Source organism: Oncorhynchus masou, chromosome 16, assembly GCF_036934945.1.
Source record: "Oncorhynchus masou masou isolate Uvic2021 chromosome 16, UVic_Omas_1.1, whole genome shotgun sequence".
Taxonomy (NCBI): Eukaryota; Metazoa; Chordata; class Actinopteri; order Salmoniformes; family Salmonidae; genus Oncorhynchus; species Oncorhynchus masou.
In genome coordinates, this window is record NC_088227.1 from 24,229,587 (window position 1) to 24,497,993 (window position 268,407).

At 43.2% G+C, this 268,407-nt stretch overlaps 13 protein-coding genes, 1 long non-coding RNA gene and 1 pseudogene across 23 annotated transcripts in view; 7 read left to right on the forward strand and 8 right to left on the reverse strand.

The window, feature by feature from the left end:
- Positions 1–79,384: 79,384 nt before the first annotated feature.
- Positions 79,385–93,293, reverse strand: tmem18 (transmembrane protein 18). Of its 2 annotated transcripts, none has more exons than XM_064991267.1 (5): positions 92,388–93,293; positions 80,609–80,726; positions 80,403–80,457; positions 80,197–80,290; positions 79,385–80,094 (listed from the first exon to the last, which is right to left on the reverse strand). In XM_064991267.1, exons 1-5 carry the CDS (start codon positions 92,445–92,447, stop codon positions 79,996–79,998), a joined length of 426 nt encoding a protein of 141 aa, XP_064847339.1. In that variant the 5' UTR covers positions 92,448–93,293; the 3' UTR covers positions 79,385–79,995. The 2 variants fall into 2 exon arrangements, with proteins under 2 accessions (XP_064847339.1, XP_064847337.1); XM_064991265.1 differs by lacking the exon at positions 92,388–93,293 and adding an exon at positions 81,098–81,269.
- Positions 93,294–100,660: 7,367 nt separating this feature from the next.
- On the forward strand, positions 100,661–109,248 carry LOC135557722 (cytochrome P450 2K1-like; annotated as a pseudogene).
- si:dkey-119f1.1 (Structural maintenance of chromosomes protein 6-like) lies at positions 105,823–128,327 on the reverse strand. 2 transcript variants are annotated; one of them, XR_010458250.1, is made up of 28 exons: positions 128,182–128,327; positions 127,612–127,750; positions 125,304–125,421; positions 124,972–125,077; positions 124,442–124,578; positions 124,155–124,216; positions 123,965–124,045; positions 123,591–123,692; positions 123,218–123,337; positions 122,956–123,054; positions 122,650–122,796; positions 122,314–122,402; positions 122,014–122,178; positions 119,273–119,451; positions 118,907–119,108; positions 118,671–118,785; positions 118,189–118,349; positions 117,925–118,060; positions 117,652–117,732; positions 117,314–117,484; positions 116,954–117,091; positions 116,701–116,846; positions 116,268–116,393; positions 115,889–115,994; positions 115,501–115,653; positions 110,501–110,598; positions 109,016–110,060; positions 105,823–108,119 (listed from the first exon to the last, which is right to left on the reverse strand). XR_010458250.1 is itself a non-coding variant. In XM_064991260.1 (27 exons), the coding sequence occupies exons 2-27, from the start codon at positions 127,735–127,737 to the stop codon at positions 109,949–109,951; spliced, it is 3,276 nt and encodes a 1,091-aa protein (XP_064847332.1). In that variant the 5' UTR covers positions 127,738–127,750; positions 128,182–128,327; the 3' UTR covers positions 105,823–109,948. The 2 variants fall into 2 exon arrangements, 1 of the variants encoding a protein (XP_064847332.1); XM_064991260.1 differs by having other exon boundaries at positions 105,823–110,060.
- LOC135557721 (flap endonuclease GEN homolog 1) lies at positions 123,641–136,513 on the forward strand. Of its 4 annotated transcripts, none has more exons than XM_064991262.1 (15): positions 123,641–123,729; positions 124,124–124,228; positions 128,582–128,761; positions 129,025–129,226; positions 129,451–129,627; positions 129,828–129,938; positions 130,057–130,130; positions 131,555–131,640; positions 132,106–132,256; positions 132,396–132,432; positions 132,545–132,625; positions 132,762–132,892; positions 133,017–133,078; positions 133,782–133,922; positions 134,525–136,513. In XM_064991262.1, exons 3-15 carry the CDS (start codon positions 128,601–128,603, stop codon positions 136,057–136,059), a joined length of 2,949 nt encoding a protein of 982 aa, XP_064847334.1. In that variant the 5' UTR covers positions 123,641–123,729; positions 124,124–124,228; positions 128,582–128,600; the 3' UTR covers positions 136,060–136,513. The 4 variants fall into 4 exon arrangements, with proteins under 4 accessions (XP_064847334.1, XP_064847335.1, XP_064847336.1 ...); XM_064991263.1 differs by having other exon boundaries at positions 128,632–128,761; XM_064991264.1 differs by lacking the exons at positions 123,641–123,729; positions 124,124–124,228 and adding an exon at positions 128,348–128,522 and having other exon boundaries at positions 128,632–128,761.
- A 2,805-nt stretch (positions 136,514–139,318) lies between these two features.
- msgn1 (mesogenin 1) lies at positions 139,319–140,045 on the forward strand. The gene has a single exon (XM_064990426.1). The coding sequence runs from the start codon at positions 139,319–139,321 to the stop codon at positions 139,796–139,798; it is 480 nt and encodes a 159-aa protein (XP_064846498.1). The 3' UTR covers positions 139,799–140,045.
- A 787-nt stretch (positions 140,046–140,832) lies between these two features.
- si:ch211-51e12.7 (uncharacterized protein LOC336335 homolog) lies at positions 140,833–153,890 on the forward strand. Of its 2 annotated transcripts, XR_010458251.1 has the most exons (7): positions 140,833–141,032; positions 143,915–144,000; positions 144,100–144,258; positions 144,447–144,758; positions 144,941–145,063; positions 145,524–148,619; positions 148,711–153,890. XR_010458251.1 is itself a non-coding variant. In XM_064991268.1 (6 exons), exons 2-6 carry the CDS (start codon positions 143,915–143,917, stop codon positions 145,612–145,614), a joined length of 771 nt encoding a protein of 256 aa, XP_064847340.1. In that variant the 5' UTR covers positions 140,833–141,032; the 3' UTR covers positions 145,615–153,890. The 2 variants fall into 2 exon arrangements, 1 of the variants encoding a protein (XP_064847340.1); XM_064991268.1 differs by having other exon boundaries at positions 145,524–153,890.
- Positions 153,891–154,108: 218 nt separating this feature from the next.
- On the reverse strand, positions 154,109–159,008 carry mrps10 (mitochondrial ribosomal protein S10). 3 transcript variants are annotated; one of them, XM_064991269.1, is made up of 8 exons: positions 158,905–159,008; positions 158,610–158,671; positions 158,264–158,299; positions 156,398–156,461; positions 155,963–156,102; positions 155,639–155,747; positions 155,313–155,402; positions 154,109–154,615 (listed from the first exon to the last, which is right to left on the reverse strand). In XM_064991269.1, exons 1-8 carry the CDS (start codon positions 158,974–158,976, stop codon positions 154,535–154,537), a joined length of 654 nt encoding a protein of 217 aa, XP_064847341.1. In that variant the 5' UTR covers positions 158,977–159,008; the 3' UTR covers positions 154,109–154,534. The 3 variants fall into 3 exon arrangements, with proteins under 3 accessions (XP_064847341.1, XP_064847342.1, XP_064847343.1); XM_064991270.1 differs by lacking the exon at positions 158,264–158,299; XM_064991271.1 differs by lacking the exons at positions 156,398–156,461; positions 158,264–158,299; positions 158,610–158,671.
- A 562-nt stretch (positions 159,009–159,570) lies between these two features.
- Positions 159,571–213,221, forward strand: tulp4a (TUB like protein 4a). Its single transcript, XM_064991272.1, is given in 15 exon segments — positions 159,571–160,237; positions 161,284–162,606; positions 186,996–187,124; positions 187,672–187,833; positions 191,709–191,889; positions 198,162–198,269; positions 203,276–203,442; positions 203,632–203,856; positions 204,156–204,390; positions 205,393–205,537; positions 205,830–205,974; positions 206,077–206,170; positions 206,352–209,069; positions 209,072–209,841; positions 210,062–213,221. Coding segments are annotated over 14 exon segments (5,448 nt in total). The 5' UTR covers positions 159,571–160,237; positions 161,284–162,354; the 3' UTR covers positions 210,179–213,221.
- A 1,855-nt stretch (positions 213,222–215,076) lies between these two features.
- Positions 215,077–222,273, forward strand: tmem181 (transmembrane protein 181). Its single transcript, XM_064991273.1, has 17 exons — positions 215,077–215,176; positions 215,680–215,783; positions 216,242–216,309; positions 216,588–216,678; positions 216,775–216,896; positions 217,042–217,158; positions 217,295–217,375; positions 217,467–217,566; positions 217,760–217,890; positions 218,005–218,096; positions 218,189–218,246; positions 218,418–218,520; positions 218,647–218,698; positions 218,807–218,889; positions 219,216–219,305; positions 219,400–219,466; positions 219,644–222,273. The coding sequence occupies exons 1-17, from the start codon at positions 215,169–215,171 to the stop codon at positions 219,726–219,728; spliced, it is 1,452 nt and encodes a 483-aa protein (XP_064847345.1). The 5' UTR covers positions 215,077–215,168; the 3' UTR covers positions 219,729–222,273.
- Positions 222,274–222,471: 198 nt separating this feature from the next.
- On the reverse strand, positions 222,472–224,055 carry dynlt1b (dynein light chain Tctex-type 1b). Its single transcript, XM_064991275.1, has 5 exons — positions 223,946–224,055; positions 223,728–223,769; positions 223,325–223,448; positions 222,930–223,007; positions 222,472–222,848 (listed from the first exon to the last, which is right to left on the reverse strand). Exons 1-5 carry the CDS (start codon positions 223,970–223,972, stop codon positions 222,778–222,780), a joined length of 342 nt encoding a protein of 113 aa, XP_064847347.1. The 5' UTR covers positions 223,973–224,055; the 3' UTR covers positions 222,472–222,777.
- A 214-nt stretch (positions 224,056–224,269) lies between these two features.
- gtf2h5 (general transcription factor IIH, polypeptide 5) lies at positions 224,270–225,566 on the reverse strand. The gene is made up of 3 exons (XM_064991276.1): positions 225,491–225,566; positions 225,053–225,122; positions 224,270–224,875 (listed from the first exon to the last, which is right to left on the reverse strand). Exons 2-3 carry the CDS (start codon positions 225,085–225,087, stop codon positions 224,695–224,697), a joined length of 216 nt encoding a protein of 71 aa, XP_064847348.1. The 5' UTR covers positions 225,088–225,122; positions 225,491–225,566; the 3' UTR covers positions 224,270–224,694.
- A 5,166-nt stretch (positions 225,567–230,732) lies between these two features.
- serac1 (serine active site containing 1) lies at positions 230,733–239,789 on the reverse strand. Of its 2 annotated transcripts, XM_064991277.1 has the most exons (18): positions 239,711–239,789; positions 239,010–239,110; positions 238,806–238,842; positions 238,531–238,673; positions 237,690–237,779; positions 237,074–237,106; positions 236,739–236,870; positions 236,518–236,639; positions 236,280–236,408; positions 236,084–236,197; positions 235,686–235,848; positions 235,066–235,216; positions 233,000–233,141; positions 232,697–232,797; positions 232,491–232,588; positions 232,224–232,406; positions 231,916–232,059; positions 230,733–231,755 (listed from the first exon to the last, which is right to left on the reverse strand). In XM_064991277.1, exons 2-18 carry the CDS (start codon positions 239,101–239,103, stop codon positions 231,619–231,621), a joined length of 2,013 nt encoding a protein of 670 aa, XP_064847349.1. In that variant the 5' UTR covers positions 239,104–239,110; positions 239,711–239,789; the 3' UTR covers positions 230,733–231,618. The 2 variants fall into 2 exon arrangements, with proteins under 2 accessions (XP_064847349.1, XP_064847350.1); XM_064991278.1 differs by lacking the exon at positions 237,074–237,106.
- A 1,096-nt stretch (positions 239,790–240,885) lies between these two features.
- myct1a (myc target 1a) lies at positions 240,886–243,688 on the reverse strand. Its single transcript, XM_064991279.1, has 2 exons — positions 243,189–243,688; positions 240,886–242,019 (listed from the first exon to the last, which is right to left on the reverse strand). The coding sequence occupies exons 1-2, from the start codon at positions 243,241–243,243 to the stop codon at positions 241,469–241,471; spliced, it is 606 nt and encodes a 201-aa protein (XP_064847351.1). The 5' UTR covers positions 243,244–243,688; the 3' UTR covers positions 240,886–241,468.
- Positions 243,689–246,481: 2,793 nt separating this feature from the next.
- Positions 246,482–253,526, reverse strand: LOC135557735 (uncharacterized). Its single transcript, XR_010458253.1, has 2 exons — positions 253,367–253,526; positions 246,482–247,400 (listed from the first exon to the last, which is right to left on the reverse strand). It is a non-coding gene; the product is annotated as an uncharacterized LOC135557735 (long non-coding RNA).
- Positions 253,527–255,764: 2,238 nt separating this feature from the next.
- Positions 255,765–268,407, forward strand: part of LOC135557295 (nesprin-1-like) — an 86,309-nt gene continuing 73,666 nt past the window's right edge. The window contains exon 1 of the mRNA XM_064990479.1: positions 255,765–256,005. Coding sequence (XP_064846551.1) covers positions 255,936–256,005 — 70 coding nt within the window. The 5' untranslated portion in view covers positions 255,765–255,935. The remainder of the gene's footprint in view (positions 256,006–268,407) is intronic.

The following is a 268,407-nucleotide window of genomic DNA, read 5'->3' on the forward strand; positions in this document are numbered from 1 at the left end:
TTCACTCTTACGCTTTCCTCTGATGTACATTTTCTTCCCATCTTAAGCAGTTGAATCACATATATGAGGGTAGTGGGGGTGGGGAGGGATTAGATTACTAGATATCAAATTGTATTTGTCGCATGTGCCATATACAATGGGCTTGCTTACGATCCCTTTCCAGTGATGCAGCGTTTAAAAATTACAATAAAACAAATAAAAAATAGTAGCACAAGAGGAATAAAATACACAAGAATGAAGCTATATACAGGAAGTACCAGTACCAGATCCATGTGGAGCAAAATACAGGAAGTACCAGTACCAGATCAATATGGAGCTATATACAGGAAGTACCAGTACCAGATCAATGTGGAGCTATATACAGGGAGTACCAGTACCAGATCAATGTGGAGCTATATACAGTACAGGGAGTACCAGTACCAGATCAATGTGGAGCTATATACAGGGAGTACCAGTACCAGATCAATGTGGAGCTATATACAGGGAGTACCAGTACCAGATCAATGTGGAGCTATATACAGGGAGTACCAGTACCAGATCAATGTGGAGCTATATACAGTACAGGGAGTACCAGTACCAGATCAATGTGGAGCTATATACAGGGAGTACCAGTACCAGATCAATGTGCAGTAGTACTAGATGAGTGTGCATGAAGGCTGAGGGTAGGGGGTAGTGGGCTCCCCAACTAGGCATTTGAACAGTCAATCACCTGGGCCCAGTTTTTCAAAGTTATCTGGATTTCGCTTATCAGATTGAATTAAATGCATAGAAATAGTATTAATAGAACGGACAAATAATTGTCCTGAATGGGGACTCCCATTTTATTAATTACATGTACAGTGCCTTGCGAAAGTATTCGGCCACCTTGAACTTTGCAATCTTTTGCCACATTTCAGGCTTCAAACATAAAGATATAAAACTGTATTTTTTTGTGAAGAATCAACAACAAGTGGGACACAATCATGAAGTGGAACGACATTTATTGGATATTTCAAACTTTTTTAACAAATCAAAAACTGAAAAATTGGGCGTGCAAAATTATTCAGCCCCTTTACTTTCAGTGCAGCAAACTCTCTCCAGAAGTTCAGTGAGGATCTCTGAATGATCCAATGTTGACCTAAATGACTAATGATGATAAATACAATCCACCTGTGTGTAATCAAGTCTCCGTATAAATGCACCTGCACTGTGATAGTCTCAGAGGTCCGTTAAAAGCACAGAGAGCATCATGAAGAACAAGGAACACACCAGGCAGGTCCGAGATACTGTTGTGAAGAAGTTTAAAGCCGGATTTGGATACAAAAAGATTTCCCAAGCTTTAAACATCCCAAGGAGCACTGTGCAAGCGATAATATTGAAATGGAAGGAGTATCAGACCACTGCAAATCTACCAAGACCTGGCCGTCCCTCTAAACTTTCAGCACATACAAGGAGAAGACTGCTCAGAGATGCAGCCAAGAGGCCCATGATCACTCTGGATGAACTGCAGAGTTCTACAGCTGAGGTGGGAGACTCTGTCCATAGGAAAACAATCAGTCGTATATTGCACAAATCTGGCCTTTATGGAAGAGTGGCAAGAAGAAAGCCATTTCTTAAAGATATCCATAAAAAGTGTCGTTTAAAGTTTGCCACAAGCCACCTGGGTGACACACCAAACATGTGGAAGAAGGTGCTCTGGTCAGATGAAACCAAAATTGAACTTTTTGGCAACAATGCAAAACGTTATGTTTGGCGTAAAAGCAACACAGCTCATCACCCTGAACACATCATCCCCACTGTCAAACATGGTGGTGGCAGCATCATGGTTTGGGCCTGCTTTTCTTCAGCAGGGACAGGGAAGATGGTTACAATTGATGGGAAGATGGATGGAGCCAAATACAGGACCATTCTGGAAGAAAACCTGATGGAGTCTGCAAAAGACCTGGACTGGGACGGAGATTTGTCTTCCAACAAGACAATGATCCAAAACATAAAGCAAATTCTACAATGGAATGGTTCAAAAACAAACATATCCAGGTGTTAGAATGGCCAAGTCAAAGTCCAGACCTGAATCCAATCGAGAATCTGTGGAAAGAACTGAAAACTGCTGTTCACAAATGCTCTCCATCCAACCTCACTGAGCTCGAGCTGTTTTGCAAGGAGGAATGGGAAAAAATTTCAGTCTCTCGATGTGCAAAACTGATAGAGACATACCCCAAGCGACTTACAGCTGTAATCGCAGCAAAAGGTGGCGCTACAAAGTATTAACTTAAGGGGGCTGAATAATTTTGCACGCCCAATTTTTCAGTTTTTGATTTGTTAAAAAAGTTTGAAATATCCAATAAATGTCGTTCCACTTCATGATTGTGTCCCACTTGTTGTTCATTCTTCACAAAAAAATACAGTTTTATATCTTTATGTTTGAAGCCTGAAATGTGGCAAAAGGTCGCAAAGTTCAAGGGGGCCGAATACTTTCGCAAGGCACTGTATATGCATTTAATCCGTTAGGCGAAATCCAGATTGATAACTTTTTTTTAACTGGGTCCTGAGTATTACTATAGAATCTTGTGACGCTGCATATTCTCTCTAGACATACTTCACTGCTGTAAAGGTCACATCCAATATTCTCCATGTATGATCATATAAGTACTTATAATGTTAACTTTAATACACTACATCACAAAAAGTATGTGGACACCCCTTCAAAATATGTGGATTTGGCTATTTCAGCCACACCCGTTCCTGACAGATGTATAAATCTGAGCACACAGCCATGAAATCTCCATAGACATCATTGGAAGTAGAATGGCCTTACTAAAAAGCTCAGTGACTTTTTACATGGCACGGTCATAGGACGCCACCTTTCCAACCAGTCAGTTTGTCAGATTTCTGCCCTGCTAGAGCTGCCACGGTTAACTGTAAGTGCTGTTATTGTGAAGTGGAAACGTCTAGGAACGCAAAGTGGTAGGCCACACAAGATAACAGAACGGGACCTCCGAGTGCTGAAATACATAAAAATCAACTGTCCTTGGTTGCAACATTCACTACTGAGTTCGAAACTTCCTCTAGAAGCAACGTCATCACAAGAACTGTTTATCGGGAGCTTCATGAAATGGGTTTCCATGACCGAGGAGCCGCACACAAGCCTAAGATCACCGTGTGCAATGCCAAGCGTCGACTGGAGTGGTGTAAAGCTCACTGCCATTGGGCTCAGGAGCAATGGAAACGCGTTCTCTAGGGTGATGAATCCAGCTTCACCATCTGGCAGTCATACGGGCGAATCTGTGTTTGGTGATGTTAAGTGAACGCTGCCTGCCCCAATGCATAGTGCCAACTGTAAAGTTAGGTGTGGGAGGAATAATGGTCTGGGGCTGTCTCTCATGGTTTGGGCTAGGCCCCTTAGTTCCAGTGATGGGAAATCTTAACACTACAGCATATAATGTCCACATACTTTTGGTAATGTTGTGTATATTGGAGAATAATACACTGGGAGAGGAATTCAAGAAATCGAAGGGTAATGCTCAATATGATATAGTGAATGATCAATGTTTAACTACTATCCGATAAGGAATTAATGGAATACATATTTCACCCCCCCCCCCCAAAAAAAGAACAGAAAACTTGACATGAAACAAATGCTTTTCTTCCATGTTAAACACACATGTTTGTTATCAGGATTTGGAGACCGGGAGAGAAAAAGCTAGAGAAAGTGTAGGATGCGGGTAAATTGGCCATAATGCATTTCACATGCTCCCTGGTGTCCTCATACAAACCCGGGCACAGCAACCTGCACGGGAGGTTAGGGCGACTGGATGCCATGAGCCACAGTCCCCCCTGTCTGGATCCAGCCTTGTACCCTCTCATCCACCATGCAGAACTAACTCTGCCCGTGTGTAAAACAAAAAGGAAGCAGCCTCAGGAGAAACATACGTAAATGATTAACACTTTATACAACTGCATTTCATATGATGTTCAATAGCCTGTTCCATATGCAAAATACCCTGGACAAGGCACAGTGATGCCGAAACGTTGGTGTTTTACACAATAAATAACTGAGCAGTGTGTGACTCTCTTTATTTTTTTGTAGCTTACAGTTCATTCACTGTTAGTCAGTACCTCTACACTAAATAAATGTATCTGGGTGTGCGCCAGCTCATGCTTTGTATTAGACCATATGCAAAATGGAACAAATTAAACTGTGCAAACAGTCATGCTGTAAACACATGCAGTATCATGCTGTAAACACATGCAGTATTATGCTGTAAACACATGCAGTATCATGCTGTAAACACACGCAGTATCATACTGTAAACACATGCAGTATCATGCTGTAAACACATGCAGTATCATGCTGTAAACACATGCAGTATCATGCTGTAAACACATGCAGTATCCTGCTGTAAACACATGCACACATGCAGTATCATGCTGTAAACACACGTAGTATCATTCTGTAAACACATGCAGTATCATGCTGTAAACACATGCACACATGCAGTATCATGCTGTAAACACACGCAGTATCATGCTGTAAACTACATGCACACATGCAGTATCATGCTGTAAACACACGCAGTATCATGGTGTAAACTACATGCACACATGCAGTATCATGCTGTAAACACATGCAGTATCATGCTGTAAACTACACGCACACATGCAGTATCATGCTGTAAACACACGCAGTATCATGCTGTAAACACATGCACACATGCAGTATCATGCTGTAAACACACGCAGTATCATGCTGTAAACTACATGCACACATGCAGTATCATGCTGTAAACACACGCAGTATCATGCTGTAAACACATGCACACATGCAGTATCATGCTGTAAACACACGCAGTATCATGCTGTAAACTACATGCACACATGCAGTATCATGCTGTAAACACACGCAGTATCATGCTGTAAACTACATGCACACATGCAGTATCATGCTGTAAACACATGCAGTATCATGCTGTAAACTACATGCACACATGCAGTATCATGCTGTAAACACACGCAGTATCATGGTGTAAACTACATGCACACATGCAGTATCATGCTGTAAACACACGCAGTATCATGCTGTAAACACACGCAGTATCATGCTGTAAACACATGCAGTATCATGCTGTAAACACATGCAGTATCATGCTGTAAACACATGCAGTATCATGCTGTAAACACACGCAGTATCATGCTGTAAACACATGCAGTATCATGTTGTAAACACACGCAGTATCATGCTGTAAACTACATGCACACATGCAGTATCATGCTGTAAACACACGCAGTATCATGCTGTAAACACATAAAAATATCATGGCCCATCCTTTTTTGGGGGATTTTTATGTGCAATGAAAGGCGCTACTGATTTTTAGAAAGAGAGGTTATCAATGTGGAAGCGACTACAATCTCTCCTCCAATCGACCAAGCTCACATATCACGGATGGTGTTGTGGCTGTAAGTGTCAGTAGAATTGGAATTTGTGTGCGTTGTAATGGCTGCGGTGACCTCTGGCACAGGGTCACCTTTAGGAGGTGGAGACCAGCCTTCACTCAGTCATGACATCTTTGTTTTCAGGCGACGAAACCCACCGCAGCCTGTCTAAAGCACGATTTACTCGGAGATAAATTAAATCTGCTGTTATTCACAGTTTCAACGCCCCCATACCAACCTCACACAATCCCTCTCCCACACAAGCAACCCACAAACCAAGATAGGGCTGGCCTGGGGCTAAAAGGTGAACAGTTCAAGTTCTCAAAAAGTAAAGTGGAAGTCATTTCTGAGATGTAAATTCATCAGGCTTACACCTTGACAGGTGATAATTCCCTCAGCAAGCCACTAGTATCTGCTTTTCTTTTAAACACAATCCAAGTCCAAATCCTTTGCTTCATTTTATTTGGCTTGTAGTTGGAGCAGTGAACGCCAGTTAAAATGACACTCAAGGAGGTAATAGTTTCCAGACAGTACACTTTGAAACCAGAACAGAACAGTGATTGAGATGATTCTGTAGTGTAGATACAGCCAGTCCCAGCTCTCTGTTGTATTATTATTGAAGGTCGTATCATCCCCATGTTAGCATAATGCCTCGATGGGATTCAGAACTCTATGTGCTATCTGGGATCCTTGGGACGTACCTACCTTTAACCCTAACTTGATCCACCACCCTAACCTTAACCAAAAACCTTACCTAACCCTAACCTTAACCAGAAACCTTACCTAACCTTAACTCTTACCTAAAACATTTTAAATGTCAACTTCAATGGGGTAGGGACGTCCCTTGGATCCCGGTTAGCTTGGATCGATTCAGAACATGCTCCTCAGTGTTAGCATGATATTTCTCCTTGGCTATTCTTCATTGGATTGGAAGGGTTTGTTCCCAACAGAAATCTTCAACATTAATGTCATCTAGAGGAAATGTTACATGACAAAAACAGAGGTTTGTGTTTAGGAAGGAAGATATAATGGGAACTGGCTTTGAGTTGGTCCCATCGCACCGACCGGCTCTGTTAGAAGAAACTGAGGAGAAGGGCTGACAGTTTGTCTAAATGTGTGTGTGTGTAATCACTCTGTTGGTGGTCTCTCTCTCTCTCTCTCTCTCTCTCTCTCTCTCTCTCTCTCTCTCTTTCCTTCTATGTTCTCTGTGAGTGTTTTTACTATTTCCATTTGACAGATTCTCTATCTGTTTCTAATGATGACAGAGAGGCATATGGGGAATAGCTGTGAAGAGAGTACCTCCCTAAATTGCAATGGGGAAATCCACAGGCTAGTGTATACCACAAAAGTCTGACCAATGACAGCAGGTCTCCCTTTCACAGCAAACAAATGATTATTAAGATTTTATTTCATACGTCTTTTTTTTAAATTTTTTTACAGTTCTCCAGTTGGTTTCTAGATTTCTATTTCGTTCTATTCTATTCTCAATCTAGTCTAGTCCAGTCAAAGTCAAATATAGACTCCTAAAAATATCTATCTCCCTTATCTAAATGAATGGTTTAACCATCAGTCACTCCTTCAGAAGTGAAGTAACATTAATGTGATCTAATGCTCTCTCTCTCTTTCTCTAAAGCCTTGTTCACAATGCAGGCCTTAGTGCTCAAATCAGTTTTGTTTTTCCAATTCGTTCTGGGATATTGACTGTCCAAACAGCAAGTTACAGTTCAGACAGCAGCAGTTCAGACTAGCTACGCTAGTAACCTAGTAACAGTGGCTGTGTGTGCAGTGGTGTAGGCTGATTGGTGGTGGTGCTTGTGTTTCCTATCACTCAAAAGTTACGTCGCAAGCTGAGGTGACAACAATGTCTACCATGGATGTTTCCCTGTTGATTTGAATGTTCAAAATCTTAGTTTTTTTTGTAGGTTTTTTTACCCCCTTTTTCTCCCCAATTTCATAGTATCCAATTATTAGTAGTTGCTGTCTTGTCTCATCGCTACAACTCCCGTAGGGCTCGGGAGAGACGAAACACAACCCAACCAAGCCGCGCATCCAACCCGGAAGCCAGCCGCACCAATGTGTCAGAGGAAACACTGTGCACCTAGCGACAGTGTACACTGCACCCGGCCTGCCACAGGAGTCACTACTGCGCAATGAGACAAGGATACCCCTACCGGCTAAACCCTCCCTAATTCAGATGACGCTAGGCCAATTGTGCGTCGCCCGATGGACCTCCCGGTCGCGGCCGGCTGCAACAGAGCCTAGGCTCGAACCCAGAGTCTCTGGTGGCACAGCTAGCGCTGCGATGCAGTGCCACTGCGCCACCCGGCTAGTTGCAGCAGTCAACTAGCTAGCTAGGTAGCTGTTTGGCTGTCTAGCACATTCACTAATTTGTTTGTAAACAATTAAAAAGCTAGTTAGCTACCACATGTTCTTGTCAAACTGTCAACAGAGTAGCTAGCTATCAAGCAACAAGATATGTCAACAGTCTAAAAACCACTTGAGGTCAAATTAATCAGATTTAACTGTTCAGGCACAAGTAGTATGGCCAGGACTTAGATTTGTATCTGAATTCAAACCACCTACGAAGGTGGTTTTAAATGTGGCTTCAAATGTCCAATTCCATGTGTTTTTTGGCAGTTTAGACTGCAGGAAAAATAACAGATTCTAATCGGATGGATTTCACTTCAATGGATTCACTTCAAACTGCTAATGTGAACAAGGCTTAATTCATCTCCATAACACACCTGTCTAACAGACCAGTTACGCCAGAGGTCTTCAGTGGTCCTGTCAACACCAGTCCTCACTGATACTTTCTCACCACTTCCTGGTTATAACCTGTGTGAACTCGACTCCCTCACACACACTGTTAAGAATAATTTCCTGATGATTATTCCCTATTGGAATTCTGGCCTCCAGGTACCCTCTCTAAGGCCAGAGGTCACCATAAAGCAGGTCTTAGAAACTGATATCTGGGCCCTTGAGCCATAAAATCGTCCATGGGTGTCCTTAAGCGATTAAGATGTTTCAAATGTATAGTCTATTTAACCCCAAGGTCTCAGCCTTGATTCAATGCTTTGGAACTAGGCACGGAAGGATGAAACAACAAACAGATGAGTATTTAGGTCCGCCCCTTCCTCTGGAGGGTGGCAGATTGTCTCCCGGTGCACATCTTTGTTTAGTATAAGTTTACATCTTATCTCTTGCATTCAGCAATTCTCCACACCTTGACCAGTTTTCAATTCCTAACACACACACACACACGCACACGCACATGCACACGCACGCACACGCACACACAGTCACTCACCTGGTATGAGCCACTGACAGCATCAGCATGCACACAGGACACAAAGGCTGTGATACTGTCATTATTGAGGGCTTTGCGGCTTTAGTTTAGTGACCTGGAAAGTGCAGAAACATACACAGAGGCGTGTAGTTAAAAAGGAAACATGTGTTACAACAGCATGTTGTCAATTCAACTCGACACTTACCATTTAAGAGACTGGGGGCGGCCGCAAAGACTAAACAAAAAGTTTGTTTACAAGAATGAAAGGGATTTCAATTCAGCATTGGTGTTGAGCGAAGACAAACAATGATGAGGCTTTTAAAGAGAGATAGATGTGAGAAAGCCTTGGCAGCCTTTCCCCCCTAAATATTGTCTTCTTATCCCAACTGGCAAATGTGAGGACAAATGACTCTGCAAAAACTGAGTGCATTAGGCTTCATGATAAATACACAGTGGGTGCGGAGAAACAGAAATACAGACGCAAGAAAAACTTCAAGGATATAAACTCTACCCGAAAAGCTAAAAGACAGACCACATACCTCATTTATGATGTTTTATACAGGAAACTGTGTGTTCAAATACTGGGAAATCGGGCCTGTGTACTCACTCATCATTGTTTTTCATCATACTGCCCAAAATTAACTGACTAAATCTTTTGATCATGGTAATATGATTATGTGACTGTATTGTTTATAATATCTCTTAAGATATGTTAGTCATCAGAACATTGTTGCCTGTCATGCAGGGCCTCAGGTGTCAGAGCCTCCTCAAGCTTTGATGAAGAAGACGTGATTAGGACACAGTCATTGGCGGACATCTTTTGTGTTTGCACGCTATTTTGTAGAGTCTTTGAAGTTTTTCTCACATCTGCATGGAAGATGGAGACAGTGGTTGGAGCTGAGTAAGGAATGAAGGGTTGCTGAATAGGGAGACTGGTTATTGATGCAGTAAAACAATCCTGCAACAAATCAGACAACAGTCTGGATTTGTTGGTTTTTGGTCATTTTGTCTCCCTGTCCAAAAGTTTTGGAAGTTTACACTCTTGGGTGTTTACTGAAAATGAAAAGACAAGCAAAAGCTTAAGACAATCCAAGAGTTATAAGTAAATGAGTTGTCCGTTGTGAAAGGCCGTTACCTAGTCTAAAAATAATCTTTAGTCCACGTGAAGTCTGAGTTGTATCTTCTCCTTGTTTTTTTTAGTTTTTTTTTACAGATTGACTGTAAATACAAATCTGGTTTGATAATAACCTTGGAAATCAAACCATATCTTAACCCCTGTCAAGTCCTGTCTTCCTTTCCTAAAACGTGCATACATTGGAAGCAAGTTTATGCGATAGTTATGTGTGTGAGCACTAAGCACCTGTTTTACCTGATTCCTGTTTGTTTTGTCTGATGCTGTTATATACTGTGTGTTCTGAAGAATTGGATCAGTCGATTAGAGGCCAGACGGTTTCTCTGTCTTGCCCATCTCCTGTTGCTAAAGGGTTGAGGTTAAGGAGGCTTACCAGCTCTGCTTTCAGCCCCCCAACATGAACAATATTTGGCTACCCTTACCAAATAAGCACTGACGCAGAATCTAAAGAGGGTGGAAACAGCAAGCAACAAAGTGGGGATAAAGTGTGTCTGTGTTTGTGTGTGTGAGAGAGGGAGAGAGAAAGAATGAGCAAGAGAGAGAGCAAGAGAAAGAGAGAGCAGAGAGCAAGAGAGATGCCAGAAGTGAAATAGCCCCTTCATTCCATTCCACAACTCTGCATTTAAACTCCAAAATCACCATGACAATAAAAAGAACATTCCTCTGTCTTCCCCCAGATTCTACAGTTATGGAAGAATGCTGAAGTCACAAATAAGGGTTTCTTCCTGAACCGTACATAGAACAGTATCTAGACCTGAGCCAACTACATGCACTTTGCACTTTTGGGACTATTCCATTGGTTCTATTTTACCAAACATACCAACTCAAGCACAGCTGAAGTGTTTGAAAGTATTTGAACATACAGTCAGCTCCAAACGAATTGGGACAATACTTATCATAATACATTATTTACAATTCTATTCTATTGGCCAGAAAATAATCTGAAACACAGCCAAAACAAACAGCATATGCATCCAACAAATTAGTCACAAGCTTGATGTAGTCATTGTGTGGTATGAACATGGGACCAAATACTTAACCTTTGACGACTTTAATACACATATGTATACAGTGCCCTCAATATTTATTGTGACAAATAAGCATTTTTTCTTCTTTTGGGATTTGAAATCAAACGATAACTATAAGGTTAAAGTGTTGACATTTCTATTGGACACAAAATAATCTGAACCAACCAAATGAAACAGGCCTTAGTGCCACAACACATTTGTGGAGTTACAAGCATGATGTAGTCATTGCGTGCTATGAATATGGGACAAAAATATTACACTTTTTACTACTTTAATAAACATATAAGTGAGTTTGTCCCAATACTTTTGGTGCCCTAAAATATGCGGACTATGTACAAAACGGTTCACTTGATATGGATTAAAATACCCTCAAATTGAAGCTGGTTTGGAAGAACTTGTTGTGGAAAACTACAATGATTCCCCTTTGTATGAGCATGTACTTTAATAATGAATATCAACCAAATGTTTCCGCCATCTGTTATGGACTGCTTGGGGGTTCTCTAAGTGCCAGTTTGTTTGTGCTTGAGCCAACACTTCTTTGTTCTGCCATTGTTTAATGCTAGCTTGGTGGGAGGGATGAGTTGGGATATGATACAGCAGCATCACTGTCAACGTTCCGGCTGAGTGAACACTTTCTGACTAAGAGATTAATTACATTGTAATTTTCTTTAAAGAACAAGTGCAGTCAAAAACATGATATTCCTGTGTTTTATATACACTGAATATACCAAACATTAGGAACACCTTCCTAATATTAAGTTGCATGGAATCTAAAAGGTGTTGAAAGCGTTTCAAAAGGGATGCTGGCCCATGATGACTCCAATGCTTCCCACAGTTGTGTCTAGTTGGCTGAATATCCTTTGGGTAGTGGACCATTCCTGATACACACAGGAAACTGTTGAGAGTGATAAACCCAGCAGCGTTGCAGTTCTTGACACAAAACGGTACACCTGGCACCTACTATCAAACCCCGTTTAAAGGCACTTAAATCTTTTGTCTTGCCCATTCATCCTCTGAATAGCTCACATACACAATCTGTCTCAATTGTCTCAAGGCATAAAAATCCTTCTTTAACCCGTCTGCTCCCCTTCATCTACACTGATTGAGGTGGATTCAATGAGTGAAATCAGTAAGGGATCATAGCTTTCACTTGGATTCACCTGGTCCGTCTATATTATGGAAAGAGCAGGTGTTCTTAATGTTTTGTAATGGTGGAAAAGGTACTCAATTGTCATACTTGAGTAAAAGTAAAGATACCTTAAGAGAATATGACTCAAATAAAAGTAAAAGTCACCTAGTAAAATACTACTTGAGTAAAAGTCTAAAAGTATCTGGTTTTAAATGTACTTAAGTACAGTGGTGGAAAAAAGCACTTAATTGTCATACTTGAGTAAAAATAAATACATCAAATTCTTTATATTTAGCAAAACAGATGGCACGGCTCGATTGTTTATTTTTGTAATTTTTATGGACAAACGGGAACACTCCAATGCTATTTATTTGAGTTTAGTGAGTCTGCCAGATCAGAGGCAGAAGGGATGACAATGTGTTATATTGATAGGTGCGTGAATTGGACCATAATTCTGTCCTGCCTAAACATTCTAAATGTAACAAGTCATTTTCGGTGTCAGGGAAAATGTATGGGAGTAAAAAGTATGCCTTTTCTTCAGGAATTTTTAGTGGAGTAAAAGTAGTCAAAAATATGAATTAGTCAAGTAAAGTACAAATCTCTCCAAAAACGACTTAAGTCAAATCCAATTAAATTGTATTGGTCACATACACATGGTTAGCAGATGTTAATGCAAGTGTAGCGAAACGCTTGTGCTTTTAGTTCAAACAGTGCAGTAATATCTAACAAGTAATCTCACAATTCCCCAACAACTACCTAATACACACAAATCTAAAGGGGTGAATGAGAATATGTACACATAAATATATGGATGAGCGGCATAGGGAAGGTGCAGTAAATGGTATAAAATACAGTATGTACATGTGATATTGTAACAGTTTTCTATAGGTGAAGGAGAGTCGGACCAAAATGCGGCGTGGCTATTGCGATTCATGTTTAATGAAACAAAGTAAACACGAATCAAATACCAAAAAACGTAACACGAAAACAGCCTATACTGGTGCAAAGTAACACAGAACAGGAACAAGGACATAAGGACAATCACCCACGAAACACTCAAAGAATATGGCTGCCTAAATATGGTTCCCAATCAGAGACAACGATAAACAGCTGCCTCTGATTGAGAACCACTTCAGACAGCCATAGACTAACCTAGAAAACCCCACTAAGCTACAATCCCAATACCTGTGAAAAAAAACAAGACAAAACACACCACATACAAAAACACATGTCACACCCTGGCCTGACCAAATAGATAAAGAAAACACAAAATACTAAGACCAGGGCGTGACAGATATGAGTAATGTAAGATATGTAAACATTATTTAAAGTGGCGTTATTTAAAGTGACTAGTGATCCATTTATTAAAGTGTCCAGTGATCGAGTCTCAATGTGGTCAGCCTCTCCGAGTTAGTGATGGCTGTTCAACAGTCTGATGGCCTTGAGATAGAAGCTGTTTTTCAATCTCTTGGTCCCAGTTCTGATGCACCTGTACTGACCTCGCCTTCTGGATGATAGCAGTGTGAGCAGGCAGTGGCTCGGGTGATTGTTGTCCTTGATAATCTTTTTGGCTTCCTGTGACATTGGACGCTGTAGGTGTCATAGACGGCAGGTAATTTGCCCCTGGCGATGCGTTGTGCAGACCGCATCACTCTCTGGAGAGCCTTGCGGTTGAGGGAGGTGCAGTTGCCGTACCAGGCTGTGATACAGCCCAATAGGATGCTCTCAATTGTGAGCATCCTGTCGAAGATGTACTTTAAATCACTTTTACCTACGTACTATACACCACTGATGTTTTGTATACTCAGTGTATATATCCACACTATGAGGTTGGAATAATACTGTGAAATTGTGAAAAATTATGATAAAGCCCTTTTAGTATAAGAGCTGTTTGAAAAGATTGCCTATGTTGGTGGGATGGAGAGTCGGCTTGTCTGGTGACTCCACCAATAGTTAATAGACCATTAAGAAAAATAGGTCTAAGCCAAATCAAATCAAATGTATTTGTCACATTTGTCGATTACAACAGGTGTAGAGATTACCATGAACTTTTAACTTACAAGCCCTTCACCAACAATGCAGTTTTAAAGTAAATAAATGTGAGAAGCACAATACAATAAAATAACAAGGCTATATACAGGGGTTACCGGTACCGAGTCAATGTGCCGGGGTACACATTCGTTGAGGTAATTGAGGTAATATGTACAAGTAGGTAGTGGTAAAGTGACTATGCATAGATAATAAACAGCAGGTAGCAGAAGCGTAAAAACAGGGGGAGGGGTCAATCATTGCAGATAGTCCTGATAGCCATTTGATTACTTGTTCAGCAGTCTTATGGCTTGGAGGTAGAAGCTCCCTATGACTAGGGTGGCTGGAATCTTTGCCATTTTTAGGGCCTTCCTCTGACACCTGGTATAGAGGTCCTGGATGGCAGGAAGCTTGGCCCCAGTGATGTACTGGGCTGTACGCACTACCCTCTGTAGTTCATTGCGGTCGGAGGCCGAGCAGTTACCATACCAGGTGGTGATGCAACCAGTCAGGATGCTCTCGATGGTGCAGCTGTAGAACTTTTTGAAGATCTGAGCACCCATGCCAAATCTTTTCAGTCTTCTGAGGGGCAATAGGCGTTGTCGTGCCCTCTTCACGACTGTCTTGGTGTGTTTGGACCATGAGAGTTTGTTGATGATGTGGACACCAAGGAACTTGAAGCTCTCAACCTGCTTCACTACAGCCCTGTTGATGAGAACGGGAGTGTGCTCGGCCCTCCTTTGTCTTGATCTCATTGAGGGAGAGGTTGTTGTCATGGCACCACACTGCAGGTCTCTGACCTCCTTCCTATAGGCTGTCTCATCGTTGTCGGTGATCAAGCCTACTACTGTTGTGTTGTCGGCAAAGGGCAGTGTGGAGTGCAATAGAGATTGCGTCATCTGTAGATCTGTTGGGGCGGTACGTGAATTGGAGTGGGTCTAGGGTTTCTTGGTTGATGGTGTTGATGTGAGCATTGACCAGCCTTTCAAAGCACTTCATGGCTACAAACGTGAGTGCCATAGATCAGTAGTCATTTAGGCATGTTACCTTGGTGTTCTTGGACACAGGGACTAGGATGGTCTGCTTGAAACATGTAGGTATTACAGACACGGTCAGGGACATGTTGAAAATATCAGTGAAGGCACGTGCTAGTTGGTCAGTGCTATGAGAACACGTCTTGGTAATCCGTCTGGCCCTGCGGCCTTGTGAATGACCTGTTTAAAGTTCTTACTCACAACGGCTACGGAGAGTGTGATCACACAGTTGACCGGAATGTGAAAAGTCAGAATAATAGTAGAGAGAATAATTTATTTCAGCTTTTATTTATTTCATCACATTCCGAGTGGGTCAGAAGTTTACATACACTCAATTAGTATTTGGTAGCATTAGCTTTACATTGTTTAACTTGGGCCAAACGTTTCGGGTAGCCTTCCACAAGCTTCCCACAATAAGTTGGGTGAATTTTGTCCCATTCCTCCTGACAGAGCTGGTGTAACTGAATCAGGTTTATAGGCCTCCATGCTGGCCACTCCAATAACTTGACTTTCTTGTCCTTAAGCCATTGTGCCGCCACTTTGGAAGTATGCTTGTGGTCATTGTCCATTTGGAAGACCCATTTGCAACCAAGCTTTAATTTCCTGACTGATGTCTTGAGATGTTGCTTCAATATATCCACATAACTTTCCTATCTCATGATGCCATCTATTTTGTGAAGTGCACCAGTCCCTCCTGCAGCAAAGCACCCCCACAACATGATGCTGCCACCCCGTGCTTCACGGTTGGGATGGTGTTCTTTGGCTTGCAAGCCTCCCCCTTTTCCCTCCAAACATAACAATGGTCATTATGGCCAAACAGTTATATTTCTGTTTCATTATACCAGAGGACATTTCTCCAAAAAGTACGATCTTTGTCCCCATGTGCAGTTGCAAACCGTAGTCTGGCTTTTTTATGGCGGTTTTGGAGCAGTGGTTTCTTCCTTGCTGAGCTGCCTTTCAGGTTATGTCGATATAGGACTCGTTTTACTGTGGATATAGATACTTTTGTACCTGTTTCCTGTTTGTGAATAATCTACATACAAACTCTCTACTCTATGCAGAATTCTTGACGCACAACCGAAAATGCTACAATATCATGCCAGCACGCCCACAAGCGAGCCACTCAGGCACAGAATGATGATGCGTGGAAGAGGGAAAGGAACGAGATTGGAACACAACAATTTGTTGCAAGTTGGGGAGGGGGGCTAATAGCTGAACAATAGACTATTCAACCTTTACTAAAGAATAGTCTAATAGCCGAGCTAGGTGTGTTCCACAGATGATGCAATCGCCATCGCACTGCACACTGCCCTATCCCATCTGGACAAGAGAACTACCTATGTAAGAATGCTGTTTAATGACTGTAGCTCAGCCTTCAACACCATAGTACACCCCAGGCTCATCATTAAGCTCGGGCCCTGGGTCTAAACCCCGCACTGTGCAACTGGGTCTTGGACTTCCTGATGGGCTGCCCCCAGATGGTGAAGTTAGGAAACAACACCTCCACTACGCTGATCCTCAACACAGGGTCCCACAAGGGTGCATGCTCAGCCCCCTCCTGTACTTCTTATTCCCCCATGAGCACGTTGCTATGCATAAGTTTGCAGATGACACAACAGTAGTAGGCTTGATTACCAACAATGACGAGACAGCCTGCAGGGAGGAGGTGACGACCCTGGCGGAGTGGTGCCAGGAAAATAACTTCTCCCTCAATGTCAACAAAGCGAAGGAGCTGATTGTGGACTTCCGCACTCCCCTATCCACATCGACGGGACTGCAGTGGAGAAGGTGAAAAGCTTCAAGTTCCTCGGTGTACACAGTCTGAAATGGTCCACCCACACAGATAGTGTGGTTAAGGCACAACAGCACCTCTTCAACCTCAGGAGGTTGAAGAAATGTGGCTTGGCCCTTAAGACCCTCACAAACTTTTACAGATGCACAATTGAGAGCATCTTGCCGGGCTAGATCACCCCCTGGTACGGCAACTGCACAGCCTGAAACGGCAGGGCTCTCCAGAGGGTGGTGCGGACTCCCCAACACATCACCAGGGCACACTGCCTGCACTCCAGGACACCTACAGCACCTGATGTCACAGGAAGGCCAAAAAGATAAGCAAGGACATCAACCACCCGAGCCACGGCCTGTTCATCCCCTACAGGTGCATCAAAGCTGGGACCGAGAGACTGAAAAACAGCTTCTATCTCAAGGCCATCAGACTGTTAAATAGCCATCACTAGCCGGCTACCACCCAGTTACTCAACCCTGCACCTTAGAGGCTGCTGCCCTGTGTACATAGACATGGAATCCCTGGTCACTTTATTCATGCTTACATACTGTTTTACTCATTTCATATGTATTTACTGTATTTTATTCTACTGTGTTTTAGTCAATACCACTCCGACATTGATCATCCTAATATTTATATATTTCTTAATTCCATTCTTTTCCGTTTAGCTTTGTGTGTATTGTTGTGAATTGTTAGATACTACTGCACTGTTGGAGCTACAGCAGGAACCCAAGCATTTCGCTACACCCGCAATAACATCTGCTAAATATGTGTACGTGACCAACACATTTTGATTTGATTTGAAATGTGGGAAGAATTAGAGTCAACATGGGCCAGCATCGTTATGGAATGCTTTCGACACCTTGTTGAGTCCATGCCCCGATGAGGGTGTTCCTAATGCTTTGTACACTCCGTGTGTCACGTTCTGACCATCGTTCGTGTGTGTTTTCCTTGTTTTAGTGTTGGTCAGGACGTGAGCTGGGTGGGCATTCTATGTTGTGTGTCTGGTTTGTCCATTTCTATGTTAGGCCTGATATGGTTCTCAATCAAAGGCAGGTGTTAGACATTATCTCTGTTTGGGAACCATATTTAGGTAGCCTGGGTTTCACTGTGTGTTTGTGGGTTATTGTTCCTGTCTCTGTGTTTTGCACCAGATAGGGCTGCTTTTGGTTTTCCACGTTTGTTGTTTTGCAGTGTTCATGTTTATCTGTTTTAATTAAACATGAATCAATATAACCACGCCGCGTTTTGGTCCTCCTCTACTTCACCACAGGAAAACCCTTACAGAATCACCCACCAACCAAGGACCAAGCGACGTGGTAAACGGAGGCAGCAGGAGAAGCGACAGGTGCAGCAGCAGTGGGAGAGGCTGCACTATTTGGAGGAATGGACTTGGGAGGAGATCCTTGACGGGAAAGGACCCTGGGCAGAGCCAGGGGAATATTGCCGCCCCAAAGCCGAGCTGGAGGCAGCGAAAGCAGAGAGGCGGCATTATGAGGAGCTAGTACGGCAGAGCGGCTGGAAGCCTGAGAGGTACCCCCAAAAATTTCTTGGGGGGGTCACAGGGAGAGTGTGGCAGAGGCAGGAGCCAGACCTGAGCCAACTCCCCCTGTTAACCGTAAGGAGCCATGGATGTATTCGGAGCTATCGGCGAAGCTGAGGGCTGAGTCTGAGAGGGTCGAGGAGTTATGGGAGATGAGGAGACACTCGAGGAGGTGTTAATAGAATTGGGGGAGTGTGAAGAGAAAGAGGAGTTGCTTTGGCGTAGTATGCAAGGCATTCGCCCTCAGGTGTGTGTCCCCAGCCCGGTACCACCAGTGCTGGCACCCCGCACCAGGCTGTCTCTCCGTTCCATCAACACAGGTGCTTCCGCCTGTCCGGCGCTACCAGAGTTTCCGCCCCTCAGTCCAGAGGCGCCAGAGCTTCTCTGTTCAGCACTGCCTGAGCTACCCGTCTGCCCAGCGCCGCCTGAGCTACCCGTCTGCCCAGCGCCATCAGTCTACCAAGTGCCACCAGTCTGCACAGCGCCGCCAGTCTGCCCAGCGCCGCCAGTCTGCCCAGCGCCGCCAGTCTGCCCAGCGCCGCCAGTGCCGCCAGTCTGCCCAGCGCCGCCAGTCTGCCCAGCGCCGCCAGTCTGCCCAGCGCCGTCAGTGCCGCCAGTCTGCCCAGCGCCGCCAGTCTGCCCAGCGCCGCCAGTCTGCCCAGCGCCGCCAGTCTGCATGGAGCAGCCAGAGCAGCCAGTCTGCTTGGAGCAGCCAGAGCTGTCAGTCTGCTTGGAGCTGCCAGTCTGCTTGGAGCAGCCAGAGCTGTCAGTCTGCATGGAGCAGCCAGAGCTGCCAGTCTGCATGGAGCTGCCAGTCTGCATGGAGCTGCCAGTCTGCAAGGAGCTGCCAGTCTGCAAGGAGCTGCCAGAGCTGTTGGTCTGCCAGGATCCGCCAGTCAGCCAGACTCTTCCAGATCTGCCAGACTCTTCCAGATCTGCCAGACTCTTCCAGATCTGCCAGTCAGCCAGACTCTTCCAGATCTGCCAGTCAGCCAGACTCTTCCAGATCTGCCAGTCAGCCAGACTCTTCTAGATCTGCTAGTCAACCAGACTCTTCCAGATCTGCCATTCAGCCAGGATCCGCCATTCAGCCAGGATCCGCCAGAACTGCCAGTCAGCCAGGATCTGCCATTCAGCCAGGATCCGCCAGAACTACCATTCATCCAGGATCCGCCATTCATCCAGGATCCGCCATTCAGCCAGGATCCGCCATGCCAGGATCCGCCATTCAGCCAGGATCCGCCATTCAGCCAGGATCTGCCAGAACTGCCAGTCAGCCAGGATCCGCCAGTCAGCCAGGTTCTTCCAGATCCGCCAGTCAGCCAGGATCCGACATTCAGCCAGGATCCGCCATTCAGCCAGGATCTGCCAGAACTGCCAGTCTGCCAGGATCTTCCAGATCCGCCAGTCAGCCAGGATCCGCCATTCAGCCAGGATCCGCCAGAACTGCCAGGATCCGCCATTCAGCCAGGATCTGCCAGTCAGCCAGGATCCGCCATTCAGCCAGGATCCGCCATTCAGCCAGGATCTGCCAGAACTGCCAGTCAGCCAGGATCCGCCAGTCAGCCAGGATCTTCCAGATCCGCCAGTCAGCCAGGATCCGCCAGTCAGCCAGGATCCGAAATTCAGCCACGATCCGCCATTCAGCCAGGATCTGCCAGAACTGCCAGTCAGCCAGGATCCGCCATTCAGCCAGGATCCGCCAGAACTACCATTCAGCCAGGATCCGCCATTCAGCCAGGATCTGCCAGAACTGCCAGTCTGCCAGGATCTTCCAGATCCGCCAGTCAGCCAGGATCCGCCATTCAGCCAGGATCCGCCATTCAGCCAGGATCTGCCAGAACTGCCAGTCAGCCAGGATCCGCTAGTCAGCCAGGATCTTCCAGATCCGCCAGTCAGCCAGGATCCGCCAGTCAGCCAGGATCCGACATTCAGCCAGGATCCGCCATTCAGCCAGGATCCGCCAGAACTGCCAGTCAGCCAGGATCTGCCATTCAGCCAGGATCCGCCAGAACTACCATTCATCCAGGATCCGCCATTCATCCAGGATCCGCCATTCAGCCAGGATCCGCCATTCAGCCAGGATCCGCCATTTAGCCAGGATCTGCCAGAACTGCCAGTCAGCCAGGATCCGCCAGTCAGCCAGGATCTTCCAGATCCGCCAGTCAGCCAGGATCCGACATTCAGCCAGGATCCGCCATTCAGCCAGGATCTGCCAGAACTGCCAGTCTGCCAGGATCTTCCAGATCCACCAGTCAGCCAGGATCCGCCATTCAGCCAGGATCCGCCAGAACTGCCAGGATCCGCCATTCAGCCAGGATCTGCCAGTCAGCCAAGGATCCGCCATTCAGCCAGGATCCGCCATTCAGCCAGGATCTGCCAGAACTGCCAGTCAGCCAGGATCCGCCAGTCAGCCAGGATCTTCCAGATCCGCCAGTCAGCCAGGATCCGCCAGTCAGCCAGGATCGGAAATTCAGCCAGGATCTGCCATTCAGCCAGGATCTGCCAGAACTGCCAGTCAGCCAGGATCCGCCATTCAGCCAGGATCCGCCAGAACTACCATTCAGCCAGGATCCGCCATTCAGCCAGGATCTGCCAGAACTGCCAGTCTGCCAGGATCTTCCAGATCCGCCAGTCAGCCAGGATCTGCCATTCAGCCAGGATCCGCCATTCAGCCAGGATCTGCCAGAACTGCCAGTCAGCCAGGATCCGCTAGTCAGCCAGGATCTTCCAGATCCGCCAGTCAGCCAGGATCTGACATTCAGCCAGGATCCGCCATTCAGCCAGGATCTGCCAGAACTGCCAGTCAGCCAGGATCCGCCAGAACTACCATTCAGCCAGGATCCGCCATTCAGCCAGGATCTGCCAGAACTGCCAGTCAGCCAGGATCCGCCAGTCAGCCAGGATCTGCCAGTCAGCCCGGATCTTCCAGATCCGCCAGTCAGCCAGGATCCGCCAGTCAACCAGGATCCGTCATTCCGCCAGGATCTGCCGGAACCGCCAGTCAGCCAGGATCTGCCGGAACCGCCAGCCAGCCAGGATCTGCCAGAACCACCAGCCAGCCAGAATCTGCTCGATTCATCAACCTGCCTGAGCTTCCTCTCAGTCCTGAGCTTCCTCTCAGTCCTGAGCTTCCTCAGTCCCGAGCTGCCCCTCAGTCCGGAGCTGCCCCTCAGTCCAGTGTGGCCCGTTGTTAGGGTTCCTAGGCCGAGGTTAGAGGCGAGGGTCGCCACTCAAGGGACGCTAAGGAGGGGGACTAAGACAATTATGAAGTGGGGTCCACGTCCAGCGCCAGAGCCGCCACCGCGGACAGATGCCCACCCAGACCCTCCCCTATAGGTTTAGGTTGTGCGTTCGGAGTCCGCACCTTGAGGGGGGGGGGGTACTGTCACGTTCTGACCATCGTTCGTGTGTGTTTTCCTTGTTTTAGTGTTGGTCAGGACGTGAGCTGGGTGGGCATTCTATGTTGTGTGTCTGGTTTGTCCATTTCTATGTTAGGCCTGATATGGTTCTCAATCAGAGGCAGGTGTTAGTCATTGGCTCTGATTGGGAACCATATTTAGGTAGCCTGGGTTTCACTGTGTGTTTGTGGGTTATTGTTCCTGTCTCTGTGTTTTGCACCAGGGCTGTTTTTGGTTTTCCACGTTTGTTGTTTTGTAGTGTTCATGTTTATCTGTTTTAATTAAACATGAATCAATATAACCACGCCGCATTTTGGTCCTCCTCTACTTCACCACAGGAAAACCCTTACACCGTGTATGATGCTGTATTCTTCAGCTAAAAATATAACAAACAAGCACATCATAGCATGACCTACAGTACAACACATTGTGACTCTGATGTGACCAACATCAACACTGACCCCAGAGATCATCAATAATAGCTTTGATCGAAGTTGGTTCCTTACAATATGAATAAACATCAGTAGAACCCACCACAGCAAACCTCATGTCAGTCGATCACTGAGTCTTAACACATCTATTATCAGGTGAGAACATTAGCACCCTATCTTTCCTTTGTGGCCCACTTTAAAATGCTTCATGTCCTTAACCTTTCACACTTCCACTTGTGTTTGTCTGTGTGTTATTGTGTGAGTGTGTGTGTGAACGATAGCGTCAATGGCATTGCGGGGTGACTAATTGTGACACCCCCTCTCCCCCTGTGATCCTAAAGGTCAGCAGTAGCTGGTTTCCCTCAGACAAGGAGAGGGGCATTGTGAGAAGTTGATGATGTCAGTGACGAGCTTGCTGATAGGTCTTCGTGTTTGTATACTCCCTCACTGAGTCACTGTCACGCGATGATGAGCCGCACAAACTATTGATTCCAAGACTGGTTTCATTCACATTAGTCAATAGAGATGTCTTTCTATGAAAATTTGCACATTTCAGTGACAATGTACACATCTTAGTTTGATAGGTGCAGGTGAAAGATCAAACTTAGAATAATTAGAAATGTCCTAACACTGATGACCAGTCTTATAGTGTATTGAGTGCTTTCATGTCTAAAGGAAGAGGGCTGTATGCAAACAATTAAGTGACACCACGGAACAACTAATTGATTTTTATATTAGTCTACCATGGTGCTGCTTTAAAAAGATATGATTACTGCTATAATTTCTCCCTCTCTTTTCATTCTTGGATGGCTTTCAAATTCATATGGTTGGCTTTCGAAGAACCAGTGTTTCCTGATATAAGATCTGTAAAAACGTTTGTATCACGGCTGGACAAAATGTTCTGAAAGATCACTGTTGTCTCACGCCAAGAAATAGATCTCTTCAGAAGAAGTGCAGGGGAGGTAAATATGTCATGGTTGGAGAGAGAGGGGGAGATTGATGTATACAGGGAATGAGAGAGCATGAGAGGTAGAGAAAAAGAGGAAGAGAGGGAGATGAAGGGAGAGAGATGGAAAAAGAGCTGGCTTGTAAGAAAGAGAAGGATAAGGGAGAGATGAAGAGAGAGAGCGATGGAAAAGGAGAAATAGATAAAAAGAAAGGAGAATAGAGAAAGAGAGAGGTAAAAAATGTTTTTTTTACATTTAATTAAGGGTGTGCAATGGGGTGTTTTTTTTGCCTGGGTGTGGTTTCAGGACAATCCCAGACGGGTATGCGTACAGAGTTGCGTAGCTCCATGTGAATTTGGCCGGGTTCCTATCTCCCATGGGTCAGAAGACAAACAGATGGAGGGATGGCTGGGTTGTGTGATACATCGCAAGTCGGCGATAAGAACAGAAGTCAGCGTAAAAATATGATAAATTAAATACTTCCAAATACAAAAGCACATAAACGTTTTTCTCCTGGGTGTTGAAGAGTGCCCCTGACACGTAATGATGCAGACAAATCAACATTTGTGTTGGATGTGTTTCAAAAGGGAGTGTATTCAATTCCGACCCAGATCAGATCACAGAACTCCCTGAATCAAACATGTCTGTGAGGCGTGAGCCATTAATCACAGACACTTACACCCTTACCTCACACAATATTGTGTCTGACTCTGGGCTCATCCGTTACCTTTATCTTGCCTGGGAGAATTGCTTGACTAACGTATAGCAACCCCACTTAAATCTGTTCAGGTCTCCAGTTGTTGTTCTTACTAGATACTGTAGATGGCGACAAATAAGTTACGAGACAAAATGAATACTTAGTAAGTTTACATTTAAATGCTGTACATTGTGTACTCTAAAGTCTGAGTTTATTCTCAACAGGGAAACTCAGTGAACGATCGTATCACCAGTCATGCTTGTTTGAAAAGCATGAAGGTTAAGTTAAGGGAACCGGAAGACAGAAAAGTAAAAAATAGAATGACAGGTTTGCTGAATGAAATAAGCTTGTTAGTCTCCATTCTAACACATTTGTGTCGGTCTGGACACTTTGTCTCCTTGAGAGTGAGAGTCTGTGCCTCTACTTACGCCAATTTGGGCTTGTGTCTGAAACACACGACTCATTCCTCAGATTGTGAGGAATTATGGAACCCTGTCTGTTCAGATCAGATACGACTCATTTCCTCTCTGCGCGTGTCATTTCCTCATGGTCCAGTCAGAGGTGGAAGGAGTGAGAGAAGCCCATATCATTCACTTTAGACATATCTCTCCTTACCCTCTGTACCCTCCCTGGTACTGATAATAATGCATACTACATCAATCTAGGTGTCATGATGATGTTTGAAATATTGACTTTTGTTTTTGAGGGATGATTCAAACTATCTTTGTTTGAACAAATAACCTTTTAAGCAAGCAAGACATTACTACTTTCATTGTATTTGAGTTATTTAGCTAGCAGAGGCTTGTGTCGAGGTCCCTACAAGTCTCATAGTCTCCACAGAGAACAAGCTCACTGCCAAGACACCAGTAGCACCATTCTCCAACCAATTCATGTGACACCCCTATTATTTCAAACAAACACTACCAATGAGCAAAACAAGACATCTTCTACATTACACTGGTTTTTAACTCCACTAACTGTCGTCTGGATACATCATGATTCATAGGCCCAACCTGAGTGGGAGCAAATGTCATTGTAACAGGTCCTGTCTGGGGGCAGTCTGAGAATATTGTGCTGCGATGAGTGGATGGGTGGAAGTTTTGAAGGGTGGTGTTGGTGCTCTTCGATCACGTTGGAGACCCAGAGGTGATGTCCACAGGGGGGTTAGACGGTAAACATGGAGACCCCTCCATCCTGCAGCTGTTTGGGCTGGATCTAGACACAACACCACCCTGGTTGCACTGAATACAGTACGGCCCATACAAGATGAGAGGGGAGCACAGGACAGGAGCTTAAAGTAACTGTCCAGTGTTTCCAGATTTCTCTGAAATTGAACCTATAATTAACTACAATATGAGTGAAATGTATGCTTTGGCCACAAATACAAGTATAGGATGAGTCAACAACATTATTTGGGGGTAAGTTAACATGATGAGCTTCTAAAAGTTAGATTTTCACTGGACACTAGCTGGAAGATGTCAAGTTCAAACAGGACAGTAGTGTATGAGAGACAGCTTATGTTACGTCTACTTCTGCTCTCCCGCTCCGGCACTCCACATCACCTGTCCACTAACCACTGGTCCTGGCAACCCATCTTGATGCATACCTGGCAACCATCATTACGCACACCTGCACCCTATCATCAGCGCTGGATAGTCAACCAGTAGGATCCAGGACAATCACATACATCACAGCACCACTCACCCTCACCGTGGAATCCATACATCAAGAAAGCCTTCCCTTCCTCTTCATCAGTGCACCCGTACATAAGATCATCCCCACCATCTCATGGCCGAGGATGTAAATCACGGACTGGGCACCCGAATGTCACAAGAACGGCTTTTCCTTTCCCTGTGGTTCCGTGTCGGTCGAGAGTCCTGTGGTTGGGCTTCAGCCCAACATCCCAGAGGTATACTAGGCTCTTCGGGAGTTTTTTTCCCCAAGACCAGTGCCACCTGTCTCCCTCCTCATCGCTCCTGGGATTGTGCCATCGACCTGCTTGCAGGCTCTACCCCTCCGCATCTACCCTCTGTTGGTGGCTGAAACCAAGGCTATGGAGGACTACATCGAAGAGACTCTCCAACATGATTTGATTTGCACGTATACCTACCCTGCTTCGGCAGGCTTCTTCTTTGTGGCCAAGAAGGATGGAGGGTTGCGCCCATGCATCGATGACAGAAATCTTAATTCCATTACCACGAAGTACTGTTACCCTCTCCTGTTGGTGACGGCCACAATCAAACAACTCTGCGGGGCCAGTTTTTTTTTACCAAGTTGGACCTGGGGAGTGCCTACAATTTGATCCGCATCTGGGAGGGGGATGAATGGAAGACGGCCTTCAGCACGATGTCAGGTCACTACTTGTACATGGTGATACCTTTTGGATTAGCCGGTGCTCCATCAGTGTTCCAGGCATTCGTCAATGAGGTCTTCTGGGACATGCTTGGACGCCAGGTGGTCGTGTATATCGATGACATCTTGGTCTACTCGACTACCTTGGAGGATCACGTCGCTCACGTCCGAGGACTCCTGAAACCCCCCCCCCCCCCTGGCCAACCACCTGTACGTCAAAGTGAGGAAATGCCAATTCCTTCAGGAGGATGTCTCCATGTTGGTTTACTAGATATGCCCGCAAATAGTCATAATGGATGAGAAGAAGGTGGATGCTGTCATGTCATGGCCAGTCCCAACCACCATAAAGGGGTTACAGCATTTTTGGAGATTTTCCAACTTCCACCCGCTGATTCAATAAGAACTTTAGCTCTATCGCATCTCCTAAAGGATGGTCTCCGGAAGTTGGGGTGGAATCCTGCAGCTGACGAAGCCTTCCACCTACTGAAGGGTCTTATTACCTCTGCCCCGTTGCTCAAACATACAGATCCTACGCTGCTCTTCGCGGAGGAGGTGGGCACTTCAGAAATAGGTGTGGACACTTCAGAAGTAGGTGTGGGGGCTGTCCTGTCCCAACGTCAAGGTAATGCACAGGAATTGTATCCTTTTATTCTAAAAAGCTGTCTCCTGCAGAGAGGAACTATGATGTTGGCGATCAGGAGCTCCTGGCGGTGAAGTTGGCGGTGAAGAGACACTGGCTGTAGGGTGCCCAGGACTCAACCTGGAAAACATTTGGACAGCGATGTGACTGAACCCGCACCAAACCAGGTAGGCCCTTTTCTTCACCAGATTTGATTTCACGCTGACTTATCACCCAGGTAAAACATACATCAAAGCCGATGCCCTGTTCTGTCTCTACGAAACTCTTTCCCCTTCCCATTCCTCAGCGTCCCTGGTCTCATCTGTCCATTGATTTTGTTACTGATCTCCCCTTTCTGATGGTTTTATCACCATTTTTGTGATAGGGGACAGATTCTCTAAATCATGCCATTTCATCCCTCTCTCTGGTCTCCCGACCGCTATCCAGGTCGCTGAGGCACTGTTCCAATAGGTCTTCTGTCACTATGGCCTTCCTGAGGATATCATCTCCGATCGTGGACCCCAATTCACATCATGTGTATGGAAGGTCTTTTTGGAGAAGCTAGGGGTTCACGGTCAGCCTCACTTCCAAGTACCGACCTCAGTCTAACAGCAGGTGGAGAGGATGAACCAGGAGCTGGGTTCCAGCGCGCCGTCCACCGTCAGAAAGAGCAGACTGGCTCTCCACCAGGAACCCTCCACTCTGCCTGCCCTGTAAGAAGATGAGTTTGTGGGGCTGTTCAAGGTCCTCGGGAGGGACCTATTCCAGCTCCAGTGCTCGACACCGGTCTACTAACCACAGGTCCTGGCAACCCATCTTTACGCATACCTGGCAACCATCATTACGCACACCTGGGCCCTATCATCAGTCACACCTGGACTTCATTACTAGCTTCATTACTTACCATTTATCTAGCACTCTGTTTTGTCAGTCATCAGGTAGTATTGTTTGTGTTTCCATGTCAGACACTTTTCTTGTTTTGTTTGTTATCATTAAATTACAGGTCAAAGAAACATTTCAAACTAAGTACAGAATCAATCATTAGGATGTTTTTAACATATAGCTTCAATAAAGTTCCAACCGGAGTATTCCTTCTTGTCTTCATGAGCAATGGAACGTAAGTGAATACCATGAGGAATGTGCGTGATCAGAAAATGGCTGACTGCCAGACATCTGATAGATTCTGCTATCATTCACTCCCACAACACCATAGAAGTCTAATTAAAATGTCTATTGATGTTGACATCTAGTGGAACCCCTAGGCAGTGCAACATCATTAATATCTCAAGGGGATTTCATTGGGGACTCTGGTGAATACATACAAAGCTCAGATTTCTCACTTCCTGTTTTGATTTCAACTCAGGATTTTGCCTGCCATATGAGTTCTGTTATACCCACAGACATCATTCAAACAGTTTAAGAAACTTTAGAGTGTTTTCTATCCAATACTAATAATAATATGCATATATTAGCAACTGAGACTGAGGAGCAGGCCATTTACTTTGGGCAACTTATTCATCCAAGCTACTCAATACTGCCCCCCAGCCATAAGAAGTTTTAAACTCACTAACTGCAACTGCTTCCTGACTCCCTGAGACTACATTACAGCTTATTCTATCTATCATGATGGTCCTGAGGAAACAGAGATTTGCCTGGATCTGTATGCAATAAGAGAGATGAAACGTGTTCTGATTCGTGAGAATATTCTAGTCAGCCGTGCTGAACATCAGTGACCATGGTTCACACACCTTAATACTGGAAAGTAATGAAGGAATGTGGCTACGAAATTATAATATGAATCAGCCTATCTTTGAGTCACAGCTTTCTAAATCAGACAGGCCCGCCTCTGGACTCTTTCAACTCTCTCACCAAGCTCGTGTCAAGAAATCAGGAAAATTAACGATTCGGAATTAAACTGCAGGAAATGTTGTGCAGTTTAATAAGTCCTTCACATAACTCACACATCCACTGTATTTCACTCCTATTCTGAGTGAGAGGAACAAGCCATCGCCTAGCAATGGGGTTGGAGAGAGAGAAAAGTAGACCTCTATCCACATGTTATTACTTAATTGAATATCATTAAATCAGCATTAACCAAGATGCAAGCCAAAGCACACATGGTACATATTTGCACTCAGTTACACGACATTACAGGACAGAACATGTTAGAAACAGACATATGGCTGATTATTTTATAGGGAATAACATCTGGTTTATGGCGAGAGGGTGAGGGAGAGACAGAGACAGGTTGAAGGATGTATAGAGAGGATGAAGGAACATAGAGAAAGACAGATTTAGAGATACAGCGCCTTCAGAAAGTATTCACACCTCTTGACATTTTCTACATTTATTTGTTACTACCTGAATTTAAAATGGATTCAACTTGGTATAAAAAGTGGAATTATGTTTTTAGAAAGTTTTACAACTTAATAAAAAATGAAAATCTGAAATGTCTTGAGTCAATAAGTATTGAACCCTTTCGTTATGGCAAGCCTAAATAAGTTCAGGAGTAAAAATGTGCTTAACAAGTCACATAATGAGCTGCATGGGCTCCCTCTATGCACGATAATAGTGTTTACTATGATTTTTGAATGACTAGCTCATCTCTGTACCCCACACATACAATTATCTGTAAGGTCCCTGTCGAGCAGTGAATTTCAAACACAGATTAAACTCCACAGACCAGGGAGGTTTTCCAATGGCTCACAAAGGAGGACACCTAATGTCGATGGGTAAAAATAAAAACCAAAAAGCAGACATTGAATATCCCTTTGAGCCTGGTAAAGTTATTAATGACACTTTGGATGGTGTATCATTACACCCAGTCACTACAAAGATACAAGCGTCCTTCCTAACTAGGTTAAGAGAAAAGTGAGGATGGATCAACAACATTGTAGTTACTCCACAGTTCCAACCTAAATTACAGAGTGAAAAGAAGGAAGCCTGTACAGAATAAAAATATTCCAAAACATGCATCCTGTTTGCACTGAAGCAAAACTGCAAAAAATTACTTTATTTTCTGAACACAAAGCGTTGTGTTTGACGCAAAATTCAACACAACACATCACTGAGTACACTACTGTCACACCCTGACCATAGTTTATTTGTATGTTTCTATGTTTTGGTTGGTCAGGGTGTGATCTGAGTGGGCATTCTATGTTGGATGTCTTGTTTGTCTATTTCTATGTCTGGCTTGATATGGTTCTCAATCAGAGGCAGGTGTTAGTCATTGTCTCTGATTGGGAAACATATTTAGGTAGCCTGGGTTTCACTGTGTGTTTGTGGGTGATTGTTCCTGTCTCTGTGTTTTGCACCAGATAGGGCTGTTTTCGGTTATCGCACATTTGTTATTTTGTTAGTTTAATCGTATATAGTTCTTTATTTAAATAAAAATGAATCACAACCATGCTGCATTTTGGTCCGCTCCTCCTTCCCACAACGAAAGCCGTGACAACTGCTCATATTTTCAAGCAAGGTGTTGGCTGCATCATGTTATGGGTATGCTTGTCATCAGCAAGGACTAGGGAGTTCTTTGGTATAAAAATAAATGAAATGGAGCTAAGCACAGGCAAAATCCTAGAGGAAAACCTGGTTCAGTCTGCTTTCCAACAGACACTAGGAGACAAATTCACTTTACAGCAGGACAATAACCTAAAACACAAGGCCAAATATACACTGGAATTGCTTACCAAGACGACATTGAATGTTTCTGAGTGGCCTAGTTACAGTTTTGACATAAATTGGCTTGAAAATCTATGGCAAGACTTGAATGTCTGTCTAGTAATGATCAACAACCAACTTGGCAGAGCTTGAATCATTTAAAAAAGAATAATGTGCAAATATTGTACAATTCAGGTGTGCAAAGCTCTTAGAGACTGACACAGAAAGACTCAGAGCTATAATCGTTGCCAAATGGGATTCTGACTCAGGAGCGTGAGTACTTAGTAAATGGTTTATTTGTGTATTTCACTTTCAATACATTTGCAAACATTTCTAAAAATATGTTCTCACTTTGTCATTGTGTATGTTTTCACTTTGTCTGTGTGTATGTTTTCACTTTGTCTATGTGTGTGTCTGTATGAAGAAATCCAAGGGGGGTGTAGACCTTCCATAGACACTGTATATGCATGTTATGTACACTGGGTATCATATATTTTTACTTTGTCATTATGGGGTATTGTGTGTAGATGGGTGAGAAGAAAAATACATGTCATCAATTTTCAATTGAGGCGGTAAACCAAACAAAATGTGGATTAAGTCAAGGGGTATGAATCCTTTCTGAAAGCACTGTACCTGAGAGAGAGAAAAACAAAGATGTTGAGGAATAGAGTGATGGGGATAGAATAAGACAGAAGGAAATTTGAGGAATAGAGAGATGGGATAGAAAAAGAGAGAAAGAAAGTTAGAATATCAAAGGGAGTTTTAAACATTTCCTCCTTGCTTTGGAACAGAGAAGTCCATAATGATTGGCTATTCTCTCTCCCTCTCTCCCACACAGAACTGTCTCACACATCTTCCCCTGATCTATGACTCATACTCATAGCTCTGTAACAGATCTCATCAGTTCACATGTTTCAGCTGCACGTTGGACCATTAGACCGAGACGGTCTCTCTCTGAACACCACTTTAATACCGCAACACCCATCAATGCTGTACACCCATCAATGCTCTCATTAGTGCAAAACCTATCACCTATTACAGCTGATAGGCATCAACTGACCCAATCTGAGTCCCGGCACCAATGTGACTGACAGGGTTTGAACCGTGTTGCCTGGGTTATTACATGTGCATATGTGTCAATTATCTAATGATTGCTGAGACTGTGTAAGTGCCTGCAGTAGCACCTTGAATATAAGACTTGAATTACAAGTCATACCATAGGTCAGCTTCTTCCAGCCCTACCCATTACATATACTGTACATATACCATGACATTGGGATTCAAAAATTACTGTTTGATTTACAAGTTTGATTCTGCTTTATAAGTTATGCAGGGACAGCTGTGGCGGTCGGTGATGTTTAAGAGAATGCTTTTTTTTATGAGCATGGCCTTATTTCTATTACAACATATTGGATGACAGTCATTCATATTCCATTCACACAGCTCAATGTAACGTCGATAGGTTTAGGCTACTACATGATACTAACATTTCCCTGTACCCATCATGAGGTTGCTACAATGTAGCCTATGAATTAAAGTTTACAACGTAGGTGCACACAGGCCGAGAGAAGAATTAAGAGTAATCAAGGGGACAGACATTGACACATTCAATACCGCCTTGCACACACTTGTCTGCATCTAGTTGGGGTGTAATCATTAGTCCAACAGTTCCAAACAAATTCAGGTATGTTTATCCATGTTTCGTTCTGTTTGCTTCCGTTTAAGAAACACTTTTCAACAGAATCGGCAGAATCAATACAACACTGATCACACGCCAAACACAGTTCACTTTCATCAAATCAAATAATATGTTATTGGTAACATACACGTGTTAAACAGATGTTATTGCGGGTGTAGCGAAATGCTTGTGTTTCAAGCTCCAACAGTGCAGTAATATCTAACAAGTAATACTTAACAATTTCACAACAATACACACATCTAAAGTAAAGGAATGGAATTAAGAATATATAAATATTTGGACGAACAAAGTCAGAGCGGCAAAATCAAATCAAATCCAATTGCATTGGTCACATACACATGGTTAGCAGATGTTAATGCAAGTGTGGCAAAATGCTTGTGCTTCTAGTTCCGACAATGCAGTAATATCTAACAAGTAATCTAACAATTTCTCAACAACTACCTTATACACCTTATACATACACACGTGTAAGGAATGAATAAGAATATGTACATATATGGTTGAGTGATGGCCAAACGGCATAGGCAAGATGCAGTAGATGGTATAGAATACAGTATATACATATGAGAAGAGTAATGTAGGGTATGTAAACATTATATAAAGTGGCATTGTTTAAAGTGACTAGTGATACATTTATTACATCCAATTTTTAATTATTAAAGTATCTAGAGATTTGAGTCAGTATGTTGGCAGCAGCCACTCAATGTGAGTGCTGGCTGTTTAACAATCTGATGGCCTTGAGATAGAAGCTGTTTTTCAGTCTCTCGGTCCCAGCTTTGACGCACCTGTACTGACCTCGTCTTCTGGATGATAGCGGGGTTCGGGTGGTTGTTGTCCTTGATGATCTTTTTGGCCTTCCTGTGACATCGGGTGGTATAGGTGTCTTGGAGGGCAGGTAGTTTGCCCCCGGTGATGTGTTGTGCAGACCTCACTACCCTCTGGAGAGCCTTGCCTCCTGAGGTTGAAGAGGCGCTGTTGTCCCTTCACCACACTGTCTGTGTGTGCGGACCATTTCAGTTTGTCAGTGATGTGTATGCTAAGGAACTTGAAGCTTTCCGCCTTCTCCACTGCGGTCCCGTCGATGTGGATTGAGGGGTGCTCCCTCTACTGTTTCCTGAAGTCCACAATCAGCTCCTTTGATTTGTTGACGAGAGGTTGTTTTCCTGGCACCACACTCCCAGGGCCTCCACCTCCTCCTTGTGGGCTGTCTTGTCATTGTTGGTAATCAGGCCTACTACTGTTGTGTCATCTACAAACCTTATGATTGAGTTGAAGGCGTCATGGGTAAACAGGGAGCACACACCATTGAGGATCAGGGTAGTGAAGTTGTTGTTTCCTTCCTTCTCCACCTGGGGGCGGCCTGTCAGGAAGTCCAGGACCCAGTTGCACAGGGCGGGGTTCAGACCTAGGGTCTCGAGCTTAATGATGAGCTTGGAGGGTACTATGGTGTTTAATGCTGAGCTATGGTCAATGAACAGCATTCTTACATAGCTATTCCTCTTGTCCAGATGGGATAGGGCAGTATGCAGTGCGATGGCGATTGCCATGGACCTATTGGGGTAGTAAGCGAATTGAAGTGGGTCAAGGGTGTCAGGTAAGCTAGAGGTGATATGATCCTTGACTAGTCTCTCAAAGCACTTCATGATGACAGAAGTGAGTGCTATGGGGTGATAGTCATTTATAGCAGTCACATACAAACAGCAATATAATTTTGCTCTTTGTAGCATTCCTTCTCGCATCTACACAATCTCCTCTTCTCACCTTTTCCCTTCGCTTGTGGAATTGAGTGCACATCAACAGCTGTCTGTGACCAGGTGAAAAAACCTTCTCATGCCAAACCTTAAAACCATAACCGCAAACATCTACACACAGCCTACATCGTTAGTGTCACCATATTAGCTAACGTCATAGCTATTCATAGCTACTAGAATTAACGTCTTAGTAAACCCGCTACAATGCAGTACACAGTTACACCTGCGGGCCCCAGTGGCAATAAATGAATAAAACCAAAAGCTTACCTTGACATGGAAGAGTTCCAGTGCTGAATAGCCATAACCAGCTAGCTAACATAGCATCACTCTCTGTTTGAGACAGTTGTTTAAGTAGGCTAAACTAGTGAAAGTGAAAAGAAAACCTTTGAAATATAGCACTCTTTCTCTCTCTCTCTTGCTTCTCTTTCATGTTTAAAACTGTTCAACTATTGTCTTTCTCTCTCTTTGAGTCAACTACTCATCACATTTTATGCACTGCGGTGCTAGCTTATGCTTTCAGAACTAGATTCATCCTCTGATCCTTTGCTTGGGTGGACAACATGTCAGTTCATGCTGCAAGAGCTCTGGCAGGTTGGAAGACATCCTCCAGAAGTTGTCATAATTACTGTGTAAGTCTATGGATGGGTTGAGAACCATGAGCCTCCTAGGTTTTGTATTGAAGTCAATGTACCCAGACGAGGATGGAAACTAGCTGTCCTCCAGCTACACCATGGTGCTACCCTACAGAGTGTTGTCGAGGCTACTGTAGACCTTCATTGCAAAACAGCGGGTTTTAATAAATTATTAGGTGACAGAATATATTTTGCATAGTTTTATCTAAATAGGATAACTTTATTTTTCAGAAATTCACTGAGGAGGATGGTCCTCCCTTTCCTCCTCTGAGGAGCCTCCATTGGAGGACAGTATTATTCAGGCTGATATATCCTCCTTGGCATCTATTCGCTGGAGTAAAGTATTACGTGTCTGCATGCTCTCCTGTATACCCTTGTCACAGATCCATGGGAGAATGTGAACCAGATGAGTAGGCGAAGGGCGGTGGGTGGTGGGTGGAGGTGGAGGAGGTATTTAGTGGTAGTCAATCAGCCAGTGAGGCCTGCTGAAGTTGGCAGCCTGACTGCTGCGCTGTGGTTCCTCGTACGCACATGTTTCCAATGCCTGGACATTACGAGTAATAACTCAAGTCAATAAATATGTGATGTTCATGCATATCCACTGGTGTGAGATTATGAAATGACTTAACACTCCAGATAATACCCCTTTTCCTCCTGGAATAACGACACCACCCAAATGCCAGATGTTTTACAAGACTCTCTAATCAGCAAACAAAAGAGGATTTCAGGAGAGGATTTCACAAGAAGTGCCAAACGGTCATTGGAGTAAAATGGAAACATTTTAATGCAGTCCGCAGAGGGTCGGACTCGGTAGACATTTTGTAGGAAAGAAGTTGATGAACTGTCAGCCTCCTGGCAGATGCAACCAGGTTTTTGGCTAAAATGTCCTGGTACTTGGTAAAGTTTGTGATGCTGTTGAACTTAACAAGAGCCCCAGGACCAGTGGAAGCTAAATAGTCCAATAATATCAAAGATCCACCACCATATTTTACAGTAGGTATGAGGTACTTTTCTGCATATGCTTCTGTTTTTCAAAACCAAACCCACCACTGGTGTGGATGGCCAAAGAGCTCTGTTTTCATGTCATCTGACCACAGCACCGCCTGGAGTTTGATAAATGTCATTGGCACTTGGATTGGCTCCTGTGCTCTGGTCAGATGTCTTTGCCCACACACCATTTTAGCCAAAAACCTGGGTTATGGGGTGCATGTGGATCTTCCAGCAAGACAATAACACCAAGCACTAATCAAAATCTACAAAGAAATGGTTAATTGGTCATAAAATCTAAAATGTTCAATGGCCATCTCAGTGTTCAGACTTGAACCCCACTTGAAAACCTGTGGTTAGAATTGAGGAGTGCAGTCCAGAAAGGATATCAAGGATCTGAAAATATTCTATATGGAGGAATAGTCTAAGATCCCTCCCAATGTGTTGCAAGGGTAGGGTGCTAGAGTATTGACAACTGGGTTGCCAATAATGTTGATCCCTATCTTTTTAAAATATTTGTATTAATTGTTAAACAAAATCTATTTCTCTGAGCAATTGTATTAGTATAAAATAATATAATTTCCCATTGTTTTGAGCATACAATTGGAAACATACATATACTGTATGCAATATAAAATATAATCACAATATAATTACATCATATGATAATTATAATATATAACATAGCTCAGTATTTGTGCCATTTATTTTATACAGTCTTTTTTGCTCATTTTTATCAATAATTATGGACCTGACTATACATACAGTGCATTCGGAAAGTATTCAGACCCCTTCCCCTTTTCTACATTTGGTTACCTTACAGTCTTATTCAATACCCCATAATGACGAAGCAAAAAATGTTTTTTAGAAATGTTAGCAAATGTATAGAATAAAATAAAACAGAAATACCTTATTTACATATGTATTCAGACCCTTTGCTATGAGACTAGACATTTAGCTCAGGTGCTTCCTGTTTTCATTGATCCTCCTTGAGATGTTTCTACAACTTAATTGGAGTCCAAATGCGATACATTCAATTGATTGGACATGATTTGGGAAGGCACACACCTATATAAAGGTCCCACAGTTGACAGTGCATGTCAGAGCAAAAAACAAGCCATGAGGTCGAAGGAATTGTCCGTAGATCTCCAAGACAGGAGTGTGTTGAGGCACAGATCTGGGGAAGGGTACCAAAAAAATGTCAGCAGCATTGGTCCCAAAGAACACAGTGGCCTCCATCATTCTTAAATGGAAGAGGTTTAAAACCACCAAGACTATTCCTAGAGCTGGTATGTATGTAGATTGATGAGTGAAAATAATTATTTAATACATTTTATAATAAGGCAGTAAAGTAACAAAATGTGGAAAAAGTGAAGTGGTCTGAAGTGGTCGGACCTAAAATATCCTTCCATTAAAATCATCCATAAATCATGTGTCCCACAGTGCATAGAGTGCATGACACCCCAATGACACGGGGTCGTGAGACCCCGACCAGCCACACTATAGACAGAGCTAAATTCAACCCTCCACAACCTCTTTCTCTCTCTTCCCGCTTCGTTCTTTTTCCCTCCATTTTCTCTTCCCTCTGTTTTTCCGCTTACCCTTATGCCTCGTGGGGGGGGGACGTTTTAGGCGTGACGCTCTCTCTCAGCACGGCTCCACTTCAAACGTTGGGCCGCTCACAGAGCAGTCCGGATCTCTCTTCCTCTCCTGGCCATTAAAGAATAACTTCTATGTTGTGGTGATTGTTTTCATCCCTTTGTTACAGGTGGACTGGGAACATTGAAAAGGAGCCCAGAGGACAGCTAGGGATAGTTAAGATTAGCCCGTGTCATGACTTTTGACTTAAGATTCTCACACGGGTCAGTGAAACCCAGTCAGGCCAGAACCCATATATCATTCAATGAGGAACGCCTTAAAAATGTATAATTTGCAAAAGATAAATATTTTATTGACAAAGGAAATCTACTTGACAAATGCTGAGAATTTCAATTGTAAAGTGTTCACTTTTGACAGCAACGTTCCTTGCTCTTCCCAAACTACAAATGATCATGAATACTTTTTAAATGACTTCCTTGAGTGATATCTAGACCTATATGAGATATTGTATGACTACTGTACATACACAAATCCTGGTGATCTGCAGGGTTGGGGAGTAACGGATTACATTTAATATGTTACATGTAAGGGATTACAAAAAATGGGTAACTGTAATTGTCACGCCCTGGCCTTAGTATTCTGTGTTTTCTTTATTATGTTGGTTAGGCCAGGGTGTGACATGGGTGATTTATGTGTCTTGTTTTGTCTAGGGGTTTTGTAGTCTATGGGGTTGTGTTCAGTTGAGTGTTCGAGGTAAGTGTATGGTTGCCTGGAGTGGTTCTCAATCAGAGGCAGGTGTTTATCGTTGTCTCTGATTGGGAACTGTATTTAGGCAGCCATATTCTTTAGGTATCTTGTGGGTGATTGTTCCTGTCTCTGTGGTTTGCACCAGTTAGGACTGTTTCGGTTTTTCCACAGTTTCTTATTTTGTATAGTGTTCACGTTTTCATTTTTCATTAAAGATGTTTATAAATAACCACACTGCATTTTGGTCCTCCTCTCCTTCCCAGGAAGAAAACCATTACAGAATCACCCACCACAACAGGGCCAAGCGGCGTGGTGACAGGCAGCGGCAACAGGAGCAGCGCAAGGAGGAATGGACATGGGATGATGTGTTGGACGGCAAGGGTTGCTACACATGGGAGGAGATCCTGGCGGGAAAGGATCGCCTCCCATGGGAACAGGTGGTGGCAGTTAGGAGAGCAAAGGCAGCCGGAGAGAGGAGCCGGCGATACGAGGCAGCACAGCGGCGCGGATGGAAGCCCGAGAGTCAGCCCCAAAAATGTCTTGGGGGTGGCACAGGGAGAGTGTGGCAGAGTCAGGAGTCAGACCTGAGCCAACTCCCCTTGTTTATCGTAAGGAGCCAAGGAGGAAACCAAAACCAGAGCCGGTGTTGGAGGTGAGCGAAGCAGAGACCGTGAAGGAGTTGGAGGAGAGAGTTATGAGAGAGTTGCTGTGTATGAGGCACGGCATTCGCCCGACGGAGCGTGTCGGGGATTTGATGGCACCTGGGTCAGCTCTCCATACTCGTCCTGAGGTGCGTGCTAGTCGTCTGGTGAAGATTGTGCCAGCCTCACGCACCAGGCCTCCTGTGCACCTCCCTAGCCTTGCACGTCCTGTGCCAGCTCAGCGCTACAGTGCTCCTAGCGGTGCTAACCGTGGCGGGTGTGGTACTGGTCAGGCACCATGGTATGCGGTGGAACTCACAGTGTCCCCAGTACGCGTGCTTAGCCCGGTACGCTACATCTCAGCTCCCCACATCTGCTGGGCTAGGGTGAAGATCCAGCCAGGGCGGTTGGTGCCAGCCCTGCTCTCAAGATCTCCAGTACGCTTCACGGTCCGGTCCATTCAGTGCCACCTCCACACACCAGCCCTCCGGTGGCAGCTGGAGGCTTCCTGTGCATGTTCAGAGCCCAGTACTCCGTGTTCCTCCTCCCTGCACTCGCTCTCAGGTGCGTGTCCTCGGCCCAGTACCACCAGTTCCAGCACCACGCACCAGACCAGTTTTGTCTAGGGGTTTTGTAGTCTATGGGGTTGTGTTCAGTTGAGTGTTCTAGGTAAGTCTATGGTTGCCTGGAGTGGTTCTCAATCAGAGGCAGGTGTTTATCGTTGTCTCTGATTGGGAACCATATTTACATTTAACATTTATCATCCATATACTGTATGTCCAGCTATGTAAACGTTAACATTGATCTATCCTGCAATAGAGGTTGTTCAATTGGCAACATACATTACATCTTCTAAATGCCTCTTAAGGGGAACGTAATCTAAAAGTAACTGAATGTTATCAGATTACATTACTGAGTTTGGGTAATACAAAAGTGACATTACTGACTACAATTGTAACAGATTCCATTTAGAAAGTAACCTACCCAACCCTGGACTGATCTGCTTATCTATCTTGTTGACGTTGAGTAGACTCCGTCCTGAAGGAGGGGTAAAACCCTCATATCTTCCAGAGCAAACTGCACTACAAGCCATTGCCTGGCCCTTTCCTGTGTCACCAGCCTGTTTGCTAAGGTTTCCATCTCGGACAAGGAGACTATCCCTCCCTGTTTAACACACACACACACACAAGGTAATTTCCCAGTACAAGGAGACAGCAAACATGCATAATCTAAAATAGCTCTATGAGACTCAAAAGGGTGTTTACTCCTCAGTGAGGGAGATGAGAGGCGCGATGGGTGGAGGGTGTCAGGACCTCACAGGGTCTTCCAATCCTAGCAGCCCGTCAAGTCAAACAAGAAGAATGAGGAACATCCTCTCTGTGAATGATAACTCTGAGGAAACTTCAATAATGACTAAAGATAAAGAAAGATTATGTTCTCCCCGGTGAGATGTAGAGGCCTATTCATCATCAGGTCATGGAAGGAGTGACCTGGGTATCCAGGTGACCCTGTCTGTGGCCTGAGCTTTATATCTCATCCTGTTTCAGATGGTTTCCTGTGTCTGTCTGTTTGTGTGTGATAGTATCTGCTGATAGCGCCACTTTACTAAACATTGATGATCACAATATGAGTCAGACGTCCATCGGATCAGGTGTACTTTACAAAATAGATTAAAGTTCTCCTTGCATTTCACAGAAGTGAGACGATAACAGGTCTTCTCATTTATCAAAACATTGGCCCGAACTCAACCCATTACCTCACACACATTTCAAATAGTTGAATACCAATAATGATGTCACTAACGATGTCAATGGATACCTCGTGTTGGAACATTCACCTTCTTACCCATTTATATCTGTTCAATATTAGTCGTGATGGTAACAGTAACAACAACAACAAGAGACCTCACAGACACCACAGGGAGATGTACTGTAATACGCTTTAAGATGCAAAACCATGTTTAACCTACCAGTGCTCTTCTTATCAGCTCAATCTTACTTCTATTTTTGATATTTCTTTGAATTATTCACCAGCTAACTTGGGTTAAGACCTTTTAGTCCTTGGTATAGTACAGTACGCTGAGGCGCTATACATGTCTTGTTGTAAGTCTACGCTTTCACCTGTGTAAATTATTGATATTGGACATAACAGTAACAGTTTGCTCTGTTGTAGCTTCTTGGTTCTATCCACAGAGGACAAAACACTGTGTCCTACATTAAGTCATAGACCACATGCCCTATCGTTATATCACAACAGATAACACTGGCACAACAATGATCATGTAGGCTATTACTCCCTCCTCTCCTGTCATCGCCCCCATGGATGGAACACTCAGCAACCCCGTTAACCGATGCTATGGTTCCTCTGGACACTATGGCAGGCTGGCTGGGAATTAAAAAATGCACTCTGCTTAAGGAGGAGGTGGATTGTATTACTTATATGTATGTTTATCGTGAATGATCAACATAAACATGAACAAATAATAAGACAAATCCAAATTGTGACGTCAATCAAACTAAAGGGATATCAGGTGTACCGTGTAGAGGAACCAAGAAATCCTAAGCCCCATGCATTTAAGTGTAAGCCCAACACATCAAACTAGAGTGGCTGAGAACAAGGGGCATTAGCCAGTGGATCTCCTCAGCTTAGAGGAGTCTGTATTTCCAGAGTTCTGCCTCCCAGTCCACCATGCGCTTCCACCGCTCAGCCTTGCCTGGTCAGCTAGACTCAGCTGGTTTGAAATGAGAAGAGAAAATGAAATATAGGAGAGGATTGAGAAGTGGAAATTAGAGGAGAGGGCCCACTGGGCACACCATATCATTTCAATGTGTAGAATTGGGTTATATTTGGTTGTGATGTCGATCAATGAGATTACAACCTATATTCACCCACTCAAAAGTTAGTAAATTCAACTAACTTTTGGCTGTCTATGTGTTATCACTGTGCTTTTGAACATTTAACAGCACAGCACAGTTAAAAGGGGAATACAATGCCAGATGTCAGGGTGTTGAGACGCAAATGAGTTGAAGTTGAAGATAACAGCTAGCAGCAATCAACCAGACAGCAGCCAGCCAACAGTGGCTTATATTCCATGTCTCAAATAAACCAACTTGTACATGATTTGCCCTAAGTGTCTAAACACTGGACTGAAAATCAGTATAGACCCCACCAACCAGGGATTCTGTAATTTTGTCATGATAGAATGTGCACAGTGTGAAGGTGATCCTGATGCATTTAGGAGGAGTGTTTACACTTCCTCCAGGCTGCAGGAGGGCTCCAGAGAAGATGTGCCATTTGATATACATGTGAGGAAGGTTCTTCTAGCCCACAAACTTGGACTTGGTTACGCAGCTCTAAACGAAAAATGATTTCCTTGCATCTCAGCTCATATCAGAGACATGACAGGAGAGTGAGAGGTAAATAAAAAAAAGAGAGTAGGTGACTTGCTGTGTATAAATGACATGTATTTCCCTGCTCCAGCAAATGTATTCAAAGTGAATAAACAAAGTGATGGAAAAACATAGCTACAGTTGAAGTCGGAAGTTTACATACACTTAGGTTGGAGTCATTAAAACTCGTTTTTCAACCACTCCACAAATTTTTCTTGTTAACAAACTATAGTTTTGGCAAGTCGGTTAGGACATCTACTTTGTGCATGACACAAGTCGTTTTTCCAACAATTGTTAACAAGACAGATTATTTCACTTATAATTCACTGTATCACAATTCCAGTGGGTCAGAAGCTTACATACACTAAGTTGACTGTGCCTTTGAACAGCTTGGAAAATTCCAGAAAATGATGTCATGGCTTTAGAAGCTTCTGGTAGGCTAATTGACATCATTTGAGTCAATTGGAGATGTACCTGTGGATGTATTTCAAGGTCTACCTTCAAACTCAGTGCCTCTTTACTTGACATCATGGGAAAATCAAAAGAAATCAGCCAAGACTTCCACAAGTCTGTCTCATCCTTGGGAGCAATTTCCAAATGCCTGAAGGTACCACGTTCATCCCTAATCACGGTAGATGCTAGTCATCTTGGTGCTGGTACCAGCAAGCCCTAGAAAATGGTGAAGATCCAACTCGTCACAAAAACCATGGAGGCCATATATTTTTTAATAGAGAGGTTGCACATGAAATGGTATCTCATAGGATGTCGAATGATAAACTCCTGAAAAGAATGCAGCATAGAGGAACACAGAATGCAGACGTCTGAACTCTGGAAAAATGGTAGTGATGCCCCAAAACTGTCTTTGTGGGCCAAAGCTGCATTGACGCAGCAGCCAGTATGGCAGTATCCATGTTCAATAAGGGAGCCACTGCTATATCAAATGTGATGTACAAATTGTGACTTGACAGCACTTTGGTGACACTGAAAGCGATCAAAGAGGAGTTGTGAGAGCTGATGCTGCTTCAAAAGTAAAGCGTCACCAGCAACAACTCAGAGGGCCTTACTTATGGGGCAGAGCTGATTAATTATCTGCACATTTCACCAGCCATACAAAAGCCTCGTATGTGACAAATTGAGCAAAGTGATATAAGAATTTGCTCAAAACTGCAGATTTTCCCGACATACCAGTTTTCAAAGTATATGCTCTATTGCTTGAAACAAATGTTTTAAATGTGCTAAAATATTTATAAAATGTATATTTGATGTTTATTTGTCAGTTTAGAAGTGATATATAAATATGAGATTAATTCATGTGACATAAATGATAATTGCATTTTAATTGCATTAGCCTGATTTTAACAGCCATTTGCCCATGTGCCAATTCATTTTTTTCAGTCTACTAATGACGTACATTCAAATTATCCCACACACAAGTTCTTAGATCTGTCACGACTTCTACCGAAGTCGCTGCCTCGACCTTGTTCGGGCAGTGCTCGGCGTTCGACGTCACCGGTCTTCTAGCCATCATTGATCCATTTTTAATTTTCCATTGGTTTTGTCTTGTCTTCCCACACACCTGTTTTCAATCCCATTCATTACCTGTTGTGTATTTAACCCTCTGTTTCCCCTCATGTCTTTGTCAGAGATTGTTTTATTGTCAGTGTAGCTTTATGTTGTATAGGTGCGCGTCGGGTCCTCGTACCCATGTTTGTTTATGTATGTACGTTTTAGTGTTATGGAGCATGTTACGTGGACTTTATTAAAAGACTCCATTTTACACTCCGTTTGACTCTCCTGCGCCTGACTTCCCTGCCACCTATACACCTATGCCTGACAAGATCTTATAGTCATACTTAAACAGAGGCTTTTTTAAATATCTTGTGTCATTTTGATATTGTGTAATTTATATTGTGTAATTTGTGTAATATCAAGTGTAATTTTATCTGTAAATATACGCAAAATATGCATCCGTCATACATGTGAATAGTGTTTTATAAATCATTCCATGAAATTACAATTTTTTTATGAACTATTCTGTAAAAGTCTGACCACTGAGTGTCTTATCACAATAAAACAAAAAACAACATTCTGCCTGCAAGCAATGTGTTGAAAAACGGATTCTCGTAATATGCAAATTAGCACATATTTAAGGAGGTGCTGCCTCATTTGCATATTTTAAGTTTAAAATAAATAAAACTTCTAATGCAAAATTATATTGTATTTATGTATACTTTCAACTGGAAAAGTTTCAGTCTGATAAGAATTTATAAAAAAATATATATAAATATTTAACATTTATTTAACTAGGCTAGTCAGTTAAGAACAAATTATTATTTACAATGACGGCCTACCAAAAGGAAAAAGGCCTCCTGTGGGGACGGAGGCTGGGATTAAAAATAAATAAATAAAATATAAATATAGGACAAAAACACATCAAGAGAGACAACACAACACTGCATAAAGAGAATACAACAACATAGCAAGGCAGCAAGGCATGATAACACAGCATGGTATCAACACAACATGACAACAACATGGTAGCAACACAACATGGTAGCAGCACAAAACATGTTACAAACATTATTGGGCACAGACAACAGCACAAATGGCAAGAAGGTAGAGACAACAATACATCACGCAAAGCAGCCACAATTGTCAGTAAGAGTATCCTCGATTGAGTCTTTGAATGAAGAGATTGAGATAAACTGTCCTGTTTGAGTGTTTGTTGCAGCTCGTTCCAGTCGCTAGCTGCAGCGAACTGAAAAGAGGAGCGACCCAGGAATGTGTGTGCTTTGGGGACCTTTAACAGAATGTGACTGGCAGAACTGGTGTTATATGTGGAGGATGAGGGCTGCATTAGATATCTCAGATAGGGGGGAGTGAGGCCTAAGAGGGTTTTATAAATAAGCATCAACCAGTGGGTCTTGCGACAGGTATACAGAGATGACCAGTTTACAGAGGAGTATAGAGTGCAGTGATGTGTCCTATAAGGAGCATTGGTGGAAAATCTGATGGCCGAATGGTAAAGAACATCTAGCCGCTCGAGAGCACCCGTACCTGCCGATCTATTAATTATGTCTCCGTAATCTAGCCTGGGTAGGATGGTCATCTGAATCAGGGTTAGTTTGGCAGCTGGGGTGAAAGAGGAACGATTACGATAGAGGAAACCAAGTCTAAATTTAACTTTAGCCTGCAGCTTTGATATGTGCTGAGAGAAGCACAGTGTATCCTCTAGCCATACTCCCAAGTACTTGTATGAGGTGACCAATTCGAGCTCTAAACTCTCAAGAGGTAGTAATCACACCTGTGGGGAGAGGGGCATTCTTCTTACCAAACCACATGACCTTTGTTTTGGAGGTGTTCAGAACAGGGTTAAGGGTAGAGAAAGCTTATTGAACACTAAGAAAGCTTTGTTGTAGAGCATTTAACACAAATTCCGGGGAGGGGCCAGCTGAGTATAAGACTGTATCATCTGCATATAAACGGATGAGAGAGCTTCCTACTGCCTGAGCTATGTTGTTGATGTAAATTGTGAAGAGCGTGGGGCCTAGGATTGGGCCTTGGGGTACTCTATTGGTGACAGGCAGTGGCTGAGACAGCAGATTATTTCTGGAGGCAGATTTCTTGTAGAATATGCCACTGGATGGTCTTTGGAAAGCAGGAGGGGCTTCAAAGGGGACTCCTGCCACTTGTTGGGCCTAAGGCCTCCACACCGTTCACTTCCCACCTCAGTGCTAATTGAAGTGGAATCTGGTCTGTCCTAGCAAGCCTGGCAGCCTTAACTGAGCATTCAGTCCCCATAAAGTAAAATCTATCATTGTAATGTCCTTTTTTCCCCTTTTTTTCTTGGCTTTCCAAATAGCATCAGATCAAACACTACGCACTCAGTTCCAGGTTGGATGGTGTCCTCAGGTCTCTGCTGTTTGTTTGCTAGAGCACCCTCGGTATAGGAAACAGGAAACCAGTAATCTATCCAGTTAATGTCACGTGTGCTCCCTCTCCGGCCTCTAGGTCACCAGGCTGCTCATTATGGCGCACACCTGTCACCATTGTTACGTGCACCTGCGCATCATCAGACTCACCTGGACTCAATCACCTCCCTGATTACCTTATCTATATATGTCACTCCCTTTGGTTCCTTCCTCAGGTGTTATTGTTTCTGTTAAAGTGTTTCATCTGTGCGTTGTTAGTGGTTTATGTTGCGTTTATTTATTAAAACACTCACTCCCTGGATTTGCTTCCCGACTTTCAGCACACATCATTACAGTTAATTTTGTCCAAAAGTAGGTTATAGGTTTGATCTGGAGTGAAGGCCATGCTGTAGAGGGTAGCATATTGCATATGTCCCTGGCAAAAAAAATCTGTTTATCCATTTGTAAAAAACATGTTGAAAAATGTGAATTCTTTAACTTTTATTTTTGGTCGAGTTGGAGACGTGAATCCAACTTGTAATTTGTTAACTTGTTGACAATAGGCTATTTATTGTATTTCAAAAGTGATTGTCAAGGCAACCAAATATCAACATTTGAAGGAGATTTATCTTCTGCTTGGATAATTCCATCTGTGCCACTGATTGACTTTAATTCCAGTTTGTCTACAAATTAATAATTTATATGTTTGATTCAGGTGTCCATCTCAACCAACAATCTAAGTTAATGAATAGGATCAAACTTTAAATGCACTTTAAATAAGTTTGATTTGATTTAGTCCTATTCTTCAACAAATGTTTGGTTTTGAGATGGAGACATGAATACAACATATCAATTATTAGTTTGAAAACAAACTGGAATTAAAGCCAGACTAACTATCCAAGCAGAAGATACATCTCCTTCAAATGGTGATATTTGGTTGCGTTGACAACTAAAACACAATTCCTTATCACTAAAAATCATTACATTTGAAATCAACCAGAGCTTAAAGCCCTAAACCGATGTATTGCCATTTTTTTGTGGAATCCTTGGTTGAATTTAATATATGACTTTGCAAATGCAACCTATAAACTGTAGTCCAAAATAGCATCATTGATGATATATGAATGATAAAGTATGGTCACATTTCATTTGCTCTGTTAATAAACCTACCCTTCTAAATGACTGATAGCAACAGTAAATCTATTTAGTTTTTAAGTGGAGATTGCTCAACAATCTTTGCCACGATAGCACATCTGTAATAGTCAGCGACAAATATAAAAAGGGTACCTGTCGATAGATCCATTCTCCAGTTGGAGGTGCTGCCCAGTCTATATATAGTTAAAAACATTTCTGATAGTGGATATAACATTGAAGATCTGACGTTGTTTTAAAGGTACAAATTCAACATATTTTATGCAAGGTTTGTCTATGTTTAAATTTGGTTCCCATGATGGCATACAACATTTTACGTTTGACTTTTTTCAAAATCCAACGTAGATTCCACGTCTCAATATATTGGCAAATTGCATTGAAACAACGTTGATTTAACCAGTTTGTGCCCAGTGGGGGGAGAGGAATTCAGCGGAAAACATAGAATAAAGGAGAGGTGAACTGAGAATAGAGTAAGAGAGGAGAGTGTGGTTTACTACCTGTGTGTACGTTCCACCCACTGCAGTGTCACCTGGCTGGCCACCTCTGTAAAATGTGAACACAACTTGTAGCTTGATGTGAGGACTCCCGAGATCCCACTGTTAAAAAGAAGCATACAGAAAGACCTGGTATAGACAACACTGGCCTGGAAAATACCAGCAATGGATAGAGATCTGTCAGAGCAGCCAGAGAGAGGGAGGGTAGTCCTGCTTTCAATCGGCCTGATTCTAAACAAACGGAATTCCAAAATCATGATCATCATCAAGATAGCAAACAATTGAACATTTCTCTATTTGGCCAGGAATGCTTTTAAGATGTGTTAAGATAAATGTAGGCAAGTTTTGGTGAGGTAAAGTTCTCTGAGATATCTTTGTTTTTCAGGTCATGCATTTTTTATTTACATTTCAATACATTATTCATCCTCTCATAACATTCGCCGTTTATCCCACTTCCTGAGGTGAAACGTCAAAATGTGTCCTTTTTTTCTATTAATAAATCATTCCGTGCCCAAAGGGGATTCTGTGTCAGCATCAGTGTTTTTTTTATAGCCTCCCCCTTGCCAAAACTGTAAGCCTCTGACAGACAAGGAAGACAAGGGCTGCATAGTCTATAATAGCTTCCTCCAAATTTGCTACAACAATAAAGATGTAACGATTCAACTGTTGGAATTGGCTGACAATTCATACACTTTTAAGAGTGCTAAGAAACCATTACATAGTATCTCCAATTTCATGAGAGGAACCCCTACTGCTTGACGGGGCAGCAGTAATCTAGTGGTTAAGAGTGTTGGGCAAGTATCCGAAAGGTTGCTGGTTTGAGTCCCTGAGCTGACATGGTGAAAAATCTGTTGATGTGCCCTTGAGCAAGGCACTTTAACTTAGTCCCTCTAGATTAGAGTGTCTGCTAAATGGTACAAATGTAGGAAGTTGGTTGCATCCCACAGAGTCATGTAGAGTTGAAGTGGAGGAGCCCTATTTGTGGAGTTTAGGATCAGGAGTGAAAGTATGGTGTCTAGGCAAAATAAATAGTGGGGGTATGTCCTCAACCCTAACCCTAGCAATAACCCTAACCCTAGCCCTAGCTTAATGTCCTCAACCCTAACCCTAACCATAGCTCAGTCTCGCTCTGCCTTCGGCCCAGGGTGCAGGAGCCCAGCTTCAAGTAGCTCATCATAACCAATGCTTATATCCCATAATAAACTCACATCAGAAAGTGAATGGGAACATGCTGACCCAACTTTGACAATGTCAGGTGGTAATTATTTGTTTTGTTGCACATTTTAAAACATAAAATGATGCATATAGTCAAACAATCACCAAATGACCAAATCATATAAATCCCTTAAGATTCCATTACTGGTTGGCGTTCCTTTACTGTAGTACAAAGAGGAATACTGTGGTGGAATTCTTTAAAACCTGGAAAAAAGCACTTGGCCATCAAATGAGAATGTGTTCTCAGTCAACTTACCTGGTAAAATAAGGGTTAATAACATTGGAACAACACTGTCTGTGCTAAGAAAACTTTACCCACTGTCCCAATGGAATTCCAATTCCAGGAAGTTGTGTTACGCCACGCAGAGTAATGTAGAATCAAATCAAACTTTATTTGTCACATGCGCCGGATACAATAGGAGTAGTAGACCTTGCCGTGAAATGCTTACTTACAAGCCCTTAACCAACAACGTAGTTCCAGAAAGGGCGAAGAAAATATTTACCAAATAAACTAAAATAATAAAAGGTAACACAATAAAATAACAAGGAGCGGGGGTACAGGTTAGCCGAGATCATTTGTACATGTAGGTAGGGGTAAAGAGACTATGCATAGATAATAAATAGCAAGTAGCAGCAGCGTAAAAATAAATGGGGTGGGGTGGGGGGGTCATTGTAAATAGTCCGAGTGGCCATTTGATTCATTGTTCACCAGTCTTATGGTTTGGGGGTGGAAGCTGTTAAGGAGCTTTTTGGTCCTAGACTTGGCGCACAGGTACCGCTTGCTGTGTAGTAGCAGAGAGAACAGTATATGACAATTTTTGGGGCTTTCCTCTGAATAGTATTTAGGTCCTGGATGGCAGGAAGCTTGGTCTCCAGTGATGTATTGGTCCGTACGCACTGCTCTACATCACTCCTACACTCATATCAAATAGTTTATTCATTTGAAGCAGACCTCATCTGTTGTTGTCAGGTGGTGGATATTAGTTTTGTTGCACATTTTATTAGATCAATCTAATGTAGTCAAACACTCAGGGCCTCCTGAGTGGTGCAGCGGTCTAAGGCTCTGCAGCTCAGAGCCTCAAGAGGCGTCACTACAGACACCCTGGTTCAAATCCAGGCTGTATCACAACTGGCTGTGATTGGGAGTCCCATAGCGAGGCTTGCAATTGTCCCGGTATTCGCCATCATTGTAAATACGAATTTGTTCTTAACTGACTTGCCATGTTAAATAAATAAAATGCAGTCATATTGATGTGTTGTTTAATTATTGGCATACTTTTGGCTAAATCCATATGAATTCAATCACTTTTTGAGAGCATCCCTTTTGATTTAACAGTTGTCAGAAAGTTACTTTTTGGACCTGAATGCCAAAGCATTCAAGAGATAGAGATGCTCACAGTTGGCTCATTTGCTTACCTGTCACGTTCTGACCTTTATTTCCTTTGTTTTGTATTTATTTAGTATGGTCAGGGCGTGAGTTGGGGTGAGCAGTCTATGTTTGTTTTTCTATGATTTGGGTATTTCTATGTTTCGGCCTAGTATGGTTCTCAATCAGAGGCAGGTGTCATTAGTTGTCTCTGATTGAGAATCATACTTAGGTAGCCTGGGTTTCACTGTGTGTTTGTTTCCGTGTCTGTGTTTTTCACCACACGGTACTGTTTTGGGTTTCGTTCATGCCACGTTTATAGTTTTTGTATTCAGTTGTTCATGTGTACTATTTCATATTAAAAGAACCATGGACACTTACCACGCCACATATTGGTCCTCCGATCCTTCTCGCCTCTCCTCTTCGGAAGAAGAGGAGGAAATCCCTTACAATACCCCACTATACCATGAGACATCTGTGTCTTCATTACTGGAAAATAAAAAAGTTTGAGTTTGATATCATTTAGAACCTTACAAGCTGGGTTGTCAAACTATTTTCTAATTTATTGAAAAATATGTTTTTGAATAAAAATGAGATTTTCTACCTTTAACAAAAATTATCCAAAAATGTGTAAAACTGATTTTTTTATATAGTTGAATATGTTGTAGCTTAGACCTTACATCTTTCAAGGTTTTTGTGTTGTGCCCACCATCTGTTGTGCCTGACACAACTTGCTCTTGAACACAAGGTGGGTGTCATTTCAATCATACAAATATAATTCATAGATCATCCCTAAAGCCAACACCTCATTTGGCCGCCTTTCCTTCCAGTTCTCTGCTGCCTGTGACTGGAACGAATTGCAAAAATCGCTGAAGTTGGAGACTTTTATCTCCCTCACCAACTTTAAACATATGCTATCTGAGCAGCTAATCGATCGCTGCAGCTGTACATAGTCCATCGGTAAATAGCCCACCCAATTTACCTACCTCATCCCCATACTGTTTTTATTTATTTACTTTTCTGCTCTTTTGCACACCAGTATCTCTACCTGCACATGACCATCTGATCATTTAATACTCCAGTGTTAATCTGCTAAATTGTAATTATTCGCCTACCTCCTCATGCCTTTTGCACACAATGTATATAGATTATTTTTTTTCTACTATTGTTTTTGACTTGTTTATTGTTTACTTCATGTATAACTCTGTGTTGTTGTCTGTTCACACTGCTATGCTTTATCTTGGCCAGGCCAGGTTGTAAATGAGAACTTGTTCTCAACTAGCCTACCTGGTTAAATAAAGGTTAAATAAAAAAATAAAAAAATCACTTTAGACCACTACAATTTAGCTGGTACACCATACCATTGACATTTAAATTGAATTTACAATTTTACTTACTACTAATTACTACCACAAAGATGGCTGCCAATCCACCCAACATTGAATGTCAACTTAAATGGTCATGTCTATATTATTATCTATATTTCTATGATTTCAATAAGTTTCCTATGGAGGATTGGCAGTATAATTTAAAACAACAGATATTCCCATTCAAGTCAACCACATGTGATCTGTGGACCATCGGCTTTGTTGTACCATTTGAAAGTCAGAATTTCAATTTTATGCCTATTTTAGAACATTTATCAGACAAACCTGACACCCACCCTGTATTCAAGAGCATGTTGTGTCTCAACCGATAGTGGGCACAACACAAAAACCTCAGATCATGTAAAATAGGTCGAAACTACAACATGAAATAGTTTACGCGTTTTTAGATATTTGACGTTTAAAGTAAAAAAAATGTCAATTTGTATTAAAAAAATTGTAATTAAAGAAATTATAAAACAGTTGGACAACCCTGTTTGTACGCTGTTAATTTATATAAATCTCAACCATTTATCTTTTCAGGTGTTGAATTCTGAGCACCTTTGTCTCTTGAATGTTTTGGCATTCAGGTCCAAGAAAGTCACTTTCTGAGCACTTCTGCAATGGGCAAATATATGCTGAACACGAATATAAACGCAACATGCAACAATTTAAATTATTTTACTGAGTTACAGTTCATATAAGGAAATCAGTGAATATAAATAAATTCATTAGGCCCTAATCTATGGATTTCACATGACTGGTCAGGGGTGCAGCCATGGGTGGGCCTGGGAAGGCTTACGCCCACCCACTTGGGAGCCAGGCCTAGCCAGTCTTTCCACACAAAAGGCTTTAATTACCAACAGAAACACTCAGTTTCATCAGTTGTCCAGGTGGCTGGTCTCAGACGATCCCACGTGTGAAGAAGCCGGATGTGGAGGTCCTGAGCAGGCATGGTTACACGTGGTCTGCGGTTGTGAGGCCGGTTGGACGTACTGCCAAATTTTTGAAACTACATTGGCGGCAGCTTATGGCAGAGAAATTAACATTCAATTATCTGTCAACAGCTCTGGTGGACATTCCTGCAGTCAGCATGCCAATTGCACATTCCCTCAAAATTTGAGACATCTGTGGCATTGTGTTGTGTCAAAAAATTGCACATTTTAGAGTGGCCTTTTCTCCCCTGCACAAGGTGCACCTGTGTAATGATCACGCTGTTTAATCAGCTTCTTGATATTCCACACCTGTCAGGTGAATGGATTATCTTGGCAAAGGAGAAATGCTGTTGGTTTTCTGTGTTAAGCTTGGAACAAATAGCTGTAGATGGCACATTAGCTATTTTGAGAGAGAGGGTTTGAGGAAAGTGAATGATTGTATTTGTTCCCTGTGACAGGCTGGCCAATACCTTGTCATCTAAAAGGCTTAAAGAGGAACTGAGAAATAAATAGCTGTAAAAATATTATTATTTTTTACTGCAGACTACAAAGTAAACACACATGGCTGGTGGCTAAAACTAATGGCTCTCCCACAGAGTCAGGAAAAACACCTTTTTAAGGAAACACACAGGGCCTGATTTCACATTGCAGGCAACTGTGCCAAGCAGGCACTCCCACCAATTAGGCAATATGAGCAATGCAATACAACAGGGCATGTTTGGATGTGACAGAAAGCACAGGATGTGGATTAAATGAATGATGAATTGGTGGAGAAAATACATAACATTGCATCCAATAATCTACAGTTTAAAAATGTAAATAAATAATTTGAATCCATATTTAAAAATAGTCATATTGTCCAGAGTGAAGGGCTCTCCTTCACATTCCCCATAGTGGTCCATTGCTTGTGCCAGAAAGAGATATCCCACTGGGCATACCATGTCATTTCAACATGGAAATGCTGGTAATATTTGGTTGAGATATTTGGTTTTATTCACCCACTCAAAAACACAGCCAACAGTTATTTTTATTTCATTACTATCAAGTTTGAAAACAGTTCAACTAATAATCAACTACATTTAAATATTGGAGTGAGGTTAAGAACACATTGTGATCTGATTTGCTTGAAACACACCATGAATTCAACAGGGATTGTCAACAATGCAGTGTGTTGCGGGCACTCTTGGAACACAGGAGTTATGGTTGCTGATAATGGGCCTCTGTAAGCCTATGTAGATGTTCCATTTAACATAAATCAGCTATTTCCAGCTACAATAGTCATTTACAACATTAGCAATGTCTACACTGTATTTCTGATCAATTTAATGTTATTTTAAATGGGGCAAAAAAATGCTTTTCTTTCAAAAACAAGGACATTTCTAAGTGACCCCAAACTTTTGAACGGTAGTGTATAATAAACAAAAAAAGTGCTGTCGGAACAGGCTTGATGCTCTTAACATCTTAAGCTCTTCCATTCCCTTACTCATTGGCCCTCCCACTGCCTCCCTTGTGGTTAGGTGCATATTTCAGGCAGGTTGGCATTGCCTGTACTATGTTTGCCTCTGTAGCATTGATTCGCAAAGACTTACACCTGCTGTAAAGGGTGAAAACAAATATTAGCTGGAGAAGATATTCAAATGTCATGTAAAATGTCATGATTTGGACTCCACTGTACCTATAATGTCTGCAAAGGTTGGAGTTCTCAAAGGCCCTCTTCTCTTTGTTTCCTTTCATACTCTTCGTTGACATGAGGCCGGTTATCAGGGTTCTGTATAGAACACAACATAGGTACCTTACAAGAAACACACCATGACCTAATTTAAAACAAATATGGTAATAGTTTATCGGTGCATTGCTCACTTCACCCAGTCCGGGATGTCTCTCCCCCCAGCTTTGAGATTCTGTATCTGTAATTTTACAAAAGGACACTAATGCATTACACATGTACAGGATTTTTCCATCCAGTACTACATGGACATATGATGTCATTCAACTCATACCAATGAAACATTTAAAGCTGCAATATTTAACTTTTTGGGCAACCCCGACATAATTCATGTAGAACTATGTGTTATAGATCTGTCATTCGCATTGAAAGCAAGTCTAAGAAGCGGTATATCGCAGTGGCAGGGTAGCTGAGTGGTTAGAGTGTTGGACTAGTAACTGGAAGGATGCAAGTTCAAACCCCCGAGCTGACAAGGTACAAACCTGTCATTCTGCCCCTGAACAGGCAGTTAACCCACTGTTCCTAGGCTGTCATTGAAAATAAGAATTTGTTCTTAACTGAATTGCCTAGTTAAAGAAAGGTAAAATAAAAATTGCAGGCTCTGTGTGTCGATAAGTGTCAAGGCTTATTGACACACAGAGCCTGCAATCTTTATTTAACCAGGCAAGTCAGTTAAGAACAAATTCTTATTTTCAATGACGGCCTAGGAACAGTGGGTTAACTGCCTGTTCAGGGGCAGAACAACAGACTTGTACCTTGTCAGCTCGGGGGTTTGAACTTGCAACCTTCCGGTTACTAGTACAAAGCTCTAACCACTAGGCTACCCTGCCACCCCATAGTTGCATTCGAACTATCAAGGAACCACCAGACCGAGAGCTCTGAAACTTTATATACAGGTTCTAGAGCTTAAGTCAGTAGTGCACAGTGAGTTATGTGGCTTTAGAAGGGTCCCAGGCTGAGAAACAGCCTTGCACATTTGCAATGACTTCAATTAATTTTGACCATCGCTAAAATGACAACATTTAGAAAAGTCCCAGAGTCACAAGACTAGGTGCATTGAAACCGCCTCGGCCCATAGAGACGGACCCTAAAGTTTCTGTCCGATAGCTCATCCAGGGACCCCGTAGCAATGCCCGAAAAAAGTGGATTTTCAGCCATAATTAAAGTCGCTGCTCGGGCTCTGAATGACCCATCGAGCCGAAACTCAGGATTCGGTGACACTTCAGACAGGCCTACACATAATGTCAGAATTGGACCCACAGCCAGAGCATGTTTTACTATTGTGGTTTAAAACAGAAGTGACTGTGAATTTTGGGCCTGCTCTGAAATAAGTGATTGTTAGCTTCTAAACGAGTTGGACAAAGTGGGACTGACAAAGTGGGACTGATGGACGCTGACTTGATGGCTGACTTTTGTCCGTTTGCAATAAGTTTAAACAGTGATGAACCATCACCAAATTGACATGCTGAAATCAACACCAATGTGCGATGGTAACCTTAACGGGTTACCAGTAGCACATTTTTTAAATGTTTTTAATGCCTTTAGGGGGGTGCAAGGGGTCCATGGTCCGGTAGGGAGCTTCCCCCACCTGTGCCCAACCAATAGAGGGCACCCCTGGTCATTTTGGATGTTTAAAAAAACATATTTAAAAAAATGACAGTCCCACTTATCTCTCATTGCACCAAATTCTTACTTCTTACAATCAAACATGAGAAATAGAGCTTCTAGGTTGATTCAGGGCTTAATAATAAAGTGATATAATTTGGTCAGTATAAATGCCATTTGGACATTTCTTATTCCATTTGGACATGGTTTACTGACTTTTGGGTTCGGAAGCCGACTTCCTATGATCATATATGGCAAATGGACATAACATCTTGATTTGGTACTTTCAAAACTTATGTATGGCATTTGGACATTTCTTTTGCCATGGTTCACTGACTTTTCAGAAGCTGACTTCCCATGATCATATATTTCAAATGGACAAAACATAGGCCTTACAGACAAATGTATGTTCATACGGGTATCACATATGTATAATTGACCCAAAAAAATGAAATTGGTCCAGAAAGTACTTTTTAGAGTGATAAATTAAATTTAAAAAAAATAGATTTTCAAAATTTGACTCTTGGGTCTTGACTTTGTGACCATTTGCCATATGAAAATCAATGATGGAGCGTGTTCGCCATCTTTGGGATTTCGGTGATATGACCCTTGGCATTTGCCATGTTCCACTTGCCATAAGGTTTAAACTGCTGTCAATTTGAGTGGTATTTGCGATTGTGTATATGGTTCACCCAATGGCAATAAGTTCCCATTCATTTTTGTTCATTTCATGTGGGTCTTCCCTTACTTGGTGGTTTGTGCTGCATATTAGCTTTTTGCTTCTTGGTAGCGGTGGCACAGGTTTTCTGGTGCTTTTGGGAATATTTGTGGGAGCTTGGGTAGACCTTTGCCTGAAAATAAACATGCAAGTGTAAAATAACATCCAAACTTTTTCCTACATACATTTGTCATGTGTTTAGCCTGTCTTTTTTACTGTTGTTTTTATTTCTTTACCTACCTATTGTTCACCTAATACCTTTTTTGCACTATTGGTTATAGCCTGTAAGTAAGAATTTCAATGTAAGGTCTACCTACACCTGTTGTACTCGGGCGCACGTGACAAATAAACTTTGATTTGGTTTGATTTGTTTAACATTTAAGAAGAAGACTTAAAAAGTCATCCTACAACACATTACCAACCTTTAAACAATCCTCATTCTAAACACACAACAATATACAGAATAAAAACCAAGTAAATTGAATGTACACAAAAACTGTCAATTTGTGTTTAAACATACCAGTTCGGTTCCTCTTGGACATCTCCACTTCACTGGCTTCTGTAATTTCGTCGTCTTCCCAATGTTGTTTTGATTCTGAATGGTGAGGTGAGGGTTCTAAACAATTTAACCAATTTTTGCTTAATGCATTTTCAAGTAAAATATATCTCTTATTTACCTGATGTGAGTTTTATCCTCAGAAGCTGAAAGGACTTCCATTTCAGAGAGGGTGTGTACCAATCCTTTACTGCTTTGTCATATTTATTTGGGGGCCGCCACACACTTTGATCCTGTGTTCTGGAATTACACCTACTTCCTTCTAATTTTCCATTCACACTGCTCTGGCCTCTGAGATTAGAACCTGTGGAAATATACATCGTTAGACAAAAAAATATAACAGGTTTAGACATTATACATATCTTTTAAAAATAAAAACTGAAATATCACATTTACCGTAGTATTCAAACCCTTTACGCAGTACTTTGTTAAAGCACAGTTTGAAGCGATTACAGCTTAGAGTCTCCTTGGGTATGATGCTACAAGCTTGGCACACCTGTATTTGGGGAGTTTCTCCCATTCTTCTCCCCAGATCTGTCAGGTTGGATGGGGAGCTATTTTCAGGTCTCTCCAGAGGTGTTTGATCGGGTTCAATTCCGGGCTCTGGCTGAGCCACTCAAGGACATTCAGAGACTTGTCCCAAAGCCACTCCTGTGTTGTCTTGGCTGTGTGCATAGGGTCGTTGTCCTGTTGGAAGGTGAACCTTTGCCCCAGCCTGGGGTCCTGAGTGCTCTGAAGCAGGTTTTCATCGAGGAATCTTGTTACTCATGGTTTGAGAGTCCTTTAGGTGTCTTTTGGCAAACTCCAAGCGGGCTGGCATGTGCCTTTTACTGAGGAGTGGCTACCATAAAGGCCTGATTGGTAGAGTGCTACAGAGATGGTTGTCCTTCTGGAAGGATCTCCCATATCCACAGAGAAACTCACGAGCTCTGTCAGAGTGACCATCGGGATCTTGGTCACCTCCCTGACCAAGGCCCTTGCCACAATTGCTCAGTTTGGTCGGGATGATGGCTCTAGGAAGAGTTTTGGTGGTTCCAAACTTCTTCCATTTAAGAATGATGGAGTCCACTGTCTTCTTGGGGACCTTCAATGCTGCAGAAATGTTTTGGTGCCTTTTCCAGATCTGTGCCTCGACACAATCCTGTTACGGAGCTCTACAGACAATTCATTATGGCTTGGTTTTTGCTCTGACGTGCACTGTCAACTGTGGGACCTTATATCGACAGGTGTGTGCCTTTCAAAATCATGTCCAATCAATTTAATTTACCACAGCTGGACTCCAATCAAGTTGTAGAAACATCTTAAGGATGATCAATGGAAACAGGGTGCACCTGAGCTCAATTTTGAGTCTTATAGCAAAGGGACAACATTTTTTTTTTTATTATAAATTTGCATTTATTTCAAAAAACACTGTTTTCACTTTGTCATTATGGGGTATTGTGTGTAGAATGATAAGGTAAACAATTAATTTATTCAATTTTAGAATAAGGCTGTAATGTGGAAAAAGTCAAGGCGTCTGAATACTTTCCGACTGCACTGCATATTGCTGTCATAGATATGTTAGTGAATTTCACCTTCATTTGAGGTTGTAATCATATTACAACACTCACATGAATGTCATACTGACTATATGTTCATGTCATTGTCGCTCAAACATAATTTGAATTCAGTTGCTGGTAGCTTGCAGTTTTGAAACTGCAGTAAAAGTGCATTAACTTCCGTCTACTGGTATTTTCTACGCAGTAATTGCAGAATAACTGCAGTGTACGGCCAGCCGTGCCCAACCAAGTGCCCATCCGAGTGCAGTCAGCGGAAGATCTGTACCCGACCTGTACCATATGCCAAGAGTGTGCAAAGGAGTCATCAAGGCAAAGGGTGGCTATTTTGAAGAATCTCAAATATAAAATGTATTTATATTTGTTTAACTCGTTTTTGGTTACTTCATGATTCCATATTTGTTATTTTATAGTTTTTAATGTCTTCACTATTATTCTAAAATGTAGAAAATATTAAAATGAAGAAAAACCTTGGAATGAGTAGGTGTGTCTTAACTTTTGACTGGTACTGTATTTCACACTCTGTGAACCTTCTGTGGTTCAGAAATGGAAGAATGTTCCCAGTGACTCCTGCAGGTATCAATCTTTGGATCAAGAAGCCTTTGTTTGCCAAAATCATGTCACCAGACATGAAGATCTTCTCAAACCCTAACTTCTGGACAATGGCTTTGTCAAACACAAATACTAGATACACATCACTGCAGTATGTTATCAGCACATTAGGTGCAACTCCCTGGAGTAGTTTGAAGGAGTGCATTGAACAGTACACAGATTAGGTTTGCTTCTCCAGACCCATCTGACTTGGAGTAGCAACTTGTATGTCAGGACAGTCAATAACCATCCTGCAGTTTCTGCTGAACCCGAAAGAGACGCAGGCAAGCACATTTGGTTCTTCTCCCAACTTGGAACAGTCTTCATGATGCTAATGAAAAAATCTTGTGGATCACATGAATGAAAGTGATGGTAACATTGCTGACAGTGCTTTCACTACAGCAGAATAGATGATGCCAACCTGGCCTGAAAGCATTTCATATTGTTCTGTACATGAATCGGAATTTAGTATGATATGTTACGTTTCATATGGTATGTATTAGTTTGTGGATATCCATCACCCATTTCGTATGATATGTTATGAATTACAATTGATATTATATGTTGGAATGAGTGCCCTCCAAACATAACGATGATCATTATGGCCAAACAGTTCTATTTTTGTTTCACCAGACCAGAGGACATTTCTCCAAAAAGTACGATCTTTGTCCACATGTGCAGTTGCAAACCGTAGCTTTTCTATGGAGGTTTTGGAGCAGTGGCTTCTTCCTTGCTGAGCGGCCTTTCAGGTTATGTCAATATAGGACTCGTTTTACTGTGGATATAGATACTTTTGTACCTGTTTCCTCCAGCATCTTCACAATGACCTTTGCTGTTGTTCTGGGATTGATTTGCACTTTTCGCACCAAGTAGGTTCATCTCTACGAGACAGAATGTGTCTCCTTCCTGAGCAGGATGACAGCTGCGTATTCCCATGCTGTTTATACTTGAGTACGATTGTTTGTTCAGAAGAACGTGGTACCTTCAGGCATTTGGAAATTGTTCCCAAGGATGAACCAGATTTGTGGAGATCTACAAATTTTCTTCTGAGGTCTTGGCTGATTTATTTTGCTTTTCCCATGATGTCAAGCAAAGAGGCACTGAGTTTGAAGGTAGATCTTGAAATACATCCACAGGTACACCTCCAATTGACTCAAATTATGTCAATTAGCCTACCAGAAGTTTCTAAAGCCATGCCATAATTTCTGGCTGTTTAAAGGCACAGTCAACTTAGTGTATGTAAACCTATGACCTACTGGAATGGTGATACAGTGAATTATAAGTGAAATAATCTGTCTGTTAACAATTGTTGGAAAAGCGACTTGTGTCATGCACAAAGTAGATGTCCTAGACCGACTTGCCAAAACTATAGTTTGTTAACAAGACATTTGTGGAGAGGTTGAAAAAAAGAGTTTTAATGACTCCATCCTAAGTGTAAACCTAAGTGTAAACTTCCGACTTCAACTGTAGTTCTAAAATCCCCTATGGAAAAATAAATGGTGGAAAAACGATTGGAACCATTTTCGTGTTTGACCGTATATCCATTTTATGGATATTATGACTCATACTGTGTTACTCAATACCTAAATGTTTAAACCACCATAGTCGCTGTGCCCAGTAATGCCAAGTTAACCTGTCTAAATGACAACCGCCACATACCACTCACATTCACTCACATTCGTAGGCATGAAATGCTTTGAAAGGCTCATTCCAGAGAATTCTGTTAAGCTCATCACTAAGCTAAGGACCACGAGATTGAACACCTCCCTCAGCAACTGGATCCTGGACTTCATGATGGGCCATCCCTAGGGGTGAGGGTAGGCAACAACACATCCGCCACACTGACCCTCAACACGGGGGCCTCTCAGTGTTGTGTGCTTAGTCCCCTCCTGTACACCATGTGCAGCCATGACTGCATGGCCACGCACGTCTCCAACACCATCATAAAGTTTGCTGACAACACGACGGTGGTAGGACTGATCACAGAAAACAATGAGGCAGCCTACATGGTGCCTACAGGCGGTGTGGTGCCAGGACAACAACCTCTCCCACAATGTGGGCAAGACAAAGGAGCTTATCGTGGACTACGGAGGGCTTAACACACCCCCATCAACAGGCCTGTAGTGGAGCGGGTCAAGAGCTTTTTTAAATGTTATTTTACCTTTATTTAACTAGGCAAGTCAGTTAAAACAAATTCTTACTTTAAATGACAGCCTAGGAACAGTGGGTTAACTGCCTGTTCAGGGTCACAACGACAGAACATCTCTAGGGTGGGGGGCAGCATTCGGAATTCTGGAAGAAAAGCGTGCCCAAATTAAACTGCCTGCTACTCAGGCCCAGAAGATATGATATGCATATAATAGGTAGATTTGAATAGAAAACACTCTAAAGTTTCCAAAACTGTTAAAATAGTGTCTGTGAATATAACCAAACTGATTTGGCAGGTGAAAACCTAAGAAAAATCCATTCAGGAAGTAGGATTTGTTTTGGTTTTGTAGTTTTCTATTCAATGCCATTACAGTATCCATTGACTTAGGACTCAAATTGCAGTTCCTATGCCTTCCACTAGACTAGTCTTCAGAAATTGTTTCAGGCTTGTATTCTGAAAAATGAGGGAGTTGAGCAGTCGGAATGAGTGGACCCTGCCGTGTCACGGAGCTTTTTCATGCCCGTGACCGAGAGAGTGCCTTTCTTGTTTACCTTTTATATTGACGACGTTATTGTCCGGTTGAAATATTATCGATTATTTAGGCTAAAAACAACCTGATGATTGAATATAAACATCGTTTGACATGTATCTATGAACTTTACGGATACAATTTGGATTTTTTGTCTGCCTGTTTGTGACTGTGTTTGAGCCTGTGGATTACTGAAGAAAACGTGCGAACAAAACTGAGATTTTTGGATATAAAGAGAGACTTTATCGAACAAAATGAACATTTATTGAGTAAATGAATGTTTTCTGAGTGCAACCATATGAAGATCATCAAAGGTAAGTGATTAATTTTATCTATTTCTGACTTGTGAAACTCTTCTACTTGGCTGGTTACTGTTTGTAATGATTTGTCTGCTGGACGATGTTCTCAAATAATCGTATGCTTTCACCGTAAAACATTTTTGAAATCTGACAACGTGGTTGGATTCACAAGAAGTTAATATATAAACCAATGTATAACACTTGTATGTTTTCTGAATTTTTAGAATATTTCTGTATTTGAATTTGGCGCTCTGCAATCTCACTGGATGTTGGCCAGGTGGGACGCTAGCGTCACCGTTTGGTGTAGCAACTGCTTGGCATCTGACCGCAAGGTGCTACAGAGGCTACTGTGTACGGCCCATGCCATCCAGGACCTACTTCATACCCCTACACATTAACTCGGTACTGGTACTCCTTGTATATAGCCTTGTATGGTTACTTTATTGTGTTATTATTTAAGAATTTCACGGTAAAGTCTGCACCTGTTTTATTCGGCGCATGTGACCAATAAAATTGGATTTTATTTAAGGAGGAAGGCCAGCATCCTGGAGTCACCTCTTCACTGTGGACGTTGAGACTGGTGTTTTGTGAGTACTATTTAATGAAGCTGCCAGTTGAGGACTTGTGAGGCATCTGTTTCTCAAACTAGACACTCTAATGTACTTGTCCCCTTGCACAGTTGTATACCGGGGCCTCCCACTCCTCTTTCTATTCTGGTTAGAGCCAGTTTGCGCTGTTCTGTGAAGGGAGTAGTACACAGCATTGTACCAGATCTTCAGTTTCTTGGTAATTTCTCGCATGGAATAGCCTTCCTTTCTCAGAACAAGAATAGACTGACGAGTTTCAGAAGAAAGTTATTTGTTTCTGGCCATTTTGAGCCTGAAATCAAAACCCACAAATGCTGATGCTCCAGATACTCAACTAGTCTAAAGAAGGCCAATTTGATTGCTTCTTTCATCAGAACAACAGTTTTCAGCTGTGCTAACATAATTTCAAAAGGGTTTTCTAATGATCAATTATCATTTTAAAATGATAAACTTGGATTAGCTAAAACAACGTGCCATTGGAACACATGAGTGATGGTTGCTGATAATGGGCCGATATTATTTTAATCAACAAAAAATTTGCTTTTCTTTCAAAAACAAGGAGGGTGGGGGGGTCAAGGTGAGGAGGGTTATTCTTTAAGATACTCTTTGAAGAAGTATGGTTTCAGGTGCTTTTGGAAGATGGGCAGGGACTCTGCTGTCCTAGCTTAGCAGGTTCCACCATTGGGGTGCCAGGACATAGAAGAGCTTGGACTGGGCTGAGCAGGAGCTGGGTGTGGGAGAGTCAAGAGACCAGAAGGGCAGAATGGAGTGCTCGGGTTGGGGTGTAGGTTTTGAGCATAGACTGAAGGAAGGGATGGGCAGTTCCTTTGCTGCTACATTTGCAAGCACCATGGTCTTGTAGTGGAGTTGAGCTTCGACTGAGTTGCAGTAGTCCAGATGGGAGATGACAAATGCCTGGATTAGGACCTGCACCACTTTCTGAGTGAGGTCGGGTCGTCCTCTACTGATGTTGTAGAGCATGAACCTGAAGGAGCAATTCACTGCGTTGATGTTTGCAGAGAATGGCAGGGTGTTGACTAGTAGTGAGAGTACGTGGTACAGACACACATCCTCTCCTTGTCGCCTGGTAGGAGCGGCCAGCCAGGGAGGCTGCAATCCAAGAGCCAAGAGTGTGCAGAGCCTGAGACACCCAGAGGGTGGAGATGAGGATTTGATGGTTCACAGTGTCAAAAGCAGCGGATAGATCTTGGAGGATGAGAACAAAGGAGAGAGAGTCAGCTTTGGTAGTGCGGAGAGCCTCCGTGACAAGGAGAAGAGTAGTCTTGGTTGAGTGACCCATCTTGAAGTCTGACTGGTTAGGGTCAAGAAGATCGTTCTGAGAGAAATAATGAGAGAGTTGATCAGAGACAGCACCCTCAAGTGTTTTTGAAAGAAAAGAAAGAAGGGGTACAGGTCTATAGGTTTTAACGTCAGATGAGTCGAGTTTTGGTTTCTTGACGAGGGAGCGACTCGGGACATTTTGAAGTCAGAGGGGCCAGTGGTCAGGGATGAGTTGATGACGGAAGTGAGGAATGGGAGAAGGTCTCCAGAGATGGTCTGGGGAATGGAGAAGGGGATGGGCTTGAGCCGGCAGACCTCACTAGTCGCAGGATTTCATCTGGAGAGAGAGGGGAGAAAGAGGTCAGGGCGTACGGGTAGTTCTGTATGAGTGAGACCAGTGGACTCATTAGGCTGATTGAATGAGGAGGGGATGTTGTCAACCTTCTTACAAAGGGGTTGACAAAGTCGTCCGCAGAGAGGGAGGAGGGAGATGGGGAAGGATAAAGGAGGGAGGAGAGGAAGTAAAGGGTTAGAGGCAGAAGCTTGACATTTAGAGTGATAGAAAGTGGCTTTAGTGGAGTCATATGATGCGGAAAGGTAGGAGAGTAGGGTCAAAGAGGCAGAATCGGGAGACAAGAGGGCTAAGGATTTAGCAGAAGGAAGAGATGATAGGATAGAAGAGGAGAGAGTAGTGGGATAAAGAGCGAGAAGATTGCAACGGAGCATGACCATTTGTGTGGCTAGGGTTGGAGGAAAGGGAGACAGAAAAGGAAACGAAGTAGTGATCAGAGACCTGGAGGGGGGTTGCAGTGAGATTAGTAGGCGGACAGTCTCTAGTAAAGATGAGGTCAAGCGTATTGCCTGCCTTGTGAGTTGGAAGGGATTGGGAAAGGGTGAGGTCAAAAGAGGGGGGAAAGAGACCATTGGAAATAAATAAGTTGAAGGCAGACGTTGAAGTTGCCAAGTACAAAGAGCGGTGGCCATTGTCAGGAAATTAAAGGTGTCAAGCTCAATTAGGATCTCTCCAATGGCACCTGGTGGGCGATATATATATTGCAACAATGTTAAGCTTGAGTGGACAAGTGTGTGACAGCATGGAATTCAGGTAAGAGAGGGAGAAAAGAGAACATCTCCAGTTAGGAGAAATTAGTAACCCTGTTCCACCACCGCAATGACCAGATGCTCTTGGACCATGAGAGAAAACAGAGTCAGTTGAAGAGTGGCAGTGTTCTCTGGGCTGATCCTTGACTCCATCAGGGCCAAAAAGTAATGGGGCTGAGATGAACTCTGCGTTCTTGACCGCAGATCGGCAGTTCTAAATACTGTCAGAGACCAGGAATTCCACATGCGTTGTGCGCTCAGGGTTCACTAAATTAGAAGGGTTGCAGCGAATGGGTGGGGAGGGTCTGTAAAGCCTACAGGTAGAGGAGTGAACAGGTATAGAAAACACATGCATAGTTGCCAAAGCTACAAAGGAGCAAATGAGATCAGAATGTAACTAGTTCGATACTCAAGTGATAGAGTGGTGTGGAGCCGTCCTCTCGTAACTTCCGCGAAGAACTCTGCAGAACTCTGACAGTCTAAGTTTTGCTGACGAGACTGCCACTGACATGACCGTCCCGTTCAGTATGGAAGAGGTGTCACTCAAGTTACCATCTACACTAGTTTTAGTTGAAATGTCATTCCATCATCGCTCGACTTTGCCAGAGCTAAAACATCTGCATGGAATTTACGGCATAATTTATGATAAGCCATAGCTAAATTGCAATAGTCAAACAAACAATCAATCACTGTGTGTCTGTGTGTACCTAACAAGCAACAATCTAGTAACAACATGTATCAAAGGAAACTGAGAAGACCGGCATCATATATGAGTGACAATTCCAAAACTCTGGCCAACACATGGAATACAGTAGGCAATGTAAATCCATTGTTTGTTGAGTGTGGACAGCGAGCAAATTTGCTACAACAAAGAGTTAACGATTCAGCAATTTTAAGAGGGCTAAGAAACCATTATCTCTCCCATTTCATGAGAGGAAGCTGGTTGGACCCCATGGAGTCATGTACCAAGGCTTGAGTTGGTAATTCCGAAGTGGAGGAGTCCTATTTGGAGAGGATAGGGTTAGGATTAGGTTTGAACCATGCTCACTGTCATCTGACATGTCTCTCCACAATTTATTCTTGTCCAAAGTCCACACCCCTGCTCAATCCTAACCCTAGCGTTATGTCCACACCCGCCTCAACCTTAACGATAACCCTAACCCTAGCCATAACCCTAACCCTAGCCATAACCCTAACCCTAACCATAACCATAACCATAACCCTAACCCTAGCCATAACCCTAACCCTAGTTATAACCATAACCCGAACTCTAATGTATTGTCCACACCCCTGCTCAATCAAAACCCGAACCATAACCCTAACGTTATGTCCACACCCCTGCTCAACCCTTACCCTAGCCATAATCCTAACCCTAGCTTAATGTCCACACCCCTGCTCAACCCTAACCCTAACCATAACCCTAACCATAACCCTAGCCATAACCCTAGCCATAATCCTGACCCTAACCCTAGCTTAATGTCCACACCCCTGCTCAACCCTAACCATAACCCTAGCCATAACCCTAACCATAACCCTGACCCTAACCCTAGCTTAATGTCCACACCCCTGCTCAACCCTAACCCTAGCCATAACCCTAACCCTAGCTTAATGTCCACACCCCTGCTCAACCCTAACCATAACCCTAGCTTAATGTCCACACCCCTGCTCAACCCTTACCCTAGCCATAACCCTAACCCTAGCTTAATGTCCACACCCCTGCTCAACCCTAACCATAACCCTAACCCTAGCTTAATGTCCACACCCCTGCTCAACCCTAACCATAACCCTAACCCTAGCTTAATGTCCACACCCCTGCTCAACCCTAACCATAACCCTAACCCTAGCTTAATGTCCACACCTGCTAAACCCTTACCCTAGCCATAACCCTAACCCTAACCATAGCTTAATGTCCACACCCCTGCTCAACCCTAACCCTAACTCTAACAATAACCCTAACCCTAACCCTAACAATAACCCTAACCCTAACCCTAGCTCCGCCTGGTTCTGCCTTTGACCCAGGGTGCAGGAAACCCCGTCAAAGCAGCTCATCATAACCAATGCACGTACCCCATAATAAACTAACATCAAAGCAGAGAATGGGAGCATGCTGACCCAACTTTACTGGTTGGCATTCTATTAGTACAAGGAGGAATACTGTGGCGGAATTCTTTAATACCTGGAAAAAAGTACACTGTAAGTGCTAAGAGACCTTTACACACTATCCCAATGGAATTCCAATTCCAGGAAGTTGTGGTACGCCACGCAGAGTAATGTCGACCTATCACATCACTCCTACACTCATTTCAAATAACTGATTATGGGAAGCAGACCCCATCTGTTGTTGTCAGGAGGTAGATATTAGGTTTGTTGCACTTTTTATTAGATCGATCTATGCCTGTAGTCAAACAATCACTTGTCTTATTGATGTGTTTAGTGATTGGCAGATATTTTTATTACAGTGAGGTATACTTTCATTACTGGAAAATAAAGACTAGGTTTAATCAAGAAAACATAATGTTGGTTTTCTGTGCTATTAAGTTTAAATGGCAGAGTAGATGGCAAAGTGGCTGTTTTGAGCTGAGAAGGTTTGAAGGAAAGTAAAGAACTTTCTTCCTCCTAGCGGACCATTGCTTGTGCAAGAAAAATCTACACTACCGTTCAAAAGTTTGGGGTCACTTAGAAATGTCCTTGTTTTGAAAGATAAGCATTTTTTTGTCCATTAAAATGACATAAGATTGGTCAGAAATACAGTGTAGACATTGTTAATGTTGTAAATGACTATTGTAGCTGGAAACGGCAGATTTTTTAATGGAATATTACATAGGTGTACAGAGGCCCATTATCAGCAACCATCACTCCTGTGTTCCAATGACACATTGTGTTAGCTAAATCAAGTTTATCATTTTAAAAGGCTAATTGATCATTAGAAAACCATTTTGTTATTATGTTAGCACAGCTGAAAACTGGCCTTCTTTAGACGAGTTGAGTATCTGGAGCATAAACATTTGTTGGTTTGATTACAGGCTCAAAATGGCCAGAAACAAATAACTTTCTTCTGAAACTCGTCAGTCTATCCTTGTTCTGAGAAATGAAAGCTATTCCATGAGATAAATTACCAAGAAACTGAAGATCTGGTACAACACTGTATGCTACTCCCTTCACAGAACAGCGCTATAACCAGAATAGAAACGGGCTCTAACCAGAATAGAAAGAGGAGTGGGAGGCCCAGGTGCACAACTGAGCAAGAAGACAAGTACGTTAGATTGTGTAGTTTGAGAAACAGATGCCTCACAATTCCTCAACTGGCAGCTTCATTAAATAGTACCTTCAAAACACCAGTCTCAACGTCAACAGTAAAGAGGCGACTCCGAGTTCCTCTGTCCAATGTCTGTGTTCTTTTGCCCATCTTAATCTTTTATTTTTATTGGCCAGTCTGAGATATGGCTTTTTCTTTGCAACTCTGCCTAGAAGGCCACTCAACACATGTTGGAAAGCCATTCTGGTGTGTCTTTGGCATTAATATTTGTGTAATTGTCCCGTTGAAAAAGAAAACTCTATCCCAGGGTTAGGTATCAGTAATAAGGCAGGGTTTCCTCAAACTTTTTATCTGAGCTTTGCTCTTTTCATATTTATTTTGAGCCCGACAAACTCCCCAGTCCCTGCTGGTGACAAGGATACTCGTGATATAATGCTGCAACCATAATACTTGACAACACAGAGGATCAACAACATTGCTTTCATGATCCATTCATTGGCAACAATTGTTGTTAAGTAATAATGCAAGACAACACAAAGAAATTAACTTTGAGGCCTAAATAAAAAACTACAGGCTTGGTTCTTTTCCAATACAACATAATACATAGTGAAACCCAACTAAATTTACTGAGCTTGAGCAATTTTGACAAAAACAATGGGTATTTGTTGCCCTGAGAGTTGTGCGAAGTTGATAGCGGTAATGGCTGCCAATGGTGCTTCCGCAGAGAATTAACTCTGGCGTGTGAAGACATACTCAAGACATTTTTGTTTTAGAATTAATAATTATATACGTTTCTATAATTTTTCTTGGACTTTGGAAATGTGGAGTAGGTGTGTACATCAATATAAAAAATATCTAATTTAATCAATTTTGTTATTTAATTTTAAGGTAGGGTGAATGTGTACTGTGTCTTCCTGTCCTTCTTGGGTCCACACACATTGCAGCACTTATTCTTGGGGCTACCGGCTGCAATCTAGAATGATGGAATTTTACTAACATCTCACTCACTCACTCACTCACTCACTCACTCACATACTGTATATAGTTACAGCAGGCCAAGGTAGGATGAGCTCTGGCTTGTTTTTCATATTGTTCCTACCATCGTCAGCTTCCTCTTGAGGAGCTTCTGTCCCAGCTTGAGCGAAGTAAAAAAGGTACTGCATGTGATGTTGTGGCCACAGAGTCCCTGTGTCACATCCAGGACAACCCGCATCCCTTGGTTCTTCTCAGGGGCTCCTCCATCTGGCTTCCCCTTATACACTTACATGCATATGATGAAGCAGCATCACAAGCAGACCAGATCTTGATTCCATATTTTGTGGGTATGTACTGCCTGAAGGCACAGCGGCCCCTGAATGGCGTAAGCTGCTCATCAACAGTAACGTTGGGCCCAGGGTTGTAGAACAGGGGAAGGAAGTCCTCCCACTTGTCCCACACTGACCTGATTGCAGCGAGCTGGTCTCTCTGAACTGACCTGATAGCAGATAGCTGGTCTCTACACTGACTTGATTGCAGCGAGCTGGTCTCGACACTGACCTGATTGCAGCGAGCTGGTCTCTCTGAACTGACCTGATAGCAGATAGCTGGTCTCTACACTGACTTGATTGCAGCGAGCTGGTCTCGACACTGACCTGATTGCAGCGAGCTGGTCTCTCTGAACTGACCTGATAGCAGATAGCTGGTCTCTACACTGACTTGATTGCAGCGAGCTGGTCTCGACACTGACCTGATTGCAGCGAGCTGGTCTCTCTGAACTGACCTGATAGCAGATAGCTGGTCTCTACACTGACTTGATTGCAGCGAGCTGGTCTCGACACTGACCTGATTGCAGCGAGCTGGTCTCTCTGAACTGACCTGATAGCAGATAGCTGGTCTCTACACTGACTTGATTGCAGCGAGCTGGTCTCGACACTGACCTGATTGCAGCGAGCTGGTCTCTCTGCACTGACCTGATAGCAGATAGCTGGTCTCTACACTGACTTGATTGCAGCGAGCTGGTCTCTCTGCACGGACCTGATTGCAGCGAGCTGGTCTCTCTGTCGCCGGGCTGGTCTGGTGTCTCAGTTATCAAAGCAGATCATCCTGGAAATAATGTGGAAGTTTTCCAGAGATATTGTTGCACAGTAAAGTTCTCTGCCTGTTTCTTTATCCCACAAGGGTTCTGTGGATTCCCAATTGGATGTGAAAACATCCGCAAAAATAAGAATCCCAAAGTATGCACGTAAATTAGTTTGGTCCATCTCCAAAAACACACCTTCCCTCCAAATTAGTGCAGTCCAGAATGATTTTCTGGATGGTGTCTGGGATGAACAGCTCAGAAGAAGACTTTATGTCCTGCACATGAGTATCCGCCATCCGTGTTGGCCATGGTTGAATCCTTATCACATTGGCAGCCATGCGGGGTGGCTCATTACTTGGGCAAGAAAACCATTCAATGTCAAAAAAAAATTCCATCTATATTTCTCCTCCTGCAGGCTGCTGATGAGCTGGTTGCTGACTGGCTGGTCCTGGGGCTGGCTGCTGGCGGGCTGGTCCTGGGGTTGGCTGCTGGCGGGCTGGTCCTGGGGCTGGCTGAGGGTCAGTCTCATTCTCTTCTTCCAACTCACTGTCAGACAACGAGATATGATACTCATTCAGAAAAGTCTTTGGAAGACGCTCCTTCCACACTCGCTTGTCTCTCTGCAAAAGTTATTTCTAAGGCCCTCTGAGCAGAGATACTTTTTACCATACTGATTGATTGTGGTAAGGGGTCACACCGTGGTCTGTTTCACCAGTCCTCATTATTGTCTCCACCCCCCCTCCCAGGTGTTGCTAGTTTTCCCCAGTGTATTTATCCCTGTGTTTCCTGTCTCTTCGTGCCAGTGTATTTATCCCTGTGTTTCCTGTCTCTCTGTGCCAGTTTGTCTTGTATGTTTGCAAGTCAACCAGTGGTTTTCCTGTTCTCCTGCTTTTTGCTATTCTCCTTTTTCTTGTCCTCCTGGTTTTGACCCTTGCCTGTTTCTGGACTTTGTACCTACCTACCTGACCATTCTGCCTGCCTTGACCACGAGCCTGTCTACCACTCTGTACCCCCTGGACTCTGATCTGGTTTTGACCTTTTACCTGTCTACGACCATTCTCTTGCCTACCCCTTTGGATTAATAAACATTGTAAGACTCCAACCATCTGCCTCCTGTGTCTGCATTTGGGTCTCACCTTGTGCCGTGATAGTAAGGAGTCACATATGCAAAGATATTTATTTGTTGTGTCTCTCCCCCAATTTGCACCTGGCTGGGGTAGAGTGTGGGAAAATACAGAATAATGTATTGAAATAATGTATTGTAATAACATTGTGCAGGTTCCCGCAAGACATTGTTTAGTTTCACACACTACGAAGGGTAAAGAGTGCAAGAAAAGCATGAGACAGGCAGGGAGACAGAATGGTTAATGGTGCTAAGTTGAAACAGCAGGCCCAGGGAGGAAAACAGAGTGAAGGCACAGCAAACCCTTTTGTTTCATTTTTACATGTTTATACCTACACACACTTTTCCACACTTTTATTACCCCCGGGTCCAGTGGACCCGAACACCACATGTAAGATAAATGTGTAGGGGGGTGCGCACTCAATGAAAATTTGTTATTTCACGTTCTTCACGGAAAATGAACCAAGGCCAATGAGTCTCAGGTTGAAAAAATAATTAATTGTATAATTTTTCTTTAGCAAACATTGAAAATGGGTCCCACAGACCTGAACACCACACAAAGGTTAATCAACATCATCACTACCCAGGGAGTAGTTGTTGGGGGTTAATTACCTTGCTCAAGGGCAGAATGGCAGATTTTTTTCACCTTGCCGGGTCTGGGATTCAAACCAGCAACCATTCAGTTGTTGGCCCAACTCGCTTAACCGCTAGGCTACCTACCACCCCTGGGTGGGGGTGAGTCCTCATAATGGAGGCTAACTCTAGGCCAGTTACAGAGGGCATCATCAAGGCAGGTGGTAGGTCTCAGAGATCTGCATCTGTCCAGGTCGTAAAAAAAGGAATTTAGGACCTTCTGATTAAAACATACACAAAACATACAGGGAAAAGGGAAGTTTAAACTAAAATCAAATGGGTAGGGGTCCAGGCACTCCAGTACAGATGGGAATGAGTGTGAATAAGGTCTTGGAGAGTGTTTTGAGGTTGTTCCCACGAAATCACACAGGCAAACTTAAACAGCCTCTTTATAGAGTGCAACGCAAGCCAAGAGGTAAGCAGATACGATGGATTTCCACAAAGTTAGTAAACAGAAAACGCTGAGGCCAGGCTGAGTTTAACTCATATATGTTTTGACTGTTTGTTTCTGTGTGTGTGTGTGTGTGTGTGTGTGTGTGTGTGTGTGTGTGTGTGTGTGTGTGTGTGTGTGTGTGTGTGTGTGTGTGTGTGTGTGTGTGTGTGTGTGTGTGTGTGTGTGTGTGTGTGTGTGTGTGTGTGTGTGTGTGTGTGTGTGTGTGTGTGTGTGAACATTTTTAGAGAAAAGGGGGTGAGGATTCCAAATACATCCCTTGACCTCCAAACGTTTGGGCCTTTTTGACAATTTCCTTTGGTGTGGACCCAAATAAAACGTTGAAATGTGAGTGTTTGTGAGTGTAGTTTCCATTGCTTCATCCACTGAGAATTAAGTTGTCTTTGTGCTTGTGTATATGCGTGTTTACTCTCTACTCTGCTTCAGGGGTGGAAAGTGAAGAAGAGCTGTTGAGATCTAGGTATTATGAAGGATTAATGGATTTCTCTAAGTTGGGGGTGTTTATGAGCCACATCAAAGTGTGCGTAGGACCAGATAGTCTGGAGTTAGTGTGCCTGACTGACCCCTCTGTGATCCTCTGTGTGTGATCCTCCCTTAGTTACCCTGAGAATCACCCCGCTTACTCACTGAATAGATTTATCACATGAATGATTCAACTAATAAAGAGCTTGATGATAAGTGGTTGAGTTGAATCAGGTAGGTTACTCCTGGTCAAGAGCAAACATGTGTGAGCTCCCGGGACGCAGAAATCCTGCTATGTCTAGTCAAGGGGTGGGGGGGGGGGGGTCAGTATACTTAAACATTTTCAATATACTCTCAAACCAAATGGAAACTGTGCAGGAATGATAATGGACCAACATCTATACAGTTTCTCGACTGTGTCCAGGCCGCCAAATAATCATAGAAATTCAAGCTAGACAGTCAGGGAGTATCGAAAATTCCAAAAACGATGGATGGAGGACCAACTTTTTCAAATTTTGACGGCAAAGAAATATAACCAACTTTCAGTACAGTCCTCTGGACCTCGTTGAAGACTGAATGCGGCCCCTCGGGCAAAATCTGTTTGTCACCACTGGTCTAGACAATTCTGTAACTCTGTCTACATAACCACTAACCACAACACTAAGAGAGAGCATACATTGGGATAAATTAACTCTAGATTTGATTATGAAAGGTATGTGTGAGGTAAGTTCTCTATTTCCTGTCCAGTTGGGCTGTTCCTGTTAGAGACATAAATCCAAGCAAGGCCATGCATTTCCTGCTCACGCTCAGTGTTCTTGTCATCAGACTAAAAAATTTGCCACCTTCAGAAGGTATTCATAACCTTTGACTTTTTCATATACATAACAAGTCACATAATAAGTGGCATGGATAAGCTCTGTGTGCAATAATAGTGTTTAACGTGATTTTTTAATGACTACCTCATCTATGTACCCTACACATACAATTAACTGTAAGGTCCCTCAGTCGAGCAGTGAATGTCAAACACAGATTCAATCATAAAGACCAGGGAGGTTTCCCAATCCCTCGCAAAGAAGGACACCTATTGGTAGATGGGTTAAAAAAAAGCAGACATTGAATATCCCTTTGAGCCTGGTGAAGTTATTAATTACACTTTGGATGGTGTGTCAATACACCCAGTCACTACAAATATACAGGCATCCTTACTAACTTAGTTGCCGGAGAGGAAGGAAACCGCTCAGGGATTTCACCATGAGGACTTTAAAACAGTTACAGAGTTTAATGGATGTGATAGGAAAAAAATGAGGATAGATCAACAACATTGTAGTTACTCCACAATACTAACTTAATTGACAGAGTGAAAAGAAGGAAACTTGTACAGGATAAAACTATTCCAAAACATGTATCCTATTTGCAACAAGATGTTAAAATAATACTGTAATACTGTACTGTACTGAATACAAGGTGTTATGCTTGGACAAATCCAATACATTACTGACTACCATCTCCATACTGTATATTCAAGCATAGTTGTGGCTACATATGCTTATAATCGTTAAGGACTGGGGAGTTTTTCAGGATAAAAATGAAAGGAATGGGGAGAAGCACAGGCAAAACCAGGGAAACCTGATTTAGTCTGCTTTCCACCAGATACTGGGAGATGAATTCACCTTTCAGCACAACAATAACCTAAAACACAAGGAAAAATCTCTGCTGGAGTTGGTTACCAAGAAAACAGTGAATGTTCCTGAATGGCCGAGTTACAGATTGAACTTAAATCTACTTGAACATCTATGGCAAGACCTGGAAATGGTTCTCCAGCAATGATCAACAACCAATTTGACAGAGTGTGATGTAGAAGTCCGTCACTGGCCGCAGGCAACATTTGGTACTTTAACGCACACAGTCCTTCATCACTCCTCCCTGCTCCGTTATCAGATAAGTTAGCAATGTGGGTAACTTCTGTCTTAGTACATACATTTCACACTTATGTCAGTGTTCATATTTAATAGTCCTGTGTGGCTCAGTCGGTAGAGCATGGCGCTTGCAACGCCAAGCGTCGTGGGTTCGATTCCCGCTGGGGCCACCCATATGTAAAGTAGTGGCCCCAGCCGACTTGTAAGTCGCTTTGGACAAAAGCGTCTGCTAAATGGGATATATTATAATATAAACAATATTTATTATACTTATCCATGTTGATGTGCGCGTTGTTTGTTTTGTTCTGTTCTGTTCTGTTCCTCTCTCTCTCTATCTCTATCTCTGTAGCTTCCGGGTATGCTGGATAAGGACCCAAGCTAAGGGAATTGGGCTGACTTTGTAGTGCCTGTCCCGAATGGTTCATTCATATAAATGGGCATATTGAATGACACTGTCAGTAGTGATGTAATTTTGTAAATGTTATGTTGTGATATTGTTTCATAAACATGTTGCAATGTATATGCTTTAGTATGTTTAGTTAATGGAAAACGTAGGTTTGACTAGGTAATTGCTTAATTAATTAGTGTTAATTGTTCTGAGAGGAGGGGCTAGCCCTACAAAAGGAGCCTCTCTTTCCATTCATGGAGAGGCATTTTGGATTGAGCTGTGGATGGGGTAGCATTGTTTTTAGCTGTCCCATAAGGTATATGTTTGATGGCAGTACTGCTGTTTTTGTTCCAGAATCACTTTGTAAATAAACACCCTGAAGCACAGAAGAACTTTTGCGGCTCTGCCATCTTTATATTTTGATAGTCAGGTTTTCCAGTATAGCCATCTGGCCTACTCTATGTGATAGAGGTCAGGTTTTCCAGTATAGCCATCTGGCCTACTCTACGTGATAGAGGTCAGGTTTTCCAGTATAGCCTTCTGGCCTCCTCTACGTGATAGAGGTCAGGTTGTCCAGTATAGCCTTCTGGCCTCCTCTACGTGATAGAGGTTAGGTTTGTAAGTCGCTCTGGATAAGAGCGTCTGCTAAATGACTTAAATGTAAATGTAATGTAAATGTTTGGTATTGTGCCTCTGGTATTGACTCAGGGGTTTGAATATTTATGTAAATTAGATATTTCTGTATTAAATTCTCTATAAATTAGCTACAATTGATAAAAACATGTTTTCACTTCGTCATTTTGGGGTGTTGTGTGCAGATGGGTGAGAGGAAAAAATATATTTAATACATTTTGAATTCAGGCTGTAACACAACAAAAAGTGGAATTGGGCAAGGGGTATGAATACTTTCTGTAGGCCCTGTACATCAGACAACGCTGATCAGAAACAACAATGCTCTATAGCCAGAAGGATCAGCCCCTATATCCTCTCTCTCTCACGAATACATGCTGGTAGTATCAGGCGAGTGGCTTTGGTGTAGTGATACTTTCTATGAAGCATTTTAGCACAGGTGCTTCCATTTCTCAGTAGAGTAGCTTCTGGTGTGTTTTGAGTTTCCATGTGCATTGTGGGTGTGAGCAAGAGAGAGGAAAAGAGGCTGTATGTGAATTTATTGGTGTGTGTGGCTCTCTGCATGTAAGTGTGTGTGGTGCATGGCTCTCTGCATTTTCAGTAAACGTGCATGGTAAGTGCAAACCTCTATTTATTTGTGTGTGTGTGTGTTCTGTGTGGACTGTGTGCTGCCATATCCGGTTTCGTGAGTGAGGACAAGCTACCCTGCTCTGTCATCAGAGCAGGAAGCTGTGACGGGAATCCTGGACACTTGGTTCACGTGACTGGGAAGAAGGATGCCCACGTCAGAGAGGATGATGGGAAAAGCGTGTCACATACCATAAAGGGGGAGGATGGTATGCCATCAGAGCCGTGTGGTCACTTGGTGGTGGATGTGAAAACATAAAAAAACTCCACTCACTCAAATTAAAAAGATCAGTTACAACACAATAATGAGGGAAGGACACTTACAGTAAACTCAGTTTACTGTGATTGTCCACTCCGTTTCCAGCTCACTTAGTGGCAACTCCCATACATTTAAAGCATATTGGCATCTATGTAATAATAATATGATTATTGTCACATACACCGGATAGGTGCAGTAAAATGTGTTGTTTACAGGATCAGCCCTGGAGCAAATTATTTATTTTTATTATTTTTATGTTTAGATTTTTTAATTTATTACATTTCTACTATGTTGTTATTTTTGTATTTCATTTTGTATTATTATTTACTACCATTTTATATTATTATTTGTTATTGTTTATAATTTTATTACAATGTATATTGAATGCATTGTTGCTTTGGCAATATTGACACAATGATTTTCATGCCAATAAAGCAGCTTGAATTAAAAAAAAAAAGGTTTAAGTGCCTTGCTCAAGGGAACATCGGCATATTTTTTTTACCTTGTCCCCCCAGGTATTTGAACCAGCTACCTTTTGGTTTATGCCCCAACACTCTAACCGCTAGGCTATCTGCATATAGTACTGACCACCTTTCTCCTCTCCAACCTGGCCAGGTTAATTATATACTGGTATAGCAAAGTCTAATCTTATGACCTCATATCTCACACAGTCAGGGAAGCACTTGAGAAAGAGCACAGCGCACAGAAAGAGATTCCAAGAAAGATCAACTAATAGTCATATTGTGATGTCATTGCTTACTGTTCACCTCAGTTGATCAGATGATTTAAGTCGTAAGCAAACAGAATTAGAACATTTGTTTATCTCCCAGGTATATATATACAATGTTTGGTGTTTATTTGGTTTGTCATTCAGCACAGATGGGGGTGCAATCAAAAACATCTGTAAGATCTACTCTGATTCCAGCTCACTTAGTGGCAACTCCCATACAGTCAAAGCATGTCGGCGTCTATGTAATAATAATCTGCACTGCAACAGGGTGAAGTTTCCAGGGGTTGAGGGGGATCGTTTATTAAAAGCTGGCAGTATCTGCTCGCTCCTTGTTCTTTCAACTGGGTTTGCCAGGGACCTGTGCCAAGGGTTTGTGAGGATGTTTTGCAGATGCTTGTCTGAAATCCGATTCACAACATGGATTAAGGTTGGGAACATTTCTAACAGTTTCCGCGGCACTGCAATGGCCAGGCCGGAATCTGGGAATGGAATCAAACAGGAATTCCCTGACAAGGCCTACAAGGTGAGAGAGATGGGTGGTGAATCATTCACGGATCCGAACAACATGAGGTTTTGGGCATCTGCAGGCCACAACACCGCAAACCCTGACAAGGCACTTGGTCAGAAAATAGGCGAGCTCACAAGCACAGAATACAACTGGATGAGAGCTTAAAGCACCTGTTAGCTTTTTCAAATCTATATTGTGCTTAGAATTCAGAAGTGGATAAATTACCACATATGGTTTCCATAGTCTCTTTTCATATTTCCATGCAATCCTCCCTGTATCTGAAACCTCTTAGGTAACTTCTTTGATTTTACATATTCCAACATTAGTTTATATCCCAGAACATATTCAGAAGATTAGGTCTTGTGCGTGGATGAACAAGCACCTGTCTATCCTCGCCATAGGAGGAGGGCTTCTAAAGCCCTTCTTTTGGCAGGGGAATCACTGCATAGCTATCCTGAAGGGGGAAAACATCAGGCCTCGGCATGCAACAGCCCCATAGACCAGAGACAATGAATGCCCTTCCAAGCCCCTCCTCCTCTTTAACTCCTCAGATGACTTTCAGAACATGATTGTAACCGAGAACATGATCACGTCCGTAGCCATCAACCCTGGCCGATTATGAAAGGAACCGCATACCAACACAGGAACCGCATTCCAATACACGTCGGACGCATCTGGGAAAATAAAAAATGTGAATAAATAACCCGCAGCTGGATTCAGATGTTCCTCCTCTCTCTGAGATAAAGAGTGAAAAATGGGGTGTGAGTTATTGGACCTCTTTTAAAGGGTCGGCCTTTTTGTAAATGTAGCTTAGGTTTTCTTAGCATCTGCCAAAGATCAACATAATACCCTTTGTATTTTATCTGCTTTGACCCGGTGAGATAAATTATGTGTTCAATGTAGCATCATCTACACTGTTAATCATCTTTAAAGGCTCCTTTGCTATTGATTCTTGATGTCTCTCCTTATGGAGCACTAACCTAATGTAGCGGCATTTCTGGTCCCGCCGGGGAGGAGAAAAAGTGTCTGGGGAGGTTCTCTTCTGCACCGTTGAACCAATCCAGTAAATATGGGGGAGGAGTTAAGATGGAGTGTCGCCTTGTTAAAGTCCTTTTTTCATTTCCCATGAAAACCAGATTTATCTGGTTGTTTTACGACCCCGCAGAGGGTGTTGGAGTACAGAGCATATAGTCATTGGGTCACTATCGCCCTATTGTGGACTAGTAGAGAACAGAATAAGTGCAGGAGTGGATTCACATGGTTCCATGAATTCACATTATATAAGGGGTTCAAAAAAATTGCATTTATGCCTCAATACATTTTATTTTCCATAACCATTATCACAACATGCAAAATAACGACAATATTTGCCATGAGCATTACACTGTTGTGCAAAACAAGTAGGTTACCTTCTCATCACATAATATGAAGAAAAAAATGTTATAAATGTTTGATAACATATTTGGTTCCCTTAATAAATGTTTTATATGTACATTGTATTCCATCAAACGATATTCACTTAATGAAAAAAGGCAACTTTACTACAACCATACTTCTTCAGCCATCCAGTCTGTTCTGATTTGCAGAGGGAAGTCAACTTGGGCAAGTATATAAGCAACGCAGGTGTGAGATTTACCCATTGAAAAGATGGAAGACAATAGTGATCACCCCCTCCACTCTTCTCATACTGTAGTTAATACAAACACAGTACAGATCTACCTTTCAAAAAGTTTAGGCAGTCGAAGCACTGGAACCAACCATGTTGTGATGCAGATGTTTGCCATGTGATGCTGATGTGGCACCATGTTAGCCAAGTTAACATGGATCCAGTTGAGGTGATTCCCAGCGTCAGCACCCCACTGATCTCAATGGAGGTCCCAGAGGAAAGTGATTAGTCAGTCTTCTTGTTCTGCTCTCTACGGGCCTTTCTCTTCAGTTGCAGGGTCTTCAGCTCTATCATGGTGGAGAACGTCCTGTACACCCACAACGCCTGAGAGACACACACACACATTCACAGATCTGTTAACACAAGCCTAGGATCAGCTCTGTTTCACTTGGGATTTAATGGTTGAGAATGACCTTTAAAACTTACAACAATGATGATTGTGTTGAACAGAAGGGGAATGGAGTAGACCAAAGATATGAACATCCCATTTGAGTCAAAGTACTGGAACTTGGAAAATGACCTGTGAAATGATAAAATAAGTTGTTCCTCACCACACTAACTAAATTACAAAAAAAACAGTCAACATATTTTCTCCCAGTATACCATGTACTGCAGCTCAATTAGATCTTTACCTCCAGTTCATGGCTGCCACCTCGTTCAGATATTCAGCGCTGTACACCATGCATACTTTGGAGAGAGGGAAAACAGTAATTACTGGATGGCATGAATAAATGTTTGTGTATAAAATGTATAGTGTTTAAAAAAAAATACAGATCACATTACATATAACCAACAATATGTTATACAATGCTAGTAGTTGAAACACACATCCACTTACCCATAACAAGGAACTGGCATATTTGCACTCTGTAGAATCTACGTGTCAGGAGAGTTGCAAGGAGACAGACAGCATGGAACCCCAGAAGTCCAATAAGCCACGGCTCAGACCACTGTATCTGCAGAAATTAGATTAAACAGTGGTTTAGCTAGCTAGATACATTTCCAAACAATCAACAGCATCGTGTTAGAGGACAGTGGGTTGGCATTGATACTAGCTACTAGATAAGCAGCAAGCTAACTCATAAGCAACATCTGTAATACTAGCTAGCTAGCACTCTAAATTCACAACAACCAGATAACTGGTCAGACCTATCTTTTTAACTTAATCTATTTTATCTTGTAAGATATTTCTCTATTTTGAATAGTAGAGAAACCAACAAAGATAGCTAGCTCTCAAGCTAAACCAGCTAGGCTAACTCATCTTTCCTAAGGCAAGCTAGCATCAGAGAGAACGTTCCGAGGAATAAGAAAGACAAACCAAACTTACAGACATCAGAAATGTCCATATTGATGTGATTCGCATATTGCTAAATGCATCGATTGGAATAGAGCTTATATTTTGTGCTTTCTGATCAATCATCTTGACAAAATACACGTTCACAACTACTGTGTAAACACAAGAAACGAATGCGGAAGAAACGCCCCCTACGTCGCCGAAACTTGACGTCACCGTTTTTTCTTCTTCTATGATATAGTGGCGGTCCGCAAACAAACGTTAAAGTTGAATGCCGCCACCTATTGCACTGGAGTGTGTGGTCTTCTTCGGTGGGGTTTATCGGTGGTTGGCATCCAACAACATGGTGCATTACCGCCACCTACTGTACTGGAGTGTGGGCCAGAGACAGGGAGAAACTAAATCCTACCTGTCAGCCGTTGCTCTTAAAAAGATAACAAAACATTTGAGACTACATCTAATGAAGTTTTACTCGATATACTCTTTAAACTAATTTCCTGTATCCCCTTCTCCCTCATACTAGATCTCAGCCTCTCTCTTTCCCTCTGATACTGCCCACACCATAGCAATACATGCTCCACGGGCTTTGTTTCCCGGCAATAATCACACTTTCCTGTTGGATGCTTTCCTATGACATTTAAGGTCTTATTCAACTGGCGGTGTCCCACCCTTAATCTTGTAAAAATAGCTTCCTCTCTTCTGTCCCTTCCTGCCGTCCTCCCCTCCCCGACTTTCCTCTGTACTGCCCTTAGTATCTCTATTCCACTGCTCCTGTTGTCTCTGCACCATCACTGTCCATATCAGGCTTTTGCCTCTGTCTTGCTCGTTGAAACTACAACATCCCCAATTCTAAGTGCTTGTTTAGCCAGTACATCAACTGCCTCGTTCCCCTCTACCCCCACATGGGCTGGGATCCGAGTAACTCTTACCTGTACACCCATCTGTCTAATCCTGCCATGGGTTTGTAGCACCTCATAAAGCAGGTCATGTCTGCTATGTTAGCTAAAAGACTGGGTACTCATTAACACTGCACATGAATCAGAGCAAATAACTACTCTGTCTGGCTTGACCTCCTCCACCCACTGCAACGAGCGACTGGAACAAGCTGCAACCAACACCCAAAATGGACAGTTTTATCTCAATCTCTTCATTCAAAGATTCAATCATGGACACTTACTGACACTTGTGGCTGCTTTGCGTGATGTATTGTTGTCTCTACCTTCTTGCCCTTTGTGCTGTTGCCTGTGCCCAATAATGTTTGTACCCTGTTTTGTGCTGCAACCATGTTGTGCTGCTGCCATGTTGTGTTGCTACCATGTTGTGCTGCTGCCATGTTGTGTTGCTACCATGTTGTTGTCATGTTGTGTTGTTAGCATGCTGTGTTGTCATGTGTTGCTGCCATGCTATGTTGTTGTCTTAGGTCTCTCTTTATGTAGTGTTGTGTTGTCTCTCTTGTGGTGATGTGTGTTTTGTCCTATATTATTATTATTTATTTTTTTAAATCCCAGGCCCCCGTCCCTGTAGGAGGAATTTTGCCTTTTGGTAGGCCGTCATTGTAAATAAGAATATGTTCTTAACTAACTTGCCTAGTTAAATAAAGGTTAAATAAAATAAAAATGCCAACAGTATGGCCATCAGCTCCGCCACATATACAGCCAGATGATCTGTAATATGTTTCCTGACTTCCACCCCACATTCCTGCACTACAAATGCTGACCCAGCGCGTCCTGTCTTTGGATCTTTTGAACTCTCTGTGTAAATGGCCACAAAATACACAGTATCCAGATGCCTCTTAACCCTTGTGTAGTCTTAACATTCTGTATACTCCCCTTGTCCTATTGGTCAAAAATGACCCGCCTTCACTAAACCCCTAACATAAAGCAGCTTAATTGAACTTTAAACCCCAAATCTATTTTGCATGAAGAAACAACCTGTCATTCAACACAAACTTTGTGAATATCTGGGTTTTCCCTCTTCACAATGCAGAAAGACTGCATTTAATCATTGGACACCACTCGTTTTTATTACAACACACCGGTCACAATTGTTTCTTTACTAAAGTAGAGGTTAATTATTGTTATTATTGCTAAAGGAACTGCATAGGTGTAAACATATTTTTTTAGCAAGAGATAGCGCTTGTATAGCCTAAGAAAGTAGCAGAAATGTGCAGAAAGTAGTTTGAATGGATTTTATTGAAGGGGAACAATAACCGTCTGGAATATATACTATACAATAAGGAATTCAACTACAAAATACTAGCCTTCTCCCATTTTTTTAACCATTGCGTCAGGATGATGTATTGGAGGCGAAGTCAAGTGCAGGAGAGCAGATACAATGAACAGGTGCACTTTTATTATAGTTCCAAAAACGAGAGCACGACATGAAACAAACGCACTCAAAAAACGGACCATAAAAGTAGCGCGCGTAAACTAACACCACCTAACATGAAAACAATTACACACAAAGCATGATGGGAAACAGAGGGTTAAATACAAGTAGCTTAATTGGGGAAATGTAAACCAGGTGTGTATGGAAACAAGACAAGACAAATGGATATACGAAAGGTGGAGCGGTGATGGCTAGAAAGCCGGTGACATCGATCGCCGAACGTCTCCCGAACAAGGAGAGGGGCTGACTTCGTGACACATTGTCCCCACCCACAAGGTGTATGAACAACAACAATAAATGAGAATAAAATAAGATAATAGGCACTAAACAAAAACTTGAAGAACATAAATCAATCAGGTACAGGGTAGCCTAGTGGTTAGAGCATTGGACTAGTAACCGGAAGGTTGCAAGTTCCAACCCCCGAGCTGACAAGGTACAAATCTGTTGTTCTGCCCCCTGAACAGGCAGTTAACCCACAGTTCCTAGGCCGTCATTGAAAATAAGAATTTGTTCTTAACTGACTTGCCTAGTTAAATAAAGGTAAAATAAAAACTCTAATTTGCACATGTAGCTCAGTATGCAAGTGTGTGTGGATGCCACATGTGCAGCACATAGTGTTTGTTTGACATACTTTCTTTGGAGGGCAGAATTGGCATCTCCTCCTCTTGCCTGGTCCAGCTGCAGCCTCAGGTGGATCAGAACAAGATTCAGCCCCTTGAACAGTTTTCACAAGCCCTACAGAGGTTGCAGTGCGGGGGAGGCACTCCCGTCTTTGAATGTGTGGGGTTACAAGTGCCTTTCCCATCTGCTCCAGGAACACCCTCCCCTTGTTCCACTTATCAGGCATCCAGGTAGGGTTGATCTTGTTCCATATCATGAAGGCATTGTATGAGGACACATCAATGGTGTTATGGAAGATGACCAGGGGCCAGCGGGCAGTCATCCTCCTGCAGCTGTAAGTTCCAATCACCTTGTCCAGGTTGTCCACACCTCCTTTGTTGTGGTTGTAGTCCAGGATGATGGCTGGCTTCCTGTCCTCACGATCACTGATCTCAGCCATTTTGTGCAGTGTGCTCAGGACGACCACATTATTGTTCCTCTTTGGGAGGTAAGAAACTAAAGTGATGCTGGGGGTGAAGACAAGCTTTGATGAGAAGGCCTCTCTCCCCCTTGTTGTGAAGAGTGCAGGGGGGAGCTCAGGCTTGTTCTTTCTAACTGTGCCAACCATGGTGATCTTCCTCTTCAGGAGCTGTTGGCTGAGTTCAACCAGTAGCACACATAATCTCAATTTCTCATTTTGTGTGTGTGTGTGTGTGTGTGTGTGTGTGTGTGTGTGTGTGTGTCTTTGTGGATTTTGTGGTGTGTAAAGGATTTTATAACTGCCGGGTCAAAAATGACCCTTAGACAATCTTTGTACCCTGGTGGTGTACAGCTTTCATGGAAATATGAACAAAGGCGATGTTTCACTTTTTCTAATGTTGGGGTCACTCTAGGAAAAGTAATCAAATTTCAAGTTTAACATGTTTTATTTAGTGGGTTTTCTCTGCTGTTAAACATAGTGGCGAGTCATTTTTTACAAGGGTTAAACACAAGGGTTAAACCAATCAGATGGATCAACACTCTCACTATCTTCCTGTAGTCTCTCCAACACTTCTAGATCAACTACTGAAGGCGGGAGTAGCCATGGTGGATTTACAGGAAGCGCTACCATTGGACTAAACTCCCTTCCATACAGTCCCATCTCCTTCACCTGGGTATTACCCCCCCCCCCCCCCCCCACCCAAAGCTTGTGTTCTGTCTTCGCTCATGTTCCCAGCATGCCTGTAAAATCCCTTTTGCAGGATGAGACACCCCATGTCCCTGTAAGTTAACCCAATAATCCATTGCCAGCTGCTGTCTCCTAATCTGCAATTGCATATCCCCTATCTCCACCTGTAGTGCAGCCACTGGGGAGGCCCGAAACTCCCCACTACAGTCCTTGCCCCTGTATGACATCTAGCCTTTACAATGAGGTCCGGGCTGCCCAACCATACGCTATACTGCCATAGTCTATTACAGATCGGATCAATACAACATACATGGTCCTGAATGAGGAACGCCCAGCCCTCCACTCCTTCCCCATTAGACAGAGCATCACATTTAGCACCTTCTTACACTTTCCCACCACTCTCTCATTGTGTTCTGCCCAGGTCAGTCTAGTGTCAAAGTACACCCCAAGGAACCTGAAGGCCCCCGCCCTCACCAACTTTCTCCCATATAACCTCAAGCATACCTCATCTGCCACCTTCACCCTGGTAAAGAACACTCTCTGAGTTCTCTACAGAGAACCTGAATCCCAACATTAATGCCCACTGCTCAACCTCATCAATTGCTTCCTGTACCTTCCTGACTATGTATGGCACATTTCTTCCCCTCTTCCATGAGGCCCCATCATCTGCAAATAACGACCTCCCAATATCCGTCTGTACCTGAGTAAACATAATTGATCGTGATTGAGAACAACAGAGGACGAATCACGCTCCCCATTGGTCTACGGTTATCCACCAGGTAGCTGCCTGATAAAGACTTCCCCACCCTCACCTGGATAGACCTTCCAAACAGGAAATCCTTTATCCAGTTGTACGTTCTTCCTCCGAACCCAATGATATCAAGCTTGATTAACAGCCCCTCATATCATACGCCTTCTCCACATGAAAAAAGTTAGCTACAACAGACTCCTTGTTCACCTGAGCCTTCCTGACCTCTGCTTTTAAGCAGATCACTGAGTCTGTAGTTCTCCTACCCTTCCTGAACTCACTCTGATGTGGCGATACTAGCCCCCTGCTCTCCAGGAAGTAAATTAGCGTCTCCATAATCATATCTCCATAATCTTACATACATGTGATGTTAAAGCTATTGGCCGATAGCTTGTTGGCCTCGTTGGGTCCTTTCCTGGCTTCCGGATTGGTACCACTACTGGCTCCTTCCAACTGCCTGGTAGTTTCTCCTTTTCCCACACTCTGTTGTACAACACCAATTCCTTATCCAATGCACCATCACTAAGATGGGCCAACATAACATAGCACACCTCATCTTTCCCAGGTGAAGTTACCACAGCCTAACCTATTTACCTTTTTCACTTCTGCCATGGTAAATGGTGCATTCATCAGTTACATCCTCCCTCCTATCCAGCACTCCAGGATGCTCCTTTCTCTCCCCCTCTCCCCCTCTCCCTCTCTCTCCCTCTCCCCCTCTCCCTCTTTCCCTCTCTCCCCCTCTGCCCCTCTCCCTCTCTCCCTCTCTCCCCCTCTCCCTCTCTGCCCCTCTCCCCCTCTCCCTCTCCCCCTCTCCCCCTCTCCCCTTCTCCCTCTCTCTCCCTCTCCCCTTCTCCCTCTCTCTCCCTCTCCCCCTCTCCCTCTTTCCCTCTCTCCCCCTCTGCCCCTCTCCCTCTCTCCCTCTCTCCCCCTCTCCCTCTCTCCCCCTCTCCCTCTCTCTCCCTCTCCCCCTCTCCCTCTCTCCCTCTCTCCCCCTCTGCACTCCTGTTATCACCCCTTTAATCCACTGCTTCCCTGCTTGATCAGTCCGGCTGCTCCACACCACCTTACACTTCCCTATTTGCTTCACTCAGAGATTTTTCCCTCTGCGCCATGTCCTTACAGAACACCAACAAAATCCCATCTCAACATTTTAGCATTGACAACTTCCCCAATCCACTCTTTTACCACAGCTGTCAACCTTATTGGCATCATAGCCACAACTACCCTTCCTCCCAAAACTTCAGAATCATTTTCTGCTCCTCCTCACCTCCATGCTCCCCTCGTGTCTTATGTTCCCTTCCTCGGCACTTTCTACCTCCGAACTGCCACTAGCGTTGGAAACTATGTTGGTCTCCTCAAACGTCCTTTTCTGCCTCCTCTCTGCCTCCATAGACCTCTCGCTCCCTTTCAAACACCTGCTCCCTTTTTCTAACCACTTTCTTTTTCTCTTAAATACGCCCTCCTTTATTTGTACCACTGTGTTCCATACTTGCTGCACTTTCTTCTCCATCACTATCTCCTGTCATCTCTGACCCAGTCACAGCACAGCCGTGCCAAACCGTCACCACACCGAGTAATGTTTGGTTGTTTGTTTATCAACAATTCATCGCTAGCCACAGCTTTCAGCCTCTCCATCACTTCTCCCTGAGCTCCAAACCAAGTGACAGCGCGCTGCTTCCCAATCACAACAAAATGTCAGACTCAGAGTCTGTATTGTTGTGTCCACGCATAAACCTGTCGGAGTGTGTTGAGTTTTTACCAAAACGTTATATTTTGGTTTCATCTGACCATATGACATTCTCCCAATCTTCTTCTGGATCATCCAAATGCTCTCTAGCAAACTTCAGACGGGCCTGGACACGTCTGGCACTGCAGGATTTGAGTCCCTGGCGGCGTAGTGTGTTACTGATGGTAGGCTTTGTTACTTTGGTCCCAGCTCTCTGCAGGTCATTCACTAGGTCCCCCCGTGTGGTTCTGGGATTTTTGCTCACCGTTCTTGTGATCATTTTGACCCCACGGGGTGAGATCTTACGTGGAGCCCCAGATCGAGGGAGATTATCAGTGGTCTTGTATGTCTTCCATTTCCTAATAATTGCTCCCACAGTTGATTTCTTCAAACCATGCTGCTTACCTATTGCAGATTCAGTCTTCCCAGCCTGGTGCAGGTCTACAATTTTGTTTCTGGTGTCCTTTGACAGCTCTTTGGTCTTGGCCATAGTGGAGTTTGGAGTGTGACTGTTTGAGGTTGTGGACAGGTGTCTTTTATACTGATAACAAGTTCAAACAGGTGCCATTAATACAGGTAACGAGTGGAGGACAGAGGAGCCTCTTAACGAAGAAGTTACAGGTCTGTGAGAGCCAGAAATCTTGCTTGTTTGTAGATGACCAAATACTTATTTTCCACCATAATTTGCAAATAAATTCATTCATAAAAAATTGATTTTTTTCTCATTTTGTCTGTCATTGTTGAAGTGTACCTATGATGAAAATTACAGGCCTCTCTCATCTTTTTAATTGGGAGAACTTGCACAATTGGTGGCTGACTAAATACTTTTTTGCCCCACTGTATATAGGGAAAGCAATCAGGGAAGTGACGGAGTCCAGGTGAGTCTGATGACGCGCAGGTGCGTGTAACGATGGTGACAGGTGTGCTCCATAACGAGCAGCCTGGTAAGCTCGAGGCCGGAGAGGGACCCGGAGAGGGAACCCTCCCATAGACTGTCCATACAGAAACAACTGTATATTATAAGCAACTTTCTTCTTTGAGAAGAACATACAACAAGACTTTGCCACTGACAATTTAAAAACCCAAGTCAATTGAACATCTTTCAACATCCACTATAGCTTGTTGAGTAGATTTGATCACACAAGAGACATTCCTTCCCCTCTTCCAAATAGCTCCATCATCAGCATACAGGGAAGCCCCAATATCCCTACCTACATTTGAAAACAGATTGTTAATCATAATGTTGAACAACATAGGACTGACAGCACTGCCTTGAGGAATACCATTGTCTACTCCATAGGCATCAGATAAAAAAGAGAGAGAAAAGAGAGATTAAATAAGAAAACCAAAACCTAGTTGCATAAGTTTTTTCAACTTCATTGATCACCTTTACTAATGCATCCAAAGTAGATCTACCTTTACGGAATCCACTTTGACATTGATTGAATAAACCTCTATGTTCCAGGAAATATGAAAATCTGTTGACTATCATCTTTTCCATCAGTTTACACAAGTTAGAGGTCAGTGCTATTGGTCTGTAACTATCAGCACATAAAGGTTCCTTACCAGGCTTTATAAAAAGGTAATATTACTGCACATTTCCAACCAGAAGGTATAACCCCCTCACTCCAAATCGTATTAAATAATCCCAGGAGAACATGTATGACCTCATCAGGTAAATGATTAAACATTACATAGCACAACTGATCATGACCTGGGGCTGTATATCCACAGCCTTTTGAGGCTGAACCCATCTCCTGTATGGTAAAAACAGCATTCAAAGAGGAGCCAACAGTATCCCTTTTCTTATACACATTAACAGGAGCATTTAAAATGTCACACCTGTGTTGCTTATATACTTCATCCAAAGTAACCCCACTATGTACCTTATCAAATGTCTTCCACAACAAGTCAGCTTTTTCTTTATCAGTTATAGCCATTTTTTGACCCAGAACCAAAACTGGAATTAGAGTGGACTTGCTTCTTCCAGTCATCTTCTTCAACATAGACCATACATCCCCCATCTCAGTACCCCTGCCTATTGTAGAGCAGAACTGCCTCCATGGATTTCTCTTGACAGACTTAATGATCCTACGTACTAAAGCTCTCTTCCTCTGGACATCAACAAGATTATCAGGAGTCATATTCCAACCCTGCCCTATTTCTTTCCCGAATAGCCACAGTGTACTCTTCAGTCCACCAAGGAACCCCCTTCCTTTTCTCACACACTTCACTCACTGGTACATATAAATTCGCAGACGCAAAATCAGAGGTCACAGAGGCATTACATACATCAACCGTCCTCTCTAAAGACAACTGTTCAACAGACTTTAAGCAATGATCACCAGACTTTTCCCAGTCTGCTTTATGAAAGCCCCATCTTCTGGACGGTACCCTATCTGGAATAGTAGCATGACAGTTCATGGTACACCAAATCAGGAAATGATCACTTCCAACAGCAGAATCATTCCTTTCATTCCATTCACACATAGATGCAATAGAGCTAGAAGCCAGTGTGAGGTCCAGGCAGGATGTAACCCCTCTAACAACATCAACTAATGTACCACGCCCATTGTTAAGACATGCTAATGCTCTTGTCTCCATCATATCTTCCACAATAGTACCATTAGCATCTGTATGTGTGCTTCCCCATAAACTATTAGGTGTATTAAAGTGGCCGCACCATATCTCTCTAGACCCCAATTCTCCTGATATGTCATCAAACATCTCGACAGATGACAAGGGCTGTAAAAATGTTGTAACTTAATATTGCTTCCTGCACTGTAGATTTCCATCATCACACATTCATATTCAGATAGGACAGGTATATTACGATATACAAGACCTTCCCTTAGGAACGTAGCACACCCAACATTGCCCTACTAACTATTACCCCTCTCTTTATTTAATCGTACTCCAGACAGTCTGAGAGGACAGAACACTACCACTCAACACCTCCTGGAAATGTTATGCAGTACTTCTCTGCCGCAGCCACTACAACCTCTATTTTCTGTGACTTCTGATCCATTTCTCTAGTACAATTGACAACCATGTCTATGAATGCTAAACAGCCCAATTTACTGAAGCACTTTTCTTCCCATCATTCTGTCTTGGTCTCTGCCTACTCACAGGAATCCTCTCAGTATCCCTCACCCTGTACCCATCTTCCTCTGCCACTCTCTTCACTGCTTTGGCAAGCAATACTTTCTGTACTACTCTAACCCTGGCAACCTCAACCTGCATTTTTCTCATTGGACACCTCCGATGTCCAATCCCACGGGCACCCCCACAGCTAACACACACAACTTTCTCCACCGATACTACATATTTCTTCATCTCATGTCCTCATGCACACTTCTCACATCTAGGAATCTCCCTCCTACACACTGCTGCAACATGCCCATATACCTGACACCTAAAACACTGTAGTATTTTTGGAAACAAAAGCTCTCATGAGATAACTTACACTTCCTAACTTGACCTTGTCGCTCTACATCAAAACTCAGCAGGACAGACAATGTGTTCTCCGTTTCCCCACGCTCTCCACCGGATCTGTGTCCCACCAAACGGTGTGCATCACAGACATTGGGAAACTTCAATGTCAACTGATCTTCAACACTTAATGTCCCCCCCGTTATCAATCCTTTCAATGAGAGCAAAGCAAGTCTCATTTCTTGTCCCCCATCGCGTTATGCAGAGCTCCCGCTCCTCACTTATCCACTCCGAGTTACTCTCACCAACTCAACGGTCCCCAACCTGTCATCCCATATGGATCAGCCAAAATGCTGCAAGGATCCATTCTCTCCACAAACATCACTCCCACTGGACCAGAAACATCCTTTTCATCCTCAGGATGAGGCCGAACTCGGTGGTCCTCTCCGCAGGTAATACATCCAAACTCTCATCATGTTCAATCTCTGAGCTACTAGAGCACGTATCCTTCTTTTTGCACTTCACGCCAACCCTCCTCATCATACCGCTTCCCTCTACACTCAGCTCCTTCTCGGTGGTCGTTCCCGCAGGTAGGCCCACTTCATCCTGGACTGGCTCACCCTGGACTGGCTCACCCTGGACTGGCTCACCCTGGACTGGCTCACCCTGGACTGGCTCATCCTGGACTGGCTCACCCTGGACTGGCTCACCCTGGACTGGCTCACCCTGGACTGGCTCACCCTGGACTGGCTCATCCTGGACTGGCTCACCCTGGACTGGCTCACCCTGGACTGGCTCACCCTGGACTGGCTCACCACTGCTGTCTGACTCCATTTGAAGATCATTAAGGTTCTCAAAAGAGAATGAAGACCTGTAAGTCTTACTACTTGGTGTACTCAGGAGATACATCTCTGATCTTAACAGCACCATTCTTTCGCATCACCGTACCTCCTGGTTCAACTGTGTTTCAGCCTCCAGCTAACATTGTGGAAAGACCATCAGGTTTTCCACCGATGGGTATTCATCAGAAGTTTTATAATATATATACTGCAAAAAAACACAGACATACTCTACAGTAGAGCTATAATACAGCACATAGCCTCAGGCATAAGTTTAAATTGTATTTATTCACATAGAAACGGACTTTCAAAGACAGATATAGGCAATATAGAGATGCAGTGTGTATTCTTTGGTAGCATATCACTGGCATTTTAGTCACAATTCATCTGTCTATTTGCACATGAAGATATACTGTACTCACTGTTAACTTCTCGCTGTCAGCTTTCTTTATCATAGAAACATACATTTTTCTTTCTATCATATTACATTTAGAAGATATTCTGAAAATCTATTATTCTGCTATAAATCCACTGGGGTTGTGCTATGCCCCTGCTTCTGTTGACTGGCTGGGACAAAAGACAGACTGTCCCCAGTGTGCAGGAAGAGGCCCTCAAGCCTTGATTCAGTTTGCTTTCCTGTTTTGGTTCCCCTTTCCACCCCAACCCCGCTAATTCTTTCCTGTCTCTATCTAAATCCCTTTGTTAACAAGCTCCTGTCCACCCCTGATTCACAATCTGACGCCATAGAACAAAGACACATTCTGTTTGTGCCACACAATTTTCCTTTTCTCTCCTGCTGTCTCTTTAACAGGCTTTACACAAGGTGATGGTTGCATGTTACAGAAATTCTTTGAGTTGAAAAGGGCACAATGTATATTTGAGAAAATAATTAATAATTGTGCAGTAAGTAACTGTGAAATGTTGTAATTAAAGTGTTTACAAATATACAAAATATTCCATATATTTCAATGTTAAAGTCATTGTAAAAGTATAAAATGTCTGACATAGATATATTTCCTAATCATGTCAACATTCTGTCACATAAATGTAATTACAAATGCATCAATGTGGTTCCTACAAAGTTCCTATTAAGTAACTATAAAAACATAAGCAGTTTATTACATCTTATAAACATGCAAAATCTTGCAATGAGAATCAAATCATTTTTATCATTATTCTACAACAGGATATTGAAATTCTATCATTTCATAATGTAGAGAAGACTCACAATTGAGCGTTTTCAGTGCTGGTTTAATTTGAGACTCTGGGGCCACAGCGATAGAGTCAGTGAACATTAAGAAGGATTACAGATCAATGTGATTGGTCCTCTCAGCCCCTGTCCCTGCCTGCATGAAACTCTGGAACGAGGGTAGCAGCGGCAGTGAGTGGGGTGGAATAGCCTGCTGCCATACTGTGAAGACCAAGCATCAAACACTTCCAGCTGTAGCGAAGGGCCTTGCCGACATTCTGGAAGACAAAGCACGCACAGAGAGCAAAGTCAATAAACTGATCATCAATTAACAACCATCATCAGCAATACAAACCTAATCATCATTAAATGACTCATCCTATCTGCAGATGGAACATACAGTGGGCTGCTGTAAGTGTGAGGATGATTTTACAACTCATCAACAGATCTTGAGGACAGAACTAGGTCAAGAATAAGGGATTACATTATTAAACACATGCTCAGACCGAACCAATCTGCTCCATACTCAGACAATGGGCGCCCAGCACAGCAAGGGGGAAATCACCACATCCTTTTTATTTGTCTAACTAAAATAAGCAGTGATCCCTGTGCTGAACAATAGTGTTCCATGTTTAGTGTTCAGGAAAGGGCTGGCCAGCTGGCGCTATCCCAGAGTGTCTGAACTGACTGCATCAAGGGATGTTCAAAAACACCAAAACATTTCCCAACCTGTAGTCTTGAAATGTATCACTATCAAGGCCTCAAATCAAACGTCCAAACACCCCTGTCACCTGCAGACCTGTAGCATTGATATTAGATGGTTCTGTTTACAGTGAATTCCTGGGGGCATGTAGCGGCAACAGGATTTTTAACGTGATCCAATATAACTGATTGGCAGATTGGCAGACTCTTTCCCAGTTATTATAACCTTATACACAACACACACCACAGCATGTGAGTGAATGGTAAAATATTTCTTAACAAAGCCAAGACAGATAAGGAAGAAATGACATGTGACCAACTGCCGTCAATCAGTTGGAAGGACCATGACAAACCCCATACAAAGTACAGGAATAACCAAATGTAGGGCTGACTAAATGCCATCAATCAGTTGGAAGGACCATAACAAACCCCATACAAAGTACAGGAATAACCAAATGTAGGGTTATGGTCACTTACTGCGCCATAATAACATTCCATTTAGTTATTCCTGTACTTTGAATGGGGTTTGTCTTGGTCCTTCCAACTGATAGATGGCATTTAGTCAGCCCTACATTTGGTTATTATTATTGTACTTTGTTTGGGCTTTGTTATTGTTATTAATAGCCAACAGGCTACCTATATCCATGACCCTTCCAAATGTAGTTGATAATCACTCACCACAATGACAGAGAATCCATTCAGGGCCAGGTGAAGTGATGAGGGTTGAATGACTCTTTGGCAGTGTTTGTCGCAACATTCGCTGACTATCTCTAATGCTTATCCTGTAGCGACATATCACAGAGGGTTGAGAGGTGAAACTACCTTGAAGCTTTAGGGATCTAGCTGGATCAGAGCTCTTTAGTGATTCAATGAGGCTTAGTCTTGGCTTTGTAATTGACCAGTGAATGTCTGAGGCTCAGCCCATGGGATAGTGCAGAATAGACATCCCAGAGGTAGTGTTGGCCTGCTCACCTTGGAGAGGCTATGCTGCCGCACACTTTAATTCAGAGGCAATAAAGAATAAATACCTTGTAAAAACCTAGGTGTTATTTGATTTTTTAACTACATTTTGAATCACAGATTCGGAATGTGACCAAAATAGTGTGACCAAAATGACCACCTGAGGAACATTGTCAAGGTGGGGCCATTTCTCACTCAGGCTGATACAGTGAGACTCATCCATGCTTTTATTTTAAGCAGGTTTGACTACTGTAATGCTCTCCTGTCTGGTCTAACCAAGAAAGCAATTAGTCAACTCCAAAACGTACATACTTCTGCAACACGGGTACTGACCAAGACCAGATGGAGAGCACACATTACACTGATTTCAAGGTCTCTGAGTTTTAGAATTAATTTTAAGATTATTCTATTGATTTTTTTTATCAATCCACGATTGTGCACCCCAACACATGTCAGACATGCTTTTAAGTTATGTACCCAGTAGATCCTTCTGGTCTTCTGGCACTGACCTTTTAACTACCCCAAAGCCTTGGACCAAGAGGCATGGAGAGACAGCCTTTAGTTATTATGACCCCAGCCTCTGGAATAGCCTGCCAGAGAACCTGAGGGGGACCAAGAGGCATGGAGAGACAGTCTTTTGTTATTATGACCGCAGCCTCTGGAATAGCCTGCCAGAGAACCTGAGGGGGGCTGAAACGGTGGACATATTTAAAGGAGATCTTAAAACACATCTCTTTGGCTTTGCTTTTCCTTAAGGTGCTTTTTAGTTGTTCAGTTTGTGTCAATCTTTTTTTAAATTTATTTTCAAAACTTATGTTTGTTGTGTAGTAAATATTTCAGCTTTTATTTTCATTGATTTTAGTTTTTTTCTCTGTAAAGCACATTGCGTTGCATTTCCTGTCTGAAATGTGCTGTATAAATAAAGCTTGATTTGATATGATTTAGAACCTAATACAGCCACAACAACAACAGTGAACCCATGTCACGACTTCTGCCCGAACAAGTCAGTCCCTCTCCTTGTTCGGGCGCCGTCCGGCGGTAGACGTCACCGACCTTCTAGCCATCGCCAATCCACTTTTCCATTGGTTTTGTCTTGTCTTCCATCACACCTGGTTCCAATTCCATCAATTACATGTTGTGTATTTAACCCTTTGTTCCCCTCCATGTCCTTGTCCACAATTGTTTGTTGTCAGTGCTTGTGCACGGTATGTTCTGGTGTGCGTCGGGTTATGTACCCATGTATTTTATTGTTCTGTATCCGGTGGGTTTTGATAATTAAACTTAGCCGTTGGAAACACAGTTTTGCTCTCCTGCGTCTGACTTCTCTGCCGCCAGTACGCACCCATGACAGAATTACAGACCACTACTATGGAGTCAGCAGGAGCGGGTACCCCGGTATTAGGGGTGGAGGAGCGCGTCCGGGAGCACGCAGCAATGCTCCAACATCTTGGCATCGCCATGGACCACGTTGTCCAGACAATGGACCGCTGGGAGAGACAGGGTGTTCTTCCTGCGCCTCCACCAGCACAACTGGGGTCTTCACTGAGCGCACCTCTTCCTCCTGGTCCCAGTGGGATTCATCTCTCCCTGCCCCAGGAATACGACGTAAAGGCTGCGAACTGCCAGAGGTTCCTTCTCCAACTGGACCTATACCTGGCCACCCTCCACCCGGCTCCATCGGGTCGTGAGAGGGTGTCCGCCTTCGTCTCGTGCCTCACCGGGAAAGCCCTGGAGTGGGCCAACACCGTATGGAGAGAGGGAGATGAGGCGTTGGACCAGTTTGAGGAGTTCACCCGTGAGCGCCTCTTCCATCTGAGGCAGGAGACAAGGAGCGCCCAGGAGTTCGCCCTGGAGTTTAGGACCCTGGCTGCTGGCGCAGGATGGAACGACAGGGCCCTGATCGACCATTACCACTGCAGTCTGCGCAAGGACGTCCGTCGGGAGCTGGCCTGCAGAGACACCACCCTCACGTTTGACCAGCTGGTGGACCTGTCCATCCGGCTGGACAACCTGCTGGCTAACCGTGGACGTTCAGATTGGGGTCAGGTGGTTCCATCCCCCCGCACCCCCTCTCCAATACCTATGGAGCTGGGAGGGGTGGTGCGCAGAGGGCCGGAGGGGGTTCCAGCTCGTGCACCATCTGTGGCCGCAGAGGTCACACTGCCGGTCGGTGCCGGGCTGGTTCCTCTGGGGATTGAGGTAACAGGCAGGTCGCTCTGGCGTCACCCAGGTGAGCCGGCACCATTCTCACCCAGAGTCCTCTGTTGTTTATATGTTTGTCTATGTTATATTTTCTGAGCTTTCCCTGCATGACAACCCACAAACACTGTTTACATGGAAATGGTTTTAAGAGCTATATTCTTAAACATGAGTTTCTTGACAGGAAATATTTTTAAGTCAAAGAACTGCACCATGACTGTCTTTTCATGTTTTATGTTATGGCTTAGATATTCCCCTTTGACCCCAAACACACTGTATCTAGCACAGTGGAACAGACTAACACAGGGAGAGGTCTTATGGGTGGTGGCAAGATAGGAATATACAATAAATATACAGTGCCTTGCGAAAGTATTCGGCCCCCTTGAACTTTGCGACCTTTTGCCACATTTCAGGCTTCAAACATAAAGATATAAAACTGTATTTTTTGTGAAGAATCAACAACAAGTGGGACACAATCATGAAGTGGAACGACATTTATTGGATATTTCAAACTTTTTTAACAAATCAAAAACTGAAAAATTGGGCGTGCAAAATTATTCAGTCCCCTTAAGTTAATACTTTGTAGCACCACCTTTTGCTGCGATTACAGCTGTAAGTCGCTTGGGGTATGTCTCTATCAGTTTTGCACATCGAGAGACTGACATTTTTTCCCATTCCTCCTTGCAAAACAGCTCGAGCTCAGTGAGGTTGGATGGAGAGCATTTGTGAACAGCAGTTTTCAGTTCTTTCCACAGATTCTCGATTGGATTCAGGTCTGGACTTTGACTTGGCCATTCTAACACCTGGATATGTTTATTTTTGAACCATTCCATTGTAGATTTTGCTTTATGTTTTGGATCATTGTCATGTTGGAAGACAAATCTCCGTCCCAGTCTCAGGTCTTTTGCAGACTCCATCAGGTTTTCTTCCAGAATGGTCCTGTATTTGGCTCCATCCATCTTCCCATCAATTTTAACCATCTTCCCTGTCCCTGCTGAAGAAAAGCAGGCCCAAACCATGATGCTGCCACCACCATGTTTGACAGTGGGGATGGTGTGTTGTGGTTGACGAGCTGTGTTGCTTTTACGCCAAACATAACGTTTTGCATTGTTGCCAAAAAGTTCAATTTTGGTTTCATCTGACCAGAGCACCTTCTTCCACATGTTTGGTGTGTCTCCCAGGTGGCTTGTGGCAAACTTTAAACAACACTTTTTATGGATATCTTTAAGAAATGGCTTTCTTCTTGCCACTCTTCCATAAAGGCCAGATTTGTGCAATATACGACTGATTGTTGTCCTATGGACAGAGTCTCCCACCTCAGCTGTAGATCTCTGCAGTTCATCCAGAGTGATCATGGGCCTCTTGGCTGCATCTCTGATCAGTCTTCTCCTTGTATGAGCTGAAAGTTTAGAGGGACGGCCAGGTCTTGGTAGATTTGCAGTGGTCTGATACTCCTTCCATTTCAATATTATCGCTTGCACAGTGCTCCTTGGGATGTTTAAAGCTTGGGAATTTTTTTTGTATCCAAATCCGGCTTTAAACTTCTTCACAACAGTATCTCGGACCTGCCTGGTGTGTTCCTTGTTCTTCATGATGCTCTCTGCGCTTTTAACGGACCTCTGAGACTATCACAGCGCAGGTGCATTTATACGGAGACTTAATTACACACAGGTGGATTGTATTTATCATCATTAGTCATTTAGGTCAACATTGGATCATTCAGAGATCCTCACTGAACTTCTGGAGAGAGTTTGCTGCACTGAAAGTAAAGGGGCTGAATAATTTTGCACGCCCAATTTTTCAGTTTTTGATTTGTTAAAAAAGTTTGAAATATCCAATAAATGTCGTTCCACTTCATGATTGTGTCCCACTTGTTGTTGATTCTTCACAAAAAAATACAGTTTTATACCTTTATGTTTGAAGCCTGAAATGTGGCAAAAGGTCGCAAAGTTCAAGGGGGCCGAATACTTTCGCAAGGCACTGTATCAACAGTGACTGATTGTATCATTCAACTTGTAGTTCATATTGTGTCACAATACAAGTGGTTTAACAGTAACACAATCAGTGTTGAAAGCAAACAGTAAGAAACAAAGTGTTAATGTGTGGTGCTGATTAGAAAACAACAATCTGAGAAAAGTCAAATCACAATAGATTGGTTTGTAGCACCGATTTCTTTAATGAAAAGCCTCTATGTTGTGGTCCTATTTCACAATGATCTTTCGGGCTCTATGGTTTGTGATTCTTATTATTGATTTGACATCATTTAGTCATATGATGAGTATCAGGCAATTTGATGCAGGTTTGATGGCCTGGTGCCATATTGTGATAATTGTATCACGATAATGATATTGATTATGATATTGCCTCGAACTTACCCATATTATGCGCAACTATTACATACTGTGTTGGAAATTATACACTACAGGGAATTCTATAGTTGAAAGTATCTGAAAATGTAGCATTGATGTTACTGTCTTTTTCATATTGACAATATAAATGTTATGATTATGAACAACTGAAGGTTGTTCTACCAGTGTAATTATAACAAAACAGAATACATTTGATTTTCAAAGGTTATGTGCATCATAATGGTTAGTTAAGGATTAATTACCATTGAACAAAACATTGGTTATAGTTAATCATTGAAGGGGGAAAAAACGATACCTATTTTTTATAAATATAATAGCACAGAAAGATACATGCAGCAGTAACGTTTTTCACCAAATGTACCTTCTTGACTTTCTTGTATTTTTTTTTCTTCTTGTTTTTCTTTTCTTCTTTCGCTCTTTGCCTTCCTTCATCCTCTTCGACTAGGGGCTCGTACCTCTCCGGTAAAAAGGCTAAATGGATCTCAGTGGCGCACTTCTCTTTCTTTCTCCCCCCATCCTCTACCTGGGGGCCGGGGGTCTCATGTTGGTCCGAACAGTCTACTTGTCGGTGATACCTGGCTCCTTTCTCCACTTGCCTCTCACCTAAGGACTCAGTATTATTAAATAACCTCAATACGAGAGATTTGGGCTTCATTGTTGTCTCTCAGGTGGTAGTTACCGTTCTTTGTTGCAGTCATGGTAGAATTGAAATCTGTCACTTGCTGCTATGTTGTCAACACAAGGTATGTGCTTGAATGGGCGTGCATTCCATTGGACTGCTGGCACGTTGCCCGTAAGGAGTAGTCAGACTGGTTTGTGCAGGAAGTTGTGTTGCACACACCCATGATTTGTCTTCAACCTGTTAATTCATTGTAACATAATCTTGTGGATTAGAACCGCAGATTTATATACTATATAGGCCTAAAATGTATTAAAAAGCAATACCCATAGCCATAGTGAATGAGAACTATAACGGGCCCATAATGAAGTAAATTGGCCCCTCAGGTCCCTGCCTGCCCCAGCTACAACGCAATGCCGCCCTCTATCAGGCACATGTAGAAGTATGTTCAGGTGCATTTCTAGAAACTGATCCACAGTCAGTTTGCGTTTTAATGATAAGAGAGTGGAGAAAAGGTGTAATATGACCCTGGTGGTTTAGTGGAAACATGACCCTGGTGGTTTAGTAGAAATATGACCCTGGTGGTTTAGTAGAAATATGACCCTGGTGGTTTAGTAGAAATATGACCCTGGTGGTTAGCACGTTTATAGAGTAATTCAAGCCTGGTTGGCACATGATCCACATGGCTACACAGCTGTGAATTTGAGAGCTAAATAAACTTCTGGAAAACTGTGAACTGAAGCCTCAGGAGCAAGGAGATTGCAGAGGACACAACAACTCTCATTTCCTTCAGGTAGGATATTTATTCTTGCAAATTGCTTTAATTATTAAGCCTCATAATTTTTCATGATATGATCAATGTTTTCTATTGCAGAATGAACATGGGAAAGGACATGTCAGACAAATAAAAGTATTGTAGTTCTTTCATGGAGAGTGGATGTTTTTTTCATTAATGTGCCCATAGTCCGTTCAAGAGAACTACGTGAAAGATTTATACAAGTAAACAAGTCCACTTTAACAGTGAGACATAAACAAAAGAAATCAGTGTAAAAATTATTAGATCTTTTTTTCTACAGCAGTATCAGACGTGGGTATTATGCCAATTTTCATGTGGCAAAAATCTACATTTGCTGCATTTGATCTGTAACATACACAATTAATACAAACACCATAACTTGAAATAAAGATTCTCAAAGTTGGCATTTTATGCGTTGTGTAAATTCCTGAAAAGCAGTCCTCATTCTTCATGAGAGGCCCAATTGACTTACTTCCTAATATTGTCCATAGAGAGAAACTTTTACCCTGGCCAGTATTTTAATGCAATCTCTTCTTTATGTTTTTGCAGGTTTCAAAGGAACGACGGATACAGTAGCATTCCTGGAATGACTATGAACCACGGCCTCTAACAATATTTATTTCAAAGACATCCCAAATTGAGTCAGAAAAAAACGATTAAAAACTAAATATGTCTGTTCTAGAATTATTTTCACTAAGTGGCATGTCCGTTATGTTTATTACCCTGAATTTAATCATCCTCATTTTCATCATCAATCGAAACACAAACCCTAAGAATTTCCCTCCAGGCCCCAGAGGTCTACCGCTGCTGGGGAACACCTTCAACCTGGACCTGAAGAGACCCTACCAAACCATGATGGAGGTAAGAACCCCTCTATAAAGACCCTACCAAACCATGATGGAGGTAAGAACCCCTCTATAAAGACCCTACCAAACCATGATGGAGGTAAGAACCCCTCTATAAAGACCCTATCAGACCTTGATGGAGGTACAAACCCTTCTATAAAGACCCTATCAGACCTTGATGGAGGTAAGAACCCCTCTATAAAGACACTATCAGACCTTGATGGAGGTAAGAACCCCTCTACAAAGACCCAATCAGTGTCACACCCTGATCTGTTTCAACTGTCTTTGTGCTTGTCTCCACCCTCCAGGTGTCACCCATCTTCCCCTGTGTATTTTTAACTGTGTTCTATGTTTGTCTGTTGCCAGTTCGTTTTGTTCGTGAAACCTATCAGCGTGTGTTTCCCTGCTCCTGCCTGTTTCTTGCTCCTGTTTTCTAGTCATTCCCGGTTTTGACCGTTCTGCCTGCACTGACCCTGAGCCTGCCTGCCGTCCTGTACCTTGCCTCATCTCACTAGATTATTGACCCCTGCTGGCCTTTGACCTGTCGTTTGCCTGCCCCTGTATTAGAAATCAACTTTTGTTACTTCGACACTGTCTGCATCTGGGTCATACCTGAAATGTGATAGTACGATCTGGCCATGACTGACCCAGCAGACTCGGAGAAGCTCTGTAACGCCATCTCCTCCCAAGGAGCCACCATTGGAAGGCAGGAGGAGTTGCTTCATGGTCTTATGGAAGGGTTCCAGACCTTGGCCGAACGCTACGACCAAGCATTGAACACATTGCAGGAGAAATTCCGTGGGTTGTCTGTTAGGCACCCTACCACGACAGTAACCTCCGAGCCCTTCAGTAGCCCAGCTGTTAGCAGCGGCGCCTCCCCGGCTTCCCGGGACCCCCGCATACCTCCCCCGTTGCGCTTCGATGGAGAGTCGGGCACCTGTCTGGCGTTTTTTGCTCAGTGTTCCCTCGTCATCCAGCTGCAGCCCTCCTCCTTCCCCTCGGACCGCTCTAAAATAGCGTACCTCACCACGCTGATGTCCGGGAGGGTTCTCGCCTGGGCTACGGCAGTGTGGGAACAACAGTCGGCCATATGCTTCAGTCTGGAGGAGTTTGTGGCAGAGGTGAGGAATGTTTTTGATGCTCCATTGTCCGGAAGAGAGGCTTCCCGGAAGTAACTCCAGCTTCGGCAAGGCTCCCGCAGTGTTACAGACTACGCAGTAGATTTCCGCACGTTGGCAGCTGAGAGTGCCTGTAACCCGGAAGCACTGTTCGACATGTTCCTGCACGGAGTATCAGAGGAAGTAAAGGACGAGCTTGCTGCCCGGGAACTATAGACAGATCTCGACTCGCTCATCACCTTGACCATTTGGATCGATGGGCGATTACGGGAATGAAGGAAGGAGATATTTGATTTCACTCGTTCGTCCAAGGATTCCACCTCGCCTTTGAGTTATCCTGGAAGTCGCTGACGGCTCTGTTGCCGAGAGAACTAGAGGTTACCTGAGTTCCCCCGGGAGCCTCTGAAAACTGCAGTCACCTCTTCCCGAGCCCATGTACAGTTGAAGTTGGAGGTTTACATATACCTTAGCCAAATACATTTAAACTCAGTTTTCCTGACATTTAATCCTAGTAAAAATTCCCTGTCTTAGGTCAGTTAGGATCACCACTTTATTTTAAGAATGTGAAATGTCAGAATAATAGTAGAGAGAATGGGTCAGAAGTTTACATACACTTAATTAGTATTTGGTAAAATTGCATTTAAATTGTTTAACTTGGGTCAGATGTTTTGGGCAGCCTTCCACAAGCTTCCCACAATAAGTTGGGTGAATTTTGGCCCATTCCTCCTGACAGATCTGGTGTAACCAAGTCAGGTTTGTAGGCCTCCTTGCTCACACAAGCTTTTTCAGTTTCTGACCACAAATTTGATATAGGATTGAGGTCAGGGCTTTGTGATGGCCACTCCAATACCTTGACGTTGTTGTCCTTAAGCCATTTTGCCACAACTTTGGAAGAATGCTTGGGGTCATTGTCCATTTAGAAGACCCATTTGCGACCAAGCTTTAAATTCCTGATGTTGCTTCAATATATCAACATAATTCCTACCTCATGATGCCATCTATTTTGTGAAGTGCACCAGTCCCTCGTGCAGCAAAGCACTCCCACAACATGATGCTGCCACTTCCGTGCTTCACAGTTGGGATGGTGTTTTTCAGCTTCCCATCCTCCCCCTTTTTCCTCCAAACATAACGATGGTCATTATGGCCAAACAGTTCTATTTTTGTTTCTTCAGACAAGAGGACATTTCTCCAAAAAGTATGATCTTTGTCCCCATGTGCAGTTGCAAACTGTAGTCTGGCTTTTTTATGGCGGTTTTGGAGCAGTGTCTTCTTCCTTGCTGAGCTGCCTTTCAGGTTATGTCGATATAGGACTCTTTTACTGTGGATATAGACACTTTTGTAACTATTTCCTCTAGCATCTTCACAAGGTCCTTTGCTGTTGTTCTGGAATTGATTTGCACTTTTCGCACCCAAGTACGTTAATCTCTAGGAGACAGAAGGTAGGCCTTGAAATACATTCACAGGTACACCTCCAAATGACTTAAACGATGTCAGAAGACATCATTTCTGGAAATTCCAAAAGCTGTTTAAAGGCAGTCAACTTAGTGTAGGTAAACCTCTGACCCGCTGGAATTGTGATACAGTGATAAGTGAAATAATCTGTCTGTAAACAATTGTTGGAACAATTTAACCCAGGTGCTTTGCTTGAACTCTCAAGAGTTTTTGATCACTTCATATCTATCCATCTTCGTCCAAAATGTACTCTCCACTACTCCCGTCACTAAATTCCTGTTTAGGCAATCCCGAATGGAGCAGCTTATTAACTGTATGTTTGTCTCTAAGGATGTACAAAATCTCCACGGAACTGGTGCATAAAACATGTTGTTGCTTGCGTGCCTTGAATATGAGTTTGTTACATTTTTACAGAGATAGTCGGACAAAAAGGAAACATAATGATATATCTCATTCCCATGGGACATTGTGATATTTGTGTTCCCTCTCTCTTCACCCCCCCCCTTCTTCTCCCCAGATGAAGGACAAGTTTGGACCCGTGTTCAGCATTCAGATGGGCTTGCGTAAGATCGTGGTTCTGTGTGGCTATGAGATGGTGAAGGAGGCCTTGGTCACTCAGGCTGATCAATTTGCTGAGCGGCCAGACATCCCACTATTCAAACAGATCACCAGAGGAAACGGTACAGGCCAATCTCGACTGACCAAAATCTCTTTAATAGATCAAGAACCACATTCTCTGTCTTGATTCTAGGCCCAGTCATGTTTTTATGTCAACTGTTCAGTGTTCACAATGGCAGTTTACAGTCACAAGCAATATCTTTTATCTTAACGCAGTGGCATGGCATTTTAAGTGGATAACTGCTGGGTAAAATCCATCCCACAGCAAACCTACAGGTCTACATGAAAAAGCAAAGGAATACTTTAGGTACCTACAATTATTCCTTATAATAACAGAGAATCTATGACATTCTGACAATGTATTCTCCCCGTCAAAACAGGAATCATATTCGGCCATGGGGACTCCTAGAGGACCATTCGGAGGTTCACTCTGACGGTGCTCAGGGATTTGGGAATGGGAAAGAGGAACATCGAGGAGAAAATCATCGAAGAGTCAGAAAACCTTGTAAATAGCTTTGCAGCTCATAACGGTGAGGCCATATTGGATCTGAAGAGAAAACTACAAATACATAGATTATTCAACTGTCACACAATATGCTACACATAGAACAATAAAAAAACTATTCAGCAGATCATTGAATGAATTAACTTTGACATTTTATTGACATTAATTCGTGTTTTTATGAAACTATTGTGACTGAGCCAGGTGATGGCTTCCAGACCACCATTCTTCTGAACGCGGCAGCGTCCAACATCATCGTCTCTCTGATCATGGGCCACAGGATGGAGTATGATGACCCAATCTTTATTAAGCTCTTGGAAATGAACTATGAAAGCTTCAGGCTGGCCAGTTCATCGTTCATTCAGGTATGATACTACACGACAGTATTTGGGATATTTGTTGTTCCTTTCCATAGAGGTATTAAAATGCTGGATACTGTGGTGGAAATTCTGCCATCAACTAATAATGAGTAGAGGAAAAGTCAATCAATCAATCAAGGAATTACTTTTATTAAAAACATTATGAGGCTGGTCGCACCACCCACGCAGGTGAAATGGAGAGCCTGCTGTACAAAGAGTACAGAAGCCTTATATAGGCAAGCGATCTTATGCAAGCTTGTGTGTATAGAAGGAGAGACAAAACTGGGTTACAGGGTACAGATGATAATGAAAAGGTTGTTTCAGTCTGTCGTAACTGAGTGAGGACAATACAGTAGGTGACAAAGTGACAGTAAGTCACTCCAGACATACTTCCTCTAACAGTAGCTCAACGGTTCCCCCAAGTTTGGCAAGCAAGAGCCTTTGAATGTTTTCCCAAATTATGTACAGTGGGGCAAAAAAGTATTTAGTCAGCCACCAATGGTGCAAGTTCTCCCACTTAAAAATATCAGAGAGGCCTGTAATATATCATAGGTACACTTCAACTATGACAGACAAAATTAGAAAAAAAATCCAGAAAATCACATGGTAGGATTTTTAATGAATTTATTTGCAAATTATGGTGAAAAATAAGTATTTGGTCAATAACAAAAGTTTATCTGAATACTTTGTTATATACCCCTGGTTGGCAATGACAGAGGTGAAACATTTTCTGTAAGTCTTCACAAGGTTTTCACACACTGTTGCTGGTATCTTGGCCCATTCCTCCATGCAGATCTCCTCTAGAGCAGTGATGTTTGGGGGCTGTTGCTGGGCAACACAGACTTTCAACTCCCTCCAAAGATTTTCTATGGGGTTGAGATCTGGAGACTGGCTAGGCCACTCCAGGACCTTGAAATGCTTCTTACGAAGCCACTCCTTCGTTACCCGGGCGGTGTGTTTGGGATCATTGTCATGCTGAAAGACCCAGCCATGTTTCATCTTCAATGCCCTTGCTGATGGAAGGAGGTTTTCACTCAAAATCTCCCGATACATGGCCCCATTCATTCTTTCCTTTACACGGATCAGTCGTCCTGGTCCCTTTGCAGAAAAACAGCCCCAAAGCATGATGTTTCCACCCCCATGCTTCACAGTAGGTATGGTGTTCTTTGGATGCAACTCAGCATTCTTTGTCCTCCAAACACAACGAGTTGAGTTTTTACCAAAAAGTTATATTTTGGTTTCATCTGACCAAATGACATTTTCCCAATCATCTTCTTCTGGATCAACCAAATGCTCTCTAGCAAACTTCAGACGGGCCTGGACATGTACTGGCTTAAGCAGGGGGACACGTCTGGCACTTTTCTCTCATTTTGTCATAGTTGAAGTGTACCTATGATGAAAATTACAGTCGTCTCTCATCTTTTTAAGTGGAAGAACTTGCACAATTGGTGGCTGACTAAATACTTTTTTTGCCCTACTGTATGTCCTACCCCCACACACACACAAAACACAAACCTTTCACCCAGAACAGGCTCCAAACAGAACAGTAGCGCCATCACGGGTGTGCAGAATATAACACTTTGCCCTGTCTCCAGTTAAGCTAAGATGAACCTATTTGTTTTTGTCAACTCTTGGCTGAGCTCCCATACATCACGTGGTCATACTACACACACAGAACAGTTATAACAGTTCTCTGCTAATACACACACTCTTTTCTGAGTTAGTTTCTTTAACCATCTCAAGCCCAATGCCTAGGCTTAAAGATGGATATTTTAGTACACAAGCATTAGTAAGGTTCAACAGAAAATGCCCTCACAATATACATTGTCATCGTAACATTGACAAGTAAAAAAACTGAAGTGAATTTCTCACATATAAACATGAATCCCCATGCTCGTTTCTCCAGCTGTACAACATGTACCCAGTGATCCACCCGCTGCCAGGGCCTCACCACAGAGTGCTGGCGTACCAGGACAACCTGAAGGCCTTCTTCAGGAAGATTTTCATCCAGCACAGACAGATCCTGGATGAGAACGACTCCCGTAGCTACATCGACGCATTCCTCAACAAGCAGCAGGAGGTGAACCCAGGCCTCAATGTCAGTCACACCAACTATGGGTCAAAATGCCCTTTTGCACTTGGAAACCCTTTTTGAGAGGGGATAGAGATGTGCAACAGATTTGCCTGAAAATGATTTGAAATTGCCACTTCCACAATACAGCATAACTCACTTCCTAATGGTCCCATGTTTTGTCCCATACCTAATGCCTTTCCTCAACTAAAATATATTTATTAGGAAAAGGATAATCCCTCTTCCCACTTCCATGAGTGGAACCTCCTGTGTTCCGTCACCAACATGTTTGTGGCTGGGACGGAAACCACCTCCAGCACCCTGGCCTGGGCCTTGGTCTTCATGATCAAGTATCCTGAAATACAGAGTGAGTGAAACCACATGTCACCAGCCATTTTGGATCAATGAGGAAAGTAAGTTAAAAAAAAAATAGGCTACCATAAAGCTTCGCATTCCACGGCATAGAGTGTAATACGAAACAAACATACAAACTGTGATTGATATGCAAATGTTTCAAATAGAGAAGGTGCATAAAAATACAGAAAGAGGTGAAATCTCACAAGCCCTCCTTATACTCAGTCTACTTCCTATGTCCTCTCAGGTAAGGTCCATGAGGAGATAGACAATGTGATTAGTGGTTCCACGCCAAGGATCCAGCACAGGCAGATGATGCCCTTCACCGACGCAGTGATCCACGAGACCCAGAGGTTCGCTGACATCCTGCCCATGGGCCTGCCCCACGAGACCACAGCCGACGTCAGCCTCAAAGGCTTCTTCATACCTAAGGCAGGCCCACTCACAACTAACTAGCAGACACTGACCTGCACCTTTTAGTGAATCAACAATAACCAGAGAGTTAAGCAAGACAGTTATGGTAAAGTGAAATATACTTCCTGTCCCCCATACGGCACCAAACATCCTTTCCTTGACAATGACACATTCAAATTATTGTATGTGTGTAGGGGACCTACATTATCCCACTGCTGAGGTCAGTGCACCGAGATAAGGTTCACTGGGAGAAGCCGGATGATTTCTACCCTCACCACTTTCTCAACGTCGACGACAAGTTTGTCAAGAGGGAGGCTTTCATGCCCTTCTCCGCAGGTAACAGGAGCCAGGTTATGAACGTACGACTGTTGATTGTCTTAACAGACATCATCCTTATGTTCACCAGTTGTAGTAATTCAATAGCTTATGATTGCATTGTGTACTACTAGTAGAATTGTCCCAAGCAAAAGTGAGTTTACTCACTCATCCTCCAATTGTTCCGCCCATCTCTCCTCCCAGGTCGTAGAGTGTGTGTAGGCGAGACTCTGGCCCGCATGGAGCTCTTCCTCTTCTACACCTCCCTCATGCAGCGTTTTTCCTTCCTTCCCCCCATCGGGATGACTGCTGACGACGTGGACATCTCCACCTGTGGGGGCCTGGGCCTCGCCGCCCCACCCATCAAAGTACGGGCCCTGCCTCGTTTCCATGGCCCCTAGGGAATTACCCCAACAGCCTTGTATTTCAGATTTTCCTGTGTTAAGGGCAGTTATCACTTTGAGATGTCAGTAATCAGTAGGATACCTCATCTGCCTTGATTCTAAAACACTCAGGACTAACCATTAAAAACATAACTGTACAAAACTAGTTTTGTAAATGTAACTGTACTGACAATTATTGTACAGTCAAGCAATGGATATAAATGTATCAAACTTATCTAGACAATGACAAAGTCATTTCAAATCCTAACAAAAGTATCATTTTATTTTGTTAAATTGTCTGCAGAAACAGAACGATCGACTGAAACAATTTAGCAAACATGACAATTGTTCTAACAATAAAATCTGCACAAATATAACAGGTTGAGCTTCTGTTAATCACTGGAAAAGCTAATTAAAGACTTCTCAAATCTCTGTCTTGCCATACAAAGTGTATCAAAATGTGCTATTCCTCGTAACAAAATTAAGTCGGTACAAAGTTAGAAAAGAAAAAAAGCATTTACAGAAATAGTGTTTGGTAAAACATTGCAACACTTTAACTTTAGCAATAGCAGCATAAATAAATGCAAACTAGGTCATTATTTTTGTGTCTAGAATTTTAACAATAACAAAACACTTAACTTAGAAGAAATGTGAATCACAAACACATCCACATCATTTAGTGAGGACTTTGTAAAACAGTCTCAGGTTGACCTCTTTCTCACTCCTCCTCCTCCTCTTCCTCATTCCTCTGTCCAAAGGGAAGAGCCGTCTGGCCACGGTCCGGGTCTTTCAGCCGCAGGATCCGGATCAGGTTGTTGACTGGGAGAGAGCTATAGGGAACACAACCACCAACCAAGACATTTATTTTAACTACACCATTTTTGATAAACTGAATATGCAAATGAGATAATTGGGCAAAGCCATGATATAGATTAAGCAATAAGGCCCAGGGGGTGTGGTACATGGCCAATATACCAATGCAAAGGGCTGTTCTTATGCACGACTCAACACGGAGTGCCCGGATACAGCCCTTAGATGTGGTATATTGGCAATATTCCACAAACCCCTGAGGTGCGTTATTGCTATTTTAAACTTGTTACCAACATAATTAGAGCAGTAAAAATAAATGTTTAGTCATACCTGTGGTATACGGTATGAAATACCACAGTTGTCAGCCAATAAGCATTCAGGGCTCAAACCACCCCGTTTATAAAATAGAACAGAGATGCTTAATGTTAGTACACAGGAGGGTGATGGAAGGCTACAATACCTCATGCTCTGTGGGGTGAGGAATATGAACTGTCGGTAACGTTGGCTAGAAGCGATTTTCAACATCATGTCCATGGATATCCTTCGGTTCACCATGTCCTAAAAAGACAGTTACATTTATTGACAGACAGTGTCTCAACAGAACAGAACGACTGACTGAAATAACGGAGCAAAAATATGAAGAACTGTGTGTCAATCTTAGCCGTCCTCACAGTGTAGGCTGCAGAAGACACCTGAGCTTAGATTAAAAGTAAGTTCATATTTGAAATGTATTTCATTGACTGAAGCAACTCAAAGGGATACTTCGGGATTCAGGCAATTGCCGGCAAGCCTTTTTTTCTACTTACCCAGAGTCAGACAAACATATGAATACCATTTTTATGCTAACGATATGCTACCTTCAACTTCCTTCAAACTGAACGCAGGGACATAAAAATGGTATCCATCAGTTTGTCTGACTTTGGGTAAGCAGTGTTGGATTCTATCTTGAAATATACTTATTTCTGTCACTATATTAGAACGGACTGATCACTTAACATGTATATGTAAGGGGTCAATGAAAGGTGAATAGGTACTGTGTGTGGAAAGTTACTGAGTGAGACAAAGGGAAGGAGAGAAAGTTTCTGTTCAAACATGTTGTTGCTGAATATTAATAATGAGCATCAGTCTAGCCTCAGTTCCTGATAATACAGGCCAGCTGCTGTAGAACTAGATCAGGGAGGGATGTGGAACTCAACTCGAGATAAGGTCAACAGTTGAAGAGAGAAGAAACCTCTGGGAGGGGGGCCAGAGATCACCCCGAAGGAACAGGGATGAATTGCTTATCTTAGACATACAAGGAGGTGACTTCTAGTCAACAGTTATAAATATATAGGGGGTAATTGTGCAGTTTAGAGTGTGTAGACTTAGAGTGATTATCTTAATTTACCGAGGTTAGCTAGCCAGCTATTTGTCGTCCTTAACGTAGGAGATGCTGCTAGCTAGCTAGCCAACAGCTAGCCAACCTCTATCGAATTGAACTTCAACTACCCGGTCAACATTCCGCGTCGCTCCACAGGTAGTATCACATTTTCATTTCACTTCATTACAGTACAACGGTTTGATTTGTTTGATCGTAGCTAGCCAGCTACATAGCCGTCTTTGTATCTAAGACAATTGTGTAGTCTAGAGCGATTTTCTAGGTTAGCTGGCCAGCTATTGTCGTTCTTTTAACGTAGCCAGCCAGCTAGCCCCCGAATAGCAGCACTGTAGAAACTATTACAGTACAACGGTTTGATTTGTTTGATCGTAGCTAGCTAGCTACATAGCCGTCTTTGTTCTAAGACAATTGTGTAGCCTAGAGCGATTTTCTAGGTTAGCTAGCCAGCTATTGTCGTTCTTTTAAGGTAATGTAACGCAATCAACCTGCTAGCTAGCCAGCTAGCCCCCGAATAGCAGCACTGTAGAAACTATTACACTCGACGGAACGACTTGATTAGTGTAGTGTCAACATCGCAGCCACTACCAGCTAGCCTACAAAGTCAACAACGCAGCCACTGCCAGCTAGCCTACTCCAGCAGTACTGTAGCATTTCAATCATTTTAGTCAATAAGATTCTTGCTACGTAAGCTTAACTTTCTGAACATTCGAGACGTGTAGTCCACTTGTCATTCCAATCTCCTTTGCATTAGCGTAGCCTCTTCTGTAGCCTGTCAACTATGTGTCTATCTATCCCTGTTCTCTCCTCTCTGCACAGACCATACAAACGCTCCACACCGCGTGGCCGCGGCCACCCTAATCTGGTGGTCCCAGCGCGCACGACCCACGTGGAGTTCCAGGTCTCCGGTAGCCTCTGGAACTGCCGATCTGCGGCCAACAAGGCAGAGTTCATCTCAGCCTATGCCTCCCTCCAGTCCCTCGACTTCTTGGCACTGACGGAAACATGGATCACCACAGATAACACTGCTACTCCTACTGCTCTCTCTTCGTCCGCCCACGTGTTCTCGCACACCCCGAGAGCTTCTGGTCAGCGGGGTGGTGGCACCGGGATCCTCATCTCTCCCAAGTGGTCATTCTCGCTCTCTCCCCTTACCCATCTGTCTATCGCCTCCTTTGAATTCCATGCTGTCACAGTTACCAGCCCTTTCAAGCTTAACATCCTTATCATTTATCGCCCTCCAGGTTCCCTCGGAGAGTTCATCAATGAGCTTGATGCCTTGATAAGCTCCTTTCCTGAGGACGGCTCACCTCTCACAGTCCTGGGCGACTTTAACCTCCCCACGTCTACCTTTGACTCATTCCTCTCTGCCTCCTTTCCACTCCTCTCCTCTTTTGACCTCACCCTCTCACCTTCCCCCCCTACTCACAAGGCAGGCAATACGCTCGACCTCATCTTTACTAGATGCTGTTCTTCCACTAACCTCATTGCAACTCCCCTCCAAGTCTCCGACCACTACCTTGTTTCCTTTTCCCTCTCGCTCTCATCCAACACTTCCCACACTGCCCCTACTCGGATGGTATCGCGCCGTCCCAACCTTCGCTCTCTCTCCCCCGCTACTCTCTCCTCTTCCATCCTATCATCTCTTCCCTCTGCCCATACCTTCTCCAACCTATCTCCTGATTCTGCCTCCTCAACCCTCCTCTCTTCCCTTTCTGCATCCTTTGACTCTCTATGTCCCCTATCCTCCAGGCCGGCTCGGTCCTCCCCTCCCGCTCCGTGGCTCGACGACTCATTGCGAGCTCACAGAACAGAGCTCCGGGCAGCCGAGCGGAAATGGAGGAAAACTCGCCTCCCTGCGGACCTGGCATCCTTTCACTCCCTCCTCTCTACATTTTCCTCCTCTGTCTCTGCTGCTAAAGCCACTTTCTACCACTCTAAATTCCAAGCATCTGCCTCTAACCCTAGGAAGCTCTTTGCCACCTTCTCCTCCCTCCTGAATCCTCCTCCCCCTCCCCCCTCCTCCCTCTCTGCAGATGACTTCGTCAACCATTTTGAAAAGAAGGTCGACGACATCCGATCCTCGTTTGCTAAGTCAAACGACACCGCTGGTTCTGCTCACACTGCCCTACCCTGTGCTCTGACCTCTTTCTCCCCTCTCTCTCCAGATGAAATCTCGCTTCTTGTGACGGCCGGCCGCCCAACAACCTGCCCGCTTGACCCTATCCCCTCCTCTCTTCTCCAGACCATTTCCGGAGACCTTCTCCCTTACCTCACCTCGCTCATCAACTCATCCCTGACCGCTGGCTACGTCCCTTCCGTCTTCAAGAGAGCGAGAGTTGCACCCTTCTGAAAAAACCTACACTCGATCCCTCCGATGTCAACAACTACAGACCAGTATCCCTTCTTTCTTTTCTCTCCAAAACTCTTGAACGTGCCGTCCTTGGCCAGCTCTCCCGCTATCTCTCTCAGAATGACCTTCTTGATCCAAATCAGTCAGGTTTCAAGACTAGTCATTCAACTGAGACTGCTCTTCTCTGTATCACGGAGGCGCTCCGCACTGCTAAAGCTAACTCTCTCTCCTCTGCTCTCATCCTTCTAGACCTATCGGCTGCCTTCGATACTGTGAACCATCAGATCCTCCTCTCCACCCTCTCCGAGTTGGGCATCTCCGGCGCGGCCCACGCTTGGATTGCGTCCTACCTGACAGGTCGCTCCTACCAGGTGGCGTGGCGAGAATCTGTCTCCTCGCCACGCGCTCTCACCACTGGTGTCCCCCAGGGCTCTGTTCTAGGCCCTCTCCTATTCTCGCTATACACCAAGTCACTTGGCTCTGTCATAACCTCACATGGTCTCTCCTATCATTGCTATGCAGACGACACACAATTAATCTTCTCCTTTCCCCCTTCTGATGACCAGGTGGCGAATCGCATCTCTGCATGTCTGGCAGACATATCAGTGTGGATGACGGATCACCACCTCAAGCTGAACCTCGGCAAGACGGAGCTGCTCTTCCTCCCGGGGAAGGACTGCCCGTTCCATGATCTCGCCATCACGGTTGACAACTCCATTGTGTCCTCCTCCCAGAGCGCTAAGAACCTTGGCGTGATCCTGGACAACACCCTGTCGTTCTCAACCAACATCATGGCGGTGGCCCGTTCCTGTAGGTTCATGCTCTACAACATCCGCAGAGTACGACCCTGCCTCACACAGGAAGCGGCGCAGGTCCTAATCCAGGCACTTGTCATCTCCCGTCTGGATTACTGCAACTCGCTGTTGGCTGGGCTCCCTGCCTGTGCCATTAAACCCCTACAACTCATCCAGAACGCCGCAGCCCGTCTGGTGTTCTACCTTCCCAAGTTCTCTCACGTCACCCCGCTCCTCCGCTCTCTCCACTGGCTTCCAGTTGAAGCTCGCATCCGCTACAAGACCATGGTGCTTGCCTACGGAGCTGTGAGGGGAACGGCACCGCAGTACCTCCAGGCTCTGATCAGGCCCTACACCCAAGCAAGGGCACTGCGTTCATCCACCTCTGGCCTGCTCGCCTCCCTACCACTGAGGAAGTACAGTTCCCGCTCAGCCCAGTCAAAACTGTTCGCTGCTCTGGCCCCCCAATGGTGGAACAAACTCCCTCACGACGCCAGGACAGCGGAGTCAATCACCACCTTCCGGAGACACCTGAAACCCCACCTCTTCAAGGAATACCTAGGATAGGATAAGTAATCCTTCTCACCCCCCCTTAATGATTTAGATGCACTATTGTAAAGTGGCTGTTCCACTGGATGTCAGAAGGTGAATTCACCAATTTGTAAGTCGCTCTGGATAAGAGCGTCTGCTAAATGACTTAAATGTAAATGTAATGTATATACTTGTGTGACTTGTATCTTGTGTTTTGCAGATGAAGAACTCAGTGGGTTGAATAAACTTGGTTTGAGCTTTTCCTAGTTGTCCGTTTGAGTTTAGACTTTGTTCAGAACCTAACAGTAGGAATAAATGCTTAATGGCCTAAATCCTGAAGTATCCCTTCAATATGCATTTTAAAATGGTTAAGTCATTCATCCATCCTTCTGATATGGCGGCATTACCATGTAGACGTCAAACTCATCGAGGGCGCGGAAGGGGGCCTCTGCGATGGCCCAGAGAGAGAGAACGAAACAGACAGTGGAGAACGAGCGCTCTCCTCCAGACAGAGAGCGCATGTCACTCAGAGCAGCCTTATCCCCCACACCTGGCTGGACCTGAGAGAGGGAGGGAAGATGAGGGAGAAGATGGGTAGAGACAAAGAAGGATGCAGAAAGAAGAGTAAAAGAAAGACATTGACAAATGGGAAAGGGGGATGAAGCAGGGGAATGTGAGGGTAACTTGATTATTAGGCATACATAGTTTTTTTTATAACCTATAACTGCTTTTGCATTCAAGAAGGGTACATGTGAAAAGGTATTTCTGTGCATTAAAACCGTAGTGTATTCTTACTGAGATGGATAGGGTTTCGTTCTTGTGCTCGAACATCATCTTCCCTATATAGCCTCTCTGTGACAGCATGGAGTCAAAGTACATCTTGCAACGCACTGAGAGAAACCTAAAAAGAGATACATAGTGGGAAGGAAAACTAGTTAAAAACAAATCCATAGCGCAACAGCTTTGCTTTTCCGCTAAATCTAACACCACATCGATAGATTGAGATGGCCTCCCTTCAGTCATTCAATAACTATTCTGCATAGCTCTATAACAGCCGTTGATGCTAGCAGTACCATCCAGCTGTTCTTTGATCTCTTATGAGACAGTGAGTGGTGTCAAATAACAGAACTGATATTCTATTGACAGACAGGAAGTAAATGGTGGATCCAGCTACCTCCTCAGCTCTGTGTAGACTCGGTGTCTATCGTCCATGATCTTACACAGGACTTGGATAAAGCGCTTGAGGCACTTCACCTGCTGGTTAATGTTACTGTAGTTCTCAAGGGCCTCTTGGTATTGCCTGGATGGGAGAAGAGGGAGGAAGGCAAGCAACATTTACTTCTGCCCTTAGTTTACCCATTTTCATATGGACAGCCCTATTATATGGAAATACTGTCAAAACATACTATATAACTATATTTAACAATATATAACACACTATATAACAATACCAAAGTAACCAAAAATATACATCCAAGAACTCTTAGGGAATCAACTAAAACCAAGGCAAGTGGGGGAAAAAATAAATCTGGTTGTATTTTGAGTGAAACATCCCTTAAACGTTTGTGTGGGGTGAAGGGTCAGAGTTTAGGGGTGGCGGAGGTTACCTGATGACCTCTTCGCGGTCGCCCTGCTGGTCCTGCTGGGTGCTGATCTTCAGCTTCAGACGGCTGATCTCGCTGTCCAGACTCCTGGCTGTCCGGCGCACCTCGGACCGCTCTGGACAGATCTCTGTGGCCTTCACTACAGAAGCCTGGGACACAGGAGGGTTACGACAAAGAACACACACATTAAGCAGGGACACACAGGAAGTACGGGACAACATACACAGAAGATGGCCCTGATTATATCTAGATGTACCGTGAGCTCCTGCTCCTTGAGATCCAGGCTGGCCTTCAGGGCCTGTATGGTGTTGATGTGGACCTTGCGTTTGTCCTCGTAGTGTTTCTTATGGTGCTTGCTCTTCTCCACATCCTGGTCACTCTTACTCAGCTCCTCCTGAGAAAACAAGGGGGAAGGAGAGATGTATCGCTATCTATTTACCTTTTCTGTTTAATCTGTGTGTGATTGATTATGTCTATGGAGACCCTGTATGGAACAAAATGAGGGCATGGGTTATCACTATTCTAGTCCTTTTCACTCTCCTGGTTCATTCCTGGTTTGCACACCAAACTTCCCTCCGTGTTAATAGAAATTGAAGTCCATATTGATGTGACTGACCTTGATGGGTTCGGCCTCCTCGGCCACAGTGCTGATGGAGTCTTTGTGCTGGCGGTACCTCTGCTCCACCTCCTCCCAGGAAGCCTTCAGCTGGGCCATCTTTCTACGGGCCTCCTCGCTCTCAGCACGACCTGCTGAAATCTTATTGTTGATCTCCTCCAGCTCCTCCTCCTGGAGGCCAGAGTGTGTGTGTGTCGTGGAATGTGAGTGCATCAGTTTGTGTATATCATATCAGTTGGAATGCGAAAGAGAGAACAAGGGAACGAGATGTTCATGAACGACATTAGCTAAAACTAAATGTTAAAATATTGTCCCTGTGCCTAGATGTGTGTACCCACCAGAGGCTTAAGGTCCTCAGACTGGGGTTCCTCCACGTTCTGCAGGTCACTGATCTCCTGCTGCAGCCTCCTGAACTTATCCTGGAGGAGAGCAGAAGGGGAGAGGAGAGTTGTGACCTAGTAACTCGACATCTACTAATCAGAGGTGAACCATTGTGCTCTCCAAAATAATTTCTAGTTGGATCCATGGTATGGCTCTGGAGAGAGATGCTGTTTTGTCACAAAGGCCAGCTTGAGCAAGATACTAATATCTTAAGAAGTGGTGTGTTTTACCTTGGCCCTCTTCCTGTCGTCGTAGGCCCTCTTCAGGAGACTGTTGTTGTTCCTGATGTCCTCCTCCACCCTCTGCTTCTGCTGGCTGAACCGATCCAAGTGGGCCTCCTTGTTCCGCATCTCTTCCTGCAACTGCCTGAGTGAGATACATGGAGATATTGAGAGAAGGGGTAGAGGGAGAAAGGTAAACCACTGAATTAAATTGAGTCAGAAAAACAGAGCAGCAGAAACCTTTTCAAAACAAATGGACGTCTCACACATTACCTGATCTCCTCCTCTACGTCTCTGCTAAGGTAGTCACACCTCCTCTGGTCGTTGGAGTAGTAGCGGTTGTTGTAGCACTGGTCTCCCTCCTTGGTGAAGGCCTGGTAGCAGTTTCTAGGGGGCTGCCTGCCCTGCATCACTCTGCGGGCCTCTGCAGGACTCTACATGGTACAGACAGAGGGGTTAGAACCACAGAAATGGAACCTTTCTCCCTTCTCCCTAAAGGCTACTGTTTTCTACAGGAAGTGGCTTGAAGTTCATTCATGTTGTTTTTAGCATGCAAATCAGTTGTTACATGGGGATAGTTCAAGTATTTAAAGTTTTAGCTTATTATCGGCTCAAACTTTAAAAGAGTGAACTCTCACTTAATGAGGGCGACACTGAAAACAAAATCATAATTGCAGTCACAACTGGGCAATCCAAGGTGACATCATGACATTTGAGTGAACTAACTATGGTGGCAGTAGATTCCATGGCCCTACCTTGATGAGCAGAATGGTCTCTATGCCCCTCTGGTCGATGAGGCAGTTGGCAACCACTGGGTCCTCGATCTCCAGAGACTGTAGGACTGACGGGTAGTCAGGGTGGTTCACAGCCCTGACACACACACACACACGACAGAAAACATGTTGGTTACAGAGAACAAAATTAACCTTTAGAGGTACAAATAAGCCGAGCTAGCCTGAAACCAGGTGTGGTAGGTAGCCAACAGCCATACCGCCTACTGGTGTCATGGACCCTGTTGAAGAACTGGCAGGTGATGATCTGGGGTCTCCTACCCCCCTGGTAGTACCCTCTCATAAGGCCCTGCAGCAACTTCTCGTCCTCGTGGTTGTCACAGGTGAAGGCCACCATCAGGCTCCCAAGACATTTCTCCACGGCCAGGGCCTGCTCATGGTCCTTCAGACGGATACAGTACCCTGCATGGGGCACATCGGGGGAGAGAGGACATTGGAAAGAGCTTTATTTTAACCAATGACAAGGGTACACAAATAAGCATAACATCCAGAAAGGATAATGAAGCGTAAGATAAGAGTTTTCGCTTGCATGGAAATACACACATGCACACACACACACGTCTTACCCAGCGGCCCGACTGGTTTCTTCCTGAACTGGCCCTTCCTGTCAGCGTCCTCGATGGCGGCGAGCAGCGCGGGCATCTTCTCCCCGAAGCGGCGCAGGCGGTCGGAGCGGCTGCCCTCCATGGTCTGCAACTTCCTCCTGATGGCCTCCATAGACCTCTTCAGATCCTCCTCCTCTCGCCTGAGAAACAGAGACAAACACACACAGGGTTAATAATACATACATAACATTACATACATAACATTATATTACACATACATAACATTACATACAGGTATATACACACACACACACAATTTTTCTACATCGTAGAAATGTCTTCCACAATTAACCCAACCTCTCTGAATCAGAGCGGGCTTCCTTAAATCGACATCCACGGCGCCCGGGGAACAGGGGGTTAAATGCTTTGCTCAGGGGCAGAACGACAAATTTTTACCTTGTCAGTTAGGGGATTCTGTCCAGCAACCGGCATCAAAACTATGAAATAACACATATGGAATCATATAGTAACAAAAAAGTGTAAAAAAAATAAATCTAATCTTATATTTCACCTGGAACGCATTTCAATTAACAGGTGTGCCTTGTTAAAAGTTAATTTGTGGAATTTATTTCCTTTTAATGTGTTTGAGCCAATCAGTTGTGTTGTGACAAGGTAGGGGTGGTATACAGAAGATGGTCTTTTACCAAATAGGGCTAAGTCCATATTACAGCACAAATAAGCAAAGAGAAACAACAGTTCATCATTACTTTAAGACATGAAGGGCAGTCAATTCGGAACATTTAAAGAACTTTGAACGTTTCTATAAGTGCAGTCGCAAAACCCATCAAGCGCTATGATGAAACTGTCTCTCATGAGGACCGCCACAGGAAAGGAAGACCCAGAGTTACCTCTGCTGCAGAGGATAAGTTCAGCCTCAGAATTTGCAGCCCAAATAAATGCTTTACAGGGTTCAAGTAACAGACACATCTCAACATCAACTGTTCAGAGGAGACTGCGTGAATCCTGTCTTCATGGTCAAATTGCTGCAAAGAAACCACTACTAAAGGACACCAATAAGAAGAGACTTGCTTGGGCCAAGAAACACGAGCAATGGACATTAGACCGGTGGAAATCTGTCATTTGGTCTGAGTCCAAATGTGAGATTTTTGGTTCCAACTGCCGTGTTTTTGTGAGACACAGAGTAAGTGAACGGATGATCTCTGCATGTGTGGTTCCCACCATGAAGCATGGAGGTGGTGGTGTGATGGTGCTTTGCTGGTGACACTGTCAGTGATTTATTTTGAGTTCATGGCACACTTAACCAACATGGCTACCACAGCATTCTGCACCGATACGCCATCCCATATGGTTTGCGCTTAGTGGGACCATCATTTGTTTTTCAACAGGACAATGACCCCAAAAACACCTCCAGTCTGTGTATGGGCTATTTGACCAACCTCATGATGCCATCTATTTTGTGAAGTGCACCAGTACCTCCTGCAGCAAAGCACCCCCACAACATGATGCTGCCAGCACCGTGCTTCATGGTTGGGATGGTGTTCATAACAATGGTCATTATGGCCAAACAGTTCTATTTTTGTTTCATCAGACCAGAGGACACTTCTCCAAAAAGTACAATCTTTGTCCCCATATGCAGTTGTATGTGTTGACCAACTGGCAGGTGTCTTCACTGACATTTTCAACATGTCCCTGATTGAGTCTGTAATATCAACATGTTTCAAGCAGACCACCATAGTCCCTGTGCCCAAGAACACAAAGGCAATGTCATGCTTCACCTAGCTATCATGATTTGGGGCTGTACAGATGTTTGATGTATTAGAATAATTGATTATGCTTATGTTATATTAATAGAAGGGGAGTGGTTATAAGACCCGTCCCTCCTTACATTTATAGGGTCCTAGACTATAGATTTAAAAAAAATATATTCATTATATAGTTAAGAGAAATTTTCCACAGTTGTTCTCGGTCTCTCTGTCTGTGTGACTGAGACAAAACTCTGCAGGGGAGTGTGGGAGATAAAAGACTAGTTAGAAATTCCACAATAAATCAACATTAGGGAGGGGACATTTATTGCCTAGCTTTTAGATAAACACTGAAACTATGTTTGTATAGCTATGGATGCAGGGTTTTGGTCTCAGGAGTAAAAAGGTAATGACGTAGTCAGTGACATCACTAAGGTGGGACTTCGGTTTAATAAAACAGCTTGAGACCTTTTGTTTGATGCAGAACTTACTCGGAAACATGCGTGCTGTGTTCCTGATTGTCAACTTCTGTCTGCAATTGCATTAATAAAAGGTTTTGAATGATTTAATTAAATATATCGGCATAATGCTAATTTCACCAATGATGATACGAAAGAAACAAACCCTAACAGCAACCTGCCTAAATGACTACAGACCCGTAGCACTCACGTCCGAAGCCATGAAGTGCTTTGAAAGGTTGGTAATGGCTCACATCAACACCATTATCCCAGAAACCCTAGACCCACCCTAGACCCACCCTAGACTCCAACCCAAGTGCATGTAAACTTCCGACTTCAACTGTATAAATACAAAATAATATTCCTACTTCTGATATGGCTGTCACATAACGTTTACATTAGACAACACCCTGAGAGTATTTCATAAGCCCTGTTAACCATGTGGCATGGCTCCAGACTCCTATGATGACACTAGTGTGTGTACGTTGTACAGCCAAGTCTTATATACAGGCCTGTATATAATGGAGTTTCCAGTGCCTACATCATCTTTTCCAGCTCGTCCTTGGCCCGGGACACAGCCTGCTGGAACTGTTCCATCTGCTGACCTAGGGTAGAGTCCTGGAAGTTCAGAGTGTCCAGGTCTGTCTGCAGCTTCTCCATGCGCTCAACACGCACCTGGGTCTCCGCACCAGACGTCTGGCTGATACTGTGGGAGGCAGAAAGGAGAAAAAAGGGAAAGAAATCCTGTTTGTCTGTGGTAAACATTCAATGACTTTTCCCATGACAATGAAAGTTGTATCTTGAAACTGAAAAAGAGGTAGGAAAGGATCCGAGGCACTACCTCAACTTGAGTTCATTAATTCTCCTGGAGAGCTGATCCTTGTCCTTCTCCAGGTCTCGCAGGTTGGTCTTGAATCTGTGTACACTGGCCTGTAAGAGAGACACCACTAAGATGAATCCACAACTAGTGAACTAGAAAAGAGCTCCTCGTTATCGAGCTCTCACATATATAGTTAGCGTTGAGATCTGAGCTGGAAGCTGTAGTTTTTCATTGTGCTGCAGTTATGATTATGGAGATGTAATGGTTAATGATATTAAGCCTTATCTCTGTCACTTGCTAAACCCCTGGTATTTAGAAGACTCTGGGGTATAGTAACACTCATCACTGTTCTCTCACCTGGGCTGTGTTGAAGGCCTTGCTTCTGCTCTGAGCCTCGTTCTTCAGCTCAGCACTCTGTGGCTCAAGCTGCTGCACCCTCACAGTGATGGCCTCCAGTTGCTCCCGGATTCCCTTGTACTTCTTCTCCGCCTCCACCACTTTGGCCTGGACAGGAAGTGAGGTCATAAAGAACAATCGTCAGCAATAACAAGCAAGGGGAAATAGTCACTTTGAACTTAAGTAATAGCTGCATTTTTCCTGAATGTGAAGGAAACACACACCAAATTCTTATGGCTGTAAAAATAAGAGGGTGATGTTAGTTACCTTCCACTCGTCTACTTTCTGGTCGTATTTGATGGTGGACCTCTCCTCTGATTGGAGCTTCTCTCTCATGGGCTTCACCTCTTTCTCCATCTCAGACACCTGGCGCAGGACAGAGCAAAAGAGATTTTACATCAGATTATGTATTTAGCTGGTTAGCTAAATCTGCTACAATGTATCTGTTGTGCATGACCCCTGATAAATAAACAAATAATATAAATACACTTTTAGATTCATATTTTAAAGGTATGCTGCTTCCCCTCACCAGAGCCCAAGCCATCTGATTCTTCAGCTCCTCCAGTTTACTGTGCATGTCATCCAGCGAGGCCAGGCTTTTGACCCGGTCCTCTTTCTCCAGGTACTTCCTCTTTAACCCCTCCAGACACTGAAACAGAATGATTCACACTTAAAAAGTGCTACTTCATAACAACTCCATTAAGATCTCTTGGTTGTTCATGGACAAGACTTTGCACATCAGAGCTTGAATTCTAGCTTTATAAGCCCCTCTAATCTTTCAATAATAAAACATTAACCCACTATGGGACTACATGCTGCATGGCTGATTGGATAAAAGCATTTAAGGGACTTTGGATAGGTGATATCGTAACACACCGCACATATGCCAAGTGGATTCGTACCTCCTCGTGTTTCTCCACAGTGTCTAGAGTGACATTTTTAGTCGTTATGATATAGGTGTAATCCTCTTTCATCTGCTCAAGCTGTGTGGCTTTCATAAAGAACTGAGGAAGAAAAACAAAACACTTTGTCACTAACAAGGTAAGAACAATCCTAAAAGGTAGGCCTACATTGAGCTCTTTCACCCTCATGCTATTTGACAATGAAAACCAGACTGACATTTAACCACTTCCTGAGAATGCAGAAATAAGACATTACAGAGATTTGATACCTGCAACCAAGGCTGGCAAGATGCAAGCTGTTACCTTAATTTACACCATGTCCTCCCCAAATACAGAATTTCATAAATGAAAATATTCAAGTATATCAAACTGACTCTGTACTTATCCCCTTCTCCTTTGGAGTGCAGAAAGTGCTTGCTCATCTCTTGAGTTAGCATAGATACAGGGTTATCCACCTTTGTAAAATAATGATTATACAAAATAAATCAATAGTTATTTATCACAGCAACAGTGTTTCCAATCTTTTCATACAGTCTTGCAGGTGGTCAACAGAAGTTGAAGTACCTGGATGTTAAAGTGATCCAGAATGGCCAAAAGTTCATCCTTCTTCGCAGACACAAGATGACCTGCAAGACAAAGTACATTCTTATGTGCTCATACTGCATCTACTGCTCAGTGAATCACTTTTTGAAATATAGCCTAGTGTTAAGATCCAAAATAAACTATGTAGATTGATTTTAAAGGGTGTTTTGCACTAAAGTGTCAGGCACATATCTCAGATCCATAGGTGTGTTTGAATGAAGGGCCCATTTACAGAGTGTTATTCCATACATTCTTATTACATTAATTACCTGCTTTGCTCTTGAGCTTGTAGGTCCTCATGCCCTCACGGGTTATCTTCAGGTCTACTATGATAGCCTGGCCGAACACTTCTGGCTTGTAGGCATCCCTGCCCTTGTTACGCAGTGTTATGGAGACGTCAGCTGAACTGGGAGAGCAGAGGGACACAAACAGGGTTGCAATATTACTCAAATATGACAGTAGGATAAACTGGGCACTTTCACATGCATTATTAAAAAAGGGGCAGATGGCATAGTTAACACATTAGGGAGCGGGAAGTCTGTAGCCACTGACATTTACGGTTTGTCACAAACTCTTGAATCTCTTGCGACACGTTTTATTGAATGGAAATTCCTAAGGGAAATAATAGTTACTCTTGCAAGGATGCCAGATGTATGTTAACACTAATCTCCATTTACAAAGGTTTACTGCCCGAGGTAAGTGACCATGCTTCCAACAGACATCTGGAACCAGTCTTTCAAGGCAGAAATAGTCCCCAAAGACAAGGGAGTGTGTAAATACAATCAGGGAACACGAGTACCTCTCTCCTTCTTTCACAAATCCCTTCAGGGAGGACCCTCTGTTTGTGGTTGTAGCTTTCCCTCCCAGCCCCACCATAAGAGCTGTGAGGACAGCACTCTTTCCACCTGTCCGTCGTTTAGAAACACAATATCAGACACAGAACCACAGCACTGAAATCTTAGAGCATCATCATTGGATCAATACTGAAAAAAAAACATGCGATAAGAGTAACAGGTGGAGATACTATACAAACAATCTATAATCAGTCAACAATTAAACCATCTTGAGAGTAAAAAAACATTATTTTTAATAAAAAAAATGTAAGAGTCAGGAAGAAGAAGTGGAACTCACTTCCATTGTTGCCGACGACAAAGTTGACATTGGACCCAAACGCAAATGGCCCCAGCAGAGAGTGGCACATAAAGTTCTTCAGGGAGATGCTCTCCACTATGCCCACCTCTCCAACAGTCTGCAACAAGACAAAGCAAAGATGTAACAGTAAATAATAATGTTTTAATATGGAGGCACAGTAGTGTTTCAGTTACATCAGGTCATTGATTATTTCCCTTTTAATAAAAGATATAATAGCAGATTCTGTAGACTGTCTGTGTTGTCACTCCTGCTGTTGTGACTGAAATATGTCAGGCAAATTGAGAATGAAATAGGCTTAATTTGCCTGACATATTTCAAATCACAACAATAAATTACAACTAGGCTTGGGCAGTATACAGTATATACAGTGCATTCGGAAAGTATTCAGACCCCTCCCCCTTTTTAAACATTTTGTTACGTTACAGCCCTATTCTAAAAGGGATTAAATTAAAACAATTCCTCAATCTACACACAATACCCCATAATGAAAAAGCGAAAACAGTTTTCTGTAATTATTGCACTTTTTTTTTTAAATAATACCCAGAAATACCTTATTTTCATAAGTATTCAGAACCCTTGCTATGAGACTGGAAATTGAGCTCAGGTGCATCCTGTTTCCATTGATCATCCTTGAGATGTTTCTACAACTTGATTGGAGTCTACCTGTGGTAAATTCCAAATGGTTGGACATGATTTGGAAAGGCTAACACCTGTCTATATAAGGTCTCACAGTTGACTGTGCATGTCAGAGCAGAAATCAAATGATGAGGTCAAAGGAATTGTCCATAGAGCTCTGAGACAGGATTGTGTCAAGGCACAGATCTGAGGAAAGGTACCAAAACATTTCTGCAGCATTGAAGGTCCCCAAGAACACAGTGACCATCATTCTTAAATGGAAGAATTTTGGAACCAACAAGACTCTTCATAGAGCTGGCCACCTGTCAAAACTGAGCAAACAGGGGAGAAGGGCCTTGGTCAGGGAGGTGACCAAGAACCCGCTGGTCACTATGAGAGAGCTCCAGTAAAAGGCATATGAAAGCCAGCTTTAGAGTTTGCCAAAAGGCACCTAGGACTTTCTGACCATGACAAACAAGATTCACTGGTCTGATGAAACCAAGATTGAACTCTTTGGCCTGAGTGCCAAACGTCACATCTGGAGGAAACCTGGCTCCATCCCTATGGTGAAGCATGGTGGTGGAAGCATCATGCTGTGGGAATGTTTTTCAGCGGCAGGGACTGGGAGACTAGTCAAGATCGAGGCAAAGATGAACGGAGCAAAGTACTGAGAGATCCTTGATGGAAATCTGACAGTGCTCAGGACCTCAGACTGGGGCGAAGGTTCACCTTCCAACAGGAGAAACTACCCTAAGCACACAGCCAAAACAACACAGGAGTAGATTCGGGACAAGTCTCTGAATGTCCTTGAATGGCCCAGCCGGAGTCCAGACTTGAACCCAAACGAACATCTCTGGAGACCTGAAAATAGCTTTGCGGCGACGCTCCCCATCCAAACTGACAGAGCTTGAGAGGATCTGCAGAGAAGAATGGAAGAAACTCCCTAAATACAGGTGTGCCAAGCTTGCAGCGTCCTACCCAAGAAGACTCAAGGCTGCAATCGCTGCCAAAAGGTGCTTCAACAAAGTACTGAGTAAAGGTTCTAAATACTCATGTAAATGTATATTTCCTTTTTTTTTTTTAAACATACATTTCTAAAAACCTGCTCTTGCTTTGTCATTATGGGGTATGAGGTATTGTGTAGACTGATGAGAAAAACAATACTTGTAATCCATTTTAGAATAAGGCTGTAACGTAACAAATGTGGAAAAAGTCAAGGGGTCTAAATACTTTCCGAATGCACTGTACCGTGGTATTTTAGTTTGGGGCACCGTGCAACGCCACTGCTTATAACTAATAAAGTTAAATAAAGGTTAAATAAAAAACTATAAGTTAACTAAGATGTGCCAAATAAATTATCCAGATCAGGGCTGCAGCTATGCATTTAGTTTGCTAACTTGTTAGCTAAGTGGCTCGATGGCAAGGTCAAGTTTCTTGGTTACAGCTGAAACGGTCAAGATCCCTGCTGCCTAAATTTGTTAGGTTATTTTATTATTTTTTTACATTAGGAAAGAAATAGCGCCCCTTGTTTTGGTACAGGAACGGCACTGTATGAAGGTATAGCAATCTGGACTACCGCACAGGAACACAACCCTCGACTGACAGTGACAACTCCAGTCTACTCTTATAAGGGTCTCAAATCAATTAAATGTACAGTAGCGAACTTAGATACCGTATGCGATCCTAGTGGCACAGGGGGTTGGCTGGGACCCACTTCATTATCTTCATCATGAACCTCTGTGGGTCTGACTCTCTTGTGTGGGCTCTCTCCAATTGAGTTGCTCTTCCTCTTAGACATCTTCTTAGACACCCTGTATAACACAGACATTAGAAAACCATCGTTAGAAAAATAACAGTTAACTAGCTAAAACTTCTTTGCTAACTAGCTAACGTTAGCTACACTTAGCTAGCTATTAAATTACTAATATTAGCTCATAGAGATAGATAGAGGACTCATCTTTGTGTTTGTGAGATTAAAGTAGATTATTGTATTCTTCACGATTGGCTGAACCCTCCTGATGAACCTGATTGGACATGACCCCAAAAGGGTTACCAGGAGGGATCAGCCAATGAAGTTGGAAGTCCCACCCGGTTGACAACATTAAAATGGTGGAGGCGCTGCCCAAATACTAAAATGGCATTTTGGCCACTAGAGGCCTCTATCATTCTCTATGAATTAGCTAGCCAACTATCAACCCGGTAACGTTAACTAGCTAACGTTTCCTAACAAATAAATTCTTACCTGTGAAGACCTCTGTCGGTAAATTAGCAGGCAAAGTTTTTAAATAAACATATCCACAAAAGTGACTTTGGTAGCTAGCTATGCAATGCTTATCGGCGAATTTTGGAGGTAGCTCGATATCGAAAGACATACAGCTTGTATGTAAAGTGACGCTATCCACTCAGCTGTTCACTGGATTCCGCGCGCAACGTCAAAAAAATGGACAGCAGCGCGCTGCGCCATCGATGTCGTCTCGCGTGTTCATTCGCTGACACTACCGCCGGAAGTAAGGAGGTTGGATTCGGAAACGTGTTGTTTTAGCGGGAAGTGCTGCTAAATTACAGAACTAAGTGATCAACAAGGTGCATTTCTTGTGAAATACTGCACATGTATAATTTTTTTACTTTTTACTTATAAAAAGGTAAACAACGATTTGCGCGATGGGTGTGCACGACCTGTGGTCTATTCTAGGGCCGGTTCGGGAGTCGGTGCCGTTGTACAGCCTCACCGGAAAGACCCTGGCCGTGGACCTTAGCCTGTGGGTCTGCGAGGCCCAGCACGTCCAAGCAATGATGGGGAAAGTCACCAAACCTCACCTCCGGTAATATGTGTAGAGATTGCCAAATGCACATGTTTTTTATTTTATTCAACTCTGACACTGAGGCATAGGCATTCAAACCTGATCCTATTTCACATTATGTATCTGAAACAGCCGAACTTATTACTAATTTGCACTATATATGTGCACGATACATCAATCGGGCAACTTACTAATGGTCTGTTGTTTCAAAATTAAATCCCTTTTATGCAGAGGAACAACAACTCTCTGTAATGAGAATTATGGATATTATTACTCTCTTTCAGAAATCTGTTTTCTAGAGTTTCCTCTCTCACACTGATGGGGGTAAAGCTAGTTTTTGTCATGGAGGGAGAGGCTCCCAAACTCAAAGCAGAGACCATGAGCAAGAGGACAGACATGAGATTTGGGAGGTTCGACAAGTCAGCCCCTAAAAAACAAACTACAAAAACCACCAACAGGGGTCGCTTCAATGCTGTGCTGAGAGAGGTGGGTGGCTGGGATGATGTGCATCAGTCAGATGCAGTTGTTGAGAAGTAGTGGCATTTATCACCCTCATTGAATTAAAGCTGTGTGTGTGTGTCTTTCTAAGTGGCTGTGTTTGTAGCTTCGTATCCATACAACATGTGTAGAGAGGCATAAGTAAGTATTATGCATGTGTTTTTAAGAGATAATCTGTGTGCACCCACTACCCATCTCTCTCTTCCCTCCAGTGTGCAGAGATGCTGGACTGTCTGGGTGTCCCCTGGGTGACAGCGGCAGGGGAGGCCGAGGCCATGTGTGCCTTTCTGGATGCCCAGGGCCTGGTGGACGGCTGCATCACCAACGATGGGGACGCTTTTCTCTACGGAGCGCAGACAGTCTACAGAAACTTCAACATGAACACCAAGGTAATGCGTTTGTTTATTTAAATGAGGTATGTTACATCTCATTTGTAAGGGGTGTGACATTGAAGAGAGAAGTATTCAAACTTCTGATTTTAGTTAATGGACCTCTAGTGGACGCATCCAATCTCTAAATGCTGTACTTGTAGGTTTCTGTCTGAATGCTCAAGAAAATAATCCCTGCTGTATCATTCCCGCTGTTGTAGGATCCACAGGTGGATTGTTACAGGACTTCTAGGGTGGAGACAGAGCTGCAGCTAGCCAGGGAGACACTTGTGGGTCTGGCCATCCTTCTGGGCTGTGATTATATTCCTAAGGTATAGTGGAGGGGGACTGCTAATGTCTAGATCGACTTCTAGGGGTGAAAACACGCAAATATACAAAATTACTTTTTTGTTTTTGTTACTATGACATGTTTTGTTTTCTTACCACAAGGGTATACCAGGAGTTGGAAAAGAGCAAGCTCTGAAACTCATACAGACATTGAAAGGACAAACACTTTTACAAAGGTAAGAAACTAAAAATATAAAACATTCCTTTTTCTTTCACTCTCCAGCACACTGATTAAAAAGTGGAGAGACAAATAGAGAAACATAAACAGTCTGTAGTTTTAACTAGGTCTTATGCAAACATGTACACTCCCATATGTATTTATTTGGACAGTGAAGCTATAAATTTTATTTTGGTTCAATACTTTAGCATTTTGGATTTGAGATCAAATGTTTTATATGAGGCGACAATACAGAATGGTGATGATGAGGTCTTATGCAAACATGTACAGTGGGGCAAAAAAGTATTTAGTCAGCCACCAATTGTGCAAGTTCTCCCACTTAAAAAGATGAGAGGCCTGTAATTTTCATCATAGGTACACTACAACTATGACAGACAAAATGAGAGAAAAAATCCAGAAAATCACATTGTAGGATTTTTAATGAATTTATTTGCAAATTATGGTGGAAAATAAGTATTTGGTCACCTACAAACAAGCAAGATTTCTGGCTCTCACAGACCTGTAACTTCTTCTTTAAGAGGCTCTGTCCTCCACTCGTTACCTGTATTAATGGCACCTGTTTGAAGTTGTTATCAGTATAAAAGACACCTGTCCACAACCTCAAACAGTCACACTCCAAACTCCACTATGGCCAAGACCAAAGAGCTGTCAAAGGACACCAGAAACAAAATTGTAGACCTGCACCAGGCTGGGAAGACTAAATCTGCAATAGGTAAGCAGCTTGGTTTGAAGAAATCAACTGTGAGAGCAATTATTAGGAAATGGAAGACATACAAGACCACTGATAATCTCCCTCGATCTGGTGCTCCACGCAAGATCTCACCCCGTGGGGTCAAAATGATCACAAGAACGGTGAGCAAAAATCCCAGAACCACATGGGGGGGACCAAGTGAATGGCCTGCAGAGAAGAAGCATTACAAGGTCCTGGAGTGGCCTAGCCAGTCTCCAGATCTCAACCCCATAGAAAATCTTTGGAGGGAGTTGAAAGTCTGTGTTGCCCAGCAACAGCCCCAAAACATCACTGCTCTAGAGGAGATCTGCATGGAGGAATGGGCCAAAATACCAGCAACAGTGTGTGAAAACCTTGTGAAGACTTACAGAAAATGTTTCACCTCTGTCATTGCCAACCAGGGGTATATAACAAAGTATTCAGATAAACTTTTGTTATTGACCAAATACTTATTTTTCCACCATAATTTGCAAATAAATTCATTAAAAATCCTACAATGTGATTTTCTGGATTTTCTTCCCTCATTTTGTCGGTCATAGTTGAAGTGTACCTATCATGAAAATTACAGGCCTCTCTCATCTTTTTAAGTGGGAGAACTTGCACAATTGGTGGCTGACTAAATACTTTTTGGCCCCACTGTATATGATATAACAGTCTATGCCTATCCTGTACTGTCTCCTCTTCCATGACAGATTCAGCCAGTGGAGGGAGGAGGGCGTGGTTGCGCCAGAGTGGGTCCTAAAGAAGGTCCCTCACTGCCATTTGTGTCGCCATCCTGGTGAGTTACTTTTGCCCTCCGTCAAACTCAATTTAGCCCCTTGTCCTGATAAGAAGTGTAAATCAGGAGGGAGGGTGGGGAGGGGTTTACCGGGATGACGCGACTCGCATGTGGTTGATCAAGACCAACTAAAATACTGTGTTGAAGGCACTTACATGTGAGACGCTTTAGTTTGCTAATACGTCTTCAGCATTGTAGCGCCAAATTACAGTTAGTGTACTTAGTCGAGATCAGTATTAAATGTCTCTGTATGGTTGATCAAAGGTATCTGCTATGAATATCTGGGGCTGTAGCCTATCAGTCCAGTCACCCTGAATTGACCTCTGATTTGGTCTGTCACTCCTTTTTCGGTTACTAACCTTCTCCTAACAAACTATTACCACTGTTATGTTCTTCTCTATCACACTCTCTTCATTCTCTCTCTTTCTCATCATACTCTTTTATCTCTTTCTCCTTCTCTCTCAGGGTCAGCCAAGGCTCACGAGCGCAGTGGCTGTGTGTTGTGCGACAGCAAGCACTTCTGTGAGCCTCAAGACTATGACTACCAGTGTCCTTGTCACTGGCACTGCTGTGAGCAGACACGACGGGCCTCTTCAACAGATGCCAGCATCAGGAAGTGAGACCATGTTTGCACCAAATTCACTCATTCCTATAATATACACATTCATAGATTACAATATTGGTTTTAATTGAAAGGGGGAACAAACATTCATTGTTCCTTTACATATCTGAATATGGTGTTGATTTGTTTTCAGGAAAACACTGGCAAGTGATAAATTCCCTTTTACAGAGGTAAAGTAAATACAGTTATTATCTTAAGTTATTGAATCTGTGTAATATCATGTGTAAAGTATACAAGCCAAGACATGAAATGACATCCTTATATGGACATTTTGCATTTCAGATCATAAATGAATTTCTGGTAGACAAAGACAAGCCTGTCCACAATTTCAAATGGAGGAAACCGAACCTGCTATTAATGCAGGTAGTCATTCAAAAATGTACTTTGATTAAAATAAGTGGTCATTCTTAACAGATGCAATTAATAAATCATGTATTGCCTAATTTATCTGTTAGTCAAATAACTTGTAATATATTTTTTTGTGTTTTTTGTGATCCAGAACTTTGCGTACAATAAGATGGAGTGGTCTAAACACTATACCAGTGAGAAGGTTCTGGTCCTGATGACGTACACTGAGCTGATGAACAGAAAACATGGAAGAACGACGTCGTCTCTGATAAAACCTCTACGGTACGGTCCAATTCACACTCCAATGGACCTTTCTGAGTGTAAAAATTGAAGTTACTCACTGTGGCATTAAATGTTTCACAGTAATACATGTTAAATTGTATTTTAAAATCCTCCTTGTTAACAGTATCTGGAAGCCAAGAGTAAGGAATACAATCGCCAGCTTTGAAATCATCTGGAGTAAGCCAGGTCAGTTTGAACAAATGAAACAGTCCTTCCTATGAAGCCTTCCATTTTCAAAAAATGTTATGTTTATGAATGAGGGATGTTCCTTCTCTTTATATTATCATCATTGCCCCCATTGTTATTGTTCTATGATAGATCCTGTGTTTTTTTGTATTGTACTCTCCAAGCCAACTGAATCACACTTTTCCAAACCTCTTAGTACCATGTACCTGTTTGATGTACAGTATTCCTGTTATGATATCAGAGTTGCGTCAGTAAGGATTAGGGTGATAGTCTTGTGTTGACCTATGCAGAGTCTCTTTAAACCTGGCCTTCTCTGCCTGTCTCCATGTTGTCTGTTAGTGACTTGTTGTGAGGTGGGGTTCAGAGGGGGGTTTAGGTGACAGAACAGCCACAACACCATCAGGTGCTAAAATGGCTTCCTCCCGGGCTGGGAAAACTGTCATATCAAAGTCCCCCCCCCCCACTAACAACTTCAGCTGATATTTCAGTCCTCTATGGGCCTGAGCTAACTATTCAAATACCATCCCCAAATCTGTATTATTATTATTTTGAGGGGGGTGGGGTTGGCATCTGTATGGTGATTCAGCAGATGATACATTTTACACAAGAGTGGATCAAATTTTTATGTTTGAAATGTTTCCCATATTTTTTTTGTCTGTAAAAAAAATGTCATTTTGTTTCCTCCATGATATCCGCCCTGCAGATCACTATGTGTTTTCTGAGGACCACCCTGAGGACAGCCAGGACGAGGTGAGGACGGTGGAGGAAGAGGCTCTGTTCCGCCTGGCCTACCCACATGTGGTGGAGCTGTACCTCAGTGAGAAGGCTGAAAACAAGACCAAGAGTAAGGTCAACATATTATGGCTGGAGAACATAATATATTCTGCTTACATTTAATTCAGATTAAATAACCTTATGTTATTGATATGAAAATACAATGAATGTTAATTCATTTTAAATTATTGACATTCTGATATTGACTGACAATAACATATTGATATACTTTATTGAGGTAAAATTATACCTCGTTTTTAAAACCGTATTCAATTTGTCCTTGGGGAGAAACGGGACGCCCCTAAACTTAACAGGCCCAACGACTGCTCACTACTTAGCTCAGACAGGGTGTGGATCAAAGGCACCTGGAGCTTTGCGATGTTTTTCAGAGTCTCTCTTATAGGGCCTCTGACACCTGGACATGCAGAGTATGGCAGCTCCGCTCCCTCACATCAAGGCTTTGATGCACCAGAGGTGTCTGTCACACAGGAGCTGCTGTCACTTTAGACAGGTTGGGGCTGGCTCCCCCTGTAGCTCAGAGCTGTAGAGCAGGGGTTCCCACAGTAGACTGGGTAGGCCCAACCAAGGGTACTTGGACTTGAGGAGACACTGTTATGGTGGATTTTGTATCTAGCCATTTTGTCTCTTATATTTTATGCATTTTATTTTCAGAGAAGAAACCAAAGGGTAAGAAAGACAAGCCTTCGGATCACTGTGATGTTTCTGACCTCCTGGCCAAGATGTCTTTGCACAGTTCCACTGCTGACAACAACACCCAACAACCCTCTGCCGTGGCAGCAGCACTGACCATTACAACAAGTAACAACTCAGTGTTGGTCCTGGAGGGTCCAGAGTCAGAGTCTCCAAAAAAGCATCTGGATCCTGGTAAAGACCATCCCCGCTTAGAAGTACGTCTGTCACCTCCGTCTTTCTCTGGGAAGATTCCAGAAGCAGCGGCCTCCTCTCCGTCTGTTTCCGTGGTGATGGATGCTCTTCACCTGAGTGACATCGACTGGGAGTCTCAGTCATTCACGTCCTCCCCACCCGCGCAGGCTGCTGGCGCTCACACTGCCACTGACCCCAAGTCACTCCAAACCACAAATGATAGTGTTGAAGAAAGGATCACAAAACTGGGCCCCTCTACTGATCTCAGAGCAGCAGAGGCCGTACCAGGGCCATGTTATGCAGAGTGTTCGCTGAGGGATAGGGTCCTAATGAGAAACACATGCAAGTCTGTGAACATGGCGGACAATGATGACGTCACCATCATACAGGTAAACTCCCAGTCAGCAACACCCCCTGATTTAATTGATTCTAACAACAGTGGCCCCAAGCCAATGGCACTGATACCCATTAAAAGCAGCAAAGATTCCAAGCCATCAGAACAGCCGCTGGTGTGTGGCAAGAAAGCCACACTTGTTAAAAAGGACCAGAGCATTGCATTGCTCCATAAGCCTCAACCTGCTCATCACATCTCAAAACCTATCTCATTGAACTCAACACAAACAGGCCCAGTCACAGCAACACAAACAGGCCCAGTCACAGCAACACAAACAGGCCCAGTCACAGCAACACAAACAGGCCCAGTCACAGCAACACAAACACAAGGGGCTAAACAACATGGTGCCGGTGAACCAAAGCCTCCACAGAAGTACAGATTCGTAAAGAAGGCCATATCATCTTCTTCCGCTCTGCCACAAAGGAGCCACTCTGAACCTAGCGACACACAGCCTGGTCGGGATGACAGGAACATGAAGTCACATCAAGAAACCAAGAAGAGTGTGTGTGCCAGAGTGTGTTCATCGAGTGAGGACAGTGACACAGAGACCCAGTGTCGGGGAGGAGGGCAGAGCAGGGCCAAAGTCAAACCCAAAAGCAGGCACAGGTGCCAATATCTCACAGACTACTCACTGAAACCCACCTCCAAACCCAGCACCTCTACAAAGGCAGCCTGGGACACAGTGACAGCCCAGCCCCTCTGGCCGAGAGCTGTGTCTGCCAGTATGGGTGAACAACCAATACGAGGCAGCTCTGTGTCTACCATAGAGAAGTGCCAGGATGTTCATCCAATTAGAGTTGATGATGACATTGTGTTCATTCCAAGCCCCGTTTCCCCAGTGACTATGTCTGATGGTGATGACTCAGTGATTTGCAGCAAGAGCCCACTGCCATTGGCAGAGAGGGTGAAGCTGAAGTTCCTGAAATGAGTGATGTGATCTACCAGAGGTGTTAGGACAGAAAAAATAAATACTATTTCCTAATATTATTTAATAGTATTCTATCAACTTTATCTAGTTTGTTCAGTAAGTGTATTTTTAACCTTTGATATTGGCCTTTCCTTTTGTCTTCTATGTACACAATTGTAGTTTTCTGCTGCTATATCTTTAATGGACTTACAGTATGAGATGGAGAAATATTTTACTCATGCAGTTAGGGAGAGGGCATGTAGAAATGCTCATGTTCTGTGATAATGTTTTATTTTTATAAAACCCTATACTTTTCAATGTTTTTCTGTATTTATTTTGAATATTCCACAGCTCTCATGTAATGATTGGACTACTAAGGTACTGATGCAAATGCGCAAAATGTAAAAGTTTGGACAACAAGGCTCTCCAAATGGAAGAGACAATCATTGACCAAATAAAGGTACAATAACTTTTATACCTTCGTTTGCCTAAAGGTCGAGCTTTTGTAAGCGAATGAAAGTAGCATCACCGTACTAATAACCACATAAACTTCCCGACGTGTTGCTTCCTATAGCAGGCAGAGGGGCGCAAAGGTTCTCGCCCGTCAGTGACCCACCAGCAGTAGAGCGCGGTTTTATGACCTGGCACGTTTTGCTCCCCCTTGATCATTAGTGAGCCGTTACACACCTATTCAGACATGAAAGAGCTGCCAGGTTAGTGTGTTTTACCCAGCTCTGATGACAGCTGCATCCTCCTTGCTCGTGCGTATTGGCATGCATCGATTTCAGACAGCAGGACTTTATTGGCTAGGCTAATTTGTTGATAATACTTCCTCCTAATGGACAAATATAAGTAATTTCTAAACATTTACTTAGTTATTCTCTGAAGATTTAGCTTCACGTTGCGTAAAAAGTATGTTTCTTTCAGGTTTCACTTTCTATCTGTCATTGTCTACCTCACACAGACACGACATGAGCACCGTTATATACTTAACAAAAATATAAACGCAACATGCAACCATTTCTACGATTTTACTGAGTTACAGTTCATATAAGGAAATCAGTCAATTTAAATAAATTCATCAGGCCCTAATCTATGGATTTCAAATGACTGGGCAGGAGTGCAGCCATGGGTGGACCTGGGAGGGCATAGGCCTACCCACTTGGGAACCAGGCCCAGCCAATCAGAATAAGTTCCCCAGAAAGGGGCTCTATTATACAGACAGAAATACTCCAGAAGTTTCATCAGCTGTCTGGGTGGCTTGTCTCAAACGACCCTGCAGGTGAAGGAGGTCCTGGGCTGGCATGGTTATATGTGGTCTGTGGTTGTGAGGGCAGTTGGGCATACTGCCAAATTCTCTAAAACAATGCTGGAGGCGGCTTTTGGTAGAGAAATTAACATTCTATGGCAACAGCTTGAGTGGACATTCCTGCAGTCAGCATGCCAATTGCACGCTTCCTCAAAACTTGAGACATCTGTGGCATTGTGTTGTGTAACAAAACTGCACATTTTAGAGTGGCCTGTTGCTGTCCCCAATTTAAGAACTTCATACAAATATGAATGCTCATAAAACATGTAAAAAAAACAACTGACTTGGTGTAATTACCATGCTGTTTAATCAGTTTCCCGACTAGTATCACCACCATGGATGGTTCCGACCTAGAATATGTGGACATCTATAAGTACCTAGGTGTCTGGCTAGACTGTAAACTCTCCTTCCAGACTCCTATCAAACATCTCCAATCTAAAATCAAATCTAGAGTCGGCTTTCTATTCCGCAACAAAGCCTCCTTCACTCACGCCGCCAAACTTACCCTAGTAAAACTGACTATCCTACTGATCCTCGACTTCGGCGATGTCATCTACAAAATAGCTTCCAACACTCTACTCAGCAAACTGGATGCAGTTTATCACAGTGCCATCCGTTTTGTCACTAAAGCACCTTATACCACCCACCACTGCGACCTGTATGCTCTAGTCGGCTGGCCCTTGCTACATATTCGTCGCCAGACCCACTGGCTCCAGGTCATCTACAACTCCATGCTAGGTAAAGCTCCGCCTTATCTCAGTTCGCTGGTCACGATGGCAACACCCACCCGTAGCACGCGCTCCAGCAGGTGTATCTCACTGATCATCCCTAAAGCCAACACCTCATTTGGCCGCCTTTCGTTCCAGTCCTCTGCTGCCTGTGACTGGAACGAATTGCAAAAATCGCTGAAGTTGGAGACTTTTATCTCCCTCACCAACTTCAAACATCTACTATCTGAGCAGCTAACCGATCGCTGCAGCTGTACATAGTCTATCGGTAAATAGCCCACACAATTTTACCTACCTCTTCCCCATACTGTTTATATTTATTTACTTTTTGGCTCTTTTGCACACCAATATCTCTACCTGTACATGACCATCTGATCATTTATCACTCCAGTGTTAATCTGCAAAATTGTAATTATTCGCCTACCTCCTCATGCCTTTTGCACACAATGCATATACACTTTTTTTTCTACTGTGTTATTGACTTGTTAATTGTTTACTCGATGTGTAACTCTGTGTTGTTGTCTGTTCACACAGCTATGCTTTATCTTGGCCAGGCCAGGTTGTAAATGAGAACTTGTTCTCAACTAGCCTACCTGGTTAAATAAAAAAATATGCCACATTTGTCAAGTGGAGGGATTATCTTGGCAAAGGAGAAATGTTCACTAAAAGGAATTTAAACAAATGTGTGTACAGAATTTGAGGGAAATAAGCATTTTGTGCATTTTGAAAAATTCTGGGATATTTTATTTCAGCTCATGAAACATGGGACCAACACTTGACATGTTGCCTTTTTATATTTTTGTTCAGTATATAAAAAAAGTCTTTGTCTGTTTATCTTCTATATTTTGGAGTACACCTAGACACACGTTGCCCATCCTCTTAATGAGGTGTGAAAAGCCCAGATGTAACAATCTCCTTTCATTCCTTCATTAGAGAGATCACATCAAACTGATAATTGTTGTCGTGCCCATCTAAAGAGCCATTCCCCACAAAAGAAAATCTAATTATTTTTCATTCTGTTACACATTATCCGTCTATTTCACCTTATTGGCACCTCGGTGACAACGAACGACGTCCTTCGGGTAAGTCACATTTTAGCACTTGAGTTTTCTTTGAACTTTCGCTTCAGCTGTGAACTCATAAACCACAGAGAGCTGAGTCCATATAAAACGGTTTCCCAAACCGCTTTTCAGAATTTGCTCTCCACGGAGCTGCCCGAATAGCCTATCATCGAGGTCACAGTATGGAGAGCGTGTCTGAGGATATTGCTAACATGGATTGTGACATTGAAGTTGTTACCTCAAAAATGCTTTCTGAATGGGATTGGAAGACGCAGGAAAGGGCTTTTGGGAACGGGCATGATTCTCTTGAATCCACATCACCAGAATCATCATTCGATTCAATGTGCTCTTCGCCCGAGATGTCCTCAAACTCAACTAGGCATCAAAGCTTCGGAAATGTATCCTATGGTTTAACAGGACACAGCCCAAACCCGTGCGCAACGTTGAAACAAATCAAACCGAAGATGTCGACCAAGAGACGCATGAAGGCGAGCGAGAGGGAGAAGATGCGAATGAGGAGCCTAGCAGAAGCTTTGCACCAGCTCCGCGACTACTTGCCTCCAGATTACAGTAAAAGGGGACAACCTCTGACCAAAATTCAAACTCTCAAATACACCATTGAGTATATAAATGAACTTTCGGACATCCTCAACCACGCATAATGATGTGCTGAAAGATGGCCACGTTTTAAATGATGCGTAACGGGGCCAAACTATTTGGTATTAGGTGTGGACCATTGTCAAACCTTTTGTGTTTGGAAAACTATTTTTGGTTTGTTAATTTTGATACTGGTGCATTGTGGATGATAACTTAATTTCTCATATTGTATTTAGAATTGTTCTGCCCCTCATCTGATGTAAATAATTGTTATTATGTGGGGACTTGACTTGACCATGTAATTTTCTTGTATGTGAATAGGCTATTCTTGTTTTACATTTTTGACATTAATTAAACAAACATTATACACAACATGTACGTTTGGGGCCAGATTAATGTTATTTTCTTTTAACTCTGTGATGTCCATCATCTTCAAATACTATGGAGAGGTTTCAAACATATATTTGAGGTTAGTATTATGCCAATATTGTCCTATATATTTGCAATGTTTTCGTCAAATGACACAGGCAAAGCATAGGTCTGCATGACATACACTGACGATACAAAACATTAAGAACACCTTCTCTTTCCATGAAGTAAAAACGGAACAGGTGAATCCAGCTGAAAGTTATGATCCCTTATTGATGTCACTTGATAAATCCACTTCAGTCAGTGGAGATGAATGGGGGGGGGGGGGGGTACAGGTTAAATAAGGCTTTTCAAGCCTTGAGACAATTGAGACATGGATTGTGTATGTGTGCTATTCAGAGGGTGAATGAGCATGACACAAAATGTAAGTGTCAAGTGTTTTGTGTCAAGAATTACAACCCTGCTGAGTTTTTCATGCTCAATAGTTTCCCGTGTAGCTGCTCTGAGGACAAAAAGGGGGGGGGGGTGCTAAGGTGTTGCTAATGTTTGTTATACTCAGTGTATATCTAATCTTTAGTCTTAGAATTCTGTACATTTCACCAAACATTGGTTGGAAATATAAATGTTTCCTCTACCAATAACTAGATGCAAATTCCGAAACGGGTATTACAAGGACAGCGGGTTTAGCCAATCAGAGAGCGAATCTATTTCCGGTGGGCGTGACTCTCGCTTCAATGTATTCTTGCCAAAAAATCTGAGCCTTCGATGTAATCGGTTCCGCTGATGCCGCCATTTCAAATCGAAATACAGGGACAGGGTATAGATAATATTTTTTTACATTTTTTATTTGCAAATCTTTTTATATTTTCTTTTTATTTAGAGTAAGTATCTATATTTAGTTGTATTTCTGGACCTCAATAGTCTTCTAAGGTAAGCCATTGCTTCTGCATATTTTACAGCAACATCATTCTATTTATTAATTCCAGACCTCAGTATTTATCTAATATTTCCATCCAGATTTGAACAACCACTGCACCTATCTGTTTCGTTATAACTGTGATTCAGACAACCTTATCGAAGGAACGATTATAGACATGAGAAAGGTAGCCGACTTTTTAAATCAGCTTTTGTTGATAAATGGAGGATATTTCCCTGTTTATATCCTCACCAAAGCACCAAGTGATGTGAGCTTTCCACAGATGATGGTACTGTGTTTTTTGAGTTTGTGAAGTCGTGCAGAAGGAACATTGTGCACTATTTAAAATAAATAAATAAAGGCTATACACATTTTTCAGTAGGAAGCAAAAATAAAACATTAACCTTCGATTAATATTAGATTCTCATGGTCACAGTCTTGATGGTTGTGGGTGTAGGTAATGGCATTTGTAATCAGCTGCAGCTATGTTTAGTTTATTTCCATGACGTTTGTCAGGACATAGCCTCCTAATGCATGTAAACAATGACAACCAGTTATGCAGGCTATTGTTGGAAATAACACCATGTTCATTGACCTGTGGCAGTTATTTTGAGGGGTAATTAATTATAATCATTGAACTGCTAGTATTGAATTGAAGGAGTTGCCTTTGACAAATGTTGTTTCCCTAGGTGTCCATAACCTGAAGTTAAATGCTGAATAACTGATGATAACTCAACTGTAATTTTAATTCTAGATATCATTTGTATTTGCAGGATAGATTAACAGATTAATGAAGAATTTATAAGATATTGGGATGAATTTCCACACAAATAAATCAGAAACTCCATGATTATCAGCTTTATATCTCCCACAATTGCCACAGTATATCACAAGCCTCTGGACAGAAAGACCCCACATCTTGCCTCCTTGAGGTATATTTAAAATGTCGCCCCACAATGCAGTAGCAAGATTCCTCACTGTATGTTGGTGCAGGCTGCTCTGGAGCTCCAGGCATGTGGATTGTCCATCAGCTGTGTTGTGTGTGTATTTTTATTTATTTACCTTTATTTAACTAGGCAAGTCAGTTAAGAACAAATTCTTATTTTCATTATTTTCAATGATGGCCTTGGAACAGTGGGTTAACTGCCTGTTCAGGGGCAGAACGACAGATGTACCTTGTCAGCTCGGGGATTTGAACTTGCAACCTTCCGGTTATTAGTCCAACGCTCTAACCACTAGGCTACCCTGCCGCCACAAAATGCATGCCCCCTGTCTTCTGCCCCATAGCCTACCCCATCCCACACTCATACCTTTCCCCCACTCCAGCCTTGCAAGGGTGCAAGTGCTACATTTTACAATAGGCCCAGGCCTTGGCACTATAAATAATCTCTCACGACCGTCAGCTTTGGCCCCAGCTTCACTCCATGCAGCCACCGTGCTTAACTCCTAAAGCTCTCATTGGCTTAGGATTCACTCTGTGTTCGTTTGTGCATGCTCAGTCAGTCAATGCACAACTCTGCCCAGCCATAAACTGGCACTCTCTCCATGAATGTCCAGGTTTAGGTTTCAACCATTGACTGAAAGGGATCACGACTGAAGTAGGGAACTTTCAAGCTCTTTACTCCCCCAAAGTCCATAAACACAAGCCTTAGTATGGATATCTAGATATCTAATAACCTTTAATCAAAGTCTTATTATTGGGGGTCTCTCTGCTATACTGAACATGGATCCTGGTAACTCATCATGTCAGAAGTTACCCAGAATGCTCTTGTGCTGTACTGTGTACTGTTGCTAATCAGTCCGCCTCTCCCCATCTTCAGATCTAAGAGAGAAGCTGACATTTGTCCACATCATGCTTGATTACCTTGTAGCTGTAGGCAACACTTAATTGATCTTTTCACTTATTTATTTAGTTTTAGTACTGAAAACAATCTGTTGGTCCTTTTTTCTTCCTCCAGTGTCATCGTGATTTCTTCATTCACTGAAATCTGTTAGTTATAACTCTCAAATGTGACTTAGCAGACAGAAATATACAATAATGTTTCACGCATTGTTTTTTGCCTCTTATATTGTTATTTGGCTGATTCAAAGGTTCATTTACATAATTAAACAGGACGTTCTTGTGGTCTGTGTATTGCTTCAAATATTTCATATTCCAACACATGTTCTGTCAAATTAAAAACCCAACAAAAATACAGTTTAGTAACATACAGTAACATTTTCTTTGTGGTAATTTTTGTAGTAATAAGTTTTTTAGACGATGAAGAGGTATGTATTTAGCAAACATGTATTTTCTATTTCCACCCTTTAGCAATTCTATTCCTCCCAACAACAGTGTTGAAATCACCGCTTCAGTTACAATAGTTTACTAATGTGTGAGACTCCTGTAGGGTCTCTATTGTGTAGAAGCTTATGTGGCCTATTTTGAACATGTTAAAAGGCTGTCACTCTGAACAGATGGTAGATTACATGACAGCTTAAAGGCAATGACGCCCTAAAAGTGTTGTTGTACGATCGATTTACACACAATATCAAAATTACGATAGGTTGTATAATGTATAACATACCCAGAATGTATGGGGCATCTGTGTATTACATCCCAGGTGAGGAGGGGTCATAGGCTCAGCTCAAGGCTAAGCTTCCAGCTCATGTTGAAATGTTGAACTTTACGCAAACCTAGAAATACTGTACAGCTATCCATGTCGTGACAATGCTCGTAAGCTAACATCAGCTGTTCCAACTGTTATAACAACTGTCATGTCACTGTTATGACAGTCTTAAAGCTCTTTGAAGCAGCGTTTAAGACAGTGTAACCAAATGTCCTTCAAAGAAGACTGTGGTAACCATTGCTTTGTAATCCACTACACATGATGTCTTTCTTTCCTTGTGTTATCAGATGGATGCAGATACACAGCAGGTGACGGACAACACAGAAACTTCCCAAAATGCATCTGAGGAGCCCATATCAGAAAACAAATCCAGGTCGGTCATGTGACTAGATCTTCTCAGGCTGCTATTGATCAGTCATCATTACCATGTAGAATGTAACACTACAGTATGTCCCTTTCTTCATCTCGACAGGGGTCGTGGTGGGTTCAAAGGGCGTGGCCAGGGGTTCCGGATTGGTCGAGGAGGCATGCATGGTGGACGGGGCCTGATGATGAAAGGATCTGGCCCACCCGAACGAGGCAGGGGGGATAGAGGACGGGGTGGGGACATGAATGGGTTTGGACCCATGAGGTAAGGAACTGATGCTTCTGTATGCATGGGATGGTATCAGTGTTGTGTCAAAGCCAGGGAGCTGAATGAATGACAGGTATTCACATGCTATTTCTGGAATACATTTTCACATTTCTATTGTTTTTCCCCAATGCGTCTGACTCACACCAAATGACTCATTCTCCCATGATGCTTCTATATGCCTGCAGGAGAGGGATGGGGAGGATGCGGCCGTACCCAGACATGAGGGGCAGGAGAGGAGGGAGGGTCGCTCTGATGGGGAGGGCCGGGCCTATGGGGAGGGGCGGTCTGATGGGGAGGGGCGGTCTGATGGGGAGGGGCAGTCTGATGGGGAGGGGCGGTCCAATGGGGAGGGGCGGTCCAATGGGGAGGGGCGGTCCTATGGGAAGGGGCGGTCCTATAGGGAGAGGTGGACCTATAGGGAGAGGCGGACCTATGGGCATGGGTCCTCCTCCACCCCCACCCATGCACCTGAGAGGCCCCTACCCACCAATGCACAGGTAAAGCCTACCAGTATAGCCACATACGAGTCATTCAGTAGATAAGTTGCCATCCACAATGTTATCAAGAGTGTTCATAAGTTCATTATTGATAAACAATCATAAATCAAATCATATAATGTCCTTGGAGTTAGTTGGTGTTTTAACTTGCTCTTAAAATCACTGAATCCTTCCCACCATAGACACGGCCCCCCACCTCCTCCCCCCCTGGGCCACCCTGGTTTTAGAGGGCACCCCCCACACGCCAGAGGAAGAGGCATGTCCCCCGGACCCCCACGCCACTTCCACCCCAGGGGCCCCAGAGGGTAAGATGTTTATTAACATGTACATCAACCACTCACTCCATTCCTCCCTCCCTCCTTCTCTACAGCTCTGTTATAACACATACAGCTTGTCTCCTCTTTCTTCCCTATGCCCTCTAATTTCCCAAACTCTTTTTCTCAATTGATGTGAATCACATTTAATCTTCTTCGCGCTTAGCAATGGTACGGTTAATCAAATAGCATCAAATGGTGAATAACAATGGGAAAAAAGGTTAAGGAAACATGAATAAATCCTCGTAAATCTTAAACACTGCTCAAAGTTTTGGACCCACAGTTTTAAATAGTGCATGAAAGAGATTTGTGATCAACACAGTGAGTAGCTGAAAGGGTGAGACCCTCCAGTGCAGTGGAAGAGATGAGGGGGGGTACACACTGCTATCAGAGTGTACACCCTGGTGGCAGAGCACGAGAATCCAATGTGTGATTTTATCCTTTTACACAGCTACCACAATGGACCAGCTTCTCCTCCTCATCATCCCCCACCTGGCAGAGGCCAGAGGTGGCCAGGGCCCCCTGGTGGCCGACGGTTTTAACGCAGCCTGCCCAAAAATAATACAGTAACAGAGAGCTTTACAGTCTATAGCAGCGAGCCTACTGGGCTGGGGTGGCTAAACTGAGCTAAGAGCACCTTAATATGTGTCATAAAAAGAAGACCCCTTTTTAAACATCCTTATGGAACACCCTGTAGCCAAATATCTGGATATTGAAATCGTATACCAGAGGAGAAGATGTGAATCAACAAGTGGACACTTAAATGTCTCAGACCTTAACAGTACAAAAAGGCATTCTCACTTTCATTGTAACTTTTGTTATTAGAAAAAATGTGCTCTTGGTATTAGGACAAAGTTGTATAGTATTGAGAGAATAAAAATATGATTAAAAAAAGAGTCCCAAAGGGATGATAAATGTTGATATTCAAATCCCTTAGATGTCATGTGGTCTTGTGGTGGTCACTCTGTGTACCTTAAGGAATATCTGACCCGAATAAAAAGAGAAATTACACATTGTGTGTGAGTGAGAAAGAAAAGAAGGAGAGAAAGAAAGAAAGAAAAAAGAAAGAAAGAAAGAAAGAAAGAAAGAAATGTGCAACAGCCCTCAAGCACCAGTTACTAGCACTAGTTTCTTACACCTTGGACCTCCCTAACTTTCCCTTTTGTTACATGGATATACTTTTGTATTACAACTTCACCAAGCAGTACACAACTACAGCAAAAGCTGTTTAGACTCACGTACACATTCTTAAGTGAAAAGACAATATTTTTCATGTCAAGTATTCATGATTATTTTACGTGACATTTTTATATGATTCATGTGCAGCTATTTTAAGTTAATGCATATTGCTATTTGGAACAATTCATGTTTGTGTTCAGCAATCTATATTGTGGAATGACTAAAGAACTTAAATTAATATTATATTGAAATAATATAATAAATATATAGTATATATACTAGCAGCATTTACAGTATATTTGAAAGCAAATTACGAAACAAGTAATTGCTTCAGTTTAGTCTAAGATATTTACTATTCAGTGTGTTAAGTTTTGAAGTGTTATCATACGTTATACTTACTGTAACTGACATAACTTTGTGGATTTGTGGATGTACTTTTGGAAAACAGTAACAACTATGACGTAGTCGTGAAGGACAAAAATAAACGTAAAACTTAACTGAACTGCTCTTTTTATTGTTTTTTTAAAGTCCAAGTCTGAGAGTCAACTTGACACAACATGACTGTAATTTAATAAAGAGAATGGACAACAATGTTATTATACTATAAAGTTACACAAAGTTACACAGTGGCTACACTGCTGTTGTTATGGTAATGGTACCACTCAGACAATTGCTGAGTTATCACTGAAACACAAACAGCACATTATGAATGAATTTTCTTGAATCAGTTTTAATGCAATTTATATTTTTGCTGCACACATACACATATATAATGCAACACTGATGCATACCTTGACATGAATGTAAGGTCACATTGTCATATTTGCTAAGATGAAGTTGGAGGACCAAGAACTCGTATGGGAAAGTCTTAACTGTAAAAGTGAAAATGGGTCAGGAGAGTTTGTAAATGATCACACAGAAATAAAAATATGTTATAGTCACGCTGAGGGCTGAAAGCTACAATAATGCACACCATAAATGACTTGAGAAAGCAGTGCAACTATGCAGTAATGTTATTCCGCAGAGCACTATATGCGGTAGAAATGCCTTTGACACATGGAACAGTCTGAATGAGCCAACAAACCCGACCAGGTGAGATTTGACCAACGGACATTCCACTCTAGAAATATACCGTACTGAAATGTTTTCTCCGTATCAATAACAACTTCCAGACAGAATTCCAATGGTAGTCTGTTTAAAAGGAGGACATTATCCCCCATAGGAGTTGTAATCGGCCAAATTCACAATGTAGAACATGCTTTAGTCTCTACTACCATAGATCCCAGAGGAGGACAAGGGATTGAGTGACACAAGCACAACCCACTGTTCTATATATTTGATAAACATTTTACATAAAATATTTGTTCTCTCTTGATTGTCATTAGTTAATCTACCCCAGTCTGTTGCAGTTGCATGTAAAGGTGCAACACCGACCTCATACATACAGTACACTTGAAACTCAAATGAGATCAAGCACAGTTTATTATCAGCATATTGTTATCTAATAAACACTGTTTTACTGGTGCCACCCTTCGAGTCATTAAAGATGATAAACACACAGATATTACAAATAAAGTGAATAATCCAGTTGTTATGGATTTATGCTGACTTTGTAGTTTTTACATGATACAATGCCTAGATACAATGCAGAGGTAATGCAGACAGTTAGAAAGGTAATGAATATATGCAATCATATGGATAGACATTTATTATTAATGAACAGTACATACTGCTGACAAAACAAGCATATGGCATTACTTCTGAAAAGCAGAAAAAGTGCATACTCAATGAGTCATGTAGACACAGAGCAGGACTGCACAGCATCTAATCCAGTACACACACAACAGTGGAGGCTGCTGAGGGGAGGATGGCTCATAATAATGTCTGGAATGGAGCGGATGGAATGGCACCATGCACATGGAAACCATGGAAACCATGTGTTTGTTGTATTTAATAACATTCCACTAATTCTGCTCCAGCCATTACCACGAGCCTGTCCTCCCCAGTTAAGGTGCCACCAACCTGTGACACACACTGCTTCAGAAAAAAACAGTAGGCAGGTGTTGCACCTTTCCCCCTCTGTACATCTCTATCTCCTTCCTATGAACCAGTGCTTCCCTGCTGCCCTCTCTCCCAGTCTTCCATTGGAATCCCCTCTGCTTTTAACAGTGATGATGACAGACTGACTGTTGTTGTCTCCAGATTGGGGATTCAGCAGACCCCAAGAATCCCCCCCCCCTCTAAATTTGGACTCCTGGTGTCCAAATCCCTCCCCTCCCACCCTTTGAATCTTGGAGATTGTCTTTTACAGGATGGAAATGGAGAGAAAGTCTGGAAACCGTGGTCAATCTACATTCTTTTGAAGCAGGTGAGGCAGAAAGGAAAAGGGAGAACATTGCCTATTGTTTCTGTTGTCTTTAGATTTATTTTGTAATACAGTAATGAATTGCCTTTTTTAGGTACAACGCTATGGTATATCTTACATCCAAACATGAATGTACATAAAGGACACTGAAGCACACAAAGAGCCATAAACTAAGGTATGTTTTTAGTCAATTTGATAATTAGGGTAATAATGATTACCATATGTAAATTACAGGGATTAAGTGGGTTTCGTTAAGTGTTGATTGTTACATTCAGTCAATGGGGGAGTCGATTAATCGCGGCCGTGTTGGCATGTTTAGCATCGGCTGAAAGATGATTTCATGGGATTAGTAACTGGCTGCCTCCCGGGTGTGAGCCAGGTGCCCTGTTCAAAACCCACGGCGCAATCGGCTCGAAACTTCGTGACGTAATTAATCACGTGTAGTAATTAGTAGAATCCTGGGATTTCCCATGCTAAAGTGATCGTTTTGGATAAAAAATATTTATCTGCCATCCCAATGAAAAATAGTTAGAAAATTCAAACATTTATTTTATGGAAAATATGTATGTTTCTGGACGATGCACCATGCTGCCTTGTTGACAAAATGACCGAGCGGCACAGATTATTGTTCGATTTGAGAATGGCGCTCCTCCCTCACGGCTTTCGCTCGATGACGTGACAGGCCATTACCCGGTGCCCTGCGGCTCAGCATAATCGTAATGACCCAATCGTCTATAGATTATTTAAAGGCCCAAAGCAGACGTTTTTATGTCAATGTTAAATTATTTCTGGGTAACAATTAAGTACCTTACTGTAATAGATTTCCATTCAAATTGACAAAAATAGCTTTTTAGCAAAAACTATTTCTCAAGCAAGAATTTTGCAAGGACTGTCTGGGAGTGGGGATGGGAAATTTAAAACTAGCTGTTATTGGAAGAGCTTTGGAACTCACTTTGTTATTGGTCAAGTGGCAATATGTAACTTTTTGGGCGATTACACAAATTCACATAGAAATGTGAGTTATAAATCTATCATTCTACTTGAAAGTCCAAGAAGCGGTAGAACTGTTGTTCTATGTGAGCTATTTCTATCCTTCCCGTTCTTAAATGTTGTTTTTGTGTCTTTTACTTTTGGTTTTGTACATGAGTTTAAAACAGCTGAAACAATATTTTTAGTTTTGGAAAGTATATTCACAGCGGTTTAGATTATACTATCTTTTACTACATTTAACAAAATATAAACGCAACATGTAAAGTGTTGGTCCCATGTTTCATGAGCTGAAATAAAAGATCCCAGAAATGTGCAATACACAAAAAAAATCTTATTTTTCTCAAATGTTATGTACAAATGTGTTTACATCTCTGTTAGTGAGCATTTCTCCTAAGCGAGGATAATCCATCCACCTCATCATTACACAGGTGCACCTTGTGCTGGGGACAATAAAATGCCACGCTAAAATATGCAGTTTTGTCACAACACAATGCCACAGATGTCTCAAGTTGAGGGAGCATGAAATTAGCATGTTGACTGCAGGAATGTCCACCAGAGCTGTTGCTAGAGAATTGAATGTTAATTTCTCTATCATAAGCCGCCTCCAGCATCATTGTAGAGAATTTGGCATTACATCCAACCGGCTTCACAACTGCAGATGACGTGTATGAAATCATGTGGGTGACCGGTTTGCTGATGTCAACGTTGTGAACTGAGTGCCCCATGGTGGCAGTGGGGTTATTGTATGGACCTGCATAAGCTATGGACAACGAACACAATTGCATTTTATCGATGGCAATTTGAATGCACAGAGGTACTGTGACAAGATCCAGAGGCCTATTGTCATGCCATTCATCTGCTGCCATCACCTCATGCTTCAGCATGGTAATGCACAGCCCCATGTCGCAAGGATCTGCACCCAATTCCTGGCCTGCATATTCACAAGACATGTTTGAGCATGTTTGGGATGCTCTGGATCTATGTGTACGACAGCGTGTTCCAGATTCCGCCAATATCCAGCAACTTCGCATAGCCATTGAAGTGGGAAAACATTCCACAGGCCACAATCAACAGCCTGATCAACTCTATGCAAAGGAAATGTGTCGCACTGCATGAGGCAAATGGTCTGACTAGTTTTCCGACCAACAGATGTATATTTATATTCTCAGTCGTGAAATCCATAGATTAGGGCCTAATGAATTTATTTCAATTAATTGATTTCCTCATATGAACTGTAACTAAGTAAAATATTTGAAATAATTGAATGTTGCGTTTATACTTTTGTTCAGTACAAAGCCTTAGGAAAGTATTCAGACCCCTTGACTTTTTCCACATTTTATTACTTTACTGCTGTATTCTAAAATGGATCAAATATTTTTTTCCCTCCTCAATCTACACACAATTCCCCATAATTCCAAAGTGAAAACAGGTGTATAGAAATGTTTGTAGATTTATTACAAATCAAAACAGAAATACCTGATTTACACAAGTATTCAGACCCTTTGCTATGAGACTCAAAATTGAGCTCAGGTGTATCCTGTTTCCATTGATCATCCTTGAGATGTTGCTACAACTTGATAGGAGTCCACCTGTGGTAAATTCAATTGATTGGACATGATTTGGAAAGGTCTGAATGCCAAGCTTCGCGTCTAGAGGAAACATGGCACCATCCCTACAGTGAAGCATGGTGGTGGCAGCATCATGCTGTGGGGATGTTGTTCAGCGGCAGGGTCTGGGAGACTAGTCAGGATCGGAGGAAAGTACAGAGAGATCCTTGATGAAAATCTGCTCCAGAGCGCTCAGGACCTCAGACTGGGGCGAAGGGTCACCTTCCAACAGGACAACAACCCTAAGCACACAGCCAAGACAATGCAGGAGCGGCTTCAGGACAAGTCTCTGAATGTCCTTGAGTGGCCCAGCCAGAGTCCAGACTTGAACCCGATTGAACATCTCTGTAGAGACTTGAAAATAGTTGTTCAGCAACGCTCCCCATCCAACCTGAGAGCTTGAGAGGATCTGCAGAGATTGGGAGAAACTCCCCAAATACAGGTGTGCAAAGTTTGTAACGTCATATACTCTAAAAAATAAAATGTTCCTGGAGTATCCTTTCAAGGGTTCTTCAAATTGAAACTGTGGAGGGAACCACTAAGTTCTTCGAAGAACCCTTTTTAAATGGTTCTTCAAAATAACCTTTTGAAGTACCCTTTTGGGTACATTTTTGAACTCCCTCTTCCCCTATTATTCATACTAATGCACATAATAATAATACAATATTTCAGTTGTCAGTGTTTATTGATATTTTAGAGGCAAAGCAGAACTTAAAAATCCAAAAGTGAGGTAAACGCCCAGCCGAGCCCCAAGTCCAATGGGTATGTCCTCTGGCGTGTTGATGTTAATGTGTTGATGTTCTCCGTATCCACCCAGATTTTGCAGTGCATGGTGATCGAACAGGTTTCCTGTTATATTCACCAGAGTTGTAGGGAGGGTGAAGTGTGTGAATCCAAAAAATTGCAATTATACAGATTTTTTTTTTAATGTGCACATGGCAGTATTCATACCTTTGGTTTTTGTGGTAAATGTGAATCTAAAAATAACTTTTCACTTTTGATGTTTTTTATACAAATACCTTGTAAATAATGTAGAGGCCTCTGGGATTTCCATTGAAGAGATAAGGGAGGCTGCTGTGACCAAGTCCTATCTGGTTTTAGAGAAAACAACATTAAGTGTAGATGATACATGTGATCTGCAAAACATACCAATACCTTTGTGTGCCTCCTGGTCTGTATACCTGCAGACTCAGACACATACAAAAGTGAGCAGTTCAGTCATCTGCACCCAATGCAGCTATAGCCTTTAATATATTCTTACCTCGTTGTTGATTGATATCCATTGAATTGTGTCCATTTTCTGTTTTAGAAAATGGACAGTGTCAAACACTGCCATTTGTCCAAATATGAAAAGATAGATGGTATGATCATAAAACAATATCAATTTAGATCATTCAAGGGAGAAGCCTTACCTTACATTGAGGAGATCTTAAAATTGTTCAGTTAAGTGCCTGCACCTGCTGTCATCTCAAATCCAAATGTTTGAGTTGGGCAGCTTGTTGGTGGGTGTTCTTGCAGGAACCTAAGTTGGTTCCTCAATGAACCCCACCTCCTTTCGGGTTCTTGAAGAACATTTTGGGGGTATTTTTCAGAGCCAATAACCCTAAGATTCTTCAAGGAACATTAAGGGTCTTAGAAGAACCCTTGATGTAGCCCTAATTTTTAGTGTACCCAAGAAGACTCTTGGCTGTAATCGCTGCGGAAGGTGCTTCAACAAAGCACTGAGGTGAGGGTCTGAATACTTCCGTAAATGTTTTTTTTTAAATGATACATTTGCTAATTTCTATAAACCTGTTTTTTGCTTTGTCATTATGGGGTAGTGTGTAAATGGATGAGGGAAAAAAAAAATTAATACATTTTAGAGTAAGGCAGTAACATAAAAGGTGGAAAAAGTCAAGGGGTCTGAATACTTTCAGAATGCACTGTATAGGAGTTTTAGCAACCAGGAAATGGCAGATTGGTTAAAGTTGCATTATGTAGAAATCAATTTACTGCATGGTGATGTCACCATGGAAAGCCCAATCCTCCGCCAATGCAAACCTGCTGATTAGAAGGTCCTGTGTAGATTGTATTTTCGACCAGCAACTATCAGGAAATAACACAGATCACATTTTTACAGTGTTAGTTTCAAAACACAAGAAAAACTGAATTTCGACTGCACTGGGCATTTAATAGATTACCACCAGGCTATAGCCTATGTCAGTACAAATTATCAATATGGCACTGAAATATAAAATATACATTCTTGACATAAGGACAGCAGAAATTACCTTAACATTGCCTGAGTCAACTGCAGCAAAGACTTTAAAGCGACCCAAGCTTCCTCACGCATCTCCACCCAAGGTTGAGATGACTCAGAGGCTTAATATGATTAATGTCTGAGCGTTGTCTTCTTACGTATGACTCATCTGGATCCAGGGGGAGGGTCCGGATCAGAGGTTTTTATGTAGAGCAGCCAGAGGAAGTGACCATGTTGATTAAATGAAGGGAATTTTACTAGGACAACTGCTTATATAACATGAAGCACAGGCCTTTCATTTGGTCAGACTAAGGAAAGGATCCAAAATTCATAGTCAGTAGCCATTGTGGTGAGTATGTTAAAAATATATATTCTAATGCAATCATTTCCAGTTTTGCCTTTTGTGTATTGCCGTACTTCAATAAACATCTCAATTAATTTTGTGTGTTGGCCTTCTATACTGATTACAGAACGACACAAAGCAAACCAAATCAATACTCATCAAGAAAGCCAGTCTGCTATGGTGCATACGTTCCATCCAACACAATCCTTCTTTATCTGGCAAATAACTCCATTGATGTTGTGAAAACAACAGTTATGAATCTGACTTTCACACGGTACCAGTATTCCAAAGAACACATCGTCAAACAAAGATACCATGTCTAATTAATAGTTTAATAACAAAACGTAAACATACATCTTGTAGTCTTTTGGAGTACAGAAATTTGGACATTACAAGAAAAAGAGGGCCAACTAAAATGAGCAGCATAAGCTTAACTCAGAGAGCAGATGACTACTGACCATCTCTCTGGACTGAAATAGTCCGTTTCAGTTCTTGCTTTTGTGGAGGATGCCCTGATGCACAGATACTGAGTCACTGCTTGTTCATGAGGGTTGGCCTGAGCTAGGGGCCGCACAGTTACAATACCTATTTGTTTAGTAGTTGATCAGATCATCTATACAGCGCGTTGCTCTGGCTGAACCTGGTCAACAAGCATATTCTCTGGACCGGTCTCAGGGCTGGAGGTTCTGTCTTCTTGATTGGGTGCTGAGATAAGCAGCTTATGTATGGGACTCTGCTCTTATTGGCTGGGCTTCTCTTCAGTTCGCGGGTCGTTCCACATAGGTTCCAGGAGATGCTCTGGAACCTTCTCCATGGAGGTCTAAAGATACAGATATTACAACCAGAAGTGGAGTCTGTACATTCAAATTTGAGTGTGTGTATAAGAATGCTAATGACTTTATTATGTCCAAAACAGATTAAGGCATATGACTGATCTTATTCCTGATAACATAAGAAGGCATAACAAAGCAAAAAAACATGCTTTAAAAAAAATGACAATTGTAGATTGTTGACATTGTGGTTGACTTAGCTACACCATGGAACCTATTCAGACCCTGCATATTTCAAGACATGGCATATGGGGTTGTATTGAAATACTCAATGGGCTGGACAATTATTTTCTTCTCACTCATCTTGAAAAAAAAAAATTTATACGTGAAAAAAAAACACACAAAAAAAACCTCAAACCACCATCATTAACACAATGGAAACATCTAAATATTTATTATTGAAATAGCAAGGGAGAAGGCCATGTGGCAAACAATAATGGAGGCACTAAGGATGGGGTGTGAGCATGTGTGTCTGGCAGAAGAGATGTAGATGTTTGTGTGCGTTTGAAAGTTATTCATATTTTTATTTAACTAGGCAAGTCATTTAAGGACAAATTCTTATTTACAATGGACGGCCTTCATATGTGTATGTTTGTATTTGGTGTCGGAAAAAAAGGGGACACAAATGTAAAATACATTTGTAGAAAGGAAACCTATCCAGAACCTGTAACATCTTCTCAATCTTACCTTGGTCACCTCCATGGCCACACCCTCTGGCAGATTCCTCTGTATGTATTCCAGGTACACCTGTGCAGTGGATCCAGTCACACAAGAGAGCTAAGGGAGAGAGATGAAAAGGGGATGTAGACATACCACTGACCCCCTGTATCAGTCCATTGAACCTTCCCAATAGCCATTCACCTCATCTTGAAATAAACCCATTGACTCTTCAGGAGTTCTAACAGAATCAATAGGAGTGGAAACAATCCCCAGTGGTATGTTCTAGTTCTGAAAAAGATGAGGGAAGAGGCATTTGTAGGAACTTAAAGGTGGAAGAAGACTGTTTGCCTCACCTCTATGCAGCGGTAGTGCGTCCTCATTTCGTACTGGACCCTGTGTTTCTTGAAGATGTGGACAGATTTCAGAAGTGTCAGCCGCTCAATGTTCTTTGGAGGCTCAAATCTAGTGCAAAAAGAAAAGACAGCCTTGAGTGAGTATTGTCCCACAGTGAGAAAACATAAACATTGAGCATTATCAAAGCAGATTGGCACTGCTATCTAAATGTAAAAGTGGGTTAGAGATGCTCTGTGCTCATTTAGTCAAAGGACAACTCAGAGATGGGAACATAATAAACTGATATGACAGTTACAGCTTAACACCCCTCTATATCAACTCACACTTTGCCCAGAGTGACTCCCAGCTCTTTGGCAGCCAGGATGGCAAAGAACTCATAGCTGTCCAGGACTGCTTTGTCATGGCCCTTCACCAGCAGAGACACCTTCTGGTACAGCGTGTCCGGCTCCTCTGTGACAATCACCTGGAAGGAAAAGAGAAATGTGTAATTTACTAGATAAAAGTTCAGCAGAATAATGTTTGTCATCCATGCTCTATATATGGTACTGTCATTTCCCTGGCCATGTGATCTGACAATGAAAACTCAGGGTCCTAGTTATAGACTAACAGTGCATCAAGGCGATGTTAGACAAGGTGTTGAAGGAGTAAAGCCGAAAACACACAGAGACAACATCAAGGCTTTTGGCACAATAGTGCTGGGGGCATCAAGGCTATTGGCGCTGTGCTGAGAGTGTCAAAAAGAAAACAGGATGACTCACAGATGAGGGAAGAGAGGAAGAGAAGGTTCCAGTGTGGAGGCAGGCTGCAGGCAACTGGAGAGGGCTGTTGTAGGAGAATGGAGAAGGTGAAAATGGAGTTGGATTAGTTAGCTATAGGATTGACAAGTAGTAAACGCTCACTATATGGATTTTACACTTGAAGACTATAGCTAGTAAGCTAGTAGCTGACTAAACGCAACTCCACGGTGAATAAAGTTTCTAATGAACTCCGCAAACAGAGTTGAGTAGAGACCAGGCTTTGTGGAATTCAGTTCCGACTACATTGATTAGCCCAACCAAATCAAAGTTTATTTGTTAAGTGCGCCGAATACAACAGGTGTCGACCTTACAGTGAAATGCTTACCTACAGGCTCTAACCAACGGCGCAAAAAAATGTATTAGGTGAACATTTACATTACATTACATTTAAGTCATTTAGCAGACGCTCTTATCCAGAGCGACTTACAAATTGGACAATAGGTAAGTAAAGAAATAAAACAGTAAAAAGACAGTGAAAAATAACAGTTGCGAGGCTACATACAGGCACTGGTTAGTAAATTCTTAGGGCCTTCCTCTGGATTACAGGCATCTTATCCCCAGTGATGTACTGGGCCGTACACACTACCCTCTGTAGTGCCTTGCGGTCGGAGGCCGAGCATTTGCCGTACCAGACAGTGATGCAACCAGTCAGGATGCTCTCGATGTTGCAGCTGTAGAACCTTGAGGATCTGAGGACCCATGTCAAATCTTTAGTTTCCTGAGGGGGAATAGGCTTTGTCGTGCCCTCTTCACGACTGTCTTGGTGTGTTTGCATTTACATTTACATTTAAGTCATTTAGCAGACGCTCTTATCCAGAGCGACTTACAAATTGGTGGACCATTCTAGTTTGTTGGTGATGTGCACACCAAGGAACTTGAAGCTCTCAACCTGCTCCACTACAGCCCCGTTGATGAGAATGGGGGCGTGCTCGGTCCTCCTTTTCCTGTTGTCTCCTTAGTCTTGGTTACGTTGAGGGATAGGTTGTTATTCTGGCACCACCCGGCCAGTTCTCTGACCTCCTCCCTGTAGGCTGTCTCGTTGTTGTCGGTGATCAGGCTGCAAACTTAATCTTAATTTAATTAAACTTTTGTCGTCTGCAAACTTAATGATGGTGGAGCCGTGCCTGGCCATGCAGTCGTGGGTGAACAGGGAGTACAGGAGGGGAGCCCCTGGGGGGCTCCAATGTTGAGGATCAGTGTTGCTACCTACCCTCACCACCCGGGGGCGGCCTGTCAGGAAGTCCAGGATCCAGTTGCAGAGGGCGGTGTTTAGTCCTAGGATCTTTAGCTTAGTGATGAGCTTTGAGGGTACTATGGTGTTGAACGCTGAGCTGTAGTCAATGAATAGCATTCTCACATAAGTGTTCCATTTGTCCAGGTGGGAAAGGGCAGTGTGGAGTGCAATAGAGATTGCATCATCTGTGGATCTGTTTGGGCGGTATGCAAATTGTAGTGGGTCTAGGTTTTCTGGGATAATGGTGTTGATGTGCGCCATTACCAGCCTTTCAAAGCACTTCATGGCTACGGATGTGAGTGCTACAGGTCTGTAGTCATTTAGGCAGGTTGCCTTTGTGTTCTTGGGCACAGGGACTATGGTGGTCTGCATGAAACATGTTGGTATTACAGACTCAATCAGGGACAATGTCGAAAATGTCTTGTATTGACAGTCTGTTTAATGGTTCGTTGGAGGGCATAGCAGGATCTTTTATAAGCTTCCGGGTTAGAGTCCCGCACCTTGAAAGCGGCAGCTCTACCCTTTAGCTCAGTGTGAATGACGCCTGTAACCAAGGTCAATACTTAAAAAAATAATAATAATGCAATGCTTACCTATGTTTGTCCTCTGTAGTTGTGTGCCTTTGTTTGCTGAAATCCCAAATTTTTCAATAAACGTTAATTTAAACCGACTGTTTGCTCGTTTCTGTTTCTCAAAGATGGCAAGTCAGTGCAAATGTGACAAGGGCTCCAAATACTCATTCACCAATCAAATATCTGATGGTGTTTCTATCAAATTTCGCATTCGCGCTGAGTTGCCATCTTCAATAAATAGAAACGAGCAGTCGGTGGTTGCATATTGAAAAAGTATGGATTTCAACAAATTATGGTCAATACTTTAAAAAATTTAAAAAATGTACAATGGAGTTGAGTTTAGTCGGCTAGTTAGTTAGGTACATACCGACATAATGTAGATCTCCCACGATATCTGCAAGCGTTCAATCCTATTGATCCCTGTAAAAACTGTCCAAATTGTTATTAGCTAGAACTGTGAATTAACAAAACATGATCAAGGTAGCTAGCTATGGTTCAGGTTGTTAGTAAACGCCCTAGAGCAGAGCTGGCTGGCTAACTAAGTTCACACGCAGAGGCAGAATCTGTGCGATAAGCTTCGTGTATTGGAGAAATACATATGGATAACCCATTAATAACGACCACGCAAATATACTTAATCTTAAGTATAGTAAATACTGTACCGATTGTGAGACTCCCACGAATATCCTTCCGAATGTGCGAATATTTCGACCGACAACCATGGGGGCCGCCATGATTTTTTGTGGGGGCGGGACAGTTATCTTCTTCAGTGACAGACTGACCAAGAAAGCGGTGAAATGCTGCCTCCATCGGTATCGGAGTAATAACAGGTTTAATCGTTAATTTTTTTATTTTGTATAAGATATAGGTACATTTAGCCATCTAATTTCTTCTAGAACCTACATTTGTGCTATTTTGCAAAGAAAATAGTATCTTACTAAGTCATGCCACATGCTATAACATATACAGATAACAATTAGCTATGGTCTGCCAATAAAAAGTATTTTTCTCAAATGTTGTTGAATATATTTAAGCAATTAAGAAAATGTAGATTGAAGATCTTCGTGTCTCCAATATTATCTGTTTTTATCTACAGAAAACGAGGTGGAGTGGACCAAATCATGTATGTCACGTGATACAGTAACCCGGGCCACGTTCAGTTGCCAAACGTTGTAAAATGTTGCCGATAGAAATGCCATGAATAGACCTGATGCGATCCCTCTACATAGAGATTATGTAACATTGCTAGAGGGCCTCTGTCATAAACTCTCAAAGTTCCAGAATGGATTGAAACTGGCAGCCATATTGGTCAGGGAGAAATACAAACCAGTCTAATAGATTTATTGTCAACCTAAAATATTGTCATATAATTATAAATACAGTTTATACAAGTTGTATATCAATGTTCTGTATAAATAGCCTCTAAAATATGTAAACTGTCCATAAATGTAAACATTTTGCTGTAAGTGCTATTACATGATACAATATCAGTACTTGTTGCACTTAGAACTTGTCTAAATCAGCAGGGGGCGGCAGGGTAGCCTAGTGGTTAGATAATTGGACTAGCAACCAAAAGGTTGCAAGTTCAAATCCCCGAGCTGACAAAGTACAATCTGTCGTTCTACCCCTGAACAAGCAGCTGACCCACTGTTAGGCCGTCATTGAAAATAAGAATTTGTTCTTAACTGTCTTGCCTAGTAAAATAAAGGTAAAAAAAAAATCCTATCAATCAAGTGATTTCAGCCAGTGTATGGTTGTGGATTGAATGGAATTTTAACATATTGGCTGGCTGGCTAGCTAGCTAACCAACACATAGGACAGAGACATTCTTCAAATTCATTATTTTACACTATCGTATCACAGCACTGGCAAACCATGTTTGACCAACGTCTGAACATTCCAAAACGTTGCGTCCTACTGAACGCGCCCCAGCACAGGCCCTGCCCTGTACATTCAGCAACAACACAAGACAAGACAAGGGAAGGGAGACGAGAGGTAAGCGGTTTCTCATTGTCCATTGATATTTATCCAGCGATATTGACGTTAGGTCTCACATGATTTTTAGCATACTGACAACGATACCTACTTCCTTGCTGTTTTTGCAATTAGCCACACAAGCGTGTCTTTTCAAAACAAAACGACTAGCTAGCTAGTTTTCTATCGGGCTACTGACTAGCTAACGTAAGCTAACTAGCTAGCCAACCAATTTACAGTGAAGATGCCGATGCTAGTGGTTGGTAACGTTAGCTAGCTAGCTAGCGATTTGTAAAATGTCCAGATCAAATGGGACAATGCCGGTATTTCTATCTGTGGCTTACTAGTTAACTAGGTAATTAATAATTTAGTTACCCGCTTTAGGTATGTAGTGAATAAGCTGCTAAATTGCTAGCTGGCTAATGCAAATTCTGCCAATATTTAGCCGAATGGATTGATATTATTATATGGTCACTGTTATTTCGCCCGTTATTCGCTAAGGTTAGCTAACGTCACTGATTGGGCTGTGCTGCCAAAATACCAAAGTATCAAACACTTGCATATAAAGAAATATCCCCAGTTTATGGTGCTAAACCAACTTGATTCTGGAAACTAACGTTAGTTAGCAGTGGTTTATAAGGGTATGCTATTTATTGGAAATCGAATAGCTATGTTGTGGATAATTATGGCACTGCGCTGTTAACTAGCTGCTGTATCAATATATATGAACATAGTCTGAATCAATGATTTGTAAACCGAACGGGATGGCCAATACGTTTGACAATGGAAGGCTCCAATGTTGTGCCTCCCATCGAGTTGCTTCACAGATCACAGCCGAACAATATTTGTGGTATTTTATTGTCCTTTCTTTTGCTTCGTGGTCTTTATGACCATTCGCCATGCATTCTCGCGCTCTTGATTTCTCTCTCAGATTTCTCTCTGAGTCTCAACAATGTGAACACAAACGGCGCATTCGGGCTGCTGTGTTTTCTCAGGGGTATCAGTTCTCCTTGATCTTCTCCTTGATCACTCTATATAAAATGTTTATTTTTCTTCCTTTTTCACAGCACTCCTTGACGGGATTCCGACATAGATTGGAAGGCAAGCTGGGTGACATAATGATTTTGCTGGGAGAAGCAGCACTCCCACGGGTTGGGGTTGACAGCTGGGGTTTATTCATTACACCAAGTCTTTTGCAAAACGTTTATTAAACGGACGCAAACATAACGGGGAGGGCCCTACTTGCGTTTGTCCAATAGAATCTCTCGTTTTAGTTGCAAAACATTTTGTTTTGGACTCATGATTACAACCCTGATGTGAGGAGTCCCATTTCATACATCGCATGGAGAAAAGGTGTTTGGTTCAGCAGTGATGCCACACCGAATTGGACCATATTCAGAATAATCGGATGCTCCAGATTGAAGCAATGGATGGTTTGGAATTGAGATTTGATGCCTGCATTCTATGAGTTTTTTTTTTAGTGCTCTGACATTTGCCTTTTGACATGCACTCAACAAATTTGTTTCTTACAGAGCTAATCAAGGCTCCAAGAATGAATGTTTTTTAAACGTATTGCATAGTTCAAAGTTATAGGAGGAGCTTTGTTAGGTTAGTTGGCTTTGACTGCAAACAAAGGAAAATAGGTTTTCTTATCCTGTGATCGGATCTACTGTAGTTATAAAATTCCACTTTGTGTTAAGTAAAAAAATGTGTTCGTGGATAACATTTGGTAGTACGCAATGTATAGACCAATACTTTAATATTTCACCTCCGTGGTCAATACTCATGGAGTCAGTATCACATTGACAGGACTTACTGATTTAACAAATCGAAATGACCTGAATGTGTGCCTTTGAACTTTTATGCAATCTTTTACGAAATCACCACTGGCCAACCATGTTATTTAGATAATTTAGTGATCAACAACTGATCAGACTATTTTCTTAAAAACGTATGGGAACAAACACCTAGATAGACTACCAAAACGTCAAATAATATGCAGCGTCTGTTCCACGGCGCCGACACGAGTTTGCCTGCAGCGGAGTGGAAGCGCTCATAGCTGGACTACCATCCTTATCAAAAGGCGCAACCTACAGGATTCTTTTACCTCATCGTGGAACGAGTTGCAGTCGGCAGGCATGTTCGCCGCAGTGGAGCATGGCCCCGTCCTGTGCAGCGACTCCAACATACTCTGCCTGTCATGGAAGGGCCGGGTACCCAAGAGTGAGAAGGAGAAGCCGGTGTGCCGGCGGCGCTACTATGAGGAGGGCTGGCTTGCCACAGGGAATGGGAGAGGGGTTGTCGGGGTAACGTTCACATCCAGCCACTGCAGAAGGGATCGGACTACCCCACAGAGGATCAACTTCAACCTGAGAGGACACAATAGTGAGGTAATAGACATGTTTATTTTGTGATTTAAATGTGCACATTGAAGTAATGTTAGTATAGAATCCTAAATGTCATAAGTATTTAGAATATATTTTTATCTTGCTTTTCATGATTTCTAACATCTAATAATACATTAGACAGTTTGTCTGTTTCATATCATTCAAATGTTGCAGTCTGGGTAAAGTAACATTGTATTACCAATTTAATTACTCTCATATTTGGTATTGTTAGTCAGTGAGCTGGTATTACTGTGTTTCCTGTGTAAGAGAGAGGAGAGTGGCTGTTGGTTACTGTGGTTCAGATGGACCAAGCTGCTGTGTCAGTATTCCACAAAGCAGCTGACTAGAGCAGAACCCTATAGTGACTGAAGTACTGACTGACTCCAGCAAGAGCTGGTCCCGAGCCTGACCACAGCCCCCCACATTTTATTTTAGCCATATGTGACGCAGCTCATTTGGCAGTCATGGTTCCAGCGATTTTACACCCTATAGGCAATATCACAATGAGCAAAATGAACCCAAGAAATAGGTTAAATTATCAGAGTTTTTCATGTGGTCCATTTATATCATAATACAGGCTATCCGTATTACTGGGCGATATCAGAAGTCTTTCTGATTTTATTTTTATATATTTTATTGTTTTGTATCTTTTTGTTAGTTTTTTTGTTGCCATTTTTTCTTCCCAATTTCGTGGTATCCAATTGGTAGTTAGTCTTGTCCCATCGCTGCAACTCCCGTACGGACGGGAGGCGAAGGTCGTGAGCCGTGCATCCTCCAAAACACAACCCAGCCAAGCTGCACTGCTTCTTGACGCAATGCCCGCTTAACCCGGAAGCCGGCCACACCAATGTGTCGGTGGAAACACCGTACATTTGGCGACTGTCAGCGTGCACTGTGCCAGGCCCGCCACAGGAGTCATGCATTGCCTTAGACCGCTGCACCACTCAGGAGGCCAAAACTAGTTTTTCCTCATGACTCTCTCATGGCTCTCTCTTCCCTCTGCAGCAGACATTTGGTGAGCAGTATGTTTGAAACACCGAATCTCAATAAAATCACAGTATTTTCATCGCAATACATATCGCATCGGCACCTAAGTCTCATGATAATATCGTGAGATCCCTGGCAATTCCCAGACCTATACAATATTGTGTGCTATATCTTGGAAAATAAATACATGTGACTCTATGACAACATAATGTTTGTTTCCAACATTAGGGCTGCTAAATATGGCTTCGTGTTTTGTTTCCATGCCATGATACTAACGATTATTGCAACTACTGGAATCGTCCCAGCCCTACTAAATTATAGCTTAATCATATTTAGGAAGTTCATTTTCTTAGAAAATAACTGCCCCGTGCTTCTCTGGCCATGCATATATCCCAGTGTATTTAATAGATAAATCACTCACATGATCTCGCACACCCAATTAGGAGAGGTATGGCTACTGAACTTGAAGCAGCAAGAATGATGAGAGCAGACACTTTTTCTTACGTTTTGCATAGCCTATAGCCTACTCTTTAGGCGCTGGAAGATTTGCAGGTAGAGACAAATAAATGGGTTATCAATATTTATTGAAAAGGCACCTCTACTCACGTTGGTTGAGTGCCCTCCACTTCTTTCCATTTATAAATATTTGTTTCCACACACTGGTGAACTGCACTGCAGCCTAGTCATGACATAGGGTGGTGGCAGGTAGCCTAGAAGGTAGCCTAGGGGTTAGAGCATGTTTTCCCAAACTGGGGTACGTATCATGCCGCTGGGGGTATGCCAAATAAAAATGTGATTCACATTTGGAAAAATATATATATTTTTATTTATATGCTTTTACAAAAAAAAATCTTCACATTTTCAAACAGTCCATTTATATTTTCCAACAGGGAAATACATTTGGGTGAATTTTTTTTCTCCCCTGAGCAACCTCGTTTCATTAAACCATCTGGTGTTCAGCGAAATAACAACACAATGTCAAATACAGGTAGCCTAGTCATATAATTAACATCCAATCTATTAACCGTTACTCTCTCAGGGGAATTCCACAAACAGTCCATATGCAGCCAAACGTAGCTTCTGCTCATTTCGTTTGCTCGAAAATTGATAAATTGTTTAAAAAACGAAGGCCCGGGTCTATAGAGACACATACAGCTCTACTGGTAACATTAGTACTGCTACTACCAGCAGTACTACACCTGCACCTGTCGACGACAGGTAGTAATGCTTCCACGAGCACATCCAATGCTTAGCATCAGTAATTCTACATTTGTTTTTAGCCCAGCTAGCATGGACACTGATAGTTGTGAATCTGTTGCAGTCAAAGAGCGACTGCCTCCTTAACCGGGAAAGCACTGAACAACAGACAGGGACGTTAGACCATCGAAGAGGCGCAAATATGATGAGAACTACATTGATTTGGGGTTCACTTATATTGGAAGTAGTGACTTTCCTCAGCCATAGTGTGTTATATGTGCGGAAGTAATTATCTCACAACTTGATGAAAGCAGACATTTAGAAACAAAACATGCCAATTTTAAAAATAAGCTACGGGAGTTTTTTGAACGAGAATTAAGACGACTTTCGAGTAGTAAGACATGTATAAAAGCAACAGATACCATTAATAAGAAGGTGCTAGAAGTGTCTTATGGTGAGCTACTGAGTGGCTAGGACAGGCAAGCCCCATACTATTGTGGCGGACTAAATTCTTCCTGGGACAATGCTGGGGGAAATGGACAAAAAAAACTACAGACAATGTCTTCATCAAACAACACTGTTTCACGACGCATCAGTGACATGTTAAGATATGTTTTGAAACAGTTACTGCTTTGCATACAAGCCAGTGAACTCTATTTGTTACAGCTGGATGAGTCAACAGACGTGTTGGGCCTGGCACAGTTCCTGGTATATGTCCGTTACAATTATTGGGGGTCAATTAAGGAAGACCTCCTCTTCTGGAAACCAGGACAACAGGAGATTTTATTTTTAATGTTCTGGACAGGTTTGTGACATCAAATGGACTTTGGTGGTTGATGTGTTGGTATCTGTACTGATGGTGCAAAAGCCATGACAGGGAGACATAGTGGAGGGATGACACGTGCAAGCAGTTGCTCCCCGATACCACTTGGGTAACACTGCAGCATCCATTGAGAGGCTTTTGCTGCCAAGAGAATGCCTGACAGCTTGAAAGACGTTTTGAACACTACAGTGAAAATGTTTAACTTTGTTAAAGTAAGGCCCCTGAACTCTTGCGTATTTTCTGCACTATGCAATGATATGGGGAGCGACCATTACATTACATTACATTTACATTTAAGTCATTTAGCAGACGCTCTTATCCAGAGCGACTTACAAATTGGTGAATTCACCTTCTGACATCCAGTGGAACAGCCACTTTACAATAGTGCATCTAAATCATTAAGGGGGAGGGGGGGGTGAGAAGGATTACTTATCCTATCCTAGGTATTCCTTGAAGAGGTGGGGTTTCAGGTGTCTCCAGAAGGTGGTGATTGACTCCGCTGTCCTGGCGTCGTGAGGGAGTTTGTTCCACCATTGGGGGGCCAGAGCAGCGAACAATTTTGACTGGGCTGAGCGGGAACTGTACTTCCTCAGTGGTAGGGAGGCGAGCAGGCCAGAGGTGGATGAACGCAGTGCCCTTGCTTGGGTGTAGGGCCTGATCAGAGCCTGGAGGTACTGCGGTGCCGTTCCCCTCACAGCTCCGTAGGCAAGCACCATGGTCTTGTAGCGGATGCGAGCTTCAACTGGAAGCCATTGGAGAGAGCGGAGGAGCGGGGTGACTTGGGAAGGTTGAACACCAGACGCGCTGCGGCGTTCTGGATGAGTTGTAGGGGTTTAATGGCACAGGCAGGGAGCCCAGCCAACAGCGAGTTGCAGTAATCCAGACGGGAGATGACAAGTGCCTGGATTAGGACCTGCGCCGCTTCCTGTGTGAGGCAGGGTCGTACTCTGCGGATGTTGTAGAGCATGAACCTACAGGAACGGGCCACCGCCATGATGTTGGTTGAGAACGACAGGGTGTTGTCCAGGATCACGCCAAGGTTCTTAGCGCTCTGGGAGGAGGACACAATGGAGTTGTCAACCGTGATGGCGAGATCATGGAACGGGCAGTCCTTCCCCGGGAGGAAGAGCAGCTCCGTCTTGCCGAGGTTCAGCTTGAGGTGGTGATCCGTCATCCACACTGATATGTCTGCCAGACATGCAGAGATGCGATTCGCCACCTGGTCATCAGAAGGGGAAAGGAGAAGATTAATTGTGTGTCGTCTGCATAGCAATGATAGGAGAGACCATGTGAGGTTATGACAGAGCCAAGTGACTTGGTGTATAGCGAGAATAGAAGAGGGCCTAGAACAGAGCCCTGGGGGACACCAGTGGTGAGAGCGCGTGGCGAGGAGACAGATTCTCGCCACGCCACCTGGTAGGAGCGACCTGTCAGGTAGGACGCAATCCAAGCGTGGGCCGCGCCGGAGATGCCCAACTCGGAGAGGGTGGAGAGGAGGATCTGATGGTTCACAGTATCGAAGGCAGCCGATAGGTCTAGAAGGATGAGAGCAGAGGAGAGAGAGTTAGCTTTAGCAGTGCGGAGCGCCTCCGTGATACAGAGAAGAGCAGTCTCAGTTGAATGACTAGTCTTGAAACCTGACTGATTTGGATCAAGAAGGTCATTCTGAGAGAGATAGCGGGAGAGCTGGCCAAGGACGGCACGTTCAAGAGTTTTGGAGAGAAAAGAAAGAAGGGATACTGGTCTGTAGTTGTTGACATCGGAGGGATCGAGTGTAGGTTTTTTCAGAAGGGGTGCAACTCTCGCTCTCTTGAAGACGGAAGGGACGTAGCCAGCGGTCAGGGATGAGTTGATGAGCGAGGTGAGGTAAGGGAGAAGGTCTCCGGAAATGGTCTGGAGAAGAGAGCAGGGGATAGGGTCAAGCGGGCAGGTTGTTGGGCGGCCGGCCGTCACAAGAAGCGAGATTTCATCTGGAGAGAGAGGGGAGAAAGAGGTCAGAGCACAGGGTAGGGCAGTGTGAGCAGAACCAGCGGTGTCGTTTGACTTAGCAAACGAGGATCGGATGTCGTCGACCTTCTTTTCAAAATGGTTGACGAAGTCATCTGCAGAGAGGGAGGAGGGGGGGGGAGGGGGAGGAGGATTCAGGAGGGAGGAGAAGGTGGCAAAGAGCTTCCTAGGGTTAGAGGCAGATGCTTGGAATTTAGAGACCATGTAATTCTTTTACAACAAACATTGATATCCAACGTGCGCTGGTTATCAAGGGGCAAAGTATTGACACGTTTTTTTTTTGTTTAAATTGAGAGACGAGCTTAAAGTTTTCTTTACTGACCATAATTTTTACTTGTCTGACTGCTTGCATGATGATTTCTCACACGACTGGCCTATCTGGTTGATGTTTTTTCTCAACTGAATGATCTGAATCTAGGATTACAGGGAATCCTCCTCAGCTATTCAATGTGCTGGACAAAATTGAGGCTATGATTAAGAAGTTGGAGCTCTTCACTGTCTGCATTATGATTTTTTTTTGGGTGCAAATTAACTCAAGCTTACGGACAATGTCAAATGTGATATAGCAAAGTACCTGAGTGAGTTGGGCGCGCAATTATGCAAGTACTTTCCCGACACGGATAACACAACTGGGTTCGTTATCCCTTTCATGCCCTGCCTCCAGTCCACTTACCGATATCTGAACAAGAGAGCCTCATCGAAATTGCAACAAGCAGTTCTGTGAAAATTTAATTTTATCAGAAGCCACTGCCAGATTTCTGGATTGGGCTGCACTCAGAGTATCCTGCTTTGGTAAAACGCGCTGTTAAGACACTGCCCTTTGCGACCTCGTATCTATGTGATAGTGGATTCTCGGGTCACACTAGCATGAACACTAAATACAGGCACAGACTGTGTGTGGAAAATTATTTAAGACTCACATTCTCCAATACAACCCAACATTGCAGACATATGTGCATCCTTTCAAGCATACCCTTCTGATTAATGTGTGTGGCAGGCTTACAATGATGGCAAAAAAAAACACATTTTAGTGCGCTGACCCTGGTGCTAGAGGGGCTATGCAGCTGGAGGTTGAATGTTTGAAGGGGTACGGAACTATAAAAAGTTTGGGAACCACTGGGTTAGAGCATTGGGCCAGTAATCGAAAGGTCGCTGGTTTGAATACCCGAGCCGACAAGGTGAAAAATCTGTCTGTGCCCTTGAGCAAGGCACTTAATCCTAATTTGCTCCAGAGGTGTCGTACTACTATGGCTGACCCTGTAAAACAAAACATTTCACTGCACCTATCCTGTGTAATCTAATCTGCGGCGACAACAAAATATTTTAATCCCAAAATTGTCTGTCTGACCGCCCGCATGCAGCATTAAAAATGTTGACCGCGCTGCAATGATCTATGCCGGGGCCCGTGGGAATGCAGCCATCTAGCTCCAAGTACCTAAACTGACACAATGTTTTTTTTATGAGGTTGTTGAATTAGGTGTGTGTTTTTAAGGGCTTTTGGTTGATTCTCATTTTACCCATTTCCAGTCATGTTCATTCAAGTACATGTTCATCTGAAACAACAGTTCCCCCTTTCACACTTTCCCTAGTAATGAAGTCTGTAATATCCTTCCCCAGACCATATTTCATATAAAGCAATAAATAAGCATATGCTTTGGGAAATGTAAAATCCATAATTTGGTAGCCGGGCGCATAATTCGGTGTCTCTGACAGTGTGGAAATTAGTTTGCCTAATGAATTCTATCAGGTTATGACGAATGTGCTTACTCGCATCACATCAGCGCTCTGTTGAGTAGTGTAGAGAGGAGGGAACCCACTCCCATGACCAACTGACCAGGGTCTCCACTCTATATTTATGCTGCTGGCCTGAACAGGGAAATCCACTTTATCAGCAGTTATGGGAAGGGCATCCGTGCCGCTGTACTTTGTCAGCATGGGTAATGATGTACCTTCATGTTAAATAGGACACCTCACAGAATAGAATAGGCCAACATCTAATGTGAGCTCAAACAGAACAGCCAAGGTCAATAACTACGACAGACAAGATTAGATTGGTCATAATCACCAGAGCAGTGACAGTTATGGGTAGTTTAGTCCTTCAGTGTTTTCTGCCATCTGATTGGATGAGTTGTTTGGATCCTGGACAGGAGTGGGTCGCAGGGAATGAAGAAAAATGCTTTTAAAGACATGCTCCGGTACTTTGGCGACTAAAAGTGTTTTTTAAATCTCCCGCTTTGGACAGGATGTGTCAATGTGCAGTTCATACATGCGTAATCTATGAGCAGAATTACTGTCTTACCTCAATTGGCCACAAAATCCATAGTTTGAAACCAACTTTTCTTGAAGCTGTGCTGTGCCATATTCCCTACATTTCTCCTCATGTGGGCCAGCCCCTAGCAATTTTAGTTCTAGCCATTAAGCTTCAGCCCCTTGCATTTGAGTGACAGCTAGCAAGAGGCCTTCTCAGCATTATCCAATGAGGGTTGCGGGGCAGGTCCAATGGCTCAGTGGACACAGCAGAGCGAGAAAGCCATGAGAAGTTGCGCATACAATGCCTTCAGAAAGTATTCACACCTCTTGACGTTTTCCACATTTTGTGTTACAGCCTGATACAGACGTCCTTCCTAATTCAGTTGCTGGAGAAGAAGGAAACCCCTCAGTTGCTGAGTTTAATGGCTGTGATAGGCAAACTGAGGATTGATCAAAAACATTGTAGTTCCTCCCTTAGGGATGCACAATATATTGGTGAGCATATCGGAATATGCCAATATTATCTAAAAATGCTAACATTGGCATCGGCCTGTCTAGTTTAATGGCGATGTGAAAAACCGATGTTAAAGCTAATGTGCATACCTATATAACGTAAGTAGATGATGTGATGACACCACAAAAAGCAAATGATGCTACACAGAACAAATTATGCTAATGTAATGACTACACAGAACAAAAACAGAAAAGTACTAAGGGCACACTTCCAACAATGAAACAAGAAGTTGAGCAGTCATCTGAAAGAGTAAGAACATTTCAGTGAGATAACTCAAAGGTGAAATTCATTGATGCCAAGATAATGGAATTCTTTGCCCATGACAATCAACCGTCCTCTGTCGTGGATGATCTTGGCTTTCACCGTCTGGTCGAGCCCCGATACACACTATTTTTCAGATGTTGCCCTACCGGAGTTGTACGTTTCAACAATACTGTGCATCTATGAGCTTCTTGCTATGGGTGTCACTGCTATTAGCTTCACTACTGACATTTGGACCAGCCCCATGAGCATGCTGAGTCTGACAGCACAGTGGGTTGATGAGGATTTCATACTGAGGAAAGGCATATTGCATGCTCAAGAATGTGCTGGTTCTCATACCAATGGCATTTGAGAACATGTTTGAAACGTGATACCCTCTGTCATGGCATTGAAACTCCTGATCAATAACTGCCAACACAGACCGTGGGGTTAAAACATACAAAAGTACTCGAGACTGTGAACAAGAGATTTGGTGACATTCTCTCTGAGCCTCTTACTGTGTCGCGACCATGCTCGATGCTAGGTACAAGGACCGCTACTTCGATGCAGACAAGAAACAGGGTTTACGTGAAATGTTACATACACAGCTGGATAAGATGGAAACGGACACAGTGACAGTGAGCACTGAGGAAGAGGACCCACGACAGAAGAGGCCATGGACAGACAGAGCTAAAACCACTGCTTGACATGTATGATGAAATCCTGGTTGAGAATGAAACGACTGAACAAATTAACAACAAAACAACACAGCAAGTTAGTGAAATAAATAGATTTTGATGATATTTTACTGGTAATGGGGACACACGTAAATGCCAACAAAATACCTTTTTGGTGTGTAACCTTTTATTTAAGTAGGCAAGTCAGTTCAGAAAAAATTGTTTTTTACATTGACGGCCTACCCTGGCCAAACCTGGACGACGCTGTGCCAATTGTGTGCCACCCTATGGGACTCCCAATCACGGCCGGATGTGATACAGCCTGGATTCGAACCAGGGATTGTAGTTACGCCTCTTGCACTGAGATTCCGTGCCATAGACCGCTGTGTGTGTGTGAACTATTTAACTGTGCTAGAATGCTTAAAAGGCAGCAAAAATGTTTTATCAGTTATCTGTATTGTTTTTTTGGCAAGGAAAATATTGGATTTCGGTATCGGCCAAAAATGTCATGTCAGTGCATCCCTATCCTCCCCAATACTAACCTAATTGACAGAATGAACAGAAGGAAGCCTGTACAGAATAAAATTATTCTAAAACACGCATCCTGTTTGCAATGAGGCACAAAAGTAAAACTGCAATAAATTTGGCAATTTTTTTTAAATTTTATATACTGAATACAAACCATTATCTTTGGGGGAAAACCAACACTGTAACTAGTGCCTGTAACCTGGTTCAGGTTATCAGTTAACTGACCAGGGTAGTTACAAACAGCACAGGAATTAAATCATTATCATGTATTGATCACATCTTTACTATTGTTGCAGAAATGTCCTTTTTAAAGCATTATCCAAATCCATTGGATGTAGTGATCACAATATAGTAGCCATGTCTAGGAAAACAAAAGGTCCAAAGGATGGACCTAATCTAGTGTTTGTGGTCATACAAGTTTTGTAGTGATTCCTATGTTGTTTATGTAAAGAATATTTATGGTCTGTGGTGTGTAATAAGGAGCAACCAGACACTGCACTTGACACACTTTATGAAATTACTAATAAGCACCCACCCATTAAGAAAATTACTGTTAAAAACTGTTAAATCCCTGTGGATTGATTAGGAAAAATATTGTGGTTGAGAGGGATGAGGCAAAGCAATGACAAATAGGTCTGGCTGCACAACCGATTGGCAAACATACTGCATATTGAGAAAGCATGTGACGAAACTGAATAGAAAGAAACGACTACACTATGAAACAAAGAGAAATTACATAAAGAATGATAGTAAAAAGCTTTGGAGCACCTTTAAATGAAATTTGGGGCAAAAAGGCAAACTCCGCTCCATCATTCATTGTATCAGATGTCTCATCACTAAACCCACTGATATTGCCAACTACTTTAATGATTTTCATTGGCAAGATTAGCAAACTTAGGCATGACATGCCAGCAGCAAACGCTACACATCCAAGTATAACTGATGAAATTATGAAGCATTGTAATTTTGAATTTTGTAAAGTGAGTAAAGCCAGTGTGTCTGTATGCGGATGACTCAACACTATACACATCAGCTACTACAGCGAGTGAAATCACTGCAAAGTTTAACAAAGAGCTGCAGTTAGGTTCAGAATGGGTAGCAAGGAATAAATTAGTACTAAATATTTCAAAAACTAAGAGCATTGTATTTGGGACAAATCATTCACTAAACCCTAAACCTCAACTGAATCTTGTAATAAATAATGTGGAAATTGAGCAAATTGAGATTACTAAACTGTTTGGAGTATCCCTGGATTGTAAACTGTCATGGTAAAAACATGTTGATACAACAGTAGCTAAGATGGGGAAAAGTCTGTCCATAAAAAGCGCTACTCTACCTTCTTAACAGCACGATCAACAAGGCAGATCCTACAGGTCCTAGTTTTGTCGCACCTGGGGTACTGTTCAGTCTTGTGACACAAAAAGGGACCTCGGGAAAATACAATTGGCTCAGAACAGGGCAGCACGACTGGCCCTTAAATGTACACAGAGAGCTAACCATAATAATATGCATGTAAGGCTCAAGGTGGAGGAGAGATCGACTTCATAACTTTTTTGTATGTGTTGATATGCTGAATGTACTGAGGTGTCTGTTTTAAACTACTAGCACACAGCTCGGACACACATGCATACCCCACAAGACATGTCCCCAAAGGTCTCTTTACAGTCCCAAGTCCAGAACAGATTATGGGTGGTGCACAGTACTACATAGAGGCATGGCTACATGGAACTCTATTCCACATCACGTAACTGATGCAAGCAGTAGAATCAGATAAAACATTTATTTAAAAAAGAAAAACACACCTTATGGAACAGCGGGGACTGTGAAGAGACTTACAGGCGCATACACATAAGACACACTCTACAAAAACATATGCATGGATATTGCATTGTAAATATGTGATAGTGAAGTAGTGGCCTGAGGTAACACACAAACCCATCACCAAGTATCATTCTTAATTTTTTCGAGCATGGTGGTGGTTGCATCATGTTATGGGTATGCTTGTCATCGGCAAGGACTGGGGAGTTTATGAAAAAAATAAATGTAATATATCTAAGGCCAGTCAAAATTGTTTAATGGATTTTCCCTAGAAAAGTGTGGCGAGCGAGCAAATGTTTTTTTCATTTTTTAAATTAAACAATAAATAAAAACATTTAAGTGGATGAGGAATAACAGTACTTTACCACATTGTCCTAGACACTTGTGCAGGCCCTAGGCCTAATGTGAGCTTCAAGAGTTATATTATTCCATGTGAAAACCTACACTATTTTTCTTAAAAAGAATGAATATGTTACAAAGTTGTTATAACCTTGAGAAATTAAACACAGTGGGAAGTATAACTTGTGACAGTTCATTTATTCCCGATTTAAAAAAATAAATTTAAAAAAACTTCAAACTATTCTCGTCATTTAATGTATAGGGTATTAGAGTAGACTATTTAAAAATTAAAATCTAATTCAAGAATGATTGCCAAACAATTGTAATCATATTAAAATGTTGATGTATAATAAAGAGTTCATTACCTGAATGCATATATACAGTGGGGCAAAAAAGTATTTAGTCAGCCACCAATTGTGCAAGTTCTCCTATTTAAAAAGATGAGAGATTTTGGTGGCTGACTAAATACTTTTTTGCCCCACTGTGTGTGTGTGTGTGTGTGTGTATATATATATATATATATATATATACACATATATACACACACATATATATATTTAAATTATGTCTAAATATTGTACAATCCAGGTGTGCAAAGCTCTTAGACTTACCCAGAAAGACAGCTGTAATTGCTGCCAATGTTGATTCTAACATGAATTGATTCAGGGGATTGAATACTTAGCTAATCAAGCTATTATAAATTCTAACATTTTGTTTAAATTTTATTTTTAATTTTTTATCTGTAGATCATTGACAAAAAAATGAGAAATATATTTTAACCCCACCTTGTAACACCAACACATTTGGAATGATTGAAGGGGTGTGAATACTTTCTGTCGGCACTGTATGTGGCATGATGCACTTTACAGGGACCACTTTTGGCTCGTGAGTCAGTGCTACTTTCAGAACTACTGGTTAAAAAGTATACAAAAATATTGGAGAATCTCTTTAAGCTGGCAGGAGAGGAGAGGCTGCACACCTATTGTTAGGTTTAAGAATATGAGTGTCTGAAGAAGTCATGTCAAGGTAATGGCAAAGTCATCATATTTGTCCCACCTCCCAGATGTAATGTTTGTTTATTTACCCTAAGCGAGGTGGGCGGAGAGAAGTAGAGGTGGGAGTGGAGAGGGGGATAGAGGGCCACTGAGTGGGAGATAATTATGAAAAGTTAGAAGAGTAGGTGTTAGAAGACGGAGGGGCAGAGGGTGAGAAAGGGGAAGAGAGTGTTTGCAGGCCAGAGAAAAAGCATCAAGATCCAGGGATGAGACACTTGCTCTGGTGATTGCATCAGTTGTGGCTTGAGCACAGGCTCTGTCACTTCAAAGAGAGGGAGTGAGGGAGATGGAAGTAGAAGTCTGTGCCGGGCAGCCTACTTGTTTCTATGAGCGAGGGAGAAACCAAGATAGTGATAGTTGAAGGGAGATGTAAAACAGACACGCAGGGTGGATGTAAAGGGGTAGATAATGTGATTATCTGTTCATTTCTGGCCATGAACCTTATTTTGCTTTATTGCCATCGGGCTGTCTCATGTGTATGCTAGGTCCTCAGTCCTCTCATGTCAGCATGATTTTGGGATGTTCCATGTCCACCTCATTGAGTGTCATCACGGGATGTGTGTGTGTTTATAATGGAGTAAAATGGATTCTTCTAATCTGTTCTAACACCACCATATTCACTGCAAATCCATTTTGAACCAAAACAAAAAGCCCAGATTTGTCCAAATAGACAAGACCATAAAACAGCTTATTATTAGCAGCGTCACTGTCTGCTTTGAGACTAATTTTAAAACACAATTCAAAAGAAGCAGCGCCTTTATAGTGGGAGTGTATTTTAATATAAAAAATGCTAAAAATGGATGTTATGACTGTCAATCGAATTCCAATGTAGCAGTAGGCCTATAATCCCAATGGGAGTCCTATCAGTCCTTCTGATGACAACACAGCCTTGGCTTTTTGTTCTATTTTGTGTGTGCTTTGTGTTTGATCTGATGTAGGAACCTTAACAGTGCCAATCTCAAGGGGCCCGTTTTACTTTTGGGGCTAAAAATAAGAAATTAGAAAAAAATCCTTTGTGGACGTCACTACAGACTCCGAAATGAAGGTTTATGGAGGCACACCAGGCTGCAAGGTGTGTGTTAACTTTGGTATTTGAAGTGTGACACACCATCTCAAGCCTCTCTGCAGCAGAAGACAATGAGCAGAGACACACTCACACACACCTCCCAGTACCCATGGGTTCAGTCTGGAGTCTGTTTTTCAACTTGCCTGCCCTGAGCCCAGTGTTATGTCGTGTGATTGCATGTTTCAGACAGACCAAGCATTCTACAGAGAGACATACATGACCCCGGGGGCACTATTACCTATACTACCAGACCCTGGGGACACTGCTTCCTCTGCTACCTGTTTACCAGCCTCTTCACTGCACAAACTGGTCTTAGTTTACAGATCTAAGGTTATGGCAAAAACTGTACAGAATAATGCTGGTAACAGAATGTTTATGTTTGCAACCTGAATAACATCTCTCTCTCTGTGCCTTTGCCCTCTCTTCTCTAGCCTTTACTATGGTATGATACACTAGATGGGTCTAGTTCATAGTCTTAATCGGTCCTAATGGATGCATGATAGTGATGGGGAGGGGAAATTATATGATATTATATTGATATTTGAGGCAGATGTATTGATTTAAAAAAAAAATGGTATATATATATATATATTTTTTAACTATAGCTAGTTGGCACAAGACGACTGTACCTGCTACAAACTACGGTATTTGTAATTCTATAGCTTGTTCTCCATCTTCTTTTTAAATAGTTAGCCAACGTGTTTTCAGCACTTTTATTTCTGCTGCTTTTTCCATGACATAGCTTTCAGTTGGTTAGTCTATGATCCCTTATTGATGTCACTTGTTAAATCCACTTCAATCAGTGTAGATGAAGGAGAGAGGAGATAGGTTAAAGAAGGGTTTTTAAGGCTTCAGACAATTGAGACATGGATTGTGTATGTGTGTCATTCAGAGGGTGAATGGGAAAGTCAAAAGATTTAAGTGCCTTTTGAATGAGTTATGGTAGAGGGTGCCAGACGCACTTGTTTCTGTCAAGAACTGCAATGCCGCTGGGTTTTTCCACGCTCAACAGATTCCTGTGTGTATCAGGAATGGTCCACCACCCAAAGGACATCCAGCCACCTTGACCCAACTGTGGGAAGCATTGGAGTCAACATGGGCCAGCATCCCTGTGGAATGCTTTAGACACCTTGTAGAGTCCAAGCCCCGACAAATTGAGGCTGTTCTGAGGGCAGAAGGTTGTGCAACTCAATATTAGGAAGGTGTTCCAAAACAATATGTTTGGAACATCAAATTGCAATAAAATAACAGTATCGAATCACAATACATATCATATGGCCATCAAAGTATTGTCATAGTATCGTATTGTGAGGTCTCTGGCAGTACCCTGCTTTAAATCAAAGTTTATATCTGTACACAGTCATTCCATTTCATATTACGGGCATAGGCTTGGCTGCTTTTCAGACTTCAGGGGGATTTTTGTCTCTAGCTCTGCCTATCCTCTTTTCTTTCTTGCTTCTCTCTCGGTTTCTACCTGCTTTCTGTGACTTTCTTGTAGCACCCCATTCATGTTCTTCTGACACCCCTCTCTCCTGCTTACTGCCCCCTCCTTCTCTTTTCTCCCATAACCTGTCTTCCTCTTTCCGGCAGCTCTCCCCTCATGTCTTCTGACACCCCTCTCTCCTGCTTACTGCCCCCTCCTTCTTTTTTTCTCCCATAACCTGTCTTCCTCTTTCCGGCAGCTCTCCCCTCGTGTATTTTGAGCACCCCTCTCTTTTCTACATCCCTCTAGGGTTGGGTGATCTCAGACATGATAGACATCAGTTGTCGACAGTGACGACATCATGAATTGGCAGGTGATGGTGACAGACGATGGTTTAGCCTATTTGAACTTGGTAGCGCACAAGTGACGTTCCGAGTAATTTGCCTATTCCTATTTGCTGTAGCCTATTTCAATAAATATGTTTTAATATAGCTTACAGACCACAAGAGAGGAATGTAGGCCAGACAGAGCGGAGAAGCCCACCAAAGCAGCAAAATGTCCAGTCAGAAAGATATTTGAATAGCCTAAACTTAAGTAGCCAGAGCAATATCTCAAGGCCATCAGACTGTTAAACAGCCACCACTAACATTGAGTGGCTGCTGCCAACACACTGACACTGACTCAACTCCAGCCACTTTAATAATGGGAATTGATGGGAAATGATGTAAATATATCACCAGCCACTTTAAACAATGCTACCTTATATAATGTTACTTACCCTACATTATTCATCTCATATGCATACGTATATACTGTACTCTATATCATCGACTGCATCCTTATGTAATACATGTATCACTAGCCACTTTAACTATGCCACTTTGTTTACATACTCATCTCATATGTATATACTGTACTCGATACCATCTACTGTATCTTGCCTATGCTGCTCTGTACCATCACTCATTCATATATCCTTATGTACATATTCTTTATCCCCTTACACTGTGTATAAGACAGTAGTTTAGGAATTGTTAGTTAGATTACTTGTTGGTTATTACTGCATTGTCGGAACTAGAAGCACAAGCATTTCGCTACACTCGCATTAACATCTGCTAACCGTGTGTATGTGACAAATAAAATTTGATTTGATTTGAGACAAATCAAACAATATCAAAAGCCTATAGAATTGTTTATTTTATTACAAGTTTAAGCTTAAGAAAGAAATGATCCATGCGAGGTTGAAAGCCAAATCGCCAATAACCCATCATCATTCCTCCTACTGGCCTATCATACTAGCTTTAAGACAAGTTGAAGTTATGAACAGTAGCTTATTTCCTAAATATTTTAGCCTATGAAGGTGTTGTCATAAAGTTGCATTAGATTCTGTGCTATAGCCCAACTGTCGTTTTAGCTGAGGTTTTTAGTTAATTATTGTTATTCCTTTCACCAACCAATTTTTTTTTGGGGGGGGGGCAGTGGCCAATGGGGCTGAAATAATCATATATCTCAAAATTACATTACATTACTTTATGGGTACATAATCACGATAGGAGAAAAGTGGACATTGCCCAACCCTACATGCCTCTACCTCTGTTTTTACTCCAGAGCCCCTTCAGGAAGGAAGAGAGTGAGTGGCCCCGGCCTCAGTGGCGTGTGCTGTGTTTGGTGTTACAGGCCAGCATGCTTAGTGACCGCTTTAGCTGCTAATCTATCCCTGGAGAGGACGTTGTTATGCAGTTCACACTCGTCTCATCTCAGGTGCAGGGATATGTGTGTTTGAAGGGGGACTTGCGCTGCCTATGCAGTGATAGCGGAAACCCTGCCAACTCCATGGTAAAACCAGGCAAATCCCACTAGTCTGCGAGTGGCCACTCCTCTACTCATCCTAATCTTCCATTAGGACCAGTCGTCTGTGTCATATTATCAGATATCGATATTTAATAAAGCCCCTACTCAACGCTTCATCTTCCCATAAAATATCTCCAGGTCCTGTTCTGGTGTCCGGCTGCAAATCACCCCCCCCCCCCCCCGCTCCTACGTTGGTCCTTGCACAGCGTTTTTCTCTAATTGAGTTCCGGGTCTGATTTAATGTCACGTCAGACACTGAGACAGAGGAGAGTTGGAGTTGGGGCAAAGGAGGAGTGTGTGTGTGTGTGTGTGTGTCCCTCTCTCTCTCTACATGTCTGCTCTGTCTGTATTCTGTAAGACGCTTGACTGCGTCTTTACTTTTGTAGTGTGCTGGCTGATTCAGGCGGTCTGCCCTTCGAGTTCCCATCACAGAGGGTCACTGAGGAGAACGCTCTTCTGTCACTGAGTTGCAAGTTTTTGAACAACCACCCCTTTAACATGGTTTGTCTTTGTTATGCAGTGCATGTCTTTGTTGCTGTGGGTAGAGGCCTAAATGTTGCCTAGATGGGTGCTGATTGTAATTATCTACATGTTGCTGAAAACCTGAACAGAATGTTAACACAGGCCCAGAGAGTTGGATCTGATATAGGATCAGCTTACGCTCCCCCAATCCAGTAATGACCATCAGGGGCAAAAACATGATACTGATATTAGATCAGCTCCTAAGGGCAATGACATCTTCCTAATATTGATTTTCACCCCCCCCCCCACCCCCTTTCTTTTGACCTCAGAACAGCCTCAATTTGTCAGGGCATGGACTCTACAAGGTGTCAAGCGTTCCACAGGGATGCTAGCCCATGTTGTCTCAATGCTTCCCACAGTTGTGTCCAGTTGGCTGGATGTCCTTTGTGTGGTGGACCATTCTTGATACACACGGGAAACTGTTAAGTGAAAAGCCTAGCTGTGTTGCAGTTCTTGACACAAACCAGTGCCCCTGGCACCTACTACCATACCCAGTTAAAAAGTACCTACATTTTGTGTCTGGCCCATTCACCCTCTGAATGGCACACAAACACAATCCATGTCTCAACTGTATCGAGGCTTAAAAATCCTTCTTTACCTGTCTCCTCCACTTAATCTACACTCATTTGAAATGGATTTAACAGGCTACATCAATAAGGGATCATAGCTTTCCCCAGGTCAGTCTGTCATGGAAAGAGCAGGTGTTCTTAATGTTTTGTACACTCAGTGTACTCCATTTGGCACAGCTGGATAAGTTTGTTCTCACTTTGTTCTAAGATGCCTTTTTGCACATCAGCAGAACCTGCTCTCATCTCCATTTCCCTGCATAAAGAACACTCCCCTCCACCTTGACAACCTTGGATCCAGCAGACCTTTGTCCTCACTCCTCTCCTCTACTGGTTGTACCAGTCATAGAAATAGAATGAATAGGATGGCTTGGAACCTCTAACCCTGGAAAGTTGAATGGTGATGCCCGTTCTATTCATTGTATTTCTACAGTACAAGTGTCCTCTCCCCTTCTGCTGACTGGGCTGGGCTGCATGGTACAGTTGTCCCTTTATTTGATTTGCTACCTCAGTGAGGCTGGCCGGGTCCTCCGTGGGTCCCTGCTGGTTCTCTGCTGGGTCCCTGAGTCACAGGCAGGGGCCATTCAGGGGCCAGGGCCACAATGACACTCACTGCCAGCCTGCCAATTGTCAGCTGTTGCTGCCAACTTTCCAGATAAAAGTGGTCAGTGGCCTGCAGTTGTCAGGATATTAGTGTTAAGGGGATTTGAACTTGGCGCCTCTCTGTTACCTGAATGCCGTTATTAGTGGGAGAGGCAGAGAAAGTGTTTTTATTTTATTTTATGTTTTTATATTTTGTGAACATACTTATTGAATGTTAGCTACTGTGAGCTTCAAAAGTATTGGGACAGTGACATTTTTTGTTTTGGCGCTGTACTGCAGCCCTTGAAATTATACACTGTCTATGAGTTTTTTAAATGTATTTTTCATTTTTTTACCTTTATTTAACTAAGCAAGTCAGTTAAGAACATATTCTTATTTACAATGATGGCCTATGAACAGTGGGTTAACTGCCTGTTCAGGGGCAGAACGACAGATTTGTACCTTGTCAGCTCTGGGATTTGAACTTGCAAACTTCCGGTTAAAGTACAGACTGTCACCTTTCATTTCAGGTTTTTTTTCATCCATATCTGGTGAACCTTTTGACAAATTACCTCACTTTTTGTACATAGACCTCCCGTTTTAAGAATAATGTTTCTAGACACTTCTACATTAATGTGGATACTGCCATGATTACGGATAATCCTGAATGAATCATGATTAATGAGTGAGAAGTTTATAGACAAACAAATATCATACCCCCAAGACAGGCTAACCTCTCACCATTGCAATAACAAGGTAGGTTAGCATTTTTTTCAAGGGTATGATATTTATACTAAACTTTTGACAACTTTAATACATGTGAATTTGTCACACTACTTTTGTTCCCTTAAAATGGGGGGACTATATACAGAAAGTGCTGTAATTTCGAAACAGTTCGATATGGATAAAAATACCCTCAAATTATAGCAGACATTCTGCATTTTAACCTCAGTCATTGTGTCATTTCAAATCCAAAGTGTTCAGAGCCAAAACAACATGCGTCACTGTCACAATACTTTTGGTGCTCACTGTATATATCCTAGTAGTAATATTCATGTTATGTGGCTGTACATTGGTATAGTATGCCCGTTCCTGCCCTTTAAAAGAGAATCCTTGTAAGGGCCCCGGACAGGGAAAGTTAGGCTACTGTGCTGGTTTAGCCTGTATCTGGGGCTGTCCTGTTTTAGTGCGCTGTTTCCCTGGGCCCTGTGAGTTCTGTAGCTGCCAAGTCTGATCCTGTCTGTCTCCATGTGACGTCTGATCCCCTAAATCGCTGCGTCACTGTGCGGTCCAGGCACTCAGCTGTCCCCCTCGGGCCGCCTGACCAGCTCACACTAATCCCCCCCCAGCCCCACACAGGGCTAAATACGCACACTCACGCTCTCCCCTAGTGTTTGTATATATAATACCAGTCAGAAGTTTGGACACCTATTCATTCAAGGGTTTTTCTTTATTTTTACTGTTTTATACATTGTAGAATAATAGTGAAGACACAAAAACTATGAATTAACACATGTAAACAAATCAAAATATATTATGTTTTAGTTTCATCAAAGTAGCCTCCCTTTGCCTTGATGATGACAGCGTTGTACACTCTTGGCATTCTCTCAACCAGCTTCATGAGGAATTATTTTCCAATAGTCTTGAAGGAGTTCCCACATGCTGAGCACTTGTTGGCTGCTTTTTCTTAACTCTGCAGTCCAACTCATCCCAAACCATCTCAATTGGGTTGAGGCCAGGTCATCTGATGCAGCACTCCATCACTCTCCTTGGTCAAATAGCCCTTACACAGCCTGGAGTTGTTTGTGGTCATTGTCCTGTTGAAAAACAAATGATAGTCCCACGAAGCGCAAACCAGATGGGATGGCGTATCGCTGCAGAATGCTGTGGTAGCCATGCTGGTTAAGTGTGCCAGACAGTGTCACCAGCAAAGTACCCCCACACATCACACCATGTCTTCCATGCTTCACGGTGAGAACCATACATGCGGCGACACGGCGGTTGGAACCAAAATGTGCAAATATGGACTAATTGAACCAAAGGACAGATTTCCACCTGTCTAATGTGCATTGCTCGTGTTTCTTGGCCCAATCAAGTCTCTTCTTATTATTGGAGCCCTTTAGTAGTGGTTTCTTTGCTGCAATTCGACCATGAAGGCCTGATTCACGCAGTCTCCTCTAAACAGTTTATGTTGTGAAGCATGTATTTGGGATGCATTTATTTGGGATGCAATTTCTGAGGCTGGTAACTAATGAAATTATCCTCTGCAGCAGAGGTAACTCTGGGTCTTCCTTTCCTGTGGCGGTCCTCATGAGAGCCAGATTCATCATAGCGCTTGATGGTTTTTGCGACTGCTCTTGAATAAACTTTAAAAGTTCTTGAAATGTTCCGGATTGTCTTAAAGTAATGATGGACTGTTGTTTCTCTTTGCTTATTTGAGCTGTTCTTGCCATAATATGGACTTGGTCCAAATAGGGCTATCTTCTGTATTCCACCCCTACCATGTCACAACACAACTGATTGGCTCAAACGCATTAAGAAGGGAAGAAATTCCACAAATTTTAACAAGGCACAACTGTTAATTAAAATGAATTCCAGGTGACTACCTCATGACGCTTTTTGAGAAAATGCCAGGAGTGTGCAAAGCTGTTATCAAGGCAAAGTGTGGCTACTTTGAAGAATCTAAAACATAAAATATATTTTTATTTGTTTTACACTTTTTTGGTTACTACATGATTACATGTGTGTTATTTCATAGTTTTGATGTCTTTAATATTATTCTACAATGTAGAAAACAGTAAAAATAAAGAAACCCTTGAATGAGTAGGTGTGTCCAAACTTTTGACTGGTACTGTATGTGTGTGTGTGTGTAACCAAAGCTGTTATCAGGATCTCTGTATTTGTATTTCCTCCCCATCTAATCAAGGGGTACAGGCCTGTGCCCCTGACTACTGCAGTAATAGATTGTATAATGCAGGCCGACAAATACGTTTCGCTTCAGTGAGGTTGTAGACGGTGCAGTGGCAGCAGGCTATAGGCCAAAATAAAATGGTTGGACAAGCCTTTAGAAAAACAGTCTGGTTATTTATTTTTTCGTCCCTTGTCTGTGTAGTCTGGTCATGCCTCTAGAAAGTGTCATCATCACTGTGAAAACCTAATGAGCTTTCTTTGCCTGCCCTGATGCCCCCACATCACTTGGTGACTTTGTAGCCTGATGATGTATAGAGTTCCTTTCAGCTGTGTGTAAATGGCCTGCCCTACAGAGACCTATCATTATAAGGACCTACAGTTCTATCTCCAGCCCTAAAGCAGCAGGCCTGGTCTCATTGTGCTGTGGCTCCCCTGTGGGTGTGTACTGGGGACAGGCCTATAGTACTGCAGAAGGATTTATGCCAGAGTGAGTGGGTGGGAGAGCACTGTAAATCTAGCGTAGTGGACCCCTTATTACTCAGGCTTTAGGCTGTGAGTAGAGTCTGTAGAAGGGATGGGTGTTCAGATGCTCACCTGTGGTGCCCAGCTGGAGGTGGAGATGATGGGTTTATGTATGTACAAATGAATACTAACAACACTGTGTTTGGGAGGGCTGATGACATCTGGTGAATACATCCTTTATTTTCAGCCTTTTTGAAGGTGTGTTTGACTGAGTACAGTGCATTTGCTTGGATAGGGACTTAATCTGCACGTTCTATAGATCTGTCTTATAATTCTGCCTATCTTGTCTCTCAGTTGTATCTGAGCGGAGGTCATGACCCCAGAACAGGTTTTCAACTCTGACCTGTGACTGTACACAGTGTGTTCTAGTGAGTGGTTCCTGTGCTACATAGGAGTGCAGAGAGTGATGGAGAGAGACAGACCCTAGCGGGGTAATCTAGGTCTGAGCCCATAGGGGAGCTGATCTGATGGGCCTGCAGTCGGTGTAAGCCCCAATAAAGCCTGTGTGTGTGTGTTTTCCACGTGCTTTGGGTCTGTGGAGAGGTGCACCAAGCATGGGATTATACCTCTGGGAATAGGCAGTCATGCTACAGAAGACCAGACAAACAGAGGGAGTGAGAATGGGAGATTGAGGTAGGGAAAGAAGTGTGTTTTAGATGCATAGAGAGAGAGAGTGTGGGAGGATGGCAGAACGTGGGTTTTTATTTTTATTTAAAAAAATATATATTTCACCATTATTTAACCAGGTAGGCTAGTTGAGAACAAGTTCTCATTTGCAACCTGGCCTGGCCAAGATAAAGCATAGCAATGTGAACAGACAACAACACAGAGTTACACATGGAGTAAAACATAAACAAGTCAAAAACAATAGTAGAAAAAAAAGAATCTATATACATTGTGTGCAAAAGGCATGAGGTAGGCAATAAATAGGCCATAGGAGTGAATAATTACAATTTAGCAGATTACATTATCAGATGAACATGTGCAGGTAGAGATACTGGTGTGCAAAAGAGCAGAAAAGGAAATAAAATAAAAACCGTATGGGGATGAGGTAGGTAAATTGAGTGGGCTATATACCGATGGACTATGTACAGCTGCAGCGATCGGTTAGCTGCTCAGATAGCATATGTTTAAAGTTGGTGAGGGAGATAAAAGTCTCCAACTTCAGCGATTTTTGCAATTCGTTCCAGTCGCAGGCAGCAGAGAACTGGAAGGATAGGCGGCCAAATGAGGTTTTGGCTTTAGGGATGATCAGTGAGATACACCTGCTGGAGCGCGTGCTACGGGTGGGTGTTGCCATCGTGACCAGTGAACTGAGATAAGGCGGAGCTTTACTTAGCATAGACTTGTAGATGACCTGGAGCAAGTGGGTCTGGCGACGAACATGTAGCGAGGGCCAGCCGACTAGAGCATACAGGTCGCAGTGGTGGGTGGTATAAGGTGCTTTAGTAACAAAACGGATGGCACTGTGATAAAATGCATCCAGTTTGCTGAGTAGAGTATTGGAAGCTATTTTGTAGATGACATTGCCGAAGTCAAGGATCGGTAGGATTGGATAGTCAGTTTTACTAGGGTAAATTTTGCGGCGTGAGTGAAGGAGGCTTTGTTGCAAAATAGAAAGCAGACTCTAGATTTGATTTTAGATTGGAGATGTTTGATATGAGTCTGGAAGGAGAGTTTGCAGTCTAGCCAGACACCTAGGTACTTGTAGATGATGGGGAGGCAGATGAAGAGGGTAAGAGAAACAGGCTAGAGGGAGAGAAAGACAAGGATTAGAATGAGACAAAAGCAGACGCACCATCGGTCGCACGTGCACCAACCCTCTCCTCCTCAGAGTTACTACCTAAAGGTCAGAGCCGTGACGCAGATACAGTGCCGTACAGCTCCGTCTATTCAGTGACATCTGGGTCAGTGCAAAAGCCCATATATCTGCGAGTCACTGTTGCCAGTGGGATCATCCATTTTGACTCTGTGGTTATCAAGCTGCACCGCTCCTACTCACATCTACTAACGCTTTCATACTCGCTCCATCTCTTTCTTTATCGCTCTGTCTTTCTCTCTCCCTCACACTCTTCCCCCTTTCTGTGAGCGCTTCAGCCAAAGTAGCTAATCAGTCCCCACTCCATCATCCTCACCCCCCATCACTCAGCCTTCTCTCCAGATTGAGTGAAGTTCTGGATGGGGCAGGTGGGGTGCAAATGGTCCCCCTTGCTTAGTGTTCATGAGTATGGAGTATAACTTGAGAGTAAGCATGTTGAAGCGTGTTACAGAAGACAGACACTGAAGTTGTTCTGCCTCGCTCTGCTTTTGAGTGGCTCAGCATGATGAAAGGAAGTGGAAATTGATAGAAACTCATTATCTAAGACAGTCAGGATATTAGGACTTGTTTTACGTCACTGGTGAAATTAGACTAACACACTTTGATGTATTTTATTCCAGTGTCTAAATGTGGGGCTCTGGCGAAATGGTGCTCATGTGATTCTGAGTTCTCCTGTCTTGTGGGGTGTGTCTCAAGGTGGTGCTGGTGAGATGGAACGAGCCCTTTCAGAAACTGGCCACTTGTGACACAGACGGAGGGATCTTTGTGTGGATCCAGTACGAGGGCCGCTGGTCTGTGGAGCTGGTCAATGATCGCGGGGCTCAGGTGGGATACACTATGGGCCAGTTTCCTGGACACGGAATAAGCCTATTCCTGGTCTAAAATGGTACCCTATTCTCAAATAGGGGCCATTGGTAGTACACTATATAGGGCAGTGTTTCCCCATTTCTAGTCCTCCAGTACCCCCAACAGAACACTTTTTTTGTAGCCCTGGAAAAGCTCACCTGATTCTACTCATTGAGGGCTTAATGACAAGTTGAATCAGGTGTGCTTGTCTGGGCCTACAACAAAATGTGTGCTTATATTTTATGTCTTATAGCAATTGGGGTTAAGTGCCTTGCTCAATCAAGAGTTTTCAACTAGTCGGCTTGGGGATTCGAACGCTCTTAACCACTAGGCTACCTGCCGTTGCTAGGCTACCTGCTATTGGGGATACTCGAGGACTGGAGTTGGAAAACACCGATATAGGGAATAGTGTCCTATTTCAGATGCAGCCCTGTGCTAAAAAGCATGGTCAATGGAAATTCTTCATTGAGTATAGTATCTGACCTGTCCTCTCTGAAACCCCCCCCCCCCTCCACTTTTCCTGTAGGTGAGTGACTTCACCTGGTCTCATGACGGTACCCAGGCTCTCATCTCTTACCGTGATGGCTTTGTCCTGGTGGGCTCGGTCAGCGGCCAGAGACACTGGTCATCAGAGATCAACCTGGAGAGCCAGATCACCTGTGGTATCTGGACCCCCGATGACCAGCAGGTAACTAGTTCTACTACTCTACAACGCACCTGACGACCAGCAGGTAACTAGTTCTACTACTCATTTGACGACCAGCAGGTAACTAGTTCTACTACTCATCTGACGACAAGCAGGTAACTAGTTTGAATACTCTACTACTCACCTGATGACCAGAAGGTAACTAGTTCTACTACTCTACTACACACCTGACGGCCAGCAGGTAACTAGTTCTACTACTCACCTGACGACCAGCAGGTAACTAGTTCTGCTACTCACCTGACGACCAGCAGGTAACTAGTTCTACTACTCACCTGACGACCAGCAGGTAACTAGTTCTAATACTCACCTGACGACCAGCAGGTAACTAGTTCTAATACTCTACTACTCACCTGACGACCAGCAGGTAACTAGTTCTAATACTCTACTACTCACCTGACAACCAGCAGGTAACTAGTTCTACTACTCACCTGACGACCAGAAGGTAACTAGTTCTACTACTCACCTGACGACCAGCAGGTAACTAGTTCTACTACTCACCTGACGACCAGCAGGTAACTAGTTCTACTATTCACCTGACGAACAGCAGGTAACTAGTTCTAATACTCTACTACTCACCTGACGACTAGCAGGTACCTAGTTCTACTACTCACCTGACGACCAGCAGGTAACTAGTTATAATACTCTACTCATCTAATGACTAGCAGGTAACTAGTTCTACTACTCACCCGACGACCAGAAGGTAACTAGTTCCACTACTCACCCGACAACCAGAAGGTAACTAGTTCTACTACTCACCTGATGACCAGCAGGTAACTAGTTCTACTATTCACCTGACAACCAGCAGGTAACTAGTTCTACTACTCACCTGACGACCAGCAGGTAACTAGTTCTACTACTCACCTGACGACCAGCTGGTCGTAGAGTATTAGAACTAGTTACCTGCTCACCTGACGACCAGCAGGTAACTAGTTCTAATACTCTACTACTCACCTGATGTTGCACAGAAGCTGTTTTGCTCCAGAACCACTCATTGTGTAACACCCACCTGACCCCTTGGTTTGATGGGGGGCCGTGTTTAACATATGGAATCATGTAGTAACCAATACGTTGTTAAACAAATACAAATATATTTTAGATTCTTCAAAGTAGCCACCCTTTGCCTTGATGACAGCTTTGCACACTCTTGGCATTCTCTCAACCAGCTTCACGAGTTAGTCACCTGGAACACATTTCAATTAACAGATGTGCCTTGTTAAAAGTTAATTTGTGGAAATTCTTTCCTTCTTAATGCGTTTTAGCCAATCAGTTGTGTTGTGACCTGGTAGGGGTGGTATACAGAAGATAGCCCTATTTGGTAAAATACCAAGTCCATATTATGGCAAGAACAGCTCAAATAAGCAAAGAGAAACAACAGTCCATCATTACTTTAAGACATGAAGGTCAGTCAATCCAGAACATTTCAAGAACTTTGAACGCTTCTTCAGGTGCAGTCGCAAAACCATCAAGCGGCATGATGAAACTGTCGCTCATGAGGACCACCACAGGAAAGGAAGACCCAGAATTACCTCTGCTGCAGAGGATAAGTTCATTAGTTACCAGCCTCAGAAATTGCAGCCCAAATAAATGTTTCACGGAGTTCAAGTAACATCTCAACATCAACTGTTCAGAGGAGACTGTGTGAATCATGCCGAGATGGTCGAAACCACTACTAATGGACAACAATAATAAGAAGAGACTTGCTTGGGACAAGAAACACGAGCAATGGACATCAGACAGGTGGAAATCTGTCATTTCGTCTGATGAGTCCAAATTTGAGATTTTATGGTTCCAACCGCCGTGTCTGTGAGATGCAGAGTAGGTGAACAGATGATCTCCGCATGTGTGGTTCCCACCGTGGAGTATGGAGGAGGTGTGGGGGTGCTTTGCTGGTGACACTGTCAATGATTTATTTAGAATTCAAGGCACACTTAACCAACATGGCTACCACAGCGTTCTTCAGCGATACACCATCCCATATGGTTTGTGCTTAGTGGGACTATCATTTGTTTTTCAACAGGACAATGACCCAACACACTCCAGGCTGTGTAAGGGCTATTTGACCAAGAAGGAGAGTGATGGAGTGCTGCATCAGATGACCTGGCCTCCACAATCAGTCGACTTCAACCAATTTGAGATGGTTTCGGGTGAGTTGGGCCGCAGAGTGAAGGAAAAGTAGCCAGCAAGTGCTCAGCATATGTGGGAACTCCTTCAAGACTATTGGAAAATCTTTCCAGGTGAAGCTGATTGAGAGAATGCCAAGAATGTGCAAAGCTGTCATCAACGCAAAGGGTGTCTACTTTGAAGAATCTAAAATATATTTTGATTTGTTGAACACTTTTTTGGTTACTACATGATTCCATATGTGTTATTTCATAGTTTTGATGTCTTCACTATTCTACAATGTAGAAAAATAGTTTAAAAAAGAAAGCCTTGAAAGAGTAGGTGTCAACTTTTGACTGATTCTGTACATGCTATATTCATGTATATTTGTTAGTTATATTAATGTTTAATATGTATTATGCTCTTATTTGTTATACAGTAACGCGTCATACATTTAAATCCTTGACACTGCTTCTTTATGAACATTAAAATGAAAGTGGTCACTGACTAGGGTCAGTAGTTTTTCCTGATAATGTGATCTTACCTGACCAGGAAAAACTCCAGGTTCTAACCATCTCTGTGATCATGATAGAAGGAAGACAAAGTGTTTTTCCACAGCCACAGTATTTTAGTTCCACCATTTGGGGTGAGCAGGCATTTTGCTAATATCATTTATTATTACGGTAAGCACCCTATATTAGAAAAGTTTGAAATGAAATACGTTTGCTAATATGGCTACAACCATCAAACTAGGAGTAGTAGTTTAAAGGATAATAAACTGGTGCACTTAAATGTTATAACCGTATCGTTCTATTTAAGCAATAAGGCCCGAGGGTGTGTGGTATATGGCCAATATACCATGGCTAATGGCTGTTCTTATGCACGACGCGACGCAGAGTGCCTGGATACATCCCTTAGCCGCGGTATATTGGCCATATACCACAAATCCCAGAGGTGCCTTATTGCTATTATAAACTGTTTACCAATGTAATTAGAGCAATAAAAATGCATGTTTTGTCATACCCTGGGTATACGGTTTGATATACCACGGCTGTCAGCCAATCAGCATTCAGGGCTTGAACCACCCAGTTTATAATCGCATCTATTCCGGCAATTTAGTACGACATGGATTTTTGGCCATATCGCCCAGCTCCAAGTCGGACTGACTGCTGCCCAGGTCCAAGTCGCACTCACTGCTGCCCAGCTCCAAGTCGGACTCACTGCTGCCCAGCTCCAAGTCGCACTCACTGCTGCCCAGCTCCAAGTCGCACTCACTGCTGCCCAGCTCCAAGTCGCACTCACTGCTGCCCAGCTCCAAGTCGCACTCACTGCTGCCCAGCTCCAAGTCGCACTCACTGCTGCCCAGCTCCAAGTCGCACTCACTGCTGCCCAGCTCCAAGTCGCACTCACTGCTGCCCAGCTCCAAATCCGACTGCTTATCTACATGATCTGTCTTAGGGAGGTGTTTTTGTTTGTTTGTCTGTGCTCTGACACGATGTCAGCTCAGTTTAGTTTGTTGGAGAGTTTGTTTCTGTCTCTCCAGCTGATCATCTCTCTAGTGCTGCACTTTCATTATTTTTAGTAGACAGAAATATCCTAGACTAGATTTTAGGGCCAAGACACATGTCCATTGTTCGCTGTAACATATGGACAATAAAAGTTGTATTCTATTCCAGATTCTAGGACCAAGATGACTTAACCATTGGTGTCCCTCCCTGGTTCTGTGTAACTGTGTTGTCATGTCTCTCCCCCTGCAGGTATTGTTTGGTACTGCGGACGGCCAGGTGATCGTGATGGACTGCCACGGGCGCATGCTAGCCCACATCCTGCTGCACGAGTCAGACGGCATTGTCAGCATGTCATGGAACTACCCCAGCTTCCTGGTGGAGGACAGCAGCGAGAGCGACACAGACTCTGACGACTACACACCACCACAAGGTACACTACTCTTACAATCCTTACCCAAGCTACGCCCCAGTTACACCCCTTAGGCCCTACCCACACACCTTTACAGGTACAGTTCACCCCCCTTCCCAAACCTGAAAGGTACAAATCCTCTCCCTCCAGAATCCTCTGTTTATGCCACCCTTCAAGCTACAGTAACAGGCAGCCTAGGGTCACAGCAGGCACTCTCCTCTCAATCTGTTGTCTTCCTGTCTCCTCACCAGGGTTATGATTTACTAATCTGGTAGGACAGAAATACTAGTTCACAGCATGAGAGATTAATCCGCCATAGAATACAATTTTAATCTGTAATAGGTTTAGGTTCGTTGATAAGACACGATGCCTGTTGGGAGCAGAATTCCAGGGAAGCATGGGTCCAGCTGGGTACCTCCCTCTGTGCAGATGAAAGCAGATGTGTGGCCATCTGTTCTCCTCTAATCTTTCCTCCTCTCTTTCTCAAATTTTTACATTATATCTCTCCTCCAGTGACCTGCTATGATGCCCTGTTTTTAAGAAAGGTCAACTGGGGTATGATTGAGAGAAGTGACCCTGAAGCAATATAACCCCAACATCCAATTTTAGGAAACGTGTATGAAAATATTGACATTGGATTCCTAATGCTTCATAGTTTATATATAGAATTTAACTTTTAAATTATTTGACATGCATGTCATTTGTGACACTCACTTCACATGCACACTGCTTTGTAACTCCCTGTGGGCCAACTAATTAACGGTAGGAAATGGGACCGTGATCATTGGACTGCATCGAGCTCAGTCTATTAAAGCAATCCACTCCCAGACTGTGGGGGAGTAGAGGACAGGGACTCAAGAGGCCACTAAAAACAAACGAGTGTGACCGAGCGGAGGGAGGGAACAGATAGACTGAGAAAGAGGGAGGGATAGAGCAGAGTGAGGAGAGTAGGGGACACAGTGGGTGCGGGGAGGACGTGTGCGACATAGGGCTGATATTTGACAAAGGGATGGCCTAATAGCTGACTTGGTTTTGGGGACGGTGGCGGACAGATGTCAAAGTCACACATCACCGGACCCCTGGTTGTGCATCACACTGCCACCCTAGTGACCGCCAGTCTGGGCCTTTGTCATGGAAACTGATTTATGGATAATATGGCCCCCAATGTCATGTTTTATATGGTGGCTCAGCCCTATCAAAAAACGAATGGGATTCTGAGTGAACTTCCCAAACCCATAACCCCAACCATATGGCTTTCAGGTCACATTGAATTGAAAGTAACATTTAATTCTGTCTTTTCGCTGCAGTCATTTACATGTGGCTCTGTGCCACGGCAAAATTATTGCTGCCATGTGGGGAAAAAATAAATATGCAACATTTTAATATTTCTGCGAAGGTACACTTTGAAGATGCTAGAACAGTCCACATTTACTTTTTGTCTGCAAACAAAACGAGTAATGAATAGAAAAATCAGACTACACTGGAGTACAATAGCTTCTGTTTACCTATTTGGCTTGTTGTATGTTCTTTGCGAGAGAAATATTCCTCTTGAGGCTCATTCAAGTTACGAATAGGGAGGGAAACATGCTTTCTAACAAGCAGTCAGTGCACAACAATTCTTGCTATCGCGGGGGAAACAGACATTTTAATGGCCTTTGTTAAAAAAGGGGGGGATCTTCCAGGTTTCCATTCCTACTTTATGTATTTCTTAACTCCTAAATATGGGCGAACTGCACCATTTTAAACCTGGTGTTTTTAGTAGAGGCATGGTTAAGCACATTACTGCTCTGCAATTCACTGTGAGTGCATAGGGGAGAGTGGGGCTAAATGCAACCCGGGACAATTGTCGGGTAACTTGGGGTAAAATGCCACCCTACCTAAATATATATATATATATATATATATATTTTTTTAAGTGACCTAAAAGATCATGACGAGACAAATTATATTTCTTTGTTGAGTAAGAGTAGTGGCAACCAGGGAAAGTGTTGTGAGGGAAAATTGTGACATGGATGTGGTTTCTGTGAGAAGTACAGGCATGTTTTTTTTGGGGAAATTCAATTCATCAATAGGATGCTAACCAGTTAAAATAAACTCAGAAACGTCCTCTCACTGTCAACTGCGTTTATTTTCAGCAAACTTAACTATTTGTGACTCTCAAACCCGGATCCGGGAGCGTAATCATCGCCTGACACGAATTAGCATAACGCAACGGACATAAATCTTCCTAGAAAATCTTCATATTCATGAAAATCACAAGTGAAATATATTGGAACACAGCTTAGCCTTTTGTTAATCACCCTGTCATCTCAGATTTTCAAAATATGCTTTACAGCCAACGCTAGACAAGCATTTGTGTAAGTTTATCATAGACGAGTATAGCATTATGCCTTGCTAGCAGCAGGCAACCTTGTCACAAAAATCAGAAAAGCAATCAAATTAAATCGTTTACCTTTGATGAACTTCGGATGTTTTCACTCACGAGACTTCCAGGTAGATAGCAAAAGTTCATTTTTTCCCCAAAAGATTATTTTTGTAGGCGAAATAGCTCCGTTTGTTCTTCACGTTTGGCTGAGAAATTGCCCGGAAATTGCGGTCACCACAACGGCAAAAAATATTCAAAATTAGCTCCATAATTTCGACAGAAACATGGCAAACGTTGTTTATAATCAATCCTCAAGGTGTTTTTCTAATATCTATTCGATAATATATCCGCCGGGACAATTAGTTTTTCAGTAGGACAGATTGGAGTAATGGCTGCCTCTGTATTTTACGCGAGAATCTCTCTCGGAGCAACCATGTGACCACTTACGCAATGTGGCCGCCTACGGCTATTCTTCAACAGAAATGCGTAAAACTACGCCACAAGGCTGTAGACACCTTGGGGAATACGTAGAAAACGTAAACTCGTTGATGGCACATTCACAGCTGAATAGGGACTCATTGGAACGCAGCGCTTTCAAAACCTGGGGCATTTCCGGATTGGATTTTTCTCAGGCTTTCGCCTGCAACATCAGTTCTGTTATACTCACAGACAATATCTTCACAGTTTTGGAAACGTTAGTGTTTTCTATCCAAAGCTGTCAATTATATGCATATTCTAGCATCTTGTCCTGACAAAATATCCTGTTTAAAACGGGAACGTTTTTTTTTCCAAAAATGAAAATACTGCCCCCTTGTACCAACAGGTTTTAACATATGTAAATATTTGTATGAACATAAGATTCAACAACTGAGACATAAACTGAACAAGTACCACAGACATGTGACTAACAGAAATTGAATAATGTGTCCCTGAACAAAGGAAATAAGTCAGTATCTGGTGTGGCACAGCTGCATTAAGTACTCCAGTGCATCTCCTCTTCATGGTCTGCACCAGATTTGCCAGTTCTTGCTGTGAGATGTTACCCCACTCTTCCACCAAGGCACCTGCAAGTTCCCGGACATTTCTGGAGGGAATGGCCCTTACCCTCACCCTCCGATCCAACAGGTCCCAGATCCAACAGGTTCCAGACGTGCTCAATGGGATTGAGATCCGGGATCTTCGCTGGCCATGGCAGAACATTGACATTCCTGTCTTGCAGGAAGTCACGCACAGAACGAGCAGTATGGCTGGTGGCATTGTCATGTCAGGATGAGCCTGCAGGAAGGGTACCACATGAGGGAGGAGGATTTCTTCCCTGTAGTGCACAGTGTTGCGATTGCCTGCAATGACAACAAGCTCAGTCCGATGATGCTGTAACACACCGCCCCAGACCATGACGGACCCTCCACCTCCAAATCAATCCCGCTCCAGAGTACAGGCCTCGGTGTAACGCTCATTCCTTCGACGATAAACGCGAATCCGACCATCGCCCCTGGTGAGACGAAACCGCGACTCGTCAGTGAAGAGCACTTTTTGCCAGTTCTGTCTGGTCCAGCGATGGTGAGTTTGTGCCCATAAGCAACGTTGTTGCCGGTGATCCGTTGAGGACCTGCCTTACAGGCCTACAAGCCCCCAGTCCAGCCTCTCAGCCTATTGCAGACAGTCTGAGCACTGATGGAGGGAATGTGCATTCCTGGTGTAACTCAGGCAATTGTTGTTGCTATCCTGTACCTGTCCTGCAGGTGTGATGTTCGGATGTACCGATCCTGTGCAGGTGTTGTTACACGCCGTCTGCCACTGCAAGGACGATCAGCTGTCCGTCCTGTCTCTCTGGACAAAGCATCGATCATCATGTCACCAGAATAAGACCCTCGATATTTATTGGAGCATCAAGCTCATCACCTTATACATTCACTAACCCTGTGAAGATCATTCTAACTTATTTCATATGTAGCCTAATAAACTGCATGCTTTCCCCAATCGTAGTGGGTGGACCACACAAACATCATCACATGACAAAAAGATCCCACCACGTCGAACGAACAAACAAATTGCCTGTCGGCATTTATAACATTTTACCGGCATTTCATGTTTCCATCAGCCAGGTTGTGACTATTTTCATGAATCAGGTAATTCATCCGCATGAAATGGTTGGATGATAATGTGTTTTATGTTATTGGGCTCATTTCGGGAACTGGAAATTGTAATTTTAAAGGGTGTCATCAGAATTTATTTTTCATTCATTTGGAGTAGAATATCCTTTTTTTAAAGTCACCAGAACTGAGCTTCTCGGTCCTACATAAAAATTATCCAGGGGCCACGTGGGTTTACCCCCCACTGCTACAAATTTTTACATTTGAATCATCATTTTACCCTAATTCAATGGCTCTTGTCAAAACCAACTCCCCTCATCCCTCCAATGGCCTGGAAGCAGTACTGTACAGCCACGTTACCAGTTTAATCAAGGGGCCGATATGTGATATAACTGTTTTAATAGGCCTTTGTTAGAGAGACCCGTGTGTTACACAAACCTGTCTGTTTCCTGCATCTCCCCTGGTCTTTGGTTTGGAAAGAATTTCTTTGGTGGAACACCTCTCCGCCTCATTGGGAAGTGATGTGCATGATTAGCAGCTCACATAACGGCCTCCATTTTATGTGCACTGTTTTTTTTAACGTGTTTTTATTGCGTCTTATTGGTTGCATCGATGCCTGGGCCAGCCTCCCCCGGTGATGTGTTTAGAGTCTGGTCAGTCGGTGTGGGGTAAAGTTCAAAAGTGCTTGCCTTAGCTGGAACGGTAATTATGCTCTAATTCACTCATTTACAAAAGTCGCTGGTAATTGATTGGCGCTGAGAAATTATCTGCGGGAAGGGCAGGCTAGCGAATGACTCTCAAGGCGCTGGTTGAAGATGCCAGACCTTCTACTGCTGCTGTCTGACTGCAAAGATTACATTGATATATTTGCTACACCATGACACTGTAGCGTTTCTTCTAACTAAACGATACAACCAGTACATCACACACTGTTTAGTACAGGGCTCGGTTTCCCAAAAGCATTGTAGCACTTAGTTTCAATGGCATTAAGATGATCTTAGTGCCACGATGTTTTAGGGGAACCCAACCCTGGTCAGTTTCATAGCGTAGCACAATGCGGAGAGTCGGATGGAACCTTGACATTTTTTCCTGACAACGTGACCTGATCAGTTCCTCATGTTTAGTTAAACCTCCTGGTCCTCCATCACCGATCGTATGTTCACATAAACCATGGACTAATACAGAACAGTCACGATAGTTGTCCTTCGTCCCTTTGAGGCACCCAAGATTGACATGGTGTACAAAGCAGCGGTGGCTGTGTTTTATGAAGGTGTGTTATTTATAGCCCTGAGAGAGTGGATGGATGGTACTAAGGTGAGATGCACGGGTGTCTTTGTGCTTTTGAATAGGACACAGTAGAGTTCACTACCCCAAGATTAATCACTAGGAGCAGCTGCCAAAGATGCAGAAATGTCCTTGTGTCCCACTACCCCTCCCTTATTACACACACACACACACACACACACACACACACACACACACACACACACACACGGTGTCCCTCACTCTCAATCAATTTTATGGCCCACTGGAAATGCATATTGATCACACCATCCTCTGACTTGGTTGCTAAGAAGCTATCAACGTATAATACAGGGAATGCTTGCATTTGGTCTGAATTCCAGAAAATATAAGAAAGAGCAATTTGTCTTAGTCGGATTGTCAGTCTCTCTGAAATAGAATCAGAATAGGATCATGGTTGACCTGGTTTTGTTTCACTCTATTGACCTCCCCCTCGGTCTTTATCTAGTTGTGTTTGGGTCTCTTTGTTTCTGTGGTTGTGTTGTGGTATCCCTCTCTCTGACCTGGTCTTGTTGTGGTCTTTGTCTCCACAGTCCAACGTTTGAAGCCTCTGCTGACGGTCAGCTTCACCTCTGGAGACATCAGCCTGATGAACAACTATGATGACCTCTCCCCCACTCTTATCCACACTGGCCTAAAAGGTATGTGTTTTTGTATCAAGGTTATTATAGATTTCATTTTTTTCTTTTGGTTTTTAGATTTTTCAGTTAGTTTTAGACCTGATTTGCTAGTTTGTATTTAGTTTCAGTTGTATAAGTTTTTCTATTTAATTTTTTATATTATTAAGTTTCAGTTTCTATTGTTTGGGCCAGAAAGCATTCGTGTTGTGTAGTTTATTTTGTATTTTCAGGGGGGGTTGTTATCTGGGGGTGGGGGTTGTTATCTGGGGGTGGGGGTTGTTATCTGGGGGTGGGGGTTGTTATCATGGGGTGGGTGTTGTTATCTGGGGGACAGCATAAGCTATGCTACGCTATGAAACTGACCTGGGCTGGGTTTCCCATCATACATAAGGGGATGATGGGTCAGGTCATAGGTTAGGTTTAAAGGGGCAGTCAGCCGTTGCTACATCCATTGATTCTTGAAGACTTTAACTTATGTCTCAAGAGTGTAGTTTCAGCTGTTGTTCCTCATCAGAACCCCAAATATAAGCTTGTTTTACTACAATGTTTGTAAACAAAGTAAATGGTTAAAACTATCATTTTGATATCATGGATGGTCAGTCCTTGCATCCATAGCTCTGTCTATGAATTTTAAGTGGTTACATTTCTCCAGCCCCATCCCTCAGCTTTTTACCGAAGCAGTGGCGAGGATGACACTTTGTTTCAACTGCTGATTGGCCCTTTAAATTATGAAGTCAGTCTCAATGTGACTGTGCTGAGTCTGGTGCAAAAAATATGGTGGAAGGAAACTTGCCCATGTTTACACCAATCCAATCCTTTTTTGGACATGTACAGTGCATTCGGAATGTGTTCAGAGCCCTTGACCTTTTCCACATTTTGTTACGTTAAATTTATTAACTTCTTATGGTATAGGGAACGTTTGCGACCCACTTGGAAAAAAAACAGGGAAAATGCAGCGTGGCAAATTCAAAATATGATATAAAAATCAAACTTTCATTAAATCACACATGTAAGATACTCAATTAAAGCTACACTCGTGAATCCAGCCAACATGTCAGATTTTAAAAAGCTTTTCGGCGAAAGCTTAAGAAGCTATTGTCTGATGATAGCACAATGTCAACAAAGAGAGTAGCATATCTCAACCCTGCAGGCGCTACACAAAACGCTGAAATAAAATATAAAACATGCATTACCTTTGACAAGCTTATTTTGTTGGCACTCCAATATGTCCCATAAACATCACAATTGTTTTTTTTTGTTCGATTAATTCCGTCCATATATATCCAAATGTCCATTTATTTGACGAGTTTGATCCAGAAAAAAAAAAGTTTCCAAAAAACGCAAAGTCACTACAAAATATTTCTAACTACTTTTGTAATACAACTTTAGGTATTTTTAAACGTTAATAATGTACCAAATTGTAGATGGGGCAATCTGTTTTCAATACAGGAAGTAAGCAAACCATGCTCCTTTTTTACGTCTTGCGCAACTCTCAATAGTGTAACGTTGTTCCTGGATGTGCTTCTTCTTCGTTGCGCAAATGAATAACATCAACCAAATTCCAAAGACTGGTGACATCCAGTGGAAGCGGTAGGAACTGAAAACAGGTTCCTAAGAAATATCCCTTGGCAATAACAAGTCAGGGAACAGAGAGAGGCCAAAAAATAAGATCTGAACAGTTAGTCCTCAGGGTTTTGCCTGCTACGTTCTGTTATACTCACAGACATGATTCAAACAGTTTTAGAAACTTCAGAGTGTTTTCTATCCACATCTACTAATAATATGCATATCTTATATTCCTGGCATGAGAAGCAGGAAGTTTATATTGGGCACGCTATTTATCCAAAAGTGAAAATGCTGCCCCCTATACCTTAAGAGTTTTTCTTTTTCCTTCCCTCATCAATCTACACCCAATACCCCAAAATGACAAAGCAAAAACAGGTATTTAGACATTTTTGCAATAAATAAATTAAATATCAAATTTACAAAAGTATTCAGAACATTTACTCAGTACTTTTCTTGAAGCACCTTTGGCAGCGATTCCAGCCTCGAATCTTCTTGGGTATGATGCTACAAGCTTGGCACACCTGTATTTGGAGAGTTTCTCCATTCTTCTCTGCAGATCCGCTCAAGCTCTGTCAGATTGGATGGAGAGCGTCGCTGCACAGCTATTTTCAGGTCTCTCCAGAGATGTTCGATTAGATCCAAGTCCGGGCTCTGGCGGGGCCACTCAGTGACATTCAGAGACTTGTCCCGAAACCACTCCTACGTTGTCTTAGCGATGTGCTTAGGGTCGTTGTCCTGTTGGAAGGTGAGCCTTTTCCCCAGTCTGAGGTCCTGAACGCTCTGGAGCAGGTTTTCATCAAGGATCTCTCTGTACTTTGCTCCGTTCATCTTTCCCTCAATCCTGACTTGTCTCCCAGTCCCTGCCGCTGAAAAACATCCCCGCAATGCTACCACCATCATGCTTCACCATAGGGATGGTGCCAGGATTCTTCCAGACGTGACTCTAGGCATTCAGGCCAAAGAGTTCAATCTTGGTTTCATCAGACCAGAGAATCTTTTTTCTCATGGTCTGAGAGTCCTTTAGGTGCCTTTTTTGCAAACCCCAAGCTGGCTGTCATGGCTTTTACTGAGGAGTGGCTTCTGTCTAGCCACTCTACATTAAAGGCCTGATTGGTGGAGTGCTGCAGAGATGGAAGTCCTTCTGGAAGGTTCTCCCATCTCCACAGAGGAACTCTGGAGCTCTGTCAGAGTGACCATCGGTTTCTTAGTCACCTCCCTGACCAAGGCACTTCTCACCCGATTGCTCAGTTTGGTCAGGCGGCCAGTTCTAGCAAGAGTCTAATTTAAAAATAGTCTTTACTGGCCAGCACAACAAAAACAACATCTGTGTCAACTGTATAAAAACAAAGTGTGTAGTGATATCTGACAAGTTCAGCAAGTAGGCAGACTTCATAAACGCTATAAACACCCATTGGTGGTTCCAAACTTCTTCCATTTAAGAATGGAGGCCACTGTGTTCTTGGGGACCTTCAATGCTCCAGAAATGTGTTGGTACACTTCCCCTAATCTGTAACTCGACACAATCTCTGAGCTCTACTGACAATTCATGGCTTGGTATTTGCTCTGACATGCACTGTCAACTGTGGGACCTTATATACAGTTGAATTCGGAAGCTTACATACACTTAGGTTGGAGTCATTTAAAACATGTTTTTCAACAACTCCACAAACTTTTTCTTAACAAACTATCGTTTTGGCAAGTCGGTTAGGACATCTACTTTGTGCATGACACAAGTAATTTTTCCAACAATTGTTTACAGACAGATTATTTCCCTTATAATTCACTGTATCACAATTCCAGTGGGTCATACGTTTACATACACTAAGTTGAATGTGCCTTTAAACAGCTTGGAAAATTCCAGAAAATGATGTAATGGCTTTAGAAACATCTGATAGGCTAATTGACATCATTTGAGTCAATTGGAGGTGTACCTGTGGATGTATTTCAAGGCCTACCTTTAAACTCTTTGCTTGACATCATGGGAAAATCAAAATAAATCAGCCAAGACCTCAGGAAAAAAAAATGTAGACCTCAACAAGTCTGGTTCATCCTTGGGAGCAATTTCCAAATGCCTAACGGTACCACATCCATCTGTACAAACAATAGTACACAAGTATAAACTCAATGGGACCACGCAGCCGTCATACCGCTCAGGAACGATCCTAGAGATGAACGTACTTTGGTGCGAAAAGCAAAGGACCTTGTGAAGATGCTGGAGGAAACAGGTACAAAAGTATCTATATCCACAGTAAAAATGAGTCCTATATCGACATAACCTGAAAGGCCGCTCAGCAAGGAAGAAGCCACTGCTCCAAAACCGCCATAGAAAAATCCAAACTACCGTTTGCAACTGCACATGGGGACAAAGATCGTACTTTTTGGAGAAATGTCCTCTGGTCTGATCATACAGAAATAGATTTGTTTGGCAATAATGACCTTCGTTATGTTTGGAGGAAAAAGGGGGAGGCTTGCAAGCCGAAGAACACCATCCCAACTGTGAAGCACGGAGATGGCAGCATCATGTTGTGGGGGTGCTTTGCTGCAGGAGGGACTGGTGCATTTCACAAAATAGATGGCATCATGTGGAAGGACAATTATGTGGATATATTGAAGCAACATCGCAAGACATCAGTCAGGAAGTTAAAGCTTGGTTGCAAATGGGTCTTCCAAATGGACAATTACCCAAAGCATACTTCCAAAGTTGGCAAAATGACTTAAGGACAACATAGTCAAGGTATTGGAGTGGCCATCACAAAGCCCTTACCTCAATCCTATAGAACATTTGTGGGCAGAACTGAAAAGGCGTGTGTGAGCAAGGAGGCCTACAAACCTGACTTAGTTACAGCAGCTCTGTCAGGAGGAATGGGCCAAAATTCACCCAACTTATTATGGGAAGCTTGTTGAGGCTACTATGTGACCCAAGATAAGCAATTTAAAGGCAATGCTACCAAATATTAATTGAGTGTATGTAAACTTCTGACCCACTGGGAATGTGATGAAAGAAATAAGAGTTTAAATAAATAATTCTCTCTACTATTATTCTGACATTTCACATTCTTAAAATAAGGTGGTGATCCTAATTGACCTAAGACAGGGAATTTTTACTTGGATTAAATGTCAGGAATTGTGAAAAACCGAGTTTAAATTTATTTGGCCAAGGTGTATGTAAACTTGCGACTTCAACTGTAGATAGGTGTGTGCCTTTCCAAATCATGTCCAATCAGTTGAATTTACCACAGGTGGACTCCAATCAAGTTATAGAAACTTCTCAAGGACGATCAATGGAAGCGGATGCACCTAAGCTCAATTTTGTTTGGATTTAGGCAACCTGGGGGAAAAAAACAGATTCTCACTATCTTCTGCTTTCTAGGCCTATATCACCCACATTGGTCAGTGGTGTTCTTAAGGGTAAGTGTTTTGTGTCTGTAAACTCTTCAGGTATTCTCTTCTGTGTGTGGTAGATGTGGTAGTCCAGTGGTGTTCTCAGGGGGATCTCCTGGCCGTGGCTGGGATGGAGAGAGCTGTCTTGCCCCCCGACTCCTCCTGTCTACCTCCCACCAGAAACGCCGTCGTTAAGTTCTACAACGTCTGCGGAGAACACATCTACACACTGGACACGCCTGCACAAGTAATAACACACACACACACACTTAGACCAGCTCCTGCGACACAGATAACACACACACACACACTCCAGCATCCACAACACATCTTCAGTACCACACACACAACACCTTACATTGGTAAACATACTATTGAGAAGTCACATCATATGCTATAAGTTCCATAGAATAATCACCATCCCCGTTCTCCCCAGCGTCCCATCACCACGCTGTGCTGGGGTCACCGGGACTCTCGTCTGTTCTTGGCTTGTGGCCCGGTACTCTACGTGGTGCGGGTGGAGCACCGGGTGGCCAGCCTGCAGCTGCTGTGCCAGCAGGGCATTGCCGGGGCGCTCCGGGAGGAGAAGGACGTGGCAAAGCTCACCATGCCCTCTCGTCTCTGTTCTTACGTCACCACAGCCTTCACACCCACCATCAAGGTACAGGGTTTATGAGATGTCGCATACAGTATGGATATGTGTCTGGGAGGGTGAGGATGTGCTCTGAAATGGGGAGGTTGAGGGTTTTGGTTTACCCACCTGGCAGCTTTATACAGACTGACATTCAATACAAATGGTCATTCAGGGTCATAATTCCAGGGTAAGATAGAGGGTTGAAAAAGTGTTTAGCAAGGGATAAAATTGCTACTTGACTTGAGTCAGCACCGGGAGTCACCGCTTTGTGCCAGAATGCTCCTCATCCATTCATCCTTTCTCTCTCTCTCTCTCTCCACCTCTAGCCCCCCATTCCAGACCCTAACAATATGCGTGACTTTGTGAGTTACCCGACGGCAGGGAACGAGCGGCTGCACTGCACCATGAAGCGGACGGAGGACAACCCTGAGGTGGGCGGGCCCTGCTACACCCTCTACCTGGAGTACCTGGGGGGCTTGGTGCCCATCCTCAAGGGCCGACGCATCAGCAAGCTCCGTCCCGAGTTCGTGATCATGGACCCCAAGACGGACGGCAAAGCAGGTGAGGTTTTCTGGCGATACTGTGTGAGGAAAGTGTTGGTGGTGTTTGTTTTGAAAATATCCCATTGAAATCCTGCTCCATTATGGCTTTTCTAACGATGATTCTAGACGATTCTGTTGCTTTGGGAGCTGGTTCAGCTTCTCGTGTGACTGCTTTTTACTTAAAAAGTGTAAAGTCAGTATCTTCTTGTTAATAACCATTAGTTACTAAAATATAATTTGTCAAAGTCTGCTGCCTAGCCAGAGCCTCCTTCCCCTGGTACTTTTTTGTTCATATAACATGTAGAACTAACTTGTGGTGAAGAAGTTTAAGACAGTGTTGGTTGGCATGTGTGTCAGTGTTAATAGTCCCCCAGCCAGCCAGCCACAGTACAGAGCAGACTGGGCCCCTGTTAACTACTTAATGGTCTCTGGTATCTACCATAAATCACCTCCCTCTCCACTGCCCTCTCCTGTGATAAATGAATCCAGCCATGAAATGTATGCAGCCCATTCACTCTTAAATGCTGATAAAATAAATGATCTTGACCTAAACTGGAGCAGTTGCGGTTCGGGGGCCCCATATGAATGAGAGAAGTTACTTGGAAACAATAGTTTGGGGGACTAAATAAGTTGAAAATGTTGTGTTAGTGAGTGTGCGTCTGAAATTGGATGTGATTTAATGTCAGTTTGTTCTTGCATGTCTAAGAAGAGGTGAAGGAAGTGTGCCCCCTGCTGTTAACACTGGAGATATGTATTTGTTGTGATAAAGGAAATAAACGTTGGTAAAGTCACAGTGGTTAGGTTGGATACCTATCAATGTCAGTTTGACTTATATCCCCATATGCAGAGATATACTGTAGTGCCTCTTGAGTCAGTGACACTTAACGAATGATCACCCTGATGATATTATTCATAGAGCAGTAGACAGACACCCATCATTTCCCCATCACACCAACTTCATTGTATTACCCTCCACCCATCTTTCTTTCTCTCCATCCCCTGTTTCCCTCTCTCCTTCCAGATGAGGTGTATGGGAACAGTCTGATCTCGTCGATGATAGACAGCTGTAACTGTTCAGACTCTAGTGATATAGAGCTGAGTGACGACTGGGTTGGCAAGAAATCCCCAAAGATATCCAGAGGCAGCAAGTCTCCCAAGCTTCCCAGGTAATAAACAGCCTTTATACTGCATTCATTAATGAATTACAAGCATGTGTTTGATTTAGATTCTTTGTTTTACTCACCATTTTGGGACGGTTCAATTATTTGGAGTTCACAAGGAAACCCACATGTTCTGTTTGGACCTATAAAGTACTGACTAAGCCACTGCATTTTTGTCTACTAATGCTGCTTGAATGGTATGCACTGTTTAGTTTAGTTTGTTTCACTGCATCCCTAAACCTTTCTCTTTCATGTGCTACCTTCTCTGTAGAGACTTAGTCTGTCCCTTTACCAACAGAATCAATATTGACCCCAGAAAGTCCCCCAAACTGTCCCGCGCTACCCAGGAGATCTCGCGGTCGCCACGGTTACCCATCCGGAAGCCGTCCATTGGGTCCCCAAGTCTCACCCGCAGAGAGTTCCCCTTAGAGGACATCACACAGGTAATGGACTGCATTCTGATTTCCTTTGTGTCCTATCATCATACATTTGAGTTTTAGGGATTTGAAGTAGTACTGATTGAATGTGGGTTTTGTCTTTTGCAGCATAACTACCTTGCTCAGGTTACATCCAACATTTGGGGAACAAAGTTTAAGATTGTGGGACTTGCCACCTTCTTGCCAACCAATCTTGGTGCAGGTAACTACCAATCAGTTACTTCTGAGGGAAATTAAAATTATTTAACTATGGTTCCAATGAATGTAACAACCTTCTCCCCTCTTTCTTTTGCCCCTCCCCTCTATTGCTTTCTCTCTATCCCTCCACTTATCTCTCTCTCTCTCTCTCTCTCTCTCTCTCTCTCTCTCTCTCTCTCTCTCAGTGATCTACAAGACAAGTCTGCTCCACCTGCAGCCCAGACAGATGACCATCTACCTGCCGGAGGTGCGTAAGATCTCTATGGACTACATCAACCTGCCTGTGTTCAGCCCCAACGTCTTCAGTGAGGATGAGGATGACCTGCCAGTCACCGGGGCCTCGGGCGTGGCCGACGACAACCCTCCCTGCACTGTCAACATCCCCATTGCCCCCATCCACAGTCCCGCCCAGGCCATGTCCCCCACCCAGAGCATCGGCCTGGTCCAGTCCCTCCTAGCCAATCAGAACGTCCAGCTGGACGTCCTATCCAATCCCACGGCCATCTCCTCCGTGGGTTCTGCAGGGGCAGGGGGGTCGTCTGACCAGGGCCAGGACACCATCCTGACCGCCCAGTACACGGTTCCCAGCAGGTACTCCAGTCCTGGACAGGTCATATTTGGAGGGCTGGAGATGAGCCGGCTTCTGGTTGGGCCTCCTCCCTCTCATCACCACCAACAACAACAACAAAGCCATCCACAGAGCCATCAACAACCACTGCAGCAACATCATCAGCAACAACAAATTCAGCATCAACAACAACAGCAGCTTCAGCATCACCATCAACAGCTACAACAACAGCAACAACGACTAGCGCAGCAACATCACCAACAGCAACTGGCACAGCAACATCAACAGCAGATCCAGCAGCAGCAGATGCTGCAACACCAACAGATGCAGCAGCAGCAGATCCAGCAGCAGCAGCAACACATTCAACAGCAGATCCAGCACATGCAGCAACAGCAGCAGCACATCCAACAACAGCACCAACAACAGCTCCAGCACCAACAACAGCTCCAGCAGCAGTTACAGCAGCAGCAACACACACAGCAGCTGCAGCAACAGCAGCAACAGATACAGCAGCATATGCAACAACAACAGCATCAGCAGCACCATCAGATGCAGCAACAGCAGCAGATACAACAGCACCATCAGATGCAGCAACAGCTCCAGATCTCTGTCCCCTCTCAGGTGTCAGGTGCAGCGGTGCACCAGCTCCAACAGGGTGCGCTCCAGATCCCTGTCCCCCACCCTGCAGGGGGGCTGGTGGCTGAGAGAAGGGTCAGCGTGGAACATGAGCACCTGCTGAAGATCAAACCCACCCGCTCTGCCCCCCAGCTGGCTGAGGGGGACACGGTGGTGTTCAGCGCCCCTCTGGAGCTCAGCAAGATGAACCCCCCGCCCCCCTACCCTGGGACGGTGGCCGCAGCTGCAGCCTCTGCTGCAGCAGCCAACGCCGCCTCTGGACAGGCTGGGGGCAGTAACGGCACCCCGCCGCCAGTGGACCTGTGCCTGAAGAAGGGCGAGTTCTCCCTGTATCCTCCTGGCCAGCAGGCGGCACAGTACCCAACGCCGCTAGGCTACGAGCGGATAACTACGTTCGACAGCAGGGGTAACGTGGAAGAGGTGTGCCGGCCTCGAACGCGGCTTGTCTGCAACCAGAACATTTACACGCTCCAGGTCCCGGGAAGCTCAGCAACCCTCCGGGTTACCTCCTCTTCTTCCTCAACAGACGCGAAGAAGATCCAGCTGCCCTACGCCTCGGCAACCCTCAACAGGCTCACCGTTCCCCGCTATTCCATACCCAGTGGAGATCCGCCCCCCTACCCTGACACAGCCAATCAGAACACCACAGGGGTGAGAAGCACCGGACAGAGGCTGGACAGCAGTCTGATCCATGCCACACTCAGGCGGAATAGCCGAGAGGCCGCTCTCAAAGTTTCCCAGATGCTGGACCCTCAGAGGACCCTGCCCACTAAAGCCAAATCCCAAAACGCTGCACTGGCCGCTTCCTACCAACAAAGGGTGCCCAAAGCCCTGTACACCTGCAGTCAGTGCAGTAGTAACAGCAGTGGGCTTAGCAGTGCAGCCAGCAGTGCTCCCAGTGGGACTGCGAATGGAATCGCAGGAGGTACAATCATTAGACAGGATTTTCCTCCAGGGAATGGAGCTCCTCACAGCACGGTGATCGTCCACTCCAACAGCGCTTCTCCCCTAGTCTCTCAATCCTCATACAACCTGGATGGCTCTGGGAATGGAGGAGGAGGTGGGAACAGAGACAGGGCTGACTATGTGAACTCAGCCTTCACAGAGGATGAAGCACTGAGTCAGTCATTGAGGCATCTGGCACTAGGGGGTGCAGATGTGTCTGGACTGACAGTCAAGAGGCCACCGCCATACCAGTGGGACCCAACCACCACTGAGGAGGTGTGGGTGCCCCAGGAACGGACTGGTACTCTGAGCTCTGCTGGCTCCACCGGACCCCACAAACCACCCCCGCTCATCCTCAGCCCAGCCCAACACCTCGACATCTCCCGGCTGCCTTTCATCCTCTCCCCCAAGTCCCCCACCAGCCCCAGTGCTGCCTCTTTCCAGGCTGCCGCTGTAGCTGCAGGTTACCAGATTTCCCTTCAGTATGCTCCTGGCACAACCTATAGTGGGCCCCAGCAGCAGCCCATGCCAGGCTCTCCCCGTCTCTGCTCCCCTAAGGAGGTGGTGGCCCCGGTCCCTTTCAACCAGCAGGATGCCACCCTGGTCCTCCCACCTGGCTATCCAGCCAACCTGTCTAACCTGGCCTGCTGCCCCCTCCCTCCAATGTACCCTGGGGGAAGCTCCTGTGCCGGGCTCCCCATCCCCCCCATTGCCCTACACACCCCCTGGGGCACCTACAACCCCTGCCCCCCATGCCCAGCCCCTCGGGGACACTGCCCCCCATGCCCCCCAAGCTCTCTCAGATGATGGTGGACAAGTCAGTCCTCTCTCCCCCTCCTCCCCCACCGCCTCCCCCTCCACCGCCCCCAGCAGAGCTGCAGCTGCAGGGTCATGGTGGCTCACCAGAGGCCATGGCAATGGAGGCCGGAGAGGGCTTCCAGGAGGTCCTCTCCCTCAACGAGAGCCCCGTGCCCAGCAGTGCTGAGAAGTTTGGCAAGAAGAACCGCAAGCGGGCAGATGGCAGGGCTGAGGAGGCCAATGCACCGGCCATCGCCGAGGGAGGCAAATCCAAGAAGGAGGGCCGGGCCCTGGGTGACTTCAACTCTCTGATCTCCAGCCCGCGGCTGGGCAGCAGGGAAAAGAAGAAGCCCAAAGGCCAGAAGGAGCAGCAGCTGAAAGCTAAGAAGCTGAGCAAGGCTCCCACAAACAGCGAGTTCCAGGACAGCTCAGAGAGTGAACCTGAGCTCTTCATCAGCGGGGACGAGCTGCTCAACCAGTGCCAGAGCGGCAAGAAGGGCTGGAAGAGCAAGAGGAGCCTACGGGCGGCCAGCGAGTTAGAGGAGATCAAGTGCCGCAAGGCCAATGAGAAGGAGGACCGCGGGTTGGGAAGCCAGGGCTTTGTTTATGTGATGGCCAACAAGCAGCCACTGTGGAATGAGGCCACTCAGGTCTACCAGCTGGACTTTGGGGGACGTGTCACACAGGAGTCGGCCAAGAACTTCCAGATCGAACTGGAGGGGAGACAGGTGAGGTGGCTGGAGATGTAGTTTTTACACATAGTTGGGTATAGATAGTGTAGGAATGTAGAAGAGTGAATCCATTAGTTTCTAAGAATATGACATGGAATAAATATAATTCAGCATTCAGTAGGGAAATAGCTCAGACAATCCGAGACAATCTGAAATGTTGTTTGTTAGCTTCCTGTCTATGTTCTCTGACTGTGTATTTGTTTGTGTTTGTGACTAGGTGATGCAGTTTGGCAGGATTGACGGCAACGCCTACATCCTGGACTTCCAGTACCCGTTCTCTGCTGTTCAAGCCTTCGCAGTGGCTCTAGCTAATGTTACTCAACGCCTCAAATGAGGTCCCACCCCCTCTTACACTGAATACTAGCGAGGATCGGAACACCTGCTGGAAGGACAAGATTATTTAATTTGAAGTTACTTTAATATTGGAGAAAAGACTGAAATGAACTGCATATCGCATCGCAAGCGAGAAAACGAGACACTGTGGTGCTGCACTGCCCAATGTGGCCACCAGAGGGTGCAATAAGCATGGGCTGCAGGCGTTGGAGCAGGGCCATAGTTTGCCTTGGCACAGTCAGCGGTCCCCTGTACTGCTTACAGGGCCCAAGAGCTCAGCTTTCTGTAGTCGTCATGCAAATAAATGCTGCTTTAGCTAATGAAAGCTAGCTAGTGGAAAGACTTAACTTACAACCTTCTAACGGTTTGGGTTTCCTGTCAGTATGGTCCCGAGAGATGAGTCGTTCTCTCTGTGCGGTTTTAAAAAGGAGCAGCAGTAATACTTGAAAAAACTATCTGGAAGATTGAAGATGTCGTTTTTTTCTTTCCAGAGCATACAGGTACTACTGGGCACTGAAATCCGTTGCTGTATGAAACCGTTATCATCACTTTATAACACTGCTTTGGCGTTTAGGTTTTTACACCTAAAGATCAAACTTTCTGGGGGGGAAATCTAGGCTTTTGAAATGTTATTTTTTAGTTATCTGCCATGTGTTTTGTTACAATCCAAATCTATCTTGGCTGGATTTGAGGTTTCAATATATGCATTGTATTGTTGGAGCACTAGCACACGCAAATGCGCAAGTTGTCTGATTTCCCTGTTGTCAGAAACTCTGGAGAGGTAAAAGATGTAAGCTGAACGGCAGTCCTTGGAATTTGAAGGAAAAAAAAGATGATGTAGCTCATATGGTTAATGTATCTCTGCATTTGTTTTTCCTCTTGTTACAAATAGGTCATACAGTATTCAGATATGAATTTTAACATTGTAATTGTTCTTCGTATTCATGTTGTTTATTATACAATCTTAGTACCTTGTTTACATGGATTTCAAGATGTCTGCTTTATTTGGGAGAGACAGAGACTTAATTGAAATGCTGTTCTGTACACTACAAAATCGGTGTGTTTTAAAATGGTTTTACAGAATAGTTGTGACCGTTATCCTGTGTCTCCCATTTTTATCATGGTGACATGTTGACGGGGACACAAACAAAGATCCTTGAGGTAAGAGTTCACCAATCCGACCTTTGTTTCCCTGACATGAAGTAATTTGTCACTTGCTGTCACTTCTGTGAAGTGAGCGTCATCGTGTAGGCGTGTCCTACTCTTAAGCCCACACTAAATGAGTAAGCAAGGTACAGGAAATATTTTTGTATATTTCACCTATGCCATTTCATTATTATTATTATTATTATTATTTTTAAGTCATGTAAATAACTGCCACATCATTCATAAATATTGTAAAATGATCTGGTGGAGTTGGACAGCTGTTTTCATCGTAGCCCACTGTGTATGTTCAATATTATGGCGGATAGCTGTAGTACAGTAGTATAAATATAGAAATACACTATAATCCATGAGAAACCTGACATCTTTCTATTCTTTCAGTCTTTGAAGATAGCTTTCTCCTTAATTGTGGTTATCTTAACCTGTTAGAATTTGGCAAGCTGAAACTGCAATCTTTTAAGCTGACTAGTTTTTGTTAGATATCCAGGCTTGGGTCTCTATGCGTTGTGAACAGTCTGCAGGGCTGGGGATGGATGCTGGCGCAAAAGCTGATAGACACTTCAAATATTTGCGGACTTAAGTGTGGTAAGATACCTGTTAACATCATCCACACTTCTAATTTTCAAACATATCATTGGAAAAAATGATTAATCAAACTAAAATATCTATTTGATGGATGGTTAGGATCACTTCAAAACGTGTGTGTGCCAAAAAATGGAATTACTACAATTTGGAAGATTAATACAAAGGGGCCTAGATCACTTGTGTGACAGAGAGAGATCACTCCGGACCAGATCCACACATCATGGTCTTGAAAGCAATGAGATTATTAGATTAGATTTTCCTTTCTTCCTCTGAGCTGCATGTGATAGTTGTTGGTTGGGGTGGGATTAAGATGGACCTGATTCAAAGAAAAGAAAATCTCTTAAACATGTCCGTCAATGTTCATTTTGTGTTAACAATTTTGTTGTGCAATATTTTCAAAAGAAAGGTCCTCCCCTCACCAACACTGTTTGACAACCCTTCACTTTCACACTAGTAGTGTGGGGGAAACTATGATATTCCATTTCTTTTTGCTGGTCTGTACATTTATTTATGAGATTTTTTTCTTAAGCTAAAGGCTGTACATAACTTGTTGACTTTGCTGAACATTTCCTTCTGTTGAAAGGGGTTTGTTACTGGTGTAGCCTATTTGACAGATCATGGGAGGGGGTGGGCAAGTAGGGAAGAGACAACTTTTCAATATGTGTTCTGTGAAGTTTGCAGTGGATGGGAGAAGATCTGAAGAAGTGCCCTGTCCTTGAGTGTAGTTGGTAGTAGTCATTTAAGGAAGTATGTGTCAAGTGTGTTCAATTGTGAGGTCAACCGATCCCATAAGTGTTATCTATGTTAACTTCTTCAGTGTGTGTATTTCCACCAATTCTCCCCCTCGAGAAAGCTAAACCTTTTTCACTCCCGAGTTTTATCTTTTTGTTTATTCTCACCATGCAATGGAAATCTACGCATTCATGGTGTTGACTGACTGGTCAATTTTGATTGTGTGTTATTTCAATACAACTCACACATCAGTCCACATGACATGACCGTTTGGATAAGCCACTGAAAACATGTATAGATCTCCCTTGGACACTGGTTTAGGATTCTAAATGAATTCATTTGAGGTGGTAACCTGTAGTAGACATTGTAGGATTTGGCTTTTCGTTTGATCAGAAATGTGCTTTGTACATGTAGTTGTAGACATATATAGGAAAAAAACTTGAAAAAATCTGAGTGATTTGGTGACTGAATGTTTATAGTGAACGGTAGTAAGGCATGCCATGTTAATTATTTTACAATTGTATATGTCACGCATCTTTTGAATAAAATGTCATTGTTTCAGATTTTGTTTTGTGTGTCTAGTCTGTTTGGGATGTGCTACTTTATCGTTCCTTGGAACCCTGTGGGAACCCTGTAGGTGTTTCATAATGAAAAATGTATGATTTCTTTATCCTTGTACATGTTTCTTCTAATAGCTTACGGATTCCATTTAACAATGATCAACTTTACTATGTTGTAAAGCTAAAATTGGAATTCCTAGTAACAGTAGCCCTCTAAAACAAAGTGTGTTGGGCACAAAAGTCCCATAGAAAATAGCTTTCTCTTAATGTAGTAAACCGTGTATCCGTGCAGAAATGCAGATGAAAAGCTGTAGGAGCATTGATCTTCAATCACAGTCGCTTCCCTCTCTCCGTGGTGCTGAATTGTCACGTGATTCTCACCGCTGTATTTGTATGTTCGCTTCCGCCCCCTCGTTTTTTGTGCTTTTTCTTTAGACCTGCACGAACAAAAAAGCTTTGCCTGCAGTTTCAATTAAACGAGAGAACACAAAAGAGAAACCGGCGTGGTTTTGTAAAGGCTGCGGATTATTTCCCATCGCCATTTTCAGACCTCAGACACCGGCACGATGGACACCGACTACTCCACCTTCGAAAACCCTCTATACAGTGAATTTAAATATTTCTGTAAGAAGATACAAGAGGTCTATAACGAATTAAAGGAAGACCTGACACCTTACCGCGACGATCGTTTTTACAGGTAAATTATAGGGTCACTACACCAATATTAAATAATCCAATATATGTATTTTTGTGTTAATTCAATCATTACTCTACAATGAACAAGCATTTGTGAGCTTACATAGGCCTATTAACTGCATTTGATTTTAATGTAGGTATTAACATAATGATACGATTAATAACATTTGTCAATGTGTATTTACATTATGGATATAGCCTTTACAGAATATCCAGCTGCAGCCATGCACCATCCTCAACATGGCGCATTGTGGTTCAGGTGCGCGATAAAGCATCACTGGTTTTCTTTGGACAGTTCCGTGTTTTGCAGGTTTAGATAAATAATGAAAAGCGTATCTTTCGGTTTTATGGGATCTTACGTCAAATATGTGTCCCTATAGGCTACCTTCGTTTAAAAAATGCTGTTACTTCTGCTGATAATACAAGACAATTTTAAGGTCATTATGGCAGAAGCCTATATGATATAGGCACAGGCCAATGAGTGAAGGCAACAAGTGTTGGGGTGTATTCATTACTCCAAACAGTTGCAAATTGGAACGAAAACTTGTGTTTATATTGGACAGGTTCAGCAAACAGGGCGGGACCTATATCTTGGCACTCCCCCACCATTGTAAAACATATTTAGGAAATTATAGAAATGTATTTATTAATGTCTACATTCGTTTTTGACATGTATTATATTACAGATACCTTAATGTATACTTTTAAATTATATTATGTGAGCTAAACATGAAAATGTCAAAATATATCAAAACATTTTCCTTAAAGTATAAGATTTTGATATTACTAATGCTCCTGTCCCCACTACAATAAAATATACTTAAATACATGTCATTTTGTCCATGAATTCCTATGGACTGCTCCTCCTGGGAATGCAAATATGGCCGACAGGTGGCTTCAAAGCCTATCAATGGCCAATACACAGCATCAGCAATCCAGGGTTCATATACATTAATGGTTTGGATGCATGATGGGTCTTGATGTATACAGGCAAAATTGAAATCACATGTTTTTCATTAGAGTTGAAATGAGGATGAAAATCTGATTTTTGCGCTTGCAACGACCAAATCCACTCCCTCTAACTGAGCTACAATAAAAAGCTCCGCCTACTCTCTTGTCCCAACGTGACTTCCGTCCCGCGACGTCCAGTGGTGACGTTTCATTTGGTTGTCGCATACAGACTGATGTATACGGATGTGGATTTTACCTGGACGTTTTGATTTGATCTGTATTCTAGAGTGAGAATCTACAGAAATGGATGTGTAAGTTCTCATGTTTAAGACGATCTACAACTTTAGTTGTATTGTTGCCACTTCATATCGTACATTTTTAATCTCAAAACGTTAGTTTCTGCTAGTCGTCTGCTTGCAACGGGATCCTATGCAAAGTTGACAGACACACCTACGTTACTTTACACGTTAACTAACTAGTTTGCACGCCACCGTGTTTTTGGTGGCAGGTGTTTTTTCGTTCGTCTTATATTCTGGTACCGGTATGTGTTACTATGCAATATATTAACATTTCTAGTGTGGCTAATTGCTAAGCTGACGGTGTGTAATTTATAGCTGGCCAGATAATAAGCCTCTCAGACTTCCTAAACTAGCCTAAATTACTGAGTTGGCTTATGCTTCGATTTTATTATGAAAACCTCTTAATGTCTTGAGCATAGGTGTTTAAATCAAATGTTCATCACAGAGAGAGGACTCCAATTGTTTTCAGGAAACTGATTGTAGCATGATATCCTGATATCCTTTCTCAATTTCAGGCTAGCCCCCATGCGGCTCTACACACTCTCCAAAAGACACTTTGTTTTGGTCTTTGTGGTGTTCTTGATCTGTTTTGGCCTCACTGTCTTCATTGGTATAGCAGGTATGTAGTTTTTATATATTCTATCAATGTGCACACTCTTAGAATACCCGCAGTGGGCCCAAGTCTATATTACTGCTGGGAAACAGTGAGCCAGAAAGGCTAGTTAGGGTGATGCAGCAGCCAGCCAACATAATCAGAGGGTGATGACTGGCGTCTACTGGCTGAAGTTTTATCTGCAAGGAAATACTGAAGTCCACTTCTCGCTCTCTTTCTCTTAATTAAAGCCTTACTAGAAAGATCCTTATTGGTAATATTACACCATTTTCCTAAAGTGAAAAGAATGTTGAAAATGCTATGTCTGCACAATGGTGGATTTGCTGTAGGAAAGGGATCTAGTCGAGGAGACTAAGGACTTAGTTTTGCCTATAGGTGTGACAAGCCTGTTTGTGCAGGAACTTTGTCTGGTCCTGACCTGGTCCTGGAGAAATATTTTGCTTACTTTGTTCATTCTTCTGCAGGTCCTAAAATCCTTGCGGAGACGAAATACAGTGGAGATGAACTGCTGGACAAAAACCAATCCATAAAGGTAAGACGAGCAAACATATAAATACATGTCTTTCCAGGATCGCAGGGAATGTGCTTGAACTGTTTGCTTTACATCAGAAATGGCTTTTATTAGTGCACAAACTCACACCACCCTGATGCTTACACATATTTGTGAGACTGGGAGGGTAAAAGGGAGGAAGAAGTGCAAAGTCCAAAATGAACACTTAGATGTGTCCAGGACCCACAAGTCCTGGACACAGCTTGATGTCCACTCTTTGACATTGTGATGTTCTGAGTATGGATCTAATATGGTTTCAGACTGGTCCCTTCATCCTGCAGTCCCCGCCCCTCTCCACCTATAACCAACAGCTATGGCTCACCTGTATAATGCAGGTGGAACACAGCACTGGTGAGATTTACTCCCTTAAAAAAATGTTTTTTCCTTCTAAGACTTTCATGTCATATGGATATTTTACTTTTTTTTGTTGCCTTTGTCTCTATTCAGTGGTGGACTTCCTGCAGCACTTTGAGATCAACGTGGAGCTGAAGGGAGTCATGCAGGATGCCAGCGTCATGCACATCCGCAGCAACGTGCACCAGAAATCACGAATGCTGCACTGTGGCGCTGTGAGTGGCAATCAATATATCGGTCTAGCCATTCATTAATCAGTTAACCAGTTTGTCAGCCAATTGACTAGTCAGTCATCAATCAGTTCATTGACCAATTGGTTGGTTGATAACAAGGTGTCTATCCTGCTGTTTCCTCCTGCAGAAGTGTGATGAGATCATCGTGGTGCACCTGGGCTATCTGAATTACACACAGTACCAGATCAATGTCAGCTTCAAAGGCCTGGAGAACATCACCTACGAAGTCAAGGTCAACTTCATGGTGAGCTCACAACACACTGGCTGGAAAACCTGTTTAAACTGTCAGCTGGCTGTTTCTGAAGATGAGTCTCATCCTACTGACACACAGTGGCTTTGAACTGCATTTCAATGACACATTTCTTTCTCCTCTCTCTCAGTGGAAGATGTATAATCCCTCGTTCTCTCAAGTGGAGATCTGGTTCCGGTTTGTCTTTGTGGTTTTGACCTTCATGGTGACGGTAAGAGATCTATGCAATTGAATCCATCTTTATTGTTTCTGCTGTGTATGTTTTGTCTTTGTATGTTAGTCTTTGCTGTTGTGTATTGCAGTGCATGTTTGCTCACTCTCTGAGGAAGTTCTCCATGAGAGACTGGGGCATTGAGCAAAAGTGGATGTCCATCCTGCTGCCTCTACTACTGCTGTATAACGGTGAGTCATCGAGTTGTTTACCACTCTTTCCTTTGTGCCTTCCACTGCACACCAGGCCTTGATATTTAAACGGTGTAATATGTTTGAACGTACCCTTCTGACGGCCTAACCTTGCTGTTAAAACCCATATACACTACAGTCTTTAGGTCTGAGGTTTTTACCTGTTTTGATGGCTGGGGTTCTTGTGTTTCAGATCCATTTTTCCCACTGTCGTTCCTGGTTAACAGCTGGTTTCCGAGGACTCTGGATGCATTCTTCCAGGCCCTCTTCCTGTGTTCCCTGCTGCTCTTCTGGCTCTGTGTCTACCATGGCATCCGGGTTCAGGTGGGTCTCACATTCATCTTTAACCAAACTCTATATTTTAGTATTGGAACCCAAAATCAGTTTGGTGTCCTGTTGTTTTGTTCTAATCCTGGATTATTCTGGTTCCTGTCTCAGGGAGAGAGGAAGTGTCTGACGTTCTATCTTCCTAAACTGGTCATTGTCGGCCTCCTGTGGCTCTCAGCAGTTACCTTGGGGATATGGCAAACGTATGTCTGAAGGACTCTGTCAAACTAACACTGTATAACATACTCTGTTTGGAAAAGGATGTTATGAGCTCTAATTTCCTTTACATCCACAGGGTCAATGAGCTACAGGACCCCACCTACCAGTACAAAGTGGACATCGCTAACTTCCAGGTGAGTGGAACACATTTACCTTCTGTGAGATCATTTTTATGGAAAATTCAGAAGCACATGTCCAGTGTATAATTATATATATTTTTGAACCTGGTAGAAGTTTGGACATTGACGGTAGAGGTAGTAGTGCAACGCCCATCAAGTTGATTAAAGGTTTTGTTGTACTTCCAGGGCATGAAGATTTTCTTCCTGGTGGTGGTGACCCTGTACGTCCTGTATCTCATCTTCCTCATCGTCAGAGCTTGTTCTGAGCTCAAGAACATGCCCTATACCGGTAACAATGATGCATTTGTCATATTCTAATCCCGATAGAGTTAGGGGTTGCATTTGATACATCCACTCTCATTTAGCCTTTCCTAATATTCTTTCTATTGTACTGTGGTCTCATCTTGGTCATCAGATCTCCGGCTGAAGTTTCTGACTGCGCTGACGTTTGTGGTCCTGGTAATAAGGTACGGCCATTGTCACCTGTTGACTTCTATTGAGCCTGGTCATGGTATCTAAACTGGATGGATCAAACAATAATATTATTATTATCTCATTTGTTCCATTCCCTCTAGCATGGCGATACTCTATCTTAGGTTTGGTGCCAAGGCTCTGCAAGACAACTTTGTGGCTGAGTTGTCAACCCATTACCAGAACTATATCCTTTCTTGTCAATGTCTTTCTTTTCTTTTTTTTTGTCATTTAGCAGACTCGCTTATCCAGAGTGACTTACAGGAGCAATCAGTGGTGCCTTGCTCGAGGGCATATGGGCAGATTTGTAATATTGTCAGCTTTCGGGTTCGAACCAGCAGCCTTTCGGTTACTGGCCCAACAATCATAACCGCTCGGCTACCTGCCACTGACGTCTTCTCTTCTATTGTGAATTCTGCAGTCAGTAGCATAGGTTTAAAAAAAATTGTCATCTTGATGAGCTTTGCAATCATTAGATATGTTTACTTAGATCTGATCCTTAACTCGACATACCAGCTGAATTTTTATCTTTCTATGGATTACTCAACTTTTACTTGTACACATTAGCATTTGTGTATTCGCCCTCAAAAGACGCCATTTATGGTAAGTGATTCTTGAGAAGAAAAATATGCAATGAGATTTGAAAGATGAGTCTGGTTACTTATTGCCTTGTCAATCTCATAATCTTGTGTATTAGACTCCCAGTTGAAGGATAATCCTGCATTCTCCATGCTCAATGACTCAGATGATGAAGTCATATACGGGTAAGTAGTCATGTTAATTCACTGTCTCTCATTGCCTTTGTTATACATTGTTCTACTTAAAGATGTAGGCGTCACTGTCTTGAGATCAATTCTAGATATCGGAGTCTGCATATGCCTGCTTTGAATGTCTCTAAATGTGTTTCTGCTCAGACTGGTATGTATTTATTTTCTATGAAGGAGCGATTACGAGGAGATGCCTTTGCAAAATGGCCGTGCCATCAAAGCAACAGCCAAGTACCAGAATGAGAGCGACAGCGACTGATCCATTCCTGATTGGTGCGTCATTCACTCCCCTGTTGTCCTGATTGAATCCTTGAGGGGATTCTATTAAACTGGCCCGGGTTGCACCTGGCAGTGCCCATCACGTGACCGGGGTGAAGACTGAGGGAGGCGAACCCTTCTCAAAACGAATAACTTCTCAAAAGAATAACAAACATTTGAAACTAGTTTTCATTGGGAAGGCAGATAAAGATTTTTAATCAGTCACTTTTGCTTGTGAACACAGAATCCTACTCATCACTCCACTTAACCTACGCCACTTTTTTTGGTTTTGAGCCGACTTTGCTGTCGGCCAGAACAGGACACCCGGCTCATGCCCGGGAAGCACCCCGGTCACAAAACGATTGCAATCACTTTTCACCCGGTGCAAACTATTCCTGCCTGGGCTAGCCTAATCGAATCCCCTCATTGGACAGCATATTCAAGGAATGAACCACCATTTGTAAATAAGGAACGTTTGCAGAAATAATGCAAATGGTAAAATACTGTAACTGTTAGGGTTGTGAAGGTCATTGAATTTTGAATGATGGTAATTGGCCAGCCAAATGACCGCGGTCTCCGTAATAACCGTTTTTGTTTTTACACACATTTTTCTCCTCCTTCGCTCCTGACTGCATGTGCTGCCATAGAAATGTAATTACTTATTTTTCTGATGCATTGTGGGGGGAGTTTGCTAGTTTCTTATTTCAGCAAGGGGCGAAAAGGTTTCATCACGTTAAGAGTACATGTTACCGCAGAAACGGACTCCAATGCACGAATGCCCGGCCGTCCCGTCTTGGTGGTCTTCATCCACAACCGTCGGTTACGCGGTTATACGGTAATTGTGCCAGCCCTAGTAACTGTACATAAATATATTTTTTAACTGAAAAATTGTGTATTCTGAATATCAATTCAAAGAAAGGAAAGGTGTGCAGGTATGGTCAAATGTTTTATAGCATTTTAGTCATCAAGTAGCCACATAAAAACAAACGTTCTGTACACTGTATCTTTTGGTTATCATCAGCCGCATATCATAATTCTTGGATATATAAATTAACTTTGAAGGAAAGCGTGACACATTTGATCATGGGATTTATTATTTATACAAAAATCACAATGTAACTAGTGTTAAACCACTGTCTCTTTTGTGCTTGAAATGTGTTTGTTTTTAGCCATTCCTACTAAGCTCTCTGACATTCTGAGTTTGAGGGGGGGGGGGGGGGTGTAATTCTGCAAAAAAACATACCATGCTGACACTGTTTTTATCCAAGACCTTTATCTCAACTGGTTGTAAAAACCAGTTTAGAACAGCAATTCACTGTTGTATGCTTGTCATATACTCTGTTAATAGCCAGAGTATAAGCATGCATATCCATCAATCTAATACCCATAGAAGTGAAGTTTTCTGAATATTTACCGGACTACCACCATGCGTTACAATACCAGCAGGAAGAACCTTAACTTGAGTAGGTGTAGCAGTTGACCCACTCTTTTGCCAATCCATTCCTAAGTGAAGCCACTGTATGATTGTACTCCTGGTGTCCAAATCGTATGTCAATTTTGCCCCCCAAAATTATGTCACTATTGTTTAATAGCTATGGAAAAAGTTTTCAGTTTTCACATTCCCGAACCAATAGTCTAGACTTAAGATATGGATGATTCCTGAAGTTCATTCAAACACTTCTAATGCTTAATCATTTGATTGTGATGTCTTGTGAAATGTGTATTGGGAAATATTAAGGCAGTGGTGTCAAACTCATTCCGTGGAGGGCCTAGTGTCTGCAGGCTTTTGGTTTTTCCTTGCAATTAAGACCGAGACAACCATGTGTGGGGAGTTCCTTACTAATTAGTGACCTTAATTCATCAAGGGAGGGAAGAAAACCCACGGCCACTCGGCCCTCCCTGGAATGAGTTTGACATCTGTGTGTTAAAGGAATACTCAAGTAGCATATTTGGCTCTTCTATCGTTTATTTTAGCTTGCCTTTCATAGCTTTTATTTTTTGTTTACTCCAAAGGTACTTTGGCTATATGTAAATTTCATTTGTACAAATGAACCAAATAATAACATTCTGGATTATTGTTTTGTACCTTTTTTTTTTCTGTAATCAATAACCTGATGCAGGATTTTATGGATACAGGCTCAAGGAGGCAAGTTAGTTTTCATCACTAACCATTGGTAATGTTCTGTCTGAACCGAATGAATGAAATGTTTGTGTTGAAGGAAAGAGTTACCACTGATCCTCCAAACGTGTATTCTAATAAAGATGGTGCCTTGTTTCCACTTTGTACCAGGGTCAGGAGTTTTCTCCAAACTTTGACTGCAGTCTGAAATCTTTTTGTTTGTGATGGAGCATCTCATATTTATATTTGTGGCTTATAGGGACATGATTGTGGTGGTTATTTTGAGGTTTGAGTAAGAACCATGATTTTCTTTATGGTAGACTCGTTTGACTAAATTAGAACGGCACTCTGTAAATACTGTATCACATGTAAATAAAGCACTTGTGTATACAGCAAATATTCATTAAAACTTGTAAATTATAAAACATGCATGTCTCTGGGCATTGTCTTCTGATGGGGCCTCATTCCTACACGACAGTCCTCAACTGATCAGTGAAGTCATCACGCTATCTGACGATAAGACAATGTGTCTCTGGGGTGACCTCTACTCAGCATTTCACTGGCCTATAGGTGTTGTGGTAGAATGAATTATAGTTGGGGGTTAAATTGGAAGCTGGCAAACAAGCAATGACTGAACATTTATTGAAACGTCACTAACAAATCCTAACATGACAAATTGGTCCTCGTAAAATCTAAACAAACAAGATGCACAAAAGTCTTTTAAGCAGTAGAAATACTTTGGTATGGTGGGCTTTATGAAAAAAAGAGAGCCGCACACTCTAGGAGCTTAGATGCAATAATTGAATAACCAACGTTTTGACAGAAGAGCTGTCATCATCAGGGTATAATATTGGGCTTTATGCTAACAATCAGTTTGGACGGAATGGAAAAACCAACATTCATGTAGTGTAATTGAGTGCAGGCGGTAGATTCAGATGGCCAGGCCGAAGACACTGACGATGCAGTACATGGATTTATTCTCCCACCTCACTGTACAGCTTCCTGGAAGAGAAGGTTAGGTGGGATAAATGACAATCTCCATCTCATCTCATATCTGGTTGTGTTTGTGAGAGAGATTCTCACCATCAGTGGTGTTATCCCAGAAGCATGAGCTGGCTGTCTGTAGACCTGCCCCGTTTTTCTGCATGATAACACAGGTCACTGTGGAGAAACAACAGTTAAATGACCCCTTTCAGCAATAACATACAAATCCATCTCAATGTGGAATGTAAGTATGATCATTGTATAGGATGATCCATCAACGAAAGTGGTGATGGTATATTTTAGTGCAGGAATTAAAGTAACTGATTTCAATTATATGTGCCTCCCCCCAACACTGATGCGGCTTTATTTTTCATTTATTTTTATTGAACTTTTATAAAACTTGAAGTCAGTTAAGAACAAATTCTTATTTACAATGATGGCCTGATATAGCCCAGCCAAACACTGTTCCTTTCCTTGCATTCAGGGCTACATACCAATGTACTTGAAAGGCTTGCCCAGTTTGCTAAGTTGACTCAGGGACTGTTCCACTACATTGGTGTTCCATTGGTTCACTCTGCTATGTTGATAGGCATTTCCTCCTATGGCTCCTTCTACTGACTGAGAAGACATATAAAAAGAGGAACAGGCTTAGTTTCTGAAATTACTGACTATCCAGAGAAAATACAAATGAATAAACAGACGTGTCACAGCCCACTTTAGTTGCATTACTCATATTGATGTGGCTAGCAACCAACGTAATCCCGGCATGATGTCCTTAGCAACAGGCAGCGGGGTGATGAGTTGTTGCAATGTAGCAAATAGCTAGGCGACTTTTCTGAACATGAATGTCTCCTACCAATGCAACCATTAGCTAACTTCTCACTCGGCTAAAAGTACCTCTTTGATGATAGTGCTCACTTCGTCAACGACAAAGGCAGTCTGGCAGGATAAAAAGACAAAGGCATGCAGAACAGTTATAGTAGCTGGGGAACAACAGTAACGTTAGCTAGCTACCTAACATTGCGAACATGCGTCTTCAAATAGCATTATATTTAAACAAATGTTACATTAATTAGGTGGATATATTAATTAGCAATTTTGAACATCTAGCTAACCTCTTCTCCAGTCTGAAACTCATCCATGATGTTAGCAAACAACCGTTACCGCTAGCTCGCTCGGCTGTCGCCAAATTTGGGTGGGTGTGAGGCGCATGCGCAAGAGTGATGATAGTCGTTTCTGTACTGGTTGTTGCATGGACAAAATCATGTCTCTTTCTTCCTTGTTCACAATAAAAACAGAGACTGGGTATATTTCCATCCTCACTGATTACATCTTCAAAGCTTACTGTGCAATATAACAATTGGCTGGCTTTACCATAAAAACCCAAGAAACCTAATCATGGACAAGAAAAGAGTGCAGGAAATGTATAATAAAACACATTTTAAAGCTTATTGAGACAGGTACAAAAGTTTATTACATCTAATTTAAGCCATCCAAAAGTTATGAATATACACCATAAAAACAGGTGAATTAAAGTGGGCTTAAACACTGGTCATTCGCAAGTTTGCAGTGTAGGCTAATCACCACCAGTCTCATTTTAAAGCATGATCAATACAACACACTTAACAAAACTTATATTTGCACCAATTTGGATGAAAAACAAATAAACGTTTCTTATTTAAAAATAAATTCCTTGAATTACTCCACATAACTGGGGGAAAAAAAACATGGACAGCTGGCATGCAGAATAAAAGGCTCATACATATAAATACAAATATTTCACTGAACAAATATCCCCAAACAGACATTTCAATGTTTGTGAAGAATATCATTTGTTATATTGCTGAAGCATCTACTTCCTTCTTTATTTCTGGGTGATGGGGAAGGAGTTCTGATCCATCAGCTCCCCAACTCTCTCCTGGAGTATGTGGACCACCTCAGCCAGAATGAAAACATGGGTGTCGTCAAGGTCCTGGATGATAAACTTCTTTCCCAGGGCAGATGTCTCATCTAGGTACAGTAGGAACTGCTTCATGGCAGGGTCACTGTTTCAAGTAGTGGGGAAAGAAGATATGAAACCTGTGATCGTCTCCTGAAACATCTGATTATCATAGCTGGTACAGTATAGCAGACAGGCTGGATTTTCTGCATGATTCATGTGATTAGCTTGATTGATTTCAGTTTGATAATTTGAAAATATGATAGGCTTTGTGCATGCATACCACTCGACAAGAACACCCTTTAGTACGTTGACCATGATAATGTTAGATTCCAAACACCAGTCTCCAAAACCTGGAAAAAAGTAAACAAAATATAGACGTGAACACCAACACAATGTGACATGCACCTTGACGTATGACACACTCTAAAAGTCATTAACTGAACTGTAGCTTCTCACTGCAGAGGTAATTTACTAATATTAAAGTGAGACAAAGAGGAGCAAAGTAAGGACTAGGTAACGTTAGCTGGCGTTATTAACATCATTGCTGAATAGCTAGTTAGCCTAGTTTGCTACACTTCGAAATGCTCAGTCTGACATGTTTCAGTCACAATCTCAAAGCCTGCTCATTTGCGAATATTCAGGCTAGAATAGATCAGCTCTTCGCTGATTGTCATTTTGTGGCGATAAATAGCTAATCGGTGTATTATTCTGTACTTACGGAGCTTGTTTGCTCAACAGTGTTGATGGCTGGCTGCGTTGTTAACAAGTACAAAATGCCTTAACGCGAAAGGCATTGTGGGATGTATGGTGTCTGATGAGGTATAAAGGTTCAGTCAGGTATTCCCAAACTGGGCATTTTATATATATATATATATATGTATATTTTTTCACATTTTCACATTTTCACATTTTCAAACAGCGCATTTATTTTTTTCTCTCTTGAGTTTTTTTTCTCCCTGAGCAACCTCGTTTCACTCGTTTCATTAAACCATCTGGTGTTCAGCGAAATGACAACACAATGTCAAATACAGGTAGCCTAGTCATATAATTAACATCCAATCACAGTAACCGTTTCTCTCTCGGGGGAATTCCACTAACGGTCCCGTATGTATCCAAGCGTAGCTGCTGCTCATTTAGTTTGCTCGAAAATTGATAAATTGTTTTTTTTTAACTAATGCACGGGTCCATAGACACATACAGCTCTACTGGTAACTAGTACTGCTACTACCAGCAGTACTAAACCTGCACCTGTCGACGACAGGTAGTTCTGCTTCCACGAGCACATCCAATGCTTAGCATCAGTAATTCTACATTTGTTTTTAGCCCAGCTAGCATGGACACCTTCAAATATTCAACCTCCAGTTGTGAATCTGATGCAGCCGAAGAGCTACTGCCCACTTAACCGGGAAAGCACCGAACAACAGACAGGGACGTTGGACCATCGATGAGCAAATATGATGAGAACTACATTGATTTGGGGTTCACTTATATTGGAAGTAGTGCCTTTCCTCAGCAACAGAGTGTTATATGCGCAAAAGTACTATCTCACAACTCGACGAAACCTTCACTCTTGCGCAGACATTTGGAAACAAAACATGTCAATTTGAAAATTAAGCCACATTAGTTTTTTGAACGCGAATTAAGACGACTTTCGAGTAGTAAGACATGTATAAAGCAACAGATACCATTAATAAGAAGGGCTATGGTTGGGACAATGCTGGGGGAAAGGCAAAAAAAACTATACAGACAGTCGCTTCATCAAACATCAAATTCAATTGTATTTGTCACATACACATGGTTAACAGATGTTAATGCGAGTGTAGCGAAATGCTTGTGCTTCTAGTTCCGACAATGCAGTAATAACCAGCAAGTAATCTAGCTAACAATTCCAAGACTACTACCTTATAGACACAAGTGTAAGGGGTTAAAGAATATGTACATAAAGATATATGAATGAGTGATGGTACAGAGCGGCATAGGCAAGATACAGTAGATGGTATTGAGTACAGTATATACATATGAGATGAGTATGTAAACAAAGTGGCATAGTTAAAGTGGCTAGTGATACATGTATTACATAAAGATGCAGTAGATGATATAGAGTACAGTATATACGTATACATATCAGATGAATAATGTAGGGTATGTAAACATTATATTAGGTAGCATTGTTTAAAGTGGCTAGTGATATATTTTACATCATTTCCCACCTGTACTGACCTCGCGTTCTGGATGATAGCGGGGTGAACAGGCAGTGGCTCGGGTGGTTGTTGTCCTTGATGATCTTTATGGCCTTCCTGTGACATCGGGTGGTTTACCCCCATTTACCCCCGGTGATGCGTTGTGCAGACCTCACTACCCTCTGGAGAGCCTTACGGTTGTGGGCGGAGCAGTTGCCGTACCAGGCGGTGATACAGCCCAACAGGATGCTCTCGATTGTGCATCTGTAGAAGTTTGTGAGTGCTTTTGGTGACAAGCCGAATTTCTTCAGCCTCCTGAGGTTGAAGAGGCGCTGCTGCGCCTTCTTCACGATGCTGTCTGTGTGGGTGGACCAATTCAGTTTGTCTGTGATGTGTACGCCGAGGAACTTAAAACTTACTACCCTCTCCACTACTGTTCCATCAATGTGGATAGGGGGGTGTTCCCTCTGCTGTTTCCTGAAGTCCACAATCATCTCCTTAGTTTTGTTGACGTTGAGTGTGAGGTTATTTTCCTGACACCACACTCAGAGGGCCCTCACCTCCTCCCTGTAGGCCGTCTCGTCGTTGTTGGTAATCAAGCCTACCACTGTTGTGTCGTCCGCAAACTTGATGATTGAGTTGGAGGTGTGCGTGGCCACACAGTCGTGGGTGAACAGGGAGTACAGGAGAGGGTTCAGAACGCACCCTTGTGGGGCCCCAGTGTTGAGGATCAGCGGGGTGGAGATGTTGTTGCCTACCCTCACCACCTGGGGGCGGCCAGTCAGGAAGTCCAGTACCCAGTTGCACAGGGCGGGGTCGAGACCCAGGGTCTCGAGCTTGATGACGAGCTCGGAGGGCACTATGGTGTTAAATGCCGAGCTGTAGTCGATGAACAGCATTCTCACATAGGTATTCCTCTTGCCCAGATGGGTTAGGGCAGTGTGGTTGAGATTGCATCGTCTGTGGACCTATTTGGGCGGTAAGCAAATTGGAGTGGGTCTAGGGTGTCAGGTAGGGTGGAGGTGATATGGTCCTTGACTAGTCTCTCAAAGCACTTCATGATGACGGAAGTGAGTGCTACGGGCGGTAGTCGTTTAGCTCAGTTACCTTAGCTTTCTTGGGAACAGGAACAATGGTGGCCCTCTTGAAGCATGTGGGAACAACAGACTGGGATAGGGATTGATTGAATATGTCCGTAAACACAGCAGCCAGCTGGTCTGCGCATGCTCTGATGGCGCGGCTGGGGATGCCGTCTGGGCCTGCAGCCCTGCGAGGGTTAACACATTTAAATGTTTTCCTCACGTTGGCTGCAGTGAAGGAGAGTCTGCATGTTTTGGATGCGGGCCGTGTCAGTGGCACTGTATTGTCCTCAAAGCGGGCAAAAAAGTTATTTAGTCTGCCTGGGAGCAAGACATCCTGGTCCGTGACAGGGCTGGTTTTCTTTTTGTAATCCGTGATTGACTGTAGACCCTGCCACATACCTCTTGTGTCTGAGCCGTTGAATTGAGATTCTACATTGTCTCTATACTGACGCTTAGCTTGTTTGAATGCCTTGCGGAGGGAATAGCTACACTGTTTGTATTCGGTCATGTTTCCGGTCACCTTGCCCTGATTAAAAGCAGTGGTTCGCACTTTCAATTTCACGCGAATGCTGCCATCAATCCACGGTTTCTGGTTTGGGAATGTTTTAATCGTTGCTATGGGAACGACATCTTCAATGCACGTTCTAATGAACTCGCTCACCGAATCAGCGTATTCGTCAATGTTGTTGTTTGATGCAATACGAAACATATCCCAGTCCACGTGATGGAAGCAGTCTTGCAGTGTGGAATCAGTTTGGTCGGACCAGCGTTGAACAGACCTCAGCGCGGGAGCTTCTTGTTTTAGTTTCTGTCTGTAGGCAGGGATCAACAAAATGGAGTCGTGGTCAGCTTTTCCGAAAGGAGAGCGGGGCAGACGTGGTGTGGTCACAACAACATACAGGAACTCAAGTCCTTCTGTTCACCTGATTTAGAATTCCTCACAATCAAATGTCGACCGCATTATCTACCAAGGGAATTCTCTTCGATTATAATCACAGCCGTATATATTCCCCCCCAAGCAGACACATCGATGGCTCTGAACGAACTTTATTTCTTTGCAAACTTGAATCCATATATCCTGAGGCTGCATTCATTGTAGCTGGGGATTTTAACTGTTTCACGACGCATCAGTGACATGCAGATGTTTTGAAACAATTACTGCTTCACCTACAAGCCAGTGAATTCTATTCGTTACAGCTGGATGAGTCAACAGACATGTTGGGCCGTCTGTTGGGCCTGGCACAGCTCCTGGTATATGTCCGTTTCGTTTATTGGAGGTCAATTAAGGAAGACATCCTCTTCTGCAAACCAGGACAACAGGATATTATATTTTTAAAGTACTGGACAGCTTTGTGACATCAAATGGACTTTGGTGGTTGATGTGTTGGTATCTGTACTGATGGTGCAAAAGCCATGACAAGGAGACATAGTGGAGTGATGACACGCGTACAAGCAGTAGCTCCCGACGCCACTTGGGTCACTGCAGCATCTATCGAGAGGCTTTTTGCTGCCTGACAGCATGAAAGACGTTTTGGACACTACTGTGAAAATGGTAAACTTTGTTATTAAAGCAAGGCCCCTGAACTCTCATGTATGTTCTGCACTATGCAATGATATGGGCAGCAACCATGAACGCTTTTACAACATACAGAAAGAAGTGCGCTAGTTATCAAGGGGGAAAGTATGGACACGTTTTTTTTTAAATTAAGAGACGAGCTTACCCAAGTTTTCTTTACTGACCTTCATTTTCACTTGTCTGACCACTTGCATGATTTTTCACACGACTGGCCTATCTGGGTGATGTTTTTTCTCGCCTGAATCTAGGATTACAGGGACTGCCCAACTATATTCACTGTGCGGGACAAAATTGAGGTTATGGTTAAGAAGTTGGAGCTCTTTTCTGTCTGCATTAACAAGGACAACACACAGGTCTTTCCATCATTGTATGATTTTTTTGTGTGCAAATGAACTCAAGCTTACGGACAATGTCAAACGTGATATAGCGCGATAAGTACTTTCCCGAAACGGATGACACAAACAACTGGGTTCGTTATCCCTTTCATGCCCTGCCTCCAGTCCACTTACCGATATCTGAACAAGAGAGCCTCATCGAAATTGCAACAAGCAGTTCTATGAAAATTTAATTTTATCAGAAGCCACTGCCAGGTTTCTGGATTGGGCTGCGCTCAGAGTATCCTGCTTTGGTAAAACGCGCTGTTAAGACACTGATGCCCTTTGCGACCACGTACCCGTGAGTGTATTCTCAGCCTTCACTAGCATGGAAACTGATTTAAGACTGTGACTCTCTCCAATACAACTAAACATTGCAGAGTTATTAACTTGTGATGAGTTATTCATAATTTCCGATGAACAAATAAAGTAATGTAAGATGGCTAATTAAAGAGCAAAATTATTGATTATTATATTATTATTTGTGCCCTGGTCCTATAAGGGCTCTTTGTCGCTTCCCACGAGCCAGGTTGTGACAAACTCACACTCATTCTTATGTTTAATAAAGGTAGTGTGTGTGGCAGGCTTACAATGATGGCAAAAAACAACATTTGAGAGTGTGCTGACCCTGATGCTAGACTGGGTACGCAGCTGGAGGTTGAATGTTTGAAGGGGTACGGGACTATAAAAAGTTTGGGAACCACTGGGTTAGGTGGAGTGAAAGTTCAAAGCTTATGATTCAAATCAATTGTTCAAAACCTGCCATCAATGGCATAACATGTATTCTCTTACCATTGCTGCTTTTTATTTTGCACATAGTTGATTTGACATGGACATGTCTGTCAAAGTTCAAATGTAAATGAGCCATATGCATGACTTCTTGTTACATTGATAAATACAAGTTAAGTCTTAATTAGCAATACAATGGAGTTAGTGAGCATCACGTGGCCAGGTTCCAGTTCAAACAAAATATACATATCAACCAGTCTTAAAAATATTTCATGTGTATCTGAGGTAAGGCTTGAGGAAATAATACAGTATGGTACATACAGTAACAAGGCAATGCTTTAAGTTTGTATATATATACATATATATATACACACACATACATACATACATACATACACACACACTTACAGCTCTTAAGTTAACTAAAATGAAATAAAATAAGTCGACCTTAAGCACACCACTCAAGCCCCGAATTCATACCGTGTAATCAATTAATGAGTTGCAGGGTAGTACAGTGTCTGTTGGTTAAAGTACAGTAAGTGCAGTACACATGAAATGTTAAAATGTCTACTTGACCAGGATCAAGGACAAAGGGGAAGAAGAACTAGAAAAGTCAATATACTGTATTTTTTACAGCTTTAAACTACCTGTAAACATGGTCGAGATCATTTTTAAATAAAACTTATCTGCTTCATAAGTGCTAGGTGATATCTAGCTGGAGAACAAGTGGAGCACCATTTTCTATAATAAACCCAATTCATATGTTTTCATAAATCCTTCATACATACATAAAATGTATATTTTTTTGTAAACACATTTCTTTAAATGTGCAACAAAGAGAGACAGTTCTGTGCGCCAGTACTCCTTAGTCTTCCAATTCAAGCATCAAAACGGCTGTTGACATGTCAGTGGCTGGTGTAGCCCTTCAGTGCATCCTGGATGAACTGTAGGCTGCGCTTGTAGAGGAACGAGTCTTTCTTCTCAGGCTTGCAGATATTGAGGTGATCCACATCCACCTGGACCAGGTCCCCAATGCCCAGATCTGAAACCGGAGTAGTCTCAGAGTTAAGAGATACACATGGAAGAAGTTCAAAAGTTCAAGAATTTGAATTGAAAGAAAAAACCTGAATTCATAGATACATTTTAGATATGGGTCTCCTGTGGCTACGTTCTACAGAATGCATTAAATAACAGTGGCCTACCTGCTGACTGCGTTGGCACCACCAGTATCTTGATCATGGGGCCGATGGTGGTGGGCATCGTCTCTGCAAAGCTCAGCACATTGAACTCACTGTCCTTGGCCATGTTCAGGAAGTTGACATTCAGGTCACGCAGCGCTGGAGAGTCTGGGAATACGTATGGACAATGATGCAATAACACCATAAACAGTAGTATGTTTGTTATCTGTAACACAGATGAAATGGGAGGTTATTACTGTCTAAAACTGCTGTTAAGAATCGTTCTCTCTAACCTGACCTCCAGAATAATCCCAAATTACTTCTGTCCATACCTCTGCAGAGCTCCCGGACCTCTACGGAGGGGAAGAGGAGGTATCTGACGTTGACAGAGTACTCTGCCATGAAGGTGCCATGGTGGGGCACACTGTAGAACATGACACCCTTGGTGTTCTTTATCAGGCCTTTCATGTCTGGGTCCTTCGACGCATCTAGCAGCATCTTCTTCACCAGCAAACCTGATAGGAAATGATAGAGAATTCAAAACTTAACAGGTTTTTGTCCATTGTCCATTTTTTGCTAAATAGTGAAAGATAGCTTACCTCCCATGCTATGTGAAACCCAGACCACAGGCCTGTCTCCTACTCCTGCAGACTTTAGCTTCTTCAGCAGCTCCCGACTCCTATAGGCCAGAGACATCCTAAGGGCACAGGCATACAACAGTATCAGTGGAGTTGTCACCAAGAATGTCTGAATGATACAGTAATATGGTCACACTAAGGAAGTAGAGGAAAGAGGAGACACACACCTCTGGTTTTCAACAGGACACTTGGCTCTCCAGTCACTTAGGTGAGTGTCATACTCCACAGAGAGAACCCTCAGGTTGGGGCAGTCTGCAGCCAACCACGACTGACCAATGGGAGGGGTGAGAAAGAACCAGTCAAAAAGGGAGAGAGGACGTTGGTGAGCAGATTTGGCATCATATGACTCAAACATACATTCTACATTGGCTAAGGTGACTAGATCAGCAAAGCCAACATATTCTCCCATCTGGTGGTAAAGTCATGAGTATTACAGTGACACGTAATAACCCACCCTCTACCAGGTTTACCTTGGGCCAGCACTCTGTGTAGTCCTCGCTGACACCCGCTGCCTTCTCCTCCTCTGTAGGGTCACAGTCCTTCTGCCGCCACGTCTTAAAGGCCGCCCCCAGGAGCCCGTGAACAAAGAGAACATCCGCTTTGATTGGCTGGCTGGAGACAGAATGCATAAAAAACAAATAGGGAGTGGTTGTGTGAATATGGTACCTTGAATTCTTTGACAGTAGCTAGATTTCCATCCAATTGGTGACAGTTTAATGCAAATAATCTAGAATCTGCATAAAGAAAATGTAAGTAAGCATTTCACTGTAACGGCTACTACACCTGTTGAATTTGGTGCATGTGACAAATAAAATTTGATTTGCAAATCTTCCCACCAGTGGGGAGTCTCTTCTTGTAGATAAAAATCAGTGCGTGTGACCTCCCGACTAGCACAGCGGTCTAAGGCCCAGCATCACAGTGCTTGAGGCGTCACTACAGACCCGTGTTCGATCACAAGTTGTGTCACAGCCGGCCGCGACTGGGAGACCCATGGGGCGGTGCACAATTGGCCCAGCGTCGTCCGGGTTTAGGAGAGGGTTTGGCCGGCCGTAATTTCCTTGTCTCATTGTGCTCTAGCGACTCCTTGTGGCAGGCCGGGCGCAGTGCATGCTGACATGGTCGCCAGGTGTACAATGTTTCCTCCAACACATTGGTGCGGCTGGCTTCCAGGTTAAGTGGGCATTGTGTCAAGAAGCAGTGCGGCTTGGTTGGGTTTCAGAGGACGCACAGCTCTCGACCTTCGCCTCTCCCGAGTCCATACAGGAGTTGCAGCGATGAGACAAGACTGTAACTACCAATTGGATACAACAAAATTGGGGAGAAAAAGGGGTTTACATTTTTTTTTTTATACAAAAAAAAAGGTCTTCCACATCCATCTCGACAAAACATTTCTGTACAGACCTCACTTTGTGCACAGGAGCATTGTCATGCAAAAACAGGAAAGGGCCTTCCCCAAACTGTTGGCACATTGTCGGAAGCACAGAATCGTCTAGAATGTCATTGTATGCTGTAGCATTAAGATTTCCCTTCACTGGAACTAAGGGGCCGAGCCCGAACCATGAAAAACAGCTCCAGACCATTATTCCTCTTCCACCAAACTGTACAGTTGGCACTATGCAGTGGGGCAGGTAGCGTTCTCCTGGTATCCGCCAAATACAGATTTATCCGTAAAACTGCCAGATGGTGAAACATGATTCATCGCTCCAGAGAACGTGTTTCCACTGCTCCAGAGTCCAATGGCGGCGAACATTACACCACTCCAGACTACACTTGGAATTGAGCATGGTTATCTTAGTCTTGTGTGCGGATGCTTGGCTATGGAAATGAAGCTACAGACGAAAAGGTATTGTGCTGACGTTGCTTCCAGAAGCAGTTTGGAACACGGTAGTGAGTGTTGCAACCTGAGGACAGACAATTTTTTTACGTGCAGTGTACTTCAGCACTCAACGGTCTGTGAACCTTGTGTGGCCTACCACTTCGCGGCTGAGCCGTTGTTGCTCCTAGATGTTTCCACTTCACAATAACAGCACTTACAGTTGACCGGGGCAGCTCTTGCAGGGCAGAAATGTGATGAACTGACCTGTTGGAAAGGTGGCATCCTATGATGGTGCCACGTTGAAAGTCACTGAGCTCTTCAGTAAGGCCATTCTACTGACAATGATTGCATGGCTGTGTGCTCGATTTTATACACCTGTCAGCAACGAGTGTGGCTGAAATAGCCGAATCCACACACATACTTTTGTATATATAGTGTATTATGCTTGATGCCAAGTTTACTTTGATATGATGGTTATTATATCAATATTTGAGCATAAAGTTGTTTTCACCTTAATTTCTTGCATAATACATTTTACAGACACAAAAAGATCCTACCATGTTGAACAAACAAATGATTTGTCTGCATTCATAAAATTGTACCGAAACTTCCTGTTTCCATCATAGCTGTCGTGTCTTTCATTTGTTTTTATGCGGTATGACTTTACTCACATAAAAACTGTCGATGGAAACATTCTTAGTCATGATGAATGATGTGTACCTGGTTCGGCACTGGGGATGTAACACGTAGACTCCATCCTGGTACTTCTCCTTGACCGTCTCCCTGTCCAGGTTGGCCAAAGCCCGAGCAGCATGGGACGCCTGTATGATGTGTGGAGACTGCATCATCTCTGCTAGCACTGGCACCCAACCTGCAAGGTAACAGAACATCACATATTTTGGAACTAGTAACAGAACAAAATCCGATAGCCAGTACTCCCGCCTGACACACTGAGCGGAGAGCTAGCACCCGCCTGACACACTGAGCGGAGAGCTAGCACCCACCTGACACACTGAGCAGAGAGCTAGCACCCGCCTGACACACTGAGCGGAGAGCTAGCACCCGCCTGACACACTGAGCAGAGAGCTAGCACCTGCCTGACACACTGAGCGGAGAGCTAGCACCCGCCTGACACACTGAGCAGAGAGCTAGCACCTGCCTGACACACTGAGCGGAGAGCTAGCACCCGCCTGACACACTGAGCAGAAGGCTCAACCCACCTAACACTGAGCAGAGAGCTAGCACCCGCCTGACACACTGAGAGGATAACTCGCACTCACCTGACACACAGAGGATAACTAGCACCCACCTGACACACTAAGGGGAGAGCTAGCACCCACCTGACTGTACTATGGCTTGGTGCACGCTGTCGTTGAGAGCCAGGTTGCCGATGATGCGTACAATGTTTCTCTGGATCTTCGGGGAGTCTCTGCGGAGCTGGTAGACCCTCTGAAGGAGCTGCAGGCCCCCGTTGGCCACGATGTGGTCGCAGTGACTCTGGACCTGGAGAACAGACATACAGGTGTTAGAATGCATTTATATGCTCTTAATATCCCCTCATAGTGTCAACGACTATCCTATGATATGAAAACCTTGAGGGTCTGTTATGGTGAGTTACAAGGTATGATGAAAAAGATGTTCATGTATCTAGACAATAAAGGCTAACAATGTTTTTCAAAAGTCCCTTGACAAAATGTATGCTTGAGTTACAGGTGGTTAAAGCAAAATGTTACATAACCTTGGAGTGCTGCACTAGAGCCTGTAGACAGAAGGACTCAACCTTCTCAGAGGGGACAGAAGTGAGGCTTTGGGCATAGGGCAGTCCATTCCCACCAAAACACCACAGACCCCCCTAAAACAGAGAGATCCAGTTATCTACCTAACATTGTGTGTGAGTGAGTATATGTCTAAATATGTGTATGAGCATCTCTTACCCTCTGTGCAGCCAGGGACTGGGTACTCTCCCTCAGGGCCAGTGAGGTGAAGTACTGGACACACTGGTCCACCTCAGACTGGGGGAGAGATGCCAGCAGCTGCCTCAGACCGTCTTCTACAGACAACCTCTAAGCAGAGGGCCAAACAAACACACTCACATTAAAACATACACAGAACATTCATAAAATTTGATTTGATACACAATCATTTTAATCCCCATCGGTGACAGATACCTACATCTTCCACCCAAGGCAGGACAGGCGGGGTCAGGAAGAAGCGTTGGTCCACTTGAGAGGTGCGGGCCAGACCCAATGCCGTCCTCTGGTCTATAGCCTGCGCAGCTGTCTGGTACTGGTAGTCTGTGATGGACAGGGGTAACGGACCAATCCCTATCAAACACTATCACCGTTCACTAGCACACATTTCACATTTACAGGTTGAAAGTGGTGATGTCTCACCATGCCAGTGGTGGTTCTGCGCCAGCTCCTGTACAGCTGACAGCCTGCTGGTCCTATTGGCTGAACAAGCCCTCTTCAACAGGACCCACAGCGCCACCTCATGGGGGTCCGCATCCATATGACTCAGGTGCTCTGACACAGTTACAATTTAGACTTTTGTGATGAAAATATGGATATTTTTACAAGCATTTCTTACATAATATATTTAATTTGAAATACATTTAAGAACTACACCTAAACTATCAAGGGTCCAATATCATCTACAGTACAAACAAAGACAATCTACCACCTAATACCATCAATCATTATTCTACTACAGCAATGAGACTGCAGACCTGCTGTTATCATAGGCCGGGCAGCCGGGGCAGCTATCAAGTGTCAAACAGTAAGGTCAGAAAAGGTTAATGTTAGAACCGTTTTGAATGTACAATCTACACAGAATCTGTAGTACAATCCCCATTGTACAATTGAATTACATAATGTCTGTAACATTATAAAGCATTAAGGAGGGGGGGGGGGGGGGGTTCAGTCCACACCTGTGACTGATGATGACTCAAGAATAAGAATACACACAAAAGTACATGAATGAAGACACACACTAAAGCTTTCATTCAAACCCAGGAAGTGAAGGGCAGGTGTTTCCTGAAGTTAACACGTCTCAATAACAAACCTACTGACGTCCATCCGTGTGTGTCTGAAATACTCCAACTGAGCTTTACCCGAGGCTTGGAGGATGAACTCTTATGTTTCTATCACAACACAGACTTGTGCTTTCCAGTACTAGCAGAATAGGAAGTTGAAATTCATGTGATACAACAACTAAAGTATTGTGTGTAGGTTTCTAAATGCAGCTGTAGCTTTCGTAAAAAAATTAAAAATTACAAAAACAATACTGCAGTTGTGAATTTAGTGCTGTGTAGGAGGAAACTACTTTCAGTGGATCTTTCTCACCATCCAGAGGCCTCAGAAGAATCCTTGAGGAAACTTCCAGAAACCTCCTTGCTGCTTTATGAAGTTCTCTCCTGGCCTTATATGTGAGCCCTGAAACAGATACATGGGTTTGGTTACGATCAATAATTAACATGTTATAACACAGTATTTTAACACCTCAAATTAACTATGTACCAAGCTATAAATGTATACTGCTCCAGGCTGGACCTCTGGTTGATCTACCTGTACATGTCTAGTAAAATTGACCAAACAATAGGCTCTTAGTCTGTAAATCTGGTTATAAAATGACAGTCGTTGCTTGCTTCTGTTTACTGCTTCTCTCAACCGTTTCCTATCAGTCTTGGCTGGACGGTCTGTTTTCATTCACAGCAGCCTTGACCAGTGGAAGTGAGAGCAGGGACCAGACAGGCTGAGCTACAGTACCCAGGAGGGAGAGCAGAGGGAGGGAGGAAGGAAGACAGTCGTCGCTGGACACCTGGACCTGGCAGAAACCCCATCAACAACTCCTCATAAATGAAAACTCAGCCAAAATATTTTCTGTGACAACATGCACCACATGTGGGCCTTTTGTTGGGTAGACTATTGAGGAAGTCTTGGGGATTTCTGTACATCACGTTGAGGTATCAGTTGATGTAAGAAGGGCTATATAAATTAATTTGATTTAAATTCAAATGTGTTCCAAAAACCCCTCCATTTTGGGTTGTAAACCAGATAGAGGAGAGAAAAAGCAGTCCCAGCATTCCCTATGTGGAATATCATGTATGTACTGATAACTATTTTTATCAGAGCATATAACGATGCCTTGTCACAAAGCAAAGGTGAGGTAAATTACATAATGTACCTGTGCCAAGGTTCTCCTGCTCTTTAGAGGGCGTGGCTGACAGGTAGATGTAGGACTTGAGCTTTTCCTGTTGAATGGCCTGCGTGTCGATGCGTACCGCCTTGTTCAAGGAAACCATCTCGTATGTGATAAACATGCAACCCCTGAGAGAGGAATGAAGCCATATACAAGATATACAGTAGTTAGAGCAGATAGGTCTCCATACCCAATGAACCCAAACTAAAATAACTTAGTATGGCTGAGTGTTTATAGGTGAAGTGGTTATCTTCACCTACCCCAATATGACAGCTCCGGTCATCTTTGCAATTTTCCCTGAAATCAAAACATAAGAAAAATATGTTGTTTTTTTTAATAACTAAGGATATTAAAAAATTCCAGATGATTACACATTATGTGGGTGTATCAGCTATTTGATAAGTGATCATATTTCCTTATGGAGTGTGGATTGTGAAGGGGGACAGCACAGTCCCATAACATACTGATGTCCCTCCACGGCAGCACCTTCTTCACACCAGGGCCAGAGGTGCTGCTCAGCCTCCTGCAGCGTATCAGACGGAGTGCAGCCACAGACATCCTCTATCTACACACATTCACCCAGAGACATCAAAAGAGCCAGTAAACATAACTTCAGCACTATTACCGCAAATGGCTGAGAGAAACTAAACTACAGTACCCTGAATAGCCTTATTATCAATGTATGTGAAAGTTACATTGTTGTATGTATTCATAGTTTCAGTTTAGATGTTGTGATAGCCTCATGACGCAAGATACATGGCAGGTTAGCCAGCAAGCTACCGTTGTCTAGTTAGCTAGCTATACTATCATAGATAAGTCAAGGTGCCTGGCTCTGGTAGGTAACTTTAACATGAAACTAGCTAACGTTAGCTTGCTAGCCAGCCAATGCAACGTTCCCATTAGAAAGAGCAACCATTTATTTTGCCGATGGGTAGTTCTTTGATTAGACAAACATCCAGTCTGTGATATGATTGAGCGATCGGATCAACTTGGGTCACGTGTACCTACAGTAACTAGCCAGCTAGCTAAAAAACTTGGGAAAATGTAACGTTAATTATACAGCTGAAGTTAGCTAACGTAGCGTAACAGACAAACGTGAGATTGTAAGACTTGTAACCAGGCTTGAAGTGATGGGTGTAGTTTGCTTGACATGATACAAATTTACCTTATTTCGAAGATTTAATTTCTGTATTTTGAAGGGCTAATAGAGAGCTTCCTCTCCAACAACCCCAACCTGTCAGCTGTGTTGTGAAAAAATGAAACTGCGCCAGTCTCATGTAACAAACGTCAATTACCGTAGTACCTCAAAGCATAAAACATTTCTTTCCAGATCTCCAACTACCGTAATGCTCATTAAACACGATTAAACAAAATAATGAAGAGAGTGCCTAATTGTATGACACGTGCAAACTTGACGCATGTAAAATATTAAATACCTCCCAAATGCAGTGTTAAACTGTTTCTGAGGTTTATATTTCGTAAAATGACAGGGGGAATTTGTTCATTTTAATGTAATGCTAGTTTTGTTATTTAAAAGTGTAACTTGAATTGCATCATTCAAGTCCCGTGTGTGTGTGTGTCCCGAAGTTGATGGGTTTATTGATCCCGTCGCCACTCTGGAAGTCACCCATTTATTTGGACTCCTATGCCTAAACTTAAATATTCTTCTGCTGGTCTGTCACAGTGGAGGCTGCTGAGGGGAGGACAGCTCATAATAATGGTTGGAATGGAACAAATGGAATCGCATCAAACACCTGGAAACCATGGAAACCATGATGTGTTTGATGTATTTGATACTTTCCACTGATTCTGCTCCAGTCATTACCACGAGCCCAGCCTGTTCTCAGCAATGACTGTGCCACCAACCTACTGTGGCTGGTCAATATCCACTAATTTAAGTGTTTTTTCTTCTTTGAATTGAACCTTTACTTAACTAAGCAAGTCAGTGAAGAACAAATTCTTATTTACAATGACGGCCTACACTTTAAATGGGCAATCTGGGATTCAAATATCAATAAAGCCACTACCCCACCACTTTTTTAGTAAATGAATGAGGGATGGGGCTGAAGAAATGTAATCATGCTTTTTCTGTGGTAGACTGTCTCTTTGGCCATTGTATAACTGGGCACCTAAAGCCCCGACCTCTTACATTTCAGCCCTGTGAAATAATTCCTTCCTCAGGAAACAGTGAGAGGGAGTCAGTGAGAGATTTTTCAGTTTGCCCACCAGAAAAGTGTAGCCTATAGACTGGACACTGGATAGCAGTGGCACCAAATAAGGGCATAAATAACACGTTTCTGGTCCAGATGATATTACGTTTCATACTCAGAACACAGCCCCTTACCATTTCTTTCAGCATTTTATTGTGTTAAGTTATGATCTGTGTCCAGTAAATTCCAACCAAAACAGTGACCATTTTATAAATCAGATCCATGACAATCATACACACATTTTGCAGATTACCTTGGAGAGGAACCCTCATTGGGTCATGCAAACATTGTTTATCGATATAGTTTTGCATGTCCAAACTCACAAATAGAAAGTAGTCCAGTTACATGGGTGGATTGGGTTGGTACATGATGGAAATCAACATGAGTTCTCAATCTTATAGATCTCATTAGACACACACACATTCACACACACATTCACACATGTACAACAAATACTCTGTCTCATCTGAAAATAAACATCTCTTTCTTGCTCACCAGGGACACACACACACACAAACACACACACACACACACACACACACACACACACACACACACACACACACACACACACACACACACATAGAAACATATATTAGCATTAGGGCTATTTATTTTCCCCTCAAGTCAAACATATCCAGTTGTTCTAAAATCCCATTGACAACCCTGGGCTTAGTCAGTCCACTATCAGGCTGGACACATCCATCCCCTCCTCAGGTGCAGGTCTCCTGGTAGGCCCTTATAATGCTCTCATAAGCAGGAGGTGGTGTCTGTGTGGCATGGAACCCCCTCAGACTACTACTGCTCCAGAACAACTCGGGCCTGGGTGGAGTGGCAGCAGCCTGGGCTGCGGTTTGGTGGGCTGACCCTGCTGAAGTGGTCAGGGTTGGAGTGCGAGGCAACGTGGTCTGGCTCCCCTCCTCAGCTTCCCGGGCGATCTGGCTGCACTGGAGGAGTGGGTGAAAGGTGGACGCCCTGAAGCTGGGTTTGCGACCCAAAGGGTCAGCCTGGTCTGGAGAGGAGGCCTGGCGGTGGAAGCTGAAGGCAGCGCTAACCAGGCTGTTGTTGCTCCGCCGGTCGTAGCTGCTGTTGCGATTGAAGCCAGGCCGGGTGCGCGGGGAGTTGCGGGACGGGCGAGGTGGCCGGCGGGTGATACTGCCCGAGCCTGCCCTGCGACGGGACATCCAGGTCAGGACAACATAGACCAGCACCCCCAATAGGATTCCCACCGCAATGGACACACAGAAAGCTATGATCAGGGAGACTGGGAAGAAGAGAGAGGGAAGGGGTCATTTGTTATATCTTGGTTTGAGGGAGACACAGAGTAAGAGTTTTTGGACACCAAAGAGATATATGAAAAGGCCTGTTCAAAACTCATTATCATCTAGCATCATCAATAGACATTCAATAGATACCTTCATGCATGTAAAACAATATATATTTGCCACACTAAAAAACTAAAACTGTAAAGTCAAGTAATAGTAAAAGTTAAGTGGTTTATAATCTGTGGAGGGAACGATTTCAATTTGGAACCAGCCCAGATCTGTACTGCCAAGCCCACAACAAGTCACTATCCTAAAATCAACAACGCTGTTGTGATGATGAACTTATAGAACTCTGCTAAAATGGCACACCACAACCAAATAATCACAGTCCTTCCTCTATGGTGACTATGAGACCAAGTCCTCCAGAGACACAAAACTGATTACATCTCCTTCCCACAAAATACAGATCAACATTTTGTTGTCTTTGACTTGCTCCCTGAGACGCTATGGTCACCATATGTGTCTCTCTAAAAAGAGAGAAAGGAACAGAGGACAAATCCCAGTGGACCACTGCCAGCTAAACAAATCCATTGCCTTTGGATACAGTTCAGTCTTATGAAGTGTGAAAGTACTCTGCTACCTCTACATAGTTTTTCATTGTCCTCTGTTGGAAAAGGGAAAAGCAGACAAGAAGTCATCTGGAAATGACATTTGGGAGGAAGGAGGAAAAAACACTAGCTAAGAGGAAGCTTTGCAATATTGCCGATTTTATGGGTCTGTTCTTGCCTTGCGTCTAAATACTAGTATGTCAGGTCCGATAATTGCAGCTTTGAATGCATGTTTTCTTTTCCTGACAAAATATTCAAGTACTCTCATCATCATTAAACCTATACATTCCAGTGAAAACAGAGAAGTGCCAACAGAGAAACCACAACAGAGGAACAGAGTAGCAGCTGAGAGAGTGAGAGACATAATATGACATTTGAAATGTCTTTATTCTTTTGGAACTTTTGTGAGTGTAATGTTTACTGTTCATTTTTTATTGTTTATTTCACTTCTGTTTATTATCTATTTCACTTGCTTTTTGGCGAGGTAAACATATGTTTCCCATGCCAATACATCCCCTTAAATTGAAATTTAATTGAGAGAGAGAGTTGAAAAAACTCACCAACATCAAATGACTGAAGTATTTCCAGAAAGAGATTGGTGTTGTTTTCGGCCATAACTTTCTCTGCACTGTCAGAGAAGAAGAGGAGAGAATGTTATGCATCCAGTAGCTCTCCTTGGCTTCCTCACGTCTCTCTCTTTCTTCCTCCTGCCTATCCCTCCTTCACTCTTCCTCTTCTATCACTCACTCTCTGTCTGTCCCTCTCTATCCCTTCCTTCTCTCTCCCTCCTTCCCTTTCCCTGATTCTTTTCTTTCTTCCTTCACTTTCTCACTTTGCGTCGCTTTCCCTCTCTCTCTCTCTCTCTCTCTCTCTCTCTCCCTCTCTCTCTCTCTCTCTCTCTCCTCTCTCTCTCTCTCTCTCTCTCTCTCTCTCTCTCAGAGTGAGGGAGGTCAGCCCAGAGGAACTCAGCCACACAGGATTCCCTCCAAAACTGGGCTGGCTGCTCTCTTGTTTGTGGAAGCGGAAAACTTCACTGTCACATTTCCTGCTATTCTGCGTAAAATTAGGAATGGGGCTCTCTTATCTGTCCTGGACAGAGTTCCTCCTGGAGGGGCGGGAGCGGGGCTGCCGTAATCACTTCCTGTCCCATCATTTCCTTAAGTTTGATTAATGAGAAGAAACAAATTCACCCCTTCAAGTCCTAAACCAGCCCCCCCTCAATCTCCATGTCCCTGCTTTTGTAATGGAACAGTCAGCTACCATCTCGGATTACATTTTTCCCAAAATGATAAACATTGCAGTTTTTCTCCTTTTCTCCAGTCCAACTCTGCAACCACAGGCGACAGTTTCTTCAAGCGCAACACTACCAATTACAACCTCGGGTCTGAAGCTGGAGCCGAAACCCCCGAATGGTGTTGATGAAACTCAATAGACAAAACGGTTATGACATAAATAGTGTTTCTATGTGCTGCAAAACAACTATTTTTATATCTGAGCGTACAGGCTCTGGTTTTCCAGACCCTTTGTCAATACTGTAACCTCAGTCTTTCCACAGTGTCTGCCAGGTCAGTGGTGTCTGCATGGGCCGTCCAGGCCTGTGTCAGTTGTAGAGGTCCAGTGGAAACACTAGGCTCTGATAAGATAGAGAACCAGGGCCACAGCTCAACACAACACTCGGTCCCTCCCTTGTTCCTTTCACTCTGCCCTTTGTGATTTTCTCCCTCCAATCTAAGAGCACTGGATAGGTGAAAGAAATACTATGACCCTGCCTATCCCTCCTAGAAGGCTAGGTGGGGGAGCTATCAGCATATTGCTTTGACTATCTAATCCATTCAGATCCGCTAAGGTGGTCAGAGGAAAGGAAGCACATTTTTTATTGGAATGCAGCCCTTAGTATAGCAGGGAACCTCCTGGTCCATCCTGGTCCTGTGGGCCCCCCCCCCCTTTCCCCTCCCTCTCCACTGGTAGGGGAGGGCTGGGTCTCGCAGGGACTTCCTCTCATTGTTGCCCTGCCTCAAACCCGTCCAAAGGAACCAGCAAACGCCTACTATACCCTGTCAGATGGTATTCAGAGGCATTGTGTTTTGTTCAATCACACAGGGGTTGCAAAACCACAGGGCTTGTCTGTCCACATACAGGTGTAGGACGTATTCTTTAAAAGAATGTGTTTATTTATGTTCTACTAAAGTGTAGTACCAGTACTGATTAGCATTGTTTAACAGTGTTTGGACGTGTGATGGATAGTTGTAGGGTGTGGGCTTGATCAGGGATTTTATGAGGAAATTCTACACAGGAAATAGAGCAATGCAACCTCTCTTTAGAATCAAAGTAGTCTACTGTTCTGTACATACAATGACAGGTTTATAACCTTGGTTTGTGAAACCATCAGCCCTTGATGTCTAGAAGACAAAATAAATTCACAACCTCTCCAGAGGCCTGGAACACTGGGCATATTAATCTTAAATGTAAAGTCCCCAGTTTAGGTGATTTCGTGGGTTCTGGTACCGGTTTTGGTTGACATTTTTGCTTATACATCGATCTGTGGACACCGTATATCGAAATGCATGCGTTGAGTGATAGCCCTGATTCCTACGTACATAGTAGTATAATGTTTTGCGCCTGTGTGACATAGGAAGTGAAATCTGAAACCACGTGAAGCTGAGATGTCCCTTTTACCATTTCATTAGCTCTTCCAACTGTCCATCAACTCCTGGCTGAACCCTATGTCACAGCACCTACATTGTAGCGCAGCAGAAGACAGCGGTTACGATTTATAGCCAATCTAAAATAATTCATAGGTTTTAAACAAAAACACTTTTTATTTGTCATAAATGGACAAGATGAGATATGAGATGAAAAACAAGTTCCTAACTAGTTCAAGAAGCCAAGCTGGAGCTCTGTGTGACCTTCACAGCGGTGGGGGCTGATGATTGGAAAGGTCGATTGAGTGCACACAGTACAAATAGTCTTCATGGGCTTAATAATGAAGGCCTCATTTAAACGGTAGAAATTAATTACTTTTTATGAACACAACCAGTCATTTTTGTATTTGTTATTTTTTGCACTGCCAGCCACACCAATGTGTCCGAGGAAACACCGTCCAGCTGGCGACCAAGTCAGCCCGCCACAAGAAGTTGCTAGAGCGCGATGGGACAAGGACGTCCCAGCCGGCCAAACCCTCCCTAACTTGGACGAGGCTGGGCCAATTGTGCGGTGCCTCATGGGTCTCCCGCTCATTGTCGGCTGTGACACAGCCTGGGTCTGTAGTGAGGCATGCAGTGCCGTATTCGGGTGATTTTCAAACAAATCACTTCAAAAAGTAGGCTACCTGTGCATGCTAATCCACTCCAAAATAATCCCAGCATCCCGAACTACATGTAGACTGCGTCATTTAATGAATGGAAAGAGACATCTGTTACAAAACACCAAGAAGTGTGCCCAATGGCATTCAGCGATTGCCATTAATTAGGCCTACATTAATTGATGCGTCTTGCTGACACATCCACCTTTTTTTGTCGCCTGAAAAGTCAGGACACCTGAAATGGGGCTGAAACTGTCCCAGATAAAATGGAATGGTCACCCTAACACACACAGTGAACTTACTAGATTAGGCTACAATGTGTATTGCCATTAACTTAAAATAGAGTACCACAGTGTGAGTCATAATAGCCGTAAAACCTAGCGGTTAAACAATGAAATAGTTCCAATCATTTTTCCACCATTCATTTCTCCCATAGGGGATTTTAGAAACACTTTAAAAAAATGCTAATTAGCTGCTAATGTGGCTATCATAAATAACTTGTAATGTCATGTGTGTGTAGGTGGCAGGGAAGTCAGGAGCAGGAGAATCGAACTTGATATAAAGGAAGTTGTTTAATAGACTTGACAACTCCATAATCAAAATTACAAGATAAAATAAAAGTACAAGAACCCATCGCGCACCAATACATAATACACAAATATACAAACAAACAATCTCTGACAAGGACATGAGGGGTGTCACGCCCTGACCGTAGAGATCTTTTTATTCTCTATGTTTGGTTGGTCAGGGTGGGACTCGGGTGGGAAACTCCATGTTCTTTATTTCTATGTTTAGGCCGGGTATGGTTCTCAATCAGGGACAGCTGTCTATCGTTGTCTCTGATTGGGAATCATACTTAGGCAGCATGTTTTTCCACCTTAGTTTTGTGGGATGTTGTTTTTGTACAACTCTGTGTAGCCTACCGAATGTTATGTTCGTTTTCATTTTGCTGTTTTTAGGTGTTCATTTTTAATAAAGATAAAATGTACGCCTACCACGCTGCACCTTGGTCCGATCATTTCGATGAGAGTAACAAGGGGAAACAGAGGGTTAAATACACAACCTGTAATGAATGAGATTGGAACCAGGTGTGTAGGAAGACAAGACAAAACCAATGGAAAATGAAAAATGGAGCACCGCCCGAACAAGGGGAGGCATCGACTTCGGCAGAAGTTGTAACAGTACCCCCCCCCCCCCCATCGAGGACGGCCTGGAGGATGATGAGCAAGGCGATCCGGATGGAGACGGTGGATCTCTCGCAGCATGGAATGATCTAACACGTCCTCCATCAGAACCCAGCATCTCTCCTCCGGACCGTACCCCTCCCAATCCACGAGGTACTGAAGGCCCCTCGCCCGACGACTCGAATCCAGGATGGATCGAACGGAGTACGCTGTCCAGTACGATGTCCAGAGGGGGCGGAGGAACCTCCCGCACCTCAGCTGCCTGGAGCGGGCCAACCACCACCGGCCTGAGGAGAGACACATGGAACGAGGGGTTAATGTGGTAATCGGGGGGAAGCTGTAACCTATAACATACCTCGTTCACTCTCCATCAGGACTTTAAATGGCCCCACAAACCGCAGACCCAGCTTCCGGGACAGCAGGCAGTGGGGGAGGTTTTGGGTCGAGAGCCAGACCCTGTCCCCCGGTGTGAACACCGGGGCCTCACTGCGGTGATGGTGTGTGCCAACTTTCTGGCGCAGTACGGCGCACTGAAGGTGGATGTGGGCGGCGTCCCATGTTTCCTCCGCGTGCCGGAAACAGTCGTCCACCGCAGGAGCCTCGGTCTGACTCTGATGCCATGGAGCCAGAACTGGCTGACACCCCAATACACACTGGAAGGGAGAAAGGTTAGTGGAGGAGTGGTGGAGCGAGTTCTGGGCCATCTCTGCCCAGGGCACGAACGCCGCCCACTCCCCCGGCCGGTCCTGGCAATAAGACCTCAGAAACCTACCCACATCCTGGTTAACTCTCTCCACCTGCCCGTTACTCTCGGGATGAAAACCTGAGATAAGGCTGACCGAGACCCCCAGACGTTCCATGAACGCCTTCCAGACCCTTGACGTGAACTGGGGACCCTGATCAGACACTATATCCTCAGGCACCCCGTAGTGCCAGAAAACATGTTTAAACAGGGCCTCCGCAGTTTGTAGGGCCGTAGGGAGACCGGGCAAAGGGAGGAGACGACAGGACTTAGAACAACGATCCACAATGACCAGGATCGTGGTGTTTCCCTGTGAAGGTGGAAGATCGGTTAGGAAATCCACCGACAGGTGCGACCACCGCCGTTGTGGAACGGGGTAAAGGTTGAAACTTACCCCTGGGCAGGTGTCTAGGAGCCTTGCACTGGGCACACACCGAGCAGGAGGAAACATAAACCCTCACGTCCTTACCTAAAGTGGGCCACCAGTACTTCCCACTAAGACAGCGCACCGTCCGACCGATCCCTGGATGACCAGAGGAGGGTGACGTGTGGGCCCAATAGATCAGCCGGTCGCGGACAGCAGACGGAACGTACAGACGTCCAGCTGGATCCTGAGGGGGAGCGGGTTCTGCACGTGATGCCTGCTCTATGTCCGTGTCCAGCTCCCACATTACCGCCGCCATCAAACAAGAGGCGGAGAGTATGGGAGTGGGATCCATGGGCCGCTCCTCTGTGTCATACAGCCGGGACAGTGCGTCTGCCTTAACGTTCTGGGAGCCTGGTATATAAGAGAGGGTAAACACAAAACGATCAGGGCCCTGTTGTTCCATCCCGCGCCGGCAGCCAGGGTCCTAAACTCCAGGACAAACTCCTGGGTGCTCCTCGTCTCGTGCCTCAGATGGTAGAGGCACTCACCCTCCGCTCTACCCTCGGGTGGGTGGTCGAAGAGAACTCCTCAAAATGGTCCAACGCCGCATCTCCCTCTCTCCACACGCCGTTGGCCCACTCCAGGGCTTTCCTGGTGAGGCACGAGACGAGGGCGGCCACCTTCTCACAGTCTGATGGAGCTGGGTGGACCGAGGCCAGATAGAGGTTTAGATGGAGGAGGAAACCCTGGCAGTTGGCAGCACTACTGTCATACTCCTGTGGCATGGAGAGACGGATCCTACTGGGTTCAGGCAGGAAAGGGGCGCTCAGGATAGACCCCGGTTGTGCTGGTGGAGGCGCTAGAAGAACTCCCTGTCTCTCCCAGCGGTCCATTGTCTGGACAAGATGGTAAAGCATTTCCGCATGCCCCTGGACGCGCTCCTCCACCTCAATGGCCGGGGTACCTTCTCCTGTTGACTCCATAATAGGGTCAGAGATTCTGTAATTTTGTGTGTGTTGGTGGCAGGGAAGTCAGACGCATGAGATTCGAACTTGGTATAAATGGAGTCGTTTAATAGACTTGACAAAACTCCATAATCAAAAATATAATATATATATATAAAGATAAAATAAAAGTGGGTACAAGAACCCGTCGCGCACCAATACATAATACACAAATATACAAACAAACAATCTCTGACAAGGACATGAGGGGAAACAGAGGGTTAAATACACAACATGTAATGAATGGGATTGGAACCAGGTGTGTAGGAAGATAAGACAAAACCAACTGTCATTAATTTATAGGCTACTTGATGGATGGATTGGATGCTCATTGATGTCTAGCTCTAGACGATTTAGTTATATTGTCGACCATCATTAACTGATCCAGCAAAGAAATCAAATATTGATAGAAAATAATCAAGCTAAATAAATGGTCTGCTACTTCTGGTCACCGATGGTACAGAGAACACCAGTACCTGTGCGCCACAGCAAAACAAAATGTTTTAAACCATGACATGGAGGTGGGGGTGTTCGTTTCATTAGAAATATATTTTTTTATATATTATAAGTTATATTTACCACTGAAAAACGCATGTTAAACGTATATTAAACAAATGACATGGGTGATTTATGTGTTTTTGTTCCTGTCTAGGGGATTTGTATGTCTATGTGTTAGTTGCCTGTGTCTGCACTTATCATATATATATATTCACGTTCGTTTTGTTGTTTTGTAAGTTCGTTTAAGTGTTCTTAGTTTCATTAAATAAGAAGATGTATTCAAATTACGCTGCGCCTTGGTCTCCTCCATTCAACGAACGTGACAGAATAACCCACCAAACAAGGACCAAGCCGCGTGAATGGGAGGAACAGCGCTTGGTGGAAAAATGGACCCGGGAGAAGGATGAGTGGGTAACAACCTGGGAAGAGATAGAGAGGTGGTCGATCGATCCAGAGAGAGTGCCAGTGCCCGCCTGGGATTCTATGGAACAGTGCGAGGAGGGATACAGGAGAATGGAGGAACGGCAACGATATAAGGGTACACGGCTAGCACGGAAGCCCGAGAGGCAGCCCAATAATTCTTTTGGGGGGGCACACAAGGATATTGGCTAAGTCAGGTAGGAGACCTGAGCCAACTCCTCGTGCTTACCGTGGGGAGCGTGTTACTGGTCAGGCACCGTGTTATGCGGTGGAACGCCCGGTTCGCTCTATTCCAGCTCCTCGCATTGCCCGGAATAGAATGGGCATCCAGCCAGGTAGGAGAGTGCCGGATCAGCGCTCCTGGTCTCCAGTGTACCTCCTTGGACCAGGATATCCTGCGCCGGCTCTGCGTACTGTGAGTCTGCACAGCCCTGTGTGTCCTGTGCCAGCGCCCTGCATTTGCAGGGCAAGTATAAACATCCAGCCAGGACGGGTTGTGTCAGCTCTACACTCCAGACCTCCAGTACGCCTCCACAGCCCAGTACCTCCTGTGCCTGCTCCCCGCACTCGCCCTGAGGTGCGTGTCCCCAGCCCAGTACCACCAGTGCCAGGCTTCCTGTGCGTCTTCAGAGCCCTGTACTCCATGTTCCTGCTCCTCGCACTCGCCCTGAGGTGCGTGTCCCCAGCCCGGTACCACCAGTGCCGGCACCACGCACCAGGCCTACAGTGCGCCTCGCCAGTCCAGAGCGTCCGACAACAGTACCCAGTCCAGTGCGTCCGGCAACAGTACCCAGTCCAGAGCGTCCGGCAACAGTACCCAGTCCAGAGCGTCCGGCAACAGTACCCAGTCCAGAGCGTCCGGCGACAGTACCCAGTCCAGAGCGTCCAACAGTACCCAGTCCAGAGCGTCCGACAGTACCCAGTCCAGAGCGTCCAGCAACAGTACCCAGACCGGAACCTCCTGCGATGGGCCGCAGACCGGAACCTCCTACGACGGGTCACAGTCCGGAACCTACCATGATGGGCCGCAGACCGGAACCTCCCACGACGGGTCACAGTCCGGAACCTACCACGACGGGCCGCAGACCGGAACCTCCTACGACGGATCACAGTCCGGAACCTACCACGACGGGCTGCAGACCGGAACCTCCCACGATGGGTCACAGTCCGGAACCTACCACGACTGGTCACAGTCCGGATCCGCCAGAGTCTCCCTCCATTCCGGATCCGCCAGAGTCTCCCTCCAGTCCGGATCCGCCAGAGTCTCCCTCCAGTCCGGATCCGCCAGAGTCTCCCTCCAGTCCGGATCCGCCAGAGTCTCCCTCCAGTCCGGATCCGCCAGAGTCTCCCTCCAGTCCGGATCCGCCAGAGTCTACCTCCAGTCCGGATCCGCCAGAGACTCCCTCCAATCCAGAGGCACCACTCACTCCAGACTCGACCATCAGACCAGTGGCGTCCTTTAGTCCGTGGTTGGCGGTGAGGGTTCCCGCTCCAGAGACATTAAGTAAGGGTGACAAGTCAGAAGTGGAGCGGGGTCCACGTCCCGAGCCAGAACCGCCACCTCGGAGTTATGCCCACCCAGACTCTCCCATATGGGCTTAGGTGTGCGGCCGGGAGTCACCGCACACCTAAATGTCACTTCTGGTCGTAGGTGAATTGAAGTGGCGTGTTTTTAGCATAGAAATAGATAGAGACTCAGTTACAACCCTGTATATATACATAATATGACATTTGTAACGTTTTATTCTTTTGGAACTTCTGTGAATGAAATGTTTGCTGTTCATTTTGATTGTTTATTTCACTTTTGATTATTATCTACTTCACTTGCTTTGGCAATGTTAACATATGTTTCCCATGCCAATAAAGCCCCTTGAATTGAATTCCATTGAATAGAGGACTCATCTTTATATCTGTGGCATTATAGCATCTGTGACAGCATGGGCAGCGTCTGAGGCTACAACCCAAAAGGAATCCCCACCCGGTTGACTACTTGACTACTTTAAAACAGAGGATGATGGCACAATAACAATGGCAATGCCCATGCTAAAATGGGTTATATCCATGATAAGTCCTCTATCTATCTCTATGGTTTTAGGGGCTCTGTAAAGGTCCTACACTCAAAGTCATAGGCCTACAGTAGGGCCTAAATCACTTGAGTTTATTCTCCTTATTTAACAGTAGGTGGTGTTATTATCCATGGCAATTTTTCCCCTTGGCTTCAGATTCAGTGTTAAATAGTCACATGTACAGGGTTGCAGGTGTGATTGGAGGGTAGAGTGAATTTAAAATATTGTCCAGTCTTCCAGTTTTCTCCATGATGCAATGGAAAATGAAAAATGGATCAACGATGGCTAGAAGACCAGTGATGTCGACCGCCGAGAACACGCCATAACAAGGAGAGGCATCGACTTCGGCAGAAGTCGTGACAGAACTACAAATGCCATGATGATCTGGACAAGACTGCCGAATAGAGGCAAAGGGAACAATCTCTGGATTAACTATCTAATGCCAGCTAAATATAGTAATGAATAAATTTGCTACATTTCTTTAAATGGACAATTCTGTTAACTGTCTTGTGCAAGTTTTAAATTGACATAATACCTGTTAGCAAAGGACTCATATAGGGATGAAGCTTGCATAGAATTCTAGTCTTGCATGATTTGTAGTCTTGCATAAAATAGAGTACCACAGTGTGAGTCATAATACCCATATCTATGCATAATACCCATATAGGGATCCTAATAAACTAAACTAAAGTTGCATTTAGGCCTACACTACTGCTGGTAGCCTATCCTTTCAGAAGAGGCTATTTTAAACATGAACACATGCAGGTAGCCTACGTTCAATATAATACATGAGTTGAATCAAAACATGTTTTACACCCTAGTTTAGTTGTCCATAATTCATGAGTTGATGCTTAGTCTTCACAGATCATGTGACATAAAACACTACCTTTCTTTCCATACATGAATGACATTTATATGACAGTGTTATTTGTCATTTTTAAGCATTTAACAATTTAATTGAACATTGAACTTATTAAACCGTGTACGAATCATGGACCATGGAAATCTCGGATGTGTCATCAGCGAATTTAATGGAGTTGGAACTGTATGAGGCCATGCAGTCGTGGGTATAGAGGGAATACAGCAGGGGACAGAGGGCACACCCTTGTGGGGCCCCCATTTTTAAAATCAGTGTAGAGGAGGTAATGTTGCCTACCTTTACCACCTGGGGGCGGGTTATTAGGAAGTCCAGGACCCAGTTGCATAAGGAGTTCAGACCCAGGGACATGAGCTTTGTAATGAGCTTACTGGGCACTATGGTATTGAAGGCTGTGCTGTATAGTCGATGAACAGCTTTATCACATATGCATTCCTTTTGTCCAGGTGGGTAAGGGCAGTGAGCAGTGCAATGGCGATTGCATTGTCCATGGATCTTTCAGGGAGGTAGGAGGTGGAGGTGGCAAATTGGGTTGAGTGTGTCAGGGAGGTAGGAGGTGATATGGTCTTTGACTAGACTCTCAAAACACTTCATGACGACATAAGTGAGCACTACTGGTAGGTAGTCAATCAGTTCAGTTACTTTCCCTTTCTTGGGCACAGGGATTCTCGTGGACATCTTGAAGCAGGTGGGCAACTTCAACAAAGCCAAAGATGAGGGTGAGAAGAACTTGCTCTGCCGGGTATTCGAGAATTTCTACAGGCAACTCAAGATTGTCATCACTCTTTTAAATTACATTTGTAATTCAATCGAGATTTTACTTAGAAACTGGCCAGTTTGTAGTGCCTCGCAAAACGTTTACTATGGGTAATTTGGAATTGAGATGGAAACAGCCAATGACCCAATGACGTCTCTCAATGCAATTGATCATTATGTTCCGGTTGCAACCGTCAAGTTTGCGGGTTTTCACAGGGATGGGGTCGATTCTGACGAGCGGGTTGGCTACGATAACTTTCTAATAAGATTTCAGTAGTGCTGACGGCGCGTGAAGGAGATTACTCAGGCAGGCTTTGTACGGGCGTGAGCGATCTGAGTGTGCGCTGATAAAATAAGTATACAGATGGATCTGAACATTCGCTGATGCCGCTACACTTCCCCTCAACACAGACGATTCCCTTCGACCCATCTCTGTTATATCTTTATGCCCATTTCTTTCCCATCTCCTGCCGCAGACTCCCTCCTTATTCCTCCGCTCTCGGCTCAGTCCTGTGGGGTTGTGCTTGGTAGAGGTCACCCAGAACCGCACAGCGTGTAAATGTGGGAGTCAGCACTTCATCCCGGTGCGACGGGGCTGCAGTATATAGAAGACCCAGGATAAGCCTGCTGTTTTCGCTTGCCAACTCAAATAACATTCTGTAGGCCTACACATATTTGGACTTCATCCTAAAAGTCCCTTCTGAATTATTAGTGTGATAAAAAAAATTCTCAAGGTTTATAAAATGAAAGAAAAAAGTACTGGATAGGACCAAAATAGGCCACTATTCTTGGGTTACACTCAGATGAGTTTCTAACCCCCATCTGACTGCACTGTTTGCACTTTTACATATGGGAACATAGCCTTCAAAGCAGATTTAGTCTTCAATGGTTCTACTTTGTGGCCTATTCTCTGCTGTAAACCAATCTCCAGCTATTAGATGATAATATTCACCTACAGGCTTTTAAGTCCACTTTTGTAATAAGAACCAATCAGTAATTGTGACGTCCTAATATGTGTGTGTGAACGAACATCGGGCACTCAGCATATGATTCAATATGACTGGGAAAAAAACAGGTGTGAAGCGAGGATGACTCTCATCTACCCACCAGTGTTTTCTGCTCCTCTGGTTGATAATGATGGACATTGCATCTATCTTCCCCACATTCTGACCAGACCACCATCCTCTGCCTCTGATGCTGTCCCCACCGCCACTGTGATGTTGTTGTCATCCTCTTTTCAAGCTCCTGAGATGATGAAAGGACTGGCCTAATGGGATTAAACATTTTGATAAGTGAGGAAGAGGAGGCAGTGGCACATCATCTCACTTCTCTCCCTCCTGCATTTAGAACAGTATTGATTGGTCAATCTATCTGCTGGAGAGAAAACACAACCAGTCATGTGCAGAGATGTACCGAAGGCATGTGTGTGTGTGTGTTGATTAATGACTGATTTACAACCTTTATGATTTTTGGGAATAATAAGATTTGCTGATTATTTGGATGCATATCTGTTTTGCTGTACGAACAGATGTGGTCTCTCTCTCTCTCTCTCTCTGTCTCTCTCTCTCTGTGTCTCTCTCTGTCTCTCTCTCTCTGTCTCTCTCTCTCTGTCTCTCTCTCTCTCTCTCTTCATCAGGTCAAGAGACATGGCTCACCATTGTCCCAAGCACCTCGAGGAGCACCGTGAGAGCTTCACTTTGATTGGACACCAGGTGGCAGTGCACACAGATCAGCAAGGAAAGAGAGAGAGGGAGAGAGGGAGAGAGAGAGAGAGAGAGAGAGAGAGAGTATGAGAAGAGAGGGAGGGAGGGGGCAGAGAGAGAGGGAGAGACACATACACACATACACAGACAGACATGGGAGGAGCTTGAGAGAGTGAGAGATTGCAGCCTCAGTACTGCTGCAACAGGGATGACTTGTTCAGGAGGATACAGAATTATGGACGCAGCTCAGTCTCCATAGACCCCTGTGAGTTTGGACTGTAGACTCAAGCTACTGAAAAACTAAGAACTGAATCCAGAACAGAGGTTCAACTTCTGTTGGGATTGAGAGACGGGTTGGAGCACAACTTGACTGACCCCAGGGCAGAGGTATGGCATCATCACCCCTGCACTATGGACGATCAGCCAGGGATATTGCCAATGTAATGCAGAGACTGCAAGGTAAGTGCTTTCTGCTTACTCATTCATTCTCTTGCTGTCTGCAGTGGTTTGAAAGGTGACCTAGTGCGGAGGTTGAGGCATGACACAGCAGAAATGCCTTTGAATTAAAGGTATGCATTGTTACTACAATGCTGTCCTCTAAAATATTACATTCTTGTGTGAATCTGAACCAAAATTATTTTCCAGTGCTGGAGCAGAATTCTATTTGTTTGGCTTTAAATTCTTGAAATGCACTAACTTGTACTGTAAAACATTTGAGATAACTGTCTGCAAAATCCAATGTCGTTTGATACATGCCTTGCTCAAGTATTTTGAGGTTGTTGTGGTCAATAATATTGTGTATAGCGCAATTTTCCTCTCAGTGCTTTTGCATTGAAGGTCAACTTTGCTAGACTTTTAGTCTGTGTGATGTGGTCATGTGGTCCAGTGATGTACCACAGTATGCAGATAAAGTACAGTAGCAGTGTTGTCTGTGTGCCAGATTATACGTCATGTCTAACTGCAGGACAGCTGTTCTATAGCTTACCTTGTGTGTGGAGGGGCAGACCGTGGTAAAGCTGATCCTCTGAAGAGCTGACAGGGTGAACACTATTCTTCCCTCTCATCTCTTCTGTACCAGCAGGACTGCTTACTCTGTCCGATTATGGTCATGCTGACAGATTTATAGCTAACCCATAGTATTATAATTTTATTCAGTATTTTCAATATTTGCTCTGTACCATCTCTGTATCACCACAATGACGTAACACACTCACTACCATCCTATACCTGCCATTGATGTGTAACCATGGCTGTTATCAGCATCATTATCATTACTCACTGTTCGTGGCTCTGAGCTGTGGTCGCCTTAGAAACCTGTACTGCTGCAGATTGTTCGGTGGCGCCGGTCTAACGCTCCCAGGTTCAGGACCAGATTGATGGCCATATCAGGACTCTGGGGGAGTCATGTGACACTGGAGCTGAGAATGAGATCCAAAATGGCTGTGCCCTATATGGCTTCGTAGGTGGCAGAGCAGCTGAGAGGAGAGCATCCCTCCCTCACCACACTGCTCGTCAGCATCATCACTGTTGAGCTGGAGTGCATGGTAGTTTACTGTGATTTCAGACTCTGATTCAGAATGATCGTGTTTCATATGAGGAAATTCACTTTCACGGCTCATCAACAACAAAATAGAATAAAGTATTTCACAGTATCATTATGAAAAACTCAGACAGTTGCAAATAATACAATTATAATAAAACCTATAATGTAGTTATCATTCACATGAATTACTATGAAATTGTTAATGTTGTCTCAGTAGTAGGAATGTCAATAGTCATCTTGATCGACTTTATGTTCCTTGAAAAGTCTCTGTGTGGCACCAGTTAATCTAGCGTAATAAAACAACAAGGTGATGTACCTCCCTCCGATAGTGCTTTAAAGTCACAAAGAAGCCCATTGTTGCCAGATAGACGCTGCAGCATATTTAGATGAGGGGAAACACATGAACTGTAATGTCATTTGACTCAAAAACTGGACATGTTTTGAAAATAGCCCTAGATATTTGTAGTGGTTTGCGGTGTGTCTCTGTGACACCAGTAAGTGAAAGCGTTATCTGCTCTCACCAAGCTGCACATAATGGTTTCTTAATGATGTTAGTTGCCATGCAGGTCATTACAGAAAAGAGAGGCCGTGTTGCTATATTTTGTCATTGTTGTGTAGAGATACCATCTCAGCTTCCTTGCTTTTTAACCACAGACCCAAAGAAACAATAAAACAATTTGTGTACGTTTAGGTAGTATTCAGGTACAGGTAGCTTGCTTCAACTATCAGGTGTGTATGATTGAATGGTTCACTTAATAATATGCACAGATTGATTAATTACACGGAGTGTACAAAACATTAAGAACAGATCTTTCCATGACAGGCGACTAGGCGACAGGGTCGCCTAGTGGTTAGAGCGTTGGACTCGTAACTGGTTGCAAGTTCAAATCCCCGAGCTGACAAGGTACAAATCTGTCATTCTGCCCCTGAACAGGCAATTAACCCACTGTTCCTAGGCTGTCATTGAAAATAAGAATTTGTTCTTAACTGACTTGCCTAGTTAAATAAATAAAAAATAAAAATAAACTGATTTCCATGATGTAGATTGTTAAATCCACTTCAATCAGTGTAGATGAAGGGGAGGAGACAGGTTAAATAAGGATTTTTAAGTCTTCAGACAGGTTGAGACATGGATTGTGTGTGTTGCATTCAGAAGGTGAATGGGCAAGACAAAAGATTTAAGTGCCCTTGAACAGGGTATGGTAGTAGATGCCTGGCGGACAGGTTTGGGTGTATCAAGAACAGCATCTCGGCTGTTTTTTTTTTAACTCTCAACAGTTTCCCGTGTGTATCAAGACTGGTCCATCACCCAAAAGACACCCAGCCAACTTGACACAACTGTGGGAAGCATTGGAGTCAACATGGGCCCGCATCCCTGTGGAATGTTTTCGACACCCTGTAGCCCATGCCCCGTTGAATTGAGACTGTTCTGATGGCAAAAGGGGCTGCAACTCAATACTCGATAATTAGGAAGGTGTTCCTAATGTTTTGTACACTCAGTGTATATTTCCAATACAGTACCATTTGAGATGCTTTCATTTAGTGTTCTTCCTTCTGTGATGATCATCTACAGTTGATGAGTAAATGTTGTCATTTGATATTTATAATTGACAAAGGTGGTACTGTATCGAGCTTTGACATGACATCTGATGCCATGTTTCTGATCCCCTTCTTTTTGTTGAGATGAAGGTGCGTTTGAACCATAGACTTTCTGAACGGATCAAAGAGCATAGAAAAAGTTTTCTTTGGCTCTGTCAGTAGATCTGGAGGAGAAATAGCTTGTTAGCAGCCTAGAACACCTGTGTATGTGGTCTATAGAAAATATACTGCCATATTGACTTATTAGATATTTGAGTACATGTCCCATCTTTGATTGACATTAATGTTTTATTTGTTTCAGAGCCAAAGAGTTTAAATCAACGTAAAGCCTTGTCAATGTGATTGTAATAGTTCTCAGATCAGGTGCATTCACGTGTTCTAGGTGAAAATGTACCGTGATGTAATATACTATTTACCTATAGTTACATAGAGAGAATTTCCTTTTCCGTTTTTGTCTCTCTCACCAGATCTGATTACTCTCTGTCTCTCCCTTTCAAAAGAAGACATTGTTCTTGAATTAAAACAATGTTCTTTCTACAATTCCACATCATGCACACATTTCCCTTCAGGCTCAATTTAGTAGCTGATAAAACAGTGCGATAGAACATCAATACCAACACAAAGTTCTGCCCCAGTTTTGGGGTGCTGTTTTTTGGCTCCTCCTTTCTTTTTTGTACCTCTTCCTGCAAACGGTGTGGCAGTGAGAAACAGCAATTAGTGACACCATATGGCGGAGAACGGCGAGGCTGCTTTGAACGCCTCCCAGCCTGAACTCTCCCATATGCTGTGGAATTCAGGCATTTATTGTCTCTCATTAACAGGGAAATCCTCTGTTTTTATTTTCATTTGTCATCTGTTTTCCTCGTCGTGGGCGGTGGAGGCACAAGTTACACACCTATGGCATGGTGCTTACCGTCTGTTTCGATAGTAGAGACAGGTTTGCTAAGCTTCTTTGGAGAGGCGTGAGCTTCACTATCTCAGTGCTGTGAATATACTCCTGCACAGCATACATGTCAATGTATTCACAGAAATTGGATTACAGAGTACTATGTGTACAGATCGAGGATATTTTACTATACAATTAAATGAATATATGATGTTATGTTATTGAGAAATAAACATTGTAAGATAAGTTTATGCAAGATATAGTTTTGTGCGTGATTTTTATTTATTAACATTTTTGGGGGGTTAGATCAGCTTTAATATTGCAGATAGACTGTGGCTTCTATCAATGTAATTGTCTGCATCATTTCCAATCCCCCATATATATATATTTTGTAAATATATATATTATTTTAAATATATATATACTATATATTTTTTATATATTTTCCTTCTTTATTATTTTACCCTAACCCTAATTGGAGTAAACTAATGGAAAACAATACTTAAACTTCTACTTTCAGTTTATACAGTCTATATATTTTAGATAGTTGTAACGGTTCTCGTCTGTCGAAGGAGAAGCGGACCAAAATGCAGCGTGGTGGTTATTCATGTTCTTTAATAAATTAACTAGACATGAAATAACGAACAAAACTAAGAACGAACGTGAAAACCTATACAGCCTATCTTGTGAACACAAACACAGAGACAGGAACAATCACCCATGAAATACTCAAAGAATATGGCTGCCTAAATATGGTTCCCAATCAGAGACAACGATAAACACCTGCCTCTGATTGAGAACCACTCCAGACAGCCATAGACTATGCTAGATACCCCCACTAAACCACACACCCAATACCTAACAAAACCCCAAGACAAAACACACCACAATAAACCCATGTCACACCCTGGCCTGACCAAATAAATAAAGACAAACACAATATATTTCGACCAGGGCGTGACAATTGTATATTTTACATTAGTTATCTTTTGTTTGTTTTTAGTCCCCGCCTTCAGCTACTCTCAGCCCCTCCCATCTATCTCTGAAGACCATCCAGTCCCAGCCTTCAGCTACTCTCAGCCCCTCCCATCTATCTCTGAAGACCATCCAGTCCCAGCCTTCAGCTACTCTCAGCCCCTCCCATCTATCTATGAAGATGTTGTGGAATAATCAGAATTTGTTTTTAACATATGTAAGATGTTTTATATTCATCATATGTTTGTAAGTTACTTCTCATCAAGAATGGTATTTTTGTATAATACTGTGGCGAGGTTGCAGTTATCTGTTCTATGTCAAGACTAAGTTGCATGGGCCGCAGAGAGGGGAGAGGTCAAAGTGTCATCATGTGTAAACATATCTTTTGCTCCACAATGTCTGTGTGCCTCTGTGATCTTGTCCATGATTGGTTGTATTTAGAATTGGTTGTATCTAATGACAATTTGATATATGCATGTTGATATGGAGGATTGGTTTATGGTTCTGAGTTTGAGAAAGGAGACAAAACTGAATGATAATTTATAGCCAACTGTCTGGCTAGGGGATACTCCTCTCTGGAGTAAAGTCTTTTCTTTGTGTAAGTTCCTGGGACCTGTGGATTGTCATGTCGTCTAGGGGGGGGTGGATCTTCGCTATAAAGGATCCCATTTGCCATTGTGTGGGGGCTCTCAAATTTTCAGTAGAGATACTGAAACTGTTTCAGAGTCACAGAAAATGCTATAGAGCTCATATAATTAAAAATGGACTTTGATAACTAACTCTGACTTGTGTGTGTAGTTTGCTCCCATGATTTGGTAAATAGAGGAAACTTCCACGACAAAGACCATCCAGTCCCAGCCTTCAGCTACTCTCAGCCCCTCCCATCTATCTCTGAAGACCATCCAGTCCCAGCCTTCAGCTACTCTCAGCCCCTCCCATCTATCTCTGAAGACCATCCAGTCCCAGCCTTCAGCTACTCTCAGCACCTCCCATCTATCTCTGAAAACCATCCAGTCCCAGCCTTCAGCTACTCTCAGCCCCTCCCATCTATCTCTGAAGACCATCCAGTCCCAGCCTTCAGCTCCTCTCAGCCCCTCCCATCTATCTCTGAAGACCTTCCAGTCCCAGCCTTCAGCTACTCTCAGCCCCTCCCATCTATCTCTGAAGACCATCCAGTCCTAGCCTTCAGCTACTCTCAGCCCCTCCCATCTATCTCTGAAGACCATCCAGTCCCAGCCAGTTGATTTCTAGCTGTCATATGTTTTCCACTGTGCTGTGATGTTTCACAAAAGTTCTGAACCTTTCTATTCTCATAGTTTCTACAGATTGTAAATTAAAGATAAACTGATATTTGCAGAGTTAGCTCCAAGTAAATTTTGCAATTTGTTAGCCATTCCTGAACCTGCGACCAAAAACAAGCTACATATGGGCAGTACCAAAACAAGTGATCTAATGATACTGTCTCTTTGCAGCAAAATCTGCAGAGCTGGGATGGTTGTATCCCCCATACTGTATATATGACATTCTATTGGTTGCAATAATTTGTTATAATTTAAATTGAAAAACGTGTTAGTTTTGAATCTGGTGTCATGTTGTTTGTCAGTTCATAAACCATGTGCCATGAAATCGGTACATTGAAAATCTCCTCCCAACTATTTTGCATTTTGTATGGCGCAGCTGTCATTTTTTTGTCCTTAAATGAAACTGGTATACTTTTTTATTTATCACAGTTTTCTTTAGCCAATTTTGGTCTTTAATGCAGGTCCGACAGACAAGTTCCTTACCTTCTCCCCTTTCCACTTGCCTCCTCCATTTGTGCGGTAATGCAGCAATCAGTTGGAGGTAATTTTGGATAGAGCCGATATGTCCATATATAACTGCATATGTGACATACCTCCACCAGTCCTATTTATGATATAATTTACAAGATTATATATATTTTTTAACCATAATATTGGTTCTAACATTTGTTATGTCTTTTCTGGTAGATTAAACTGAAATTGTAACCAGCTTTCTATTGCTTGTTAAAAAATAGTGATATTTTGGAGATTATTTCATTTTCAAATAACCGAAAGGGAGAAGTTGTAATCTGAAAGGGTAAAAGGCCATTCTTACTAATCTGCTAGAGAACCACTTTGGATTTAAGTATAGTTTTTGTATGACTGAAGCCTTTCGTGTGAGGTCATATGCTTTAATATTTATAATTTCTGCCCTCCAAATTCATATTCATTATATAAATATACCTGTTTAATTTTGTCTGGCTTGCCGTTCCAAATCAAGGGAAATATTGTTTGCTTAAATCATTTAAAAAACAAGCCGTTAGGTGTAGGCAGGATCATAAGTAAATAGGTAAACTGGGATATGACTAAATAATTCATCAGGGTGATTTTTTTCACAAATAGACAGGTGTTGTCCTTTTCATGGTAGCAAAATGTGATCAACAGGCTCGATTCGGGCTTATGCAGAACATTTTTAAATTGTGTTTTTTACATTGGATAAAAGTAGAGACTCAGAGCTAGAAAATGGTATATCATACACTACAGTTGAGGAACAATGGGAGAGTAATTCTGCTTTGAAAGTTGATAAACCTCACTTTTGAGAAAATGTCCCTTGAATGTTTTGGTACCTACTGGAGAGCTCATCTTGTCTACACCCATTCAGCATCGTACACACCCTCTTAAGCTTTAGCCCCACCCATCTCTTTAAGGATTCACATGTGAGGCTATGTACTAAATAACCAAAGACTTCAAGACTAAAGGCTGGTTTATACTACGGGTGTTTATCGTAAATTTAATCTGGAGTGCCAGAGAGTGCTCTGGGCGTTCGTAAACTCAGAGCATTTTGGTCTTGGAGTGTTCAGAGTGCACACCAGATGCTCTGACCGAGGAGTAGGGTCGACCCAAGCGATCTGACCTGACAACACCAGTCAAGCACCCAAGCTAACTGGCTAACGGTGGCTAGCTTGCTAACTACTTCCAGACAAAAATGAGAGAACAGCTCACTCTGACCACTTAACTCACCCTAGCAGAGATAGTTATCCAGAGCGTTGGTGACTGCAACTGTGCTGCTGGCAACAATTCAATGATGCGTTTTTGCCAACGTTTACTGACACCGGCTATATTCAACGGGTGTTGAGCGTTCATAAATTCGGCAGTTATTCTGCACTCTTGCACACTCAGACGAGAGTGCTCTGAAATCAGAGTAGATAGCCAGAGCGAGTTTACCAGCTACGTCTATCGACAGTTGTCGCACTGACATCATAAACATTCTATTGAAATAGTTACTTGCATAGTGGAGTCTTTTGTTTAGACATGTAGCTAGCTAGCTAAACAATGAACAATAATCACAACTCATAATGTTACTAGTAACCTGGCATGAATCTGAGTTAGATAACCAACCAGGTTCAATGTTAGCTTGCTAACATTAGACTATAACTAGCAATGCAAATGGCATTGAGATAAGAATAATATTAGTACACAAATCATACACGTAACGTTAGCTAGCTAACAGTTCACTTTAACTTGAAATTAAAATGACTTTCTGACCAAATTCGAATCATGTAATATCTGAAAATGTAGCTAGCTAGACTGTATTACCCGTATACATGGCTTCTCCCTTTCTGTCACGGATGCCATGGTTGCCCTTAGTTTGAAGATGTAATCCAGAGACAGGTGTTTTATCCAACAGCCTTCTGTGTGTCCTCTTTTCGACTCCATCTGCATATTTGCAATCAAACGCCAGAATTTTCTCCCTCTCCTTAGCTATCATACTCTAATTCCACTGATTTCAAAACTCAGTCCTCCAGAAAGTGGAAAGCAACACTTATGCTTCCTATCATTGTGAAGCAGAATTCACCAAGCGTTGGATTGTTCACCCACTAATAGGGAACGTGAGCTGGGTTTAGACCGTCATGAGACAGGTTAGTTTTACCCTACATGATTTCTTTCAAAAAAGCCTTGTTAGAATGGATTACCTACACATACTGACCAGCTCACACCAATCCAAACTCATCTCTCGGCATGTCCAGCCCACTCATTATCTCAGCCAATCATGGCTAGAGTGAAGGTTAAACGCTTTCCCCATGGCTATACCAACTCTTAATTTAACCATTTTATTAATATTTACAGATGGCATACAAGTTTGGCATTAAGGTACATGAAAGTTCACATGTTCCAGAAGGATTTCTGGCAAAAATTACATTTTGATTTAAAAAAAAGTTTACTTTCAAATGGCGCTCCTATGAAGTAGTGACATGTGACAAACGTCTAGTTTCCTGAAGCAAGTCACAATTCTTATCTAATTTGGCAAACTTTCTGTTAAAATGTATTGTAGTGAGATCATTTATTCTTTCGGGATATGAATAACAAGTATGTCCACTTCACTGTCAGACCATTTTATTGGTAAACTACACAGTAATGTAAAAGTTCTATTTTTTAGAGATCAATACATAAAATGGTGCTTTTATCAAAATTCGGTTTTAATCCAGAAAGGTTAGAAAAATGATCTACATCCTTTTTCAGGCTGTGCAGAGTCCAAATTGCGGATTTAAATGAAGACATTAATTGTCAGCGTACCCTGGATTACTAGCCATAATACTGGACATAATAAATAGTTATGCCGGTAGTACACAGCCTTGTTTTACTCCACTTGCCAATTGAATACTTTCTGAGAAGTAGCTAATATTTACTATGTTGCACCTGGGGTTACTATACATAACTTTAACCCAATGTATAAGTGATAATCCAGGCATTTATATATCAATTCCGGTCGTACTTTATCAAAGGCCTTTTTAATGTCAGCTATGACTACCAGGCCTGGTTTTCCAGATTTTTCATAGTGCATGAGTTTCTTTATTTGTTTGGATCCTTGAAATACACTTGAACTAGTGTTGTTTGGGTTTGTTAGGCTTTGCCCAATGCGCATGGCTCATGTTGTCATATGGAATGGGTTCAGAGCTAAACCAGCGTACATCTAAGAAAATGCTAGAATGTGGTTTCCTTTTTACGAGCTCCTTCTGTAGTTGCACTCATGGATGATGAAGAGGTGGAGAAGAGGGAGGAGAGGGAAGAAAAGGAAGAGGGTAGTTGAGGTGAGCACATCTGAATCGCCTGATACTGAAAAAGAGAGAAAGTGTCACAGAGGAGAAAGAAAAACAGTGAGAGAGAGAGAGGCACAGAGGAGAAAGCAAAACAGTGAGAGAGAGAGAGGCACAGAGGAGAAAGCAAAACAGTGAGAGAGAGAGAGGCACAGAGGAGAAAGCAAAACAGTGAGAGAGAGAGAGGCACAGAGAAAGAGACTGGTTGAAAGAGGGGGAGAGAGTTAGAAAATATTAGAGAGAGCGAGTAAGAGATATAACATCCTTCCTAAGTGATGTTTAATCACCTGGGCTGGGAATGGCATCATTCCACAGATGAATCTAGAGGCGAAAGAAACGCACACCTATTTAGGCGAGGTGCTGGCTAGCGGAGTACAACACTTGAAAAAGAAAAGGAGAGCCGCACACTCTAGGAGCTCAGATGCAAAAATGTAATAACCTAATGTCCAACGTTTCAACAAACAAGCTGTCTTCATCAGGGTATAATTCCACAGGTTGGCACGGTGCCATGGTAACATCCCAGTCCAATGCAGACGGTCACCTTGAGCCGGTCCACCCTCCTCTGTGAATCTGACACCTCCATTCATCGTCTCTGGCTCTGGTCACTGCTGTTCAGACACACACAGGCAACTAAAAATAGCAGCAGCATTTCTTTTCATCACACCGCTGGGAGTTTTTCAGTTTCCGTAGCCTGTTTAGCTTAAATCTGTATAACAGATAGGGAGGCTTTGAGGCCTATTGCTCATTAGGAAACAGTCATTAAGCTCTATAGCCACATAAATGAGATGGTGTGTCTTGTTCTTTTCCCAGTCCTGCAGCTACACCGGCCACACGGTACCCCAGATTGTTTTTATGACCCATTGCCATGCCAGTAGTCACATGACTGCCAGCATGGACTTCTTTGCCCCGCAGGCCTGGCTGTGGCTGGTTCAGTTTTTGCACCAGACTAATATATTTGATGAAGTTGGTGTACGTGTGTGCGTGTGTGTTTGTGAAAGAAAGAGAGGGGGGGGAGTTTTTATCAATTTTGTTTGTTTACCGTTCACATGTTGAGAGGAGTGTGTATGTGTATATGACTTTATCGGCCCCTCACTGTCACCTCACATCACCAATCAGATGGTAATCTCTATTCAGCTGCCAATCAGATAGAGTTTGAGTGGCACACCACAGGATTAGGCCACCAGGGGTTCTGCCCCAGAAACAATACAGGGGGCGTGGCCTCCTACAGATCTTAGTAGAGGTGCTGTTATACAGCTGTCAATCAAACTGAGTCCACCCCAAATGCCAATGCCTTAAAGAAGGTCAAGTATGTTTCAACAATAATCTGTGGCAGAGAAACCATGTAATGAAATAGAATAAGCAGGAAAGCATGCATGGATCTTTTTTTCTGGGCAGGAATGATATATTTTTCACCTCATTCCTCCCTTGATTAGATTTACTCTTTCAAATTAGATTCCACTCTTTTTTTTTATACAAATGTATTGACTCTCTGATAAGGCAAGTTGCTATGGTATTTGTGACAGTGAGTGACAGTCCTGGAATATCACTGATCCCACGTCAGAATGGTTTCAATGCATTTCAATTGAACCAGAGATGCTTCCTGACAGATTGAAGAACATGATACTGTTTCTGATGGACACACATAACAACAGTCTTCACAGATAGATCTTGACATCAGTGTCCATGACCCCAAAGTGACATTACTAGATCCAAACCCTTTTCTCCATCTCTCTCTTCTTGTTATCTCTTACACACAGATCCCTCTGTCTTTCCTGCCTCTGTCACCAAGCACAATGTGATTGAATAGTGAGGGTCATGTGATTTAATTGGCCTGTGGCACCCAGTCTGACATGCAGAGGTAGAGGATAAAGGTTGTGGGGTCATGCACAGGCCCTTAAAGGTCAGGTAAACAGAATGATGTTGCCAGATGTGTTGATCCTGCTCCCTAGCTAACCCCCAGGCACCTCTATGGCAGTGTCCTGCTCCCTAGCTAACCCCCAGGCAGTTCTATGGCAGTGTCCTGCTCCCTAGCTAACCCACAGGCAGCTCTATGGCAGTGTCCTGCTCTCTAGCTAACCCCCAGGCACCTCTATGGCAGTGTCCTGCTCCCTAGCTAACCCCCAGGCAGCTCTATGGCTGTGTCCTGCTCCCTAGCTAACCCCCAGGCAGCTCTATGGCAGTGTCTTTTTGAGACATGATGTCTGTGTGTGCCCTCCTGAAATCACATGCAGTGTTAGATTAGAGATACTTCTCTTATGAATCATCACAATATGTTAATTTGAGCCATCTCATTCCTAGGCATGCGACTAAGCAATCACTTTGAAAATATCAAGTAGGCCATTAAAAAATAGGAAATCAGCAGCTTGAGTCAGTAGCATGTTGTACAATAAACAGTGTTGTGTTGTGTCTCCTGTGTGGTGTTGTGTGGTGTTGTGTCTCCTGTGTAGTGTTGTGTATTTTAGTGTAGTGTTGTGTACTATTCTGGTGTGTCTCCTGTGTTGTGTTTTGTCTCCTTTGTTGTGTTGTGTAGTGTTGTGTAGTGTTGAATGTTACGGTTTTCTTCCGTCGAAGGAGAGTCGGACCAAAATGCAGTGTGGTATCTTTGATACATGTTTAATGACGAAGAAAAAAACGAACAATACAAAAACAACAAATGGACCGTGAAAACCTATACAACCTATCTTGTGACAACAAACACAGAGACAGGAACAATCACCCACGAAACACTCAAAGAATATGGCTGCCTAAATATGGTTCCCAAAC

Bases quoted from the DNA above. Each gene is read 5' to 3' on its own strand.
- tmem18 (XM_064991265.1), bottom strand. From the start codon at position 81,190: ATGATTGATCAGAAAGCACAAAATATAAGCTCTATTCCAATCGATGCA. The intron at 80,727-81,097 runs GTAAGTTTGGTT...TAATTTCTGCAG, and splicing joins TATGGACATTTCTGATGTCT to ATACAGTGGTCTGAGCCGTG. The intron at 80,095-80,196 runs GTAAGTTTTAAA...TGTGTCTCTCAG, and splicing joins TCAACACAATCATCATTGTT to GCGTTGTGGGTGTACAGGAC.
- si:dkey-119f1.1 (XM_064991260.1), bottom strand. From the start codon at position 127,737: ATGTCTAAGAGGAAGAGCAACTCAATTGGAGAGAGCCCACACAAGAGA. The intron at 117,485-117,651 runs GTGGGTACACAC...TCTGGCCTCCAG, and splicing joins CTGAGGACCTTAAGCCTCTG to GAGGAGGAGCTGGAGGAGAT. The intron at 117,092-117,313 runs GTCAGTCACATC...TTGTTTTCTCAG, and splicing joins AGGAGGCCGAACCCATCAAG to GAGGAGCTGAGTAAGAGTGA.
- LOC135557721 (XM_064991262.1), top strand. From the start codon at position 128,601: ATGGGTGTGCACGACCTGTGGTCTATTCTAGGGCCGGTTCGGGAGTCG. The intron at 130,131-131,554 runs GTAAGAAACTAA...CTTCCATGACAG, and splicing joins GGACAAACACTTTTACAAAG to ATTCAGCCAGTGGAGGGAGG. The intron at 133,923-134,524 runs GTAAGGTCAACA...TTTTATTTTCAG, and splicing joins GGCTGAAAACAAGACCAAGA to AGAAGAAACCAAAGGGTAAG.
- msgn1 (XM_064990426.1), top strand. From the start codon at position 139,319: ATGGAGAGCGTGTCTGAGGATATTGCTAACATGGATTGTGACATTGAA.
- si:ch211-51e12.7 (XM_064991268.1), top strand. From the start codon at position 143,915: ATGGATGCAGATACACAGCAGGTGACGGACAACACAGAAACTTCCCAA. The intron at 144,259-144,446 runs GTAAGGAACTGA...ATATGCCTGCAG, and splicing joins AATGGGTTTGGACCCATGAG to GAGAGGGATGGGGAGGATGC. The intron at 144,759-144,940 runs GTAAAGCCTACC...TTCCCACCATAG, and splicing joins CCCTACCCACCAATGCACAG to ACACGGCCCCCCACCTCCTC.
- mrps10 (XM_064991269.1), bottom strand. From the start codon at position 158,976: ATGGCGGCCCCCATGGTTGTCGGTCGAAATATTCGCACATTCGGAAGG. The intron at 156,462-158,263 runs GTAAGCATTGCA...CTCCTACAACAG, and splicing joins ACTACAGAGGACAAACATAG to CCCTCTCCAGTTGCCTGCAG. The intron at 156,103-156,397 runs GTGAGTCATCCT...TTTTCCTTCCAG, and splicing joins CTTCCTCTCTTCCCTCATCT to GTGATTGTCACAGAGGAGCC.
- tmem181 (XM_064991273.1), top strand. The intron at 218,247-218,417 runs GTGAGTGGAACA...TTGTACTTCCAG, and splicing joins TGGACATCGCTAACTTCCAG to GGCATGAAGATTTTCTTCCT. The intron at 218,699-218,806 runs GTACGGCCATTG...CATTCCCTCTAG, and splicing joins TTTGTGGTCCTGGTAATAAG to CATGGCGATACTCTATCTTA.
- dynlt1b (XM_064991275.1), bottom strand. From the start codon at position 223,972: ATGGATGAGTTTCAGACTGGAGAAGAG. The intron at 223,449-223,727 runs GTACTTTTAGCC...ATGTCTTCTCAG, and splicing joins TGAGCACTATCATCAAAGAG to TCAGTAGAAGGAGCCATAGG. The intron at 223,008-223,324 runs GTATGTAGCCCT...GTTTCTCCACAG, and splicing joins CAAGCCTTTCAAGTACATTG to TGACCTGTGTTATCATGCAG.
- gtf2h5 (XM_064991276.1), bottom strand. From the start codon at position 225,087: ATGGTCAACGTACTAAAGGGTGTTCTTGTCGAGTG. The intron at 224,876-225,052 runs GTATGCATGCAC...TACTTGAAACAG, and splicing joins AAGGGTGTTCTTGTCGAGTG to TGACCCTGCCATGAAGCAGT.
- serac1 (XM_064991277.1), bottom strand. From the start codon at position 239,103: ATGTCTGTGGCTGCACTCCGTCTGATACGCTGCAGGAGGCTGAGCAGC. The intron at 232,060-232,223 runs GTATGGACAGAA...ACGTATTCCCAG, and splicing joins GGTCCGGGAGCTCTGCAGAG to ACTCTCCAGCGCTGCGTGAC. The intron at 231,756-231,915 runs GTAGGCCACTGT...CTCCGGTTTCAG, and splicing joins GGTGCCAACGCAGTCAGCAG to ATCTGGGCATTGGGGACCTG.
- myct1a (XM_064991279.1), bottom strand. From the start codon at position 243,243: ATGGCCGAAAACAACACCAATCTCTTTCTGGAAATACTTCAGTCATTT. The intron at 242,020-243,188 runs GTGAGTTTTTTC...TCTTCTTCCCAG, and splicing joins ACTTCAGTCATTTGATGTTG to TCTCCCTGATCATAGCTTTC.